We start from the raw sequence: 254,673 nt of genomic DNA, 5'->3' as shown, positions 1-254,673 counted from the left end.
TATGATGAATTTGTGGGGGAGAAAGTGGTCTCCCCCTCCTCCGCCATCTTAGGACTGCCACCTGAAAAATACTTTTTTAAAATTGAAAATTGCAAACTTAAGAATATTGAAATGGTATACTTAATGATGTTCTCTAAAAACAGAAGCTAATCCATTGAGAGAAATGTTTTCTCAAATAATTTTTGAACTAGAAGGATAAACCAGGTAATAGAAATGCAACTGAAGGTATCCACAGACAGAAAATTATATTCAAATCTTAAATGGGAGATGGATTAAAAAAAAAAAAACTATTTAAAAGCATAGCTCAAGGAATTTTATTATAATCTGAGGAGGCAGCATATTCCTTCTGTCCTTCTTTGGAAAGTAATATATTCAGTCCTGAACATCTCATTACCTGAGAAATGTAGGCAGAGTGGAAAGAGTTCCAGAGATAAGTAGCAGACATGACCAAAGGTCTTGAAAATCTAATCCACAGGGGAAGATACAGTGAAACAAGCCTGCTTGGAAGGACTAGACAAGCTGAGCCAACACTGCAGAGATAATCACGGTCATGGGAAGAAGCAGCACCGGGGCAGGAACAGAATGTAGTACACACAGCCAGCTTCATTAACCGTCTCCCAATCAGGACTCACTGGGATTGTGCAAAGGACAAGACAGCAATTAAAATAAGATAAACTCACAAGCACATATTAAGGATTGTCAAAAATAAACTAAGACATATTAAAAATTTTAAGAGTTTATTTGAGCAAAAGTCAGTTCTAATTGACAGCACTTCCCTAACTGGAAGTAGGTAGGAGTGCTCCTCAGAAAGAAGCCCATGAGAGTGGGGAGACTTAAATGGAAAACGTGGGGACCGAAGGACCAAGTTTATTTGATTGGCTCTATCTTAATTGGCACTTGGAATAGGAAATGGTAACCCACCCTCAGAAGAAAGGTTATGACCAACCTAGATAGCATATTCAAAAGCAGAGATATTACTTTGCCAACAAAGGTCCATCTAGTCAAGGCTATGGTTTTTCCTGTGGTCATGTATGGATGTGAGAGTTGGACTGTGAAGAAAGCTGAGCGCCGAAGAACTGATGCTTTTGAACTGTGGTGTTGGAGAAGATTCTTGAGAGTCCCTTGGACTGCAAGGAGATCCAACCAGTCCATTCTAAAGGAGATCAGCCCTGGGATTTCTTTGGAAGGAATGATGCTAAAGCTGAAACTCCAGTACTTTGGCCACCTCATGCAAAGAGCTGACTCATTGGAAAAGACTCTGATGCTGGGAGGAATTGGGGGCAGGAGGAAAAGGGGATGATAGAGGATGAGATGGCTGGATCGCATCACTGTTTCGATGGATGTGAATGATGGAGTGACTTGATGGAGTGAACTCTGGGAGATGGTGATAGACAGGGAGGCCTGGCATGCTGGAATTCATGGGGTTGCAAAGAGTCGGACATGACTAAGTGACTGAACTGAACTGAACCCACTCTAGTATTCTTACCTGGAGAATTCCATGGACAGAGAAGCCTGGTAGACTGCAGTCCATGGGGTTGCAAAGAGCAGAGCACAACTGAGCACTGCTGCCGTAGCTTAATTATAGTTGGTTGGTTGTGACTGGTTGTCCTCAGTGTTTTAATTTTGTAACTTAGAGGCATTTAAAGGCTCAGATTTTGGTTTGCTTACCATGGCATTAGAGCCACCATGAGAAATTCTCATGGACTCCGTTTTCCTGGAAGTGGAAACTCATAGCATGCATTTAAAAAATAAAATAACAGCAACAATAACCAAAAAAAAGCCAGATTCTCCATGATGTTTTTGTTATAGGGCAAGACTACCTGCTGCTTGATTTTCTACAAAGGTTGTCTAGGTGTCAATATCCTGTCTTAGCCAGTTTGGAGTGAACTCTGTACATTTGATTTGTGTTTTTTAACATGATTCTGACTTCAGATTGCTTCCTGAATGTTTAGTGGCCCTTTTAGAGTGTTTTCTCAGTTGGAGCCCACCCTTTGTCTCTTGTCTTGTCACTGGGTTGGTTTCTTTCCAATTTCGGGAGATCTAAAATACCAGCAAGATTTTCCTTTTCCTCCTTGGGAAGTGAAAGACAAGTTAACATGAGGTTAACTTGAGTTAACCTACGAGTTAATCTATGAGTTAACAAAGTGATTCAGAAATATATATGAGTAAATATACATATATATTCTTGCACATTATGGCTTATTACAGGATACTGAACAGAGTTCCCTGTACTATACAGGAGAACTTTGTTATTTATTTTGTGTATAGTAGTTTGTGTCTTGGAGAAGGCAATGGCACCCCACTTCAGTACTCTTGCCTAGAAAATCCATGGGCGGAGGAGCCTGGAAGGCTGCAGTCCATGGGGTCGCTAAGAGTCAGACACAACTGAGCGACTCACTTTCACTTTTCACTTTCCTGCATTGGAGAAGGAAATGGCAACCCACTCCAGTGTTCTTGCCTGGAGATTCCCAGGGATGGGGGAGCCTTGTGGGCTGCCGTCTCTGGGGTCGCACAGAGTCGGACACGACTGAAGTGACTTAGCAGCAGCAGCAGTTTGTATCTGCTAATCTCAAGCTCTTAATGTATCCTTACCCCTGCCTTTCTTCTTTAGTAACCATAAATTGGTTTTCTATGTGTTTGAGTCTATTTCTATTTTATAAATAAGTTCATTCGTGTCATATTTTAGATTCTACATCTAAGTGACATCATATGTATTTGTCTTTTGCTGTTTCTGAATTACTTCACTTAGCATAATAATCTCTAGGTACATCCATGTTGTTGCAAATGGCTTTATTTCATTCTTTTTATGGCTGAGTAATAGTCCATTGTATGTATGTGTGTGTGTGTGTGTGTGTGTGTATGTATGTATACCACATCTTCTTAATCCATTCATCTGTGGATGGACATTAGATTGCTTTTATGTCTTATTGTTCAGTCACTAAATTGTGTCTGACTCTTTGTGACCACCATGGACTATAGCCTGCCATGCTCCTCTGTCCGTGGGATTTCCCAGGCAAGAATAATGGAGTGGGTTGCCATTTCCTTCTGCAGGGGATCTTCCAAACCCAGAGATGGAACACTTGTCTCCTGCATCTCCTGCATTGGCAGGCAGATTCTTTACTGCTTAGCCACCAGGGAATCCCTGCCATGTCTTGGCTGCTGTAAATAATGCTGCTGTGAACACTCGGGTGCATGTATCTTTTTGAATTAGAGTTTCCTCTGGATATATGCCCAGGCATGGGATTGTTGGATCATACAGGAACTCTATTTTTAGTTTTTTGAGACGTCTCCATACTATTTTCCATGGTATCTGCACCAGTTTACATTTCCACCAGCAGAGTAGGAGTAGAATCCCACTTCTTCATCTAGCTCAGTGCTCAGAATTGATGAAATATATGTGTAAGTGTATGAATGATTGCTTATAATGGTAACCCAGTCCAGTGTTCTTGCCTGGAAAACTCCATAGACAGAGGAACCTGTCAGGGGGTTAGCAAAGCACCAGGCAAGCCTGAGCACACATGCATTTCTAGTTAAGGAATTGGCATTTGACAGTAGTCTTTCTCAGGCAGAGTCGGCATAAAATGATGTACAAAGTGGGAATTTCAAACACTCTGTCATATTGGCAGGGGTTATGGGTTTTGTTGTTGTTGTTGCTTGTTTGGTTGCGCTGGGTCTTAGTTGCAGTGGTCTTAGTCGTGGCAGTGGGATGGCTCTTAAATTACCTGTTCTCAGGCTTGCATTTCTTACTTCACCACTGCATTACGCCCACATTCTCCCAGAGCCACATTCCCTCTGCCCCGAGGCCTACTTGTCTAACTCTGGAGGAAGTTCTGAGCACCCAACTGGGAGACTGAAGCCAGTGGAATGCTGAGCCAGCAAGACAGAAATAAAGAAGATGCAGGAGTCATTCTGGATGGCGGTAGGGTTATGTCCCAAGAAGAGAAAAACCTGAGCCTTTCAAGAACACGGGAGTTTGTCAGAATGCTTTCTCTGCTATGTTCTGGCAGAGGTTTTCCCCCCAGTCCCCTGTGAAGACCAATTTCCTATACTCTTTCCAGCCTGTGTGTCAGTTCTGTGCAGGAAGAGTTGGCTTCCAGTGAGGGGCTGTCAAATTCGACTGAGTTTTATACCTTTGCCAAATGTTTAACCATGTCCTCTGGACAGCTGAAATCCAAATAGAACCTACACAATAACCTTATTTGCTTTTGTGAATTATAAGAACTGCTGAAATTTTACCTGTCAAGCTCTCCTTTGAAAGTAGTGGGAAATCTGAGGATAACCTTTTGCCAAGAGATAAGGAAGACATGGTCTTAAAGGTAAATTTTAAAAGGTGATCACATTGCACAAGCTAATAGTCCAGCTGCTGTTCACATACCACATTTGTGCAACTGTGACGTGCTTTTAAATCTTGCCCTCAAAATATGTACTGCTAAACCCAATAGAACAGCCTGGCATCAATGGAAGCAAATGGGCAGTTAATTCAAGCACAAAGTGCTATAGGAAACCAAAAATGTTTCTTTAGAGATCTTTCCTCCTACATTTGTGATTTCTTTTTTAATATTTTAAAATGTTATTTATTTATGAATATTTGGCTGTCCTGGGTCTTCATTGCTGTGAGGGCTTTTCTCTAGTTGTGGCAAGTAGGGGCTATTCTATGATTGTGGTGCCCGAGCTTCTCATTGTGCTGGCTTCTCTTATTGTGGAGCAGTGGCTTTAGCATGCAGACTTCTGTGGCTGCGGTTCTTGGGCTCTTGAGCACAGGCTCAGTAGCTGTGGTACACAGGCTTAGTTGGTCTGCAGCATGTGGGATCCTCCCCAACTAGGGATTGAACCTATGTCTCCTGCATTGGCAGGCGGATCCTTTATCCTGAGCCACCAAGGAAGCCTCTGCTGACTTCTTTTAATGAGTACAGAAATAGAGACTGTTTGTGCAAATTAACTTCATGTAATTTCCTGTTCAAATGTGGTTTCTTTTGATGCAGGAAACATTTTTATTTTTTAATTTCAGAAACATTCAGGCCTGAAATGTGACAGTAAAGAAATCAATATAATGGCTTGCACAGAAAATCTTAAGATGTTTGATTTTACTCTTTGCAGAGGAGGATAATTTCTGCCTAGAGTCTTAGTTTAGCGGCATTAGAAAATCACAAAGATGAGACTGAATTAAGGACATGTTAACTAGACACCTCAAGAACAATGGCACCATACTGAAAAATGTTTTGCAAATCAAACATTTGGTAACTTTGATTCAGATGCATTTAATGTGAAGTCAAATGTGGAAAATATGTATAATCATCAAGTATCCACTGTCTATCAGCTTATGATTACATTAAGACAATTGGCATTAGTTTCCCAGACTCACTATTGGGTAGCTATCTAGTGTGTGACTGCCAAGCACCAATTCTTTGCACAGTTGTCCCCAAGGAGTGACCCATCCTTTCTGCAGAGCACACTCATCACTGATGAAGACCTGGGTTTGATCCCTGGGTTGGGAAGATCCCCTGGAGGAGGGCATGGCAACACACTCCAGGATTCTTGCCTGGAGAGTCCCACGGACAGAGGAGCCTGGTGGGCTACAGTCCCTGGGGTCACAAAGAGTCTGACACAACTGAGTGACTGAGCACAGCACAGCACATCATCCCCTTCAATTGCTTAACTGATAAAACTCTAAGATATAAAACAGTCCTGCGTCCCCTTCAGTCCTTACCGTACCTGGGGACCACACGGTGGTCTTTGTGGAGTTGGTGTCTTTCCCTAGTTTGAGCTTTGCTTTGGACCTGGACCCAAGCATTGTTACTTGTGCTCTAAACCTTATTAAGTCTTTGGTGAAAACAGATTCTCTGCTTCAAAACAACTTCCTCTTAAATACTAAGAAACTGGTTGATCCTGGACCAGAGGCTGTCACATTTCCCATGCAGCCCTCCTCTGGTTTCCAGGACATAGATCATCTCCTATAACTCGACCCCGATGTATTGACAGGAATAGTGCTTCATTGTCCACACCCTGAAATGACTGCATTTCCTGTAGGGCCATCCAGGACCTACTCCTGATACATAGAGAAAAACCAATTCTGTAGTAAAGACTGGAGCCCCATTCTGCAGACTTCACTCATCTGAAATTGTTTCCAGGCAGACCTACCATCTTTAATATCATCCTTTTCTCTCCTCACCCTAAACAACCCTTCAGGTAGCTTCAGAAAGTGAAGAGATATGGTAATCCTGAAGATTCTGTGTGACTGAGAACTCAACAGTTGTGAAATTGCTGCCACACACGTAGTTGACACGGGATCTGGGAGAGTTTACTTCTACTTCATTCAGGTATTTTCTCTGACTTAAAAAATGATCAAAGTGGAGAAAGACACTAGGACTCTTAATTCTCTATAAATTGGTCCAGAGAAGTATGAGACACAGTAGACAATAAAAACCCAGTTATCCTCCTTTTCTATGCTCCTTGGAATTTAGGCGATTTCAAAAAATAACTTCATTCGGCAGAACTATATAGCAACTAATAACAGACTCTGGGCTGAATGCCATTTCTTTTCCTTACTGATTACTAGATCTGTTAGGAAATGCTCCAAATATATTGCATTCTTATCCCAACCTGGAGGGAGAAATTGTGTCTGTCTCGTGTACATACTTTAGTGACAGTGTTGTATCACAGCTAAAAGTTGACTATATGGACAAAAAACTTAGTATTTTGATCATTATTTTAGAGCGATTTCCTACGGATTGAAAGAAAAATCTTTAAGAAGCTCTCTGCTGCTGCTGCTGCTAAGTCACTTCAGTCGTGTCCGACTCTGTGTGACCCCATAGACGGCAGCCCACCAGGCTCCTCCGTCCCTGGGATTCTCCAGGCAAGAACACTGGAGTGGGTTGCCACTTCCTTCTCCAATGCATAAAAGTGAAAAGTGAAAGTGAAGTTGCTCAGTTGTGTCCAACTCTTTGTGACCGCATGGACTGCAGCCTACCAGGTCCTCCATCCATGGGATTTTCCAGGCAAGAGTACTGGAGTGGGTTGCCATTGCCTTCTCCGAAGGAGCTCTCTAAGGAGTGTTAAATTAGTTGTTAATAAGCAACATAGTTTGTCTTACTGTAGTTTCTTTGTTCTCTTTCTGTAAGATAAAAATGGGATGAAAGTGTGAGAAGGCAAAAGAGAGTGGTTTGGGGAAGGAGTGATATGTTGTTTGGGGGAAATCTGCTGATTAGCGGGGAACTCATTCACCTAGGAAGTGGAACCTCCTGAGAGTAAAATTCTCCTTACAGAGGTTGCAGGAAATCTCAAGCTTTGTAACATTCTTGCAAATGTGCTGATATGATCACATCAATTGTCTGATCTCTTATGAACAATTTTTAGAGATATAATTGACCCTTGACATGTTAGATTTTAAAATGTGCTATTCAGACCACTCACAAGCAATCAAAGTGTCAAAAACATGTGATTTGCTGAGATGCAAATTTGAGTGATTTTTCAGAAAAAACAACAGTGAGAAGAGTGGCATTGTTTCACATGTTTGCCTGGCTCTTTAGTGATTGGCTTCATGAAAGCAACTGGATTCTTATATCTGCCTCTGCCATCAATCTGTTGAAATATATTGCTTTTGGTTGAAGTATATAAAGAAAATCTAGCTTTACAGACATGTACTGGAAAATGGAAGAGTGTTTTAGTAACCCTTTGGGATATTTGTGGGCTTCCCTGGTGGCTCAGATGGTAAAGAATCTGCTTGCAATCCAGGAGATGTGGGTTCGATCCCTGGGTCAGGAAGATCTGCTGGAGAAGGAAATGGCAACCTACCCCAGTAATTTTCCCTGGAGAATTCCATGAACAGAGAAGCCTGGTAGGCTACAGTCCATGGGGTTGCAAAGAGTCAGACATATCTGGGTGACTAACACTTTCACTTTTCACTTTTTTGGGAATATTTCTAGATTGCTTTCTTTGATTCATAATCTCTGGAAGGTTAAGTATAACACAGTCATTGCATTTATATTTCCTTGAAGTTTCATCATTGCTAAGAAAATTTTTCATGTGATCTTAGAATTATAATACCAGAAAGAGCTTCATTTCAGATGCGGATATCAAGGCATAGCCTGTGACAGAGCTGGGATGAGCCCACTGGTGTTCAGACTCCAAATTCATGATCATTAAAGCAGGCTCCACTTCACCTTGGGCTTCCCTGGTGGCTCAGACAGTAAAGAATCCACCCGCAATGTGAGAGACCTGGGTTTGATCCCTGGGTTGGGAAGATCTCCTGGAGAAGGAAATGGCTACCCACTTCTATATTCTGGCCTGGAGAATTCCATGGGCAGAGGAGCCTGGCAGGCTACAGTCCATGGGGTCGCAAAGAGTCAGACACAACTGAGTGACTAACACTCATTTTCCACCTGACCTCAGGTTTGCCTTTGTTTTTTGTTGAAAGGAACCCTTGTTTTCTAAGAAAATGAAAATGTTATTGATATTTTAAATTGTAATTTTAAAAATAATAGATACAAAATTTTGTTTTTCCTCTCTGTTTCCCCTAAATTATTTCATTTTTTGAAGAAAGTAAGAGATCTGGTTCGTTAATGCAAACTCAGAGTCAAGCACATAGGACCCTCCATTTCTCTAACAGATATGAGGTGCAGTTGTTGCCGTTTAGTTGCTGAGTCATATCTGACTCCTTTGTGATCCCGTGGTCTGTAACCTATCAGGCTCCTCTGTCCATGGGATTTCCTAGGCAAGAACACTGGAATGGGTTGCCATTTCCTCCTCCAGGGGATCTTCCCCACCCAGGGATCAAGCCCATACCCTCTGCTTGGCAAGCAGATTGTCTATCACCGAGCCCCTTGGGACGTCAACATGAGGTGCAGTGTCATCCCCCTAGTAGGTGTGCAGATATTTGCCAAGCTTAGAAAGATATGCCATTAATAACTAGCAGACTGAAATTACCAACTGCAAAATGTTTTTCTATGAGAGTGTATTATGATGTGAAATTTCTTCTTTAAAATTCTGTCAACTAGTAATTATAAAAGTAGAAAATTTTCGTGGAATCAAAAATTGCTTTTGGGTGTACTATTGTTCAGAAAGGACAATTTAGAAACATCTGGGTTCTGTTTTCTTGGCTCATGGTCCTGTTGTGTTGCTTTTTTCTCTTGTAGGTGGTAAAACAACAATTCAAAGAGTAGGATAAAATATCAGTGTGACACTCCTTTCAGGTCCTTTTTAGTAGAGAAGCAATCTCTTCCAGATATTTAAAAGGGGTGGATTACCAGCAACTTTTTAAATATTTGGGATTCAGTACAACTCAATTTGGGTTTGGTTGCTCACTTATATCTGTAGTTTTTTGACATCACATCCATTTTAGGGCTAATGTAATGTGTTGCTTGATTTACGAGCACTCAAAAACCCACAAACATTATAAATTAATAAATAAGACAGAATATCAAGCACGAAAAGCGCTTCTGTTAATAAGGACAAGAATGTTGCTTTCAGAAAATGAAGCCTGGCATGGGTTTACTTCCCCTAGAATCTGTTCAGAAGTCTTAGAATGTGAGCCCTTGGTGTGTTCTCTCTTTTGCGTCATGTTCCTTTTTGGAACATTTCTTGAACTGTAATCTACAGAAGGTGAGAGGTGGGCCGGTCTTCTTTTCAGATGAGAACTTTTCTTTCCATTTAGTTGATTTTAGAATTTTTTGACTGGAAATAAGAATGCTTTCTCCCAGTCAGTATGGCTTTTGCACCCACTGATTGTGTGATAATTGAGCAAGTTAGCTGGCTGAGCCTTACTTCTGTGATCCGTAGAATGGGAACCATATTTCCCTGATATCGTGCTTAAGAGAATTCAAAGAAACAATGTATGTAAAGTATTTAGCCTAGCTCATGAACAAAGTTAAAACCTCATTTTTTGTTACTGAAGAAACTACTGATTTTCCAGATGGAGCTGTGCTCTTCCTTCCCTCCATAAAACATTCCGGTGGATATCTGTGGCCTGCTGGATGCTCAGGTCTGCAAGCTACTCAAAAAGGTGTGGTTGAGGACTTCCCCAGTGGTGCAGTGGGTGGGAGTCCACCTGCCAATGCGGGGGACATGGGTTCGATCCCTGGTCCAGGAAAATCCCACATGCTGTAGAGCAACGAAGCCCCACGCGTGACAGCTACTGAGCCTGTGCTCCAGAGCCTGGGAGCCACAACTGCTGAAGCCCGTGCACCCTAGAGTCTGTGAATAGCCCCTGCTCACTGCAACTAGAGAAAACTGGCACGCAGCAACGAAGACTCAGCGCAGCAACAACAAAACTAATTCCTAGGACAAACATTAAAAACCAAACAAACAAAAGTGTGTTCAGGGACCAACAGCATTGGCATCTCCTGGTATCACCTTGGTAGAAGTACAGATTTTTAGTCTTAACCCCAGATCTGCTGAATAAGAGTTTGTATTTGAATGATTCCCAGGTGATTCATAAACACCTTCAAGTTGAAGCAGGACTATGAGAAGTATACCTGCTGAATGTTTGCTGCCAATCTTTGGATACCAATTGCTCTTTATTTTCTAACCACATAACTAAGTATCACATAAAGATAAGAAGTGTGGAAAGAGAGTGGCAGTTTTAAGGAAAGCTAAGTTAAATGCTTTAGAACAATAGTAATGATGAGGGAATTATTAAAATTGCTGATGAAGTGAGTGTGGTTGAGGCAGTGATAAAGACTAGGAAAATGGTAAAGCTCTATAAGATTGTGAGCTCTGGGTTCTTCTCTTGCATGCTTTAGCTTCTAGACTTCACTGTAAAGAAGTTTGATACTGCTTTATTAGTGGCTGGGGCCACTCTGAAAAGGGGCTTCCGTGGTGGCTCCATGGTAAAGAATCTGCCTGCAGTGGAGGAGATGCTGGTTCAATCCCTGGGTCAGGAAGATTCCCTGGAGAAGGAAATGGCAACCCACTCCAGTATTCTTGCCTGGGAAATCTCATGGACAGAGGAGCCTGGTGGACTACAGTCCATGGGGTCACAAAGAGTTGGATATGACTTAATGACTGAACACACACCCTGAAAAGAGCCCCAAAGGTGAGAGGGACCTGGAGTCAATAGCTGCCAGCTAACTACACACCTGGGAAACAAGTTATTTCTTAAAGGGAAAATCAAGAGACACAATGTCTGCCGTTATCCCAATCTGTTTCTTTAAAATCTGCAAACCTACGGATACTTGCATGGTATAAATAAATTAGCCTACGAGACCAATTTCTTATTTACTTTATTGAATGAAGACACCTACAAATGTGAAGACTTTGGACATCCTGGGTACAACAATAATTTATATGCTTTAATGATGGTGTTTGGAAGTTGACAAATACTCCTTCGTGCTCTCTGTGCACCATCCTCTCTAAATACGGTCAACAGTTGTCCCCAGAGCTAAGTGAATCTTGACTGATTTTCAAATTATTGTGAATTTGCTAACTAATCAAAATTCTGAACACAAATTGGCTCAGTCAGGATGCCTGATGAATATCTAAACCACCAAGGAAAGAGCCGAGCAGCTTTAGGAGTGTGTCTTCCATCATCTCTGCTATGGTTTCAGACCACTAATAGCCGATTGGAGAAAGTTATTTATCTGCAGGATATATCACGATCTCCAGCTTTCTTATGCAAAGGCAAACTGATGTGGTCAAAATTGTGATACTCAAAGTAAGAAGTCCTGTGTTAAGAATGGCCTCTGTCACTGAGTTCCCGATTTAATGTCACTGGGGATAAATGATCACATTGTCCGCCTCACAGAAACTTGGGAGAGATTAAGGAAGCAAACTTGTTGACTTCCTACAAGGAATCGGTAATGTGGTTACATTTGCTTATTGTCTAGTTTAATTCTCAAAATTCCATGAAGATAGATATCTACATGTAATTGATGAGGAGTGTGACACAGAGTTCCTAAGTGGCAGAGATCGAATTTGGACCAAGGACTAGAAGCTGTGTTCTTTTCTTTATTCCAACCTGCCTCCAAATAAGAAGTATGTGGAATTCATGTACATATATGTTAGTATTTAGTATTATAAGTTGAATGTCAAAATGGCACTCTTTACATCTCTGTTTTGAGCCAACAATAGTATGATAGGTGTCCAGTAACCCTACAGAACATCCTAAAGCATGAGGTTAGCTCACACTGGAGGGCCCAAGAGATTGTAAATTAGTGTTTCAACATGATAGTTTTCTATCATGTACTTTGAGAGTTTAAAAGGGTTGTGATCGAGAGGCTTTGGGAGAAAGGATTTATTTGGAGATAAATATTTATCTGGAATATTTATAAATAAATAAATAATATAAATATTTATAAATACATATTTATTTGGAAATAGATACCTTAAATATTCAAGACCCTCAACTTCCCTCTCCCCTCACCAATGGCAGGAGGAAGATGATTGTTTTCTCCCCACCAAAACCCAACTAGAAATGCTGAAAGGAGAACCACTCAGAGAAGAAAACTTGGTTTGCTTAAAGAAGCTTAAGAAAAAGGTGACTGATGTCTGACCTTCACCAAAAAGCTCATCACTGTGTGACTGCTTGAAGATGCCCTACCTGGTGGTGGCAAAGACAAGGTTGCTGTGCTTTCACTTGTTTTTAATAATTTTATTTATTTACTTATTTTATTTTTGGCTGTTCTGGGTCTTCACTGCTGCTTGGGCTTCTCTCTAGTTGTGATGCGTGGCCTCTCATTGTGGTGGCTCCTCTTGTTTCGGACTGCAGGCTCTAGGCATTCAGGCTTCAGTAGCTGCAGTGCGTGGGCTCAGTAGTTGTGGCATACTGGCTTAGTTGCATGTTGAATCTTCCTGGACCAGGGATTGAACCCATGTCCCCTGCATGGGCAGGCAGATTTTTATCCACTGTGCCACCAGGGAGGTCCATAAGTGAGGTTTTTGAAGCAGCTTACCCCAGAGTGGACTGCCGCGGGGGCAGGGGCTCTGGGTGCAGTAGACCTGGGCATGGCACAGCCCTCTTGGAGGTCGCCATCAACCCCCCCATAGAGCTGCCAGGACTTACACAGGACTGGGAAACAGACTCTTGGAGGGCACAAACAGAACCTTGTGAGCACCAGGACTCAGGAGAAAGGAGCAGTGATCCCAAAGGGACTGACCCAGACTTGCCCGAGAGGGTCCAGGAGTCTCTGGCGGAGGCGTGGGTCGGTGGTGGCCTGCAGGGTTGGGGGCGCTGGTGTAAATGCCTGCATGGGACCTTTTGAAGGAGGTCACCATTATCTTCATTACTTCTACCATAGTTTGGCCTCAGGTCAAACAACATGGAGGGAACATAGCCCTGGCCTTTAACAGAAAATTGGATCAAAGATTTACTGAGCATGCCCCCACCCCATCAGAACAAGACTGTTTTCCTCCTCAGTCAGACTCTCCCATCAGGAAGCTTCCATAAGCCTTTTATCCTTCTCCATCAGAGAGCAGACAGACTGAAAACCACAAGCCAGAAACTAATCAATTTGATCACATGGACCACAGCCTTGTCTAACTCAATGAAACTATGAGCCATGCCATGTAGGGCCACACAAGACGACAGGTCATGGTGGAGAGTTCTGACAAAATGTGGTTCACTGCAGAAGAAAATGGCAAACCACTTCAGTATTCTTGCCTTGGGAACCCCATGAACAGTATGAAAAGGCAAAAAGATAGGACACAGAAAGATGAACTCCCTAGGTCTGTAGGTGTCCAATATGCTACTGGAGATCAATGGAGAACTAACTCCAGAAAGAATGAAAAGATGGAGCCAAAGCAAAAACAGCACCCCCTTGTGGATGTGACTGGGGATGGAAGTAAAGTCCAATGCTGTAAAGAGCAGTACTGCATAGGAACATGGAATATTAGGTCCATGAATCAAGGCAAATTGGAAGCGGTCAAACAGGTGATGGCAAGAGTGAACATCAACATTTTAGGAATCAGTGAACTAAAATGGACTGGAATGAGTGAATTTAACTCAGAAGACCATTATATCTACTACTGTGTGCAAGAAAGATCTTCATGACCCAGATAATCACAATGGTGTGATCACTCACCTAGAGCCAGACATCCTGGAATGTGAAGTCAAGTGGGCCTTAGGAAGCATCACTATGAACAAAGCAAGTGGAGGTGGTAGAATTCCAGTGGAGCTATTTCAAATCCTAAAAGATGATGCTGTGAAAGTGCTGCACTCAATATGCCCCCAAATCTGGAAAACTCAGCAGTGCCCACAGGACTGGAAAAGGTCCGTTTTCATTCCATCCTAAAGAAAGGCAATGCCAAAGAATGCTCAAACCACCCCACAATCGCACTTATCTCACACGCTGGTGAAGTAACGGTCAAAGTTCTCCAAGTCTGGCTTCAACAGTATGTGAACCGTGAACTTCCAGATGTTCAAGCTGTATTTAGAAAAGGCAGAGGAACCAGAGATCAAATTGCCAACATCCTCTGGATCATCAAAAAAGCAAAAGAGTTCCAGAAAAACATCTATTTCTGCTTTATTGACTATGCCAAAGCCTTTGACTGTGTGGGTCACAATAAACTGTGGAAAATTCTGAAGGAGATGGGAATACCAGACCACCTGACCTGCCTCTTGAGAAACCTATATGCAGGTCAGGAAGCAACAGTTAGAACTGGACATGGAACAACAGACTGGTTCCAAATAGGAAAAGGAGTACATCAAAGCTGTATATTGTCACCCTGCTTATTTAACTTATACTCAGAGTACATCATGAGAATTGCTGGGCTGGAGGAAACACAAGCTGGAATCAAGATTGCCAGGAGAAATATCAATAACCTCAGATATGCAGATGACACCACCCTTATGGCAGAAAGTGAAGAAGAACTAAAGAGCCTCTTGATGAAAGTGAAAGAGGAGAGTGAAAAAGTTGGCTTAAAGCTCAACATTCAGAAAACGAAGATCATGGCATCTGGTCCCATCACTTCATGGGAAATAGATGGGGAAACAGTAGAAACAGTGTCAGACTTTATTTTTTTGGGCTCCATAATCACTGCAGATGGTGACTGCAGCCATGAAATTAAAAGACAGTTTTTCCTTGGAAGAAAAGCTATGACAAACCTAGACAGCATATTAAAAAGCAGAGACATTACTTTGCCAACAAAATTCCATCTAGTGAAAGCTATGGTTTTTGTAGTAGTCATGCATGGATGTGAGAGTTGGACTATAAAGAAAGCTGAGCACTGAAGAATTGATGCTTTTGAACTGTGGTATTGGAGAAGACTCTTGAGAGTCCCTTGGACTGCAAGGAGACCCAACCAGTCCATCCTAAAGGAGATCAGTCCTGAGTGTTCATTGGAAGGACTGATGTTGAAGCTGAAACGCCAATCCTTTGGCCACCTGATGCAAAGAGCTGACTCATTTGAAAAGACCCTGATGCTGGGAAAGATTGAGGGCAGGAGGAGAAGGGGACGACAGAGGATGAGATGGTTGGTTGGCATCACCAACTCAATGGACCTGAGTTTGAGTAAACTCTGGGAGTTGATGATGGACAGGGAGGCCTGGCATGCTGTAGTCCTAGGGGTTGCAAAAAGTCGGAGATAACTGAGTGGCTGAACTGAACTGAACTGAACCCCAGAGTAAAGAAGTAACAAAAGGGCCACTGTCTGATAGAAGATCTTGGTTCTGCCCCTGACTAGTTATCTTGGTGTACATTCAATTCAACAAATGTTCACTGAATGTTTGATATTTGTAGGATGCCAGGCACTGTGCTAGGTACTGGACATTGGATCATCATAAACATTCTTTCCAGGTCTCTAATTTTAAACTAGGAAATCTCGATCAGCTGGCCTTTACCTCACCCAAAGCTGTTGAATATGAGTGAGGAACAGTACCAAGTCCACTTTTATGTAGACCACTATTATTATATAGAGGTCTATATTATATGGTCCACTATTACTTAGACAGTAATAAAGCCTGTATGTGAGTTGCTCCCAGTATGAGACGATCTGTTTTTGACTAAGTGATCATGGCCATTTAATTATAATTAATCTTATATTAAGATATTTCACGTATTTTATGACCCATACTCATGTTTATTTACCTATATTGCTTTCTTAGGGCTTCCTAGCAGCTCAGGGGTAAAGAATCTGCCTGACATGCAAGAGACACAGGAGAACTGGGTGTGATCCCTGGGTCAGGAAGATCCTCTGGAGGAGGAAATGGCAACCCACTCCAGTATTCTTGACTGGAGAATCCCATGAACAGAGGAGCCTGGCGCACTACAGTTCATAGGGTGACAAAGAGCGGGACATAACTGAAGCGACTGAACATATTGCTTTCTTAGCTATCCAAGTCTCTATTTCTTTCCCTAAAAGAGAAAGTTTTAGTCTGCTGTCTTATGTTGATCTTGACCCAACCTCGTGTATTAGTAAGATTTTTAGTTTGTGGAATTTATTTGGCAATCTCTGAGTTTTTCCTATTTTGGGTCTTTTTCTTTAATCCTGGAGGGTTTAAACAATATTTCTTCAAGTATTCCCCCTTCTCTATTTTCATTTTCTGGTCTCCTTCTAGAATTGGTTTTGTCCAGGTATTGGATAGAGACCCTTTCATTGCCACTTTGCAGAATTATGAGCCTAAAGATTCATCTCACTGGCCTTGATTTCCCCTTGGGGCCATTCTAAATAATGCCCCTCCTTATTTATTTATTTATTTATTTATTTTTAATGTGGACAATTTTAAAAGTCTTTATTGAAGTTGTTGCAACATTGCTTCTGTTTTATGTTTTGTTTTTTTGGCCTTAAGTCATGTGGGAACTTAGCTCCCCAACCAGGGATGGAACCTGCACCCCCTGCCTCGGAAGATGAAGTCTTACTCACTGGACCACGAGGGAAGTCCCAATGCCCATTCTTTGAGAATGACCAACTAGGCTTTACAAGTCACATGGCAACATGTCAGAGGAAATTTTCTCCTAACAGAGTTAATGGTGGCTGTAGCCTGTTGAGATATATGACGAATAAGTTGTTGAAGATTGCAACCGAACCTCTTGGGGGAAAAAATACTGGCTTCCTTGGTTGTGGATGGGGAGAAGGAACTGACAGCTGTCCTACTCTGGGTAGAGAACATCTACCATGAAGGACAGGTTTTAGTTAACATTTTGCAGTAGAAAATTATCCCTGATTTTCAGACATCATTTTTTTAAAAATTCAAAGTGTCACCTCTATCTCTTTAAGTGGAACCATACTCCCACCCCTGCAAACCGTTTCACTTGGCCCTGGCTTAGTGATGCTAAGCTGCAGTGTGAAGTCTCTCATCTCTGCTCCCAGGCAGGTGATCCCTGTTTGGCCAGTCTCCTCAGCTTTGACTCATTTTCTTGAGCTGGAAGCAGTAACCAAGTACGAACTGAATACGTTTGACTTGGGCTCTGATGCTGCCTTTGACCCTCCTTATTCCTGAGCCCCTTTGAAATCAACTTCTACAACTTGGAGTCGATCCTCCTGTCTCAGCAGCTCACCCAGGCCTCACTGCACCCACTATTCCAGGTACAAATGCTCCTTGGGTCCCCACCCTGGTGCTCTGGGCCAGGATCTAAACCCATCTGGTCAGTCTTGTTTGCATCTCCACTGGGAAAGGGGAAGCTACAAAATGTGGCAACATTCTTAGTAGGAAGCCAGAAGTCCCAAACAAGAGCTTGTGCCAGTCTTTCCAAGGTGGAAATTTAAAAAGCAGTGGCGTTGGGCAGTTTTTTTTTTTTTAATGTCAGGAATTGATTTAGGTTTAATAAATATAGAAATCTGAGATTTGCCTCCAAATAATCCCAATAGTTTCTGTATTTCAATAAATACAGCTTTGCAGTGTTTCCCCATCAGTTTCTCTTGGGAAGCACCAGATATGATGCTTGGCTGTAATGTTCAAAGTTTAAAATTTTTTATTTACTTATTTATGTCTGCTTAGGGTCTTAGTTGTGGCACATAGGCTTAGTTGCTCTGTGACATTTGGGATCTTAGTTCCCTGATCAGGGACTGAACCTATGTCTCTTGCATTGGAAGGCAAATTCTTAACCACTGGATCACCAGGGAAGTCTCAAAAGGACTTTCAGTTTTTATTTCCTCAGTCCCTGTTTTGTGGTGGGGAAGGAAGAGAGGAGCTTGCCTGCTCTTGTGAGTGAGTTTGTAAAACCTAACCCCATTTACATGGGGCTGCTCAAGGCACTGGGTACTCTTGAGTCAGACCCTAGCTCAGCCACTTACTTTGTGACGGTGGTGGGCACGTTATTCCCACTTGACTTCCATTTAGTTTTCTCATCACTAAAATGGGGATTAAAAACATGTTTGGTTGTTCTAAAGGGGAGGTAAGCTAATGTCCATAGGTTTATATTGACTTCAGTGTTTCAATGATTGCTGTTCTTTTCTTCCTTCTCAGATTATGTCTATTTGGTGGATGTTCTTCCTAAATTCTCTGTGACTGAACTCCATATTAAGCCTCACAGTATGCATTTTGGAATGACAGCATACAGAAACTATAAGGTGGCATGCAGTGGAGAAGTGCTAACTGCCCTGAGAGCTCACCAGCTACCCTACTGGGCAGAGATCTGGAGGGCTCACAGCTGGCTGTGTGTTTTGGCATGAGACTAGTGTGCTAGCTCTGATGAATGAGTCTGGCATGATTGGGTGAAAACAGATATCCTGATCTATTCTGAATTGTTTTTCTTATTGAAGATCCCTCAGTTGGTTTTTATTGAATGTCTACTTAGCACTTCACCAGTGATACTCTGAGGTTTTGTTTGGAGGCGATTTCTCCAAATTAAAATGTGATATTAAGTCTCTGCAGTAAAGGAGGCTGTGGTGACGTGCAGTGGTTGGTCATGATGGCTGGTTAGTTGGCAAAGAGCAGCACAGTTTGAATGTCCGTGGAAGGATTTCTGAGAGACTTAGGTAGAAGGCATTGGATGTCTGGAAATGGAGACTGGACACTGATCAGTGACCTAAGAGACTGGCTGATCAATGCTTAAATTAATGGAAAAATTTCTGAAATCTTTCAGAGGTTTTGGAGGAAGGTATATTAGGAAAGTCTTCCTGACCTAAGTTAGTTTATAGTTTCAATGGCTGTGTTTTCTCTCCTTCAATGCTTTTCACAGATCTTAAACATATTAATTTTATGTCCAGAAGAACAAAAATTAAAAATATGGTTAGTTTTAAATTTTCAAATGTGGCTTCTCTGTGTCTTTCTGTGTCTGCATGTGCATATATTATCATCCTTTTTCTTTATGTTTCCAGCTAATTCCCCAACCTCCCTCCCCACCCCATACAAGTTGTCTATGGATTGATTCAGTAAAATCAGTTTTCCTAAGCTTAAGTTAGGAGGGAGGCATCTTATTTCCTCTCTCAAAATGACAAATGATTGTTTCTTTCTGAGCTTATCTAAGTATGCTTTCCTAAATATGTCTTCTGATCTGTCCTTTTCATGAATAATCTTAAACTCTGTGTTAATTACAATGGTAAGGTGTTGAACTGTAACCTAGCCAATGAAAGAACTACTATTTTAGACCTTATTATCAAGAAAATGAGTCCTTGCTAAGCCTTTAGGAAGAGATCTTGTTCTAAGAATATTTCTTATAACTTAGCTGTCCCACTCACGGCTCAGGTGGAGAAAAGGTCACACTCAGCTACCACCTCCAACCCTATAACGCTTTGGTTTTCCACCCCATGTGTGTGTTCTTCCGTCCCAAAGATATCAGTGGTTATGGTTTAAGGGTGTGGGCTTCCCAGGCAGTGCTAAAGAATCTGACTGCCGATGCCTGGAGACGCAAGGGTCAGGAAGATCCCCTGAAGGAGGAAATGACAACCCACTACAGCATTATTGCTTGGAGGATCCCATGGACAGAGGGCTATAGTCCACGGAGCTGCAAAGAGTCAGACACGACTGAGCACACACACGTGCATGGTTTAAGGGTATGGGTTCCCTTGGCAGGTTTGACACAAAGAAATTGTTTCATAATGGCTACTATTGGCAAATATTTGTTGTATAGCTGGATGAAAGGTGTGTGAAACATCTGTTCAATCAATGATAATGAATGAAGGAATGAATGAGAAGGGTTGGAGCTCTGTGATGAGTGTTGCTATCATTTCTTTCCAACATCTCTCCTTCCTCCAGAAGCCATGGTATCAACATACATCCAAAGGTCGATTTTGGGCCAAAGCTGGCAGGCAGCTGACTATTTGAATTCAAGTTACCCCATCGGAGAGTCAGATTTTACAGTATGATGGGAAATTATTTTTGTTCAACATCACAAGGGTAGTGATATTTATTTGTATTCCCCAGTAGAACACAAAGGGGAAAATGTAGTCTTGATGTATCCTTTATGAAAAATTTCCTTGGATCTCCAGAGGCTAGCAATTCTCGGTGCAATTACATTGCATGAAGAACCTACAAATTGCTTCTGTTTGCCTGTATTAGTTCATCATGGTTCTCATTTAATCCTCATTTTTTTCCATTTCATGCTTTCCAGATCTGAAAATCTTTCTAATAGTGGCTGTTATACATTCTAATGATACTTAATTTGTTGCCTTTTATCCAGCCTTAATCTCCAAAACTATCTTAAAAATCAATGACTACATCAATTCTAACGATCTGACGTGATGTTGGACAGTTCAAGTCTGGTCTCACAATAATGAAAAAAAAAACAAAACAGCAATGATAAAAGAATGTGATACTTTCTTGTTCTAGATTTCTTAGCTGTGCTTCCCAAACATATACAAAATAGGCTGATAGTCCTGGGTGGTTTTGCATTAACAAAGGTATGAGAACCGTGCTTTGGAGGTTATAGTCAAAGTGAAGATTGAAGATGGCTACACTGACAAAGACAACAACCTTGGTATTTTTGCATGAAAGTGAAAGTGAAGTCGCGCAGTCGTGTCCGACTCTGCGACCCTATGGACTGCAGCCCACCAGGCTCCTCTGTCCATGGGATTCTCCAGGCAAGAATACTGGAGTGGGATGCCATTTCCTTCTCCAGGGGATCATCCTGACCCAGGAATTGAACCCAGGTCTCCTGCATTGCAGGCAGACGCTTTAACCTCTGAGGGTATTTTTGCATATGGTGTTCTAATTTATATTTTTGGATTATCTTGCCATCTCCTGTAATACAAGCAAGATGAGATGTTAGCATCCCAGATAATACGGAATGAGCTTAGGAGATGAGATGAATGAATGAAAAGATGGATATATTTCTGTAGAAAATATGCACACATACAACTCCATGGACCGAGGAGCCTGGCAAGCCAGAGGTCACAAAGAGAGTCAGACACAACTGAAACACACATACAACTTTTGCTTTATCATTACTCTTTATTAATTCATACATGGATACAGGGCAAGCGTTTCACGTCATTTTGGCACTGTGCACAATTCTATAGTAAGCTGTTTGATCTTATTCAGCCACTACTATATTAGCACAATAGCATTTAGAATATTTCAGCAAAATGTTATCACGTTTGTACTAGAGCTGCCAGAAATACTGTTTTCCATGTTTGTAAACAAAAATAGGAACACTATTACATAAACACTGTGATTGGAAAAATACCCTCTTTTCAAATCCTCCCTTACATTCAAGTAAAGGAGACATAAACTACTTTAGTATCCAAAATACATTTTCTCTGAAAGAATATATTTTTCTTTTGTCTTTCCAAAACTATATCATCTCTAAAACTATATCATCTCTGAAAGGCAGTGGCATAAGAGCACATACTTCAGACTTGAGATGTGGAGGGCTTTGATGTATCTCTTCATTTAGAATACAAATTACATAAAGGTAACTGAGTACTGTTGCAAACTCACAAATTAATCTCAGGTGCCGGTAATGATACTGGTTTACTCAGGGAGTTTTGAAGATTTTATATGAAAGTAAAGAGAGGTATGGGAATATAACATTGGATTTTAATGAGAAACTCTTATTTTAAATGAGTTGGTATGCAGTTAAACTTGTAGTGGTTAATTGTTTTTTCCCCCTCCTGTTTCACTAATAGCATCAAACAAGAGGTCAACTACAAACTGATTTCTAATTAGCCCTACTGAATCTTTCTGGAAAAGGCTGAGATCTTGTTAAGCTTAGAAGCTGGGTGGAAAGCAGTTAATGGAGTTATATGGGGTCTTTTAATTACCAGTCTTAAACAAATTTATCTTTTACTGCTAGATAGCACCCAAGGGCAAGAGGTAATCTGCTTTAGAAACCTCGAGTGATTTGCTTTATAAATCCTGGAGTTTAGGAAAGTGGAAAACTCTCTTTAGAGAGAGTATTCTCTTCCACTAGGAATTTGAGTTTTTGGCAGTTTTGTGAAAAATTTAGTGATGGGTTCTTTGTGACCTCCCAATTTATAAATGTTAGTAACCAAAGCACATTCAACATGAAAGCCAATTCCTTCTTACAGAAGTCAGGACCTGCCCAAGACCAAGCTGAGCACACAGTATTAGTAAAGTAATGAACACATATAAAACTGACTTTTTTTTTTTTTCATTCAAAGCCTTATATCTTCCTGCCAAATGCAGGTCTTTTTTCCCCACAAACTTAGTCATCTCTACACTAGAAAGCCACGTTGTTTTGAGGAGGTCAAGTAGTAATTTGTGTGGTTTACATTGTGGGTGTGTCTGTGGATGGTAAAAATCTGAATAACATCAGAATTGATTGAAATTAAAAAAAGAAATAAAAAAATCAGAACCATAGCCAAATACCAAAGTATCCTAATTTAAAAGTTTTGAGTTAAAAAGAAAACCATTGATGGTGACTTGAATTTTTCGAAGGTAGAAATGGCTCAAGATTAACAAGGAGCACCCTGGATCTGAACTAGGTCCACTCATGTTTTACTCGGATACTTTGCTTACTTTACTCTGACATTTGTATATCTCAGTCCTGGATGAAAGATGGTATTCACAGGAATTCACAAGTGTTGCAGAGTTCACAGGTGTTGTAGAGGGAGACTCCATTCCTCCACTGTCTCCCGGAAGCAAGAGTACCAAGTAAAACTGTCTTCAGATTCACTATGGACAAATGCACTTGATACTTCTCACAAATGAGATGTGTGCTCCTGGGAGGATGGAGATCACTTGAGATGCAGGGTTGGTCTTGCTCCCAGGAAATGAGGGCTCAGGGACCACAAGGTTGTTGGCGTCACATTTCAAGCGGATGACTCTTGCTCAATGATCTCCATAGCGACGACCTCAGCACCCTCCACGGTGATGACCTCAGCAGAACCCTCCACGGCGATGACCTCAGCAGCACCCTCCACGGCGATGACCTCAGCAGCACCCTCCACGGCGATGACCTCAGCACCCTTCATGGAGATGACCTCCCCTCCCTCCATGGGGATGACCTCGGCAGCCTCCTCGCCCAGGTTGTCGGCGGGCTCGTTCTGCGGCTCCTGGTGGCAGATGTAGATCGGTGGAGTCTCAGCCAGGGCGGCGGCGGCGGCGGCAGTGGCGGCGGCGGCGTTGGCCGCACGGTGGGCCCGGCGGCGGCCATTCCAGCGCCGAGCTTGGTACTGGTTCCACTGACGCTTCAGGGCAGCCTGGACCTGGAAGACGAAAGAGAACCTTCTGTTCATATCACTGTCAGGAATGCCCTGAGAACAATTCTCGGTGCTCATCAGAGGCTGTGTGTGTGTGTGTGTGTGTGTGTGTGTGTGTGTGTGTATGTGTGTGTGTGTTAGCTGCTCAGTCGTGTCCAACTCTTTGGGACTCCGTGAACTGTAGCCCGCCAGGCTCCTCTGTCCATGGGATTCTCCAGGCAAGAATACTGGAGTGGGTAGCCATTCCCTTCTCCAGGGCATTTTCCCTACCCAGGGATGGAATCCAGGTCTCCCCCACATTGCAGGTAGATTCTTTACCGTTGAGCCGCTAGGGAAGCCCCCATCAGAGGTTTGGGGTGGCTGAATTTTTACTTCTCATCTAAAAGGGCTGTGTGGGAAAGGCTCTGGCTATGAAATACCCATCTTGGAGGAAGAATCTGCAGACCGGAGGACTGAGTAATTTGCCTCAGCTGCCCCTGGCAAGATTATTTGCTCTTTTGAGTGAAAGTTTCTTCATTAGAGCTTTTACACCATGAATGAAATTTGATTTGGTTTCATATTCAAGATGGCACGCTCATCATATTAAGAAGGCAGAATTTGAAACCTTTTTATCTGCTACAACTTCTGATACAGCAGAAGCTTTTATCTAAATCTACACGTTATTGGTCATGAAAAAGTATCTGGAAGCCATTTCACAGCTCTGGATTTTATGATAATGGCCTTATACTGTTGATTTTCCTTTATCCAGCATGGCATGAGATGAGGTGTGCCCAATAAAACTCTGGTTAGTGGTTAACAAACCATGTATTATTCGTTTTTTGTAACGCTAGATGTCATGGTGTTTGGGAAGGAGCAGTTATTCAATAAATGTTTTCTGAATGGTGTCAACATCCATTCTAGAATGAGTTTCTAACGCCAAGAAAATGACCATCCATGACTGTATTGTAATTAGTGTATTGACATCCAGTGGCATTAGGGTGAGGGTGCTAAAAATGTCTAGACTGAATCTGAGGAAGAAATGGAAGTTTTATTTCATGCAAATATGAAAGCCTGAGTTTTGATATAAGACTTAGAAACACAGGTTTTGGAGAACCTGAGTCCCTCCCTGAGGTGAGTTATAAAGCACTGGGTCATCTACATTTACTGTTCGGTATTCTCTCTTACGCCATGGTGTATGATTTGGAGAACTGCTCGGGAGCTGCAGTGGGTTGCTAATTTTGGAATTACCAGAAGCAAACACTCGTAATAGTAACATCACATCACCTTTCAATGCCGTTTCCACTGACAAGGCCATTTCACTGTGTCTCATTTGATGCCACGAAAAAGTATTGAACTTTAGGTCAAGAAACCTGCTCTGCCCACATTAGCCATGAAAATCTTGGGCAGGAGAGTTAACCCCTCTGAGATTACTTTCTTCGATACAACTCTTTTATCTCACCTAGCTGCCTGATGGATTACATGGCTACAGTATGAATCGAGTAGCATCTAAGACGTAAGTATAACACCAAACAAGGAGGCTACTAGTATTCCTACGGTGATACCCTTATTATGGCAGGATGGTGGTCTTTAGACTGAAGGAAACTCTTCTGTCATATGTGTGGATGTATATCTTTGGAGGGTGGTGTTGCCAAGGATATAAAAAGAGCTCTTGATGACATAGTTTCTGATCTCATGTTGTTATTTCTCATATATTCTAAGCTAGGTCTCCACAGAGAGTCCTCAACAGCCTGGAAAATATTGGATGCTAATGAGAATGAAAGTGAAAAGTGAAAGTGAAGTTGCTCAGTGCCGTCTATGGGGTCGCACAGAGTCGGACACGACTGAAGCGACTTAGCAGCAGCAGCAGCAATGCAAATGAAAGTTTTCTTCACATTGTGATTTGTGCTGGGAAAAGGGTGTTGTTCAATGTTTTTGGGAAAAGGAAAGGTAATACCCTTGATGGGAAGATTACCCTAGCAATGTATTTTCAAATACGAATGCTCTTATTAAAGGTATTGATGAATGAATAGTTCAGACTCCTCTTGCATCACCCACTTTGTCTTCTACTTCACTCCTGAAAAAGCTACCATGTTTCCCTGTCAGTTTGTGAGCTTTGCTTTGCAATCTATGCAGTATGGAGAGTTACAGAATTGAAGAGACTAGACTGATTATATAAGAAAGGGCTGATATGAAACCATAGCTGAATCCATTTGGGAAAGAACATCCCTCCTGAGTTATACTTTCAGCTAAATACCTGTGGCCATGGCATTCTTCCTTTAGCACCTCTTCAAGAACCTAGTAAATATTTCAATTGCTTTCCAATTTGGGGGCTGTACTGTCTATTAGACAATAGGTCCTTAAATGCTGAGTTTATGATCTAGGAACTATCAAATGCCCTGCTGAATTAGGAAATATACAGCTCAGAGAACCACTGTCCCCAGACAAAGGGACTGATGGTTTCTGTGGATTCAAAATCTCCTAAATACCAACGTTGTCCTTATAGCTAAAACGTAACACAGATATTTAAAGATATTTAAATGTATTTAAAGATAAACGTAACACAGATATTTAACACTGTCTGAGGCGGACAGTGCCCAGCAGGGGTAAAAAAGGAAGTCCTTTGTTTTGCCTCATCTGTCTTTTTAAAATAATCTCCACTGGAGGATCTATGCATACTAATGAAGTACCCAGCATGAGGCCAAAGGGTTTGAAGTCTATTTTAATTTTTAAAAATTATGACAGAAATGTTCATTGCCTCCTGTAATTGTATTCCAGAATTATAAGCTATCCTTTTGTGTGGAGATGGCAATCTGCTTCCATTTGTAAACCACACATGTAAGAATAGGCCCTTAGCAGCATGTGAAAGACACTTCAATAATTTCAGTTTAATAAGGGCAATTATCTCCTACAATACCTCAGGTTGAGCCTAACAGTGCTTTGATCACAAGAATATGGGCATTGAATCTATTTTGAAAAAACAGAGGAGACTTTGGTTGCTTCTGAAAAGCATCAGAAATATAAGGAGTTGCCCATGGGGAGCGTAGAATACACAAAGTTTTGAATTATATAAATGCATTGCTAGTTATAAAAGCAATTAACAGATCACATCACATTTTCCCGATTATGCCAAATTTATTGTCAACTGTAAAAAAAAATATGAGTCCTGATGGCTTGAAGGAATAATGATTATAGCTGGTTCTATTTGTAACTAACTGTATAGGGTGGGTAACATTTGGAGGTCTCTCTTTCTATATTTGTGAAAAAGAAAATCAGGTTGGAATCTTCGTGGTTGTTTGGATGTTTTAGTCTTTGGCCTTTGTTTTCCTGTTAAGTTCATTGTAAGAACTTGCATTATGTGCTCTTGAATGGAAAATGAGCTTTATCTCAAGAGGTCTGATCGTTTTTTGTCTAGGACAAAGAAATCATAGCTTAGCTTTGGGTCTTGAAGCTGACTTTCTTGAGTTTTCTAGAAAGGCAGTATTTTTGAAAACTAAGTTTTATTGAATAAATTTTTAAATAGAAAAATTTAGCTTTGCATATGAAGTGATAACATTACTGATCTGGAAATAGCACTAGGGACATAAGGAGAATCCCTTGCAAACAGGAAAGGGAAGTGGTGAGTACAGAGCTAGGAAAACTTGGGCATCTTGATGACTGTAATCTGGAGAAAGAAATGGCTACCCACCCCCGTATTCTTGCCCAGAGAATCCCATGGACAGAAGAGCTTGGCAGACCCCAGTCCATGGAGTCGCAAAGAGTCGGATGCAACTAAGCACATAGCTGTAGTCATCTTTTTGAGGTCTCTTAGATCTTTAGTAACTGAAATGATTGGATGGTCAGTGTCCACTGTCTGGGAAGAGTTGTGGGAAATGTTTTTTACATAAGCGTGCTCTCACAGTCACCTCCTGACACCCGGCACTGGAATTCTCAAAAATCCTTTCCTCCACTGACTATGTGATCCATTTCCATGGCAGGAATCACTGACCACAAATGGATAATAATGAAAAATTAAAACCTTTATCTTCATTGTGGAACTGACGTATCAGTCCCCTAGATTTCTGCTAAAATGTAACTCAGTCAGGCAAAGCCTGATCACAGCCCTATCTCAGATGCAGCTGGAAATCACTTCCTGCAGGAGCAAGTGCCCTGCCCGTGTTCAGTGTGGTAAGATAATATGCCCACAGAAGACCCAGCTGAGGCCCAGATGCCTACAATTCATGGGACTGTGATATTGCATTTGGCACACTACATAATTTCTGTATTATTAGAAATGTCACACTTGTACGTTCCCCCAGTAACATGATACTAATTAAAATGGAGATGGTTTCTTTAATTCTAAAAGCAGAGAGAACACACTTGAACTAGAGACTTTCAACTGTCAGGCGCACCTCTGGGCCCACTTTCTATGCCTGCCACTTCAGAGACAGCATCATGGTTAAGACACAATCAATATTGAGGTATTTTTATAAGTGCATGCAGTTCTCTAGTGTTTTCAAAGTATACTCTGCCTGAACCTGATTTTTATATTAGCCCTATATTGATATTATTTTAGATGAAAATATTTATTTTGTATGCCACCTGAGCCAATTCAAAAGGCAGGGATATATGTTCACAGGAACTGATATAAAGATGGGGTGACCTAAGTCCTATATATTTATTAGTTTTTACTATTCTTAAAGAGATACTTCGTTGCTAACAGAAAGATGTTTTACATTTCTATCTCAGGCTTTCAGGATAGTCCCTAGCAATAAAGAATGTACAGTATATTTTTGTTGGATTAAGGAAGGAGTTGATGGATGAATGAAGGAATAAAATATATCAATTAAAACAGAGAACAGGAGCAACAGTATTGCAATTTGAGGGCTGGAGATGAGCAAGAGGTTGCAGAGCTGCAAAATATCATAGGTGCTCACTGAATGTTGTTTAACTGAAGCAATAAAGACTAGAAAATTCATTAAATATCAATTGATAATGGTTAGACAATGGTTCTAATTACCAACTTGGAAATAATATATAGATCTCTTAACAAAATGTGATATGCTTTGGTATAAAATTATTAATAAAGATTGATTTAAAATGATCACAGATACTTTAACATTAAAAGTTATGAGGTGTATAACTCAAAGAAGTATACTAATGAAGCTTCAGGAAGGAGACATATATATAATGCTGTGCAGTGGAAGATTTAGTCCATTTAACTAGGAATCAGGAAATCTGGGTTCTAGTCCTGGTTATAAGCTATGATTGTGACATTGTGCAAGTCACGTGATCTTTCTGGAGTTTTGATTTCTCACCTGACAAACGAGGGAGCTTTCAAATCACATTCTTTGCAGCCCTGGAAGTTCTTTGGTACAAATTTAAGCAGCTCCACTTATGTTTTACAAATTGGGCTTCCATGTAGAATATCATTGGAAGAAAGGGAACTCTGGCTAAAAAAACCCTTTAAAACACTGGCCATGTGGATCTCTAGGTTTTCCTGATCTAAATATTCAGGTAACAAATTACTTACTCCCTTTTGAGTCTTAACTCCAGGGTGATTTTCCAAGAGTTGAATAGGTGTTGTGACACTGGCATCAGGCAAATGGAAAAGAAGGCAGTGACTCAAGATAGACTGGCTAGATACTGGCTCTGCCCTAGTGATGGGTTGGTCCTTCCCAAGGGAATGGGGATGTGACTTGGGTTCTATGGGAACCCAGAATAGCTTTCACTGTTGCTTCTCAGGGTTCCAACCAGCTTACGGTACAATGCCAGGAAATGTGAATTTATCTACCTGTCTGGATAATATCTGCAATTGTACCACACAAGAACATAGATAAGATTCAACTTGCAGTAGTGGAAAAAATAAGATCGGGCTAGTCAGGAAACCCTGTAAGGTCAACTGTAGAAGTGAGAGATAGTGCAAAGCGCACAGAGGCCCTCGGGAGGTGGTAAAGTGCTGGCTTCATATAAAGAGGTGACACTATTACGTGAAATGCACGCTTACCTCGTGGTTGCAGAAGCAGTAGATGATGGCCACGAAGAATCCCTAAAAAGAGGAGGAAAAATGGAGCTGAAGTTATTTTTGTGTGTGTTGTGTTGTTTAGTAATCAATACAAATAGACAACCTGGAGAGGAATATTTCACTACGGCAATAGCAAGTCAAAGCTTGATGGAAAAACAATTACTACCACTCATGTCCAGGGCTTAGCTCCAAGACTATTCCATCAGGAATGACTTTTTCTCATAAGGATTCTATTTTTTGGCTACAAGGACTGTTCTCATTAATCTGGTTAATATATTGCTTCCCTTAACATGGAGACTTATAGCAGAATATGCTGATTATAGGGGACATGAAAAGAATTTTTGTACCCAAAAAACTTAAAAACGAGGCTCTTGTAGAGTTTAGTAGAGAGAACTTTTCCAAGCACACATTACAATGCATGGCTATAGGCCTGACTCTGACCTGTCTCCTTGTGGTGAACTAGCGCAGTACTGTACCCACAGCTAAGTCCACCTCGCCAAACAGGACATGGATTTAGTAACTACTCTGAAGTTCCTGTCACCATTCAAGATTCCTGTGTCCCCAAGCTTGTGTCTAGAGAAATGGTCAAAATTGTTGATGATGATCCAGTTTGGAAAGCCAACTGGCATGGATTACATGGGTCTTCAACACTCTCCTCAAAAAAGTAAAACCCAATGTGGCCCTCAGATGTGGGGGAGAAGGAGAGGTCAACGACTGTGGGAGTAACTCTGTCCTCAGCACTGAGCAAGTGGGTCAATTTCTGGACAAATACTTCAGTTGTTGTTGTTTAGTCACTCAGTCACTTCTGACTCTTGTGTGACTCCACGGATGGTTGCCCGCCAGGCTCCTCTGTCCATGGGATTTCCAGATGTATTCTCAAAGTTCAGGCCTCCCATTTCCTGTTTCCTTGCCCAGTTTTAAGATTCAAAACGTGGGGAAGCAGGCAGTGAGGAAGACAGAGAGGGCCACCTCCCTTCCAGGTAATGCGTGTTCGAAAGGCTCATTCTCATCACAGAGGAGCCCCAGACAACTGTGGCCCCTGCTCCAAGTAGCTGAGAGAGTGGCTGCATCCATGGTTCCCCCCTCACCCGGAAGTGAATCAGAGAGCGCATCACCCCTCACCTGGAAGTGAATCAGAGAGTGCATCACGAAGTCGTAGATCTTCCCAAGCACGGGGTGGGAAGGTCGCCAGGGAAGGATGACGAACTGGACCCCCAGAAGGGGCACCAGGATCAGGGTGGCCCTCACCGCCTTCAGGTATATGTACGAGTCCTCCTGCGATTCCTTTATTTTCTTCACAAGCACCCGGATGATGTTCAGCAGGAAGAAGAAGTTCAACTGCAAAGATTGACGATGTTCTGAGCAAATTCTCCCGGTGAACGTCCCTGAAGGACACCCCCTTGGGCCCAGTTCTTAGCTACCCAGTGTGTGTGGTGGGGTGGGGAGGAGGGCTGGCACCCACACTGGATGGAACACAAGAGACTGCCTGAGAACTGAGACCATCTGCTCCTTGTTATGACAACATGGAGCATCAGGGGGGCCAAATACTCTTTTTGAGCATGAATTAACATCCCTCCCTTTTTTTTCTAAATGAGAAAATAATATCCTGAATATGTAACTATATTAGGTTCAAATCTAAGGAAGATGTTTTATTCTTTATTTAGGTTTTTATCGTTTTTCCAAAGGGAAGTAAAAAATGATATTTTTAGATATCACCTTCTTATCTTTTCATTAAGATTTCCCCCTTAGCTAGGACTAGTTAACTAAAAGTAAAATGGGGGTCTGAGAAATTTACCTGTAAAGCTTATGCAGTGGAGAAGGCTAACCCAAACTACTTCTTGTTTTCTAGTAACACTGTTTAAAGGAAATCACTTCACAGAGGCATAATGTACATTCAATAGAGATTCTAAGTTTACAATTGGGAAGTTTAGACAAATGTATGTACCAGGATAACAACCACTCCAAACAAGAAAAGAGCACTTCCACCACCCCAGAAAGCCCCCTCTTGCCCCTTTGCAGTCAACAACTCCATCCCCCCACCTCTAGTAGCCACTGATTTCTAGCATCACAGAAATGGGAGTGTGTATATACACACACACACACACACACACACACACACACACATTGTGTATTCTTTGGTTACTTTGGTTTAACATACTATTTGTAAGATTCATTTGTGTTGTATATATTGGCATTTCATTCATTTTTACTGCTGAGTAGTACTGCATTATGTTAGTAATACACACGTAATTTGTTTATTCATTCTCCTGTTTATGGAAATTGCAGTGGTTTCCAAAATTTGATTGTTATGAATAAGCAGGCAGTGAATACCTGTGTACAGGTCTTTGTGGGGGCATGTTTTCATTTGGAAAAGTGACCTAAGAGTGGAAGGCAAGGCCTGTTCACATGGTGAATGTATGTTTAACTTTATGAGAAGCTGCCAAACTGCTTTCCAAAGAGGTGGCTTCATGTTACACTCCCTCCAGCATTATGTGAGAATTCCAGCTGTTCTTCACGCTTGCCAGCACTTGGTATGGTCACTCTTTAATATCTGCTGTTCTTGTAGATCACAAAAAACTACTTTTGGCTGTGAAAGTTAGTTTTGAAACCAAGGTTGTTTTAACATTTTAATTGATCATTTATTTAAAAATAATCAGAGTGGTTTTTCTACCTGGAGTAGAAATAAATGTTGTTACCCCCAAAATTCAAGAAGGAAAGAGATCTTTAATAAAAATAAAATTCTTATGCAGTGGTGATAAATATTCAAGACCCACGTTAGTAGGTCCTTGTGAGCACAGTTGAACTAGTAAGTACATCGCTACTCTGAAAAATGGCAAAAGAAATTGAATCTGCATTGGAAAGGCCAGGAAAGTCAGGAGACAGTCTGGGTGTGACCCAGTTTGATCAGTTACTAATGGATGATTCTTCAGTACAGGAGAAGAGTATGATCTATGACTCCGACTGTTTTTATTTTTCTAATTCTTATCTGAAGAAAACAATCTTTGAGATTAATGGGGGAAATAATGTCTAAATATTAAATTTGATGGCTCTGATGATGGCCAACATATAGTAAACTATGGGTAGAAATAAAGAACTTGGATATAGATTCAGATAATCATATTCTCTCCCTGCCCAACCCACTTGGCATGGGATTCTCAATGACTTAACTTGAGCCTTTGAGTCTAGTTTTCCTAATGAGTGAACCATCTGGATGTGTCCACTCTGAAGGACTGCTGTTAGCAAACAGCATGGCAATGTATGTGCAATGCCTGATATACTGTGAGTGCATGTTCAGTGGTAGTCATGATGATGGCTCGTGGACCAGAGGTGAGATGGAAGATGGTTTAGTTTGGCGGAGCCCAGTGGAAAATGGCGCAAGGGGACTTTGTGGTCTCTCTCATTCTTATCAGCAACATCTTCACCTTTGGTCTTTATCTTTAATTAGGAGAATTTATTGAATTGTCTAAAAAAAAAAAAAACCCACTGTATTGTTGCTGTGGCTTGTATAGAAACAAGCTTATGCCCCTCCGCTCAATTGTATTAAATAAAAATCATTTTAAAAAAAAGATCCTTGGATCAAATTATTATTATAGATTATCATTAAATTAACTTCATTTTGGAGTTGGGCTACACATACTACATAAAACCATCTCAACAGAACACCCCAGAGAGATAACACTGTTAATAATGGATTTAAAAAGCAATTCTCACCACCAGTGCCCCCATGACCGGACCGTGGATGATGTAAAGCAGGTTGGTGTCCACACTCAGCCAGCAGCTGAATAAAAGAAGGGGGAATACATTAATATCACATTTTATTTACAAATAAATTGACTAACAACCACAATACTTACTTGTCGTTGAATAACAGAGCCCGAGCAATAGCATGAGCAGTGCTTGGCAGCAGCGGGAGTCCTAAAATGGGAAAAAAAAATGCAAAAGCTATGACTACAGCTGGCTGGAAAAAACAGTGACAAATTCAACATCTTGTCAAGATGTCGTCCTGATGTTCTTGTGCAAATTATCTTTGGTCAAAGCAGATAAAATGCTCTTAGAACGTCACAAACTGTAATAGAGTTTGGTTAACAGCATCCAGTTACTTAAAAGCCTTTCACAAATTATCCAGTGTGGTAGGTACATGATGATGACCAGCAACTGAGACCAGAAAGCTTTTCATTGTGTGTGAACTGGGCTCTGTTACAGAGGGGAGCAGGGTTGTCCTGAAGGGACGTGACCTTCAGGTCATACGCTGACCTGAGACAGCGTATGAAAGCCAAAGTCTGATTGCTCCAAAGATGCTCTCAATATTTCTTCTAGGCTTTTTGTTCTTCTGTTTACAACACGTGTGTTGATCCTATTTTCGTTGAATAAGAACACTGTAGCTCAGAATCTACTTCCCTGAGTAAACCTTGAAGTATTTGTCAAAAACAGCTGAATTTACAAATGGAATGAAGGACGTAGCTGCTAGCAGTGCACCCTGTCTGAATCTTTTACAAATTAACCTTCATTATATAAAAGTAATCTAGAGTAAAGTAATTTTTATAAAAAACAAAACATTCTCTTTTTCTCAGATGTACCCATGCCCAATAAAATATTGTTTCATGTGGTTGAGATTTGTAGACAGTTTTAAAACCTATCCTCATATTAAGAAATGTGTCTCAGGTGAATTAGACTGCCACACTTTTTTTTTCTGTGAATTTTGTGCAAAAGGATATTCAGAATATTGAGTTTTCATCTAAGAACCACCTCAGCTTCTTAACCCATGAAGCATATAGTTCAAAATGGGACCATCAATTAAATGTTTGACTTGAAAGAATTCTGAGTTGACTATTTACACAAGACATAACTGTGTTTTATTCACAGCAGTTCTAACACCCCACTCAGGTTTAGAATCAGAGATTCATCCTCTGGATTGATTTTGAAATGTACATTTTAGAGTTAGACAGAGAAGCAATATGGAGATTTCACTTCTACCTTGTCATTTTGTAGAAAGGAAACGTATTTCATACTTTAGAGTGTGGACTCTGTATCTGCTAATTCCTAGGGCTCGTCACCTTCCCCTAATCATGATGTCACTTTTTACACAGTTTAGTTCTTCTTTCCTTTTCCTCTTCTCCCTCCAGGCTTCCAGAGCCATAACAACCTTTCCCTTCCACTAAAGACAGTGAGAGAAAGAATAATCCTTCTCCCCCTAGGATTTTTCTCCTGGAGCGCTAGATATGTTTTATTTGTTCACTATAAAAGTTCATGGAGGGTAGGGAATTTCATTCTTTGGATTACAACAATGGGAGGGCCAGCAAGGCAAAGAATCAATCTGAAGTGGGTTGTAAAATAAATGAATTTTCTGAGAACTTCAGCATTTGAAGTTGCTTCGATTTGGGAGAAAATGACCAGTAAGTGGTCCCATGCCGACTTATAAGGAAGTAACTCCTGAAAGAAGCATTCTTTCATTTTCTCTTGGGGAGATTTGGATCTTCTCTCCATCAGGGCATGCTTTCTGCCCATCTGTCAGCTGGGTTTGTTTCCTGAAGACATTCTCATCACCACAGCCCTCTTTTGTGGCACTCACCCCCATGCCTACCACAGTCTGTCTGAACTTATTAAGAGTGTCTATCAAGTTCTCTTGGAGATTGAACTGTGGCCAGGACCTGTGTTCCATCTCTCCTCATAGAACCTGAGCCCTTGACTCTCTTCTGATCAAGACTAGCAGAAGACTACAATCAGACAGAGGTAACAGCGGATCAAAACTCAGCAGCAGAAGATACCTACCCCAGCCCAGGAGGTAGTACCACCACATGCGCTGCCCCTCAGCGAACACAGACACCACGATGAGAGTGTGCAGGTAGAGGCCTTCGCAGAGCATCCAGAAATAGTTGCACGACATCATGTACTGGTGGAAAAAGTGCAGAACCTTGCACATCGGCTGTTGGAAAGAAATGAAGATACTCAGAGGAAGACATCTGCAATGATTTGGCCATGAACAGAGGATGAACGTGAAAATGAGCCAAAGTATCTGCATTCAGCCAGACAGAGAGTTTCCCCGAGCATCTCTCAACATGTGTCACCTACTAGATGCAGAGATCAGGGTACTAGCTCATAGGTGATTAGTATCACATGTAAACAGCCAACTAGGGCAATGGAATTCCAGTTCCCCAAGTGTTCTTGTGGGCTGAGTTATATAGAGTTATTGTTGTTTAGTCTGCGCTAAGTTGCATTTGACTCTTTGTGACCCCATGCACTGTAGCCCGCCAGGCTCCTCTGTTTATGGAATTCTCCAGGCAAGAATACTGGAGTGAGTCGCCATTTCCTTCTCCAGGGGATCTTCCCGACCCAGGGATGGAACCCGCATCTCCTGCATTGGCAGGCGGATTCTTTACCACTGAGCCACCAGGGACTTATAGACTAGGCAAGTTTATTTTCTTATAGTGTGTCTGAGAACCATAATTTCCAACAGCATCCAAGGATTCATCACATGACTTTTATGGCCCCTTTTCTATGGCCAATGAGGAGAATAACACAGAAATTGTTAATGCTGTCCTGAAGTTTACTGATCTGTTAATGATACCTACTTAACATTAAAAAAAAAAAAAGGAGAGAACTGGATGATCCATTTCTCATACATGAGCCAGGAGCTATGTTGAGCCCATCTGACCCGAGGGATTTTGTTTTTATAAGGGAGCCTTAGTTTCCACACTGGGGTCCAAATGTTTGGGACACAGAGATAAGGATGGCATCCTCACTTGGTACTGAATAATCCCTCCAAAAATATCCAATTCAAATATAAATAATAAAAGAGTTCATAGTGGTGCTTTTCGAATGTCAGCATGCATCAGAATCACTGGGAGAGCTTGTTAAAACACAGATTTTGGGGGCTCCAGTAGTAGAGATTCTAATTCTGAAGATCTAGGGTGGGCCATGAGATTCTCCTTTCTAGTAAGGATCCAAGTGACGCTTAAGCTGTTGGTTTAAGGGCCACACTTGGGATAGATTTCGGGTATATAAGGAGTTTCCTCAGCACCTGACTCCTGTTTTGCTTTCTTGCTAGCTTTCCGGTAATAATAACCCTAACCATTGAAGAGCACAAGCTTGTTCTTCCAGCAGATTCACAATGCAATGGCGCAACGCCCTGGCTTTGATTCACATGCATACTAAAACCACCTGAGGAGGAGTTGGAGAACTGTTTGTCAAGATGCCGGAACAGTTGACGAACTGAAAGGCAAAACGTGTGCCTGTCAGCTTGAAAACTGTCAGTGGGTCCAGTATTTAGTGCTAGCTGAATGAAGGAGGAAGATCCCCCAGTCAGAAAGTCAGCATTAACTTTGAAGGAAACCACTGCAGCCTTTCTCTCTAGAGAAATTTAGAAGATCCAGTGTTTTCAATTAAATGTGAATCTGTCATGCAGTCTTGGACTGATTTTTGATAACACCTCAGAGAAAATGAGCTTGAATCTGTGTGATTGTGGTCACAACTGGGTGTGTTTAGCAAAAAGAAAAAAACAAAACAAAACAAAAAAACACTGGAGAAAAAGTCCCATATGAGATAAATATGTTGGAAAATGATCCAGAAATTGGCAAAGGCAACATTCTGGAAGTGATTGGGAAACAAGGCCAGAGAAAACAGAAACATGCTTTGGAGGGGGGCACCTGTTAGACCTGTGGCAGGGGAATAAAAATTAACAGCTTGCTACACTCAAGGGTCTTTTCTCTATACAGTATAATGAGGGTATTATCACTTGGGGGATTTTCAAAGCCATGACTGAATGAGTTTTATATTCTCATGCCACAGCCCTTTTGGTTATTTGAGATTTAAAAACCTCTGAGTATGTGCATTCTGCTTTCACACTTAGTCATTTAAGATTTGAGCAGCATTTTACACATGCTCTGAGTTTCCATGTCTCCCATGCTGTGTAACACAGAAATGAAACTTGGTACCACGGTTAGAAAGTCATGAGTGCTTACGGCCATGACAATGGTAACAACTATGATATAAATAATAATAGCTAACGTGAGAGTTCTTGCGCGGCAGACTCAATTTTATGGGTTTTAGATGTATTGGTTCATTTCATCCTCACAAGCAACTCTTTGAGAAAGGCACTATGGTTATCATTATCAGGAAAGTGAAGCACAGTGAGATTAAGTAACTGGCTCAAGATTCATCTGTAGGTAGAAGAGTTGGGATTTGACATCCTGGGCTTTAGCAAGAACAATGCTATGGTATTTGAAGCAAGCCCCCTAAACACAACAAATATCAAACTATTGCTCCATAGCTTTCTGACAGTTAACCAACATATCCCAAGGGAGTGTACAAAACTTCTAGTATTTACATGTGGTACATATTATAATGAAATATTACTGAGCCATTAAAAAGAATGAAATAATGCTATTTGCAGCAGCATGGATGGATGTAGAGGTTGTCATGCTGAGTGAAGTAAGTCAGACAGAGAAGACAAATATCATATGACATCCCTTATATTCAGGATCTAAAAAGAAATGATACAAAAGAACTTATTTGCAAAGCAGAGACAGACTCACAGCCTTGGAGAGCTAACTTATGGTTGCAGATGGAGGGAGGAGGAAAGATGGGAGGAAAGGATAGTTAGGGAGTTTGGGATGGACGTGTAAAAACTGTTGTGTTTAAAATGGATAACCAACAAGGTCCTACTGCATAGCACAGGCAACTCTGCTCAATGTCATGTGGCAGCCTGGATGGGAGGGGAGTTTGGGGGAGAAGGGATACATGTATCTGCATGGGTGAGTCCCTTCGCTGTTCACCTGAAACTACCATAATGTTGTTAATCAGCTATACTCCAATACAAAATAAAAAGGTAAACAAAATAAATCAAAAGGGGAAAGAAAACTTCTAGTATCTCAGCTGAAAGTTTCTTTTTAAGAATGAAAACAAATCTAGAATAAGTGCACTAAATTCATGACAGCCTTCTCAAAGCAAGGGAAACAAGGGCAAACACTGAGATGAGGACTCCCTCCCAAAACCATGCTGCAAGACACTGCTTGTAGGTCACTATCAGTAGCCTCAGACACGCAGATGACACCACCCTCATGGCAGAAAGGGAAGAGGAACTAAAAAGACTCTTGGTGAAAGTGAAAGTGGAGAGTGAAAAAGTTGGCTTAAAGCTCAACATTAAGAAAACAAAGATCATGGCATCTGGTCCCACCACTTTATGGGAAATAGATGGGGAAACAGTGGATACAGTGTCAGACTTTATTTTTTTGGGCTCCAAAATCACTGCAGATGGTGACTGCAGCCATGAAATTAAAAGATGCTTACTCCTTGGAAGGAAAGTTATGACCAACTTAGATAGCATATTCAAAAGCAGAGACATTACTTTTCCAACAAAGGTCCGTCTAGTCAAGGCTATGGTTTTTCCTGAGGTCATGTATGAATGTGAGAGTTGGACTGTGAAGAAAGCTGAGCGATGAAGAATTGATGCTTTTGAACTGTGGTGTTGAAGAAGACTCTTGAGAGTCCCTTGGACTGCAAGGAGATCCAACCAGTCCATTCTAAAGGAGATCAGTCCTGGGTGTTCTTTGGAAGGAATGATGCTAAAGCTGAAAGTCCAGTACTTTGGCCAACTCATGTGAAGAGTTGACTCATTAGAAAAGACTCTGATGCTGGGAAGGATTGGGGGTAGGAGGAGAAGGGGACGACAGAGGATGAGATGGCTGGATGGATGTGAGTCTGAGTGAACTCTGGGAGTTGGAGATGAACAGGGAGGCCTGGAGTGCTGAGATTCATGGAGTCGCAGAGAGTCGGACACGACTGAGCGACTGAACTGAGCTGAGCTGAACTGAATTTCTTGTGCAGAGGTATCGCCCAGAGGGGTCAGATGAGAGAAACTGGGTTGATGTTTATAGCCATCTTAAGAATAAATTCTTTACAGCCATATGGGAATATGGTTGATTATAATTAATACATTTTAAAAAGAATAAGGATATCCTCTATACTTTTCTGTACCATATGGTCTTGGTTAAAAGACCATTTGTTGGTGTTTTTATGTAAGTCAAGTGAAATCACACAAGTAACCAGGGTAAGATACCTCACTTCATTGCCACATCTCGGCATTATTCTCTCTGCCTGTTCCTCAGATCCATACTACTTGTTCTTTCTCAATCAAATATCTTCCATAGGCACCAAAATGGATAGTTCCAGTACAGTTTTCTTGGCCATTGATCTCTCATCCCCCAAGCCTTGCTGTCACTTCCCTCATGTGTATAAGCCCACCCTCCCACCAGGCTCCTCTAGGTTGGGCAGGAGGAGTCAGTTTGGACCCTTGGTTTCACTTCTGAGCATCCATTCCAGGTGAGCTTCCTGTGACTAGGGTGAAGTTCTGACCTAGTCCGTTGTCCCAGCTGTCCTGAACAAGTGAGACTTAGAAGAAATCCACTTTGTTTTTCAGAACTTGGGGCTCATTTAACTTTGCTTATATAAGAGGCTATAGAAAATGTGACCCAATTGTTTTGGCGTTTGAGACACAAAATGCTCAGGTTCCTAGCAAAAACTAATCTTGCTGCATTGTCCCCTTTTGGACTCAGACAAAAAGTTCAGAGAGACAGTTCTTTCTAGAAAATGATGAGGGCGCTGCCGGCTTCCTCTAGATGCAGCAAGAACAATGCTTGTAATTCTGCCTCCCGACTCCCTCCATGAAGATTGTTGAAAAAGCAGATAGAACAAGAAAGTGAAATTTTAGATATTATGGAAATGAAATGTTCAAATGATACAAGTGACAATCGGCAATTTTCATATCACTCAGTAAACTGAGGGTCTATTCAGCCCTTATTTATTCCATGAGTTATTTTGAGTTTAACTTAAAAAAAAAAAAAAAAAAAGTTGTGTGAAGGAAGAAGATTCTCACTTTTGGTTTTACTGGAGAGACTTTGCCCAGCCAAAAACCTTCCACAGGAATAGACTGACTACTTTGATGGGAAAGGGACCAGAAGCCCACTGGGATTCCCTGCTGAGGACTCAGAACACTGTTTTCTTTTGCCTCCAACTAAATACACCCTCACAGAAGTAGTATAAAAGCATTTGGGATGATGCAGCCTCCTTTCACAAGAAATAACTTTCTTTTTAATATATCCCCATGGGCACTGGGAAGGGAAATATTTTTGCCTCTTAACTGCTGATTCAGTGACCTGAGAATTGGGTCAAAATTAAGGGGAAAAAAACAAACAAACCCACAATTCTGCCTTTAGTTTGCTTAAAAAAGAAAGTCTTTAAAAAGTATATATTCTTTTGTATATAGAAAATTGTATTTTTTTTATAGGAAAGAGACATGTTTGAATCACAGACAGATGGAGTCTAATGGATGTGCTTTTCTCTATAACTTTGGTTGTGTTTTTCATGTTAATTTCAATTTTTTAATAAATATTTGTAGATTGACAATATCTAATAACTTCCCTTTTCCAAAAGTTTCTTCTCTTAGTTTCTTTGTTTGTCTCTCCTTTCTTGGGTTTTTCTTTATTATCTCTACTCTTCTCAGCTAGGGAAGACCTTAGTCTAATGTTTTCTGTAATGTCAGTTTTTCAGGAAAAATGCAATATTTCATATAATTTAGAGTAATTTAAAATTACACATGACTTAATAATATGCTGATGATACGATGCTCAGTGTTTGGATATTATTTTCTCTGTCTTTTTAGAGGTGGGGAATTTACTGCTGGGAGAGATGGGGATTTTCTAGTTAAATCAAATTAAACCTTTCCTTGTTCTTGACCTGTATGTTCAAATATGTTACAACAGCAAAATCTCCTTTATTCCTAATGCCTGCATGCACAGTTTCAACTGCAATTTACTTTAATAGTCTTTTGGATAGGAAAAGATCCCCAAGAAATTGAACTTCTATGATAGCATTTATGATAGAATATGCATTTTCAAGGTGAGATTCAATACAAAGTTTAAGACCTGTGTCTCTCTTGGAACTAGTAAATAAGCAGTTTCAAGGATGAATAACATACAAGCTATAACCACTGGAGAGTTCTTTCCTGCCCTTTCTTGAACTAATTATGCCTGCCTGCGAGAGCAGTCTGGTGTTGTTTGTATATGGAAGGTGAGATAAGAGATGGATCAAAATCTCACTGGAAAACAAAAGCTCTGTTCAAATAGAGAAATACTGAAAACAAATGTCCTTGTTTTTTTTCTCCGCTTTGGGCCAAGTGTATGCTTCACAATTTACAAACATAGGTTGACTTTTGTCATTGTGGTCATTTGTTTTTAGCCTATGCTATTTATTTGGTGAAAGACACATGCTTTCAGAGTTTGTCCCTTGGAAGAACCAGACATTTGCACACATGAAAGAGGGCAGCATGTGCTCACACATGATCATATGCCCCATCTACCATTGTAAGTGGGTTGTGATTGGTGGCTTTCCTTCCCTGGTGGCTTAGAGGGTAAAGAATCTGCCTGCAGTGCAGGAGACCTGGATTCGATCCCTGGGTTGGGAAGATCCCCTGGAGAAGGGAATGGCTATCAACTCCAGCATTTTTGCCTGGAGAATTCCATGGACAGAGGAGCCTGGTGGGCTACAGCCAGTGGGGTCGCAAAGTTGGACATGACTGAGCAACTAACGCTTTCACTTTTTTTCATTTGAACCTCAGAGGAAAGATTTCTCATTCAGGCATACCAAGTAAAATAGTCAGATGTTTTGTTCCTTTGTTTTCTACCAAAAAAAGACACATACACACACACACTGAAACAGGTAAATAAATGGTGGAGCCTCACATATGCAGCTGTAAGACACAGAACGCTGTTTCCATGTGAGGCTGGGTGTATTTCCAGGGATTGTGAAGAGAATGTCATAAATAGGCATTTCCCCCAAATGATATGAATTTAGTTCAGCCTGAAGACTAAAATTTGAGTTTGGGGCACTCAATCAATATTTGACTAATTGGATAAAATTCTACCTTTCAAGAGTTTTACAGCTTTTTCCTAGGAAGTTTGCTCTTGCATAGCTACAAAAGACAACAAAAACCAAGTCTGTTAGGTTAAAAATATATTGATTAGGAGAACTAGGTCATGCTATAAAGATGAACTTCTTTCCTGTTTTTCAAACTTACATCACTTTGAGAATGCCTAATGTGTGTCAAAGAGCCACCCCTCACTCCTCCACATGAAGAAGGAGGCTTTCTATTAATTTCTCCACTCCTCTATGCTCACACTGACACTCTCCCAGGGAATCAGCTGTGTTGTGGCTAAGCCAGGTCCCTAGGCACCTGCTTCCTGCTGCTAAGTCGCTTCAGTCGTGTCCGACTCTGTGCGACCCCGTAGATGGCAGCCCACCATGCTCCTCCGTCCATGGGATTTTCCAGGCAAGAGTACTGGAGTGGGTTGCCATTGCCTTCTCCCAGGCATTGTTAAATGTTTCTAGGCAATAGTGGAGTTGCAAGGCAGGGCTGAGCTGGCTTGGTGGTGGTTAGGAGGCAGCTGTGCGTGTTGACTGGCAGAGTACCTAGGCTTGTTTGTCCCTAAAGTATACTATAAAAGTGAAAACATCCACCAACGATAACTTAGGACACTGAGACAATGAACAGAGTAACAGATTGGTCAAGAAAGCTGTGTGCAGAAACTTAAGGAGCTAGCCACAGGGACGGGGTTAGCAGTTACCTTGTGAGCAATTGCTTGCAGTAGCACACCCTGGGGAATTTTTAAAAGCTTTATGGGTCTTTGGGACTCTAGAACAACCCCTTAGAAGTAAACAGGGAAGTTTTTATTGCTCTCATTTGATGGGTAAGGTGAAATGGCTTCTACAATTTATTAGTGAACTCGGAAAAGTCCTGAATTTATACTATTTCAGGAAGATAACAGGTTAAGTATCATCTCATCATGGATGAGAGGCCCATTTATTCTAACATCCAGAGAGTGGGGTGGAGGCATGACAAGGGGGTGTGAGACCCCCACAGGAGAGGTGGGAGAGAGTCTACTTAAGAATTGGCGATATCTCATCATTTGACTGAGTGCTGCTCCCAGGTTGATGTGCTGATTATTCAATAACCAAAGTGCCATTCCCTGGCCTACTTTGAACAGATGGTACCTTTCTCAGATTTTTGTTTTCCCCCCAATTTTAAACATTTTACTTTGTATTAGGGAATTGCCAATCAACAGGGATTTCATACTTCATAGGGAATTCCAAATTTGAGTCTTCTTCGCTGAGATAGTCTTAGTTAATGGCTTCTACACCTATTTTTCTATTTTGTAAACATTTATTTATTATTTATTCATTAGCTGCATCAGATCTGCAGCATGTGGGATCTCTCATTACTCACGCAGGCTCTCTAGTTGTGGGCTTGCTTAGCTGCCCTGAGCCATGTGGGATCTTAGTTCTCTGACCAGGGATCGAACCTGCATCACCTACATTGGAAGGCACTGGGGAATTTCCTCTACACCTGTTTTAATCTTAGTCGGGGTAAGCTTCCTTAATGAAATACAGTGTGCATCTTTAATTATGGACAGCCATCACTTTGAAATGGCTGAGTATGTATCTTAAAGAACAATCTTCCTAAGGAAAGAAACCAAGATAAACAAGAGCTCCATGCAGCACAGAGGACACAGGCTGGGCTTCAGTGTAAGACAGGTCTGGGTTCAAACCCCACCTCTAATGATCCATAGTGTGGAAGACACGTGCTTTCACTGAACCTCCACTTACTCAGTTAATAATGGGGATAATATCCACTCTTCACTGGGGTCTTGTGAGGATTAAGTGACATAAGATTACTTTTATTAAAATCAGTTGACACGAAAAAAAGGAAACTCATTAAGATAAAACCCACTGTGCACCTAAGACAGGACTCTGTCCCAATCACAGATGCCATGGTTTGAAAAGATAGATCATAATGCCTTCCTGGATGTATTCACACTGCAGAGGCTATTAACACTGTGGATCCATTAGAAGCCAGATTAAGCTGCTTTCCCATGCCGTGCCACTGTCACACAGGATGCACGCTCTGGGCAGATTTCACGCATTTTTGTCATCGGGTTGGCAAAGCCATCAAGTACCAGTTCTGAAAGATGAGGCTATCTACAGATGCTTGCATAATGCAGTTAAGCAGAGAAACAGAAAAAAAAAAAAAAGAAAGAAAATATCCCAGGCCATTCATTGTGTGCCGGATACCTTCCGTTTGTGCTTTCAGATGCACTCTCTACTCTGCCCCGGGACCCAGAGAAACCACTCGGTGCATATCCTTCGGGGCTTTCTCACCCTCTGGTTTCTGGCTAGGCTCAGTTCACAGGGGCCACCAGCAGAGACTGGGAGGTGAGAGCGTGTGAACTAGGGACATGCAAACCTTTTTTAAAGTCATGCAGACATAAGCCATGATAAAATTCCTAAGAACCACTAGAGTAAATGCATTACAGCTGAAATGATTGGCCCAAGACCATTCAGGCCCCAGAATGATGAGCAATTAATACCTACGCACACCTGTAACCCATGAGTGACCCACTGGGGCCACCACAAAGCACTACTTTATAACACCTAGTGTGTGTGCTCAGCGAACTTCCCTGAGATGTTAGTAAACTATTGATTAGTTATGGCAACTCATGATCGATGGTATAAATCTTATTTGGCTATAACTTAATTATTTCCAGCCCTTTACTATAGCATATAACCGATACCTCCAAAAATTACACAGGGATGATATGCCTTAATGCAAAACTCAACTGTAAAAGTAAATATTATTATATATGTAAAAGCTGCTTGTGTAAGACAATCACACCACCTTCACTAGTTACAGAGGTTGTTGTTTAGTTGCCAAGTCATGTCCGACTCAAGCGACCCCATGGCCTGTAGCCCGCCAGGTTCCCCTGTTCATGGAATTCTCCAGGCAAGAATACTGGAGTGAGTTGCCATTTCCTTCTCCAGGGGATCTTCCCGACCCAGGCATTGACCCAGGACCCTGCGTCTCCTGAATTGGCAGACGGATTCTTTACCACTGAGCCACCTGGGAAGCCCAGTTACAGATACTATATCTTTGAAAATAAAATTAAAAACAAATCATGCCACGCCTACCGGATCCCTTTTCACGAGCTCTCCATTGGGCACAACCTCAACCAGGTGGATGATTATGATGATAGAGTTCAGAACGTAGGTCAGAAACATGTTCTTATGCAGAGTCACCCGCTGGCAGCTAAGGCTCCTGGAAGGAAAAAGGAAGAGAAAGCATTAACCAGTGCCAAAATATTGATGCTCCTGGAAAATAAACCTTATGTAGTAATATTTTAAACCTTCTCTTTAGCAATAGATGAAAGAACATATAAATGAGGCTGGTCCCATCTTTTAAGGTTCATTACTACCTTTCTGCCTGATTTTTAGACAGTTTCCCGGTCATGGTAACACAGTTTTCGGTTCTCAGGGTGACTTCCTATAATAACTAAAACAGTGAGGGATAAAAATCCATTGTAATTGTAACAAATGTCATAAAATTAATTGAGAAGAACTTTTCTAAGAGAAACTATTAGGGTTTAGAGTGGTGCTTCAGAGGAAAAAACCAACTCTCCACTGATGTAATCTGCCGGAAGTTGAGTGGCAAATGGGAAAGAAGACTGAGTCCATGTCCTTGGCCCCTCACATAGGCTGATTTTCTTAAGTCTCCTGTCATCTTTCTCTTTCATCATTTCTTTTTTTCTCTTCTGGATGTGGGCCGTTTTTAAAATCTTTACTGAGTTTGTTATAATGTGGCTTCTGTTTATGTTCTGGTGTCTTGGTAGTGAGACAGGTGGAATCTTAGTGCCTTGACCAGGGATCGACCCTGCACTCCCTGCATTGCAAAGTGAAGTCCAAATCCCTGGATTTCCAGGGAAGTCCCCCTCACCATTTCTTTTGATACCTTCTAATTTCTCGTATTCCAACTGGAATCAACTCTACGGCTCCTCTTTCCCATGTCCTCCTGATGGTGGAGCTCAGACACAGACAGAGAATTCTAACTAGGCTCAAATGTGACGTCGTGCTGGGGCACAAGTGTGGTTTGGACCTGGGATCGCTCCAAGTGCTCTGCTCGTTGGCACAGTTCTGCCCCACCTCTGGGGTACTAAACGTTTGCTGGATTTTCCATTCTCCTCTCCTCCACTTCCTAAATTTGTACATATGTATTTGTGTGAATGTTCACATAAAGGAACATTAGTTTAAATATCCTATTTCACTTTTTGATGCAAATGGAGAGAGCCTGCAGGAGGGCTGTACAAAATTGGAGTGATTATCCTAGATGAATTAAAATCTAGTGTTTACCATATTTGATCCAGTCAAAGAACATTTAACATAATGTGAGGACTTTAACATTAACGTTCGGTTAATGATGCCAATGATTGATCATAGTAACTACTCCTAAAAAATCTTCACGGAATAAAGCTAGAATTCCAGGCATTTAGACAAGAAAATTCTGGGGAAAAATGACAATGGAAATGCTTTCCTATATTTTCAAATCAAAGGAGAATGAGTTGTCGATTATCTGTAATGAAAAGTAAGTTTAAGCCATGAGGGATCTGTGAGAAGAGCATATTTTGATTATTGTGGCTACACTTTTCAACTCTATAGGAAGTACAGGCATTAGTAAACAGTTAATACAGAATATTCTTAAATTCTCAACTTGTTGAGCAGGGGTAAAATGCAGGAGGTAGCGAATGGTAAAGACGGGGTTTAGAGAAGAACTTTCTCTCTGTCACATACACACGTACTACCATGTACTATTTTATGAAGCAGCAGAAAATTTTGTTAAATAAACTGAACCTAATTGGTTTTATAATAGTACTTTAAAAGTAGGATGCAAATTTAAGACTTTAAATAGAAATTTATCATGCCCATTTATACTGCATAAGCTCTTCCATAAAGCAACTGTTAAATTTGTGAACAGCCATTTTTCATGTAGTCATAATAGCACTTTATAATTCTTCTCCCTGGGAGGCAAATATCTGTGATCTCATTACTGGATTCAGTCTGGCCTAAACCAATGACAGTTGACATTATGCAGAACTAAGGAGTATGGATGAATGAATCCTTCGGCGTTGTTACTCTCATGCCTAATTTTCTTTGGACTGAGCAGAGTTCAATAATCTGTCGATGGACATTAGCTTACAGAACTGGTTAATGTTCAGTCTCCTGTGTAAACTAGAACTTCCCTGAACAAAATATGCTTCCTCTACTTCCAGTTTATGGGGCCACTTGTACCCCCGTTTTATTTTTCTTTTTAACACTTACTATCCTTTGCCATATATTTGCTTAAGTGAAAGTCACTCAGTCTTGTCTGACTCTTTGCAACCCCATGGACTATACAGTCCATGGAATTCTCCAGGCCAGAATACTGGCGTGGGTAGCCTTTCCCTTCTCCAGGGTATCTTCCCAACCCAGGGATTGAACCCAGGTCTCCTGCATTGCAGGCGGATTCTTTACCAGCTGAGCCACCAGGGAAGCCCACGAATACTGGAGGTGTAGACTATCTCTTCTCCAGGGGACCTACTGATAAAGGTATTTGTTTTGTATACCTAGGAGGAGAGGGTCTGGCATGTGGTAGGGCTTAATACTCTTTTTTTTGCACTAAAAATCTTTACAAAATAGAACTCTTCTTCTGAGCCGTGACCACTGAACAGTTTTCCAGTACTTCGGAGAATTAACATCAAATGTTAGATGATCTCATATTTCACACTTTGTATCATATTGAACATTTGCCAGATTCTTAAATGAACTAATATTGGACATTATCCTGTTGTTCACATTATGTAAATGTATTATTTACACTAGGCACACAATGAAAAAATGATGGCTTAAAGCTGGATAAACTGTTAGGTTCCAAAGTAAGAATATGACTTACTTTGAAACAAGTTCTTCAAGAAACAAGTCTCTGTTTCTTGAAGATTTCAATATAATTTCTGCCCATTGAGTTTTAAAAATTTTATTACACTTATTTGACATTTACAATCTGCTTTATGAAGTGAGTTGAAGGTACTTTAAATTTACGAAAATTCTTTTAATAATCTAACATGTATTACTATGTATCCACTCTGATTCAAACCTTCTTGAAGATGCCTGGGACATATAGGTGAAGAAAACAGCTGCTGCCTTCAGGGACCTTATGTATTACATAGTTATTTACTATTATAATAAATGTTCTGAAAGAGAGGTATAGGATATTCAAGAGGATTACTTGGACTTAAGAAATGATGTGTTTAATTGTTCTCAACACAAATATCCTGTTGCTTGAATGAACATGAGAAAAGTGGTCATTTTCCTGTCAGACCTGTAATGTCTTTAGTGGAAATAGCATGAAGCAGATGTTAGCTACATATTATTCCTCTCGATAAAAAAGAAATAAGTATTTAGATGGACAGGACATTGCTTACTCTTGAGTGATAGGGAACCATAAGTACTATCAATTCTCCAAGAGTGGGAGGATAAGACAACATAATCTGCTCCTGTCTTGGCCCAGTCAAGGTGTCATTCACATATGATGATGAGATAATGATTTACTTTCCTACGAATCTCAAGATGTCACACTTTAAAGCCGAAGCCACATGTCACTTTCATAATTTTAATTTACCTGGTATAAATCTTTCACATTAAAAACTGTTCCAAGTTACTGGTATCTTATGTATGTATATGTGTGCTTGGGGGAATCTTGAAGTTATATGAGACGGTATTTAAAATTTGCCTTGAGTCTTACAGATTGTATAAATCATTTTGCTATCACGGGGACAAGGGTCAATTTTAAAAGTTTCCATTTACTTAGGTATCATTCCTTGTTAATGATGAACAAGAGGAATGCGGGAAGAAGGGAATGGGAAACAGACTGGAGCAGAATGTTAAAACTCTTAGAAAAATTCAAAACATTATACATCTTTCCTACCTGACAAGGGACTTAGTAGCTTTGAATTCAGCACAAAATCTTTACCCTTAAGGAACTCCCTTTCAATTATGATTCCTGCCTCTCTTCCTCATTCCTACTGGTCTATGAGTGAACAGGTGCCAAGACGCGACCAACAGTTATCTTTGGGGTGAGTTGGGAGAAAGGACGCTATTTTTTGCAGCCATCGATTTAATGGTTTCTCTGGAGGAATAGCCAGCGATGTATAATAAGATACTATGCAAGACAAAGAGTTATCTATCCATCCTCTGTAAAGATGTGAAATAGAATAACGGAATACTGAGTGATAGAGGAATCAATATTCCTTTTGGAGCTCCCAGTGGAAAACACCCCCCCCCTTTTTTTTGCAAACATAGCCAATGTAATATAGAGAATGGAATGCAACGAAGACACTCCTCTTTCAACATATACCTCTATATACCAACATATATTTTCAGGCAAGAGTAATTGATATTCACAATATTTAACAATCAGCAATGCACGGATACTAAGCAGTCAAAATGGAGGTTAACGAATGTTCTATTATTGGACCTTCCTTAAGAGAAATCCGTGAGATGTTTCAGTGCTTAGAATGGTTCTGCAGAAATGTAAGTTGATAAATTATAAATGGTACTAAAGAGATAGGTGAATTCATTGCAAACTTGCTTAAAATAATCAGAAAACAAACACAAATGTCCACTTGCCTGACTTTCATAAGCCAGTCTTCTCTAAGGGTATTTTTACTTTAACTCTCTTACAGACATTTACTCTTGGCATCTAGTAGTAAGGAGTCTTGATTAACTAATGTGATGTTTCTATTTAATTCCTCTCCCTGGTATTGCTCCTATTTTCCCAGTGAATGTCCTAAAACCAATGTCATACTAACGGGGCTATCTTCAACCTTAAACTGGTGGATCAGAGGTAACCAGCATACTCATCCTGAAATTCTTTTAACTCTGCCATTTTTATTCAGTTAAGATCTTCAGTGTTGCCTTTTCTATGATCTAAATCACTGAAAAAATTTTCCTTTATCTTGAAGAGGGCATAGAACTTCAATTTTGTTCTTTTAAAATAACAAAGACTTTATATACATTTATACATTCACTCCCAACAGCACAGGGAACATAATTCTTGTTTGTCTCAGAGTTACATAGTCCTGCCTTTTATCTTCTCCCGAATACTCAGAATAAAATCACATTAAGATTAGTGGCATGCCTTAATGATCTCATTCTGAGTAATGTCTCAGGATTTCCCACCAAGTATTGGCTGTTCTACAGGCTCCCATATATTCAGTAAGTTTAAATTCTTGGCCTTCCTGGCTTGCTGGTTTGAGTAGGACACCTGCAGACTTATTCCTTGTTACAGACCCTAGAAAGCACATTTTGCGAAATTAGAGTGAGATTTCAATGGGATGATTGTGAATAGGGCATTAGGTCTCAGAAGTGGAGCTGGGTATAACTTCTCATTTTGGTTTCATGAAAGGTTTATGAAATGGATTATTTGGATTTTGCTAAATAACTCAACCCTGGGTATGCAGAATTAAGCAAGGGAGTGATGATTAGATCTTGCTCAAGTTTCACACTGATGATGCCATTTAAGTACATAAATTGTAAAGCCTCCCGTTATAATGTCCAGTTAATATCACAAGGGTGAGGTTGAGCATTTGAAAAAAATCTAGAAAAATATTTCTATAAGAGAAAAATGTTGTCATAGATCAGTTCCCTTTTATTTTCACAATCATTTTGAATTTCTAAAATCCAAATGTAAGAAAAAATGTGAAGAATCAGAAACGTACTTTATTGACTTATTTTTAGCCATGCTGCATGACTTGTGGGGATCCTAGTTCCCCAACCAGGGATCAAACCCATGCCCCCGGCAGTGGAAGCATGGAGTTCTAACCACCAGGAAATTCCCAGAAATGTACTTTAAGGAAAACAGATAGCCTTGATATTTTTAGTTTGGGGAAATTTAAGGTAAGATTAAGAACAGGTATAAAAATCAGACGGGACTGCTTTTGGACTTGAATATGGTGTTCTTCATGCCCTAGTCACTCTTACTGTGTGTGCCCTGGAGAACAAGGCATTTCAGTTTGTCTTCCCATCATTGCATCCAGATTCTACCTCAATAAGACGTGTTTTTCCTCCCAAGACTTGCTCTTTGGTAGGTTCTTGAAAGAAGAGATGGTAAGGGCAAAAATTGGTGCTTCCTAGACAGTCTGCCCTCACACGCTCTCAAAGAATTTTACCAGATTAATTTTGCTTTGGGACTAACTGGAATTGAGAAATATTTCACTTTGCTTATGTGCTGCACTGTTAAACACCTGTCTTTAGTGGTTTAACAGACAAATAATTATTGAAAGAACATCCTTACTTTCTTTGCTGATTTGGTTCTCATACCTCATCACTCATTTAAGTGACAGGAGAAAAATGTTCCCTTGACATTTTTTTTTCATCTTTAAAGTCCTGCATGCATTTAGTTGCACCGTTGCAAATTTGGGGCCTTTTCTTTGAATTTTCTTATGGTCATATTAAAAAAAAAATGAAAGAAGAGACTTTCAGTGATAGACTTTTTAATCAATGTAATATGAGAGCCACGGTGATGTATTTTTTGCATTATGGTCAAGCGTAGTTGAAAAATGAAGACATTCAAAGGTTAACCATGCCACGTGCTTACTCTGCTGTATCCTGAATCATTATAATTGAAAAAATTATTCAAATAATTAATCCCTCATGTCTTGTTGCTTTATCAGTCTTCCTCCTGTTCAGCCATATGTGGAAGAAACTCATTTTCTGCTTATTTATACTATTATTTGCTATTTAGTTAACAAAACCTTGCTATTCAGTTATATTGCTTAGTCAACATAAATTTTGATGATATAAGATGTAGACATACATAAATGTGATTATGATGTAAGTTATAGACAAAGATTAAAAACCGGATCAAGGAAAAATAATACTTATGTTAAGGGTGTATTTTACAAGTGATTCCTTGGTTTAATTTTGTCTATTATTATGGCAATATGTGAACAAAAGTCAATTTAAGATTCTGGTATTCTGTATACAAATCACTGTACATTTATTTATATCTCACATCTTTTAAGTGTGGAGAATTATTTGTAGTCTGTGTCTATGAGGTTTTCTTAGTCATTTGTATAATATCACTAAAAAAGTATTAGTGGAAGGAAATACCATGGTAGTGTAGAAATTAGAATTCTCATGAAAGACCACCATAGTGCCTCCTGACTTTGACCTATAGAAATGACACTAAATTTAGGAGGCTTTTAGGACCAAATTTATGTTTGAGATATGTTACTATCTCACATATATTGTGGTCATTTCGAAAAATATAGAATCAGTGTTTTAAATTCTCTATTGGTGTAAAATCAGTGTCTGAATCAACTTAATCATTTTGCAATAGATAATGCAATCATTTGTATGGACACAACCTCTGAGTAGAAACCCTCACTGGAATTTCGTTTCTTACAGTTCTTAGAAGAGAATTTCAGTTAACAATGGTAGGGGTGCAGGGCCAAAAACCTGACACTTGACACCAGGCCATCCTCTTCAAGAAACTGCCCTTGACTCTGGCCGAGTCAAGGCCAAAAGAGACTTCCTTACATGGATGCACATGACTGGAGCCTTCGAACGCCACTTCTCTTCTGGCCCAACCCACTTACAATACAATTCCCAGTTAAGCAGGGTGTGTTTGAACTTGTGGCCTCCATATTTCAGAGTGGGGGTGAAAAAAAAAAAAGGAGGAAGATTCTTTCCTCAATGCTTCGTGGCAGCTTAGCCAGTAAGTGGAACTTGACCATGTTAATGTAGTGTATCTACGGGCTCACAGGATTATTTCATTTTGGGAAGGGGGTATACTGCTTTTGAAAATTATATGAATCCATCCTATTTTTCCTCAAGGATAGGGTTAAAAAGCATATTTTTAATTAATTTCATTTTTCTTGCTACTCCAAGACTCCCAGTGTCACATGTCATGGAATCTGCAGACTTTCTCGTGCAGATTGTTCTGTAAGGAACATATAAGGAGCAACACTCTTGCAGTATACCACTTCTTTTAGCGCCTAAGAGAAAATACAAAGCAGATGCTGTAAGTGTACATACCTAACACGCATGAAAATCACCAGGGAAATCACCAAGGTGACCATCGACATCGAATGACCCACAATAGCCAGGTAGTACAGAATGTACGCGCTCTGGAACCACAGGAAGGAAAGCAAAGCAGTTACAAAGACAAATACATGAATAAATCATTATACAAGAGGGAAAATAGTTTCTATTTCTAAGTGATGTAAATTGACAACTGTTTTTCTCCTTTAAAAAAACTACTATAATTGTGAATATTTCAGAGAATTAAATTATATTGAATTATAAATTGGATCAATGGATTAACTATCTTAACTGATATCATAAGAACATCAGTTAAACCAGAATACGCATGACATGGTGGGAAGAATCTAAGAGTGGGTTCATCAGAGTGTTCTTTACTCAGAGTATTGTCAGTAAGTATTTGTGTGACTCTCAGGTCTAGTCACTTTACTTTCCCAGACTGCAGTAGTCGTCATCTTTAAAATAATGTGGTTGGACTAGACGATTTTTAAAGCAATTATATGCTGCTGTAAGGAACATCATTTAGCCCAGGCATACAGAAATATTGGATCTGAAAGGTCGCGAAAAGATGACCCAGGTAAACACTAACCACAAGAAAACCGGTGTGAAATTACAAAACTCTAGATGTTAAGTCAGGATGACCCAGAAATACTAAATTTCTATGCACCTAATAATATAAACTTAAGTCACAGAGAGCATAAAGCAAAAACTGACAACTCCTGGTCATCAATAGAATAAACACAAGGAGGAAAAATCAATCTATAGATTTGAAGATTTGAACAACACGATCAACAGATTTTACTAATTCACATAAAATAAACACTGCACACGACATCTACAGAATGCCCATTCTTTAAAAAAAACAAAGGATATTCACATTGACATATACTAGTCAGTAAAGCAAATGAATGTATTTCAATTCAAATCTTAAGTTGGATATTCACTGATCATCATATTCTAGAAAGCATCAGTAAAAAGATAACTTTAAAAAAAACCCTCATATCATTAAAAAGTAAAAATGTATTTCTAAATGACCACTGGGTCAAAGAAGAACTCATAATGACACACCAAAACTTTTTGGATACAGATGAAGTTGCACACAGAGGGAAGTTTACAGACTAAAATGCATACATGAGAAGATCGAAAATCAATGACCTAAATTTCTATCTAAACAAAATTAAACTTAAATGATAAAGAGAACTTGAATATATACTGAGTGGCTCAAAGACAAAACCTAGTTCTTAAAAAGAATTTCAATACCTCTTAGCAAGACTGATCAAGGGGAAAAAACAGACCCAAGAGAGATGAAAAACTTGTACACAAAATGCTATAACTGGTTTTGGTGTCCTTGGCCTGTGCCGAGATGTCCCTCTAGTCATCTGGTCTCTAAGCTATCTATTCATCTTGTTCAATTGTTTTTTATTCTGTTTTAATGACAGGAAAGTTTTCTATACTTTAAAGCTTTATAGAAAATGAAAGCACTGATGTTTCTGTAGCTTCTGAATTAGTAATTATTTGGCATACAGGCCTATCCTTGAAGGAGACTATAGGTTTCCTTTGCAGCCACCAGGGCTGCCCAGAGAAGCCCTGTGTGACGAAACGCTGACCCATGGTGTCTCCCAGCCTGTGCGGACAGGAGGCTGGTGGCAGATTTGGTGATCCTTTCAGATTTCTGAAGAACCTGAAGAAGGGGGTAGTTACCTACTGGCCACTTCCCACCACCCGCCCCATTGGCTTCAATATTTCTAAGCAGAGATAATAAAGCTATTTAACAGTAAGACACAAGAAGTAACAAATTAGAATGGGTTTCCACAAAAATAAACAGCTGCACTCCTATCAGTGGGCTGATGAGAAGCTCCATCCTCAAGAGTTTGTTCAAGGCTTGATAGCAAAACTGTCATGGACCTCTCAGGACAGAGAGTGGTCAATTGTTAGCTGGTGACTTGCGGAGAAATCTGTAGTTCTGGAACCCTTCCCAGAGAGAACTGCTGAGGGAGTTCTTGAAAATGCTGCCTAATGTCTGGTATTGTAGGGAACTCCATCATTTGCTCCATGGACACATTCCCCTTGCCATAAATGGCCTATTCCACACGCTCAGGGAACCGTCACTGATTGAGTGCCAACCAAGAAGTAAAGCATCGTTTCTCCAGCGCCACTCCCTAAACTCCCCTAAACTGACAGGTCATTATCTGATTTCCTTCTACAAAATAGGCTGGCTTCTCAGTAGCAGGGGTTTTACCATTAGGCATACATTTCCGTGTATAGATAACGGCATTCTCCTCCAGGACTGAAATGTGCAATAGAACCTACCTGCATTTTCTCAGGGGTGAAAGCGTTGCACATGGTGTAGTTGGACCAGGAAATGTTGCTCTCAGGATGGGTGTACCAAACCCCATCTTCCTCACAATACTTTGTAACTTTTTCTGTTAGTGAAACAGAACTCATTACTATCTCAAAATCGCAAGACGGAAAAATAATAAATTAAAGCTAAAGAGCCATTGCAAAGGGTTAATCACTTTATAGAACCTGAACGTGAGTAGAAGTCAATAGAGACAACCAGGAACCATGCACCACACAAGATGCTTTAATATGCATTGCTTCAATTTAGCTTCAGCAAAGCCAGGTGAAGCATTGCTATCTCCACTTTACATTGCCAAACTTCACTTTTTTTTCTTTCTTTCTATCAGCCTCATTGGCATCTTAACACTGCTGTTCACTCTCTCATTATCTAGCTACCTTTTTACCAAGCACTTTGTTTAAAAGGAAATCTCTGTCATTTCATTAAACTGTTGAGTGGATCATCGAGATACAGCTTTGGGTCAACGATAAAGTACTAAAGAATTTAAGTTTGTTGAATACAGATGTATTTAAGAATTGCCTTTCTTTAGAAGTGGGTTTGTTCCCCAGCTGAGAGGGTTGTATCTAAAAATCAGGCCGAAAAGATGGATCTATGCCTGGAAATCACTGTTTGGCTAACCCCAAAGTTGCCTTTTAGTTAATAATTGTAGCCACTTTACCAACAGCCCATTGCTGCTTTGGAACTGGCCTTGCAGCCTCAATTACAGAACAACTCTTTGTGCCAATCAGGTTCCTCTAAGGCAGTCATCAGATCAAGATTAATGAAGCATCATTTATTGGGAAGAGTCACTAAAGACCTGGGGACCACCATCAAATAGCACTGAGTTAGGGTTTACAGGAAGATAGTGATTAGCGATGGCACCCCACTCTAGTACTCTTGCCTGGAAAATCCCATGGACGGAGGAGCCTGGTGGGCTGCAGTCCATGGGGTCGCTACAAGTCGGACACGACTGAGCGACTTCACTTTCACTTTTCACTTTCATGCATTGGAGGAGGAAATGGTAACCCATTCCAGAATTCTTGCCTGGAGAATCCCAGGGACGGGGGAGCTTGGTGGGCTGCCATCTATGGGGCCACACAGAGTCGGACACGACTGAAGCGACTTAGCAGCGGCAGTGATGAGCAGGGAAGAGCGATATGCTCTTTCTCTCTTCACATTCCAACTCTTAAATCAAAATGAGAATTCCTAGAAGTGGCCGGCCTGAACTGGTGTTAAAAGTGCTCCACTGTAATTCCGCTTCCACGGGGGTCAAAGGTTGTAACTCATTCTCGGAGGAAGTAGGAAAGCAAGTCTCCCACCAGTGTGGCTAGACTGAAGCCTGAAGGAGAACCATGTTCTGGCTTGAAAGTTCTGAAAACCACTTCAACCTATATAAGTTTGTACAATGATTTAGAAATATTGTTTCTCAAATGCTTTTTTCATTTACATAGAAAAGGGTTAGTTAGGAGTTCAGAAGACTTGGGTTCAGTTGTGGTTTTATATAAAATATTGTGTGAGTATAAAAGGAGATAATATATATGCAACTGTTTTGGAAAGTAAAAAAAAACTATTCAATGAAAACATTCCTTTGTTACTTTTATAATTACAGTGACTTTGATGTTACTAATTAACTTAACACATTTGTTGGCTGTTCATATGGGGCAGGGCATAGAGCTGGGTTAGTATGATCCATGTTAATAGTACCAGTCTTCTTTACTGAGCATATTTCAATCATCTGCTGTTGGAACAGAAATCTAGTAAGTGTTTGGAGTTACCACCTTCTGATTTTTCTTCCCTACACACGATAGTTTTATATCATTTTCAACATTACAATCAAATTCCCATTATGCTTGTTCTACCAGCCCAGTACACACAAACTCTAGATCAAGGATTTGCATAAGTCATCAAATGGGAGACAATGGAAAATTCTACAAAAAATTCAGCTGTAAATAAAAACTGTTCAGTTTTAGAAAAAGTAATTGCAATGTTTATTAAAATTCAATATTACATATTTAAAATATATAAATGTTCCATTTTTATTTAATATTTAATAGAATTTATGACCAACATGCACAACTGGTCATTGACTTAAAAAATAAGGGCAGCTCACAGTCTCTGGACAACTGGATATTTCATTTGTGGGGATCTTTCAGGACATGCTGAACTGTAGAGGCTATGATTTGGTAGTATATTTTGCATCTTATTTTCTTTTGGGAACTAGAAAAGTGCTAAAAGATTCATTGCAAAATATAAAATAAAAAGAAATACTCTACCTTCCACATCAAAGTCCGGAAAATAGCCTGGGCAGTGCTGCTCAGCGAGCGTCCCGGCGGGCGTATCGTCCCAGCAGGCCCAGCCATCCCACGTGCGGTTGCAGTACAGACCTGGCCGTTTAGAGAGATTGCACTGCAGTTATCACACACCATAGCATCCTCAGGGAGATGTAACAGGGCATAGACGGTCACTCAGGGGCTCTCCACTCGGGTACAGCAATGTTCAAACAGCAGTAGCAACAAAATAACGGTACTAACTTTTCCAACGACTAAGAGAATTTCCTCTTTTTTCTTTTGGTAGGGTATTCTCCATTTATTCCTCAAAAGGCTTACTTGTCATCTGTGTCGTATCTTTCCTCCAAAATTTCTCCTTTACGATATCTCCAGAAATGTTATGAAAGAAACCTCGTGAAAGGATATGCTCTATCGTGGGTGGATGCTCAGCTGCTAAGTCATGTCTGACTCTTTAGGACCCCATGGACTGTGGCCCACCAGGCTCCTCTGTCCATGGGAGTCTCCAGGGCAAGAATACTGGAGTGTGTTGCCATGCCCTCCTCCAGGGGATCTTCCCAACCCAGGGATTGAACCTGGGTCTCCTGCATTGGCAGGCAGATTCTTTACTGCTGAGCCACTACTGGGCTACTCTACTTAATTTTGTCTTAGGGGCAGATGTTAACCAAAAGCAGTCAGATGAACCTGAGCAAAGAAACTAGGCATGTCTGTGGCATAAAATACACAAACATACCACAGTATGAAAGCCACTGTTAAAAACATTGGCATATTAAATTAATTGAGTTAACACATATTTACCCCCAGAAGAAAATCAGCCTTTACTAATGTTTGAAACACACATTCACATACAGCCTTCTTTTTACCTTCTCCTTGGTAGGGGGGTAACTTCTGCATTCGGTCAAAGCATTTGTGCTGTGCCTGCAACAGCTTCTGTTTTCCTACAAGGAAGAGAAATGGCTCCGGCTCCAGTGTTGGAGAGTAGGTGGAATCTGAACTGGTAGGAAGAACCGGAAGCGGGCGCTGTATTAGACAGGAAATGGAGTTACTTACGGAGAGTAGAGAGAGGAGAATATATAATGAGACGAGCAAAAAGTATGAAAACATTTATTTTCCTTCTATAAGCAACAATTATGCACCATCTCCACATGGATTATTTTTTCTTTATAATTTAAGTGTATTTATATTTCATCTATAAATTCTACCTAAAAATTTCATATTCTCATTCATTTCATCCACGCTGAAAATGTATAGCATGCACACAGACCCACGCACCTCATTACAAGATTTTTAAAATTTTATTATCAATGTAAAGTTTAGAAATAAATAACCTGATTTCCAAAAAATATGAATATTAAATCAACTTTGTTTTCCTTGGAGCTCCTAAGAATCATGAATCATGTTATTCAAAGTAGATATATTAGTGCAATAAATAAGTTTTAATTGGATTCTTTCAACTGATTTGTTTGTACTTAGATTGCACACACTGCCAAAAAATTTACCCCATTTATTCCACAGAACAAACATAATATGTTCTTTTGAAATATTCTGCTTTGGATAATTGCCTTAATCTCTTTAAACTGGTTTCATCAGCAGATGACCTATACAAGGTAATTGATTTTCACTGCTGAAAATTAAGGTAAATCTTAAATATTTTTCCTAGTGCTTCTAAATTTTCAGTGCAGGCTGACATTATTTTGTCAGTCTGTTAGTTTTCATTACCATCATAGGTCCTATTAATCAAAGTTGTATGTCTGTGTATCTGAAAAGATGGATGTCTGACAAATTGTCTTATGTTGTGTTTAGATAGATTTCAATTTCTTTTGTGGCTCTGATGTTTTGATTATGTTTGAATTGGAATTTTTTTATATCCATGTTCTGCATAGAGAGTTTTTTGGAGGAGACTTGCAAGCGTCAACCTGCACTGACTTCTGTTTTTCTCAAGTTAGAAATACTCCTGGCTTTCTATCACACCTACTGAAACACTTATTGGCCTTATTCTGTTTAAATTATTCTAAGATGGAAGTTTACCCAATGTACTGATGGCAGAGATAGCATTACATACCTTTCTCTATTCTCCACAGTTGCTAAAATAAATATCCTTCTACTCCATATACCCCAGGCTATTCATGGTAGAGCCTCACTGTTTTCTAGCATATCTCACTGTGTAGACAATGCATCCTGTCCCATGAGACAGTCTATCACTAAAGGCTAAACAATAAAAATTAATAGTGGAGAGAGAGCATGGAGCAAGAAAAGATGGGAATGACTACAGATCCAAGGTAGAATTAGACTTTGAATATATGGACTGTCTGCATAGGCAGAGAGGAGAGGGAAGGCCTTCTGGATGGAAGGTAAGGCACACAGGTAAGCCCAGAGGAAAGAAAGGGCATGTGTGAAATTGTACAGAAACCAAACTGGAGGGGAGCATGTTTGAGGGTAAGAACTGAAATCAAGGAAAATCAGATAATACAGAGCCCTATGAAAACAAAAAACTTTTCGGACATGAAAGGCTCAAGATATTTTAGCCAGTATTTTAAAAGCATGATGAAGTAAAGATGTCTTGCAGTTTTTTGACCAGTGAAGATTGTGAAAGGAGAGTTAGGCATCAGATTAGAGCTGGGAAGGCCAGCCAGGCAGCTCAAGGCATGGACCACATCACCTTAAGATGGACCAAGAAACAGCAACTCAGCACTTTTTCAATAAAAGCACTGAAGTAGACCTGATAAGGAATGGAGAATAGTAAGAGTCAAATGGCCTAGATATTTTAGCCAATACAGCTAAGAAAAAAAAAATGTAGTGTCTTGAGAAAGAGAAAGAGAAGACATTAAGAAAGGAAAACCTTTCTTGGGGGAGAAGATAAGTTCTCTTTTGGACTGGATGTGGAAGCATCAGCAAGTCATCTGAGCAGAAATCACTTGCAAACAGAAGAGGATGAATATTTATTATTGTTGTAACATTATGGTGGCAACTCTATATGAACACTTATTGCAAATGTAGTTGACACCACTCCAAGTGTTAGGATTATTTCTAATTTTAATGCCTCTAGAATTCAAGACAGAAGAAATGAACACACTGACAATGATGATTAAAGGTGTACACATCCCTTATCAATGTGGCTGAAAACCATTATGTTGTAATAGAATATGATGTCATATATAATTTTTTTCTGTCACTTAGATACGCTAGACACTAGGAACTATTTTGCTTAAGCTTGACCAAAGAAACATTCTGAATTCTATTTTTAAACAGACTGAACAACCCATTAAATGCTCCTGTTTTAGCTGGATATTCATGGAGGCCATGGGGAGGCAGTATGTGCAAGAATAGCAAGTGGAAACCTGTATTTTCAATGACAACATTATTTGGTTCAATGCAGTCTTAAACACCAGTAATCATGGCGACATGACCATCTGAAAAAGTAGCTGTAGTTCATGTAGACAACAGTAGCATCTTATCATTCCTCCAATGTTGAAACAAACTCCAGTGAACTTCCTGTAACATGGTTCAACGGAGATTGTTTCAACACTGAGGGAATGAGAAATTAGAACTTCTGTCCTCAGAGGGGCCATAATAATCTGAGTCCGCGCCTGGTCTGGTTCATGTTGGAGCACTGACAATGCAGTTTTTCCAGTGGTAGCTGAATGTTTCAGTGATTTTCTTCTGAAAATAACATACAAGTTGAGGCGTCTGTTATATATGTATCCATGACATATATACATATATAACCATTACATCTATGTAATTCCAATCATGGAATTACTACTGCTGAAAAATAACATGTAAATTTCATATTAAACTGTTTGCTGATGATTTCAGAGATAAAAATTGCTAGTGAGGTGGTACAATTTTCAGCAGTAAAGAGGGAAAATATAAACAGTAGCGATTAAACCACCAAGTGGTGTGAAAACAATATTCCACTTATCATATGTGTTTATTTTATATGTTTGTGGAATGTAAATATATAATTTTATGCTCACGTGAAGATAGAAATGAGACATGAAGGACATGTTTTTCTGCATAAAGACTGAAATTCGAAGTTTTGCATTCAAGCCATCTTGCATGATGCTTCCAAAATCAAACCAAAAAACACCTGTTAATTGTTGTCCTATGCAGCAGTTTAGTCGCCATATATGTGATGTCACTCCTAAACGTTCCAGTAGATGGCGCCACACATACGACCACCAAGCTGCCACTGACAGCTGTAGTCCGCCGAGGAAACATCAGTGTTCTTCTACTTTGAATGCCTTCCATATGTCAGGCACTGTCCTAGGTTCTGAAGAGTCAACAGGGAGAACAAACCCAGCAAGGTCCCTGCCCTCGTGGAGCTTACATTCTAGAAGGTCCCATCCACACTAGTCATGGGGTCTAGAAGTAAAGCAATCTGATTTGAATGGCTGTCTGCTTAAGCAATTCCTTTGATGTAAGGCAATCAGCTTCCTTGTGTGTTACAGGCGGTTTCCAGAAGAACAGCGAGAGAGCAAGAAGAGAGCAGTTCTGTGTAGAACTTTAGAAATGATCCAAAGCTACGGACTATGGGGATCCATGCTACTGGCTTGAAGGACGTTTCTACAGACTGTCACAGACAGACCTGTTCTAATGGGAAGATGCATCCAGAATTCACAAGTTTATATGACCAACTTTCCATGTCGCTGTTCTTAATAATGATAATGTCTCTGTTAGGATGATTTGTAGTTTTCAGTTACTTATACTTTTCAAAGTAAAGGATGAACTAGAGGTCTGTCAAGTGTTAGCTTTGCTTCTTCCAGATGGGATCAGACGCCTGACTATGTACTTTCTACTTAAGCATTATATAAAACTCCTATATATATCATAAGGGGTTTCCCAGGGGGCGCTAGTGGTAAAGAACCCACCTGCCAATGCAGGAGACTAAGAGACCTGGGTTGGATCCCTGAGTCGGGAAGATCCCCTGGAGCAGGAAATGGCAACCCACCCCAGTATTCTTGCCTGGAGAATCCCATGGACAGAGGAGCCTGGCGGGCTACAGTCCATGGTGTCATAAATTCAACACAAATCGGGGAACACAGTTAAGTGACCAAGAACAACAAATGCTTCTCAGAAGAGCCTGCTTTCTCTCTGTCTTCCTCGTTGTTGGTGTGGCCACTGTCATCGTCCTCACTAGCATCTTTGGGGCACTATGAGCCAAGCACTGTTCTAAGCCTATTGCGTTACTGCACAAGAAGAGAAAGTGATGACTGCTTTCGGTAAATGTAGATGAGGCTAAGGGAATGTGGTGAACCAGACTGATAATTTTTAAAGACCATTTGGAAATCAGGTTGGTAGAATTCAGTAAATATATTGGTAGTGGTTTTTCATAATAATGTATCTAAGAAGTGACATTTTAGAGTAATTAATGTCATGAAAATTTTTACTTTTCTTTGAAGAATATTAATGTGGAACATAATGAGTGTTTTAGAAGAAAACTGATATATCAAAAATTTTATGGACAAATCCTCCAGATCAAATATATAATCCAAACAGAAGCAAAATTTCTGCTTGTCACAGTGAAGACCTCATAAAGCCACGTAAGTGCCCTGTGCAATCATGCTTGCTAGTAAAAAGATGCCTACAAACCACAAGGCACCTGCCATGCTCATGCAAATATATGAAATTCTTTCAATCTTTGAATTTTAAAATGTACTAGGTAAGAGTTTTTAAAAGGTGAGCTTTATTAAAAAAAAAAACACACCAAAAGTTTTGTAGTCTTTGTTAAAAGACTTTGTTTAGTCTTTCCTAAAAAAAATAGATGATTGGATAATATTCAAACTATCTTATTATCTAGTAGTTACTTTGTCATTTCTTCTATCAATGTCTAGTTACATGATTTGTGAAGCAAAATTCAGGAATATTCACATATAGTTGATCACATAGGATTTCATTTGAAATATGAATAACAATATCAATATGAATAAAATATACCAATCTCTCTGCATCTATAGAATATGATATAAGGCTTAGACATTTACAGACAAAAGAAAATATTCCAATAGTTTCTACAATATTCTTGTTTAAAATTTCTTTCCAATGGCATGAAGATACATGCATTTCCAAGTACTGGATCACCTTTAGCAAATTATATTGTACTTTATCTGAAGATTAAAATAACACGGCTGCCTTACATAGTACACTATCCTCATTCAGACAGGTACAGAAGGAAGGACTGCATTAGCAATTATTCCCATAAACTTTGATGTGTAACATTATAAAAAGTAAATCCCCTTAAAATTAAATTGACAGGCATGGAATGTTAGTAATAGTCTTCCTTGAATAATGTAAAGAGGAGATTTGTTAACAAAATACTGAAGAAAATTATCGTTTTTCTTCTGGGGAACAATGCCTACCCTTGCTCAATTATACTCAACCTTACTGTTTCAGCATTCTTGATTAACATAGCTTAAAATAACTCTGTTTCACTTACATTCAGGAAGATGAACAGGGTCAAGCACCAGCGTGTAAGTGTGAACTTCATCTTGGGCCTTTGAAAACGGTCTTTTAAGACCTAAAAAATATAAAAGTAACAAAGACATTTAAATTAATGTAGCTCTAATATTGCCTGTGGCCTTTTTCTCCCCTGTTCATCTGACTTGAAGATCAGTGTCCCAAGACACCCTGAGTAAAATCCATGTAAAGTAAGAACAGTGTGCTTGACACACACACACATACACACACACACACACACACACACACACACACTATAATGTGTAAAAGAGATAGCTAGCAGGAAGCTGTTGTATAACACAGGTAGCCCAGCCTGGCGCGCTGTGACGACCTAGAGGGATGGAATGGGCAGGGTGGCTCAAGGGGGAGGGGATATATGTATATGATTATGACTGATTCACATTGATGTAAGGCAGAGACAACCACAACATTGTAAAGCAATTATTCTCCAATAAAAAAAGAGGTACAAAAAAAAAAAGAGAACAGTATTTTTAGAGGCAAATGCAACTGCATATTTCATTGCCCCTCCTCTCAACCTGGAGAGACTGTTGTCTGGTTGTTGTCTAAAGTTCTCCCAGTAAGAAATTCTTGAGCCCCCTTTACATGTCAGGACCACAATAAAAGATTCTGAGAAATCAAGAGCAATCAATGTGGACCTCAATTAACACATAGCATCAAAAGAACTGCTGAAATTTTCACTGGAAACATCCACAAAAGTCACTTCCATGGGCACGAATAAATAAAATTTGTGCTTTGTAAAGGACTAATAGCCATGCCTTCTGGGTAATCCAAAGCCAACTTTCATTTAAATAGTTTATTTAGAGCCCTGAGGATTTTTCTTTCCTATAAATTCTTCAAGTTTCAAGTTGCTATTAAGAATAAATTTCTTCCACAGTAAGACTTGGGTTTGTCACCTAACAGCTCACCAGTCCTACTCAAGGGCACAAAGGCTGCTTTGTCACAAATAAACAGTTTTTCATTTCCCCGCAGATAATTTTATACATGGAAAAATAAAGGGGTGAGAAAAATTTTTTAACACAAATGTTTCCTTTCTTCAGTGGGATTTGTGTGAAAACTGTTTCAAATAAGGGTGAGTGGTTATAATTGCATCTAATGCCATATTGATTGTACCGCTGTCAGATTTTACATATTCTGGTTTGACTTAGTATCCACACTGTGTGCCTGTTGGGCTGTACCCTGTAGGCCTATAAGACTGCAGACCAAAGAAAGGGCCTGGAGACCACGGCGGAAACATCAACTGTTCACTGGAGAGGGGATCTTAAGCCAAAGGTCCTGGAACAAATCCCACCATTGTCAGCAAACACCAGGCAGGACATGGTGGCAATCTTTGCTTCTCGGGGGAGAAGGAGGCTACTCCTTAGGGGGAAGTTCACATCAGGTTGGCTCAGTTACCAGGGAAACGAGCAGCTGGGGCAGGGAGCAAGCATGGGGGCAGTTATTAATTAGGCCTATAATTAAGAGGACTGGATAGTCACTTGAAAGAAACAAAGCCTGGTCCAGCAGGGATGTATAGAGAGCAAGAGAGCAGCCATCTTGAGTGGCCTGACCATACGCTCCATCCCTACATACTCTGCAGGATCCCTGCAATCTTGGCCTACCCCTTTTCTGTGATATCGCTGGGGTCAGGCATATAGAGGCATGCTGCAACCAAACACCACACATGCAATACAGGTAACAGCAGCCAAGAGGTGGGCAAACTTTGGAGCCAGGGGCTTTTCAGGCCAACTTTCATCTGGAAGTCCAGATGAGGATACAGTGTCATCTCACTACAACAATGCACGCTCAGTCGCTCAGTCCTGTCCGACTCTGCAACCCGTGGACCCAGTAATCAAACTCACTTCACAGTGAGGTCACTACTGTCGCCCAGTCCATGAACAGACTCCCTCCACTTAGACTAAGGAGAGGATGTAAGATGGTCAGCAGGCCCAATACAGGGGAGCTATGACCATTAAGCAAAATACAAGCAGTAAGAACATTCTGAGATAATACCACCCTGCTGTGGTTTTTATCTTGGTCTGTAGTATGATCCCACTTGTCCAGACCTAGTTCCCAGAGCTGGTGCCGAATACTGGAGAGACAGTATAATGGACCAAGGGTAAGATGATGGTGCCCTAATTAATTCCTTTAGTAGTTTGAGGTGGGGCTGAGTAGAAGACAGGTGAAGCCTTTAAATCCCTTTCTAATATTACCCCCAGGAGGAAGTAAATCCAAACCACCGGGGCCGTACCTGCCAGCCCCAGGGTGATTTATAATGTGTTCTTCTGGGAGCAGATCCTGTGGCAAGAGCAAAAGCAAGCTATTGTCCTGAACAACCACTGGCAGCAGTCCTCAGGTGGTCAACAGTTGAACTTGGATGGTGTTGACCAGTTGCCTCTGGGTTAACATGGTGTAAACACTGGAGTGGGTGCTCCTGGGACGTGTTCACATGTAGAGAGAGAGTTTTCCCATCTCAATTGTCATTATTAGCCCCTTCATCCTTTCAATTAGCCTGAGGGGCAGGTGGAAATGCTAGTGTGTAGCATCTGTATTGGCCCCTTCCTGAACTTGTGGCCATCTTGCATTGCTCTACAGCTCCAGTAGGCCTTTGTAACACCTTGCACCTGTTGTGGGGCTTCCCTGATAGCTCAGTTGGTAAAGAATCTGGCTGCAGTGCAGGAGACCCCAGTTCGATTCCTGGGTGGGGAAGATCCGCTGGAGAAGGGATAGGCTACCCACTCCAGCATTCTTGGGCTTCCCTTGTGGCTCAGCTGGTGAAAAATCCGCCTGCAATGTGGGTGACCTGGGTTCGATCCCTGGGTTGGGAAGATCCTGGAGAAGGCAAAGGCTACCCACTCCAGTATTCTGGCCTGGAGAATTCCAAGGACTGTACAGTCCATGGGGTTGCACCTGTTGTAACACATTGTAGACTACACGTAGCTATTATTATGCAGTATCATTGCTCTTCCCACTTCCATAGCTAGGAGCAGAAGCCCAAGGGTATTTTGCAGTTGCCATGGGCCCCAAACCCTTCTGGTTAACTGGCCACCTCCAACTCATGAGCCTGCCCCTGAGATAACACTCCTAAAGCCTGTGTCTGTAGCCATTTAGGGCTGGTGGTTGGGGGTATGCTTGTCTTACCTGACCAGCTAACATCCTAGATAATCCATGTCCTTACACTTTGTCTGTATTCTTTAGCCATCCCCACATAGTCACAAGAGCCAGGAGCATGGGACAGCTACCTTTAAACTTGTAAGAGGCTCTGAGGTTAGCAGGAGATCATTAGTTTAATGGAAGAGAAAGACATCTCTCATCTCTCGTGGTGGTCAGCAGGGTCATACATGCTGGTGGACTGCCTCCTCCGATCACTTCCTCAACTTTTCACACCCATCCTTGTTTTCTGATATCTTGGGGCTCACAGGAGTTTTTTGGCCTCTTGGCTGCCTCACCAGTGATTGCTGTTGTTCGTTGAGTCACTCAGTCGTGTCTGACTCTTGGTGACTCCATGGACTGGACTGTAGCATGCCAGGCTTCCCTGAGCCTCAGTATTTCCCAGAGTTTGCTCACACTCACGTCCATTGATTTGATGAGGCCATCTGACCATCTCATCCCCTGTCGTCCCCTTCTCCTCCTGCCTTCAACCTTTCCCAGCATCAGGGCCTTTTCTAATGAGCCGGCTGTTCACATCAGGTGGCCAAAGTATTGGAGCTTCAGCATCAGTCCTTCCAATGAATATTCAGGGTTGATTTCCTTTAGGATTGACAGAGGGCTGCACTGTGTAGGTCTACAAGCCTTGTAGTTGCCCAGCCTTGGGACCCATGAGGTATAGGAGATGGCAACAGAGACTCAGGTGTTTACTGATGTGGGCTCTGGAGTGATACCGCCTGCCAGGAGCTGGCAGGCAGGCAGGGTGGGGCAGCGGGGTGGGGAAAGCTGCGACCCTTCAAAGGGGAATGACGTCATGTTGTTTCAGTCACCATGTTGGTTTGGTTACCAGGGAAACCAGCAGCTGGGGCAGAGGGCAATCACGTGGACGGTTACTATTTAGGTCCTATCATTAAGGGGATTGGATATTCATGTGAGAGAAGTAGGCTCCGGTCAAGCAGGGGATGTACGGAAAGCAAGAAAATAACCATCCTGAGAAGCCTGACCATACAATGCTCAATATACTTGTCCCGCCCCGAAGTAAAGTATATTCAATTTACATATTAGTATGCCAGGAAACTCAGGATGTAAACTGTAATTTTCAAGTGTCATACACTGATCATGACGCATTGTTTTTGATTGACTTCAAGCCCACTAGTAAGTCAAAAGCATACATATATGTATCAGGGCTTCCCTGGTGGCTCAGTGGTAAAGAATTCACCTGAATATGAAAGGTCTTATGATTTCACCCTGAGAGAAGCAGGATGTATGTATTTAAGTCAAACTTTAAAATATTTAGGTACAATTCAATGGCATACAAGCATTAAAACAGTCTATAAATACCCACAGGAATTTAAAACTGTAGGTTTATGATTTTAGTCTTCCTATACATGTTATTTGGAGAAGGCGATGGCACCCCACTCCAGTACTCTTGCCTGGAAAATCCCATGGATGGAGGAGGCTGCAGTCCATGGGGTCACGAAGAGTCGGACACGACTGAGCGACTTCACTTTCACTTTTCACTTTCATGCATTGGAGAAGGAAATGGCAACCCCCTCCAGTGTTCTTGCCTGGAGAATCCCAGGGACGGGGGAGCCTGGTGGGCTGCCATCTCTGGGGTCACACGGAGTCAGACACGACTGAAGCGACTTAGCAGCGGCAGCGGCAGCAGCATACATGTTATTATGTTATTTTACACACTATTGAAAAAATTCTCTTTCAGAAAAAAATGTGCCTGATTTGATCAGACGATGGAACTGGAAGGGATTCTAGAATTCAAGTTTTCTGAATTTTTAACTGAAAACCTACTGAAATGATTTCCCTTAAATTGATTAGAAAGTTAGTGAAAGAGCTCTGGTGAGCCTAAATCATGGACCCCCAAACTAGTACACACTCTGACTTACTATCTTGTCCCACATCAGAATTTTCCCTAGTTGGGTTCAATCTTCTGCCAGTGAAACCTCTAAGGCTGGGTCTAGTTGGAATAGATGTAACCCACGACCATAGTCCATTCTCTCGCTCAGTTCAATTTCTCTTAATTACCTTTAGGAATTTTGTTTGGCGCTGATCTCAAGGGTATCTTAAGGTAGAAGGTGCTTAGCCCCAGAACAAATGGGTTAAATAAAGAAATGACCTGTGGTTTTATTCAAAATATTTAACAATTGTTGCTACTTAAACATCCATCTATCAGAACAATTGCTGGCTGTTAACCACAGATGCTGTTATACTAAGGCTCACCAGCTGTAAAGCAGCCCAAGCTTCTCTCCTTTCTTCCATAACTCGGCTATTCATTGTGTGTGTACCTCCAAATTTGTGGGTGCAGAAATGGAGTTGCGGTGGGAAAAGGCAGAAAGCACTACATTTTTTTAATAAAAGAATTAAAATTTTTTAATTTCTCTGACTCTAGTGATTAAGAATATTTTCTTTTATTTAAAAAATTATACAATTTTAAAGGTTACTTTCCATTTCCAGTTATTATGAAATATTGGCTATATTCTTCATGTTGTACGATACAAGAAAGCATTTCTTGTATTTATAAATTCACTCTTTAAATATTACTGAGTCAGATGCATTTCTTGCTCTTATCAGCCATTACACACTACAGAGAATGTCTGAGTGGGACATACCCTTATGCACCCACGATTCTGAGATCCCACACACAGATATTCAACCTTAGAAGGGACAAGTTTGCCCTTGTATTTCCAATTCAGTAGCATATATTTACTAAATACTGAAAAGTGCCGTCAAATGTAATTTAATTATTACAAAGCTTCCCTGTTCTTATTAAATTATTTAAGGAGCCATTTCCCTGAAATTTGAGCACCTTGGAAATGATCCTTTTTTCATGGCTGTGTGAGCAGTTCAAAAGGTTCTATAAAGTTAGCTCGATTCCTGGGGAGGGGGGTGTGGGAAATAAAGAGATTAAGCAGGATTAATCATATCAGGGATGGTCAGCCTAGTTGGATGGCTAAATGTAAGCCGTGATGATGTAAATAGTTTCCATCATAGCAGTTGTTTCCCACCATGACCCTAATATGATCTAAAGGACATTTATCTTAATTGATGGTGTCCAAGTCAATTTCAGTGTGGCAACCTAATATTAAAGGTGAAGAGAACATGTTGCCACCTGCTTTATTACAGAAAGTTTGGTATTTGTGAAGAACTTGCTCATGACTCACTTTGCCAGTTTGCTTTAAAAAAAAAATTCAGTATATAAAGAAGTTATGGTTCATAAATAAGACTTCTCCAATCATTTAACTGATTTAATTAAGAACACCAAGGAAGCAATCTTAATGAATGTTATTTGGTTTAGGGATGCAGGTTCTGGGTTTTATTCAGTCTTGCTAATATGAATGTTCCCTGTGGTGTAGCTTTGGAGCACAGAAGAAGAAAGCTGTAGGGAGGAAAAGGAAAAGTTATACTCATCTCACCTTAACTGTTCGGTTCTGCTTTCAATCTGTCTTCCAGTAACTGGAAGTATAATTTTAAAAATGTTTCACAATAATTCCCCAAAGGAATACTCCATAAATTGAAAGAAGGTGCTTAGACCAAAGAGAGTGCCATTTCAGCAAGGACCATTCTGTATAATTAAAGCTCTGTTCATGACACAATAGCAAGTTGCAATTAAAAAAAAGAGTTAGTACTGAATTAGCAATGCATTTAAGACATAATGTCTGATGATCTTTCTAACTACATCCCTTAAGAGTGCCCTGATGGTGATTAGGTATTAAAAGTATATTTCACAAATGTAATTACCAAACTATAAAGGGAAATGAATCTCAATGGCCAATGAAAACACTAGTCATAATAAACTGATAAAAACAACTGACAAAATATAAACAAAGGCAGAACATGTTCAGAGATATTACAGAAAATGGCCCCAATTTTCCATTTTGCTTATCACCACTTTGCTTTTTTTTTTTGGAAGTTCCCACTAGCAGGGAAAGAATACAACAAATTCTTACAATTTCAGCATTGCAATTCCTAGTATACACTATCATTGTAACCTCTGAATAGAAGGAGAGGTGTGTGTTTGCGTTAGTCGCTCAGTGGTGTCCGACTCTTGCGACCCCATGGACTGTAGCCCATCAGGCTCCTCTGTTCAGGGGATTTTCCAGGCAAGAATTGTGGAGTGGGTTGTCATTCTCTTCTCCAGGGGAATCTTCCAAAAACAGGGATTGAACACAGGTCTCCTGCAATGTAGGCAGAATCTTTACTGTCTGAGCTACCAGTGCCAAACAACAAATATTCTGTTTAATAATACTGTTTAAAGAGGGGAAGATACTTTCTTTCTTTGGAGAATTTCTTGGAAAGAAGTCATTGAGAACATCCATTCCTGGATATCTCCAGAGTGTTTCCAAAGAAATAGACATTACATCAAGGGATATTAGGTATTTTAATAGATCTTGTCTTCTCCTTCTGGACATTTTCTGCACAATTTCTTGGGAAAGAGCACTGAGAACAAGCTGCCTTGAGCTACCATCAAAAATAGAGTGCTGTGTCATTAAAATGCTTCGCTAGGGTGATTTTTGCCCAGATAGTAAGTATATCCATGGTGAGTACTGAACTGATCATAAAAACAGAAAAAGAAAAAGCATAAAACAAAATTGAATCATAAACTAAGACAAAACAAGGGCTTCCCTGGTGGCTCTATGGTGAGGATCTGCCCACCTAAAAGGAGACGGGGGTTTGATCCTTGGGTTGGGAAGATCCCCTGGAGAAGAAAATGGTGGCACACCCCAATATTCTTGCCTGGAAAATTCTATGGACAGAGGAGCCTGGCGGGTTATAGTCCATGGGGTCACAAAGAGCTGGACATGACTCAGCAACTCAATGACCAAAGACAGAGCAAACATGGTAAAATTTTCAATGGAAATAAGTTAAATGGCCAGAGGTCGTGAATGAACTGCTAACAGTTATTACAGACGTGTTATGTGGGTGGGAACCAAATAATGATGAAACACATACCATTATGGAGCAGACCGTAGATTTTGGTCCCAGCTAAAGATTTCTATATTAAATATTTGTTTGATCACTTAGGACTGTGTAAGATCTGGAGGGTCTCTGCTTTCTAGCTTACTTTTCTAAGCAAGAACTTCTCCTCCTGAAAGTGACTAATAATCAGAAAGGAATAAAGTCCCAAAGAGCCAAATTAGGGTTAGTTTAGTGAAAATGAAGTTGAGCAGCCTTAATGTAATTATAAGGCCGCAGAACACTCCCTGTTGAAAAGGCACCCTCCAATGACGTGAGGGGGTGGGAAAAGGGGGACCCATTAAGCTGTTACATCAGTTAACACCTGACTGAGAAAACCTTAGTGTAACAGCAGCATTTCAAAAGGGCGACCAGCTGGGAGGGTAAGGAAAAGCAGGGAGAGCAGTGAGCCCGGATTGAAAAGAGGCAGAAGGAATGGCCAGGTAAGGCAGGCCAATTGTGCTCTTAATGTTGGGGTTCTTGAGACAGCCTGGAAGTTAAATCAGGCCCCAAGGAGAGACAGAATTACTGAGAAAGAAAGCAGAAGAAACCACACCTATATCATTGTGTGTGCAGGACTGGAATTAGGCTGATAAAATTTGCCTTCCCTCTGCAATTATCCACATGGACAAGATGAAGATGGCTATGTCTCCATTTTTATCTGTAAGAATCAATGGTCCAAATTTCACAAAACTTTGAATCTCTGATTAACTTAAGGATCAAGTCTATAATATGTCATTGGATACCCCTGAAGAATCTTACGGAAGCATAGATATTAAGTACAATGATAACTTCTATTGCCATTTGGTATATACCCAAAGGAATTTATTTAGTCAACAGAATCATTGAAATAATTTCATTTTTTATAGGATATAACATATAATTGCCACAATTGGGAAATGAATAAATCTTTTAACATTGCCTTTGTAGTGTTATAATATCAAGAAAAATTTTATACATATATTTAGTTCTTTAGGAATGAAATTCAAGTTAGAATTCAAGTTAGTTTTAAAGGACTCTTCAGTTGGGGTTTGACTTAAGGTTATTCAATTAATAATACTTGAATCGAAGACTCTGTTCCAGCTACATCTTTAATTCAATGACTATATTTAAAATTCTAAAAATATTTAGAAAATAATTCCCAAGTAAATTGATAGAGCTTTGAAAATTAGAATAAGGACTTAGACCATCTACACGTTTAGTGGTTAGAAAGGATGAATTAATAAGGATGGCCTTCCTTTGGGACCTAAGCAGCAAATTAGCTTTGCCATTAAATTGAGAGGCTTAGAGAGAGTTTTTCATCTTACCTTTTAGTGCTATCTTTACGCATTCATTTAAGTTATTACATGCAGTATGATAGATGGCTGCTAAATATGATAATAAGAGTGGGCCCCTGTGTCTGCCGCTAAATTGGTAATTGCAAGTCAAAGCAGTTTAAATTTGCTAAATTATGTTGATATGTGCTCAATTACATTAGCAACAGAAAGGGTGATAAAAAATATTTTCCCAAACAAGATGCCAGTGTAATAAGTCTTAAAAGTAAAAAGTAAAACTAAGATTTTCCATCATGAAGTCAAATTAGTTGAATGATTTAAAATGTCTTAATCACTCTGGTTATTTTGTGTTAATCACAACAGAAAATAATATCCTATTAGGTTTAAACTTTGTCAATGATTCCTGTCTAACAGTCAGATAAATATTCCTTAATATTCTAAAAGAATGAGAGGTTTTCTAATATGACTTTATATGGTAAATCTCCATATATATTGTAATTTTTTTTTTCTGATTTCTTGAGGATCCATATGAGGACACTAAAATTTCTTTCACTTTCCAGTGTGGAAAATAACAATTATTGTTCATTTTTTTTCAGGGGTCTTACTACTATCATTCATGTAGCATTAATAAGCATGAAGATATGGTAAAAACCCAGAATATTAAATGTGGAAGGGATATATATATATATATATAGTGCGTGTGTGTGTGTGTGTGTGTATGTTTGAGCTATGCTGTTAAAGCAACATTGGCTTTAGGCTTTTCAGGGATGTATTCTTGATGGAGTTGTGTTGTCTTGCTCCTTTACATGAAAAAGTGATGGACATTGTTTTCAAATTGTACCAGGCTCCCATAAATAACCTTTGACTTGTTACAGATGGTAGTCTCCCAAATATGGCAGCTTCAATATAAATCTCATCTCATGTCATCTAATGATGTGGTGTGGACCCTCCTTCAAGAGGTGGTATCTATATTCATGCCTCTTCAATTTGGGGATACTTTAGTAATTGACTTGACTTACAGAGTGTGGCAGAAGTGACTCTATGACTTCATAGGCTCAGCTATAAAAGCCTATTTATTGGTTTCTCTTTGGCTCTCTCTTTTCATTGAGACACTTGCCCTTGGAACCCAGCCACAATGTTGTATAAAAGCTCATGTTATAAGATGTAGAAGGGCCAAGTTTGGGTGTTCTGATTGACAGCCCAAGCGTCAACTGCTATGCAAGTGATGATAGAGCCTTTACATGATTCTGGGCTGCTGTCTATGGGGTCACACAGAGTCGGACACGATTGAAGTGACTTAGCAGCAGCAGCGGCACCTTACCTATAAGACTTCAGGCATCAAGGTACAAAGTCAAATTGTTTCCTCTGTGTCCTGTCTAAATTTCTGACTTACAAACAGCCAGAGATAATAAATGCTGATTATTGTTTTAAGTTATTGAATATTGGGGTAATACTTTATGTAACAATAGGTAACTGTAATAAAATACAGCTTAAGGGCTCAGGAAAAGATTAAGGAAGAGTATTTGCCAAGTTTCAGTTCTCCCACTAAGTAGATGTGTTAGTCTAATGTAACTAATCATAAGTAAAAGATGCAACGTGCCAGGTATCAGTTTGTTCATCTCTAGTTGGAAAAACTGGACTAGGTCCCTTCCAGCCTTAGGATTCATTATTCTCTGATGGACCATTCTACATAAGAGTATATCATAAGGTATAGTCAATAGATATTTGTTGAATGAATGAACAAAAATTTAAAAAATAAAATAATGACCAATAACTAAATATTTTGGGAGCTTTAGTTCTAACAGAGTGAATGGGATGAAGTGGTGTATTTACCCCAAATACCTTAAATTGTTTCCAACAATATTGGTTTTTAGACAGGAAATGATGAAGTCTTATCTTGCACATCACTGAAAAGGTAATTTGGGGAGTCATTCTCTCAAGAGTTGCTGGCAACTCTTAGACTCAAATTATTTGAAATATGATATTGTTATCTGGGAAAGAGAAGACCCTAACAGGGTACTTAAGAACTAATAGGCTTCCTAACCTTATATAATATAAATAAACAGATGCCCTAGGTTTTTTTGGACCTTTTAGTACATCTGACAAAAGCAAAACAAAATGAAAAAACTTTCAAGATAACTCAGCAAAAAATTCCAATTTAGAATCAATCTAAAACTTTTGAGGTCAACTGCTTTCAAAGCAGAAACTAGTTTTATTTTCTTTCTAAAGACTTTGTCCAAAGCAACATTTGGAATACTTACATTTGGAGATTAACTTTCTGGCAAATACAGAAATCTCCAGTTTATTTCCTCAATGGAAACTGGTCTTCTTTATTCTGGGGACAATGTTGCATTTATAAACTATGTCCTGATTAAGGACTCAGCATCAAGTAAATTATATATATATATGACATCAATATATCACAAAAAGATAAACATAGATTTGAAAAATATCTCTGGTAAAATTAGTAATAATTTAATTAGTAATCCTAATTCCAAAATGTGGATATTTATAGGCTGTATACAAAAAAATAATTTCCCTACATGGTAAGTTTGACCTAAAGCTTCCCTATAATCATGTTAGTTAGGCATTATTTTTCCGTCTGTGGGGTCGCACAGAGTTGAACACGACTGAAGTGACTTAGCAGCAGCAGCGGCAGTAATCTTTTACTTTTACTAATCTATAGAAGGGATTTTCAGAGATGATTTGAAATGACCTATGTCTTTAAAAAACTTTTTTTCTAAAGGTTTTTGAGATTTTTTTCCTCCCTATAAATTAATTTCCCTGTCATGAGCAAAGGCATTCATTTATATTATTTCACTGTGGAAATCATATTGTCAAGTGGAACTCAGAGTAGTGAGTACTCGATAATTATTCACATTGATGACATAAAAATGTATCATCCCCTAACGCTGTATTTTGAAGTCACAGTAGGTCAGCATGTCTCTGTTCCATGTTTTCTTGGATCAGAGGAACATGAAGAGCTAAAGACCGTATGCCGTATGCGGCATCTTCATTTGATTGAGGCAGAAACTGCACCCAGAGAGAGTAAGAGACTTACTTATAGTCTTCCACTGAATAAGAGGTAGAGTCCAAATTCAAACCTAAGTTTTTCTGAATCTATGGTCTATGTTTTCATTTTCCCCATATTCATGATGATTTCTTCACTTTAGAAAAGCATGTCTTTTGTTTGATGGTACCATAATCGGTAATTAAATTAATTCAGAATCTTAAAAACATACATAGGATCTTCATGAAATTTACATGGAACTGACAACCATTTGGTGAATATAAACGTGGGGGGAACGCTCTTGCTTAATTAAATCCAGCTGGAGATCCTAAAATATTTATGGCAATTATATTTTTGATAGTGTGAATTACTGTGACTTATATGGATGATCTGAGCAGTCTAATTAAAAGGCAACTCTTGTTCAAAAGTGGATGAGGCTCTTCAGGAAGTCTTGAAGAGCTCCACGCAGTCTGACAACATCAGTTCTGTACGTACACAAGAGGACAGTGTGACTCCACAGAACACTTCTGGTTCCTAATGGCACTTGTTTCATTTTTTTCCCTCAATACATGGCAACAGTGACATCAGTTATGATAACCAATTTCCTTCCATTTTATGATTACTGTACACGGGAAGTGGCACCTAAATATTAGAAAGCAGCAGAGACTGCTACGAGGAAAAACAAAACATTTAAGGCAAACCAAAAGCCCCATGAAGGCCAAGAGAGACCATTAACACTCTCACAATATTGATACATGTCCATTCTCAAATCCGGACGCAGAGCTACTGCTCTTCCACAATGCTCTGTGTTCCCTGGAAAGTTCAGCGATATAGTCTCTACCTGCACATGAATCCTGACTCTCACTGGGCTTTCCAGGTGGCGCTAGAGGTATCCCTGCCTGCCAATGTAGGAGACATAAGAGACACAGGTTCGATTCCTGGTTTGGGAAGTTCCCCGGGAGGAGGGAATGGCTACTCACTCCTGTATTCTTGTCTGGTTCCAGGACCTAGGAACCTGGCAGGCTATAGTCCACGCGGTCAGAAAGGGCACGCTCCTCTTACTATGCTTCTAGGATGTTCCTAAAGTAAAACTGGCTTTAAAGGAAACTGGGATACAAATAATCCCAAAGAACAATTAGAAGTCTCAAATGCTCTGCAAAAAAATATTTTAAAATTTTATTTTCAAAGATCAGCCTAATCATTCATGTTAATGAATGTTAAAAAAAATCTAACAACATCTGTTGCTCAGAGTAAAAGTACATACATGTGTTTTTATTTGCTAGATCACTCTATTAAATACTCTATTAAATATAGATATCACTGGTATTAAATATAGATATCACTCTATTAAATATAGAATCACTGGTTTCTTACAGAATATCTGATTTAAAAAGGTATTTCTTGTTTTTCATATTTCTTCATATATAATCTTTATTTGATTTTTCTCTTAAATTTTATTTGTAATATTTCTATATGTTTTAAAAGGTAATCATTTCTAGAATGCTGTTTTTTCAGTAAAGCTTCTTAATCTTTCTCCATGGCAAATGACCAAGCTAGGTGTGAAATCCTGTTATAGCATTTACGAGCTGTGTGACCTTGGGAAAGTCAGTCAGTCTTTCTGAGGCTTCATTTTCTCATTTAAAGGATGATAATGCCTGTCTTGCAGTATTAAAATAAACTTCAAGGAAGTTGGGTCCATAAAACATTTTAAGTATTCATTATATAGACACTTATTTTTATTGTAGCCTGGGCAAATTCCATTTCTCTTTGAGAATAAACTGTAATTTAATAGTGAAGCCTCTAGAAAGTCCAAAAAGTCAGGGATAGGGCCCAGATACAGAGAAGTGGAAAGTCCTTAGAAAGTTAGAATTAGGAACAACTTTTACTCTCTGTGTGAAATAAGATTACTCGGAGACAGTCTCAATTTATGGGATTGTTCTTGCACATTGCTGGTAAACTTTTTCCTTTAATAACCTAATTTAAAATTTTACACATTAAAAAAGCTTCATCTGTCATTGTAATTATAAGGAACAATCTTCAGTGGGATCTGAAAATTATTCTGCACTTAAACTGGCTTTTAAAAACAATCTCAAATAATATATTGGAGCTATCTGGCCCAATATTTTTCCAGGTACCATGTGAATAGCCTTATTACTTTAAAAAGTGGCATTTCACTGACACTGTCTGAAGAAAAGATTGTGCAAATAACAATAATAATGGTGGTCATATGAATAACAATTATTAGCGTTTACTATGTGTTAGCAATGTTTAATTGCTTTATATGTGCTGTCTCATGAATTCTCACAGACAGGGTAGGTACTTTTGTCATCCTCATTTTGCAGATGAAAAACATGAGGCAGAGAGAGATTAAGAAGACAAGAAAGAGTAATAGACACGGCATGTCCCAAGAACAGCAATACTAAGGCATGGTGCCTTAGTCATACTGGATGCAACCGAGCGAATATCTTTCAAACTAAAGAAAAAGATGAAGGGGAGCGTGACAATGAAAACAGCAGAATCCCAGCATTCCCATCTCTGTTCTCTTTCTTCTCCATGGAAAACTTTCTCTGAGTATGTAATCTATATGCTGAACCATTCTGTGTGTGAGGCAGATGGAGAAAGCATTTCAGGGAGTGCCCTAAGCATTTGTGAAGCAGTATTTATAAGTACAATTGGAAGGAAACTTAAAGAGTGTAAATAATTACTGAAGTTACGAATATTAATGTTCAAGTGATATTATTGATCCATTCTTTTGTCCTGATTTTACCATTCACCATACCCATATCATCTTAGGCTAATCAACTCAGCTCTAGTTTCCCATCTGTAAAATGAAACAGCTTTGTTAGCAGATAAGGTCTAAGGTCTCTTGAAACTTGACGTTTTCTGGTTCTTACAACAGCTCAGAAAACTTCATCCTAATTTTTTTATAAGATGTTCTGATTTTTAACATATTTTGAGATCAAGGGCCTTATCAAATTGCCCTTGACCTCTACCCAGAAGGCCAGCTTCTTGTCTTAGTCATTGAAATGAAGGCATGAGAGATTTCATTTGCCTTGAAAACAGAAAATGATACTGACATCCTATAGATTTAATCTTCTCTGCTCTGTTTGCTGACTGGTTTATTTGTTTCTGCTGTGATGCTGGCCTAATTAAAAAAAATATAATAATTTCAGTCGTGGCCAAGACAAAAAAGTTCTGTTTTGGGGGCCTTCTGCCCCCATTTTACATAATGAGAATAAACTGTGGGATAACTCATAGTGCAACGGAAGAGATGGAAAGCTTCTTTGTTATTCTGTGTTTCAATAACGGAATTTTTCACTTTAAAGTCCCAATGCTTCTGCAGAATAACTAGCACATATGTTTGTGTCAGTCTCAATTTCCTTACATGCCAAGAGTAGATCCCTCATATCAGTAGAGACTAGAAAAGTAGAAGCAGAATTTCTACAAAGATTAGCATCCTTAAGAGTGCACTGTTCAAAATCTCTCAATCCTATGCTTCGTTGTTTCTTTGCAATTGATTTTTATACACATGGTCTCAATTGTACCTCACAAGCCTTAGTGAGTGCAGCAACTGTAAGTATATTCATTTTATAGATAAAGAAATGAGGCTTAGATAAGTGGAACATGACCATGTTTTACTATATGTACACAGGCTAGATACAGAACTAGCAGCCAAAGAAATTTGCCATTATTACCCAAGTTATAAATGCTAAGGAAAGAATTAGAGCTCACGTCTTTCCACTGTTTTATTTCTCCTATATTGTATATATCTATATATATTTATATTTATCTAAGCAAAGATTAAGATTATCATAAGTTTTAGGATAACAAGTGAAGTTTCCCATAATGACATATTTCTTTAATAATAAAAAAGTAACAGTTACTAGAAGTCCTTTGTAAAGTAAAGATGGCCAAGAAGAAAGGATTTTGGTATATCACTCTTCAATTATTATGCAACTGGAGACTCTGTGAGGATACAGAGCTGTAAATTCACAGCCCTGAAACTGAAAAGGAGACCAAGTCCAAGGCAGACAGACTGGAATGGGACACTGATGTGTTGTTTGCTCATTAGAACCACGAGAGCATGAAATGGCTGGTGTTTGAAGCGAGAACACTATCAATGTAAAGGTGCCAAGCTAGTGACAAGATAAGCCACCACTTCACAGTTTTGCCTCTGCTCAGTCTATTGGGGACTTTAGAGGTGATTCCACTCTTAACCTAGGGAGTCAGAACTGAAGATTTTTTTTCCTACCACACAACATTTATTGTAGTGCTAGGCACAAAGCCAAAACTCTGAAAATGCTTCCAACTCTAGGAAATTTGAAATATTAGAAAGAGCTTTGAATTACTGTCACAAGATCTGTGTTAGATTTGAGATCTCTTTTTGTTATTTGTTAGCCACTTAGCCTTGAGCTAATGACCTGTATCTCTGAGAAAAATACTCATCCTAAAAAATTTAGATGGTATTGATAATTATAATACCTCTTCACATAGTCGGGAAGATTAAAAAATTATTATTATAAACCCTGAATGATTAGTACACATAAATGATTACTATTTCTACTTTTAAAAGAGGCCTTTTCAATATAACATTGTAATAATTCACAATATTACACACACACACACACATTGGACTTCCTTGTGTCTATGAAGGTAACCTGACTCACTGACCCCTCACTTTCTATCTTATGGCTTTAATGAGGACATATTTTCTATCCAAGATAAAAAAATCTTGTTGAGCAAAACATTGACCAAAGGAGAAGTATAAAAGGAATTAGTTTTAATATATCTATATGGAAAATCCATAAATAAGTCTAACTCCCCGTGAGAGTTTATTGTAGGGTAAAAGTGGCGTCTTACATTGGTAGGGAAAAGATGGATTACTTAATAAATGGAGGGTAACAATTGCAAAGTCATTTGGGAGAAATTTTGGTTACTTCTTCCTTCCCAAAATGTCAATAAGTTTCAGATGGGTAATTAATGTTAATATTTTAAATTAGAAATTATCAAAAATGTTGCTTCACAACACTCAACTCCTTGAAATGTGATAGAACATAGTAATTTGAAAGTTACTTGTTAAATGAATATTCAAGAACACTTCGTCCATGAGTGAGTCTCTGGATTAATCAGGTTCTAAGATATTTAGAAAAGGCAGAGGAACCAAAGATCATATTGCCAACATCTGCTGGGTCATCGAAAAAGCAAGAGAGTTCCAGAAAAACATCTATTTCTGCTTTATTGACTATGCCAAAGCCTTTGACTGTGTGCATCATAATAAACTGTGGAAAATTCTGAAAGAGATGGAAATAACCAGAACACCTGACCTGCCTCTTGAGAAACCTGTATGCAAGTCAGGAAGCAACAGTTAGAACTGGACATGGAACAACAGACTGGTTCCAAATACGAAAAGGAGTACGTCAAGGCTGTATATTGTCACCTTGCTTATTTAACTTATATGCAGAGTACATCATGAGAAATGCTGGGCTGGAGGAAGCACAAGCTGGAATCAAGATTGCTGGGAGAAATATCAATAACCTCAGATATGCAGATGGCACCACCCTTAAGGCAGAAAGTGAAGAAGAACTAAAGAGCCTCTTGATGAAAGTGAAAGAGGAGACTGAAAAAGTTGGCTTAAAACTCAACATTCAGAACACTAAGATCATGGCATCCAGTCCCATCACTTCGTGGCAAATAGATGGGGAACAGTGGAAACAGTGGCTGACTTTATTTTGGGGGGCTCCAAAATCACTGCGGATGGTGACTGCAGCCATGAAATTAAAAGACGCTCCTTGGAGGGAAAGTTATGACCAACCTAGATAGCACATTAAAAAGCAGAGACATTACTTTGCAAACAAAGGTCCGTGTAGTCAAGGCTATGGTTTTTCCAGTGGTCATGTATGGATGTGAGAGTAGGACTATAAAGAAAGCTGAGCACTGAAGAATTGATGCTTTTGAACTGTGGTGTTGGAGAAGACTCTTGACAGTCCCTTGGACTACAAGGAGATCCAACCAGTCCATCCTAAAGGAGATCAGTCTTGGGTGTTCATTGGAGGAACTGATGTTGAAGCTGAAACTCCAATACTTTGGCCACCTGATGCGGAGAGCTGATTCATTTGAAAAGACCCTGATGATGGGAAAGATTGAGGGCAGAAGGAGAAGGGGACGACAGAGGATGAGATGGTTGGATGGCATCACCGACTCAATGGACATAAGTTTGGGTGGACTCTGGGAGTTGGTGATGGACAGGGAGGCCTGGCGTGCTGTGGTTCATAGGGTTGCAAAGAGTCGGACACAACTGAGAGACTGAACTGAACTGAAGATATTTCCCTTTTTAAAAAAACCTAGAAGAATTGAGTTAAAATTTCTCTCCAATAGTTTGAAATGAAAATAGTTGTCAACTTCATTCTATATAGTGAAGTAACTGTGTTCTCTTGGGAAAAATAATTACTGTGTTGGGGAGAAATTAGTTCTTAATCCTAGGAGAAATTAAGAGATTAAGGTGAGACAGACAGTCTATGTTTGACAGTTTAAGATTGTGAACAAGTATAAAATACTAAAATTCTAGCTTTGAATCATTCCATTCCTAGAATACCTGGCCTTAGGTTAGCTATTCCTTGATACAAGATGAACGAAATTATGCCAAAGAGCATAAAACCATGAATAAGAATAAAAAAGAATAAAATAGTTTTAGAAAAAATCTACTTTTTCTTTATGATTTCTCTCTTTCTTCAAATTTGGATTTGTATTATGAAATACAGTTTTTCTTTACAAGAAAGAATTGTATACAAAAACCTCTAACAATTAACAGAACTTCAAATTCACTTCATAAAATATCTTCTTCTTTCTCTGTCAAATAGGTGGTTTGGCAAATGAATGAATTATAAAGGGTATATATGGGCTTCCCAGGTGGTTCAGTGGTAAAGAATCTGCCTATCGGTGCAGGAGATCAGTTCCTGGGTTGGGACTATCCCCTGGAGAAGGAAATGGCAGCCCACTCCAGTATTCTTGCCTGGAAAAATCCCATGGACAGAGGAGCCTGGTGGACTATAGTCCATGAGATCACAAACAGTTGAACACGACTTAGTGACTAAACTGCAACAATATATATATGTATATACATAATATTTGTCATATTTATATATACAAATATAAACACAAGTACACGTTTACGCAAATTTATGTGTATGACATATGGTTTATAAGTTAATATGTTTATTAAAAGGCATATATTTACATTTAAATATCATCTCTTTCTCCATTACATGTTATTTTAAAGTTTTGTATAGTTTTAAGCTTTCAATGATTTCCAAAGTACACATGCTATGAACTTATAAAAATGTTATTTGAAAATTTAATTATTTTATATTTATTTTTGTGATTTTTTAGTAACAACATTTTTTATTTAAAAAATTAAAAATGTTGTCATCTGATTAAAGATGACAAGCAACTGAAGTAAGTAGACATCTTCAGAAAATGACTGAATGGTTCTCAAGGGAAAGTATCAAAAGCAATCTTTGGCCACTTCAAACTATTGGCCAGGGTTAGCTAAATAGTGTCTATATGTAAGCTTCTGGGACAAAACAATAATGACCTACAGCTCTTTTAAAAAATAAGCATAAACAACAGAAGCACTTCACTAAATCAAAGCTCTTTACATGAGGGCAGAATTCTGTGCGATTTCATGTGGGTTAGCCCTAGTGGGACAGAAAATTTTATCTTCAGGGTTAAAGTGATTAAAGCCTAGGCATCTTTGGAGAAAACAGACCTGCTCAGTTTTAATTACAGAGATGAAGTTTTTGTTATTCATTGTGTGAACCAGTAAAATTTAATTTAGTAAGCTTATTAAAGCAGCAAAGTAATCTAATGGCTTATTTTAGGTTCCAGAGTTTAAGATACCTTTGTCTACTGCTCTGAAATACTAGCCTTTTTTGTTCCTCAGAGTCTAAAACCAATCAATTAATGCTCTGACACCTCTGAATAGTCCAAAATTAAGTCTATATTTATATAAATTCTGTACACTATCAACAAAGGATAACACTCGCCTGATCAGTTTCAGATCTACATCCATACCCTACTCATTTCTGCAGAACCAGAGCCTTGCATGGAGTTTGGTCCAAAGTACACTTTCAATAATGTTTGGGAAACTGCTGTGAGATTTTAAAATTTATGATATAATATTTAAAAATGGGTGACTGGTGGCTCAGATGGTAAAGAATCTGCCTGCAATTTGGGAGACCTAAGTTCAATCTCTGGGTCGGGAAGACCCTCTAGAGAAGGAATGGCTACCCGCTCCAGTATTCTTGCCTGGAGAATTACATAAGCTCCAGAACATTATTCTCCATTTAAATTTATCAAAATTGGTTACTTTATTTGAAAATGTAATATAATTTAAAAAGACTTTAATGGGAAAGAACTAGAAATGTATCTTACTCAAATTTAGCCTTTAAGGAACAAATGAAACACAAAGAAAAAGCTACATTGAAATTTCCTAAGATCAGAGTTCATTAACACTAATGTTCTGTTTTACCCCCAAATACTTGGCCTGCAGAAGTATTCACCCTCACTCAAGTTGCTAATTTAGGCTGAAATTGGTATGTAGTATTTATCCAACTTAATTGGAGATTTTGTGAAAGAGGAATGCTTGGCTTTATTTCTGTAGGAAACCTTGGTCTCCAATGCCTCCTAGAGAAATGCTGGGTTTTATAACGGTATATGCACTGGCCTGTAATATGATTATGGGATGATTAGCTTATTCTAATACTTGTTGCATACATGGATAAATAGATTAATGAATGAAATTTGATAAGTGGACATACAGCAAAAGATGTAAGTATGTATTTAATCTAGTTTCAAAGTAAAGTAACAATCTGAAGCGCCACCAAACTGCATATTTGGCAATATGATTTTTCATTATTTTTGAATCACCCCATATATGCTGGTTATCTTTTCATGTATCTTTTTTATTTCTTTTAATTTCATGTTTGAACATCTTGTACCTTGGTCTTACATAACTTTGATAGAATGTAAGGTCAAGGGAACAGTTCCACCATAGTTCAAACAGAATACTAGGCATTAGTATTTGTTCAATGAGTGAATGAATCAATGAATGGAGAGATGACTAAGGTCTGGGCAAAGTCAGTGATTACCAGTCTAAAACACTTAGTCACTGGAAAGATAGTACAGTAAAATTAATGTTAATATATGTGAAGGTAAAATTGTCCTTGGAGTCTAGATTACCATTCAATTTATACTCTGCTTATAATAAAAAAAAAAGCCTCCAAACATCACTATTTCTACATTTTTACATGTAAAATAGAGTTCTTTTTTTTCCCCACTGCTCTCTCTCAGTGTTCATCTTTTACAGCATGAACTCTCAGGCAAATTGGTTAATCAAATTGAGCAAAGGTAGACCAATAAGTACTCTGACCATTATTTATAGTCTAGAAAGTTAAGTTTGAAAAGAACTCTTTTCCATTAATGGTCTTCTCACATAATCATGTGGCAGGTCAATATAATTGTCCCTTGTAATGGAACTGGAACAATACAATGTTTGAGACATCAAGTGGTCCTCCTAGGAAGTCAGCTGCAGACACAGGTGGTAAATTTATAAATCAAAACATTCAGATTTTTGCTTCTGCTCTGCTAATCTTATGGGAACATTAGATTTGTGGTCTCCTGACAGTGGAGAATACTCCCTTACTCCTTCTTGGCTCCTTCCCCTACTTGGGGACTCAGCAGGTGGACTAGTTTTTACATTCTAGAAGCTATATAGACTATGTAACTATAGACTTTATCCTCACCTTTTAATTGAACTTTAATGCCACATCCCACAAAAGGGTTGGTTCTATTTCATTTATTTGGATTAATGTAATATATTAGACAGGAGGTCCATAATTTCCTTTATGTAAAAAGTACTTAAGATTATACATAAGTGGTGTGTCTTAAAATTCATTAAATATCCTTGCTGCTAAAAAAAAAAAAAAATCCTTGCTGCTGCTGCTGCTAAGTCGCTTCAGTCGTGTCCGACTCTATGTGACCCCCAAAGACGGCAGCCCACCAGGCTCCTGTGTTCCTGGGACTCTCCAGGCAAGAACACTGGAGTGGGTTGCCATTTCCTTCTCCAATGTAGGAAAGTGAAAAGTGAAAGCGAAGTTGTTCAGTCGTGTTCGACTCCTAGCAACCCCATGGACTGCAGCCTACCAGGCTCCCCCATCCATGGGATTTTCCAGGCAAGAGTACTGGAGTGGGTTGCCATTGCTTTCTCCAAAAGATCCTTGATATGTTCTTATTATCAAGGCTCCAGGGAGTGCAGATGGCAATTAGTCACACAGGTGTTGGTGACTGAGGACACCAGCATTGCCTAGGAAAATAACTTCTGAATTTCCAGAAGGAAAAAGTGATATTAGATGCTATTCAAAATACCTATCAATAATCTAACCGTCTTGGATCCTTACATAAATTCTTTGCTCATTAATTAACATATTGTACATGTTAAACTTATACAATATTACATGTCAATAGATCTCAATAAAGCTGAGAAAAAATATTATTATTTTTTGCTTATTTTAGAGTTTTTCAAATGGGTGAGTGATGGGAAATCTAAGCCTAGCAGGATGGATGGCCCTTTAAGCCAGTCGTCCTTCAAGTATAGTTGCTGGACCAGCAGCATCCCCGGTTGCTTGGGAGCTTGTTAGATATGCAAATTATTTGGCTCCACCCCAGACCTACTGAGCCAAAAACTGGTGGTCAGGCCAAGCAATCGATGTTTCTACAAACCTTTCAGATGATTCCCATGCAACCTAAATTTTGATAATCTCTGCTGTAAGCTAAATGGAGGTGCCTGGAAAAAAGGCTCTCCAGAGAGAACACAGTGGAATATAACAATTAAAATATTATATATTTTATAATATATATAAACAACATAACAATTAAAATATTATAATTTAAATTATACTTATAATTTAAAACATAGTTTGGTTATGGACAGGGCATTTCTTCATTTTGAACATATTAAAATGTATTTAAATTAAAAATACATCAACATAGCACTGTATGGATGCTAACTGTGACTTCGCTCTGTGAAGAGCTTGCTTTAGGCAATAGTGGGATGGAAATTGTTGAATGTGGTTACCTAGGCTGAGTTGGTGTGAAAGTCTTTGAATACTGGCAGGGACCTGAGATGCTAAATTATAGCCGTTGGTGTTCCATATGTCCATCTTGCATGCTCTATGACTTCAGGAATATTTCCCTGAATCATATATTTCCTTTACATATCAAAAAAGAGCTGAAAATTACAAACCATGGAAGATGCAGAAATCAGCAAATTGCCAATCCAGGGAGTCAACAGGAAAAATAGTTCTTTTACTTGAATTCATTTCTATGTATTCTTCCAGGTAATTCCAGAATTTCATGGAAATGTGAATTATGTGGTCATTTGATTATATTTGCATTCTTTTAATCCTACTTCTTTTATTCTGTTTGTTCTTTATACTGGTTTCCATGTCAACAGTGCCAATTGTAAAAGCCACTGCTAATGGAAGCTTAAAAGCAAACCAACAAAAGGAACTCTCTAGCATTAGATTAATTGAAACAACCCAAAGATTTGGTGGCCAAAGTCTTAATCAAAATTCTTTCTCCAGTGGGGAGATGGAAGGGGGATGGGGCAATATAGAGGCAGGAGATTAAAAGGTACAAACTGTTGTCCATAAAATAAGCTACACAGATACATTGTGCAACACAAGGAATATAGCCAATATTTCATAACAATTATAAATGGAGTATAACTTTTAAAAATGTGAATCACTATATTGTATATCTGTAACTCACACAGTATTGTACATCAACTATACTTCAATACAAATTCAATTTGGCTGAATTTTTAATATGATGAAATGATCATCAATGAATTATCAAAAAAGTTGTTTTTAAATTACAGCTGAAGAATATTTCATATACTGAATAAATAAACCAGCAAAGCCAACAGTGTGGTTAGCATTCACATTGACTTAAAAATATCCTTCTGAGGTTTTAGAAAAACAACTTATACAAACTGTAGAAAGAATATGAATTTTGTTAGTATGAACCCTATTGCATATGCTCAAATACTATCTACAGGTAGTCATGCAGAAATCATTACCATAACTGTGTGATATGAATCAAAGTAGTGGAAAACTAATCAAAGTTTTCACTATTTCCCTCCTTGTCAATTTCGGGAAGGACACTGCATGAGTGAGTCTCTCTAAAACAAGTGCAGTCTCTATTACGAATAGTTATACCCACATGCCCCAAAGAGATGATATTCAGGCTTGGAAGAGTTTAGCTCCACGGGCAGGACTGTGCTGAGGACAGGATGCAAGCCCTTTTCAGCCTCCTTCACTCCCCACTAGTCACTACTGCATCTCTGTAAGTGCATCTGTTGTATGCACCAATGTTTACTGCATCTCCTTTTACCTTAGGCAGATATTCAGGAGGTTAGGTTTCAAAAGACCCCAAGAGCAGAGAATATAGTTTATTGACAGGATGCTTTACAGACGGATAAGGACACTAATGAGAAAGCGGCATAATTGCTCTTCATGGTGGGGCCAAACCTCAGTTAATGGCTGATACACATGGAACAGAATTATTAAGGCACTGTTTCAGAACTGCAATGGTTCCCAAATTAGAACAGACTCACTAACAGTCCAGCTGGCTAGGTTATGGATTGGTGGACAGCTTGTGGCCTATAGAAGCAATTCTTTAGAATAAAAAAGGAGGGGTGCTCCTTTGCCAAAAAACCCAGAGGACTCTGCAGGAATTCAACACACATCTATATCACAGAGTCTTGACTGTTCACATCAAAGCAGAAAAGTCTCAAGAAAGATGTTGAGTATTCAATGTCATTGGTGTGAAAGATAATTTCCCATTTCCTGGTCAATGCAGAGATCCTTGGCAAACTACATGTAGGATCAACTCATTTGGCTGATATTCTTTATAAAAGATCAATTTATTGCCAAACCAGTAAGGAAAATGGTGCTCTGGCTTCCCTTCATATGACCTTTGTACACATAGGAGCCAGAGAACCAAAGCTTCTTTGGATCATGGTTCAAATTAGGGCTGGACTTAAATTTAGGAAGAAAGTGATCATATGTTCCAGATGGTTGACTCCAAACTCCCTTAGTTAGTTTAACCAATTTCAAATACTACCTTTCTACTCAAAGAATAATGGTCAAATAAAAGCCTTCAGGGGATTTACAGTTCTAGGATCAAAGAAAAGAGCTTTGATTTTTTTTTTCCTTTCTTTTAGGCACATGCCATTGAACCCAGAGAACATAGCCAGGGGGATCACCCAGGATAGGCCAGGGCTTCTGGGCTTTGAGGTGTAATGCAAGGTGGAGGAGCCAAAGTCCTCTTTCTCCTTGGTCAACTCATGGCATTAGAGTAGAGTAATGAAGGGTTGCTTTGCTCTGCCAAATCAAAGACAAGCAGACAGGAAATCTTGCAATAATAGAGGAATGCCCAGCAGTGCCGGGTGGTTGGAGACCTAGCTCATAACAGTCACTCAGTAAATAGTCTACTGAATTGATAAATTAATCCTAAACTCAGCTCTGCAGATAACTACCTATTCAACCGTAACTACTTTTCTTTCTTGATCTTTCACAAACCAAGTATGATAATGGTGCTTACCTCCTAGGCCTTGATATTCTAGAAACACATCTTGTGAAGTCTCAGGGATTAAAGATGATATTTCTCTAAAAAGTCACCTGGGGGCTGACATTTTTGAGCATAAAAGGGGTGCCAATTTTTTAATTTTTATTGTTTTATTTAATAACATTTAGGGATTTTAAATCAAAGAAAATCAATACATGATTTTCATTTGAACAAGTTAAAGGCATGTCGGATGGACACTCATTTCTCATGTATTAACTAAACTGCCCAAGAGATGACTCAGCAGTAATTATCCAGGATGACTTTATTTTCACAGGAAGTTGTAACCACCTTCCTAATCTGGCATCCTTTCCTTCAGAAGCCTGACATGTTTTATAAAAGATGCTTCAAATTTTCAACGGAAATATTGGCCTTTGACTGCTGTTGAAATGCCAAGACCAATGGGAGGGATCAAACATTGTTGCTATTGGTTTTTATATTTTGTGTTAATAAAATGTCAAAGATGAGGTTTCAATGGGGGATGGTATTGAAGAAAGATCAAAAAGACTTGGTATTGTTGGATGCTTAGACACAAACTGGAAAGTTAGGGTGGGGAAATACACTTATATAAAAGGGTGTTCATCATGTTACTGTGGGTTCACTCTGAATGAAGAAGAGCAGGAATTAGGGACCTTTGCTCATGAGGTTTAGTAGCTAAGTAGACCTAAAATTTACAGAGATACGCCACCATTTTACAGTCTTTCCCCCTGCTTGCCCAGTAAATTCTGAAAGTATTCAAATTTTTCAGCCACAAATGTTATTTTTTGGGAAATAAACCTGAGGGTCATTGCTTACACATTTGATGGCAGTTTGCTTTTACCTCCTAATGTCTATTTAATAGCAGTTGATATTGGGCTTCCCAAGCTGGTGCTAGTGGTAAAGAACCTGCCTGCCAATGCAGGAGACTCAGGTTCAACACCTGGGTTGGGAAGATACCCTGCAGAAGGAAATGGCTATTTGAAACAGTGTCTCAATCTACATAAAAACCAACAGAGAGACTGACTACTTCCTTCGTCTTATACATGAGAAAAGTGAGATTCAGGGAATCTTACTAATATCATTAAATCGGTGATAGAGGCGTGATGCCAATCTCTCTAAGGGCAAACTTTGTTGCCTCTCAACATTATTTACAGGTTAGTTTATAGCTATTCACAGAAGTTTTCCCATAACTTCTCATGTAAATACACAGAAAAATGAGTGTAAGTTTCACTATTGTTGAATCTTGCTGACCTATGATTTTTAATTCTATGCTTATGCTCTATTTCTCCAAGTGTAATCAGCATTTCTTCTAATAATAAGCCACAGCTTATATTCAGTTCAGTTCAGTTCAGTTTAGTCGCTCAGTTGTGTCCAACTCTATGCAACCCCATGAACTGCAGCACGCCAGGCCTCCCTGTCCATCACCAGCTCCCAGAGTCCAGCCAAACCCATGTCCATTGAGTCTGTGATGCCATCCAACCATCTCATCCTCTGTTGTCCCCTTCTCCTCCTACCCTCAATATTTCCCATCATCAGGGTCTTTTCAAATGAGTCAGTTCTTTGCATCAGGTGGCCAAAGTATTGGAGTTTCAGCTTCAACATCAGTCCTTCCAATGCACACCCAGGACTGATCTCCTTTAGGATGGACTGGTTGGATCTCCTTGTAGTCCAAGGGACTGTCAAGAGTCTTCTCCAACACCACAGTTCAAAAGCATCAGTTCTTCAGCACTCGGCTTTCTTTATAGTCCAACTCTCACATCCATACATGACTACTGAAAAACCATAGCCTTGACTAGATGAACCTTTGTTGGCAAAGTAATGTCTCTGCTTTTTTAATATGCTATCTAGGTTGGTCATAACTTTTCTTCCAAGGAGTAAGCGTCTTTTAATTTCATGACTGCAGTCACCATCTGCAGTGATTTTGGAGCCCCCCAAAATAAAGTCAGCCACTGTTTCCACTGTTTCCCCATCTATTTGCCCTGAAGTGATGGGACCAGATGCCATGATCTTAGTTTTCTGAATGTTGAGCTTTAAGCCAACTTTTTCACTCTCCTCTTTCACTTTCATCAAGAGGCTCTTTAGTTCTTCTTCACTTTCTGCCATAAGGGTGGTGTCATTTGCATATCTGAGGTTATTGATATTTCTCCCAACAATCTTGATTTCAGCTTTCGCTTCTTCCAGCCTAGCATTTCTCATGACGTACTCTGCATATAAGTTAAATAAGCAGGGTGACAATATATAGCCTTGATGAACTCCTTTTCGTATTTGGAACCAGTCTGTTGTTCCATGTCCAGTTCTAACTGTTGCTTCCTGACCTGCATATAGGTTTCTCAAAAGGCAGATCAGGTGGCCTGATATTCCCATCTCTTTCAGAATTTTCCACAGTTTATTGTGATCCACAGAGTCAAAGGCTTTGGCATAGTCGATAAAGCAGAAATACATGTTTTTCTGGAACTCTCTTGCTTTTTCAATGATCCAGTGGATGTTGCCAATTTGATCTCTGGTTCCTTTGCCTTTTCTAAGACCAGCTTGGACATCTGGAAGTTCACAGTTCACATATTGCTGAAGTCTGGCTTGGAGAATTTTGAGCATTACTTTACTAGCATGTGAGATGAGTGCAATAGCTTATATTAAATACTGGTAATTGCATAACTGAAATCTATTGTATAATATACCAAACAGGCTGAAATGCAAATTTTATTCTTCATATTAAAAAAAATTCCACCTAGCTGCATACTTCAGCTTGGAAGCTTAAATTTCTTAAGTGCAGAGGCCTGTCTTATTTAATATGAACTCAAGTTCACAGTTCTTGAATGACTGAATAAGTGAACTAATGTTCTCACTGAGATTAAAATGTATCTTTCCTTGGCTTAGTAGTTTTCACTTGCGGCATACAGAAAATTGCCAAAGAATTCCAAAATGGAAAGAATCTCATATTCAAAACCAGAAGTAAATAAACCTGGTTTATCTACTCAGGGATGGATATGATCTTTAAGCACTTTCGCTTGGCCTAAGGGGCAGTTTGATTATTTCTCTGACTTATGAAGTTAGGCATAAGCTGAGCCTGTGTGGGACATTGAACTATTAAACCATACAGAGCTCTGCTAATGCCGTGATATTAAAAGTTCTCTGATTAGGCAGACTTTTCAACTTTTTTTTTTTTTTTTTACCTTTGGAATAGTTATTTTCATCCTCTCAAATCTCTCAGGGTGTCTTCTTAACCTTTGTTGTATTAAATACTTTTACCTCTCTATTTAATATCACATGTGTTTGTATGCATCCTACCAAGATAGAAAATGCACCCAGGGTGGTGTTTTGCTATTCTGAGGAGAAGTAAGTTAATTGGTGAGGCTGCCCAGTTCTTTCTCGTTAGCAGTCATTAATTTGAAGCTTCAAGTGCGTGGAAGAAGTATAAGAGCATTTTAAAAGTGTAAAATAAATCCTGCAAGCTGTTTTCTATGCTAAATGCTTTCTGCCCTCAGACAGTCACATGCTATTTCATGGAAGTGAGTGGCACACTTTGTCACCAGTCCTGGGCATTAATTTTGTTCCTGCTCTACTGATCAGCTTAAAGGGACCATTCTTTCCTTACTGTGAAATGCACTTCTATTTAAGAAATGTTAATGTTTCCTGTGAACTGATTTTGGAAAGAAAACCTGGAGACCCCGAGAAAACTCTGAACTCCTCTGACAACGTATGGAAAAAATCCAATCTCTCAAAATTATACAGAATAGTAGGGAACACCATATTTTATTTTTTTCCCCAAGAGGAAAGCTTTTTGTTTCTTGTACATATGTTTCAGTTTAGTTCAATTCAATTCCATCACTTAGTCATGTCTGACTCTTTGCGACCCCATGGACTGCAGCACGCCAGGCCTCCCTGTCAATCACCAACTCTGGAGTTTACTCAAACTCATGTCCACAGAGTCAGCAATGCCATCCAACCATCTCATCCTCTGTCATCCCCTTCTCCCCCTGCCCTCAATCTTTCCCAGCATCAGGGTCTTTTCAAATGAGTCAGTTCTTCTCATCAGGTGGCCAAAGTATTGGAGCTTCAGTTTCAGCATCAGTCCTTCCAATGAATATTCAGGACTGATTTCCTTTATGACTGACTGGCTGGATCTCCTTGCAGTCTACGAGACTCTCAAGAGTCTTCTCCAACACCACAGTTCAAAAGCATCAGTTCTTCGGCGCTCAGCTTTCTTTATAGTCCAGCTCTTACATCGATACATGACTACTGGAAAAACCATAGCCTTGACTAGATGGACCTTTGTTGGCAAAGTAAGGTCTCTGCTTTTAAATATGCTACCTAGGTTGGTCATAACTTTTCTTCCAAGGAGTAAGCGTCTTTCAACTTCATGGCTGCAGTTACCATCTGCAGTGATTTTGGAGCCCCCCAAAATAAAGTCAGCCACTGTTTCCGCTGTTTCCCCATCTATTTGCCATGAAGTGATGGGACCAGATGCCATGATCTTAGTTTTCTGAATGTTGATCTTTAAGCCAACTTTTTCACTCTCCTCTTTGACTTTCATCAAGAGGCTCTTTAGTTCTTCTTCACTTTCTGCCATAAGGGTGGTGTCATCTGCATATCTGAGGTTATTGATATTTCTCCTGGCAATCTTGATTCCAGTTTGTGCTTCATCCAGCCCAGCATTTCGCATGATGTATTCTGCCTATAAGTTAAATAAGCAGGGTAACGTACTCCTTTCCTGATTTGGATTATATGCTTATATGGATTATATGTTTAGTGATTTCTTAATTTTCTTATATTTTTTCCTTTAAGTTCAGCAATTTGATAAAGAAAAGCATTTAATGTGTTTGGCTTTACTAAAGTATGTAAGAGTCTATTGAGGAGTACCTCCCCAGGGAACCTAATGTATATTTAAGCTATAATGTAGGTGTAAAATTGGTTCCTTATTTTATTTTCTCCTGCTTTGTCAGATATTGAACATATACAAAAACAAATGAGAATGTAAAAAATAACATTAAAGAAAAACTATGGAAGACCTAGTGAATTTCATTACCTCTTTTAGTCCTAATTGCTCAAGAAAAACATCCCCAAAGAGGGTATTTATGCCTTTTATATAGACTATTAAGCTAGAATTATTTTTGTACAACTCTATTTGTGCTTCCAATTTAGCTCAGCTTTTATTTTGACAGTTATAAGTGTCTGAGTGGGTGTAATTTTTTCTTAATATTTTCTTTTTGCAACTGACAATTGTCACCTCATGTTATTTTTCAAATGTTTTTTCCTAGGATTTAATTATTAGATATATCAAAATAATGTAGGATTTTTTAGTCACAAGCATTTCACAAAAATGTGATTGATAATTGATAGAAACTGGTCATAAACAATTCCAGGTATCACTAGTCTCATGGAGAAACAGTTAAAGGTAAAATGATGGGAATTCTTTTGATAAAGAAACATACTACATGGTGTGCATGTGTGTGCACACACACACACACAAACTATGAATAAAATATCTGAAAAGAAAACAAAAACATAATTACCTACAACCCCTAAAGCAATATTGTTATTTGTATTTAAGTGTTTTATAAGAAGATCATCACTTAGCTGAGATGTGTTAGACTTAAGTTTAAAAATTTGAGGGACAATGGTCCAGATAGTTTTAAAATATATTATTTGGTGTAGATCAGATGCGGGGGCTAACGTATTGAGTTAGAATTTTACTGTAAGCAGTGTAGGCAGAAAATGAGGCAAGTTATACTGATATGGAAACCTTGTATAAAAAGAAAAAATAATCAATTCTGAGAGTATCTGGATAAGATTGAAAGATGTAAAACTTTTAAGAGCATTTCCTATAAGTTATATAATCTTATATAAATAATTTCAGAGCATTTACCAACCAGAGAAATAAAAAGGCCAGCCTACGACAAGGCTAAGAAGATGAGTTCAGTTCTCATGTCCCCCTTGAGTAGGTTCCACTGTGGCTCCAGGATTCCACTCTTACCACTCTATTAGCAATCTCAAAGACTTTAAATATGGTGTTACATGTTTCCACAGATCTACAGAAACAGAATGCCCAACAGTCAGTCCAATCTGTTTCCCGTGCCTTTCAAATGGAATTCTGGGGACTGGCAAGAAGCATAAATGTCTGAAATCTGACCTAACTGTGGAGTGTGGAGTACTGCCCTGCCTAATGTTTAACTTTTTTTTTTTTTTAAGATAATTAAAATATTCTACCAGTCAAGCAAAATGTATCTGTATCCAAACCTTGTGGACAGATCACTTATGCTTCACCTCTGCGCCACCGCCTTTTTGGGGGGTGATCTCATTTCCTGTTCATGTTCTCAGTGTCTTGGGGGACACTGGCCTCCCTTCAGTTCTTCACACACACCATAGAGCCGGTGCATATGGTGATTCCTTTCTTTGGATCAGAACCCTGACTCGTCTGTCTTTCAGAGGTCTCAGCTGAAATATTACCTCTGCAGGTAGGCCTCCTCTGACCACCCTGTTATCCTTTATCCTATTGCTCTCCTCTACTGTATTTATTATATGCTTACATATTCCTTGCCCAGTAGCTCAGTGGTAAAGAATCACAATGAAGGAGACCCCAGTTCAGTCCCTGGCTTGGGAAGATCTCCTGGAAAAGGGAATGGCTACCTACTCCAGTATTCTTGCCTGGGAAATCCCATGGACAGAGGAGCCTGGTGGGCTACAGTCCATAGAGTTGGAAGAGTTGGACATGACTGAGTGACTGAGCACACACGCATGCACACGGACCATAAGCTCCATGAAGACAGAGACCAGTGTTCTTCCAGTCCCAACACTGTGTGACCTAGAGTAGCTGCTCAGTAAATTTTTGTTGTGCAAATGAATGGAGGCTCTAAGAAAGGTCTCCTGGAGGAAACGACTTTTAAGTTGAAAGCCCAAAGATCTCTAAGTTAGTTAGGCAAAGGCATACTGGGTGGTGAGCATTCCTTGGCAATAGTCGTAATGGAAACAGGGAAGAGCATGGTTTGCTCAGGGAACTGGAAGAAACTTTCCTATGACAAGCGTTTAGAGAATAAGAAGAAAGGGGAAGTCCAAGTCCTTGTATGGCCTGAACTGTAGGACCCACATCAAAAGTTTTCTGGGGTAGTTGTTCCCCGCCATGGACATCATGGGTCTGCAGCAGAAGAAAGCAAACAAGCAGAGAGCTGTAGAGTTGAGAGCTGGTAAGGACTGCCAGGCTTCTTGAAGGTTTTCAATGTCTAGTTCCAGTCCCAGAGGGCGGGGTGGGAGAGGGTAGAGGGCAGCCGCTTTCAATTTCTATAAGCTGCGCTAGGAGCCTCCCAACAAAATACTAGTTGCTAAGAAGATTGCAATTAGTTTCTGTTGTGTACAATCAAAAATACTGATTAATTCAGCAGGATTTGAGGGGCTGGCAGTTCAGTTTTGGACTTGGTGAGTTTGGAGTACCTGTGAAACAGTCTCATGAGTACATTAAGAAGACAGGAGTCATCAGTTAGGATAGGATTCTCTTGCACGGCGGGCATGAAAATATGCTGTGCACTCAAAAATGGTCATTCTGTCTTTGGTAAAATGTGGTTGAAAGTATTTCGTGCCAACATGCAACATTTTTCATAAAATGTTTCATAAAATCTGAGATAAAATTTTGTTTGAATTGAGATCCAGTAAAAAGTTTATCTTTGCTGATATATTTTCTATTTTGATCTTTAACCCAATGCATTCATTAACATGAAAATTGGAGGCAAATTTGGTATCCAATGACAAACAATTTATTTTAAAAGCCTAGTACAGTCTACTTTTTCTTGTTCCTTTAAAGCGATTTGTATTGTTTAATCCCTACTTGTCCATTTTTTAAAAACAAAATATGCTCAAACTTTGAAACAACTCTAAAGATATATGTCTTCTTTATTTTTTAAGTGGTATAACAAGAAAGGGAATATATAAACATTAGCATTCCTGTGTCAATCAACTTAATTCAACTTCTCTTTTCCTCATTTATCATTAATCAGGAAGGGTTTAGTAGAAAACAATTCAATATCAGTAGCAAAAAATTCAATTTCATTAAGAAAAGTGACAAGCAACTTGGTATTAAAGCTTGCTATAGCCTTGTAAAGACTGCAAAGCTTCAGATGTGTGTTGAGTTTATAATTTGTAACCTGTGATTGCCATGCAAATTCACTCCACTGGGCTGAACAACTTAATTCAACCTCTCTCTTTCCTCATTTATAATCAATCAAGAAGGATTCAATAGAAAATTAGTTCAATATCAGTAGTAAAAAGTCAATTTCATTAAGAAAAATGACAAGTGATTGGCATTAAAACTCACTGTAGTCTTATAAAGACTGCAAAACTTCATATGTGTTTTGCTTTTATAATTTGTAAGCTGTGATAGCCATGCAAATTCACTCCCCTGGGCTGAACAATAGATACAAATTGGATTATAAACTCTCAACTAGCAAAATCAAATTATTGCTTTGTAAATGAAACATGAAACTGAGCACTGAATTATTTTTAAGATAAAAAAGCAATAGAATTTAAAGTAACTGATAGGAACTGGGGGAAGATACATTCACTGCTGCATTTGCATTAAATATTGACTTCAGAACAATACATCAAATACTTTTGTAACTAAGAAATCAGCTGCTGGCGTGTTTTGTTTTATGTTCCCTTAGTGTATGTCAGATGATCTGGGCTAGAGGGCATCTCAAGCTTGTAGCTTGTATGCTAACATATGAAAGCAGTTTGGCAAAGTGAAAGTCAAATTCCACTTCATTCAGTTTCTCTGCCTACAAGTATGGAGTTTACTGTGTGACTGGAACTAGCCACTCTTCTGAAAGGGCTTGGTCTGGGCCCATCCACCATAAATGGGATCTTTTAAATTCTAAATAAATCCCTACAGTCTGTTACAAGGCATTTGTGACAATAAACAAAGCTGGAATATATTTTCCCATTAAAAAAGAATAATTTTTACTTCAGTTAAAAAATCCAACTGTTAATCTGCTTACATTGCTAAGAACCAAACACAATAATGTGGATATGAATAAATAAAACAGACAAATATTCTGGTTTGATATCAAATAAAATGGGAGAAGCATTAAAATTGAAATCAGATGGTTTAGTCTCCCTTTTTTAAATCCTAAATAAGGCTGGATATTATAGTTTTAATAAAAGCCTTCCAGCTTTACAGGTAAATACAGTATATTTATTACATTTATTCACATATTATTAGTGAATTTGAACATCTGCATATATTTTGATGAAACCTCCCTTCATCCTTTTGATGACTTGCTATTTTCTTTGCATATTTTCATATGTTAAATTCATAATTTTAAAACACTTTATATAGTTGTATTGTTAATAATCTCCCTGTCATAGAGCTTACAATTTTGCCTCTTTTTTTTTTGTCTTTGTAAATCTTGTTTATTGAGATTTTATTTTTAACACACAGAAGAGTTTGTTTGTGGTCAAACACACCAGTTTTGTACTTCACGGATTTTTTTTTTTTTGCTTTTGCTTTTTTCTTTAGAATGACCAGAGAGAAGTAGTCACCTATATCTGTCTCTAATTCTTCATGAGTCTTTTAACTGGAAGTTGGGATGGGACTCATGAAGTGCCCTGGCAACAATGCAGCTGAAATGATCATTTCTTTATAAAGGCAGACTTGGCCGGGAGGAGCTTGTGGCAAGTCTTCCCACAGCCTTCCTCCAACTGCTAAACAGCAAAGATATTTATGTCACTGCAGATCTCTACACCTGTGGTCAGTGATTTCACGCTGCTCATGGTTCATTTCATGCCGAGCAGCAGGAAAGGCCGCCGCGCCGCTTTCCCAGGCTGGACATGAACTCATCTTTTCGCGGGCTGTGAGCTGGCCCCACTTTTGCCTGACTGCCACAGCGGGGCCGAGAACATCCCGCATGCTCTACCGCCTGGGCTTTCTCCTTAGGCCGCGGCGTGCAAGAGGTTGGACCTGACGCATGTTAAATTGGTGGAAACGAAAGAATAAAATACCCATGAGGTAATGTATCTTGACTTACTTTGTGAACTGGAAGGCCGTATACAAATGCTATTCCTGCTGATGTTATCAGGAAGAAAGGAACCTATTAGACTTTTCGATAAAATATGACTTTCTCAGATGCTGTTGTTTTTCACATCATATAGACTAAAAATCCTGTCCTTGTGCTAAGTGTAGAGTGCTAGTTTTGTTAAAGTTAACCTCAAAGAGCAGGAGTTTTTGCTGGTAAATATGAAAAGAATTTGAACTATGCTGTGTCAATTCTGCTTCTAGGCGCACAGACTCAAACGAAGCAGATTTTGGTTAAAAGGTGAGTTTAACAGAAATGTGGTATCTCTTAGGATTGGGATTATATTAAACCGAGAAATTCAGGTCAGAAGACCTTGTCTTCTGCACTTCAATGATGTTTTGCCAAAGAAATGATAGAAGCTCCATCTTTGGGGCAGCTGATGCTAGGCTGGCCAGGACCCTGAGAACAAGTTTTAAAAAGACCCTATGCTGGCAAGAGGTATAGAGATGACTTCATGGGACTTCTGAGTCTGGAATGTCTTTGCTTCTATTACCAATTATTTTTGCTGGATTTTTGACACAGCGTTTTAAATTTTTTTAAATCTAAACAAAAATAACTATTGACTTCCTGAAGTTAAACTTGAGTCCTGCTGCTACTATGAGACTGACCTCATATCACCCCTTTCAAGAGGGGATTGGAAAGAATACAAACAGCCTTCTTGCTACCCTCCAGGCTTGCCTTCCCCTTGCACAAAGTGTGGGTAGGGGCTAAATGAGTGAAACATTGGCAGTATGTAGTATGCTCAGATGCTCAGTCGTGTCTGACTCTTTGTGACCCCATGGACTGTAGGCCATCAGGTTCCTCTGTCCATGGGATTTCCCAGGCAAGAATGCTGGTGTGGGTAGTCATTTCCTTCTCCAGGGGATCTTTCCAGCTCAGGAATCAAACCCATGTTTCTTGCACTGGCTGGTGGATTCTTTACCACTAGCTTCACAAGGGAAGCTCTAAAACAGTAGTAAGGGATCCTCTTAAACATACATTTGAGTACACTTTTCTTTAAAAAAAAAAATAACTGCTACAAATTAACAAACTCTGAATATACTAATGTGGAATACCATACTCTCAGAAAAATTTTCACCATAATCCCTCAGACAATATAACTGGATATTAATAGCTCACTCTAACAAGGTCCCAGGCATCATGCTAGGTGTTTTAAGACAAGGCAACTCCATAATTCTGGATTTCCAAGGAAAGTCCTGGCTTATTCCTGTGGTCCTGATGTAATTATTAACAACCTCTCTGTTCACTTACAAAAGTGTACTTGAATAATAAGTCATATGGTCATAGTACTTATGTGACCCATTACCTTTTATCTTAGTAAGAACTATGAGAAAGATACTATTATTATGAGTCTCGTTTTGCAGATGACTTTACAGAAAGGATCAGTAATTTATCTGAAACCAGCCAGTTTGTAAATGGCAGAATCTGGAAGTCAAACTCGGGCAGTGCGGCTTCAGAGCTTGCCATGGGGTGTCCGCAGATGTGTCCTATGGCGAGGTGGCTTCTAACTCACAGGGCATTGTTAGAACAGAGCAGAAACTAGATTCTGACTTGAGTTTTCTTCCCTGGGATAAGCTGCTTTCTGTGTCCTCATGCTTGTCCCTCTTCTCTCACAGAGTGTTAAAAATTGAACAGGAGGACATACTCTCAGAAAGGGCAGAGAAGAAAGGGCAGAACATTCCCAGAAACAGGAATTCTCCCATTGACCCTAGCAACTTCCAGGAAGCCAGGGAAAAGCCCCTTGATCTCAAGGATGGACAAGAGGCTTGTGGGCACCCTATGCTTCAGGCATTAGCAGGCGGACTTGGATTAAAAGCCAGAGTTCTAAGATTCTAGTTGGTAGCTAGAGCTCCCAGGAAGTGCGACACGAGGACATGATGTGTTCATGTATAGAGCACGATTTCCTTTGAAGTTTATGTTATACATAGTGTAAGAGATAAGCACTGAAGTTTGACCTCTAATTCCTAAATGGAGACATTTTAGGAGTAAGAAGAAATCAATGGAGAGTACTAAGTGAACTCAAGGACTATGGTGATTGGCTAACAAATCTTTTTGCAAATCAGGTGGAGTAAAATTCTTTTCTTTCCATAAAACTGTAGGAGGATCTCAATAAGTTGTTAAGATGGAAAGTGATTAGACATAATTCTTAATTTCTTGGTCCGTCCTCATGTGATTTTGACCTCTAACTAGGGATGAGTTCAAAGAACTGAGGTACAGGATTATAGTAAAACTCCTTCTATTTCATCTTCTTTTTAATGTTAAAAAATTTTCTCAGCACTTAGATCAAAAAGACCAAAAATAGGACTAGAATTGGATAGAATGCTGAACTCTGTATACTTCTATCAGTATATAATCTTTGCCTATGGATATTATAAACTAATGAGAACAAGGAAAATAGAAAAATAAAACCCCACAAACAAAACATTTCATGTCTCATTAAGGGAAGCATTTTCAATAAAGCTTTACTTTAGATATTTAGTAATTTTTAAAATTCATGATATGTTGTATTGTGAAATTGTTGATTGACAATACTGTAATACTAATTCAGTCTAGAAGAAATTATTTTTGTGTGTATTTAAATTATTATCCCCTGGGATTTTACTAAGATTTACATTTGTACTTTTTTTTTTTCCTTCAGAGAATTATAATGGGGTGAGTATCAAAATTTTCAAGTAAAAATTATTTTCAAGTAAAAAGGGTGTTACTTTTTAATAATTGAGTGTAAATTATTTCCTTATTTTCAGTAAGTTGAATGGAAATATGAGTTAAAAGCATATAACAAAAAAATAAATGATGTAGAATTTCCAGATTGTTAAATTTCTAGTGATTATTCAAGGAAAGATGTCTGGCTGGCCATTTAGCCTTTTTGTGCCTGTTTTATCATGTTTACAACGAAGGAGTTGGATGAAATCCATTTAGTGTTTTAGCTGCTGAACTCTTTATTCAGAGCAATCTTAGGTGGCGAAGAGAGAGCGGAGTGGCTCTGGTAGAACTTGGCTGTGGCCATGGCCAGGGCCTCTCTTTCATTGCCATGGCAACCTCAGAAGAGCAGCAAGAAGAATTCATATGAAAAATGACTCCACTTGGGGGCCAGGGGTTCAGCAAGACCTTTCTGACTCAAAAAACTGTAACTAAAAAGAAAAGAAAAAAAGTCTAGCTTTCAACCTCATGTGATGGTGCAACCTTAAATCAAGAGCTTGTTTATATATTAATTTACATTGTGATCAGCCCTTTTGCTTGATATGTAATAACAAGAAGCAGTAGGTTTAGTAGAGTCTGAGGTAGGAACTTTGCTTTAGGTAATGGCAGATGTTCTAAATGTTGACCACTTCGGAGTCTTCTACTTACATCCAGGGAACACCAGACTTGCTTCTGGTTAGCATTATTGGATTTGCCAATGATTCATTATGAGAAATGTGCAATTAGCTGTAACCAATTTAATTTGTCTAAAACAGTTAAAATAATACTGCTACTGCTAAGTCACTTTAGTCATGTCTGACTCTGTGCGACCCCATAGATGGCAGCCCACCAGGCTCCCCTGTCCCTGGGATTCTCCAGGCAACAACACTGGAGTGGGTTGCCATTTCCTTCTCCAATGCATGAAAGTGAAAAGTGAAAGTGAAGTCGCTCAGTCCTATCCGACTCTTAGCGACCCCATGGACTGCAGCCTACCAGGCTCCTCCATCCATGGGATTCTCCAGGCAAGAGCACTGGAGTGGGGTGCCATTGCCTTACAATATAGGGCAGCCAAAAAGTTACTCTTAATGTTCTGTCTTTAAACTGATCTCTGCTCTATGTGTCTCCAGGGTACAAAGAGGCAAGACCACACTGCACATGAGTATTATGATTCCCCTGGAGATTTACATCAGTGTTAGACACTAAGTGATGATTAAGTACTCTTAGACTTCTTGTATTTTATATTTAAGAGCACTAACATTTTTCAGGTGATTCTCGTAATTCTCAATTTGATACCCCTTTCAGCTAGGGAAGGTGAAGAGAGAAAAGGGGAAATCTGGTATAAGAGAAAGAATGAGATCTCAGCTGTGAAATTTTCTAGTTTGCTTCTTGAGCATTCTCAACTTGTGGACCATTTAAAAAACCTAACTTAGGAAGCTGATATATGATAATATGAAGACAATTATCCTGGAGACTGAGAAACTTGGCTGTGGAAGTTTATGAAATGTTATGTTAAGATCTGTGGTTTGGGCGTCAAGATGAGAAGTTGGATGTAAAAGAATTAAAAGGTTGATTGTAGAATATATTCAGATCATCTGACTAGATAAACCCTCTGCAGATTGAAAGCTTGCCAAAGACCTTACTAAGTAGAATTCATGGGAAATGCAAAGCTAATACTGTTCTGTAACTTTTGTAACTGAGATGTAAAAACCATGAGCAGTGTTTAAATATTATTACAAGGACAAGTACATTTAAGAAGGGCTATCCATGGACTAATCCATCCCAAACCACCATATGCTGCTGAAGGAGCAGTGCTTTAAACAGTGCAAATAGGCAATTCAGTTTTAATCACTAAAAATCTTATCTTCTGGAGGGATCAGACTGGCAACATAATTAAACGTGGCGATTTGCTTCAGAACACAATGATGGAGTTCATCATTTGTTGCACGTTAGCTAAATACAGCAATTTGTCAAAATGTGAGGTGGAATCTTTATTACTTTTCCCAGTAAGAACACTTGATCAGCTTTGTTTCTCAAGATAATGACTTGATTAAACAGCATATACCACACACTGTACATAGTGTATCTTTTCATTTCCCCTTTAAAGACAGGTTAGTGGAGAAATTTGTCAGTTTGATTAAGCTTGGCAGATTTTAAATATATCTTTAGAATTTACATTTATTGTAACCAAGAATTTCCATTTGTACTAACACATACATACACACAAGAAAAGGAGATGCGTAGACTGGGGGAGTTATAAGAGTATTAAGCAAATACAGTAAATGAGTGGATTAAAGATGGCAAAATAACTGCTTGAAATATTTTTTAAAATCCACTTTCAATCTACATCTTCTACCTATTTCTAGGAAAAAGCAATTGGAAGTGTATAATATAAATATCTGGAGGAATGAGGCATGACTGAGTATAAAGTTAATGAAAGAACTCCAAACAAGATATAAAAGCTCAAAAAATATTTAATTTTGAAATTATTTCCAAAAATGAAATAAATATGTTTGAAATATGCTTGAAATGAAGTGAATATACTCCTTTCACTATGCATATAAGGCAAGTCCTTCCTGAAATTGTATTTTAACCGAATTTAAGAAAGTTCCTAACATGAAAAGCCATTAACAGAGTGTTAACACTCTGCCACCTGCTGGACGACTTGTTAGCTTCCAAGAAATGCACTCAGGAACCTGAAATGAGTATATCAACAGCAAGACTTCTAACATCCTTTGGTAAAGAGGAAGCTCTGGAACGTGCTTGTGTGCGTACTCAGTTGTATCTGACACTGTGCTACAACAGAATAGCCCACCAGGCTCCTTTGTTCATGGGATTTCCCAGGCAAAAATACTGGAGTAGGTTACCATTTCCTTCTGCCAGGGGTCTTCCTGACCCTGGGATCGAACCTGCATCTCCTGCATTGGCAGGCGGATTCTTTACCACTGAGCCATCTGGGAAACCCAAAGCTCTGGGATATATGCAGGCAAACCTTTCCACCATGTTTGTCAATAAGCTATTTCCCCACTTATTATGGAAGGCTTTTTGCTAACATGATCCATATGCTCAGAATCAATCCCTTAATTCCAGCAATAACAACACAATGACCTCCTTCAAAAGGATTTTTTAGTGCCAGCTACATTTGGGTCCATTCCCACATAGACAATAATAATGCTACTTTTAGGCACCAGGCCAGCGACAACAAAAACGAAGATGAGTATGGAAAAGGTCATAGGTCCTTTTATCTCCCCACCCTTTGGGAAAGCAAATATGAGGACCACCCTTGCAGAGGTACATCTCCTGGATGGAGGGGACAGTACATGTCAGTACCTCTGCTGTCAACAAAGGGAACCCGTACCTTAGAGCTTCAGGGGTTAAATCCTGTAATATCTAACTTGACAGAACAAATATAAGATTAAATCATGATGACATGTTAAGCCAGCCCAATTAGAAACTCTATAATTTGCTAAATCCAACTGAAATAAATGTTTAATAAAATAATTGAAATTAAGAAAAAGGACTTTCCTGGTGGTCCAGTTGTTGAGTCTCCTCACTTCCATTGTGGGAGGCATGGGTTCAATCCTTGGTCGGGGAACCAGGATCCTGCATGCCGCATGGGGTGGCCAAAACATAAACAGCTGGCCAGCAGTGAAATGAATAAGAGTAATAGAACTGGACATTACATTTAAATATTAATACTAGAGTCAAAGAATGTCAAGATTCAAAATATATAGAGAGCATGTAGACCCCCACTTCTACAAAGAAGTTAACAGATTCAGGAGGTTAAGTGATGGGAAGAGTTTAATGCAGAGAAAAGGTTGTATCAAAACCTAGTTTTGTCATTTACCAGCTGAGAGATCTTTAGTTCAGTTCAGTCACTCAGTCGTGTCCAACTCTTTGCGACCTCGTGAATCACAGCATGCCAGGCCTCCCTGTCCATCACCAACTCCTGGAGTTCACTCGAACTCACATCCATCGAGTCAGTGATGCCATCCAGCCATCCTATCCTCTGTTGTCCCCCTCTCCTCCTGCCCCCAATCCCTCCCAGCATCAGAGCCTTTTCCAATGAGTCAACTCTTCGCATGAGGTGGCCAAAGTATCGCAGTTTCAGCTTTAGCAGAGATCTTGGCCATTGTTAATTAGCCTCTCAGAGTTTTCAGTTCCTCATCTGTACGAGGTAAATGTATGCTCTAACTTAGAAAGTGGCTATGAAGATTTAAAAATATTAAAATAAAATACCCAGCTCAATTTCTCAAAGTCTAATAAGTACTCAATGAATATGATCCTCCAAAACCTGGGTCTCCTGCATTGCAGGCAGATTCTTTACCATCTACTTACATTTAAGTAATTTAAAAACCAAGATTCAGTTCCATTGGTATGCATATCGATGTACATGTGCACATGAGTTTAACTAAGCCAGGGTCAAAGCTTGACCTTTGTGAATCAACTGATTGTCTACATTTTATTCAGCCCCATCTTTAGAAAGTCACTTCCATGGCCTGAAGTAGGGGTGAATTAGGCTTGATGTTAAACCTTTATACGAAACCACATCTCTGTAATTCTCTCTCTTTGGCCTATTTCCCTCCTCTCTAGAGGACATAACTAGACTAATTTCAAAGTTAATCTTTGATAATTAGCACTATCTTTGTATATGTACTTCATATACATTAATAGATTATTGAATCAAAGAGAATTTATGAATCTTAAGTAAAAAGCAATTGAGGGACATCATAAGAGGAAATACTCATGTAGAGCTTCCCTCTTCTCTTAGTAGACTTGTCCCATAAAGAAGGGATTACTTTTGCCCAGTTGCAACGGGTGAACCATCTTTAGCAGAATATGTCTGACAATCCTTGGAAAAAAAGTTCTTCTTCATTGGGTGGCATAAACAGAGAATCTGTTTCTATTATAAATGGCAAAAGTATACATCTTTTTTAGCTAGCAAATAGAAATATGAACCCTTGACCACCTTCTTCTTTCAAACGTATAGTGTTGATTTAGAGGAAGACAGTTTTAAAATAAAATGGTCTTTCACTCAACTATGGATTGTTTTTAAAATCTGCTGCCTCCTTGCGTATCAGATTTCAGCCATGGTGGAGAGACTTCACTGACAAAATGCTGACTGCCATCTTGGGGTTAGAGGGTAGAGACTGGTTTGTTTGCTCCATAAAGGATGCAAATAGGATCAAAGATGTAACTCATAGAGAAGTACTTCCCTGGAGGCTCAGCTGGTAAAGAATCTGCCTGTAATGCAGAAGACCTGGCTTCGATCCCTGGGTTGGGAAGATCCCCCTGGAGGAGGAAAGGGCAATCCACTGTAGTATTCTTGCCTAGAGAATTTGATGGACAGAGGAGCCGGCAGACTACAGTCCATGGGGTCACAAAGACTGAGTGACTAACACACACATATAGAGAAGTATATTTGGCTCAATATATCAAAGATTTTGGGTAGCTGTTTAACCTGGAGATACTGAGATGGGACAGGGTACTCGATCATTTTACAGATGGAAGTTTGGTCCAGATAACCAGCAAGATCCCTTCCCACACTAGGATTCTATAATTCTAGGTTTACAAAATTCATACTGTAGAAAGATTTACTCTCTCTCTCTCTCTTTTTTTTTTTTTTGCACAAAAAGGCCTTGGAGGCATATTAGTACAGTGGTAAGGACACAGGAGTGTGGAATCAGATTTCCTGACAGCTCTGCCAATGGGCTTTGCTCATTGTTAGCTGTATCACTTTGGGCAGTTAATGATGTTTTTCTGTGCCTCAAACCCCCCATTTGTAAAGTGTGGTTAATAGCAGTATGTACTTTTTGGTGGTATTACAGTGACTCAGTGAGTGAGTACATGTTCTTTGAAAATGCGTTCAAATACTCCTTGTACACTCCCTCCCAAGGAGTCCATGCACTCTTCTTTTCTATTAAATGCACACCCGACTTTGACTACATAAAGGGAATGTATGTGTAATCCCCAAACAGGCAAGGGTGGTGACTATATGCTACAAATTCCATCACTTCCCACTCCTGTAACCATTGCAGATATTAATCTCCTAGCATGGCACTCAATGCCAATACCACTGTGCCTAGATGTGACCTCAGCATCCTTCTCAACACCAGATTCTAGAGTAGATAGGTGAGAAGAAACTTATTGTCATTTCTGCTTTTGTTAATTTGCTCAAGATATTTAAATTTAACTTTAACTGTGAAACCTGTCAGGATCAAGAGCTAGACCTCAGACTGACACTTCCACCCCACTTTTTGCTTCGGTGTGATGTTTTCATTGTGGCCTTGGTAAATTGCCACAAGATTTTGGTTTTATCTGTTTATTTTTCCCTATGAAGAGATGTGTATTCTTAATAAACCATCATGAAAACTGGTGTATAAAAATGTGCTTCTTAGAAGTGTGCTTCATTAGTGGTATTATGTCTATTAGAAGTCATCTGTTTGACAGTATATGTATTTATTTTTCATGCTATTTCATTTTTAGAGATTGCCAAGAAAGGTTTTCAATACTTGCTAGAAGATATCTGTTTCTATTCCTTATAGATTAAGAACCATTCTAGAAATGCAAGATTTCCTCAAAGAAAGGAAATCTACATGCAAAGAGATGAAAGGAGACAGAAGTCAGACAGCACAAGTGACCTAAATTATTAAAGATGACCCTCTCATCATTTGTGTCTGAAAAGGGATTGATATTCATTATCAGCCTTTTCTTGGAACAAGAAAGCTAACCCTTAGGTAAAATGAAGGACACAGGAAAACTATTAATATAAGGATACAAAGTCCAGCAATAGTCTGTAGGGAAGGGCAGAAAGTTTACAAGCAAGTAGCAGCAGGCTATTTCTAGTCTGTTTCTCAAGCACTATGTTTCAAAGGGAAGTCTCAGCTGCAGAAATAAGACATATGCAGAATTCTGAAGGCAGAGATAATGAAGAGTCCAATTGCCAGGCCATACATATTATAAGGATGTATTGAGCACTTATTTTATACTAGGCCCTGTGCCAAGAACCTTACTCATTCAATCTTTATTAATACAGTCACTTTGATGGGACTATTAGGGACTCATATCCCTTTTGAATTGATGAGAAAACTGAGGCAATGGAAGGTTAAAATATTCACCCCAAGCCATGGTGCCAGTAACCAGCCAGGCTGGGGTGTGATCTCGGAGTCTCTGACTCCAGAGTCTCTGGACTCAGCTGCTACACTGACGGTCCTTGTGGCTCTCTCAGAACTGCCAGATCCCATCTCCCTACGGTCCCAGGGCCTGTGGGAACTTCTAGGCAGGCAGGTCCTAGCCAGATGATGGAGAATGTCAAACAGAGCCACTCGGCAGGTGGCAGTAGTAGGCGGTCAGTATTCTGCATGGGGCTGGAGAAGCTTCTAGATGAACAGATGGTCAGGAACTCGATGGTCAGGAACTTGATAGTCAGGGGGAATTTTGTTGTGATCAGGCTCCAGCAGTGCCTCGTTGCCCTCCGTACTCCAAAGCAGTGCAGGCATAGTTAACTCAGGGCCCGTGGGAACTATGACTGGGCCGGAGGAAGGCTTACTCATTAGTCTCAAACTGGTTTTGAGAAAGAAATGACAGGTCTGCAGCTGGGATGGGACTTTGGCTGGTAGCCCCAAATAAATCTGATAGTGGTTTCAACAGCAAAAAAGTTACTTACAGAGCAGATTAAATGCAAGCATTTAGAATGTCTCCTTTTAAGCTGTTTTGAAGGGATAGAGATTTATCAAAGGGGAGATACTGAATTCAAAACTTGCTAAACAGCTTCTTGATGCAGGTTAATGACTAAATCAAAGTGGGAGAGGTCAGGCACAGCACTGAGCTCATTGTAGTCTTAAAAGAGAAACATCAAGCGAAATCTAATCTGAAATCATATCTTTTGATTGGTGGACACAGAAGATTTATCACATTTATGAAAGAACATTTCTGCTTAATTTAAAATCTAATTAAAATATCCCCTATCCACTGAGGTCCTTCTCACCAACTATGAAAAGAATAGCCAGGACATGGAAGCAACCAAGATGTCCATCAGCAGATGAATGGATAAGAAAGCTGTGGTACTTATATACAATAGAATATTACTCAGCTATTAAAAAGAATGCATTTGAGTCAGTTCTAATGAGGTGCCTGAAACTGGAGCCTATTATACAGAGTGAAGTAAGTCAGAAAGAAAAACACCAATATAGTATATTAACATATATATATGGAATTTAGGAAGATGGTAATGAGGACCCTATATGTGAGACAGCAAAAGAGACACAGACATAAAGAACAGACTTTTGGACTCTGTGGGAGAAGGAGAGGGTAGGATGATTTGAGAGAATAGCATTGAAACATGTATATTATCATATATGAAATAGATCGCCAGTCCAGGTTTGATGCATGAGACAGGGCACTCAAAGCCGGTGCTCTGGGACAAACCTGAGGGATGGGGTGGGGAGGGAGGTGTGAAGGGGGGTTCAGGATGGGGAACACATGTACACCCGTGGCTGATTCATGTGAATGCATGGCAAAAACCACTACAATATTGTAAAGTAATTAGCCTCCAATTAAAATAAATAAAAATTTTAAAAAGCATAGGAAAATATTGAGTAAAATAGTCTTCCCCCCAAGAGAACTAGCAATTCTCTTTACTGACAGAAAAACAAGAATGGATAACTAAGCTACAATAAGACTCTAAGTGAAACTAGTTAAAAATGATCATTAGATATTCTATAAATCGATGTTCAATCGAGGTGCTTGCTAATTTATCTTCTCTGTTTATAGATTATACGGAAGAGCATTTGGACTTTCATAATTACAAAATACACTGACAGAAAATTAATTGTTGCTGATAGCAAACAGTTTAGTTACTGTCGTTTTTAAAATATAATTTCTTCAATAACTATACCAACATATTTTATGATTGTTCTCCTGTTCTAGCATTATATATGGACTCATTAGAATCTCAATGGAGAAGAGGTGCAGATTATTAAAAACTTGAATAATGAGCATGTAGTTTTTCAGAACTATATGAAGATGACACATAATAAAGTCAAGATTCTGATAAAATACATATTTTCTTGTAATAAAACTTCAGGGTAAAATGTACCACTACAACTGCAACTGGTACTAATACAGATTTTGTTAACATCTAGTAAGTATATAAGAGAATCTAAACCAACCAAAAAAAAAAAGGTGGTGGGGAGTTCATGCTGAACTTAAACTTTTGTGTGGAGGCACTCAATATTAGTGGACAAAGCAATACTCAGGAAAAGAAAATGTGCTCAGTGTTCAATTAAAAATAAATATTTTCCAATATAAAAAGAATAAAATTAATCTGTAATACTGAATTCAGTAAATTGGATAGTCAAGCGCTTGGAACAGATATTTCACCATGCATGGCTTGACTTAAATACTATATCCTGCAAACAATTCAAAAATGAACATGGGCATTTTCCTTCAAAGATCGTATTCAAGAAGAATATGGTATATGCTGTTTGACATGGGGCATCTTCAATATGTTCTCTAATTTTTAATTAAAATTTGTTTTAAAAAATTTCCACTGCTTTTTCTCTTATTGCCTTTAGCAAAACACATATTTTTAATCACTAAATCTAAATTGAAGGAAACATTTTTCTACTTTATTTTATATTACGTAAGTTAAAGTTATCCTTCATACTCATCCCACTTCTCCAATATAACTGTTCAGAAGTAGAAACCATGAACGATTTGAGGTTTACCATTCTAGATATTTTTATGTGCATATAGATATGTGTAGAACACACAATTCTACAAGAAAATCTATCAAAATATATTGCCCTGAACCTTTCTTATCTTAGTATACAAATATTTTTCCATGGCAGTACATATAGATCGAGGGCTTTCCAGGTGGTGCTAGTGGTAAAGAACCCACCTACCAATGCAGGAGACAAAGAGATGCAGGTTTGATCCCTGGGTTGGGAAGTGCCCCTGGAGAGGCGAAAGGCTCCCCACTTCAGTATTCTGGCCTAGAGAATTCCATGGACTGTAGAGTCCCTGGGGTTGCAAAGAGTTTGACACGACTGAGCGACTTTCACTTTCCTGGAGGCGGCTATGGCAGCCACTCCAGTATTCTTGCCTGAGAATCCCATGGACAGACAAGTCTGGTGGGCTACAGTCCATGGTGTCACAGAGAGTCAGACACAACTGAAGTAACTTAGCACGCATGCAGGCACAAATATCTACTTCATTCTTTTCAAATGACTGTATTGTATTGCATAATACACATATGGCATTGGCGTTTAGGGAGTATCCATCTTTGAAGAATTACAAATGATACTGCAAGGAATATTACAGAGGTATTGAAGGATGTATACAGAAAGACCCTCACTTCTCTAGGGTAGATGATAAACAGAAATACTAGGCCACAGCAGGTGAGCATTTGTAATTTTGACAATGGAGTGGGGTGCCATTGCCTTCCCCAATTTTGACAAATAGTACTAAAATCACCTCTTTTTCCTTGATTGTTAGTGTGGCTAAATGCCTTATTATAATAACTTTGGCCATGTGGTTCATCTTCCATGATTTATAATCTTATTTTTTTTTAATTGGACTTTTTATTTCCTAACCTTTTGGGTGTTTTGTATTAAGCTCAGAATTCTAATACCTAAGTAGTAACAAATACATTTTATTCCTTCTAGTACCTTTACAGTTTTAAATTTTACACTTAGACCTGCAATACATCAGTATTTATGAGTATGGTACAATGCAGACATGCATTTTGAATTTCTTATCATTTCACCACTGATTTGAAATGCCAGTGTTATCGTATGTTAAATTTCGAGGTATGTCTGGCCTCTTTATCTAGTTCCATTCATCTGTTTATGCTTTTCTGTGTCTATATCATGGTATATTATATATTTCCATTTCATGACATGTTTTGACCTTTGATAAGGCAAGACCTTGACTCCTTTTAATCTTTTGGTTATATTTACTTGTTTACCACCCATCTTCTGCATTAGAATACTTCCTGGGAAGCATGGCCTTGTCTCTTTTATTACTGTATTTCAACTGTCAAAAACAATGCTTAGTCCAGGGTGAGCACTTAATATATGTGGTTTGAAAAAACAAATTTAAATCTAAGTCTCTTTTACATCCATATTTTTTCTTTTTCTTAAAACTTTTTTTATTGTTAAAACAAATAAATATAGAAAACATAAAACAAAAATAAAAACACCCTTATAACTACTGCCCTATATCCAATTTTTAGAAAGAAAGAAAGCAATTTCTGTCTTTCATATAATTATCATGCCAGCAGTCATAGTTTCCAAAACTGTTGTATTGGTAGGATCTTTCTTTGTATACCAAGGTTTGACAACTGTTTAATTATTTGTACTATTTAAAAGGACATTATTCTGCCATTTGTTTCAGGAAGAAAAATAGCTACTTCCTGGGACTTTCACCGTTAGTGGTCAGCTTGATTATTTAGCCTAAAGTGTTTTTATTACCTGAAATAAATTTTTAAGGCCCAAAGCTAAATGCTGTGAGCACCCCCACCTTCTCACCTTTAGGTGTAGTGAAGAGTTTCTGGAGAAAGACCTGGTACTTGAAAAAAACATTTTGAATATTTGTACTCTTTACTTTTCATGGAGCAAAGTTAATCTTTAAAAAATATGTTGGCCTTTGAATACAAATATTTTCAAGCCCTTTTCATAATCAGTGCATTTGATAATTGAGATTCCCAAATGTTATCTTTCTCTCTCTCATTCTCTTGCTGGGTCCCTGTCTCTTGAACAACTTTCCTTTGGAGGTCCAGCCTTCTTATCTTCCCTGTCTGGTGGCTGACAGACCATGGGACAAGCTCTCTGCTGCACAACTATACCCCACATCACAGGAAGATATGAAACCTAATATTTGTCACAATTTTTTAAGTTCAAGATATTTATTCTCACAACACATTGTGTATTCCTATGCACTTGTCCCTGAATATATTAGAAGCAGCTATTTAAGATCCAGATCACTAATGAGCTCAAAACAAGAGATGGAACTCTAAATTAGAGCCTGCTATATTAAGAGAAAACCCCTCTGAAAGAAAAGGAATTGGTTTTCCTTCCTCATTCACGTGCTTTGAGGACTGAAACATGTCATACTTCTCCTTTTTCTTAAAAAGACAGAAACTTCTTATTCTTTAGCATTATGATGGAAACAAAGCTTCTTTGTGAGGAATCATTGAAATGTCTACTTTTTCTAGTCTTCCATTGGCAATCAAAGCCACACTGTCTTCTAGGGAGATGAAGTTGCTCTTCAGGTAATTTAAATAGACACAAACAACACACTGATGCTCAGTATTTGTAATTTAGAAAAACAGATCTGCTAGTTCTGGACTAATCACACAATGAGGTCTTTTTTCTTTATAGACATAAAAGTCACGGATCCACTTTCAAATTTTATCTTCCCGTGAAACTGATGACCTTCAGTGACTCCCTCCTTTATGCCCTGCAAGATATTATCATCTGGTGATCTTTACAATTTCCATTCTCACTTGTCTTTGTTTTAATGTTTTTATTGGATGGATATATGCAATCAACCATTTTCATTTCATCTGATTTTCCTTCTGATAAACTTATATACTGTGCCCATATGGACACCATAGTCTAAAACATACATCCACAGAATAACAGAGGCACATTTAAATCAATGGGATTTCTCAGGGTTTTACCATTAGTGGGATTGTGGTGTGGGATAGCAGAAAGAAGGTTTGGGGTTCACATAAAATTGTGGGTGAGGGGTAACCAAAAGACGCTTTGGGCTGTGAACAGAACTAGGCTCAAGCCCCAACTTCGTTACTAAACTAAATGGACTCTTTTAGCGCACATTTTAACCTGAGTTAAAGTTTTCTTTCCTATAAAATGAGGATCAAAATAATTATAAAATAGATAGCAGTTACTGACTGCTGTTTATCTTGTGTCATTCTTGACACTTTTCCTACTTTATAGTAAATCTGTAAATAATTCTTTAAGATAGAAATAATTCCTTAGTTAAAGGAAGCGGAGTTAGCTAAGCGAGGCCAAAAAATGTTAATATGCAGTACATTCTGCTGTATCCTTTAAAGCATGTACTGCATCATAGAGTATTGCTGCTGCTGCTAAGTCGTTTCAGTCGTGTCCGACTCTGTGCGACCCCAGAAATGGCAGCCCACCATGCTCCCCCGTCCCTGGGATTCTCCAGGCAAGAACACTGGAGTGGGTTGCCATTTCCTTCTCCAATGCGTGATAGTGAAAAGTGAAAGTGAAGTCACTCAGTCGTGTCTGACTCTTTGCGACCCCATGGACTGCAGCCTACCAGGCTCCTCTGTCCATGGGATTTTCCAGGCAAGAGTACTGGAGTGGGGTGCCATTGCCTTCTCCCATGAGTGGGGATCAAATGAGATACTGAATGTGAATTTACTTCCTAGATGCTGTGTGCTTCACTCAACCCAGGCTTAGGTGTTTTGAATATGAAGAGGGCTATATTGTAAAGATATGTGTATTCACTGATACCATTTTCTTTCAAGTATAACCTGTTTCCTTGAAAATTTTTAAAAAACTATAAAGTGGTACTTACTAGCATAAGGGTTAATCTTGGGAAATTTTACAGAGTTTGCTTTCTGTACCACTCTTCATTCCTAGCAGCATTCTTTTTCAGAAAAGCCTTGATTTCAAATTTATTAATAAGTACAATTCCTCTCCCATTGTCTCCAGTGTGAGGTAGGGGACATAGGGTTGATGAATTCATAATTTTTAAATAAAGAGTCTTTTTAAAAACCTGTCATCAACTGTTATCATCATTAGATTAAAAAGAATTTTTTTTTTTTTTTGCTCCAGAAAGGAATGAATATATCTCTGAACAAAGCTCAATCCTTTAAATTGAACACACTTGTTGGTAGGACAAACTCTTGACATGCTCTTTGAGCTTTTTAATGTTGCTGCCAGACAGCGAAACCTCATCGTGGATCCACATGGGTCATCAGATGAAAGTTGAGAACTCCTATTTTAAAGACCATGTGGGACTGTGAAAAAATCATGACTGAGCAGCAGACAGACCTGGGTGAGAAAGCATGTTCTGCTTTTCATAGCACAGGATGGTGTGCAGCTCTACCATGGGCTCTGCAGTTTGACTGTTTGCATTTAAATCTTGCCTCTGCTTCCAGTTACATCATCTTTCCTTATGTCCCTAAGGCTCATTATTCCCAGGAAGTAAAAAGAATATAATAATAACGCCTTGATTATTATGAGTATTAAATGGGATAATTCACTTAAGAACATAGTAAGCCCTCCAAAATGTTAGTTTTAAAATTAATCTATTGTTAACATATTATTAATAATTATAATTATCTTTATTTCTTTTATTATTATTCATTTATTTAGCTTCTTTGATTTTCAGCTTACCTATCTGTAAAATGGAAATAAAAATAGCTAGCTTGCAGGATTGTTGTGGAGCCTAAATGAGACAATCCGTGTTGGTGCATGCTGCTGCTGCTGCTAAGTCGCTTCAGTCGTGTCCAACTCTGTGCAACCCCATAGATGGCAGCCCACCAGGCCCCACCGTCCCTGGGATTCTCCAGGCAAGAACACTGGAGTGGGTGTGTTGGTGCATAGAATGGCATTTATCAAAAGCCCAATACATGGTAGTCCTTACTATTTTTTGTGGCATTTCCCTTCCACATTCCCCTAGTGCATGCACAGTTGGCAAGTGGTCCTTGACATCTCCAAGCCCCTCTATGGTGTTGTACTTGAAACTCTGTCCCAGCCAATCCCTCCATCATCTATCTAAAAACTCACCTGTCCCATCTATTATTCCCTTAAGGTCCTGAATGCACCTGAAAGCAATTCCATCAGCAAACTGCCTTGGGAAAGTTTTGAATGTTATTTAAACAAGCACACTGAAAAATCCTAAAAGCAAAACACATTCGTGATTATCACTTAAAAACTCAGCAATACCTATTTCGGAGCTCAGCTTAAAAGTATTGTGAAGAGGAAAGAAAAAAGACAAGAGACTCAAAAAAAATTTTTTTTCCAGCTTGGAAACAATGAATAATGGTAAGACCAGATAAGATTGTTTTCTCTTCTGCCTAAGTCTATTTTCATGTCCATCAGCATGGACAACTCAGGGGGTCCCCCAAGGTGCCATCTAGCTTCCCACATTTCTACCTGCTAGTTATTACAGGGGTTATGTCTGGATCTCGACCCGTTCTTTTCTTTATTGTGGGGTGGTATCTGGCAGTTGTAGATGAGATCAAAAGGAAGGATAAATTCAGCTTATACGGCTATGATCTGATGGAGAATTCTCCTTGATAGAGAATGTCCTATTTTCTTTCTAATACATACCTCCAAATCTAAAAATTGTTCAATGCACCATGGTATGGAACTAGAACAGCTGTTTTTTACTGTTCCCCCAAAACATCTGACTAAGGGGATAAAGTGAAACATCTATGTGATACCGGAGGTGTCATATTTCCTTTATTTCTTCATCTGTATGATGAAGGGGTTGGATTAGGACCGCTAAGATCTTCTCTAATTATCTGTAAGAAGATGCATACTAAGGAGTGGGGAAAAGGTAGTTTTAGAAGATTGATAAGTGACTGAGAAGAGGGAGCATGAGAGAAAGGTGTTACATTCTTTTGCAAATTCATCAAATACACAGGCAGGTCATGGACTAACTTAAAGGAGCGTAACTAGGTGTTAAGACTCAATGAACTTTGGGAACAGGGACACATGACAAATGGATGGTGAGAGACAACTTTTATTGTCAAAACCTGGTGTTATTAAAACTTTGGGTTTTATTCTGAATCATTTAGCTGGGCATTTAAATAACTGAAGAAGGACTTAAAAGTATTGTCCTTGTTATGCTAAGAGGTACGGACTGGAAGGGGGCTGAGGAAAAATCGTTAAATCAACAAAGAAAGGTTCCATCTCACCTTTCCAGCTCCACTCTGTTATCATCAGAGTCAGTCTGCTCTTCTTTAGTCTGTAAGCCAGACAGTTCTTTGGCTTTCTGGCAGAGAAGAACTTAGGCTGGGATTAAATAAATTCTACAAGGCAATGTCTATGAAACTTTGGACTTCTGCTAAATTGATTAGGCTAATTTACCTCTCTGAAGGTTCCCTAAACAGAATAGGATGAGTCCTCTGTTCTGCTACAGACACTGATCCATCTTCAAAAGTATTCCAGACAAGTTTCTGTGTTAAAGACCAAGTGATTTCTTTTTTTTTTTTTTCTGTCCTCAGAGGATATTTTGTGTTAACTGAGGGTAATATAAATATTTCTCTGTAATATTTTGAGATTAATAAAGGGCAAAGATAATCCTGAGTCCTTTTATTTTTCTTGAGTACTTAGAATGTAGTATCATATCAAATTAACACAATAAATATTAAGAGTAGATTTTCTTTTCCAACTAGATTGAAATAAAATAAAACTGTTTCTCCTTGTGCTGTATATACATTTCCCCCCTCCATGAATGTGATTACACTTCCTACTACTTTGGAGGATTAAACCTTCTTCCTTTAGAGTACATTCATTTCCCTTGCCTCTAAAATGATAACCTACTGCTGGAAAAATGACCTGATTCACAGTGAAATTGGATAGGCTAATGTGAAGCAGTTAGGTTCTAGATCAATATTCTGTGAAATACCCCATAAACACATGTTTCCCATTCTTTCTTTCATTATTCTTAAAATGAGCCTTAACAGTGGAGGGGAAAAAAAGCTTTAGACTGAAACATATCACATAATAGCATATGTGAAAAATTAAAAAATAGTAAACAAAAGAGCTAAAATTGATATTAGAAAGGAAAATAACTGCAGATATGGTAAATAAACTAAAAACATATCAGAGATGGTAAATAAAAATCACTTGCAAAAGGCTGAGCAGCTTGAACATGGAAATACACACAGATTTTCCTTTGACTATCTGAACAGATTCCCCACCCCCTGCAAGCAAGTACACAGAGTGCCAAAGTGGTCATCTCACAGGGAAATAAGACCATTCACAACACGTGGAAAAGTGTTGCCATGCTCCAAAATAGATCTTGGAAAGTTTATCATCTTCAAGTGAGTGAATAGGAAACTTGACCATTTTTAGACTGATTAAAATTCAATGTATTTGTACTCACCATTTTTAGAGCAATTTTTTTTCCCTCCACATCATTAAAACCCTATCTATCATGGGTTTCTGACTAATTTTCACGTAAGTAATCAAGACATAGTTTTGAAATGCTATTTAAAACTATATTTTGCTAAGACAAAATTTTGCTTTTGTTTTTAAGTAGAAATTGCACCTTAGAACAAAGTTTTTGCATTTGACTCTGCTTTTTATGAATGAGATGTCAACTTGGCAAAGCATAGTTTCCCCTTCTTATAAACCACAGTGGAATACTATCACGTCAGGTGCATCCTATGACCGCTGGAGAGATTAAGATTTAGAACAAATAAGGAAAACCACTTCCATTTCTTTAATTTTCTAAAAAGAGAGAAATCCATGGATCCCCTGTTGAAAAAAATTTTAAAGTGAAAGACATTTTCCATTATTTATTTATTAGATTTATTTTATTGAAGTATAGTTGTTTATAATGTCGTGCTGACATTTTACATCATGATAACAACACTTTGACTGTAAAGCTTTTAACATAAATGTACAATAAACACATTTTTCTTTTAGGATTTACTTACTCTCTGAAGCCAGACCTCCTTCATTTTCCAATTCTGTCCTGGGTTGGATGTGTGTTCTTCCATAAGTAACTTACCTCTACCTGCTTTCGTTTCCTTATTGTGCAAAGGGGATAATAATTGTACCTACCTGAGAGTGTTGCTATGAACATTAAATATATTAATATCTATAAAAGGCTTAGAACATTACTGGCTCATAGTAAGTGCTATGTAATTATTAGATGTTATTATCATTATTGAAATATTTCAATAAATCTATTTTATAACCAAGCTTCCTTGAAAATTTTTAATACATACTTTCCCTGAAAATGAAAAATTACACACTTTGTTGTGAATCAGATTTTGGTCAAAGTTTCACATTGGACTTTGTTCCTGTCAGTTACAACACCAAAACTTAATTCCTAAGAACCTACCATGTACAAGTTGGTTATTGTGACAGAATGCCTTTTTTTCAGCTAGTTTTGCATATTGCAACTTGAAATACTTAGTGAAAAATCCTATTTGAACCAAAGAATTCATGGAAAGTTCTTCAGCATTTTACTTAGAATTGCCTGTCTTTATATACAGGCAGCAAAGCAGGTAGGTGATAATCTTGGTTGGTAAAAATTACAGATTCAACCAAGGCTGTGAACAGAAGATATAATTATGAATATTTATAAAAATGATTAGATTTTTTAAGAAAACACATATCCTCCAAAGCGATACAGACTAAAATTAGCTCTTACAAGCCTGAATATGGTTCTGTCTCAGCAAGTACCAGACCCATTTAGACTCATGAATATGACATCATACGGTTGATCCCACTGTGAACAGCTGTATCTAAGAGGAAACTTGAAAATGATCAAAAAGGCCCACCTGCCCCAAGCCACCCTTGCATCAGTACTTAAAGTTCCTGTTATTATCTTAACTTTCTGAAAACGCAGATTTCCCAAAGATTTTCAGCAGGGTATTAAGAACTGGTGTATCACAAAAGGGTCTTGTGGCTGTGTAAATTGAGAAATGCTGTGAGGACAAGATTAAATGAATATATACCTTCATTTGTTAAATAGATATTAATCGAGTGCTGGAAATAAAAAGAATCAACAGGACAGACCCGATGGGCTTTATATTCTAATGAAGGTGATAGAAAAGAGACAAGAACGGAGAATAAAATGATTATGAACTGTTCTAACTATTAGGACATAATCACGGAGCTGAGAGAGAGATATGAACAGGGCAACACGTACTTTAGAAAGCGTGATTGACTGTGGTGGGCCTCTTTGAGGGAGTGACATTTAAGCTAAGGTTTGAAGTAAGGGAAGCAGCTAGAGACGTGAACGTGAGTGAAAGAGCGTCGCGGACGGAGGGAAGAGCTCCTGTGGAGGGTGTGAGGAGGAAAAAGACGTGTTGTGCTCTGGTGAATGGATCGAGCTGAGTGCGGTGGACTGAGAGGTCCAGGTAAATGGATTGGGAGCAGTGAGGCTGGGACATCCAGGTGACAGAGCACTAGAGGCCACGACAAAGAGTGGGGCAGCAAGGGCACGGGTGTGGTGGGAAGCCCTTAATGATGATGCATGGGGGGATACCTGCTCTGATCTACGTGCTAGGAGTTTACTTCAGGTGTGAGCAGAGACTATGTAGGGGAGGGGTGCAAGGCCCAGTGAGCAGGCCAGCCAGGAGCCAGGGGAGCGGCCCTGGCAGGGATGACCCTGGTTGGTTACACTGCCCGCGGAGGATACAGGGCAAATAGGACTTCGAAGCTTTTAATATGCTCCAGGGTAGCATCAAGCTTCAAATTTGATACTAAAGATCCAAACTGATTGGTCAAATAACACATGTCAGTGAATGCCAGGTTCAAGAATTACCTCCTGAATCATTGATAACGTGATTGTTTTTTTCTTGAAGACAGCAGGATTTATGCCACTACTAGATAATCTGCAGATGGCAGGGTTTGTAGGAATAGGGTAAAAGAAAAGCAATTGATTTGGGGGTTGGTGCAAAAGGGAGTTGAGGGGGAGACTGTGGAAAGACAAGCAGTGGGGCTTTTTCTTAGGAGAACAGGTTTCTGGAATAAAGGGGAACAACGTGAGCAGTAGGGCTTTGGGAAAGTAAGGGAAGGGAGGGGGCTCCAGAGACAGGCTGCGCCTCTTATGGAATGTAGCCCAGGGCCACTCTTATTCATGTGTTTAACGCTCCATGTGGTCATCTCTAAGTACATTCATGCAAATATTTGCCTGCAAATGTTCATGACTCCCTGCCCCTTTGCAGACTCTTCAGGGAGAGCACTGGACTTGGAGTCAGAAGGCTGGAGCTTACAGGGCAGCACCGTCATCTACTAGTGGAGAACTATGCCATCTCTGCCTCAGTCTGCTCTTTAGTGAAAGCGTTCAACTCCACATCAAAAATATGGATAAAATATTAGCTACCGAGAAAACGTATGGCATCACTTCAAATACTAGGAGTGCCTTTTCACAAATTAAAATGCAGCTCAGAGAGACGACTTCCAGCGTTGATATATGCTGACTCCAAGTTGCCACTACTCAAATCTGCCCCAATTATTAACACTTCAGCAGCTAAGAAGAAAGGCCAAGTTTCTCATTGACCTTCTATTCACTAAAATACCTAATTTGCAAGAATATACGTTTTCCTCATTGGAGGCAATAAAATCATTCTTGTTTTTGAATGGGGAAAAGAAGCAAGCCTGTAAAGTCTCGTTGTTCCTGAATTGGCCCTCGAGCAACAGTGATCACTCACCACTTTGCTGGGATTTTTGCTTTTGCCTTAATGCCATCGTTGCAGTCTATATGACGTTAGGGATGAAAAAGTGTTCTAATATTGTCCTGACCTTTTAGCCCTGTGGTGGGTCCAGGGAATGAGGTGTTAAAGCAATCTGCATTATTGTGCTCTCTGTGCTGGAACTTCTCTGAATCTTGGGCTAAACAGATCCCACCTCAATGTCCATAAACACTGACATTTTCTACACTCTCCTGCTTGTAAGAATTCTGTCTGTCAGACTTAAGGTTAGCAACAAATAATTATGCTGAAGTTTGGGTTAATTAATGTATGAGTTGAGTCCATTTGAAATTTAAATTTGGCAGCAATGCACGTCACCTGTCCTTTTTTCCCTTGTTGCCCAAGTTGACTTCATGAAAACCCCACCAGAGAGGAAATTTCTAAAAAATGGCAGAATTTTCCTTTAAAAATTATCATCAAAGTGATAATTTTTTCCTAGTCTAGTCTTGGGGTAAGTGCTATTACTTTTGGGCTCCAGAAAGGGATAAATACAGTTTTCATAGTCAGCTGACACCAAATTCATATTTGTTTACAACAAATTAATTTGCTTAGTTCATAGAAATAGGCTGGGTCAGACATAAAAGCCTAAAGTCCTAGAAGAACTAATGTCACATTTCACTGCTGTGCAGGAAATTCCTACGTACATACATAGCTACCTAGAATGCCCACTTGGCATATGGCGTGAACCAGGGGAGGCTTAGGAACGCAGGCGAATGCGTCCAAATTCTTGGGCGTTGGTTACTGTGAGAGGCTTAGTTCCTAAAACCCTAGTGGGTGTGAAAACTGAGCTTGACACCTCCAGAGAGACTGACTTAAATGTCCATGGAGAGGCGCTCCCCATTCCATTGGTTATTAAAGGCTCTGATCATTTAAGACAATTCATATATACAATTCTAATAAAAGATGTCTAAGTTGTCATCAAAATTTCATTTGACTGCAGTTGTGAAATAAACCAACCTTTTGGCATTAGGCAAGCAGGCTTGAGTTCCAGCTCTGCCGCTTCCGAGAAGCATGGTGAGCCTCATTGGCTGTCTGTGTCTCTGCTTCCTCACCTATGGACTGGGATCGATAATCTTCCATAGGGCTGTCATGAGAAGTGATGGCACATCACTCTCTCCAGCACAGTAGGACTTCAATGAATTATAGCTGCTTTGTAATTATTTTATTTATATTCCTAACGTGTTAAAGGTACTAACTTGCTGATGATCAGTTATTCAAACAGTTGAGAATTAATTGCTCCCAGGATGCCAGTCCATATTGGTAACATGAGAGAGGTCAGTTCTATTTTTTTCCTTTTGTACAGAAAATAAATACTACTTAAGTAGCTTCCGCCTAGTGCAAGAAGCATGGGAGAAGTAGAAGAATCCACTTTGTGATTAATAAAGTGTAAAGAGGCCGGTGGGAAATGCTTCTGCATGCCTAAACAAAATGCTACGCTCTGAATAGGTAAGTTCTGTTTTAAATGCTCAATGAAGAGAACAGAGTTGGCTCTTCCAATCAACACCAACTCAATCCGGAAATAAGAGTGTGGGTGTACGAAGCTTTGAGATGTGAATGGGTTATTGATTTGAGAGAGAAGGGGCTAAAATCTGTAGCAATATTGAGCTGATACCATAAAAGTGGAAAAACTTAAGCCTCAATGTAACAAAAATAATTACAGGGGAAAAAAAAAAAAAGCATGGCCATGTTTAGGTAAATTTAACCCATTTCACAAAGAGAAGAGATGGTTTCTTGTGTGTGCTGGATATGGGATAAATATGTGAATGTCCTTTTTAATATAGTAGGGAAATTTAAAAAAAACCAAGATATTCCACAACAGAAAACGGAGAATAAAATGCCATTAAACAAATATAAAATGGTATACTTTGTGATCCAAAATTGGCATCTTTCACTTGTATAATTCACCTGTGCAGCTTCTAAGTACACACACATTCTGGGAGACATTTGGGTGCTGAAAGGGGATATTTCTAGACTGCAATATTTGCAGGGAGGGGAGTTATAAAACTCATATTTTCCCCCACTACACTGTTATATCAAAGAGATTAAGAGTTTATGTCAGTGAATGAATGACAAAAGGGAAGAATACTTTATATACACAGAGGCACACACACAGGTGTGCATGCATGCTACCCCTGGAAGCCCCAAGGAAAGAGATGTCACAGGGTGTGATATTATATCTTGCTTGAGAGCAGGGGAATTGACCACTGGAAAGACTTAAAAAAGAAGCAATATTTAAGTTAAACTATAGGGAATTGTAAGAGTTCAAAAAGGGGAGATAGAGTAAGGAGTATATATCAAACTGACTGAAATTGTCGTGTACTCTCAATGCTTGCTTTTCCTCACTTCTCGTTCTTAGTTAAATCCAGTTGCAATCTCTCAATTCTTATCCCATTTGACTCACTCGCAACATTGAGTCTAGGTGCCTGCCCACTTCATCCTCTCTGGCTTCCCTAATACGACATTTTCTTGTGTTTCTTCCTTTCATCTAACCTTTCATCTCTATTGCAGGCTCATTTTCCACTGACCCTTAAAAAACAGGCTTTCTCAAATAGATGTTCTTACTTTTGTGCTTGCTTTTGTCCCTTCATTTTTGACTCTTTTTTTTTTTTTTTTAACTTCTCTATAGGCTATATCCTCCATTCCTACACCATCAGCTGAAATAGCTATATGATTGTCTCCCAAACCTGTACCTTTAGTACAGAATTATCTCTTGAAACACATTTCTATATCTACTTCTATTGGACATTGCCACGTGGATAAGCCAAATGCATTACATTTCTAATTAAATTCTTTATCTGCCTTTCCCAAAATATTACTTGTCCTATGTGAAGGACATCCATCTCTCCTGTAATCTCTATAATCTCCTATAATCTGAAAGAAACTTGAAATTGATCACACAATGGTTCCTTTCCCTCACTTTTCCTAGTTCACATTTCTATCATTCATCAACTACCCTTGCAGACCCCTGTAAGCTCCTGTTTTTGTTTTGTTTGTTTTTTCCTTTTTCTTTTCTATCTCCACCAAGGTGACTCTAATTGTTTCTCCTCTCTGTTACTGCAGAAGGTATTTTGATTAGTCCTGGCAAGGTCGGCAGGGTCACAAGAAGCTTCCATGCCGCTGTGCTAACGGGTTTGCATTTCGTCATGAGGACAATGGGGATCCTTGAAAGAGCTAAAAGCGGACTTTTAAATAATCAGATCTGCCATTTTGTCACATCAGTCTGGCTGAAAGATAGGAAGAGTATTAGAATGGATACAAATTAAGAGGGTGGCAGATTCCGTACTGCTCTAATATCAAGTTGGCTCGGCAAGACTAGATCTTGTTGGAGCTGTAGGTGTTTCTCCCCTGACCCTGAGCCTTCGACTCCGTGTCCTGCATCGCAGGATACTTTCTGGGTGCCTCTGGATACCTGTGGCTTCTCGCAAATCACCATGTTGGCTCAAGCCTTCGGGGCTTTTTACTGTCTGGTGTCCTGCCTATAACACAGCTCATCTATTCCCCTGCTTATCTGGCTCATTGTTTTGTCACTTAAATGCTGAATCATGTCCCCATTTAGGGTCACCTCCCTCGGAATGCTTCCACGGTGTCCAGCTCGGGGTTGTTCCTCCCTGGGCAGCGCTCACTGGCGTTTCTCTGTTAGAGTACTTACCCCACGGGTCCGTGATTGTCTGTTGCGTTGTCTGACTCTTCCAGTCCCCCGTGAAGCCAGGAAGTGTAATTTGTCACAATATGCCCGGACTAGGACGGCAATGGGCATTTAGTAAACATTTATTGAGTTTTTAAATGTGGACAAAGCTATGAGAATGGTAATTTGTTAGACGTGTTACTGGGGAATGTTGAATATGTTCTGAAGGACAGGGGAAGGTGATATTTGAAATGACAAATTCTGAACTACCAGACAAATAAAAGGCAAGAATTGGGGATGGGGTTTCAGGAAAAAAACTAAAACTAGAGTAAAGCAGCTCTGCAAATAAACCATTAATGTAAAGGGGCCCCCTCCCACCCATACCCCAATTCTGAAGCAATAAAATATCAATTCAAAGTGCCCGCTGAAAATTTTCATAAGGGCTGGAAATGAAGGAGAGACTGGATTCAATTTTTGTGCCATCACTATGGCTTTGGAACTGGAATTAAGAAGCTGTTGAGGTTTTCTACTTGGCTTAGATGGGAAAGATAAAATGAGATGACATCATGAAAGCTCTTCCATGCTAGGCTGGAGTGGTTCTAAGTCTTAGGCTCCCAGGGCAAGCACTGAATAATTACGAATACAGGGTGACAAAATGGGAGCGTAGAAAACAAGTCTGACCGTGTGTGTAACACTGAATGCGTTACAGAGAGACTAAACGTGGCTGAATATTAGGGGGACATTTAAGTATTTTGTTAAAGGTAATAAAGCTTAAATGAGAGGAGTGGCAGTGAAACTACGCAGAAGAAAAATGCAGCCTCCATGAGAAAAATCTGGAGTAGCCTTGAGAGTTGATAAGACAGAAGCAAGATACACATTTGCAAACAGAAATTTTAATGAAATAGAATGGTTAAATACTGATTACAAAAGCAGAAAATATTTCATGGAGGCAGATACTTTATTTCTTTGAGAAATAGCTCCTGGGTTTAGAGTATTTGTATTATTCCTCTACAGAGAATACCAATTCATACGCTACTTTTAATAAAGAGAGGTTTTTCATTTGAACAAAGACATAATCTTATACTTCAGGTACCCAGAGAAACCCTGGGGTATCCTGCAGTGCAGGTCAAGGGCATGGAGCCGAAGGCACAGTGGGAGAAGCACAGTCAGCTTCCATGAGAAATGGTCTTGCAGAGCCGGCTGGTTGGCTGGGTATTAGACACCTTTAACTGCACTCCTTGATCCACGCTTCTGACCATAAAAATTTTTTTTCTTTTAAGGAAAAAAAAAGCACTAAACTGCATTCCATACAGACAACACCCTTTTTGGAAAAACAATTCAAGAAAACTGTACTTAAAAAAAAAAAAAAAAAGAAAACTGCACTTGCAAATATTGAGAAATAGATTCTGATGACATTTTCTATCAATTCTTCCCCTCTCAATTCTTCATTGCTAAAATAAACATATGAAAACTTAACACCTTTCCATATTACTAGTTTTCTACATTCACAAAGTGAAGCCAGAAACATAAATTAATATTATTTTCTGTGTTTTGATAGAATTAATAACAAGTTAATACCATGGTGACAACACAAAATATTGTCACTTGGTTTGTAATACTCATTTGTAATTTGTTTTGTAATACTTATTATATAGACCTCTATAAGGTCATATCAATATTGAAAAGCACAGAGTGGTCACATAAAATAATGCTTTTAATTATAATTAAAGTTGAGTAAAATCTCATACCTGAGTGGAATATTACTTATGTATTGGTCATTCTCTATTGACCTTGAGGACAGGTCAAGGTACCTTCAGGCTTAATGGAATGCTTGGCATATCATAAATAATCACAAATATTTTTTGAATAAATGACATTTAAAAAATATAGCACTTACATAGAACCTACTATGTACCAAGCACCTACTCAAAGTGATTTACAACATTAATTCATTTAATTCTCATTAGAAAAACCTGATTTCATGAAGAGAATTAAGATACGCAAAGGTTATATAATTTGCCGCAAACCATACAGATTCTTCTAGAAGATGGTAGAGTCAGGCATGAAACTCAAGGAGAGCCCTGTCAGAATCTGTTCTTAATACTGCTTTGTGAAAAATGCTGTCTTTAAATTAAATAGATGTACATATATAAATATATGTATTAACTATATTTTATAACAGCACTGAACTTAGAAGAAGACCAGGGTTCAAACACATATTAGATTTACTCAGTTTGTGGCTTTGGACAAGTTCATTAACCTAATGAGTTAATTTCCTTATAGGTAAAATCAAAAGAAAAGCTGGTACCTCACAAGGCTATTGTAAGCTTTAAAGAAAATAATTTATGTGAAAATACTAGACTATAGTCGGCACCCGGGTTATGCTATTTGGTGTGCCGAGAAACACGGTACTATTTTCTTCTTTTCTGCCTTCAAAAGGGTACATATTTGCATATTACACATCATATAGATCTTAGCAAAAATGAGATCAAATTCTGTATTTGGTAAAACATTGTTTCCCGTAGCTCTTAAAACTAGAATTAATTTATTAAACCATTTTCTGGACAGTCAGATAAGCTTCAGACTCAATAGATTGTTTTTTAGAAAAAAAAGAATATTTTTTTTTAATCAGAAACCATTATGGTTTAAACATCTACGATCAACAGTGGAAAAAATATATATTTCTTCTATTTGGGATATCAGGTTATAAATATTAAAAATAAAATTAGACCCACAATAGAACATATGGCATTTATGTTCCAAGACTCTCCGACATAACCCGACTCTACCAAACCCGACGGGAACCGCCTCGGTCAGTGGTTCCCAACCATGGCTGCAGATTACAATCACGTTAAAGAAGCCATCACAATGTAAACCCCCTCATCAGATAATCTGATTTAATTGGTTTGAGATAGGGTCTGGGCATCCTTTTTTTTTTTTTGCAAGTTCTCCCATTGATTCTAATTTGCAGCCTGAGTTGAGAACACTGGTTTAGGTTATCATTGAACACATCACCAGTCTCTTATTTCCATTTCATTTTTACTCTAATAAAAACCAGCAGTAGATAATATTTTCATTCATGTCAACATTGAAAGAATCTGAGAAGTTCACTAAGAATAGAGTTTTCTTTGACTTCGAGCATCATGAAACAAAACAACTCTAAGATTATTTATATGTTCTTATGAATAACTTATAATAAGGATTTCATGTTTACCATATTGGGTATGTCGGTATGGTCAATAAATAACCTTAGAGTACTTTACAAGGATTGACTATTATTCTTGTGGCTATAGTTTCTGAAATTAACTGTAGATTAGAGGCATGGAACCAAAGCAAACCCCGACCAATGGATGTTTTGACTTATGTTAAAATACTGAGTAGAAATGAGTGCCCACTGAGAATACTGACTTCAACTGCAAAGCTGTTTTGCAAAGCTAATCACCTTAGACCCTCTCATAATGCCAGCATAGAAAACCAGCAGTTCTGACCTTTTAAAGCTGGGTTCCAACTGGACACAGACTAGGCTACCAACATGCTATTACAAATGATACTTTATAAATCCCACAACACTCAAGCCATTCCTACAACACTAAAACCACTAAAATCCCACAACACTAAAGCCATTCCTACCATTGTCTCTAATGGTAAGTGAAGGTTGCCCAAATACATGGACCATTTGTTTTTCTATTACCATTTAAGACACACTCAAACTTAGACATTCTGCTTTCTAAAGATTAGCTTCAGAAACTACGTGGCCACACTTTGGTTTATTTTGAACATTTCACTTCCCATCACCCAATAATGCAACAAATAACCTCGAATAGATGATTTGGTTCAGGTTAACTACGGCAGTCAGGGTCTCCTGAAGATCGGCGATGGAACCCTGCCTTCTAGTTTGCAAGTACTATGTAATATTAGGTTAAAGCTTTCAGACGGAAATTTTCTTAGACAGTTCTGCAAAATATAGCCTGAATAATGGGTTAAAAAGCTAACTGGATTGTTAATTTTTGACTTTGACTGGATTTCCTTGGACCACAAGGAAAATGAATGTTTCGGGAAGATAGAACTAATATGTTAGAGCTTTTCTTGAAGTCTTTCACCCGGCCTTGGAAAGAGCATCATGAAAGAAAGAGTACCCTTTTGGAAACTATGCACACAACATATTTTTCCTAATAGGTGTGAAGAATGGCTGCTATGCATAAATGATTGTTGAAAATAATTCTCTGTAAAACATGACTTAACAAGTAACTCCATTGACCACTGGGCTCATTACCAATATCGAGAACAACCAAGACACAGCGTGTAGATGCCAGTATCATCTGTTTGTTAGGTAATAAACATCTCTTAGAAAAAATCCACAGCATTCAGCCCCTCATTGGGTAATTTTTCAGACTCAGGAAGCTGAAGAATGAAACTTTTAAGGGAAATTGATATTAACAGCAGAGTAAAACTCACACACAATCAGAGGACTCTTCAACATGACACCCTGAGTTTCAGCACCTGCCCAGGACAACTAGTTTTGCTTTAATCAAGGGTAAGGAGAGGCGACTGAGACTAAGCCGACCCTAATCAGACCCTCAAACATCGCAATCAAACTGCAGTTTTGCAATCAAAACCCAAGGTACCTAGTGCATCTCCACCATACCCCGGAACATCCTAGAGCTTGGAATAAATCCCTCTCATTCCAAGACCCTCCTTACCTGGATTATTTTCTCGGAGTTGCTCTCCATGGTGGCTGGGTAGAAGCCAAGGGCGTTCGCAGGTGGTGGCTCCAGAGGCTCAGGAACTCAGGCTCCAGCGGGCATCTCCTGAGCTGGAGACGGCCGGCCGCCGCTGGGTGCGGTGCGGACGGTGCGTGAGCACCTCTCCGACCCAGGAAGGTCCGAGAGCGGCGCGGCGCAGCCCACCCAGAGCCTGGGGGGCTGGCCGTCCTAGTGGAGAGAAAACTACGCGTTAGTCCGGAGCGCTCTCTGTCTCGTCCCTCTCCTGATTTCCTGACACTTTAATTCTGCTTTAAGTGAGAGTTTACCCCTAACCCCAGCTTGTATTATAGGCTAAGAGGCAAACTGCCTTATCCCCGTGCTTGATTCCAACCTCCCCAAAGTCCAGGAGGCTCACCTTCCCGGCGCCTTCCCTTCCAGCAGTGAGCTGGGCGCAAACTTCTGCCTACTTAAGTCTTCTCCTGCCCGCTCCCCCGCCCTACCCGGCCCGCCTCCACGTCCCCCTCCACCCCCCCGTGGAAGCAGAGGAGGTGGCAGCGGAATTGATGAGCGCCAGCCCCCCCTGTCCCCGAACCCTCCCGCCCCCGTCAGCCCGCTCCTGTCCCCGGAAAGGGAGGGGGAGCAGGAGAGCTCCAAGCGCCTCCGCAACAGCCCCCTGCCCCCCTGGTCCGCGAGTGGGGCTGGGCCCGCCGCCGCTCCCGGCGAGGGGCTCACCCCACGAGCCCCCCGGAGTGAAAGGCGGCGTAAACACGAAGAGCCTGAGAGGGACCCGAGTTAGTCCTTGAGGAGGGGGCAACAGTCTGGGCTGGGGGACGGAGGTAGCATTTGGGGAGCCTTGTCCCCCTACCCCAGAGGATGCCAATTCCGCAGGGGCGAGTTTCCAAAAGAACCCACCCCTGGAGACCGTGCCACCCCGGCTCCTTCAGCCACTGCTCAGGGGACAGCACCACCTGGGAGCCTGCGGAGAGAGGGTCCCTAGTGGGCGAGGTGGTGAAAGTGAGATGGAGGTGGATGGGGAGACGGTGGGCTAGGCACTGGGGTCCTGAGAGGAAGCCGGGGAAGGAGCTGGGGTAAGGAGAGAGGCAGTGGGGGTCCGGAAAGTGCGGGCAGAGCGTTCAGACTGGGGCAGCTGTGCAGAGCTGAAAGCGCAGGCTGGATTAGAGGAAAAGCGCCCTTCATACGGGGGGCTGCTGGTGGGCACAGTGGCTTACCCGGAGTGAGGAAGTGAGGAAGACCGGAGTCTCGAGTGCCTCTCTCCCCCAACCCCCAGCCACTCCCAAAGCCTCTGATGCCAGGAAGAGCCTAGGACAACCCGATTCCAGGCTGGGCACTACTCCGGCTGGCGGGAGCGCTCTGAGAGGTGGGCAAGTTGGTTCCAAGGACGCACAGCCCTCAGCATCCTTTTGCCCACCGCTGGATAGAGCAAGGAAGCCGTGGATATTGTTTTTTTTTTTTTTTTTTTCTCCTAACTCTGTTCAAGGGACTTTGGGCTAAGAAAGCAACATCCCGCCGTGTCCCGGGACATCGAAGTGGCCGTGGACCGTCCAGGTTACTAACATTACCGCACTCAGCAAAAGAACTAACGGCAACAGCAACCAAATAGGACGGAAGAAAGCCAGACAGCAACACAGCACACTTTCCGGGACAGTCCGAGTTGCTCCCAAGCACTCAGGCGTCAGCGGTACCCTGTGAATGGGACTGCAACCTGCGCCCATCTGTTCTCTCATCCCTTCCCTGGAGAGATTACACTATAGGCAAAAGGTGCGTGTGTTTCTGTCCTAATTTGAACTCCCATTTCCCACCCTCCGGGGGGACTTCGGGCACCCCAAATTCATTTGATTGGGGGTTTTCAGGGGGAAGAGAGAGTCCAGGGACAGATTTATTAGGGGTTCATTGGGGTAAGGCAGACCTTATTAGGGGTTTTGTTTTTCCAGGCTCCTTCTCCCCTCCATAACCCACCCCCCTTCGTGCTGCCACCTCCAGTCTGGTGACCCAGAGGGCTGTGTGTGACTCACCATGCATTCAAACCCTACAGCACCACCCCAGTGCAGGGGACTATCCCACAGTCCCTTCATTCTGAGGACCTAACTGGGAATGATGTATTTACCAGTAAAAAATATGACTGGGAAAGGTAGCTGGACCACTGGGAGAGGAATCTTGCAAAGGAACACACACACACACACACACACACACAGTAATACAAACAAGACCTGTACAAGAAATCTGAATTCTGGACGTAGATATGAATATTCCCTCTGTGCTTTGACTTTTTCCTGGGTTCAATAGCCCCCCGCTAACCATCTGGGGCTGACCAGCCGACACCTACCTGACCATGCCCTCCTTTGACACGTCTCTTACATAACATTCACTACCTTCTGCCAGTGCAAACAAGCAGAAAATTATTAAAGTTGTCTGAGTATCCCTTATGGTCAACTTCTGGGGGCCAAGCACTGAGCATTTCCCTATTGTAGCCCAAATCGTGGCAACAACATTGAATCAGTAAGAGTTTCTGCTAAGCGGAGGGTGTTGCGGTCCTCAGCATAGTGTTATCAAGCAAGCACAGGGAGAGTCTTCTGTTGTAGGCTTATCCTCGGGCATCCATTATCACCGACTGGCAACTGGTATTCTGAGCAGGATGGTGCTTGGTTCTATAAAGCTACCAAAGGTGTCTAAGACCCTTAACTGTAACTTAGAGAGACAAAACAGAAGTCTAAGAATTAGTGAGAAAATGGCATGAGTGTTTTATAAAATAAGTCCAACTGTGTGTGGTATAAGCATAAGGGACCCAGATGAATTCAGGTGCTAATTGTAATTAGAGACAATATTGGAGGAAAATAAGAGAGTTCTCTGTAGGTAAATTTCAGGGAAGACGAAATAGGAGAAGTGGGATCAAAGATGAGGCTCTCTGGCCTCTCAAGAGGATAAAATTGACCGTTGGACACAGACATTTATTGAGTGCCAAAGGGGGTTGCACCTGTTAGAAGCACTTGGCGTTTACAGAGATTTAACTCTATTGCTGTCTGAACACTGTCAAAATATTTTCTAAAGTAGATACAGTGCTGTAGACCCTTGGAGGGTGGGTGTTAACCTGGGGATGGTCTGATAAGGGGACTCGGCAGTGTTTTTAGAAATACTGTGAGGCCGTTATAGGGTTCTGAAACCAATTTAGGAGGCACAAGCTACATTTAAAAAATGAAGTAGAATAGAAAATACAGAGTTCATCTCCTGTGACAGGTGTGAGCAAGAAACTTGTGTCTGTGTGTGTGTACTGAGATACAAAGTAAAGTATATTTCTTTTTCTCACAATCAAAATTATCTTAAGATACTTGTTTATAATAAGCCACACTTCAAATGGAATATCTTATATTTGCAAATAAGCCTTCAAATAAGATTAGTTAATCAAAAGGGCATTCAAGAAATAAGCATCTTAAAATGTGATAAACATTTCTGAAGTTTTCTCCGATTGCCTGTGACTTTTAAATTCTCTGTCTTTACGAGACTTTGCCCCTTTCCTTCTGTCCCCTTTCCTCTTTTTTAAAAAAAGATAGAGAGCTGAGTGACCTCTCAACCTTGTGTCTTCAGAACAAGGTTTCTCTTCCGCAAAACCAGGATTCTGGCTGTATCACTTTAATGCCATTTATGGTTTTAGACTCCACTGACTTTTCCATAAAATCATGAAATTTTTGAATTGCTGTGAGTGAAAGGAAGATTGCCTTTTATTAAAAACTAACTCTACTAAAGCTTGTTCTTGTTAAATATGATTATGTAAGGGAAGGTCACATTTTGGAGGGACTGAGAAAAGTCATGCATATAAAAATGTATGCATTTTGTTATATTTGGAAGAAAAATCACTTATCAGGATAGCTGCATTTGAGTTTATTCTTTTTTGAACAGAAATTTAGAGAAGATTTCTGGCCTCTCTCAGGAACCCAATTCCTAGTTTAACACCCCAAACAACAAATTTTTCCTTACCTTGAAATACAACCCAGTCCCTCAACACACAATTCACTGCATATTCAATATTACCTTATGTCATGACACACTGGCCTATCTACCCATGGGGGAACCCCCAAAATACGATATGTAGCCCTTACCCTCAAGGAACCCACAATCTATTTGAGGATGTCTGTTTCTTCCTCTTTTAAGTTTCCTTCCAAATAGACAACAGCTGGTAATTATCCTTTATATAATTACCCTTCACAGCTTTATAGACCTCATCATGACAGAGAGAAGAATAATTCACCTTAATGAAAAACAAATATTTTCTTTTTAAAACAATTTGAACTTCCACCTGATAGATCAAGCTCTCTCTCGGGTAGGGTAGTCTCCGGCTTTGATTTTCTGTGTCTTTTCCGGAAATAGGAGACAATGCACTTGTGTCTCTTCCCTCTTCATCTTTCAAAGGGTATAGCAGAGTTGTGTTGCTCTGCAGACACAGTTGAGTCTCCTGGCAGAGAAAAAACAAATTTCACTTAAACTAGGAAGTGTCTTTCCAGATTGTAGTTACACAAACTTTACCTGGGTTAACTGTTAACTTTATGAATGACTAGCTCCCGTTAGGAGGAGATGGTGGGGACATACACCATTAAGTGGCAGTAGAAACTTCTTGCCCCATGTCTGCTAAAGTTGGGAAATATCCAGCTATTTCCTAGTTTCTAGTGAGAATTCTGCAGAGAAATTCAGAATCCAGGAGGAAAACTGCAGAGGCAAATGATGCATGCATTTATTTATTAATTCATTTGATAAATAATGAATACTTGAGTTCAAAATGTTTATGTTCTTATGGGAGGATGGAGCTATATAGTCAACAAAATAAGAAGTAAGTTGTTGATTCCAGATACTGACAATACTAGGAAGATCAGAGGCAGAGCACCAACAGGCAGGCACGAGTACCTCGAGCTGCGATGTGAGCAAGACGGAGCTGGCCACGTTGAGCTCCCCGGTAAAATCCTCATACGGTGTCGCTTCAGTCCTTGTTAAATGAAAATAAGTACCACTAGGATCTGGAATATATTCTTTTTGTGATTGTGTGTGTGTGTATACATGTAAATGACTCTCTGTAATTTAATTGTATTTAATTTGTGATCAGGAACCTGGCAAACGGGAAGTATTTGACTTGCCCTAAGTGGGACAGGGAGCAGTAATTTTTGGTATTTTGGGGCTGGTCCGTATGAAGTTAAATTAGGAGCAAACCCTAACATGGTGCTAGACTTTTGGCCTGGATTGTCTCTGGATATGTTGACAGAGTGCTAAAATGCAAGAGAATATACAACTTCCCTCAAAACTAAAGCAAAATTTACCTTTAATATCTATGATTCTTGGTTTTATATTTTCTGATGAAAAATCAATAGCTTTATTGAATTTGCTTTAATGAACACCAATCACCTGCTGTATGCTAAGCTCTCAGTGCATTCTCATTTTAACTCTGGGAAGTGCGTATGATTATTATTCTCATTTGTAGAGAGACGCAGATACTGATATTTAATGGTTTGACCATGGAGCCTGGATTCTAACATAGGCAGTCTAATATGTTAGACTGGCTTATATATGCATTTGACTGGCTTAATATATATTTGACTGGCCTTAATTCAGTAACTGTTCAGCACAGATATAGATATATATTTTAAATATATATATATATTTTATATATTTGTAAGATCATCTTAATAAGCAATTCTGTACAGAGTCACATATTTTTAAATGACAGAATTTTTTTTCCCAAAAATAATGTTTCAGCCAACTCCAAACTGAACACCTAGCCATCTGAATTAGAGTAGATTTTTGCCTTCTAGGCACAGGATATAGTCCTGTGACCCCTCTAATAGAGGGGTCAGACCATTTAAACAATTAATAATAATTCAAAGATCTGTAGCAGAAGTATGTTCCACTGCCCTGGGAGCTCAGAAAAGAGGGGATTAATTCTGCCTGGGAAGAGATTTGTTTTTACTAGTTATCGTCACCCTGAAATCTAATAGTCTGGCTCTAACAGACTCTGATGTGGGTGGGTGACTGTTGCAAACACAAAGCCTATACATGCCCCCAGAAATAGAGTTTTCCTTTCTTTAAGTTTAAATAAGAGGTGACATTTTAAATTACATGGTAAACATACATAAATAAAATCATGTTACAATAGAATATATTGTCCAGACAACTTTTCTTTGGATATTGTGTTTAGACATTTACAACAGATTCTTTCCAGTTCGTAGCTTAAGCAAAAATGTTATTTTGATGATAATTTGCATGACTGGGCACTTAAAGGATAGAAAAAAATGGAATCAGCATAAAACACTGAGAAGAGGTATTCTTAAAGCAAAATAAAAATAGAGACATAGTGGACCCTGTTGCTAAAATTGAGACTTTAAATGTATGAAAATATTTTGATAAAATTTGGAATTTGCTGTCCACTTGCATCCACCCTGGCTGGCCGGAGGAGATGGAGAAAGAGAACAGAGGCATTAGTTCCTAAGGGAGAGAGTTTATATGGGAAACAGGACTCCTTTGCATCAGGTGGGTCTCTCCAATATCCTAAAATACTGTGATTTTAAATGATGGGAGAATGGGTCCCTGGTAGGCATCTATAAATACTTCCGAAATTGTTTTTAATCAAGTATATTACTCAGAGAGGAAGATGATGACAAGGGAACACACATGTTTCAAAGGTGGAAACTGGAAAGAGAAAGGCGTTTTTTAGTATAAAGAGAAGGCACCATGAGGAAGAACCGGGATTCAAAGAGAGAGAGGACCGTGAGATATCAGGTGCTTCATCTCTGGGGTGATTCTTAAACTACCCTTGTCACTGAGGCTATCTTTTGTAAAAATTGACTACAGAGTACCAAACTGATTACTATATACATATATATTGGTGGGGGGAGTGAAAATCACATCTTCAGAACCTCATTAAACCTCTGTCACTTGAGCATCACCATTTACCGGGCTTGTCTTTTCTACTTCAAAGGGGGGCAGCATTTTTCCATGTCCTCTTTATTCCTGTTCTATTTAAAGGATGCTTTCTCTCTGTTATTGTTTCTTTCTGCTCATATTTTGCTTTGTTTTTTAACCCTTTTCTGATATTCTTTTTTTCCATAACTCAAAGTTTCTCCTACGTATTGCAGTGTGCCTTCCTCTACGAAAGAATATCAGTTTTTATTTTCATTACTCAGTGATCAGCCAGCTAGATTCTTAGCTACTTGAAAACAGCTCTATACTATTACTTATTTTTATACTATCATTTAAAAATAAATATTTTTATGTTTCTAATGAGGCTGTGTTGAGCTCTTTAAAAAAATGGACAAACGTCACCCACTGTTTTATGCAGAATGGCAGAATTATGAGATTTAGGGTAGTGATTCTCAAATTTTAAGGTGGCACAGATCACCTGGGGATCTTGTTAAAATGCAGATTCTGATTTATCACATGGGGTGGGGCCTGAGATTCTGAATTTCTAACAAGCTTCCCTGCCCACATGCTGGTTTATGGATTATCCTTTAAGTAATAAGCTTTAGAAACATTCCCTTCAAATATGCACGTCATTTTATGAACTTCACTCCTTCAAAACTTAGAAATATTTTTATGCTATAAAATACATTACTGCAGGACCATGGAGAATAGAACTAATTCTGGTTTTCTTGATCTTAAAAATATTTTAGCAACTATCTGTAGTAGAAGTACTGAGGTCAATGTTCTGGGAGAGGGGTGTTTTTGCTGAAGACATGACTCTTGTGTAGGAGGAAGCTGGGAAAGAAATTTACTCTTGGGAGATATTATGGACATCAGTCATTTTTCCTTGGGAGGATATTTGGTTTTAAAGCAGCTAGTCTTCCTTGGAGGCAGAAGGGAGTGTTGGTGGTGGAGATGTTTGGAATCAGTGTTGGTGTTGGGGATGAGGCTTCTGATGCTGGTGACTGTGGGGGTAACGGTGTCGAGGAAACAGGGGTGGTGGGAGCAGAGATGGTTATGCTGGTAATAGTGGCAATAGGGGCGATGACTGGATGGCGATTGTTGTTAGTGTGATGGAGATGGTGGGAGTGATGGTGGTCATGATGACGGTGATGGTGATTACCTGTGCTGGCGTCGCCCATGATGGTTGTGGCCATGGTGATAATGGAAGTAGATAATGGTAGTGGTGGTGCTAGTGACTGTGATGGTTGTTGTGGTGATGGGGATGGTGTTGGTACTTGTGGTGATTTGTTGGTGGTGGTTGTACTTATGACAGTGGTAACAGAGGTAGAGGAAGTCATAATGGTCATAGTGGGAGTGTTGGTGTTGCGCTAGTACCACAGTGCTTGAGATGCGGGTGAAAGTGTTAGTGAAGGTGCTGGTATCGGCTTCAGTAAATAAAAGAGCAGCAAATCTTGGTTTTCAATTCAGGTTCAAGTCGTTTAATATCTCTGTGTACTTTTGCAAACTAATGTCTCTGAATCTCAGTTTTCTCACTTAAAAAATGGCAATAATAAAATACTTAATTGTGAGTATGCTTTAGGGATTAATTGAAATAAACACATGAAGCCTTTAGCAAAGTGTAAGGTATATAATCTATTTTCAGTAAATGCATGGATTAGTTTTTGGTGAAATTGACCGATTCCACAGTCATTCTTTCTTTTTTTTTTTAACGTGAACCATTTTCAAAGTCTTTATTGAATTTGTTACACTATTGCTTCTGGTAGCAGTGTTTTATGTTTTTTGGCTTTTTTGGCCAAAAAAGATCCCACGAGGCAAGTGGGATCTTAGGTCCCTGACCAGGGATCAAGCCTGCATCCCCTGCATGGGAAGGCGAGGTCTTAACCACTGGGTCATCAGGGAAGTCCTCACATTCATTTTTAATCTGTAACTGTCCAAGTAGGTTGAATTATGACTTCTTTCTTTTTATTTAGTTTATGTTTTCTTTCTGTCACATATGCATTTTCTCACAGTGAGAAGTCACTAGATTGGACATTGAACTTTGGATGATAAATGAATAAAGGCAGTTCAGGTATTTTCTATTTAATAATATTTTTCTATACTTTTAGCCCTTAAGAAATTGACACTTCTAAAATATAATAATATATTTCTACCCTGAAAATTCAACAGTCCCATACACTGGGAAATCAGAGCCAGTATCCTTGTAAATGGATGTAGATTATTTTCCATATATCTTTATTATTTAGCCCAGGACCCCTCACTATCATATTCCTCCTACCATCAGGTGAATGCTCAAGAAACTCAAGTTTAATATTGGCTGTCAACATACAAAAATTCCCTCCTTACAAACTTTATGTGACTCGATTAAAAAACCTAAACTTGTTCAGGCATTCAAAATCTTCCCAAGTTGTACCTTTGTAGCCAATTACTGTCCAGTTCTCATCTTATCCTGACATGCTTTGCCCAAACTAGGCTATTCATTTGTAGTAATAGCTCCCATGTATTAGGTACACATTGTGTGCCTGTCACCGTGTTTAGCATTTTACATGTACTATCTTATTTGATTTTCATTTCAACCCTACAGGGAACATATTATTATCCTTATTTTACAGATAATTAAAGCTTAGAGCATCTATGTAATTTTATCAGTATCACAAAATGAATAAATACTCCAACTCTAGTATTTAGATACAAAGGTCACCCTTTCCAGGACTGCATGCTGCTTCCCTAAATCTCTCTTGTTCCCCCACTTCTCTGCCTTTGTTCATGGTGAGTCTCCATGAAACTCATTTCTTTTTTATTATTAAAAAAATAACCCTAAAACTCTTTCAAGGCTTCACTCAAACAGTACTGCCTCAAGACTACCTAGATTTGAATTCCAGTTATGTGACTTTAGGATTTAGGCAACTTACTTTCACTATCTGTGTTTCAGTTCCTCAGCTGAAAAATGGGAACAATCATCATTCTATTTGTATCTTCATGTTTATGAGGATTAAACATACGTATACCCTTATACTATATCACACATGCACAATTTTTATCTGTAGCTATGAAGGTCAGTTCTCACATAAAACACTTTATAAGTGTTTGTTATAAAAGCAGAAGTTATCTTAGAGATCATCTGGGAAAATCCTTCTAATTGGAAAAATGATGAATCCGAAACTTAGGGTTTGTAACCCTATCCTGTGCCACATTGCTACCGGCACAGTCAACTCTAGAATTCAGCATTTTTACTCCCCTTGCCAGAGTGTTTCTTTACATCTTTACACTGTAATACTCTGTCCTGAAAAACTGTTCTTAATCTGCCTCTGAACTCCATTGTACTCTGTTCCTCTGTGATGAGGAACATTGCACGGGAGCGATTCAGGTAAATTTCTAATCCTCCCAACTCAGTTGTGACATCGTTGGGTGCAAGGGAGACTTTCCCATTCATCTTTGTTCCCCACTCAACATGACTGCTCAGTGGCCACATTGCATTTCATGAGTTATTTGAAATCTGCTATTATAATGATTGGAACTGATTATTCATTTGCTAGAAATGGAAATCCAGGTGCTTTCACATCAATCTTCTGTACTGAGGGATGGGTGCAGTTTCACAGACGAGAAAACTGAGGTTCAAAGGCTCAGAGAATAAGAAACTGGAAGGTTAATTGGATTGGAGCTCTAAAACAAACCAAAGGAAAATCATTTGCTCTTTGGGTAGCCACATCTTTGTTGCCTTCCTTTCTTGCAGATAAAAGAAAATTGTTGGTCTATTATTTGCTTTTAATTTCTGTGCCATGTTGATTTTTCTCATATTTTTCAGTCTCCTACTTGTTTTCTTTATTAAATCGAGTTTTTTCAGGAACTTGAAATATACATTTTTTTTCCTGTTTTCAAAAGCAATAAATGTTTGTTGGAGAATATTTAGAAGATTAAAAAGGAAGAAATAAACCACCTGTAACTTGACCAGTCAGAGATAAGCAACATTAACATTCTGGTTCCTTTTCCCCAGTAGTTTTTCCATGTTAGAAATATTAGTTGTATCTGCTAATCTTTCTTTTATTTTCAATGGCATTTAAATTGAGACTGTAATTCTCTTTGCAACTTACCTCCTCCAGTCATTATCTAGGATCTGATGAGGAGGAGTGGTTTATAAACTGATGTGACTTTTTATTTTTCCTGTGATATACCATAGGTTGTCATTAATTATCTATTTTATACACAGTAGTGTGTATATTTATAGGACATATATTAAGTTAACCTTAAAAATGCATTCCACTTTACATTAGGTACAGACAAATACTGTTTGATTCCACTTATATGAGATACCTAGAATAGTCAAATTCATAGAGTCAGAAAGCACACTGGTAGATGACAGCGGCCCTGGAAGGTGGGTGGGGGACTGGGGAGGAGGAATGGAGACTTAGTGTTTAATGGGGATAGAGTTTCAGTTTAGGAAGGTGAAAAATTCGGGAGATGGATGATGGCAAGAGTTGCACAGTGTGAATGTACTTAGTGCCACTGAATTGTACAGTTAAATATGGTTGAAATAGCATGCTTTATAGTATGTGACTTTTACCACAATAAAAAATAAAACATTAAAAAAAGAAAACAGATGTGAAATAAACTATTTCAAACCCAGGGTATTGTAGTTAGGAGAGAATATGTTACGTTCAAAGTATGGATGACCTGGTTTTCATGCATTGGGATAACTGTTTTCAGGTTTGGCCCAGTCGAGAATGAATGTGCTTCCAGTCTCTGCTATGGCAGCACGAATAACATCAGCCACCATTATAGTGGCTCCTGTGTAGAAACAGCACTTGTCAGTGTAGCTAGGAGAGTCTGTTCTCTAGGGTAATAGGCACAAAACATTTAGAACAAAGCACATTGAAATTTTTAGCATTTGCATGAACTGCTATAGGTATTTTATTAATCAGAATTAGCGCAGTAAAAGAAAGTCTCTGCTACTACTTTAGGTCTATGCCTTCAAGAGCTGTACAGAGGAGATTCATGCTCTTTACGTTTTGTATAATTCTGTATACCTTTCTTTTTTTCTGATTTTTCTTTTTTATGTGGACCATTTTGTAAAAGTCTGTATTGAATTTGTTACAATATTGCTTCTGTTTATGTTTCATTTTGCTTTTTTTTTTTTACCACAAGGCATGTGGGATCTTATCTCCCTGACCAAGGATTGAACCCACACCCCCTGCACTGGAACCTGGAGACTTAACCACTAGGGGGAAGCCTTCTTCCCTTAACTAGGGAAGCCTCCTTGGTTAACTTTCTAATATAAGTAAACATGAACTCCCCTAGCAGTTTCCATGATGAACAGAGGCGAGCCATGCAGAGCTTGGATAAGGAGAGGACATTCTGTTAGACAAGAATATTGATGTTAGGTGGATCTGAAGGTTCTGCCCAGCGCCTGCTGAGTAGGCCTGAAAGTTGTATCAGTAGGAATTAGGTGTGGCTGCAAGAATCCCCGCTTGCCAATGCAGGAGACATAAGAGACATGGGTTCGATCCCTGGGTCAGCAAGATCCCTTGGAGGAGGCCATGGCAACCCACTCCAGTGTTCTTGCCTGGAGAATCCCATGGACAGAGGAACCCGGGGGGCTACAGTCCATGGGGTTGCACAGAGTCAGACATAACTGAAGCGACTTATAATGCATGCACAAGAATCCCACATAACTCTGGATTAATATTATTAAAGTTTGTGGAGATGGGCAATAAGAAGAGCTCCCTCTGCCAAGTCACCAGGGATCTGGGCTTGTTTGGACTCGTTGCTCTTCTATTCCTATGGTGGGGCTCGTGTCCTCATGAGCTAAGACACGACTCCGATGACTGCAACCACATTTCCAGCGGCAGGATCCAGGAAGTAAAAGAAAAAAGCACCAAAGGGCGTGTGCCAACTTTCTTTTAAGGAAAGTTCACAGAAGCTGCCATGTAACCTTGTACTTATAGCTCACTGGGCACAGCTGAGTCATATGGCCACAAGCAACATATGAGTCTGGAAAACTCATATGGGAAAATCCATCTGTTATTCTAGTCCACTATACGCGAAAAATGATATCAGTATAAAAGAAGGAGAGAATGGATCCTAGGGGCAGTTTTGATTTCTTTTAGAGAAGTTATTATAAGAACTGTAGTGAATATTATTAATAACTCACTCTCTATCTAATTGTATTTCAGCTAACTGTTTAATACAATTCAATGGCCCGTGGGCCAAATCCAGCTTGCCCTCTGTTTTTGTCAATAAAGTTATTTGGGAGCACAATCATGCTCATTCATTTGTGTATTTCTGTGGCTGCTTGCACACTACAAAAACAGAATTGGGTAGGTGAAACAGAGACCTAAAATATTTACTATCTAGCCTTTTACCTAAAAAATTTGCCAAGTTCCATTCTAGACTCTAGAGTATAGCTTCACAAATTCTGAATGAACTCATTCTTTTTTTGTGGTTATTGTCTTTAGTTAAAAGAAGTCTTTTACTTTTGTATTATTTAGGTCCGTCCATAAATAAGATATACTACTATTTAGTGTATTATCACTTAATGAGAGAGAGGGGAAAAAGGATAGGGAGTGGGACTTAGGATTTAGCAGTATAGTTTTATTTCCTTAAAAAAAAAAAAAAAGTAAATTGTGATAAAATATTGTTGCTGTTCAGTCACCAAGTCTTGTCTGATTCTTCGCAACCCCATGGACTGCAGCACGCCAGGCTTCCCTGTCTCTCACCGTCTCTCTGAGTTTGCTCAAGAATTTTAACACCTGTCAAATATAGGTGGTAGGTATATGGAAGGCTGTTAATTTTTTTGGTATTTTTTTGGTATGATTAAAATATTCTATTATTAAATACTTAAGGTTTTAAAAAATTTCAGCCTACTGCCCCATTTAAAAATATATCTATTGTAATCAAATTTTGGTGCCAATCCAATTTGGATGTCCCCTTACAAGAGTGGTGTGTTGAGTAGACTGACGCTTGTTGGAGTGTGGCATTTTTGTGACCGAAGCTCCAGAATCATATCAGCAGTTCCAGAGACTCTGTACATCATCTGTAAAAACGTGTCTGCCTTTGCTTGTGTACTCCACAAATAGCACTTGCATCCCAAAACAGAGAGGAAGACAAATGTCTCTTAGAAAATGAATGTCCTGTCTTGGTATTGATACATTCTGAGATGAGAGCGTTTGAAGTAATACGGGTTCTGCATTTCTTCGTTGGCGTAACATCTAGATCACTTACTCATAGTAGGAGAAATTATTTAGGAAGACCAAACATCACGCTATAGACTCTTTTAATATTTATGTTTTTGTTTTTTAAAAGAGGGGTACTTTTAATCTATAAGTATGTGGATATTAAAGCAAAAAATAACGAGCCTCTAAATTATTTAAGATTTGCCCCTTCAGAGGCAATAGGCTAAGTCTCATTGTTTCTTTGGGAGAGCCTTCCTGTGCTAAAGAGGTGATACTGCCATGATTTAAGTAGGTAGAGAAATTTAAACTGCTGCTGCAAATATTGTATCCAGTCAGCTTTTAACATACATACATACTCATAAAAAAGCTGCTTATCTGCCAAAATTGGATAGCTTTACCAAATTCAAATTTAATTAACTGGAAAAGAGAGTTAAATTTTAATAAATAATTAGGGTGGTTATTAAGCACCAGATGCACTTAAAATGTGCTGTGTACATGTAATAGCAGTACAAGTGGCTCCCAGGTTTGGTTCCCTCGTTATTTCAAGTCATTACCTTTTGAGGACAAAAAAACACAAAAAACTAAAGTGATGGGTAATTTTCAGAGAGAAAGAAAAATTTATAAAACAAAAACCTTTGAGTTAATGAGACAGTATGTACATTTTGTATCAACTTGGAAGAATCAAGCACTTACCATATATAAGGTAGGATATGCTATATTAAGGATATAAAAATGGGTAAAATATGGCATCTTCTTTCAAAGAACTCACAGTCTAGCGGTGAAAAGGGAAGTAAAAAATTAAGTGTCATACAAATATAAGTGTTTGAATAGGGGTGTGTACGAAATGATTTTAGAGTACAAAGGAGAACAATTCATCCTGACAAAGAAGCATGAAAAAGACACACACGTACAGGTAATAGGAACCACACAGCGGGGACATAAAGGGAGCATCTCATGCAGGGCAAAGAGCAGCAGGCAAGCCATGCACACCTGGCTCCAGTGGGTATCTCGTTTGCAGAAATGTGACTTGCTTCATGTTGCTGGAGTAAAGGTCATGGGAAGTAAATGACAGGAGGTGAAAATACAAAGGTGGTTAGGGACAGATTGTCATTGAAAGCTTTTAAGGAGAGGTTAAGTATAGTCAGATCTAGGTCTTAGGGAATCACTTGTCTTCAGTGGAAGGGGGAAGGGACAGGAGGGATGAAGACTGGTTAGAAGAATGTCCAGTGGTTTTAGTAGGAGATGGGGGTGATGGTGGCTGATTTTGATCATTAGCAGAGACAACTGAAAGAAGGGGATAAAGAAAAGCAATCTTGCAGAGGTAAATCTGTGAGGGGATAAGAGAGAGTAGATAGAAATGGACAGTAAAGATGATGACGTAACCATGGTAGAGAACGTGTGAGCTGGGAGAAGAGTAGGAGAAAATATTTATTTTTCCTTTTAATGTCTTTGGGTTGCAGAGATCTGTTAGACATCCAAGTGATAATAAATTATTCAGACCTAGAATACAGGGCAGGAGTGGGAGATCTGGAGAGGGACCTTTGGGATTCATCTATAAGTAAGTGACAATTGAGATTGTGGGGTTAGAGAAATCACTCCATAATAGAGCATAAAGCAAGATAAAGTGAGGAAGCCAAGGACACTTTCTGATTAGAGGGACAGTTTAAATGGATTTGTTCCTTTTCGGAGCCAAGGAGGTTACTATTTGGAGCTTCCTTCTTCATGCACTGACAGAGATGGAGCTTGGTTATCTACTTTCTCTAAGTAATTATTATTTTTTCATTCTTCCAATTAATGTGCATATTTTTTAAGTATGCATGGTATCCCATTTAGCATTGTCCTATGGACTTTCCCGTGACCCTTGCTCCTTCTTCTGGAAGTACCCTACCCTGTGATCAGGGCATCTGAGATCTCCCTCTGTGTGAAATTACCTGAAGAACACCATGTACGTGATAAAACAGAAAATCAGAGCCTAACTGCAGCAAAATTTTGGGATGAAATTTAAGCAAGGATATTCATGGCTCTTCCATAATTTTCTATTTATTTTATTATTAATTTAATGGATGGTAAGTTATCATAAGAATTATATTCAAGAATCATATTACCTTTAGATATAACACATTTTCTTCAATAATTTGACAAAAAAGAATAGATACATCAATGAATACTGGACATTAAAATTAATTCATACATTTCTGTTGCATTTAAACATTTTTTTTTTATTGTAAGAACATTAATTAGTAAGGAAATAGTCCAAACATTCTGTTGTCTTTATTGCTTGTGCTCTGTGTGGGAAGTACCTGAAATGTGAAAGAAATTCAGGACAATTTTTATCTATTATTACCTAATTTTGACTCATCCTTTTCAGATCAGCTCTCAAATCATTATTATACGTGCTACTCATGGATCAAACTCAGTCACAAACTCTATTTATAAATTTTAAATTACTCGAATTGTCTATTTATCATTTACTACAATTTTAATTGAAGATTATCTAGCATTTAACAACAGCTCAAGTCAATGATGATTTAATCTAATTAGTTCTATATTGGTCAGGATCAGATCTGGCCAAATAAAATGAGAAAACCTAAAGTCATAGAAGCTTACACAAGGAAAATCTTAACTTCTTTGTAGAGGAGTCTACAGGGAGCTGGCTGCTGTCACTGTGATGACCCTAGTGATTGTCAGGGATCCAGTCTCCCTTTATTTTGCTACTCTGCCACACTTAGGAGTCAAAGACAATCTATACTTTCTAAGAAGGCACACAAGTTCTCTACTTTCATTTTATGGACTTAAGCTGTCCCTTTTCATAAAAAATTACACAAAATATAGTCTCCTGAATCGTAACTTGGTTGCCCAAATGCAACTGGAGTCTGTAGTCATTTCATGATGTATGTAACCATTATGCTGTGAGACTGGATCTAGGGAAAGGAAATTAACAGCCCTGTCATAGTATACCATTGTGTATACCGTTATATTAATATACTGTTATTTTAATATAAAATACAAGAAACTTACTAAGTTAATTTCCATGACAGTGATGGGAATTTAAAGTATCCCGTTCTCTAACTTAGTGTTTTGAGATTTTAATTTACAAAATAATATAGATTCTTATTTCCCAATGGTATAAAATCAGTGCAGTATAATCTATAAGATTATTTAATTCAGAAAAAGGCACTGATTAAATGTAATATGGCAATAAATCCCTAACTCTTTAGGAAGTTATTATTCTACCATCAAGAAAAAATAATTCCTCTTCAAATCCCACTGTCCACTTATAAAACCCTCTGCCAAACCTGTCTACCTTTATCTATTAATTCATTCTAATTGCTTACCCCACTTGCTCTCACACAGAGCCCGCCCTTATGTTTTCAGTAACCAGTACTTCACCCACCTAAGCTGACTTGTATGCTACCATCTCCCTTTATCCTCTGAATTCTCATCATCTACTTTCATCCATTTCTGGTAGCTTCAGTTCCAAAGTTATCAACTCACTTTGGTCTGTATTCATCTGAATACATCTTGAGAATTTGTGATCTCCAGGAAACACCACATCTCTAAGACCTCAAACTCTGAAAAAGTATGAGATTTAGCATCATGCAGATCAAGGCCCAAATCTCAGCTTTATCGTTTGCTCCTATGCTTGTAAACAGATTAATTTCTCTTTGCCTCGATTTCCTCATCTGGAAAATAATGAGGAATACGTCAATCTTACTGAGTTGTTGAGAGAACTAACCAAGATACCACAAGAAACCGCCAGTGTCTGATATTCCCCCATTCCAGTCATCACTGTGATAATCTTCAGAGCAGGTACAATGTCTTGTAAAAAGACTGGGTAACAGAATGGCTCCTTGTAAGTGGCTTTTGTGTGAAAGAACTCCCATCTTCACATCCTCTACTTCACACATGCTTGTTGGGTCCCAAAGGGCTTCCAGTTCCAATTCTCAGCCGTTGCTGATGAACCCTGAGGCTCCATGTCAGCAGGACAAAGTGCCCTTTCTCACATGTTTCATTTCTCTGGGGGGCCTTTAGAGTTCATTTCTGCCAGTGGACCTCAGCGAGGGCAACCCAGTTTGTTCTGCCAGGTTTCCTTAATTTGTAGTCTTAGAAAGCAGAGGTTGGGTTCTCAAGGTCTTGCCCAAAAGGTGTCAGATTTTTTCTGCTTATTGTCTATTCTTTCCACTGACGAGCTTTGCCTACTAGAACTGTCAGACAAGAAAGCCTGAACTGATTTTAAAAAAATGTCATTTTACACCCTTTCTGCACAAACTTGCCTGTAAATATATGCCTAATTACTACTTTTTATTTGCATGACAAGGAAGGGTTGTTCTAGTGGCTTCTTTCTGAACCAAGATCTCATTAAGATGTTCTCAATGATGCCTGTGTGACTAGACATGTCCTCAATTGGCATGATATTTATACTTTGATCGACAAATATATGGATAATATTATATTCTCTGTGCTATTTTAATACTGCGATGAGATTGGAAGTTTTCCTAAATATACAGATTGTAATTTAGAATTGCTAGACTTGTTCAGCTTTTAGTTTAATCATAAACAAAACAGTTAACAATATTTGCACATCCTATCTGATCCAAGCTAGAGCATACATTTAAAAAAATGGACACTTGAGTAGGTTATAATATATGGGCTGTCCTGCAGTTAACTGGTGATGGGCTTCTGATATTGCATCCAGAATGCTGGTATAATCAGTTAACTCTGTTTCTTGCAGATTCATGTGCATCTGGGCACATTCTGAGGGTTGCTTAGTGGACCTGCTAGGGAATATTTTCATGAGGAACCAAGAGCCTGGTAGAGAGAAAGCAATACCTGTTCTAGGGGCTGACAGCCAGCCTTGTTCCACTCTCTCTGATTATCACAAAGCCCGGGGGAGAACCATCTTCATGATATTTCATTCATGACACTTCTGTTTCATCATGGTGAAGTGATGCTCAGATTGTCTGGCTAGCTCCCTTAGGCTCCATGCCGGAGTTCTAAAGTCAGGGGGAATTAATACAGAGAGTCAAACAGTAGATGTCGCTGATATTCCTGTCCAAAGCTGAGGGCTTGGCACAATGCTATCTTTGTGGATTTCGCGCCAGAACAGCTGAAGTGGACAGCAAAACCATCTGTTCAGTGATGCAGGTAAAACGAGAGCATTTTACAAGGCTTCACTAGGCAACAATGATGGATGCAGCATATAGATTTTCTCCAGGATGTTGAGAGCTGTTGGTCAGGGCATTGTGCTTTTGACCTGAGGCTGTGTTTTGAATGTGGAAGAAGGCGACAGTTTTGAGCTACACAGAGAATATCTCCTAGATACACAGCTTTGAATCAGAGAGAAAGAACTGACGTTTCCAAAACCCATAAGGTGAGAATAAGAGGGAGTAAGACAGACAGACAGACACACAGATAGACTTTAAGATTATAATATTACCAAGCTGGTACCCAAGGAAAGACATAATGAATAAAATTCTCCATTTCTCTTCTTTGAAATAATCGGATCTTAAGTATCTCTAGGAGTGAAAGCTCATAATCTTTTAGCAGAATTTGCTGGTGGTATTTAATAGTACTTCAATATTTTCAGGGTTCTTTCCTATTAGAGACACTAGAGTGAGCTGTTTAGGAATGAACATTCTGGGGTCAGCCTGTCTCAATTTTCCTCCTGACCCTCTGTTGGTGATCATGACCAACACATTTAAATTCTGTAAGCCTTCTTCTCCTTATCTGTAAGATAGGAATGATAATAGTGTTACCCTCACAGGCATATTAAATGAAAATTAAATGAGACAATTACTTAATGAATTTGGCATTTACTAGACACTCCATGCACAGTTTTAATATATATAGTCAGTTCTTTAGACTGCCCAGAATTTTACTTTTTAAGTTCTTTTCACAGCAAACAGAAGACTTTGTTAACCTGGCATGACAGTGATAACTTTTGGGTCTTTTTAAAATTCTTTTTTTTTCCAAGTGGTTACATTATTTCACAGCTTATCAGCTGCGATCCAGTTCCACAGTTCATACCGAGGCAAAACTGCCTCTTCAAATATGGGAGTTGGGTAAGAAACTATAAAATCAGGACAAAGGATATGAAATTGCTATTTCCCATGTGCCTTATTTTGAGCTCGACACTATGAAATTTTGCCTGATCTTATGGTGCCAGATTCCTGTTTGGAATATTGTGCATTTTCTCACATTTTACAGAGCATTAGCTCGACTGACAATTTCACAGATAGTCCAGGCTAATGACATTGAATCCATTTCTTAGCTTGATTCACCAATTAAGTCAAGCAAATGATTCCTCCATTTCACTAAATAATTGTATAGTACAACAAAAACAACAACAAACTGTGGTCACTTAGAACCTACTTTGAAACCCTGCTTCTGCCTCCTTTTCTGAAAGCCTCTTGCTTACTCTTTCAGTTTGTGACCCCATGAACTGTAGCCTGCCAGGCTCTGCTTTCCATGGGGATTCTCCGGGCAAGACTATTAGAGTGGGTTGCCATGGCCTCCTCCAGGAAATCTTCCCAACCCAGGAATCAAACCCAGGTCTCCCACATTGCAGGTGGATTCTTTACCATCTGAGCCACGAGTATTCACCACCCAAGAATACTGGAGTGGGTATCCTATCCCTTTGCCAGGGAAACTTCCCAACTCAGGAATCGAACTGGGGTCTCCTGCATTGCAGGCGGATTCTTTACCAGCTAAGCTACCAGGGAAGCATATATATACACATATGTATATATATGCACAGAAAAGCAAAGAAGTCAAAGAGCTATTTTATTCTTGGCTGGGGCTTTTGCTCTGAAATCCAGCTAAAGTAGAAATAGATAAGTTGGGCTTTATGAAGAGATAGCTAGCATTTTTTTTTTGATGTGTGTTTTTTTTAAACTTAAAAAAATTTTTAAATTTATTTTTTAATTTATTTTTATTTTTAAATTTTATTTTATTTTAAAATTTTACAATATTGTATTAGTTTTGCCAAATATCGAAATGAATCCACCACAGGTATACATGTGTTCCCCATCCTGAACCCTCCTCCCTCCTCCCTCCCCATACCATCCCTCTGGGTCGTCCCAGTGCACCAGCCCCAAGCATCCAGTATCGTGCATCGAACCTGGACTGGCGACTCGTCTCATACATGATATTATACATGTTTCAATGCCATTCTCCCAAATCTCTCCCTCTCCAACAGAGTCCATAAGACTGTTCTATACATCAGTGTCTCTTTTGCTGTCTCGTACACAGGGTTATTGTTACCATCTTTCTAAATTCCATATATATGCGTTAGTATACTGTATTGGTGTTTTTCTTTCTGGCTTACTTCACTCTGTATAATAGGCTCCAGTTTCATCCACCTCATTAGAACTGATTCAAATGTATTCTTTTTAATGGCTGAGTAATACTCCATTGTGTGGGAATGCAAACTGGTACAGCCACTATGGAGAACAGTGTGGAGATTCCTTAAAAAACTGAAAATAGAACTGCCTTACGATCCAGCAGTCCCACTGCTGGGCATACACACTGAGGAAACTAGAAGGGAAAGAGACACATGTACCCCAGTGTTCATCGCAGCACTGTTTATAATAGCCAGGACATGGAAGCAACCTAGATGTCCATCAGCAGATGAATGGATAAGAAAGCTGTGGTACATATACACAATGGAGTATTATTTTTACTCCATTAAAAATAAAAAAAAATTTATTTTTAATTGGAGGATAGTTGCATTACAATGTTGCATTGGTTTCTGCCAAACAACAACATGAATCAGCCATAAGTGTACATCTATCCCCTCCCTTTTGAACCTCGCTGGCCCACTCCACCTCAGCCCTCTAGGTCATCACAGAGCACCAGGGTTGAGGTGTTAAGCTCCCTGTGCTATACAGCTTCCCACTGCTGCTGCTGCTGCTCAGCCACTTCAGTCATGTCTGACTCTGTGCGACCCCATAGACGGCAGCCCACCAGGCTCCCCCGTCCCTGGGCTTCTCCAGGCAAGAACACTGGAGTGCAGCTTCCCACTAGCTATCTATTTTACATATGGTAATGTATATTTCAACGTTACTCTCTTTAATTTGTTCCTCACCTCCTTCCCCCATTGTGTGTGGTTTTGTTTTTGTGCTTTTGTTTTGTTTGAAGGAAAACAAGTTCTGAGCTTCTCTCAGACTTGTGGATAGAAGAGAAAAAAGCTGAAAGAAAGAGTGAAAGGTGTGTGGCCCTACTCTGTGGTAGTAACCCTGGGCTTACCACCTTGCAGGCTTCATGGGGACGGTCTACACCTGGCCTTACCTGTCCATGACAGATCCGTTAACTAGTGGTTTCTCCCTCAGAAATTCAGCAGTGCATGCTCTATTTTGGTGGTAGAGTATTTTTCATTAGATTCAGATTCCTCCTTGAGATGAAGTAAGCAGGAGAGGTGTTGCACAGAAGTTTTTGTTTCTTTCCCCAGAAGACAAAATTGTCTTTGTGTTCATTCTCATGTTAATTCTATGGAGTTAAAGGTCAAGTCTGTGATGAGTTAAGGGGGAGGCTATCTCTCTTTGTGGGAAAGAGGTCAGTAAACATCAGCAAGTTCTACATGCATCAGTTCAGTTCAGTCGCTTAGTCATGTCCGACTCTTTGTGACCCCATGAACTGCAGCACAGCAGGCCTCCTGTCCATCACCAACTCCCAGAGTTTACCCAAACCCATGTCCATCGAGTCGGTGATGCCATCCAACCATCTCATCCTCTGTTGTCCCCTTCTCCTCCTGCCCTCAATCCTTCCCAGCATCAGGGTCTTTTCAAATGAGTCAGCTCTTCACATCAGGTGGCCAAAGTATTGGAGTTTCAGCTTCAGCATCAGTCCTTCCAATGAACACCCAGGACTGATCTCCTTTAGGATGGATTGGTTGGATCTCCTTGCAGTCCAAGGGACTCTCAAGAGTCTTCTCCAACACCACAGTTCAAAAGCATCAATTCTTCGGCTCTCAGCTTTCTTTATAATCCAACTCTCACATCCATACATGACCACTGGAAAAACCACAGCCTTGACTAGACGGACCTTTGTTGGCAAAGTAATGTCTGTTTTTTAATATGCTGTCTAGTTTGGTCATAACTTTCCTTCCAAGGAGGAAGCGTCTTTTAATTTCATGGCTGCAATCACCGTCTGCAGTGATTTTGGAGCCCAGAAAAATAAAGTCAGCCACTGTTTCCACTGTTTCCCCATCTATTTGCCATGAAGTTATGGGACTGGATGCCATGATCTTAGTTTTCTGAATGTTGAGTTTTAAGCCAACTTTTTCACTCTCCTCTTTCACTTTCATCAAGAGGCTCTTTAATTCTTCACTTTCTGCCATAAGGGTGGTATCATCTGCATATCTGAGGTTATTGATATTTCTCCCAGAAATCTTGATTCCAGCTTGTTCTTCCTCCAGCCCAGTGTTTCTCATGATGTACACTGCATATAAGTTAAGTAAGCAGGGTGACAATATACAGCCTTGATGTACTCTTTTTCTTATTTGGAACCAGTTTGTTGTTCCATGTCCAGTTCTAACTGTTGCTTCCTGACCTGCATATAGGTTTCTCAAGAGGCAGGTCAGGTGGTTTGGTTCATCTCTTTCAGAATTTTCCACAGTTTATTGTGATCCACATGCATCACTGGGGTTATTTTCAATTTTTTTTAATTAAAAATTTTTTTGCTATATCATGCAGCATGTGGGATCTTAGTTCCCCAACCAGGGATCAAACCCTCACCCCACACTGCATGGGAAGCCTGGAGTCCCAACCAATGGGCCACCTGGGAAGACCCAATTTTCCTGAGCACATTCGGTGCACTATTTTGTGCATCTGGGATTAAAGATAGAGGTGGTTCAGTTCCTCTGAACTCTTGTCTGACTCTTTGTTGACTCTTTGTGACCCATGGACTGTAGCCCACCAGGCTCCTCTGTCCATGGAATTCTCCAGACAAGACTACTTGCCATTTCCTCCTCCAGGGGATCTTCCTGACCCAGGGATTGAACCCAGGTCTCCCAAATGCAGGCAGACTCTACCATCTGAGCCACCAAAGTGTCTCCAAACTTAGCATCTTAAAACAACAAACATTTATTACCTCATACAGTTTCTCAGAGATAGGAATCTGGGAATGGCTAAGCTGGGGAGTTCTGGTTCAGAGTTTCTCATGGCATTGCACTCAAGATATCAGGGGATGCTGGAGTCATCTGAAGGCGTGGGTGAGCTTGGGGAGTCTGCCTCCAGGAGGGTCACTCACATAACGGTCAGCTGGATGCTACAGTCTCTCACCACATAGACCTTTCTATAGTTTCCTGAGTGTCCTTATGACTTGGCTGCTGCTTCCTCCAGAGCATGTGATTCAAGAGGAGAGATCGAAGAGAAAGTCAAAATACATTTTATTATCTTAATCTTGTCTGTCACAAATCATCATTTCTGCCACACAGTGCTTGTCACAAGTGAGTCCAGAAAGAAAATAAAACTATCACTTGAAGGAAGGGCTATCAAAGAATTTGTGGACATAGTTCAAAACCACCACACCCTCAAATCTTTTATAATCCCTCCAGAAAGTTTCTGCAGTTGATCAAGATAAAATATTAAGTTAACCCTTAGGCCATAGCAAGTCAAGAATTTACCATCTCTTCTATTTTCTACTTTGATTAAGTCTTCTTGCTGTCTAGCTGCACTCACCAGACAGTATTAAACATTGTGAAATGGATACTACAAGTCAAATAATGCAATCGAAATCCTTTAATTATCAAGATAATTCCTATTTCCATAGAAAAGGACAAAAGAACTTCCTTCTCTCAGCTAAGGAGAACTTTTTGCCCCCCAATAATTCAAAGATTTGAGATTTCTTCTTTAAGATTTCCTCTTAAAGAGAGATTTTAAGATTTCTTCTTATTCTATTTGGCCCTACCTAAAAGAATCTCACTCAAGTGAATGTGAATGAGTGCGTGTGACTGTGTTTAGCCCGTATCATTTGGCATAGAACTAATATGGATACTTGGTTACCACTAAAGAGCGCTTATCCTCACCAGAACGGTGGCATGTGTTCTTGTTTAGTTGCTCGGTCGTGTCCAACTCTTTGTGACCCCCTGGATTATAGCCCACCAGGCTCCCCCGTCCATGGGATTTTCCAGGCAAGAATACTGGAGTGGGTTGCCATTTCCTTCTCCAGGGGATCTTCCTGACCCAGGGATGGAACCCGAGTCTCCTGCATTGGCAGGCGGATTCTTTAGCAATAAGCCAATGGGGAAGCCCTAACTGTGATACATTGTTATACTAATGGCCCCCAACGAGTCATGTCTCTAATCATACGTGCCCTTGTGTGTCCTTTTCCAAGTTGGCTCTGGGGTTGTCCTCATGACTTACTCTGTCCCATTAAACATCAACAGACGTGCTGTAAGCAGAGGCTTGATGAGCATTTGTACATTGGGCCATGACATCTTGAAATTTGGCCACTGGGTTAGAAGTCTGGATTAACTATATGAAGAGGTCACATGGGAAAATTAAAGCACCTCTGCTGAAAGCCCAAACCACTGCTAACCTTGTGAGTGAGGCCATCCAGGAGCAGGCAGACTGTGAAGCCCCTGCAACTGATGGAGAACACAGGAGTGAGCCCAGCTGCCACCACACGGAATAGAAACAAGCCATCCCACATGGCCTGCTTAAATTATCACCCCCACGGAGTTGTGAGCAGATAAATTTCTTTGGGGGTTTTCTGTTGTGCAGTACTCATTAAATAATATGACCAGCTTCTCATATATTCTTTTTGAGATTCCAGAATATCAATAACACAGGACACCCGTGTGATTTAATTATACATATTCCCAGAATCCAACAAAACTCCTATATGTAAAAGCAGTAACCTACCCTCTAAACACTGATTCTCTTATACAACAGTGATTCACAAGTGAAGCAATTTCTGCAAATCAGTGCATTTTAAACTCCAGGTCCAGTCTAAAATTGAGAGTAAAGAAAGACTGTTAGCATAATTTGAGGGAATAAAGTGGACCGGAGAAAAATAGAGAAAATATTATACAGAGAGAGTTTCTTGGTTTCAGCTTTTCTAGGCTGTCACTCAAATCTTCCAGATGTTACGAGACCTTTAAGAGAAGGCTCATAGGAAGAGGTTAATTGTTCTATTGTCTGCCCTTCCCTATAATCTTTCTGGAAGCCTGAAGGAGCTGGTCAAGACTGTACTGCAGAAAGATGTGCTTCCAGATGCTTCCTTCAGGAGACTGCTTTCTTGGGGCCAAATCAGAAGCAATATATACTCTGCAGGTCTCGTGCTGTAACCTGGCTCCTTCTCATATGCTGAACTTGTATCTGATCATTTCCTGAGCTCATCTCAACTCACTTGCATTGTGAACTTCACTACTTTAGCATATACTAGGTGCTCAGTAAATGTTTTTCAATGAAGAATGAAATGTTTTTATTATAACGTAATATTTTTCAACTATGACTTTTTTCTAATTGGGACACAACCTGACTTCCCATGTAGGAAAATGAAAGTTCTCAGTGCTGATTAAGAAAAAAATCAATGAAGAGGAAAAACCAAAGCAAATAAGTGAGATCAGCAAAACCACCAACACTGACCAATGTCTGTGTCCCTGGTTTAGATCGATGCTTCCTTGACCCTAGAAACAAATTCCAGCCTTTGGTACCCACTGAGGGTTAAGTAAGAGCTCTGCTGACTTCCTGTGGAGTTCAGGCTGCAAGGACAGCAGCTTCTCCTTTGGTCTAAAGCTTAAGAAAAAGTTTTTTATTTGCCTGAGGCTTCTCACCACCTGCCAATGCAGGAGACACACGAGATGCAGGTTCGATCCCTGGGTTGGCAAGATTCCCTGGAGAAGGAAATGGCAACTCACTTCAGTGTCCTTGCCTGTAAAAATTCCATGGACAGAGGAGCCTACAGTTCATGGGGTCGCAAAGAGTCAGACACAACTGAGAGACTAAGCATACACATACCTATTCTGGATCCTAGGACACTTTCATTTTGAGGTTTAACAGGAAAATGTGACTTTCGATACAGGAATCTGTCCACCTTGTACTTTGTTCTCCAAATGTCCATTCCTAGGCATGTACTTGCTGGATTACCGAAACTACATCAGAGGCATAATGCTTGAATGGAATGCCAAACAAATGGCCCTAGAGCTCTTTCCGCTCCTAAAAGGAACCCATGCACAGAAGAGACAAAGTAGGTGATGCAATATTTTATATTAACTGGAGTTTTGTCTCAAAATGCAAGAATTCTAGGTTGGGCTGTGTGAAGGAGTCCTTTTTCTCCTAATCCAGTGGGCCCAAGTAGCTTTTAGCCAAAGCAGGCGATGGGCTGTAATTTCGCTCATTTCCTATCATCTTCCCAGAATTTTCCAGTCGGTTGTATTGAGGTGCCATTTGTACTGCACCAAAGAAAGGCAAACGAAAAGCGAAGTTTAGATTTTACTTTAATACCTGCTGACTTGGTCTTGCCTAAATTTCAAATAGGTCTTCTTAGCGGCCACAGGGAAATAGGCACAGAGCTCCTCAACCACGAGTCCTTTGCGGCAAACAGCGCGCATATGTTAGTGTTTCCTGTCCACTCAGTGGACGCCTTTTCATGATGCTAATTAGCAGTATGCTCTATGCAGCCTAAGAAACTGAGAAAACTTCTATAATTGAAAAACTGCTTTAACAAGAAGTAGCAAACTCAGATATTCTATCAAGCTTATATCATACATATTTGCTAATGATTAAAGCTAAAGGTTTGCAGTTGGGAGGTTTTTAATTCTAAGTTTTGGCCTGGCATACAAAGATTAATCATATAGACCCATAGTATTTGGAACTAAGTCACACATGACTTGCAATGTCTTTGTGAGAAATGATGTAGGGTCTCTTTTAAGACTAAAGTAATTAAATTTGTTTTCAATATCCAGTTAACTCTAAGACTCTCAATATTACTATTGAGAAGATTTAACCTCAGCAATATTACAATTGCTAATGCTGTCTTTAACAAGAGATTGCTTATCTTATGCTAAAAAGAAAACCAACAGAAAGAAAAACGTCTAGTCAAAGCTCTGGTTTTTCCAGTAGCCATGTATGGATGTGTGAGCACTTCCCTGGTGGCTCAGATGGTAAAAGCGTCAGCCTACAATGTGGGAGACCCAGGTTCCATTCCTGGGTCGGGAAGATGTCCTGGAGAAGGAAATGGCAACCCACTCCAGTGTTCTTGCCTGGAAAATCCCATGGACGGAGGAGCCTGGTTACGGTCTACAGACTACAGTCCATGGGTCGCAAAGAGTTGGACACGACCGAGAGACTTCACTTCACTTTGTATGGATGTGAGAATTAGACTATAAAGAAAGCTGAGTACCGAAGAATTAATGCTTTTGAGCTGTGGTGTTGGAGAAGACTCTTGAGAGTCCTTTGGACTGCAAGGAGATCCAACCAGTCCATCCTAAAGGAGATCAGTCCCGGGTGTTCATTAGAAGGACTGATGCTGAAGCTGAAACTCCAATACTTTGGCCACCTGATGTGAAGAGCTGACTCATTGGAAAAGACTCTGATGCTGGGAAAGATTGAAGACAGGAGAAGGGGACAACAGAGGATGAGATGGTTGGACAACATCACTGATGTAATGGACATGAGTTTGAGTACTCTCTGGGAGCTGGTGATGGACAGGGAGGCCTGGTGTGCTGCAGTCATGGGGTCTCAAAGAGTTGGACACGACTGAGCGACTGAACTGAACTGATCCTTCTATAAGATTTTTATGTTATTATAATAACCAGTAGCTTTCAATCAAGTGCATAATAAAAATTTGGATGTAAGAGGATATAATATTTATCTTATATCCTCTTTTATTTTGATATTTGTAATGATATTTATCAAGTTACTTGTTAAATAAGTAATTATTTAAAATGTGCTTTGGGTTGACTTGACAGAATTATATCCCATTCTATATAAACATTTTAGTTGTAAATAAGCTATATTTCTCACTGAAGTAGTCTACTGAAAGACTTAAACAAACATCAAATTATCTAGTGTGTTTCTGTATCTTGTTGAGAGATGAGGGCACATTTATACTTCATTTGTATAAATGCCTTTTCTTTATTTTCCCAATTTATGCCAAAGAGAACATAAACATAAGATTTTGTGGAGTCAGATGATTCTGGTATTCACGTGTCTGTTTTCAGCTGATTAGAATTTTAAGGTGTATCAGAATGTATTTGTTTGGAATGACTGGACATGTTCCTGTTAAATTCATTGTAGCTTGTGTTATTGAATTTTCTTGTCTCATGATCTTTTTTTCTTTCCACATTAAGCCTACTAGGAAGAAAAGATTTTCTTCTTTATTTAATGTGGGTGCATTAAACCTTTGGGAATCCAAAGCTCTCTCTTCAATATGCATGAATACTTCAAAAGCCTGAATAAGATAATGTGGTTCTAAAAAGTGATCCCTTTACTCCCTTTTCAGGAGCATATAATCCATAGTCAGATAATGCATAATGCCAGATAATGGACCACAATGAGTAAGCCATGTTTCTAAATCCTTTGCTGACCTTAAAAACAATGTTTTTCTTAGAAAAAGTATTTTAAATGAGGAAAAATCTTCTAGTCATGCTGTTTTGTTGCCTTTTCTTCAGAAGGAGAAGAAAAACGTTGTCTGCTGTGCATGTTTTTTCCTCTTAAAGGGCTTTAGGGGCCATAAAACTTTAATTTGTAATTTAAAAGAATATATATATATATATATATTCTTTACATATGGTTAAAACAGAGAAAGCATCCCTGGGAACTTGTGACATAAGGGTATGGTGGAATGTTAGAAAAAGCAAAGGCAAATTCAAGTGAAAGAAAATGCTAACCAATTTTGAACACAAGGAAAATGCTCTAAATTACAAATATGTCTTTTTGGCATAACATAAAGATTGTACTAAGTGTGTCTGGGTAGACTTAAAGAAACACATGATCATTTAGCATGGCTTTGACTTCCCTCAGCTACTTACAGTAACATCCTGTTTAACACTGACATCAGAGAGCGATGCTGATAATAATGTCACAGTGTCAGGACAGCGGCATCCCACAGCCTGTAAGATGGCCCTTGTTCTTCCTCAAGGCCATATTCTAGGCATTTGGCCTCCTTTGGTCCTTCTACATTTAATGCATGGTTTCATCTCTGGAAGCAATAAAGGGGAACTGCATGGTGAATTTAAGAGCAGTATTGTATTCCTGCAATGCTGTGAGGTTCTGGGCTTTGACCATCAAGCTTTAGAAATAATTTAAAGGCATTCCATTAGACATGTCCTTGTACCTGAAACAGATTCCTGCTCATTGGACTTGGTAGATTACCTTAGAAAAAAGAGAGTTTTTGTCTAGAGAACTCATCTCTAGGAAAGAACCCCTTTTTTAGGATTTCTTCTCATTTGAAACAAAGGTCGAGACAGTATCTTAAGATCTTTACAGCATTGTTTTCCAATTGAAGAACACAAGCCATAGATGGGGGGCTTCCTACGTGGTGCTAGCGGTACCAAACCCGCCTGCCAATGCAGGAGACATGAGACATGGATTTGATCCCTGGGTCGGGAAGATCCCCTGGAGGAGGGCATGGAAACCCATTTCAGTGTCCTTGCCTGGAGAATCCCATGGACAGAGGAGCCTGGTGGGCTACAGTCCACGTGGTCACAAAGAGTTGGACACGACTGAAGCGACGTAGCACGCACAAGATCAGTTTAGTAAGTTTAATAGGCAGTGACAAGCAATTAAAATTAAAACATAAAATATAGTAGCATAAGTGTCCCAGCTACCACAGAGAATATTAGCTAACTCTAATTAGCTAATAAGGGTTTTGCTTCAATATGCATAAGCATATGAATATGTTTAGTGGGTTGTGTGAAAAATGTATCTTTTATTGAGTTATGGTGAAAAACAGTCTTTAAAAACAAAACAGTGATTTATGATAATATGATTCTATAAATGTTTCGCTTTATGAAAGTTCAATGATTCAACTCAAGAAAATGGTCATCCTAATTGGATAGACATACACCTAAGTGGCAAGAGAGTTATAAATGTTGGTTTCCTGTTTGTAGAGAGTTCAATACCATAAAGAGTGCTATCAAAGTTAAGAAGTAGCAAAGAAAATGAAATACATTTTCTCAGAATGCACATTCTGTCTCCTGCAGACCTATAGAGTATGGCATTGGTTGTTCAGGATCTCACGAAGAGAAATGATCTTTTGGACAAAGTTCATTCTCCTTCTCATTGAGGCGTCTAGAGACTGACTGGGAGTGATGAAAGGTTGAATGAAAAATTTTTACTTTCTCAAACAAGAATTTAAACGGCCCAGGGTTCACTGAGTGATCGTTTTCATTTCTTGTTCATTTTTTCTTCGCAATCTCATGACCTGTTTTCATCCAAAGTAAAACTTGAAAATATTATAGATTCTTTTTGAGTACTGGAAAGTGTAGGGCATTTACTCTTCTGAAATAACTTTAGAGTGGATCTTATTCCTCCTTGGTCACCCTGTTTTTTTCCATTTTGAAATCTGGATAGTTTCTTTGAATTACTGAGCATCCTGTGCACTGTTCAGGGGACATTAATGAGTCCTTTTCATCGTGGGTGGTCCCTCTGCATAGCTGGAGACCTCACTGAATTATCTATTGCTAGCAATAAACTAAAATCAGTTTTCACAGGCAACTCATCTTTATGTAAATCCTGTTATCTGATGGAGAAATGATTACTGACGTGGGACATGAATTCACTGGCTTATGCATTGCATACCAAGCAAATCTTACAACAAATTTAGAGAACTAGAAATGGTGACCATTATTTCATGTTAGCAATTATAAGACATTTTTTTACATTCAAATCAGTCAGGTATCTTATTATCCCAAGGTTCTTTCACTGTTTTCTTTTTCCTTTATAGTCACAGAATGAGGATTACAGTATTTCTCACTATACTTTATAATCCTACACGGTATCAGATTTGTTGAGATGTAAAAAAAATACACACTTGTCTTCATCATTATTCTTACATTCTAACAATTTATCCTGTTGACCCTCATTTTCAAATTGCATAATAAGATAGTTGGTACAGACACTGATGCACTAATTGTGGCCAGGGTTCTTATTAGTTGGAACATCCATTCTGATTGGCAGAGCCCAGGCTGTGTTCTTTATGATATATTTTCAATATCTCCCATTTCTCTGCTCTCATTCTCACTGCAAACTTTTTGAAAAATCAGCTGACCCTGACTTTCAACAGGGGCTTTAGAAACACATCATCAAATAATGAAAGATTTTCAGGAAACAGAGAAAAGAGATAGCCTATCAGTATAACATAAATAAAAGAGAAATTTAATGACATACGAAAGCAAAGTCCATATTAAGCAAAGTTCATATCACACGTTCACACTTTCTTTACCTCCTCTGTCTATACTATTTGTCATAAACTAGAACACAGAATTACCATTCCTAAATATGATTAATAACACTGAGAAGTGAAATAAAATAGTGTGAAGAATCACCGAGGGAGAGATGGGACTGATCCAGACTCTGCTTCTACTTTTGAAGTGAAGTGAAGTGAAGTCACTCAGTCGTGTCCGACTCTTTATAACCCCATAGACTGTAGCCCACCAAGCTCCTCCATCCATGGAGTTTTCTAGGCAAGAGTACTGGAGTGGGTTGCCATTTCCTTCTCCAGGGGATTTTCCCAACCCAGGGATCAAACCTGGTTCTCCTGCATTGCGGGCAGATGCTTTACCATCTGAGCCACCAGAGAATCCCTGCTTCTACTTTTAGGCGGACAAAACCTAAAAACTCTGAGGTAAGTCAAGGAGTAGCGAGTTAAAAATCATCTGTTTTCTGCCTGACCGCACTGCTTTGTTTCAAAGATTTACCTCTTTTTTTTTTAAAATTTTATTTTATTTTTAAACTTTACAATATTGTATTAGTTTTGCCAAATATCGAAATCAATCCGCCACAGGTATACCTGTGTTCCCCATCCTGAACCCTCCTCCCTCCTCCCTCCCCATACCCTCCCTCTGGTCGTCCCAGTGCACCAGCCCCAAGCATCCAGTATCATGCATCGAACCTGGACTGGCGACTCATTTCATACATGATATTATACATGTTTCAATGCCATTCTCCCAAATCTCCCCACCCTCTCCCTCTCCCACAGAGTCCATAAGACTGATCTATACATCAGTGTCTCTTTTGCTGTCTCATACACAGGGTTATTGTTACCATCTTTCTAAATTCCATATATATGCGTTAGTATGCTGTACTGGTGTTTTTCTTTCTGGCTTACTTCACTCTGTACAATTAGAGAAAAATCTGCCTTGGACCTGCCAGATCTCTGGCTAATATTCCCGCTTTCCCATTTTAGAGAAACATGCTATCTTTTACTATATTTTGATGATTATGGAAAACTAGTAATATCCATCTTGTCCCATGAAAACCCAATGCTCACTATGTTGGTATAATTTGGCAACACTGCTAATAAATGGTTTTTAAACATTTATTCCCCCTATATTTTTTTTTGGTTGAAAACTGCTATGTGAAATTTGAAGTGATTGACAAACTAAGGAATTCTCTAAAAACTCACAAAATCATGTGTGGGGAAAAAAGAGATTATCTTCCGTTTGAGATAACAATTTCAAAAAGGTGACTGAGACAAAAAAAATTTCTTTCATTTGAATTAAATAAGGCACTGGGATTAGCAATGTCAATCTCATGGAAAGTGTTAACAAAATGTCTAATGATCACAGTAAGTCTAGATCTTCATTTAAAGATACTCAACCAGTAGTGATGGAAATGAATGGGATTATTAAAGCTTGATACATTTATTTCTTTGATATAATACATTTTCAGATACCTAGCATGGTGTGGGAAATGGAGAATGTCATTAACCAGACATAGTGATTAGGAGAAAGATTGCAAATAACAGAGATGGTTTTCACCCCTATCTGGTCCTTTCTAAGTAGAATGACTGGGAACGCCTCATTTCTTCACATAATGTCACTGCCTCTGTAGCTATCAAGGATGCACCTTTGGTTATAGACAAAGGGCATCCTCATGGGGGTGGTTCAGAAGACACTCAGCAGAGCTTAGGGCATTGCTTCTTCTGTAGGCAATGTGAAGGCAGCTATGGATTAAGGGCCCTACCAGTCAGTGGTATGAATAGATAATGTGGCTGGCTAATCAGATAGAAAACATGTAGTGAGTCCTAGGATGACAATAATCAATCTCTAGGTGTTGGATCAGCCTTCCCTGACTCACTGGTAAAGGTAACAGAGAGGGAAACCCCCTTGTCTGATGTCTTCCCTAGGGGCCCTGTGACCTCAAAGTTTATATTTTATCATCTCCTATCCCTCAGGCCCATAGGGTCCTCATTTGTTGTCATTATCTTTCCAATATCTCATTAAGGCAAAAACTCTAGGCTCTGCTTTTCTCAGTGTTAAGTTTTGATTCTTAAGAGCTGTGGTGATCACCAGCTGGGTTCGTAGATATCCAGCTACCCTCTGTTTCAGGTGAATGATTTTCTTCTTCTTGGAAAATGCCACAATTGTGCTTCTTTGCATCCTGGTTTTCTTGAAGTTGGCCTGAAACTGGTTTTGGACAATGAACTGTGAATGTAAGTGATACATGTCAATCAATGACTAATGGGAGTTCTTGCATATTTGCTCTGCTCTTCTTACACTTTGGGTAGGAAAACTCTGAAATGTGTTTTTCCAAGTTTCCCAGTGGTGTTATACTTCAGTTGCCTAGAGTGGTGATTTATTTGATAACGAATCCTTTATTGGATTTTTTCCTTCTCTATTTTTGTCTCACTTTCTTCTCTCCTTCTGGTGTTTCCTAGTATTGTCTTTCAAGCAAACTCTTTGCACTCAAATCCTCCTGGAGTTGTTTTAAAATATGCCCACAACCCTCAAACACTCTTTCTTCTCTAAGATGTAGCCACATTCTGACAATCTATGTGGACTTAGTGACTTGTTTCTAAACAATAGCATATGGTGGAAATGATGTTTTGTGGGTAGGGATAAAAGACATCATGGGTTACTCCTTGCTGTCACTCTTGGATGGCTTGTTCTGGAAGAAGCTAGCTGCCACTTTATGTGAACTCTTGAACAGTTCTCCAAACAGGTCTATGTGTCAGGGAATTGGGACCTCCTGACAACAACTGTGTGAATCAGCTATTAAACAGAAGACCCCCAGCTCTGGTCAAGGCTTCAGATGACTCAGAATCTTATTGCAATTTCATGCGAGGTCCTAACCTAGAATCACACAGCTAAAATGCTTCTGGATTCTTGACTCTCAGAAATTAGAGAAGATAATAAATGCCTGTTTTTTAAACTGCTAATATTTTGTTGCACAGCAATAGGTGAATAATTCGCCTTGTCTCAGAGGTTGCTTCGGAGATGCATCAATGCTGTGAGGACTCTCTTGGTTGCATGAAGTGTATAAACTGAGACCAGGTATAAAATAGGGCTATGGCCTAAGTCAGTCTGACATGCGTTCAGTGGGTCTGTGGATCAACCTGTAGTTATTTATTGAAAATATATGTGCTTAATAGGATGGATATGTCTAGCAACAAAAGCAACTCTCCCGTTGATTCCTTGACCTTTGGAATAACATCCATTAGAGTGGGAAAGGCCATGTGAAAGCCCCTTTAACTGCATCCCATCATGCTATGCTATGCTAAGTCACTTCAGTCGGGTCGGACTCTGTGTGACCCCATAGACGGCAGCCCACCAGGCTTCCCCGTCCCTGGGATTCTCCAGGCAAGAACACTGGAGTGGGTTGCCATTTCCTTCTCCAATGCATGAAAGTGAAAAGAGAAAGTGAAGTCGCTCAGTCGTGTCCGACTCTTAGCGACCCCCTGGACTGCAGCCTACCAGGCTCCTCCATCCATGGGATTTTCCAGGCAAGAGTACTGGAGTGGGGTGCCATTGCCTTCTCCGGCATCCCATCATACAAGGTCATAAATTAGAAGCATCCAAGGTAGACTGGTAGACATTAGTGCCACTTTCAAAAACTAAAAAGTGCAGATATTGCCCCTAAAAAACAAGATAGACCATGGTGAGTAGTAGTACACTTCCAAAAACTTAACAAAGTAATAACCCCAAGTACAGCCACCATGCCAGTTATTATATATTTATTAGAGGATGTCAGTACACTGCACACATTTTATGTGACTACTGACCTGACAAATCAAGAAAAAGGATTGGAAGCATTTCACGTTTACTTGGGATGAACAAACATAGACATTTATAGCCTTGTACCAGGGATATGTTGTCAAGTTATATAATGTGTGGAGTCTCTAGTGAACCCCCATAGAAGAATCACATTGTGGACCCCTTAGCATTGGGGAGTAGGGTCACGCTATATACAGCAGGGAAAATTTTCCCATTCAAAATCAGTTTCTGATGTTTCAGTTTCATTGAAAGAGATCTAATAAGTAAATATCATACAAGCTACTATAAAATCATAGTCTTTCAGAAACTTTTCAGAGGGATGAAAATGTAAGGCAATTCCAGTGAGTTAAATTCTAAAAAGAAATTAGCCCTTTTTAGGAGAGCAGATGCCTCTGCCTTGCTATTATCCCTGGGGCCATGGTGAGAGAAGCTTCCAATAGATAGGAGCCAAATTTTTAATGTACTTTTAATGCCTATGTGTAGATGGCAATGCGTGCTTGGATTTCTGAAAATCCCAGTGACAAAGCAAGTCCACATGGTCATAAAGTCTTTCCCTTTGGCCTTCCATTGTATGCACAGCAACAGTGTGTGAAATGTGAGGCCCAGGGAAAGAAAGCTGAGAGGTGTATCCTAGAGGTATACTGAGCCCTCATCAAGTGCAAGGAACCAGGTGGCTGGAGGCTGAGGGCAGAGCAGGAGAGTTGAGAGGTGGATGCAAACTTCAGCAAGCATAAGTCAATGGAAAACTGGGTCTAGGGAAGAAAGGTAGAAAGTTAGAAAGCAAAGAAGTCTTCCTTGCAATATGTAGTGCTGGCAGTTGTGCTATAAAGTAGAGAGAAACCTTCAGCATCTTCCTATGCTCAGGAAAGATCTGATCTCCCCATCAAAACATGTGAGCCAGTGGTGAATCAGACCCAATAAAAAAAGCCAATACAGTTTATTGTATATATTGCATATAATCATGGATTATATTCACTCAGCAGCTCAGCCTAGTGGTTTCTCTGAGGAGTGTGTCATTTCCTAGACTAATTTTACCTATATTAGTCCCTCTTGTTCCATTTAGACATAGTATATGACATTTAGTTAGAACTTGCAGGATATATGAAGAGGCAAGACAATGTCACCCATAGTCAAGAGAAGAAAGAGTCAGTTAAAGCAGATCCCTCCATAACACAGATATTGGACTTAGCGGAAAAGGCCTTTAAAATACTTAGGAGGAAGTTTTAGAGATAAGGGTGGTGCAAGGGTTTTAAAACACCATCCCCAAATTCTTTGACACTCTTCATTGAGAACTAACTCTATTTCATCTCCCCTTGAATATGGAAGGTTTTTATCTGCTTCAAACATATAGTTAGAACTGAGTAAGGTAGAAGTGACCCTATGTAACTTACTGAGCCTATGTCAGAAAAAGAAACTAAACAAAAATCTTGAGATTCCTCTCCACTCCTTTTGTGATGCTTCCTCTGGCAGAAGCCAAATGCCCCATAAAAAGTTTGGTTACTGTCAGATTGTCATCCTGGAGTGGGCACATATAGGAATTCATGTCAGTTGCCCTAACTGAGCTCGCAGGTAACATCCATCATCAACTGTCTGCTTTGGGTTGCCATCTTGATATCCAGTCCAGTTGAACTTTCTTATAACTGCAGTGCTAACTGATATCTTTCTAGAACCACATGTGAGACAACAAAAGCTGAGCCTTTCCTGAATTAGCATAAAATCATGAGCAAACTAAAATGATTATTTTCAGCTGCTAAGTGTGGAATTTATTATGTAGAAATAATAACCAGGACAGGTAGAGATGAGACAGGAACAGTTGGAGAATTACAGCAGTGAAATGGAAACTGTGAGAGAAACAGGCAGATATTCTAGAAGTGAAAAGCATAATATAAAAAAAATGAACATTTATTTGATGGGTCTGGTAACTGGACGTGAGAAATGAGAGGATCAATTAAACTAGAAGATGAGTAAACAGAACTTATTTTAATGAAGCAAAATGAACACATATGTTATATTGTCTATGCCATTCTTTAGACTCAGAATTCCTCAGCAGGATTAAGTTCCAGTAACCTGGGGTGGTGATTTATCTGCTAATGCACCTTTTATTGTATCCTGGCCTTCTCTGTATCACCTCCCTATCTTCCAATAAATTACTTGCACTTGAATCCTTGTCCTAGGACCTGCATCTGAAGAAATTCAAAAATTATACATGTGTTATAAAAGGTGACAAAAATCCTAGGAAGTCAATTCTATTATAAAACCTTTTTATAACTTTTTAAAGTTGAGGAAATAGAATATTAGAGAGGTGAAGGAACTTGGCCAAGATCATATAGCTAGGAAGTATATGAAAAAGACATTAGTGCCTGCTCTTAACTATATTTGATACTATCTTTCACGGGGTAGCATTATACACTTTAGAGTCCTCCCAACACATTGTCCCATTCATCTTTAGAACAAGTCAGTAAGATGGGCAAAACATACACTTTCACTCAATTTTTTTTTTTTTAATCAGATGAAGACACGAACTTAAAAAGAAAGTGACTTATTTAAACTCACACATAGATCTAGGGGCAATGTTAAGACCAGATCTGGGTCTTCTGACCTTTAGTTTAATTCCTTATCTGCTATATCATGTTATAGGACTACAAGTCAATGAAAAATACTACTATATACTTCAATTACCCCCTTGCTATTTCCTGAAATTCTTTTTAAAATCTAGAATGTTGAAGATGTAATCTTTGATCATATTTTCTAGCTCAAGATTTTTAGAAAATTCTAAGGTGACTGTTGCTTATGTATATTTAGCTATTCTCAAATATAACTAAGCCCTAGAGATGCATTTGTTAGAAATCAAGGACAAGGTGACAATGTTAATAATTTCAAGAGGCAATATGTGCAGTGATTAAACCCACAGTCTCTGGAGCCAGATTTCTTTCATTGGGAAAGTTATCTAACCTTTCTCTGCCTTTGTCTCCTTATTTGCAAAATGGAATCAACAATATCATTTACATGATTGGGTTGTGAATATTTGAAAAGTTAAAATACATGAAAAGCAGTTAGAATAGTACTTAATAATATTTCATTTTCTGTCCCATCCAGTTGAGTTTTCCATTCTTCAGGAATGGAGTTATGATGCAAAAAAAAAAAAAAAAATGGTTTTTCGTGACCAGCTTTTGAATTTATATCTTGTCAGAGCAATTTTGAGGGGATATTTTCTTCTACCATATGATTTTAAAGGATGACATAAAATTAGAGTGGAAATTGGTAAAAATCTAAACAGGACATCAGATGCAGGACCAGGAAAAATGAGACACCACTAGATGGAAAGATGAATGTTAAACAATGGTGAACACTGTGGTGGGTAAACTTCCTTAATGGGAATAGATTTCTTTAAGTAAAAACAAGGTTAGAAAAAAGAGGTAATTAAAAGATGTACTCATGAACTTTGGGTAGAATGATGCAAAGAGGTCTGATGAAAAATAAGTTCTCTATATTCCTGCCATAGAGACTGGGAAGTTCACAATTCTACAACTACTTAAAAATGAATATGGACAAGGACTGGGGTGTGGTGTAAATGACAAAGTCAAAGATTGCTGGTGAGAGTATGGAAGATTATTTTCTTATTTTGAGTTTCCTTATGTGCTATAATGTGGATCGTGTAATTCAAATAGTTAAGAGCACAAAGTCCATTTAGAACAAAACAAAGTTTAGTGATAAGGTTAACTCGTTTACTTTAAGGAAGAATACACATTAGAATTAATCCAATGGAAATGACCAGAGTCACCAATTCCTCACACTGCCTCCAAGTAAAAAAGTTAAATGTTCTCAAAAAGCTACTGCTTACTTAAAGGAAATCTTTAATGTTACCCTAAGACCATAATCATTAAACCTTATGGTGATGGAAGAGGTGATGGTATACATTTATACAAGTATTAATACAAAGTTCATGCATCAGAGAATTTATTAGGTCAGTTTTAATAAATATTATTCTCAAAGATGCCTAATGTCTTTTTATATTTACAAAAATGCTTACATAAATAAAACATTCCAAACTTGTTTAAAAAGTAAGCAGATTTGCTTAAAATTAATTATTGTAGAGATTTATTAATACTATACTTGACAAAGTTAGAGGGGAAACTTCGAAAGATTAAAAAGCAGTTTTAGAAAGATTCCTATATGATTATGGTAAACACATGCAGAGCTTTTGAAATGAGAACTTTGTCCTTTTAAATAAAATGGCAAGTTAATTGTTCTTAATAATATGCCATGGGGAACCATTGACTTTATCTGTGAAGTTTAGTAAGCAAGAATTAAAGTGATGAGTATAAAATTTCTATTTTGACAAGCAGTGATTACAAAGTCAGTCCATGAACTATTGTAGGAGAGCATAAGTAACACAAAGAGGGTAACCCATGATATTAGTAAGTTTACTCATGACATTCACATTAGAAACTAACACTGTGTTTGGCAGAGCTTATGCATAGCTCCTTAAGAGAGTGCTTTTGTTGCTGTTAAGCAACTACTGTATTTTTAAAACACCATACAAGAAGATAAAGTCAATACTGATTCTGAAACTGAACTGGACAGAGACTGGAGGATGGCATAAATGAAAGTCAATGACTGCTGGTGAAATCGAGGGAGATTATTTTTCTTATTTAGAGTTTTCCAATGTTCTCTATTGTGGTATGTGATTAAGAAGCCAGATCTTCAGGCAGTTGCTCGTAAAGTATGAAAGTATACAGGTAGCCTATAGGAATATGAAAAGGTGTTCAACATTGCTAATTATTAGACAAGTGCAAATCGAAAGTATGAGATACCACCTCACACCAGTTAGATGGCTCTCATCAAAAAGTCTACAAATAATAAATATTGGAGAGGATGTGGAGAAAATGGAATCTTCCTACACTTCTGGTGGGAATGTACGTTGGTGCAGCCACTGTGGAAAACAGTATGGAGGGTCCTCAGGAAACTAAAAATAGAATTACCATATGATCCAGCAATCCCACTCCAGGGCACATATCTGGACAAGATTATAATTTGAAAAAGATATATGCACCTCTATATTCATAGCAGCACTATTCATAGTAGCCAAGACATAGAAACAATTTAAATGTTCATCAACAGAAGAATGGATAAAGAAGAAATGGTACATATATACAATGAAATACTCAGTTCAGTTCAGTCGCTCATTCGTGTCCGACTCTTTGTGACCCCATGGACTGCAGCACACCAGGCTTCCCTGTCCATCACCAACTCTCAGAGCCTACTCAGACTCATGCCCATCGTGTCCATGATGCCATCCAACCATCTCATCCTCTGTCGTCCCTTTTTCCTCCGGCCTTCAATCTTTCCCAGCATCAGGGTCTTTTCAAATGAGTCAGCTCTTCGCATCAGGTGGCCAAAGTATTAGAGTTTCATCTTCAGCATCAGTCCTTCCAAAGAACATTCAGGACTGATCTCCTTTAGGATGGACTGGTACTCAGCCATAAAAAAAATGCTATTTGCTGCAACACGGATGCAACTAGAGATTATCATACTAAGTCAGAAGAACAAATACTATGTGATTTCACTTACATGTGAAGTCTAAAATACAACACAGATGAACCCATCTGTGAAACAGAAACACAATCATGGACAGAGAACACACTGGTGGTTGCCAAGGGAAGGGGCTGGGAGAGGGATGGGGTGGGAGAATGCAGCTAGTGGACATAAGCTTTTATATGTGTATATAATGCATAAACAACAAGGTCCTACTGTATAGCACAAGGAGCTATGTTCATTATCCTATGATAAACCATAATGGAAAAGAATATTTTTAAAATGCATATATATTTTTTTATATAATTGAGTCGCTTTGCTGTACAGCAATAATTGTAAGTCAGCATTGTAAATCAACTATACTTCAATTTTAAAAAGATAAGTATACAAGTATATAGTCCTATGGGACTGCAAACCTACACCTCGCTGGCCACCACTTCAAGGAGTCCCACAACTGGGGCTTCAAACGAGCACAGACGCTCCTGTCTCAAAATTCCTGCAAGCTGTAGTGAAGCAGAGGGAGGGTGCAAAGATGCTGTGCCCTAGCCTCTGGTTCCCAAGAGCACATCCATATCTACAGGGCCCTACAGCTGTGCCTGCTCCTCAGGCCAAAGCTCCAGGACCAGCAAAGAGGATGCCCTGGCAGAAATACCAGAGGGTGCCTCAGACTACCCTCCATGCACTGCCTCAGGTGGTAGCCTGCCAAGAGCCACCTTGCAAATTGCTACACTCCCATGGGACCCAGTGGCTCAGCGGTGAACAGCCTGCGATGCAGACAATGGGGGTTGGATCCCTGCGTGGGGAAGATCCCCTGGAAGAGAAACTGGCAACCCACTCCAGTACTCCTGCCTAGGGAATTCCATGGACAGAGGAGCCTGGCGGGCTACAGTCCATGGGATGACAAGCAGCTAGACACGACTGAAGCAACTAAACAACGACAAGGGACGACCCAGGCTTGGACACTCTGATGGTCACCAGAACCAGTAGATCAAGGAGTGGGCCCTGGGCAGCCGGTAGCGATGGGGGCAGCCAGACGCCTATAAAAGCGTCAATCTGGGGATCCTGGCCCCTGGAAGCGGTGCAGGGACAGTGAAGAAGGCTGCTGCCGGTCTCCGCCGGAGAGTAGGTCCCCGAATGCCTGTTCTGTCCAAAGCCTGCCAACCAAACAGCCAAAGGAGGCTCTCCCACACCGAGTCCGGACACCCTGGATTGGCGCTTTGCCCTGGGCTTTGGAGCTGGTGAGTTCCTGGGTGCGCGGGCAGCGTGAGCCCTTTAGGAACCCTCCACACTGTAGCCTCGTGGGGCTTGTGGACCGAGCCCAGTTTGTTCTCAGCGCTAGATATTTTGGGGTCTCGCGGATGCCACTTTTAAAAGTGGGAGTGCATGCGGTGGGGTTGAGACCCTTTCTTTCGCTTCTCAGTGAGCAGTCATGGGTCTACACCCGCGGGGTGGGGAAGGTGGGACCGGTGGCCGTGCGGTGAGATTGTGACGGAGCCTCTCTCACCTGCTTCCCTGTGGACCTTCTCTCCTTCCCCTGGATTCGAGGAGTGGCTCAGCCAGTTTTTTTTTTTTTTTTTTTTTTTTTCAGAGGACGTTTTTCCATATGTAGCTGTAGACTTGATGTGTTTATGGGAGGAGGTGCATTCAGGGTCCTCTAAGGTCTCCATTTTGAACCGAGAACTTATAAATCTCTTAAATGAAATCGTAAATCTCTTAATTGAAGCCAGTATCCACCTGAGGGGCTTCCCAGGTGGCGCAGTGGTAAAGACTCCGCCTGCCAATATAGGAGATGTAAGAGACACCAGTTTGATCCCTGGGTTGGGAAGATCTCCTGGAGAAGGGAACGGCAGCCCACTCCAGTATTCTTGCCTGGAGAATCGCATGGACTGGAGAGCCTGACAGGCTACAGTCCCATAGCAAAAAGTCCCACACAGCTGAGCGAATGAGCACCACGCATCTACCTGAGACCTGAGGTATACTGATAAAAATTATAATTTTAACCTCTAGTTCTTCTGAATCATTGACAAAAAGGTCTTCTTTATTTCCAAAGCAAACAGGAGTAGGAAACAGCTGTAACAAACTGAGAAGTGTATCGTATTATGGGTTATATATCCTAATTTCCTTCATCATCAGGACTCATGATAAAATGATTATATTATTAAAGAAGTCTGTCACACTAACTCCATGAACCTTTGCCCAGAAGTTGACTGTTTCATAAGTGAAATCAATAAGCTGATGAGAGCATTGTTGTTCTTTCAGTTCAGTTCAGTTCAATTCAGTTGCTCAGTCGTGTCCGACTCTTTGCGACCCCATGAATCACAGCACACCAGGCCTCCCTGTCCATCACCAACTCCCGGAGTTCACCCAAACTCAGGTCCACTGAGTCGGTGATGCCATCCAACCATCTCATCCTCTGTCGTCCCCTTCTCCTCCTGCCCCCAATCCCTCCTAGCATCGGAGTCTTTTCCAATGAGTCAACTCTTCACATGAGGTGGCCAAAGTATTGGAGTTTCAGCTTTAGCATCAGTCCTTCCAAAGAAATCCCAGGGCTGATCTCCTTCAGAATGGACTGGCTGGATCTCCTTGCAGTCCATGGGACTCTCAAAAGTCTTCTCCAGCACCACAGTTTAAAAGCATCAATTCTTCAGCGCTCAGGTTTCTTCACAGTCCAACACTCAAATCCACACATGACTACTGGAAAAACCGTAGCCTTGACTAGACGGACCTTTGTTGGCAAAGTAATGTCTCTGCTTTTCAATATGCTATCTAGGTTGGTCATAACTTTCCTTCCAAGGAGTAAGCGTCTTTTAATTCCATGGCTACAATTACCATCTGCAGTGATTTTGGAGCCGAAAAAAATAAAGTCTGACACTGTTTCCACTGTTTCCCCATCTATTTCCCATGAAGTGATGGGACCATATGCCATGATCTTTGTTTTCTGAATGTTGAGTTTTAAGCCAAGTTTTTCACTTTCCTCTTTCACTTTCATCAAGAGGCTCTTTAGTTCCTCTTCACTTTCTGCCATAAAGGTGGTGTCATCTGCATATCTGAGGTTATTGATATTTCTTCCGGCAATCTTGATTCCAGCTTGTGCTTCTTCTAGCCCAGCCTTTCTCATGATGTTCTCTGCATATAAGTTAAATAAGCAGGGTGACAATATATAGCCTTGACGTACTCCTTTTCCTATTTGGAACCAGTCTGTTGTTCCATGTCCAGTTCTAACTGTTGCTTCCTGACCTGCATATAGGTTTCTCAAAAGGCAGGTCAGGTGGTCTGATATTCCCATCTCTTTCAGAATTTTCCACAGTTTATTGTGATCCACACAGTCAAAGGCTTTGGCATAGTCAATAAAGCAGAAATAGATGTTTTTCTGGAACTCTCTTGCTTTTTCCATGATCCAGCGGATGTTGGCAATTTGATCTCTGGTTCCTCTGCCTTTCCTAAATCCAGCTTGAACATCTGAAAGTTCACGGTTCATGTATTGCTGAAGCCTGGCTTGGAGAATTTTGAGCATTACTTTACTAGTATGTGAGATGAGTGCAATTGTGCGGTAGTTTGAGCAATCTTTGGCATTGCCTTTCTTTGGGATTGGAATGAAAATGGACCTTTTCCAGTCGTGTGGCCACTGCTGAGTTTTCCAAATTTGCTGGCATATTGAGTGCAGCACTTTCACAGCATCATCTTTCAGGATTTGAAATGGCTCAACTGGAATTCCATCACCTCCACTAGTCACTCAATTATGTCCAATTCTTTCATGACACCAAGGACTTTTGTAGTCAGCCAGGCTCCTCTATCCATGGGATTTCCAGGGCAAGAATACTAGAGTGGGTTGCCATTTCCTCCTCCAGGAAATCTTCCTGACCCAGGGATTCAACCTGAGTCTCCTGAATTGGCAGGTGGATTCTTTACCAGTGAGTCACTAGGGAAGCCAGATGAGAGTATGGCCACATGCATAACATTTTAATAACTTTTCAAAACTTCCACTTGAGGGAATAACTTATGATCTATTGTTATGTCATTCTCCAACGAGAAGAATCAAGAAAGTGAAGAGCAGATTTTTCAAGAGGTAGGATTATCTTACGAAAACGTTCCATTCAGCGTTTGTGACAAGGAAGTGCAGCATCTGTCAAAATGGTTCCCATTTCTTGGTTTTAAGGAACTGTGATTGTAAACATGGCAGTGAAAGTCAAACATTATGGTATGTTTAGAGGCTGAAGGCAAAATTCCTTGAGATTATAATGATATCTTACTGCATTCTCTCTGAAACACTCTGGCATACAAGGGAGCAGATTCTGTAAATTAGTAATTGACAAAAACAGCATGGCATGTTCCTTTTTCTCACAGTGTTCCTTCTAGAATTTGTCTCGATAGAACCATGTGTCCTTCATGATTGTAAGATAATTTTTTTTTTTTTTGGAAGATGTGCTTTAAATTTTTAGAGTGACTCTAACAAAATGAGTTTTCTTATTATCAGGACAGGTTCAAAAGCCTCTTGAGAAGGAGTTTGTTTAAACGAATGTCCAGTACAACTATACATGACATGAATTTCCAAAGAATAGTCAGGGCATTCATATCATGAGGAGGGGGAAAGGGAGAGGGGAAATATCATGAAGTAATTTTATCCAGATTTAACCATTGCACCAGTTCCCCTAAGATCAAAATATAATTTTCTTTTGTTCTAAAACTGAGCTTTGCAAATTGAGTCTGTATTTTTGGTGACACATGGCAAAGTTTCAGAAGAACCCAAAGCTGCTTGATAAATAGTGTTCATTTTGTTATAATATATGTTTCTAAAATGTTTCATGGTAAACATTTTAATAACAACACAAATAATACAAATATGGATAAATAATTACTGGAATACAAAATTCTCATGATTAAGCAGAGTCTCTTTGGACTGGGCCATTAGAACCAACAAAGGGAATGTAAACATATTTTCTGCTGTTTGTGTTAATTACATTGAAATGCTGTGGAAGTGATGTTCTAAGGAAAATAGACATTTGATGGAGGATTTAAGCATGTTCACTCTTGTGATCATCAGAGATAATATTTAAAAATGGTTGATAGCTCAGATACAAAGTATCAAAAAGGAACTCAAATGAATAGGTATTATATTTACATAATGAACTACTTAGTCACTGTTTGTATAACTTTAGTCCTCCTGCATATGGTGCAGTCATTATCTCTAAGTTCTGAGATCTATCCCATTTTATCAGGGAAGATATTTTAGGAAATACAGAACTATGCCTAGGGAACTAAAAATCAAGTCAATTTTATTGTCAGTACTGATTTAACCTCGGCTTCTTAGTTCTAGTACATGGGCTTCTGTTTTTTTCCTAGATTTTAAACACATACTTCTAAAAAGTTCTTATTTTACTTTTTATTGCCTGAGTCCTTTATTTAATGTCTTCCTACTTTCCTAGCTCCTAAAAGGAAGGGTCCATGTATTACTTTCTAATTACCCTTCTCCAGGCTTTTTCTCTCTACTATCTTTTCCCCTCTTTGTTTTCATGAAATGTTCATTTCACCACTGTATAAGTTATCTCTATCTTCTAGCAGGAATACATTGTATTAATTGTATATTCCTGGTGCTGATACAGATCCTGTGTGTGTGTGTGTGTGTAATAATATATATATATATATATATATATATATATATATATACCTGCTGTGCATGTGTATGGTAGGTTTTTAATCAACTTTTTCTTTCTAAATGAATGTATCAGTCTAGATCTACTCTCCCTTATTAAACAAGACAAGTATGGTCAAATCCATCATAAAACAATCTTCCTTTTGGTTAAATGCATAAAAGGAGTCCCAAAGAATGTCTAAGTAGTCTTTCACATTAAAATGTCATATTCCAATATGTACAGAGTCCACAGTGATGGATGTTCAAAACTGGATTCTCTGACTCATTCAACTCATCTCCATGCTTTTGTCTCTGTCTTTGATTGTTAGACCTGTACATTCCTCACTCCATTGTTTATCTGTCCGCCCCTAGAGCTCCCTGTGCTTTTTAGTATTTTGGTTCCTCCCCCAAAGTCTATCTTCTAGCCTGGGTTGTTTGTCATCCTCAGTCACTTCTTAGTCTATTGTTGAATAGGAGGGTGGGAGAGAGTGTTTTCAGATCTTGAAAACCAAGGGAGAAGGAGCAGAAACCTCCCTGATGTCATTATCAGAGAAGAATCTGAAATAGTATCCCTTTACTCTTGCAAATAAAGTTGTCATTTATTACTTTATTATGTTGATTAATAAAAGTTCTGGTGATATAGCATTAAAAGTATCTACCTTTCCTTAAGGAAGTAGTCTCTTATTTACTTTTCCCCGTTACGTTAGAAGAATAGCTTTAATCCACCTTGGATTGCATTACGAAAGGCCTCCTTTATACCCCTTTTATAACCTTGATCTCTAGAGTAAAGGTTTTTACTCTAGCAGCTGTGGATACAGGCTATAGAAAATAGATCAGAAGGTGTGCAGCGGGCTTTTGGACTTGCTTCGTCTTACTACAGATGAAAAGAAAGTGAAGTTGCTCAGTCTTTGTGACCCCATGGACTGTAATCCCAGCCATGGGATTTTCTAGGCAAGAGTACTGGAGTGGGTTGCCATTTCCTTCTCCAGGATGCTATCAACTCGTATATTTTAGTTTGCTTGACTCTTACTTTACAAACTTCACAGATGGCAACTGCTTATATGGATACAAAATTTTACCTGTTAACCACATTTTACAATGCTATGCTGTTCTTGGCTAGGCTTCCCTTACCTGTAACTGGATTTCAGTCCATTCCTGTTCCTGCCATTGACTTTAGCCTTGACCTGTTTTATTTTGTTGTTTACTCACTCAGTCCTGCCTGACTCTTTTGAAACCCCAAGAACTGTAGCCCACCAGGATCCTCTGCCCATGGGATTTCCCAGGCAAGAATACTGGACTGAGTTGCCATTTCCTTCTTCAGGGATCTTCCCTGAAGATCGAACCCAGGGATCGAACCCGTGTCTCCTGCATTACAAGTGAATTCTTTACCACTGAGCCTTGGGGGCAGCCCAGCCTTGTCCTAGTGGTTGAATATATTTTTCTCACATGGCTTTGTGTACTTCTACAGCATCTAATCTTTTGGTGCAAGATAAGTTCTCAAGGGGAGAAGGGGGGGTGGGATGAATTGGGATATTGGGATTGACATATGCACACTACTGTGGATAGAGAACTAATGAGATAACTAGTTAAGAACCTATTGTGTAGCACAGGGAACTCTACTCAGCGCTTTGTGGTGGCTCAAATGGGAAGGAAATCCAAAAAACGGGGGAAATGTGTGTACATATAACTGATTCACTTTGCTGTATAGCAGAAACAAATACAACATTGTAAAGCAACTATACGCCACACAAATTAATAAAAAATAAAATATTAAAAAGAAAACTACAAGTGGATTTACCATATAACCCAGTAATTAAAGATTTGGGCAGTTTTCCTGGAGAAATTAAAATTTATTTTCACATAGGTTCTAAGAAAAAAAGTTCTCAAGACAAGAGAATGAAGACATTAAAAATAACCTTGATTTAGGGACCTGGTACATGCAAATACATAACCCAAACTTGTTTTCTTATAAACCAAGTTTGAATTCTTTGGTGATGGTAGTGGGCAACATGTGTCTGCAACCTTGGAATAGAAGTAGATTTTGAACTCAGCTGATGCTTTCTAAAGTCCATTTTTTTTCTTTCTTCTTGACACAACAATCAACAGTGATGAAACTATTACTTCTGTTAGAAACTGTTTTTATGTGATTAAGTGAAGATAGTTCTCCCCTTTCTGGCTATGGAGGGACAGGGAACATGGCATAGACCAGGCAAGTCAGAATAACCTATCTTATCTCCCTGGCCACTTTGTTCAGTGATAAGCATATGAGCTTGTAACTTATTCAGGCCGATCAGAGCCTCTCAAGGTTTTTTGTTTTTGGTTTTTGTTTTTTAGCTTAGAGTTGTTAGGGAAGGCTCTAAAAAACAAAAAACAAAAATCCATTAGCCTATAAGTGTGAAATATAGGGGTTACCACAGATAATCATCTTATTTATTTTGAAGAATCCAAAGAGAAAGCCAGCAGGAACAGAAAGTTCTAGGAGATGGCCAAAGAGGCAGTACCCTCTATCTAGCCATGCTCGAAACCCCAGAACCTGGCTCCTTTGCTTTGGCCACCCAATGCGAAGAGCCAACTCACTAGAAGATACCCTGATGCGGGGAAAGATTGAGGGCAGGAGGAGAAGGCGATGACAGAGGATAAGATGGTTGGATGGGATCATTGATTCAATGGACATGAGTTTGAGTAAGCGCTGGGAGATGGTGAAAGGCAGGGAAGCTGGGCGGGCTGCAGTCCATGGGGTTGCAGAGTTGGACACGACTGAGAATCTGAACAACAACAACAATGGTGTGAATTAATGCACAAATGCCTTTTCTTCCCAAGAGAGCTTGAGTGGCAATTAGTGAGTCAAATTTGACACTGTAACACAAAAATTGAATAATTTCTTTTAAATCTGAAACCAAGAATTTGTCTCGTTTCAGATAAAGGATAATATAGGAGACATGAATTTGTATTTGAACTAGCTAAGATAAAGAATTCAACATAGCAACACAGCATAGGCAGATAAAAAATATTTTTTCAAGAGACTAATACCACAACCACACAAAAAAAGTATTTCTGTATGCATTTGGTTAGGGACTCCACTTATTACATAACCAAGAAAATGGAATAATTAACTTCATTTGGTGGGGCAGACTAGACAGGTCTAGATATTCAGATGCGAATGGGCAGGAAGGTGGAGAAATACAAGGAAGAGAGAATGTGGAACCAGTTAGATATTAGTAGGAAATTCTAGTCTATTACTTGGACAATTACAAAACTCTCTTTTATTGGCCATAATGGCTTTCAATATGTCCTATGCCCTATGCACATCAAATATCTCTATTTCTTGTAACATGTCTGTATGTATTATTAATTCTACTTTACAAGAAGGAAACTGAGGCTTAGAAAGTTGGTAAAGGCCATAGAGTTAAAGAATAGAAGTAAAGTTTGAACTCATAGCTTGATTTTAAAGTCCAGTGTTTTCTTTGCTTCTTGATACACCAACCTACTCCCTTGGAACAGGGACACCAGAGAGTGCAGTGACTGTCAATACATTGACCTCATCAGGTTCCAGCAGATCTTGAGGTGGGCAGGAAGATGATTGAAATGGCAGTCTTGCTTTTGGATATATCCTTTAATTAAAATAATATATCTGCTGAAGGTGATGAACATAGTTTGCTAGCTTAGGCAACAGACTGTGGAGCCAGGCTTTCTGGATTCAAATTATGGCTCCAGCTGTCTCTAGTTGTGACGTCCTAGATAAACTATTTACCTCTTTGTGTTTCAGATTCCCTATTTTTAAAAAGGGGCTATTAATACTATATGGGCTTCCTAGGTGGCCCTAGTGGTAAAGAACCTACCTGCCAGTGCAGGAGATGTAAGAGATGCAGGTTGGATCCCTGGGTCAGGAAGATCCGCTGGAGGAGGGCATGGCAACCCACTCCAGTTTTCTTGCTTGGATAATCCCCATGGACAGAAGAGCCTGGTGGGCTACAATCCATAGGGTCACACAGAGTTGGACACAACTAAAGCGACTGAGCATGCATGTATTAATACTATATACCTCTTAGGACTGTTATGAGAATAAAATATGGTAATGTTTGTAAAGCCCTTCAAGAGCATTGGGTGCATAGTAAGTGCTACATAAATGTCTATTAAATAAAATAACTTTATTATTAATTTACAGAAGGTCTAAGTATTGTGTTTTAATATTAGAGTACTTTTTACCTTTGAATTGGTTCCTCCATGTGAGGATTTGTCAAATTTGACATTATTTTCTTTTCTGTTTTTAAATGGTAGAGGTATGTAATTCTTTCTTTCTTTATTTTTTGGACACTATTTTCATTTTGGCCTGGATTGTACTTTGATGTGGGGGCTGACCTGTGTATTTCAGGATACCGAGCAGCACCCCTGGTCTCTACCCACTAGATGTCAGCAGCACCTCCCCCATGTGACGGCTAAAATTATCTCCAGACACGGACCAATTTCCCAATCGCGATGGCGAAATCGTCCCCTTTGAGAATCCTTGCTCTCCGCGTAGGAGTTAAAAGCTATAAACCTCGGGTTTGTATACCATTATTAGCACTGACCAAGTTATAAAGTGGAGCCAATGACCACTATCACTACAGACGTTTCAAAGTCAAAACTCAGTACCTTGTAAGAAAAGTTCTTGAAGGAATAAGATCTTGTCGCCAGTTTGCTATAAAGCCTGCAGAATTTCACCACCCTTTGCTAAATATGGCTCTTTCTGTATTCAGTGTGCTCTGGTCTTGCCCTGTCTTTGTGCGTTTTCCCCGGGTGCCCTTCTCTGTGCAGCGCTGCCGCGTGTCTACCAGTAGGTGGTATCCATGAATAATAGGATCCACAGCCTTTCCTTCGCAGGCGTGCTCAGATTACCTCTTCCACCTGCAGCGCCGAGCTCCCTCCGTAGGGTATCCTACTTCTTTCCTCTAACTTGCGGAGGCGGGGTGGGGGGAGGGGAGGAGTTTTCAAACAGAATTTTGCCTTTCCTTATTGTGAAGGAGGTTTGCCACACTTTAAAGAGCAGCAGATATTATGTATGAGTAACTCTACGATACGAGTTGGATGCCATGACTTGTAAGCAGAATATTAGACGCAATTCTTTGCTGGACATTTAGAATTCTGCTACTTTGGGTATCCAGATTGTGTTATTTCAGTCTTCTTCACTGACCACGAATTACTGTATCCACAGTTCCATGTGATGGTATGGGGACTGGCTTAAGAAGACAAAAAAAGAAGACTGAATAGTACTTTTACCTACTGCATTTTAAATGCCCATAAAAGCACACTGTCTCCTCTATTCATATATCACAGTCAGACTGTTAAGACACTCCAATTCTAGTAATGAATTATAAGCTTATAGAAGTAAATCGTATGCCATTTTCATTTTCATATGTCACAGGATATTTAAAGGTTTCAAATTTCAGAAAGATGTATATTAGATAGTAATATTATAGTTTATAAAATTTTAGTATAGTACATTTTAGTCCTTTCTTATGCAACAATCTGAGTCTACCACATCTGCCTTCTCTGGATTTTAAATTCTGATTCTTCATTCATCATCATGGAGGAAGCTACATTGCCTTTATTACATGGCCTGAATAGATCAGACTTGCTCTTTGGAAAATGGATACAGGAAAGCTTCAGAAATAACGTTGTCATTTATGAGCCAAAAAGGCAGAATTAAAAGCAAACATTTTTCTGGGAAGTAAAGTGAGGATTAATCTTCAAAGAAAAGTTGAAGGGTGGCTTTCTAAATTAATTTATTTCATCTGACACATTGGAAGGATTTTGCTGTTTCACTTCCCTTGGGCCACTTCTACACTTGTTATAAAATCAGGATGAGTCTATCATTGCCTCCAGCTTTTCAATCTATATCTGACCTTGTGTTCCAATCAATATTATACTGATTGGTATTAATATTGCAGAGAGTGAAATTGACTGGTTCAACGGCGCCTTGGTTTGATCAGTTGTTAGGTATAGATCTAGTGTTAAGAATTCTGTTACTGATGAAATTATGATCAAACAAATGACCCCCTAGTAGAATTCGGAAAGTTTAGTAAGAATAGATTATCTTCAGTTAGTAAAATAAAGTGAGGCTTTACTAAACAATATGCACCAGGAAGTTCTAGACATATTTTTATTTTAAAAATTATTAAAAGTTTGGAAAATACTTTTTTACAATATTTTAAAGGTTTATTTACATTATGATAAATTTGATTGATCTATCTTCATTATCATCATTCATCCTTCAGTCATAATGTTTTGTCATATATATATGTATTTAAAGAAATCATTGCTGGAAATCTCTATGTGTATCATCATCTCATTCCTATTTATCCTTCTCTAATCATTTTCCAGAATATAGTGCTTATCATACCATGTAAGTTTTTACTGCATGTACTGTTATTCTGCTTGTTTTATAATAAATGGTCTCATATTCAGTGTTCCCTCTAATAACTTGTTTTTTAATTCAAATTAAGCTTAGTGAGATTCATCCACATTGATGCAACTCTTACATAGATGGGTAGAGTGCAATTTGTTTATCCATCCTTCAACTGAAGGATATTTAGGTTGTTTATAGCTCGTCTCTGTTACAGAAAGGGCTGCAATGAGCACGTGTGTGCATGTGTGAGAGGGTCTCCAACAGAGAATTGCTTGATTATAGGAAATGCATCTTCAAATTTATCATACATTCTTCAAATTGTTCTTAAACTCATACTTCCTTCAGCCAAGTATGAGAGTTTTTCTTATTCCATAATATCATTAGTAATTGGCATTATTAGACTCCATCTTGTTTATCTTCACCAACTGAGGATTATGAAATTGTATCTTATTGTGGTTTTATGTTGCATTTATCAGGTCAACAGCCTATTGCCTTACATTTATTTGCTATTGAGTTTTGCTTTTCAGAAGAATTTTGTGTTTATATCCTTTGTTACTTTTTTCTCTTTGGTTCTTTGACTTTGTTCTTGTTGATTTACAGAATCTCTCCCACCTTAACCCCTGCCCCCATCTTCCAATATCTTATTTTGTTATTTGTAACATCACAATTTTTATATGTTATTTTAAAAACAATTAGAGTTAAATTTTATTTTCCTCACAAGAAAAAGTTACATTTTCTTCAGTATTAAATCTCTAAAGTATTCAAATGATATACACAAATATAAGAAATTTAAGACAAATGAAATTATATGTATACAAATTACTATCAATATAGATTTTATATTATTTATAATTTCTCTTCTTTTCTGTATAAATAACATCAAAATTTGCCTTTAGCTTGGTCAGTAAATCACATTACATTTAACCTGTATTTTAGGGAAACAGTGCCCTGCAAAAATCTTTTTAATCATTGACATTTTCCTTTTGTTTAATAGTTCAATGAATATATTATTTTATCCATGAAACCTAGGTCTTTTAGTAATATTGCTTGGTAACTCTGAGCAGTATTTAAAGTTCCGTGAATTTCAGTTTCCTCACTGTAAAATGAGAAGGACCAAGAAAGAAAATCATGAAATATCCCCACTAACTTTAACATTCTGTATTAGAGACTCACACAGACTTACTGAGTGTAAAACAGCTGTGACTGTTCTCATTTCCATTTTAGCTTCTCACATGCTTTTTTATTCTTTCTCAGGGCCCCAGAGATCCAAACTATTCTTATTCCTTTTCTGAACTATAGCCCATCTAGTATAGTGACTCTAAAATTATATATTTCAAATCTCTGGGAGCCTGTAGAGTCACTGGAGTTATAAAGAAAATGTAAATCTTAAAATGCATCAGATATTTCCTATAGATTAAAAATGGCTCATATGTATGCACTCTAATTTTTCAAATACAAATGGATGCTCCTATGATTAGCAAAAATTTTTTGCAGGGCATTTTTTCCCCTAATGGATTATGTAAAATTTAATTTGTGATTTACTGATCAAGGAAAAGGTAAAAGATTTTTGTCATTCTGTGTTTTATGGACAGTATAATAAAAAAAAAACTAATCTGTTGTAAATATACTTGGAAATTTTGGTTTTTGATAATGTTAGGAATACTAACTGTTCTTATACTATTTCATTCTGTTTCTTTTTTTTTTCAATATGAGTTTCTTCTGAAAATAAATCTGTATGTCAATTTTTGGTAAGGCTTTCTGGAATATTACTATAGGAAAAAAAAAAGATAACAGCTTGATATCCTCTGTGCCCCATGGCCTTTATATGCACCTTTACTTTTTTCACTTTTGAAACTACATCTAATTGAGTATATCTGCCTTCTTTACTGTGGGTTTTCCTGGTAGTTCAGATGGTAAAGAATCTGCCTGCAATGCAGGAGACCTGGGTTTGTTTACTTGAAGATAATAATTGTTGCTTACTTACTATTGATTTCTCCATGATACCTAACATGTCATTGTGCATAGTTAGTACCTGCTTAATAAAAATTTTTTATATTGAATTGGATGATTCTGTGATTCTACCGGGAGACTGGAAAGCTGCTAATAGATCAGAAACAGTGAGCGGTCACCTGTTCTGGGAAAGCGGGAATGACCAAAGGACATGTCTCCTGATTAGAATATCATTCAATAAATATCAGTATTCTGGGCTACCTCAAGGACCATCCTGATACTCAAGGAAGTCCAAGGATCCTTCATCTATTTCTCTTGAATTTTGCATGATTAGGTGATTAAACAAGGGAGGCGGCAAGGTGGGGGGGGCGGGTTGTCAAGTTTGCCAAACAAAGATTAGACATCGGAAATTTGTTACATTTGTTTAATACTCTACAGCTTTCAAAATGCTTTAATTACTATATATTTTGTCAGGTATTGTATGTATATTTTATGGGACGCTTATATTTGCATATTTCTTAAATAGATTGATATATAAGAAATTAAGGGTGGAGGTGTTCCAGAGGATTCCTTGGGTCTTTGATGGTGCCAATAGCCTAACAAATCTAAATGCAGTTCCACAAAATGTATAAAGGGAAGACTTATTGAATGATTGAGTAGTGATGGTTTAATGAAAAGCAGGATGACTGAGTTAACATTTTGTCAGATATTCAAAATATCTCTAGAATCCATTCTTTTTCTTCCAGAATGTCTGCATTCTTCATGACCTGGCTGACTTTATAGTTTTCTTAATGGTGTCTCTTCCTCTTATGTATGTTCTTTTAATGAATTCATCTCTCATATTGTTGCTAGTCATTCTTTTAAGGATAGGACTCCTCATTTCTGTCCCGTTTGGAAACCTCCAATGGTTGTCCCACTCTGGCAAATAAAGTATAATTATATTAGTTAGATGTGGGGAGATGTAGTTAGGGTTTCTCAATAACATTTTTCATGATCCTTCTAAGTTGCCTAAGGGACTTAGATCTGTTTTCCAGTGGGAGAAACTGCCAATATCTCCAAGGGGTTGGCACCTGGCTTTTTCTGGTACTTTTCTGAGCAGCTGGCACTTAAGTCCAGGCTTTTTAATGTCAAAGAAGTTTATTTCAACCCAGACTCTATGAAGATTAGTTCATCTTGTGCCATAAAAAATAAAGTCACTGTGGGAATGGGGCAGGGAGGAAGAAGAACAGTCACATGGCATGCCCCGCTATACCCTGTTTCCAGGGACTATCTCCAAAGGATGCCATAGGATGCTAAGAGATGGAGAATCTTTGAAACCATTGCATTTCTGTCCATGAGTTTGGCCCATATTAAACCCTCTACAATACTGAAGGAAAATGAGATTCTTGACTGTATACTTCAAATATGCCTTTCTCCTTATTTTCATGCTTTTTTTTCCTATTTTATTCCAAGCTGTTTGCTGTTCCTCTCATATTCTGCATATTTATACTCTAATTACTTACATTCACAGTATCTTTTCTAACTTATTTGCCAGGCAGTCCTACAGTCTTGGTCACCGTAACAGTTAAACAGAGCTGTGCCATAGAGCTATTGGTTGCCTACCACACTAACACCCCATTTCTGATTTTTTTTCATCTAAAAAAAATTGTCTTTGTAAGCATACCAATTGGTTGATGGTTTAACCATGAAAAAATGATTTATTTACACTGATATGGGCAACTGTGTTAGTGGGAGAAGAAACAGGTCTATGTAGTATCACAGAGTTCTTAATATGCATGCTTGAATATGCATGTTTATACAAAACTCCAACCTCTATTTGTTTGATATATATATATATATATATTTATTTATTCTAACAGGTTACTAGTCAGCTTTCAGTGGGTTGTCGATACAAACTGCCCCCAAGATGGTTCCTAGAACTGCCTACTTAACATGTTCAAATTAGATTTATAATTCAAATCATTGAACTATCATGTAATTATAGAATAAAGAGTAGTCTAGTATCTGAGGATACTTTGTTTGAGAAAGAATTTTATGCAGTTCTTTCTAATAATATTTATGCTGCTGCTGCTGCTAAGTTGCTTCAGTCATGTCCAACTCTGTGCTACCCCATAGACGGCAGTGCACCAGGCTCCCCTGTCCCTGGGATTGTCCAGGCAAGAACGCTGGAGTAGGTTGCCATTTCCTTCTCCAATGCATGAAAGGAAAAAGTGAAAGTGAAGTTGCTCAGTAGTGTCTGACTCTTAGCGACCCCGTGGACTGCAGCCTACCAGGCTCCTCTGCCCATGGGATTTTCCAGGCAAGAGTACTGGAGTGGGTTGCCATTGCCTTCTCTGAATCCTTATGCTAGATGATAATTCTCCAAATGTGTGAAAATTGTATTATGCTTCTTTGATGAAAGTTATACAAAAACTCAGATATTTACCTTCCATTGTACCTTATATGTTGCTGTTCTGTCGCTAAGTCGTGCCTGACTCTTTGCAACCCCATGGACTGTAACCCTCCAGGCTCCCCCTGTCTATGGGATTTTCTAGGCAAGAATACTGGAGTGGGTTGGCCATTTCCTTCTCCAAGGAATTTTCTGGACCCAGAGATCAAACCCATGTCTCTTGCCCTAGCAGGCTCTTTACTATTGAGCCATCAGGAATGTATCTTATATGGATGCCAACAAAAAAACCCATGGGGTATATTCAGTGTTAAGGATAGGGTATGAAGTGACTAGTTTGGTTGAAACATGAATTAACTGTAGGAGAGAACAAGAATAAGTAGAGAGACTATGGTAAGGAGAAAAAGATGGCCCCAAGCATTCTTCTTATCTGGTGTACTCATATCTTTTCCCAGTTGTTCAAATACAAAATTTTGGTACTTTTGCGAAGATATTTGATGGATGAATTGAAGCCCCAAATCTGTTAACCTTAAGATAAACAGATTGTCTTTGTGGTTCTGATTTGACCTTGAAATCACCTAAAAGCAGTGAATTTTCTTCAGTAAATTGAAGAAGAGGTCAAGAGATTCAAGGCAAAATAAGGATTTGATGGGCCATTGATGACTTGAAACTGGAAAGAAAGGAATGAAGGAAGCTTCTAGGAGCTGGATGACAGGGAGCAACGAAGGAAATGGGAACCCAATTCTACAATTAGGACTGGATGAAGAACAAACTAGAATCAATATCACAGAGGGAAATATCAATAAACTCAGATATGCAGATGACACCACTCTTATGGCAGAAAGCAAAGAGGGAGCTAAAGAGCCTCTTTATGAAAGTGAAAGCAGAGTGTGAAAAAGCTGGCTTAAAACTCAGCATTCAGAAAACTAAGATCATGGCATCCAGTCCCATCACTTCATGGCAGATAGATGGGGAAACAATGGAAACAGTGAGAAACTTTATTTTCTTGGGCTCCAAAAATCACTGCAGATGGCGATTGCAGCCATGAAATTAACAGACACTTGCTTCTTGGAAGAAAAGTTATGACAAATCTAGATAGCATATTTAAAAGCAGAGATATTACTTTACCAACAAAGGTCTGTCTAGTCAAAGCTGTGGTTTTTCCAGTGGTCATGTGTGAATGTGAGAGTTGGACCATAAAGAAAACTGAGCACCGAAGAATTAATGCTTTTGAAGGGTAGTGTTGAAGAAGACTACTTGAGACTCTTGAGAGTCCCTTGGACTGCAAGGATATCAAACCAGTCAGTCCTAAAGGAAATCAGTCCTGAATATTCATTGGAAGGACTTATGCTGACACTGAAGCTTCAATACTTTGGCCACCTGATGTGAAGAATCGACTCTTTGGAAAAGGTCCTAATGCTGGGAAATATTGAAGGCATGAGGAGAAGGGAATGACAGAGGATGAGATGGTTGGATGGCACCTACTCGAAGGACATGAGTTTGAGCAAGCTCCAGGAGTTGGTGATGGATAGGGAAGCCTGGTGGGCTGTAGTCCATGGGGTTACAAAGAGTTGGACAAGGCTGAGTGACTGAACTGACCTGAAGGAACTTAATTCTGCCAATAACAAGAATGGACTTTGAAGTAGATTTTTCCCGAGAACCTACACATAAGAACTTGGCCGACCTGGTATTTTGGCCTTTTAATGCCCTGAGTAGAGAACCTAGCCCTGCCTGCTTCAGGCTAGACTTTAGACTTACAAAACTGTGAGCAAATGAATTGGTATTGTTTGAAGACACTCATTTGTGGTAAATTTGTTACTCAGCAATAGAAACTGAATGTAAAGGACATTGCAATTATTGGAGTGAGAGAAAATAGCAGCTTGGGCTATGGTGATGGGCAGTGAAGACAGAGAAGAAAAGAGACAGAAGTAAGAGATTTTCAAGAGCTAAAAATGATATGGCTTTGTGAGAGATTGAGGAATAAGGGAGATGGGTTAGTTAAAGCAAGCAGGGGTCTGGTTTGTCACAGTTCATAGTTTGTCACACTTTGGAAGGCTACCATGCTAAGTGGATTGTGTGATGGTTGTGGAAAGTAGTGCACATGAATTGGGCTTTACATGTGTAGAGTTTGATATACTTTTGAAACAATCAACAGGAGATGCCAAGTAGGTAGGTAGTTATGAGTCATTGGTGTACTAATGGTAAGTAAGGTCATGAGCATGGATGAAATCACCAATGGAGGGTATGGTAGAGGGTAGAACTTCAAGAATATTAATATTAAATGGCCAAGTGGGGGTCAATAAGCTCACATAGAGATAGGAAGGCAGTCAGGTAAATGAAGTGTTGTGTCATGGAATCTAAGAAGACAAGTATCTCAAAGAAAAGAACATTGTCATTGTGACAGAGGCTCCTAAGATATCGTGACATAGTTCACTTGGAATTCATTGAATGAGTTTCTTTTGGTTACCTTGGAAAGAGCTGTTAGCATGAAGTGATGGGAGCATAAACCAGATGAGTGAGATGAAAGTTAGGGTGAGAAAAAGAAAGCATTAAGGATTAAAAAACTGAAGCATGTTGCTTGTGAAGGGGAGAAGATCAAGAAGTGGCTGGGGATGTTTGTTTTGTTTACTATAGAAAGAACTTTACATATTTAAAAGCCAAAAGAAGACTTCCCTGGCTGTCCAGTGGTTGAGAGTCTGCCTGCCAATGCAGCGGACATGGTTTCAATCCCTGGCCCAGGAACTGAGATCCCACATGCTGCGGGGCAACTGAGACCACAACTACTGATGCCCACAGGCCCTAAAGCCCATGCTCTAACACCGCGTAAATCAATATTCTCAAATTGACGAAAGTTTATCCCAAATATATATCTACCCATCTATACGTCAGTATCTATCTAAAATCATTTATATCTATTGTAAATTTTTAAAATATTTTGAATATTTATATTTAAATCTTTTATATATTATATAATTTCAGATCAGAATATCATGAAATTCATGATATATCTGTATCTGTATATATTTTTAAATTTAATATCTAATATTTCAGAAGAAAACAAATTTAACATACACCATTTAACAATTAAGAATTTTATTTTAATTTGGTTTAAATTTAAAAACCATAAATTTGGTTTAATGGCAGTGTTTTTGGTTAGGGATTGAATATATGTTATAATGTAGATTAAAGTGTAATTGTAGTTGAAGCTGCAAAAATATGTGAAAACTATTTTTATAATCTAATTGGTACGCATGAGTTTTATATATAAAATAATTGACTTGATTATCTGAATATGTTCTCTATATTGTTTATGATGGCTGAAATGTATCAGTAAAGATGTTTTTGGAAGCAAGTAGCAGAAAATCGATTCAAATTAGATTAAAAGTAAGGAGATTTATTTATTCACATAACTGGAAGACAAGTGGTAAAACACATTTAAGTATTAATTCAGTGGCTCTGGGTTTCTTTTTTTACAAATCTCCTTTTGTGAGGTATTTGTATATGTATACATATATACAATATGTATATTTGCAAAGAATAAAATATAACCATTTGCATAAATATAGCTAAATCTTAAACCAGTGAGGCAGAATTTAAAAAAAATACAACCATTTTGAAGGTTCTATATGATGAGTTCTGATAACCCTAATAAAGATAGAACATTTTCTTTACTACCGCAGATTCTTTAGTGGTCTTTGCTAATAGCTTACGCTGAATGGTGTGGGATTCGTGATCTCCGAAAGGGAAGATTTAGCTTCGGGACCAGGAACCAGGCTTGATCACTCAAGAGCTTTTGTGTAGCAGAGTTTTATTCCAGTGAAAAAGGGACAGGGAAAGCTTCTGACATAGACATAAGAAGGGGGATGGAGATTGTCCCCTGCTAGTTTTAGCAAGCTGTTTTCTGTCTGTTAGAAAGTTATTAATCAGATAAGGGAGACACCTCAAGGCTGAGGGAGTTTCACCAGGCCCCTGTCCCACAATTTGCATTTTTGAGATAGGATGGCACGAGGTGTGTCATCCCCCAGCCATAGAACAATTGATATGAATACTGGTTTGAGAAAAGGAAAAAAAAGTCACTTACATGGAACCATTTTGAAGAAAGGTAAATTCCAAAGCAAATCCATAGTTGCATTAACATAGCTTAAGAAAAACATTTCCATCATAAAAACGCATTGGTTAGCTCAAGGTTTGAGAAAAGTTCAAGTGAAACCAGGTGTCCTCATAGCAACACAGAATTTTAAGAGACACTTGCAGCCTATTTCCTCCATTTGGAGACACCTGGCCTTCTTTCCTGTTACCCTCTTATTGCTTCTCCATCTCAGCTCTTGGCAACCACTAATCTTATCTTTAACATTGCAGACTAGTCTCCCTATTATAGAACTTTATAAATTGCCAGTCACAGCTGGCTTTTCCTTCTGCCTAGGATGAGGCTTTTGAGATTCGTATATGTTGTTGTGTGTATCAGTATTGTGTGAAATCTAAAGTTCATGCTTTTTAATTTCTAAGTAATATTACACTGTAAGAATATGCCACAATTCATAAGTCCATTCACCTGCTGCTGGACATTCTAATCATTTCAATTTGGGGCTGTTATGGATCAAGTTGTTATGAACATTTGAGTAGAAGTCTTTGTGTTGTCATATATTTTCACTTTTCTTGGGTAAACACCAAAGGAGAGATTACTGAATGCTATAGTAAGTGTATGTTTAACTATTTTCCAAAGTGGCTGTACCATTTTATAATCCCATCAACAATATATGAGACATCTAAGTTGTGCTACATTCAAGCCTATACCTGACATTGTTAAACTTTTTAAGTTTTATCCTATTTCAGTCATTTCTTAGTGGTATCTCATGGTGACTTTATTTATATTCCCATGCTGAGTAAAGATACTGAGAATACTTTCTAGATGCTTATTGGTCATCTATATAACCTTTTTTAGTGGATGTCTAAAACTTTTGACTTTTTTCTACTGGTTAATTTGTCTTATTATTGAGTTTTAAGAGTTATTTATGTATTCTGGGTACCAGTTATGTGGAAAATGGTTAATCTAGTATGCCTGAGTTGCTCTAACCTTGCATATTTCTAAAATGGGCCTGTTTACACTATTGGCCTTTGGTCAATTCTTGGGAACTGAGCTCATGGGATGCTGACCAGTAAGAGTGTTATGCATACTTCAGGCCTTGACCTATACAAATAATCTGATTTATGTTGAGCACCTGATTTTTCTTGGAATTAAATAGAAATAATGGTTGTGCTCTATTTGTGAATGTAATGTACTAAATGCCCCTGAATTATACAATTTTAAATGATTGATTTTGTTACATAAATTTTACCTCAATTAAAAAAATAGCAATTTAATTAATAGGCAAAGAATTTGAATAGACTTTTCTCCAAAAAAAAAAAAAACATAAATGGGCTACTAAGCATATGAAAAAATTCTCAACATCGGTAGTTATTGCTGCTGCTGCTGCTAAGTTGCTTCAGTTGTGTCCGACTCTGTGCGACCCCATAGACGGCAGCCCACCAGGCTCCGCCGTCCCCAGGATTCTCCAGGCAAGAACACTGGAGTGGGTTGCCATTTCCTTCTCCAATGCATGAAAGTGAAAAATGAAAGTGAAGCCGCTCAGTCCTGTCTGACTCTGAGTGACCCCATGGACTGTAGTCTACCAGGCTCCTCTGTCCATGGGATTTTCCAGGCAGAAGTACTGGAGTGGGGTGCCATTGCCTTCTCCATCAGTAGTTATTAGGGGATTACAAATCAAAACCATATTGTGATACTACTTCACACCCACTAGGATAGCTGCAATGCAAAAGACAGATAACGACAACTGTTGGCAAGGATGTAAAGAGTTTGAAACTCTCCTGTATTTCTGGTGAATATGTAAAATGGTTCAGTTGCTGTGGAAATCAACAGTCCCTCACAAAGTGGAAAAGAGAAATATCATATAGTCCAGCCATTCTGCTCCTAGATATATACCCAAGAGAAATAAAAGCCTATGTCTTATTTGTACATGATGTTTATAGAAGCATAATTCTTAATAGTCAAAAAGCAGAAACAACCCAAATACTCATCAAGTGATGAATGGATAAGTATAATGTAAACCTATTCAATGACATGTTCTGCAATAAAAAGAAATTACAAACTAATATGCATTACAACATAGATAAATCTTTAAAGTTCTCAGTATAGTCTCAGTATATATCAATATGCAGCCATGAAATTAGAAGACGCTTGCCCCTTGGAAGCGTCTAAAACTATGACCAACCTAGACAGCATATTAAAAAGCAGAGACATTACTTTGCTGACAAAGGTCCGTCTAGTCAAAGCTATGGTTTTTCCAGTGGTCATGTATGGATGTGACAGTTGGACTATAAAGAAAGCTGAGCACCGAAGAATTGATGCTTTTGAACTGTGGTGTTGAAGACTCTTGAGAGTCCCTTGGATTGCAAGGAGATCAAACCAGCCAATCCTAAAGGAAATCAGTCCTGAATATTCATTGGAAGGACTGATGCTCAAGCTGAAACTGCAGTGCTTAGGCCACCTGATGCGAAGAACTGACCCCTTGGAAAAGACCCTGATGCTGGGAAAGATTGAAGGTAGGAGGATAAGGGGATGCCAGAGGGTGAGATGGTTGAATGGCATGACCGACTCGATGGATATGAGTTTGAGCAAGCTCTGGGAGTTGGTGAAGGACAGGGAAGCCTGGCAGGCTGCAGTCCGTGGGGTTGCAAAGGGTCAGACACGACTAAGAAACTGAACTGAATGTTCTCAGTGAAAAAAAGTCACAAAAGATGATGGCTTATATACTTACATTTACATGAAATGTCTAGGATAGGAATATTTATAGATATATAAAATAAATTAGTGGTTTGTTGGGGCATGTGGAGTTGGGGCTTTAGAGAGGAATGGATATTTATTGTTAATGGGCATGGGATTTTTTTATTTTTAGGGAGGTCAAAATCTTTTATTTTTAATCTGTTTTATAGATTGAGAGGATCATTGCACAAGCCTGTGAATATACTGAAAATGTTGCATTGTTCACTTTAAGTAAGTGAATTTTGTAATATGCGAATTATTTATTAATAAAGCTGTTTAAAAAGCAATGACTGTGGTAGCTGGTATCCCTCAGTTGAATTATAAACCAGGTTGTGACTAAGTCATGAATATATTCATTATATAAGTGATGAATATCTCTATGCATACACACCAGACACAACTTGAAAACTCTTTTAAAACAAAATCTAAATACTTATTGCATATACTGAAAAAAATATAAATGGAAATACTGCATTATTTTATCTAAACACCTACAGAATCTTTTGGAAGCCATTCTAAAAATAATCAATAATTTGTTCTAGAGTCTCGCAAACTTTTCTTCTGAGAGACAACATTAAACATTTAAAAATTTCAATATAATATAATTGATAAAATATGTAGTATTACAGTGGATAAGACCTGAAAGGAATGAACCATGCCTGTTAACTGTTTGATATAACTTCTCCAGGCTACCGAATGGCTCAGGGGTAAAGAATCCACCTACAGTTCAGGAGATGTAGGTTTGATCCTTGGGTCTGCAAGATCCCCTGGAGGAGGAAATGGCAACCCATTCCAGTATTCTTGCCTGGGAAATCTCATGGACAGTGGAACCTGGCAGGCTACAGTCCATGGCGTTGCAGTGTCAGAGACGACGGAGCTACTAAGCAACAATAACATAACTTCTCCAAGTCTTGCCTTCCTTATTTATAAAATGTGTACCATAACAGTACCTGCTTTAGAAAATCATGAAAATTAAATTAGATAATGGATGTAAAGTCCTCAAATAAGTATTAGATATTATGGCAGCCACTATTATTATTATTGCTTTTTTGGTATATCATGTATATATATATATATATATATATATATTAGTGTCTAGGATTGGCAGTCCCTAATGTGTAGGATTGGAGAAGGCAATGGCACCCCACTCCAGTACTCTTGCCTGGAAAATCCCACGGACGGAGGAGCCTGGTAGGCTGTGGTCCATGGGGTTGCTGGGAGTCGGACACGACTGAGCGACTTCACTTTCACTTTTCACTTTCATGCATTGGAGAAGGAAATGGCAACCCACTCCAGTGTTCTTGCCTGGAGAATCCCAGGGACGGGGGAGCCTGGTGGGCTGCAGTCTGTGGGGTCGCACAGAGTCGGACATGACTGAAGCGACATAGCAGCAGCAATGTGTAGGATTATCTACTGCAAAATTTCTGGAACAGATTCTAAAGGATTAGATACTTCCTGTACTATATTCAGGGTTGACAGATTAGTCAAGAGATGGGGGATGTTTAAGAGGGAATAATAAATTAATATAATGTTCCTACAGTCTTTGAGGCTTCCCAGTTGTTGGGTTCTAGTGGTACAGAATCCACCTGCCAGTACAGGAGACATAGGAGATGTGGGTTTGATCCCTAGGTTGGGAAGATCCCTTAGAGGAGGAAATGGCAACCCTCTGTAGTATTCTTGGAAATATCAGGGACAGAGGAGCGTGATCTTTGTGGTCACATGCTGTGAGAAGCACATTTCACCACTGGATTTGGAATTCCACATTATTTTAAAAATCTATGTTCTCTTTGTACAAAAGAACTGGTAATTATGCATCATCCTATGATAAGAAGATAAAAACCCCCAAACTCTGTGGCAACCAGCCCTGAGGAACACAAAAGACATTCCTGGTTAAACAGTCAGCTGCTGTTGGAAAATTTGAAAGCTGTTTGGTTTTTCCATAACACTCCTTGTAGTGTGTGCATTGACCACAGGACGGAGCAACTAGATTTTTCTTCACTATTGCAAAGTGAATTCCTCTCCAAATACAGAGGTATGTCTTTATTGTGTAACGTTCTTCCACCCAAGCTACTTCTCAATTACTCTTCAGGAATAAATTGTTCGTAGAGTAAAAATGCTCAAAGGAACCTACTCAACTTGATAAACTGTTTTCTGTTTTTAAATGAAACTACATAAGAGATTGGATTTTCCTCCTGGTTAACTTTCAGTTACATGGGAATGAGATAAAATGAAAAATGAAAGAAGGAGAGATTGGAAATATTTCAGAGATTGACTGTCAGATGCTCAAGCAATTCCTTTCTGCCAGGCTGAAAAGAAAAGAAATCCTCCCTAGCTGAGGACATGTGCTTTTTAAATAGAAGAAGGAGTTTTGCCACATGTTTGGGCCACTGTCTTGTTTTAAAAGATCATTATCTTGTGTGCATTTGTTTGTAATTGTCTCAGAAGACTGAATGTGAGTATGAAGTGGGTAGCTTTACTACTCTTTGTATTTAAGGGAGAGCACAAGAAAATGATTTGCCTAGTTAGCTGCTTCTTGCTGCATCGTTCTCTTTGGTGCGTTCCTCTCTGCTTCTGTTCTATTTGAGGTACCCAACTTTAACTTTCACCCTACTCTGCCTTACTTCCTAATAGTGTGTGTGTGTGTGTACATGGTTTAACTTTTTTTTTTCCTGTAGGGTTTCCACTATTATTAGTTCTGATTTCCATATATTAATAATATGCATAATAATTTTATTTTTCCACATCACAGCTCTTTGAAAGTCCTGTTTCCCATTTTCCTTTGCACGTGTCTAGTTAGTCAAACAAAGGTGAAAGGAGATTCCAGAAAAAGGAATATTAGAGGTAAAAAGGATTGGAGATCAGCTGCTTTAGATGTTTTGCTTTATAGAAGAGTTAGCTGAGAGCCAAAGGATGATATGTTTTCCAGGATCACACATTATCTAAGTGACATTAAATCCTCTTTCCAAATCATCACTTATATCTGTGTTAGCATATTTGTTGTTGTTGTTCTTATCCAGAGAGGCAATTGATGGAGTTATTCAAGTAAAGAATAGCAGCAGCGGTTCAGGCTTCTTTTCCACTGACACATTTGAAGACATTTAATTTCCTTTTGGGAGAAGGCAACGGCACCCCACTCCAGTACTTTTGCCTAGAAAATCCCATGGACGGAGGAGCCTGGTAGGCTGCAGCCCATGGGGTTGTTAGAGTCGGACACGACTGAGTGACTTCACTTTCTCTTTTCACTTTCATGCATTGGAGAAGGAAATGGCAACCCACTCCAGTGTTCTTGCCTGGAGAATCCCAGGGATGGGAAGTCTGGTGGGCTGCCGTCTGTGGGGTTGCACAGAGTCGGACACGACTGAAGTGACGCAGCAGCAGCAGCAATTTCCTGTTGGGTTAACAGCACTGCTACACAAGAGGCAGGTTATCAAAGGAGGTGCTGGCTTTTGTAGGGCTCCTCCCTTCTATTCATATCGGAATAGTAGAAACAAAGGACACTTCTTAGTTTGCTATTGCTGATACAGGAAGCTTCAAGTCTGGGTTTCTCAGAATTGTCACAGATACGTGTGTCACATATATATGGCACAGTCAACAGCATTACTCATTGGAGCTCCGGATGTCTTTGTCAAGGGCTTGTCTTATGGTAGACCTGACGAGTCCTGAATTTCAATGGGTTTAACAAAATGTGCTCTAATTTATCTCGACAGCAATGAGATGTTATTTTGTTAATATGTATTTGTGATGTAAAAAAATTAGATGAGCTAATAGAACTTGCTAATTTATTAATAAATCCATAGGAAGAAAGGTGTTGCCTTTAGGCTAACTCATCGTTCAAAAGTGTGGCTACTTCTCTTTTAGAGCACGATTTTGATTGCCATCTCTAGTCTATTTCATTTTATTTAATGAAAGACTTCTACTGGTTACTAATGAACGGGTAATATTTTATGTTAAACATACCAGTTCCTGACAAATATACCCAAAAATTCAAATAAGAAGGAAACACAGACCCAAAGAGAGAAATCAGTGTTATCATGCTCATCCATGTGAGTTTTAGTTTTATATTATCAACAAGAGTAGGGACAATGAGACTTCCATAGTGATACTAATTGCTGTCATCAAGTCTTGAACGAGCAAAACAGAAAATAAAAGCATTTTTGTAAATTATTTACTTGTTTTCTGAGAAGTTTCATTCGTATTGCTTTTGAAATGTTTTGGAAGTATATTATTACAACATATTAACTAATTGGTTTAGAAGAGAATGGTTATTATATATACCAGTCAAGGTCCAAATAAGAAAACCCACCTCTCCAGGTCTTTCAAAAGGGGGGATTAATTAAATCCAGGGAACAATTACTGGAACGTGGTTGTCTATATATTTTTTAAATAAAGAGGTGACACCAAAAAGCAGATGGTGAAGCAATCTAGAGTTAAGAGCAGTAAGACAGTTCTGCCACCCCAAAGCTGGAAGGACAAGATAAAAAGGGGTGGTATGACCAGAATCCAGAAGCTGGGTCTTCCTATGGAAGTTAGAATCATGGGGACAGGTGGAAGGCTGTGTAATGAAAGTTGGAGGTAGCAGGCTATGTGACCCCTGCCAAGGATAGCACCAGGAGTAGAGAGATATGAAAGACAGAAATAGCCTGGATTTTATTCTGTACCTGCCTTCCAGTCTTTTGTTATACTTATCAAAGGCTATGCCTACTTGGCAGTTAGAGGGTAAGCTGCTGCTGCTGTTGCTTCAGTCGTGTCCAACTCTGCGCAACCCCATAGACAGCAGGCCATCAGGCTCCTCTGTCCCTGGGATTCTCCAGGCAAGAATACTGGAGTGGGTTGCCATTTCCTTCTCCAATGCATGCATGCATGGTAAGTCGCTTCAGTTGTGTCTGACTCTGTGCAATCCTATGGACAGCAGCCCACCAGGCTCCTCTGTCCACAGGAGGCAAGAATACTGGAGTGGGTTGCCATTTCCTTCTCCACAGAGGGCAAGAGAAAGAAAAATAAATATAGTTCCCTGTGATATTGAGAAGATCAGAAGATTAGGGGCGGAGAAAGCTTGCATAATGATTATTCACTGATAATAAAATAAGAACTCCTTGAGATATTCAGAAAGAAAATATTTATCTTTTACCTAAAGAAACAAAAGGATGACAGAGAACTTCCTCTCAACTAATTTAACAAGAGACAACTCAAATTACAATCCACATGTCACGGTTGTTTTTTTTTTTAAATACAAGGAAGTGGAATAAAATACTCTCAGCTTTAATTTGTGTTAAAAGCTCTTTACCCAAATGACTTAGCCTTGCTTTCATTATGGTGCTAATGAATACCAAATATTTGTACAGATAATAACTATGTTCCTGTATTCATGTTAATGTTTAAGAGGTTAGCTTTAATCATTAACACGTATAACCTATGTAGAGTATGTCAGCCAAGTGATAATATTGGCCATAATTTAGTCATATGTCAACAGAACTCCCATTATTTTAGCCATAACTGTTACGGGTGTTTCCTTTATTTACTTAGGCAAAGATCTAGCCGTGGAAACTTGGAGACAACTTTATTTTCAATCAGCAACTATTTCCCTCATTGTCTATGTGACTACAAATATGTTAAGTATTTTAGGAGGAGGAAGAGAAAGGACAGCCTTGGTTTCTATTCTCAAGAGACAGTGACAACAAAAACCCATTGTATTAAAGTGCTTACTCATGCTGACCACAAGAAGGCATAGGACTAAATGTGATACAATGGGTTCAAGACCACAGTCTTACTAGTTTGAATTCTTGGCTTTGTTTCTTTCTAGTTGTGTTCTACAAACACTTTGAAAAGTGTTTCTGAGCCTTGGTTTACAGTACAAAGAGGGATAATATTACCTACCACATGTGGTTGCTATGAGAAATGACTATACATGTAAACAGCACAGGGTACAGCATGTAAAATGCTCCATAAATGATAGTTACTATTAGTCATTTTAATAATAATAATCATGGCAGGAATAGATTGGCAAGACGTAAAGGGGATTAGAACTGAGCTTTGAGGAATCAGAAGAATGAATAGGTCAAGGAGGACAGTATTCCAGAAAGCACAAATAGCTTTGGGAAAGGCATATAGAGAGGAAAGAACATGTCTGGAAAGATGTATAAATATGACTAGTGGATGAGGAGAAAACTAATAAGCAAAGGAAGAATATCAGATCATGAAGATGTCAAAAGTAAGGCACTGATAGGGTTCAACCTCTTTTCTAAACACAGGATGCAAGTAAGGAAGTTGAATTTGTAAAGATTTTTCTAAATTGAGGTATGGTTCACATGGTATACAATATGCAGATCACAAATGCTTGGTTTTAACAATTGTATAAACTTCTGTAAATACCAAAGAAAATCATATTATAGACTATTTGCAGCACACCAGAAATTTCTCTCATGCACCTTTTCAATCATTTCTCCCTTCCCCCAACATGATTTCTGTATCTGTCACTATTTAATGACTTTTATCTGTTCTTGGAATCTATATAATTGGAATTATTTGGGAATCAGTCTTCCATTCCTGGCTTTTAAAATTTAACATAATGTTTTTGAAAGTCATGATTTGCTGAATGCTATATCATATTTATCTGCATTTTAAAATTGTTCATAATATGTCCTTATTATCATTTTAGTGTTTTTATTCCTGATGCTAAATTTTATTTCCTCTATTTTTCTGACTATTCAACTTGATTAATCTTTCCAGAAAATCAGACTTTATTGATTGTCTTGGTATTTTGTTCATTTCCTGTTTCAGTTGTTTCCACCCAGTTTGGAGTTTTCTTTTACTTTGCATATAATTTGCTCTTCTTTTTTAATTAGAGTTTATTTACATCATTATATTAATTTCAGATGTTCAGCACCGTGATTCAGTATTTTTACAAATTATATTCCATTACAAGTTATTTTATCAAGTATAATTTCCTATGCTATTGGAAAGATCATTCTTGCTTATCTATTTTATACATAGTATTTTGTATCTCTTAATCTCATACCCTTTTGCCCCTTCCCCTTACTTCTCCCCTTTTGTAACCACTAGTTTGATTTCTATATCTGTGGGTCTGTTTCTGTTTTGCATATATATCCATTTGTATTATTTTTAGGCTCCACATGTAGGTGATATCATACAGTATTTGTTTTTGTCTAATTTATTTCGCTAAGTATAATATTCCCTCGGAGAAGGCAATGGCACCCCACTCCAGTACTCTTGCCTGGAAAATCCATGGACGGAGGAGCCTGGTAGGCTGCAGTCTATGGGGTCGCTAAGAGTCAGACACAACTGAGCAACTTCACTTTCACTTTTTACTTTCATGCATTGGAGAAGGAAATGGCAAGCCACTCCAGTGTTCTTGCCTGGAGAATCCCAGGGAGAGAGGAGCCTAATGGGCTGCTGGCTATGGGGTCGCACAGAGTCGGACACGACTGAAGCGACTTAGCAGCAGCAGCAAGTATGATATTCCCTAAGTCCGTCAATGTTGCTGCATGTAGCAGAATTTACTTCTTTTTTATGACTAATAGTCCATTGTAAATACACATCTTTTTATTCATTCATTGATAGGTATTTGGGTTGCTTCCATATCTAGCCTGTTGTAAATAGTACTACTATTAACATTGGGGAGCATGTATCTTTTCAAATTAATGTTTTTGTTTTCAGATGTGTACCCAGGAGTGGAACTGATGAATCATATGATAGTTCTATTTTTAGTTTTTTGAGGAGCCTCCATACTGTTTTCCATTGAGGTTGCACCAGTTTACTGTCCTACCAATAGTGTATGAAGGTTCCCTTTTCTAAACATCCTTTCCAACATTTGGTATTTATAGACTTTTTAATGATGGTCATTCTGACTGGTATGAAGTAGTGTCAAAATATGCTACAGAAAACATAAAAGAATAAGAAATCACATGTTGAATTTATCTAAGAAATCAAAGTTTGGTTTAATGTTATAAAATCAATTAGTGTAATTTACTACATTAAGAATTTAAAGAATTATAATTATATTTTCATGTCAATACATGCAGACAAATTCAATATTCATATAAGATAGATATGTTAGTAACCTGAGGGAAAAACAAAATTTCTTAATTTGATAGAGGTTAGACTTAAAAGGGAAGGAAATCCAAAGAAGAGGGGATACATGTATACGTATGACTAATTCACTTTGCTGTACAGCAGAAGACAACACAACATTTTAAAGCAACTATGGAATTCCGGTTGAGCTATTTCAAATCCTGAAAGATGATGCTGTGAAAGTGCTGCACTCAATATGACAGCAAATTTGGAAAACTCAGCAGTGGCCACAGGACTGGAAAAGGTCAGTTTTCATTCCAATCCCAAAGAAAGGCAATGCCAAAGGATGCTCAGACTACCGCACAATTGCACTCATCTCACACACTAGTAAAGTAATGCTCAAAATTCTCCAAGCCAGGCTTCAGCAATATGTGAACCATGAACTTCCTGATGTTCAAGCTGGTTTTAGAAAAGGCAGAGGAACCAAAGATCAAATTTCCAACATCCACTGGATCATGGAAAAAGCAAGAGAGTTCCAGAAAAACATCTATTTCTGCTTTACTGACTATGCCAAAGCCTTTGTATGGATCACAATAAACTGTGGGAAATTCTGAAAAAGATGGGAATACCAGACCACCTGACCTGCCTCTTGAGAAATCTGTATGCAGGTCAGGAAGCAACAGTTAGAACTGGACATGGAACAACAGACTGGTTCCAAATAGGAAAAGGAGTACGTCAAGGCTGTATATTGTCACCCTGCTTATTTAACTTATATGCAGAGTACATCATGAGAAACACTGGACTGGAAGAAACACAAGCTGGAATCAAGATTGCCAGGAGAAATATCAATAACCTCAGATATGCAGATGACACCACCCTTATGGCAGAAAGTGAGGAGGAACTAAAAAGCTTCTTGATGAAGGTGAAAGTGGAGAGTCAAAAAGTTGGCTTAAAGCTCAACATTCAGAAAACGAAGATCATGGCATCCGGTCCCATTACTTCATGGGAAATAGATGGAGCAACAGTGGAAACAGTGTCAGACTTTATTTTTCTGGGCTCCAAAATCACTGCAGATGGTGACTGCAGCCATGAAATTAAAAGATGCATACTCCTTGGAAGGAAAGTTATGACCAACCTAGATAGCATATTCAAAAGCAGAGACATTACTTTGCCAACAAAGGTGCGTCTAGTCAAGGCTATGGTTTTTCCTGTGGTCATGTATGGATGTGAGAGTTGGACTGTGAAGAAAGCTGAGCACCGAAGAATTGATGCTTTTGAACTGTGATGTTGGAGAAGACTCTTGAGAGTCCCTTGGACTGCAAGGAGATCCAACCAGTCCATTCTGAAGGAGATCAGCCCTGGGATTTCTTTGGAAGGAATGATGCTAAAGCTGAAACTCCAGTACTTTGGCTACCTCATGCAAAGAGTTGACTCATTGGAAAAGACTCTGACGCTGGGAGGGATTGGGGGTAGGAGGAGAAGGGGACGGCAGAGGATGAGATGGCTGGATGGCATCACTGACTCGATGGATGTAAGTCTGAGTGAACTCCGGGAGTTGGTGATGGACAGGGAGGCCTGGCGTGCTGCGATTCATGAGGTCGCAAAGAGTCAGACATGACTGAGCGACTGAACTGAACTGAACTGAACTGATACTCCAATTAAAAAAAACTATAGCAACATTATACTTAATAGCAAAATGAAAAGTTTTTGCTTTGAATTGGCAATAAGAACAGTAATCTTTGTTTCACTATGTCTATTAAACATTGTATGGGGTGTCTTTAGAAAAGCAAAATAAATCAGAAGGAATGGAAGACAATAGACAAAATTATCAGTATTCACTAATGATATGATTCTACATAAGGCATTCCAAATATATTTGTAGATAAATTATTATAATTTAGTTTCAAGAAAAACAGATGATCACAGTAAGAACAGTGAATCTTGGGACATTGTAACTTGCTCCATTCCCAAAAGCACATGGACTTTTTTGAACTAGATATAAAAATTATTATTCATTTTTAATAAAATGATATGCTTCAGTGACAGACATGTAGGACAATGGACAGAACCAGTATCCCAGAAAAAAAAATCATGAATAAACAGACACTTAAGATATGAGAGACATGGCATAACAGATAAATGGAGAAATACAGGTTTTTTTCAACCAAAAGTGCTGGTACAATTGGAATCCACACTGAAAAAAAATTTAGACTACCTCTACCTCCAAAATTCTCAGATATATTAAAGGTTGACTTGTTAATGGTAAAAGTGCTATTTTGAAGGCATTAATATTGAAAAATATTTTTGTAATTTTTGAAGTAGTGAAGAACTTCTTTATTTTTTAAAAAATAAATTAATTTATTTTAATTGGAGGCTAATTACTTTATAATATTGTAGTGTTTTTTGCAAAACATCAACATGAATCAGCCACAGGTACACATGTGTTCCCCATCCAGAACTCCCCTCCCACCTCCCTCCCCATCTCATCCCCTAGGGTCATCCCAGTGCACCAGCCCTGAGCACCCTGTCTCATGCATCGAACCTGGACCAGCAATCTGCTTCACATATGATAATATACATGATTCAATGCTACCCTCTCAAATCATCCCACCCTCGCCTTCTCCCACAGAGTCCAAGAGACTTTTTAACATCTGTGTCTCTTTTGCTGTCTTGCATACAGGGTTATCATTGGCATCTTTCTAAATTCCATATATATGCATTAGTATACTGTATTGGTGTTTATCTTTCTGGCTTACTTCACTCTGTATAATAGGCTCCAGTTTCATCCACCTCATTAGAACTGATTCAAATGCATTCTTTTTAATGGCTGAGTAATAAATACTCCATTGTGTATATGTACCACAGCTTTCTTATCCATTCATCTGCTGATGGACATCTAGGTTGCTTCCATGTCCTGGCTATTGTAAACAGTGCTGCGATGAACATTGGGGTACATGTGTCTCTTTCCATTCTGGTTTCCTCCGTGTGTATGCCCCACAGTGGGATTGCTGGGTCATGTGGCAGTTCTATTTCCAGTTTTTTAAGGAATCACCACACTGTTCTCCATAGTGGCTGTATACTAGTTTGTATTCCCACCAGCAGTGTAAGAGGGTTCCCTTTTCTCCGCACTCTCTCCAGCATTTATTGTTTGTAGACTTTTTGCTAGCAGCCATTCTGACTGGCGTGAGATGGTACCTCATTGTGGTTTTGATTTGCATTTCTCTGATAATGAGTGATGTTGAGCATCTTTTCATGTGTTTGTTAACCATCTGTATGTCTTCTTTGGAGAAATATCTGTTTAGTTCTTTGGCCCAGTTTTTGATTGAGTCACTTATTTTTCTGGAATTGAGCTGCAGGAGCTGCTTGTATATTTTTGAGATTAATTCTTTGTCCATTGCTTCATTTGCTATTATTTTCTCCCATTCTGAAGGCTGTCTTTTCACCTTGGTTATAGTTTCCTTCGTTGTGCAAAAGCTTTTCAGTTTAATTAGGTCCCATTTGTTTATTTTTGCTTTTATTTCCATTACTTTGGGAGGTGGATCATAGAGGATCCTGCTGTGGTTTATGTCAGAGACTGTTTTGCTTGTGTTTTCCTCTAGGAGTTTTATAGTTTCTGGTCTTACATTTAGATCTTTAATCTGTTTTGAGTTTATTTTTGTGTATGGTGTTAGAAAGTATTTTAGTTTCATTCTGTTACAAGTTTTCCCAGCACCACTTGTTAGAGAGATTGTCTTTTTTCCATTGTATATTCTTGCCTCCTTTGCCAAAGATAAGGTGTCCATAGGTGTGTGGATTTATCTCTGGGCTTTCTATTTTGTTCCATTGATCTATTTTTCTGTCTGTGTGCCAGTACCATACTGTCCTGATGACTGTAGATTTGCAGTATAGCCTGAAGTCAGGCAGGTTGATTCCTCCAGTTCCATTCTTGTTTCTCAAGATTGCTTTGGCTATTTGAGGTTTTTTGTATTTCTATACAAATTGTGAAATTATTTGTTCTAGTTCTTTGAAAAATACCATTGGTATCTTGATAGGGACTGCATTGAATCTATAGATGGCTTTGGGTAATCATTTTCACTATATTGATTCTTCTGATCCATGAACACGGTATATTTCTCCATCTATTTGTGTCATCTTTGATTTCTTTCATCAGTGTTTTATAGTTTCTATATATAGGCCTTTTGTTTCTTTAGGTAGGTTTGTTCCTAAGTATTTTATTCTTTTCATTGTAATTGTTAATGGAATTGTTTCCTTAATTTCCCTTTCTGTTTTCTCATTGTTAGTGTATAAGAATACACTGGAGTTCTCTGTGTTAATTTTGTATCCTGAAACTTTACTATATTCATTGATTAGCTCTAGTAATTATCTGGTGGAGTCTTTAGGGTTTTCTATGTAAAGGATCATGTCATCTGCAAACAGTGAGACTTTTGCTTCTTCTTTTCAAATCTGGATTCCTTTTATTTCTTTTTCTGCTCTGATTGCTGTGGCTAAAACTTCCAAAACTATGTTGAATAGTAGTGGTGAGATTGGGCACCCTTGTCTTATTTCTGACTTTAGGGGAAATGCTTTCAATTTTTCACCATTGAGGATAATGTTTGCTATGGGTTTATCATATATGGCTTTTATTATGTTGAGGTATGTTCCTTCTGGAGAAGGCAATGGCACACCACTCCAGTACTCTTGCCTGGAAAATCCCATGGACGGAGGAGCTTGGTAGGCGGCAGTCCATGGGGTCGCTAAGAGTCGGACACCACTGAGCGGCTTCCCTTTCACTTTTCACTTTCATGCATTGGAGAAGGAAATGGCAACCCACTCCAGTGTTCTTGCCTGGAGAATCCCAGGGACAGGGAAGCCTGGTGGGCTGCTGTCTATGGGGTCGCACAGAGTCGGACACAACTGAAGTGACTTAGCATGTTCCTTCTATTCCTGCTTTCTGGAGTGTTTTTATCATAAATGGATGTTGAATTTTGTCAAAGGCTTTCTCTGCATCTATTGAGATAATCATATGGTTTTTATCTTCCAATTTGTTAATATGGTGTATCACATTGATTGATTTGTGGGTATTAAAGAATCCTTGCATCCATGGGATAAAGTCCACTTGGTCATGATGTATGATCTTTTTAATGTGTTGTTGGATTCTGTTTGCTAGAATTTTGTTAAGGATTTTTGCATCTATGTTCATCAGTGATATTGGCCTGTAGTTTCCTCTTTTTTGTGGTATCTTTGTCTGGTTTTGGTATTAGGGTGATGGTGGCCTCACAGAATGAGTTTGGAAGTTTACCTTCCTCTTCAATTTTCTGGAAGAGTTTGAGTAGGATAGGTGTTAACTCTTCTTTAAATTTTTGGTGGAATTCAGTTGTGAAGCCATCTGGTCCTGGGCTTTTGTTTGCTGGAAGATTTCTGATTACAGTTTCAATTTCCGTGCTTGTGATGGGTCTGTTAAGGTTTTCTATTTCTTCCTGGTTCACTTTTGGAAAGTTATACTTTTCTAAGAATTTGTCCATTTCTTCCAAGTTGTCCGTTTTATTGGCATATAGTTGCTGATAGTGGTCTCTTATGGTCCTTTGTATTTCTGTGTTGTCTATTGTGATTTCTGCACTTTCATTTCTAATTTTGTTGATTTGATTCTTCTCCCTTTTTGTCTTGATGAGTCTGGCTAATAGTTTGTCTATTTTGTTTATCTTCTCAGAGAACCAGCTTTTAGCTTTGTTGATTTTTGGTATGGTCTCCTTTGATTCTTTTTCATTTATTTCTGCCCTAATTTTTATGATTTCTTTCCTTCTACTAACCGTGGAGTGCTTCATTACTTCCTCTTCTAGTTGCTTTAGGTGTAGAGTTAAGTTATTTATATGACTTTTCTCTTGTTTCTTAAGGTAAGCTTGTATTGCCATGAACCTTTCCCTTAGCACTGTTTTTACTGTGTCCCACAGGTTTTGTGTTGTTGTGTCTTCATTTTCATTCTCTTCTATGCATATTTTGATTTATTTTTTGATTTTGGCTATGACTTGTTGGTTATTCAGAAGTGTGTTGTTTAGCCTCCATATGTTTGTATTTTTAATAGTTTTTTTTCCCTGTAGTTGACATCTAATCTTACTGCATTGTGATCAGAAAAGATGCTTGGAATTATTTCAATTTTTTTGAATTTACCAAGGCTAGATTTATGGCCCAAGATGTGATCTATCCTGGAGAAATTTCCATGTGCACTTGAGAAAAAGGTGAAATTTATTGTTTTGGGATGAAATGTCCTATAGATATCCATGAGGTCTAACTGGTCCATTGTATCATTTAAAGTTTGTGTTTTAAAAGTTTGTGTGTTAAAATTGTGTTGCTAATTTTCTGTTTAGTTGATCTATCTAAAGATGTGTGTGGGGTATTAAAGTCTCCCACTATTATTGTGTTACTGTTAATTTCCCCTTTCATACTTGTTAGCATTTGCCTTACATATTGCGGTGCTCCTAAGTTGGGTGCATATATATTTATAATTGTTATATCTTCTTCTTGGATTGGCCCTTTGATCATTATGTAGTGTCCTTTTTTGTCTCTTTTCACAGCCTTTATTTCAAAGTTTATTTTATCTGATATGAGTATTGCTACTCCTGCTTTCTTTTGGTTTCCATTTGCATGAAATATCTTTTTCCAGCTCTTCATTTTCAGTCTGTATGTGTCCCTTGTTTTGAGGTGGGTCTCTTGTAGACAGCGTCTATAGGGGTCTTGTTTTTGTATCCATTCAGCCAGTCTTTGTCTTTTGGTTGGGGCATTCAACCCATTTACATTTAAGATAATTATTGATAAGTATGATCCCATTGCCATTTACTTTGTTGTTTTGGGTTGGAGTTTATAAACCTTTTATGTGTTTCCTGGCTAAAGAAGATCCTTTAGCATTTGTTGAAGAGCTGGTTTGGTGGTGCTGAATTCTCTGAGCTTTTGCTTATCTGTAAAGCTTTTGATTTCTTCTTCATATTTGAATGAGATCCTTGCTGGGTACAGTAATCTGGGTTGTAGGTTTTTCTCTTTCATCACTTTAAGTATGTCCTGCCATTCTCTTCTGGCCTGAAGAGTTTCTATTGAAAGATCAGCTATTATCCTTATGGGAATTCCCTTGTGTGTTATTTGTTGTTTTTCTCTTGCTGCTTTTAATATTTATTCTTTGTGTTTTATCTTCATTATTTGGTTAATATGTGTCTTGGGGTGTCTCACCTTGGGTTTATCCTGTTTGGGACTCTCTGGGTTTCTTGGACTTGGGTGGCTATTTCCTTCCCCATTTTAGGGAAATTTTCAACTATTATGTCCTTAAGTATTTTCTCATGGCCTTTCTTTTTGTCTTCTTTTTCTGGGACTCCTGTGATTCGAATGTTGGAGTGTTTGACATTGTCCCAGAGGTCTCTGTGGTTGTCCTAATTTCTTTTCATTCTTTTATCTTTTTTCCTCTCTGCTTCATTTATTTCCACCATTCTATCTTTCACCTCACTTATCCTATCTTCTGTCTTAGTTATTCTACTGTTGGTTGCCTCCAGAGTGTTTTTGGTCTCAGTTATTGCATTATTCATGATTGATTGACTCTTTTTTATTTCTTCTAGGTCCTTGTTAAACATTTCTTCAGTTCAGTTCAGTTCAGTTCAGTCACTCATTCGTGTCTGACTCTTTGCGACCCCATGAATTGCAGCACGCCAGGCCTCCCTGTCCATCACCAACTCCCAGAGTTCACTCAAACTCATGTCCATCTAGTCAGTGATGCCATCTAGCCATCTCATCCTCTGTCGTCCCCTTCTCCTTCTGCCCCCAATCCCTCCCAGCATCAGAGTCTTTTCCAATGAGTCAACTCTTTGCCTGAGGTGGCCAAAGTACTGGAGTTTCAGCTTTAGCATCATTCCTTCCAAAACATTTCTTGCATCATCTCAATCCTTGTATCCAGGCTATTTATTTGTAACTCCATTTTGTTTTCAAGATTTTGGATCATTTTTACTATTATTATTCTGAATTCTTTTTCAGGTAGACTCTCCGTCTCCTCTTTTGTTTGGTTTGGTGGGCATTTATCATGTTCCTTTACCTGCTGAATATTTATCTGCCTTTTCATCTTGTTTAGACTCCTGTGTTTGGGGGTGGTCTTTCTGTATGCTTCAAGCTTGTGGTTCCTCTTTATTGTGGAGGTTCCTCCCTGTGAGTGGGGTGGACGAGTGGCTTGTCAAGGTTTCCTGGTTCGGGAAGCTTGTGTCAGTGTTCTGGTGGGTGGAGCTGGATCTCTTCTCTCTGGAGTGCAATGAAGTGTCCAGTAGTGAATTTTGAGGTGTCTGTGGGTTTGGTGTGACTTTGGACAGCCTGTATATTAATGCTCAGGGCTATGTTTCTGCATTGCTAGAGAATTAGCATGGTATGTCTTGCTCTGGAACTTGTTGGCTCTTGGGTAGAGCTTGGTTTCAGTGTAGGTATGGAGGCTTTTGGATGAGCTCTTGTCGATTAATGTTCTCTGGAGTCAGGAGTTTTCTGGTGTTCTCAAATTTTGGATTTAAGCCTCCTGCCTCTGGTTTTCAGTCTTATTCTTACAGTAGCCTAAGACTTCTCCATCCATACCGCACTGATGATAAAACATCTAAGTTAATGGAGAAAAGATTCTCCACAGTGAGGGACACCCAGAGAGGTTCTCAGAGTTACATGGAGAAGAGAAGAGGGAGGAGGGAGATAGTGTTGACCAGGAGGAGAAGAGGGGGAATCAAAAGGGGAGAGAGCAATCTAGCCAGTAATCAATTCCCTATGTGCTCTCCACAGACTGGATCCCTCAGAGAGGTTCACGGAGTTACATAGAGAAGAGAAGAGGGAGGAAGGAGATAGAGGTGAGCAGGAGGAGAAAAGGGGGAATCGAAAGGAGAGAGCTAGATCTAGGCAGTAATCATGGATGTGAGAGTTGGATTGTGAAGAAGGCTGAGCACCAAAGAATTGATGCTTTTGAACTGTGGTATTGGAGAAGACTCTTGAGAGTCCCTTGGACTGCAAGGAGATCCAACTAGTCCATTCTGAAGGAGATCAGCCTGGGATTTCTTTGGAGGGAATGATGCTGAAGCTGAAACTCCAGTACTTTGACCACCTCATGCGAAGAGTTGACTCATTGGAAGAGACTCTGATGCTGGGAGGGATTGGGGGCAGGAGGAGACGGGGACACCAGAGGATAAGATGGCTGGATGGCATCACTGACTCGATGGACTTGAATCTCAGTGAACCCCGGGAGTTTGTGATGGACAGGGAGGCCTGGTGTGCTGCGATTCATGGGGTCACAAAGAGTCGGACATGACTGAGCGACTGAACTGAACTGAACTGATATGTTCTCCACAGCCTGGAACACACACAGAGATTGCCAGAGTTGTGTAGAGAAGAGAAGGGGGAGGGAGGTGATAGAGGTTACCTGGGGGAGAAAAAGGAGAGTCAAAGGGAGAGAGGGCAATCAAGCCAGTAATCACTCTCCTAAGTTAAAATGGGTACTGAAGATTGGATTCTTAAAGGTACAAAATTGATAACAAATACCAAAAAGTAAAGATTAAAAATCTAGAGTAGCGGTTAGACTCTCAAAAATACAATATTAAAAAAACAAAACAAAATCACAAAAATTATAAAATATATATATTTTAAAAATAGGGTCTTTTTTTGCAAGGTAATAGTAGGTTATAAAAATGAAAATTAAAAGAGTAATAAGGGTCTTAAAATTTAAAAATTAAAAAATGATAATAATAAAATATATCTAGGATTTCTCTGGCGCTGTTGCGGGCAGTTTGGGGTCAGTTCAGTTTCAGATAGTTCCTTGTTCCAGCTTATACTTCTTCTCGAGGTCTATAGGCCCCTTCTAATGTAGTCAGTGCTAACTACAGGGTTTTAATCTGTTGCACCTGTCACTTCCAAAGCAGTTCCCTCTGTTTATTTTGGCTTCTTCTGTTTGCAAGTCTCTTCAGTGTCTAATTTCTACCCTGACACAAGGTAGCAGAGGTGGTCACTTATTTAGGCTGACTTGTTCAGTTTTGCTGTGAGGAAGGAGGAGCACTGCAAACAGATATCACTGGTGTGTGTGGGGAGTGCTCGCAGTGTTTCAGCCTCACTGGGTTTGCCCCCACTCACGGTGTGTGTGCTTTACCTGTCGACACTGCTCAGGCTCCAGGCTGCTTAGCAGGGGATCTGTCTAAAGTGGGCCCTGGGTTGCATGCACTTTCCAGGTCTAAGCCACTCAGGTTCAGGTGCTCGGGTACTCCACAAAGGCACAGACTTGGTTGGACCTGTGTTTTGTGCCTTTCCCAGGTCTGAGTAGCTCTGGCGACCAGGTGCTTGGCGAGCACACTCTCCCCAGGTGGGGCGGTGTGTCTTACCACTTCCCCCATCCCAGCCACTCAGTTTCCCGCTTGGTGCAGCAGGAGTGCTGTCTCAGGTGTGTCTCTGGGGAACTGATCTCTGGCTGCGACCCTCCTGGCTGATGTCAACTGTCCAGGATCCCAGGAAGCCTTGGTTAGCAACTGGGGGCCTGCTTGCAGTTTGGTGGAAGATGCCTCTCTGGGGCCGAGATCGCCCCTTTCCGGCTCTGGCTGTCACCTGCCTGCCTCTCTGCCTCCAGTGGGGGATGCGCCGGTCCTCAGCCAGCTAGCTCTCCACTGGTATTTGCTCAGTCCTTTTTTCTGTGAGCGGCCTGGCAGTGCCTTAGGTTAGAGCTTTTAACGGGAAAGGGCTCTCTCTCTCTCTCTTTTTTTTCTCTCTGCCTATCCCATGCTTTGGGTTGCTATCTCATGTTAGCTTCCTCAGATTGTCCTCCGGGCATTCAGGCCCGGTCCTTACCCTAAGCAATGCAGCCCGCACCTCCCTGTCCAGCCTCCTCTTGCTGGTGGCGGATGCGAGCAGCTGGGCTACTTCTCCACTGGGAGTTGCAGTTAGGTGCGTAATCTGTGGGTTTTATTTATTTATTTTTTCCTCCCAGTTATGTTGCCTTCTGAGATTCCAAAACTCCCCACAGATCCGCAGGTGAGAGGGTTTCCTGGTGTTTGGAAACTTCTCCTCTTTCACGACTCCCTTTCTGGGATGGGTCTCCATCCCTAACTCTTTGTCTCTCTTTTAATTTTTTATATTTTGTCCTACCTCCTTTTGAAGACAATAGGTTGCCTTTCTGGGTGCCTGGTGTCCCCCACTAGTGTTCAGAACTTGTTTTGTGGAATTTGCTCAGTGTTCAAGTGAACTTTCGATGAATTTGTGGGGGAGAAAGTGGTCTCCCTGTCTTATTCCTCCACCATCTTCAAGAACTTCTTTAAAAAAAGAAACGCATTCATATTAAAATGACAAAGTCAATTACTCTAAAATGAATTTTTTTTTTTTTTTGGTCCTCCAAGTATTAGAAAAAAGTGAAGATAAACCAGTTTAGGAGATGTGAGAGAAGATATTCTCGAAACATATAAGGGACCATTGGCTTGATTTGGGAATATATACATAATACTCCCACAAAATAATGTTATGGTGATAGTATAACACAATCAAAAAGGTTTTCAAAAAATTAAAATCAGAAAATATGAAGTCTGTTAGACTGAACTGTTGGTTCCAACACTTTCAGTTCAGTTGCTCAGTCGTGTCCACCTCTTTGTGACCCCATGGACTGCAGCACAACAGGCTTCCCTGTCCATCACCAACTCCCGGAGCTTACTCAAACTCATGTCCATCCAGTTGGTGATGCCATCCAACCATCTCATCCTCTGTCATCCCCTTCTGCCTTCAACCTTTCCCAGCATCAGGGTCTTTTCCAATGAGTCGGTTCTTCATATCAGTTGGTCAAATTATTGGAGTTTCAGCTTCAGCATCAGTCCTTCCAATGAATATTCAGGACTGATTTACTTTAGGATGGAGTGGTTGGATCTCCTTGCAGTCCAAGGGACTCTGGAGAGTCTTCTCCAACACCATAGCTCAAAAGCATTAATTCTTCAGTGCTCAGCTTTCTTTATAGTCCAACTCTCACATCCATACATGACTGCTGGAAAAACCATAGCTTTGACTAGATTGACCTTTGTTGGTAAAACAATGTCTCTGCTTTTTAATATGCTGTCTAGGTTGGTCATAGCTTTTCTTCCAAGGAGCAAGTGTCTTTTAATTTCATGGCTGCAGTCATCATCTGCAGTGATTTCGGAGCCCCCCAAAAATAAAGTCTCTCATTGTTTCCAGTGTTTCCCCATCTATTTTCCATGAAGTAATGGGGCCAGATGCTATGATCTTAGTTTTCTGAATGTTGAGTTTTAAGCCAATTTTTTCACTGTCCTCTTTCTCTTTCATCAAGTGGCTCTTCAGTTCCTCTTTGCTTTCTGCCAAAAGGGTGGTGTCATCTGCGTATCTAAGGTTATTGATATTTCTCCTGGCAATCTTGATTCCAGGTTGTGATTCATCCAGCCTGTAAATTTACTCTGCCTGTAAATTAAATAAACAGGGTGACAGTATACCCTTTTTTCCAACACTTTTTTCCCCTGTAATACGATTACACATGCACATCATTGCTGTGACTTCTTGGTGTGTAAAATTAATGTCTTTGTTCCTTGACTTTGTGCTTGTTATTTAGGATTTGCTTTGACTAATGGCATGTAAGTGTACATGAAATAAATAGTGGCTTAAATTAAGCTTACAGTGTGGAGTTGGCTTCTAGGCTCTCCAGCAGTTCCCTATTAAGTTCCTTTAAATGTACGTATAGCATATGGCATTTGCAATATTAACAATCTGTATTTTGATTTTAGTTATCTGAACAATCTGTGAATTATGAAGTATTTCATAGATACACACACACACACACACACACACATTTTGGCCTTTGCACATTGCTTGCATGTTTGTTTTCAGTGATGGGTCATGATCACATAGTAGCTGTTTTCTTGAAAAAATGAGAAAGTCCATTATATTCATCCTGAATGAGCTGCCTTTCATCATTAGTATTTTCTACCTCTTGCCTTTCAAAGGACAACCAAATGGGCCTAGAGGCATTTGTTTAGTAGCCTAAAGCATGACTTTTACTGTGACCCTTTGGACAAGTTATCGTGATGGCCTCTGCCGCTGACTGTTGGGGTATAATATTAGTCCAGTGTCTTTTGTATGCAAAACAGTGTACTGGGAGCTATTTTATCCTCTGATTTGTTTCCACTTGCCCTTATTGGAGGCTTCTGGCCAATTATGGCAAGGTAAAATTTACTCTGCTACTGCTGCTGCTGCTAAGTCACTTCAGCCATGTCTGACTCTGTGCGACCCCATAGACGGCAGCCCACCAGGCTCCCCCGTCTACTCAGGCAATATTTATTAAACATTTCCTATATTTTATGAATTGAGGATGTGGTAGTGAGTGACTGAGGCCCTGCTCTCCAGGTGCTTACATCCTATTGAGAAGTATAACATCTAAAGATGTAATAGCAAATTCCTCAGATCACAAGTTTCACTAAAACCTAAAATCATGTGACTCCCTTTCTTTCTTTTTTATTTATTTTACTTTTAGAGCCTTTATTGAATTTGTTACTATGTTGCTTCTGTTTTATGTTTTGGTTTTTTGGCCACCAGGCATGTAGGATCCTAGCTCCCCAACCAGGGATCAAACCCTCACCCCTGTGGGTCTGTGTCCCCTAGGGCTGCAGACAACCACCTTCTTGCACATTTCCTTTCCTTGGTGTGTGCACAGGAGAGGGAGAAGGAGAAACCAAAGAGGAGGAGAGGGAGTTCTGGTGCCTTATTTTTTATAAGGACATGGAACCTATTGGATCGAGACCTTCCAACCCCCATGACCTCATTTGATCTTAATTACTTCCTTACTTCAAATACAGCTACACTGGGGGCTTAGGACTTCAATATGTAAATCTTGGGGGAGGGCACATACATTCAGTCCATCACATTTGCTGATCTCCTAGTTCCTCATCCCTTTCCTGACCCAAGAGTTTTCTTTCCTGGACCTCAGTACTAACCTTGATGCTACCTATACACTCAGTGCTACCTGTGGTGTTTTTACCTGCACTACCTAGCTCAGACTCTTAGCTGGTTCTGTCCTCTGAATTTATTAGCATCATCAACCAATGTTGATTAAGTGACTACTTATTAAGTTCTCTTATTTGGGCTCTGTGAGGCTTGATCTTATGAGACTGCTAATGAATGCCCCAAATCAAGCCTTCCTACCTCTCTCTCTGCCCTTCCTGAAGCTTCTGCATTTCTGCTATCATTCTTATAGTCTGATGCTGTTTGCTGTGCTCAGTCGCTCAGTTGTGTCTGACTCTTTGTAACCCTATGGATTGTAGCCCACCATGCTTCTCTGTCCATGGGATTTCCCAGGCAAGAATACTGAAGCAGGCTGCCATTTCCTTCTCCAGGAGATCTTGCCGACCCAGGGACTGAACCTGCGTCTCTTGCATTGGCAGGCAGATTCTCTACCACGGAGCCACCTGGGGAGCCCCCCAGTGTTTACTCCTCACTGTGATGAATGACCTGTCATTTCTAGAAATGCTACCTAGTGACTTTGTACCACAGATATTTCCCTAGTGGGCTTTGTGGGCCGCCTCATGACCTCACTGGAGCTTGCTCCAATCTCATGCCCTGTATGTAGTACATTTATTAGCACTAAAGCTAGTGATGGGCTCAAGCACTTTACTAAAGTTAGGACATCAAACAGATGACTTACTTGTTTCTATTTCAGTTGTCTGTGAAAAATACACAGTTGGGTAGATGTTTCACTTCAGAAAGAAATGATGAGGTATAAACGCATTTGGAAAAGAGAAGGAATCATAATGAAGAACTCTTACAAAACGGTGGATAACTGGGCCTGATATGTCTTCTAAGGTGGGTTCTCTATTGACAGAGGTGAATATTTTTAGAACTGAGTTCTTCAGAACCGGGCAGTTATGTTGTAACTATGGCTTATGTTCTCATAAGATAAACAAGACCCCCTGGGACCCTCTCTGCTTGAATGGAATGAATTACTCAATTGACAGGGGAGATTTAGAATGCTTCATCAGGCAAACTAACACAGGCTCATTTTCTTATCCAGAATAAGACTTTCTAAAGAACTTTTCCGAGATGAAGTGTGTCGCAAGGTAAATACTACTAAAATATTTCTATTTTTTTTGAAAGACAACTCAATATTTCAGTCATGGCATCAGTCATTTCCATAGGATTCTATGTGATTAGGGACATACTGTATTTCATTGAAAATACCCCAGTGGGCAAAGAGAAAATCATAAAAGTAGATTCTTTCTGTTGATTCATTAAGTTATTTTCTTATTTCCAGGTGAGTGTAAAGATCCTATAGGGACTTGTCAGTCTGTTCTCAGCTAGAGTAATGGAACATGTTGAGTTTCAAAAATGTATCATTCAGTCCTTATTTATTCTTACTGCTTTGAGATCCAACTGTTTTTCTTTCCTAATCCCCACGCTCATGATACCATGATAGTGAAGGAAATGCCAAAGTGACCAATCATGCAGTGATAATTAATACTGATTATTTACTCTTTCTTTTAAAACATTTTTTGAGTAGTAGAGATAAATCATTTTTATGTGTAAGCTAAGTTGAGCAAACCAAGCTCCCATACAATTTGTAATGTAGGATCCTATCATAAAAGAATTTATATGTTATATAAACTTTCCAAGAAAATTTAAGAGTTCAGACTTTAAAAATTCTCTTTGTTTTATCCTTTGTGCTCTCATTGCAGGCTATTATCCCCCAATTATTTAAGTTGTGATAATTTGCTGGGTTCATCTGCGTGTCCATTTCTCTGACTTTGTTGTTGTTGTTGTTTAGTTGCTAAGTCACGTCTGACTCTTTTGTGATCCCATGGATGTAGCCCACCAGGCTCCTCTGTCCTTTGGATTTATCAGGCAAGAATACTGGAGTGGGTTGCCATTTCCAGGGGATCTTCTCTACCCAGGAATCAAAGCCAAGTCTCCTGCATTGGTAGGTGGATTCTTGACCCCTGAGCCACCTGGTAAACTCTTCTCTGACTTGAATATACTCAATTAAATACAAGTCTTAATCTTCATTGTTTTAATAAGCATCTAAACATAGAGCTTCACACTTATTGTTCACTCAGCATAAGTGAGTAAGTGATTGGCTTACACATAAATGTTCGCTTTCTCCTGAAAATAATAGTTAGAAAAGTTTCTCTATATTACCATGAGTTTAGCAAATGGAAATCTGACATATCTGTAAATCTGACTTTAATAGATCTGTTAAAACAAAACAAAACTGATTTTTCTCTCTATGCTGCTGCTGCTGCTGCTGCTGAGTTGCATCAGTCGTGTCCAACTCTGTGTGACCCCATAGATGGCAGCCCAACAGACTTCCCCATCCCTGGGATTCTCCAGGCAAGAACACTGGAGTGGGTTGCCATTTCCTTCTCCAATGCATGAAAGTGAAAAGTGAAAGTGAAGTCGGTCAGTCGTGTCCAACTCTTAGCGACCCCGTGGACCACAGACTACCAGGCTCCTCGGTCCGTGGGATTTTCCAGACAAGAGTACTGGAGTGGGTTGCCATTGCCTTAGCCCCTTTCTGTCTATAATACTATTTAAAATTTTAGCTCATGGACTGAATGGGTCAAAGATTTTCACACAAGATATTTATTGGTAACTTTGCCCTAGCCTGAATGTATTTGAATATTCATATTCTGAGAATAAGGCCAATATGTCAAGACATATCTTAACTTTCTTTGTTAGTTTCTACTTGTACCATCCCGGAAATTGAACATTTCATATTCCATTCATACAATTTTTGGGAAACCCATGTTCTTGTTTTAGTTCTTCTACTAAATATCTTCCCTCAAAATGACATGTTAGCTCTCTGTGCTTTTTTAAAATAGAAATGATTATGGTAGTTTTGCCTCCCCCCAAAGGGTGATTATGAGCATAAACAAAATGACAATATGTGGAGGTATTTTGAAAAGTATTAGGTAACAAGTAACTACAGGGAAGTACTGATGCACAAATAGTTATGGAAATGGGATTGATTAAAATCTTTTATCCTTGGCTCAGTTTTCAAGACTCTTAAAAACAGATTAATTACATAGGGGTTGTATTGAGACAGTCACTGTTCGTTCCAGGTCTTGGAGCACAGCACTGTGACTTGTACCTTCCCTGACTGATAACTTGCATATGTTTTTGAGCTCTTTCTACCTTCGCCCAAACCAGTCCATTCAAATGAAGCCACTTACTATTAGTAGAGAAGGTGTTTCCCTATTTCTACTCCATTTCTACTTCCTGGAAATAAAATTCAACCAGTAGAGCATAGATCTCTCTCCTCTGCTTTACATGCTCTGCCCTGAGGAACTTATTAATAGAATGATTTATCTGAGTAGTGAACTTGGATAGGGGCTTCCCAGGTGGCTCAGTGGTAAAGAATCCACCTGCTAATGCAGGAGACATGGGTTTGATCCCTGGGTTGGGAAGATCCCCTGGAGAAGGAAATGGCAACCCACTCCAGTATTCATGCCTGGAAAATCCCATGGACAGAGGATCCTGGAGGGCTATAGTCCATGAGGTTGCAAAAGGGTCAGACATGACTTTTAGCAACTAAACAACAATAAGCTTGAGTAGAGTTCCTGGATAGGTTTGACTCAGCTCTCCATCTTTTTCTAGGACCAAGCCTGCTTACAAGACCAGTCCTCCTCAGGTATCCCTCATACTGTAAATCCTACTTGGTCAGGTCTCCACATTGCAAGGAGGTCTTGGTGGGCTCAGCAGCTGAGTACTCATACCTGTCTAGTTCAGGGGTCCAATAGGGGGATCCTACTTCACTCTCCCACCTAAAAGCCCTCCTACCTAGATACTGCTTAATGAAAGTGATCATTTGTTCTCCATAACTACTGTTTATTTTTCAACTTGTTTAGAACCTGAATGGTGAACAGATGTGATATTTACTGCTTTACCCCTTTCTCCCATCCCAGAATTCTGCACATATATGTTGGGAGGATCTAAAAGTTCTATCATGAGCAGTGACCCTCTGGCTCCAGAATTTGTTCATGTTTCCCTCACCTTTTTTCTCCATTCTAGCCGAGTGTTCCTTATTCCAGTATTCTTGGTTCTGGGGCCCCCATTTTTGTCTCTATTTTGGGACCCCTTGCTCATTTCAAGCCCCCTCTCCCTTTATAACCCATTTGGGAACCCAACTCCATGCATGTTGACTTTGGAGAGGATAACGATGACCCGCACACAAAAGCCTTGAGGGTTCCTCTAACCAGGCCTTCCTCCTAATAAGGGAGGTTGGCATATTCTCTAGCAAACAAAGCCCAGCACTAGCAGCCAAGCCTCATCTCTGGTGGCCTTTTCTGTGTTTTTGCAGCCTTTTCTCTGTTAGCTCAGAGTTTCCCAACCAGTGTTGCAAGTTACTTGGATGTCAGAGGGAAATACTTTGTTTTTTTTTTTCTCCAATACTGCCAATAGACTACTCATACTTGCCCTGTGCAAGAGGTTGAAATTGCCATGAGAAGTCTATAACTACAAAAATTAATGGAATGCAGTGAAGGAGATTATTCAGTAGTACTCTTCCCCACTCCGTTTTTTTTGGATTTGTTGGTATTTAGTTTAAATGTCTTGTTTCATGGTCTTGACAGTGTTGTGATATGATATTACTTTGCAACCAGCGTGACGCCACTATTTTAAAGGTCACTGAGATACTCAGCCTGTGTTTATAGTCCAGTTCCTTCTTGGAACACTTGGTTCCTGATTGACTTCACCAGCTTGCTGAGTCTTTGGAAGATCTCTTAGATGGCACAGATTTCAAAAAGATTTAAAAACTGCCTGAGGTATTTGAAATATAAAAATAGAAGCAAACTTAGAGGTTCCTCAGACTCTCAGTTTAAAAACACAAACTGAGATGACACAGATTAAGTGATTTTCCCAATGGAAATTATACTAAATATTAATGTGAGGATTATAACAAAGTTGACATTATGCCTGATTTAGAGCTTTTCCCCACTTCACATCACTGTCCTCTCATTACTGGAGAAGTATAAAAGCATTCATCAAACACTATCTAACTCAAACAATTTACTCACTTTTCTACATAAGTGATCACTGGAAAATTTCATCTTGCTTTGAGTATTTAGATACTTTCCACATAGAGCAAAGGCAGTTATTAATATTTAATTTTTGAAATTCTTGCTCTGTGGAATTGATATCTAAAAGTAATGATTCTGTTGGGTAAAGATTTATAGAATAAAGCCTTCCTGAACCTTGAGGGGACATACAGGGTAGATGCTACTGTTTTCTTTAAGATTATGAATGCATAACCCACAAAAACCACTGTGACCCCAGTGGTGTTTGGCTCATGCTTTTGAAAACTTGGGTACTTTCATAAAAAAGTGAGAAGGTCACTCTGCCCACCTTGAGTTCATGTCCGTAGCAAGAGAATGGTTGCCCACTTCTACTGCAGGGAGATGAAGACTTGGGATCAATAAAGCCCATCCTCCCATCTGCACAACAAGGTTAGTGTACCTCTCCAATGTGTGTGTGCTAGTGCATGGTAAGTCACTTCAGTTGTGTCTGGCTCTTTGAGACCTTACAGACTGTAGCTCATCAGGACACACGGACTGTCCATGGAATTCTCCAGGCACGAACACTGGAGTGGGTTGCCATGTTTTCCTCTATGGAATCTTCCCAACCCAGGGATCGAACCTGTGTCTCTTCCATCTCCTGCGTTGACAGGCGGGTTCTTTACCACTAGCACCACTTGGGAGGGCAAATCAATTACAGAAATACATTGTGAAGCTCTTTTTTCAGGGGCCAGACCTGTATAAGTTATTCTACCAGGCATGAAATCCACAAGAAAAAGAGATAGTGACATCATAAGGAGTTATTGAAAATAGTTAAAGAAACTAGTTCTTTACAATTATATGGCCGGGTTGAAAGAAAAGCAATAAAGATTGGTAGCTAGCAAAGTAGAAAGCTGCCATCGTCTGTAGGCTTGAAAGGACAAAGGGTACACATGTTTGCTGGAATCTTCTGAGATCGCCAGCTGTAGGAAATATCCATCTAAAAGAAACTGAGGAATTGGTCAAGGAACAGAGTGTGTTAGCCAACCCACAGCAGAAAAGGAAGGAGTAAATACCCTGAATACAGGAGTAAACACCCTGAAGTCTTTACTTCTGTCCTTAAACTCAAACAGTGCTTAACAAATCGGAAAGTAGAGGACAAAGAAGCCCGGTTTATGCAAGTCAGTCCTGAAGCACATAGTGGGGTGAAGAAAGAAAGTCTTTTTAGAGGGGCAATTAGACATGGTCCAGCCATGGACATTATCAAAATTTGCTGAACAAATGCATTGTTTCCTTACTGGAAAGAGTATCTTCAAATTTCACCCATTGTACTTGCTTCAGCAGAAACTTTTGTGGCTTATAAGTATTTCCCAATATTAATGCACCTTCTCAAACTCATTTTTAATCATCATAAGAATTTTCTCTCTTCCATAACAATCTCAACTTCAAAAGTCAGCTCTTAAATTTTCCAGTTAAGAGAGCCAATAAGTTATCTTTCTTTATTTTTGAAAAAAGCTTGTTTGAGTTTCTGTCATTTATAGCCAGAAGTCCTAATATGACCTTACTTGCTTTCTTCAGTCACACTTGTATTCAGTTCCTTAACTACGTTCCTATGAATGTTTCAGAAATTACTGTAGAATAATAAATGGCTGAAATTGAAAGTGCCCTTCTCTAGGCACTTCATGAAAAATAAAGGAGGCAAAATAAGCACGAAAGACAAGGTGACAAGCTTGCTTGCACAGCTTCCTTGCACAGATGATCAAAAGATATCATATGGTAGTCATCACTTAAAAAAACAAAAAAGCTATTTAAACCATCATATTCAGAGTCCTGTACCCAGAGTCCATTTTACCCAGAATCTTGAGGGAAATAACTGAATTTCACAGGAGTAAAGGGGCCTGTGCATGTAGTTATAAAGATTCTTGACTTTATTCCATTTTACTGCAACCAAATCATAATTAGGCACGTTTTGATTTCCCTCACAATTCATTTCACTCATTTCCCTAGGAGGACTCTGAAATAATAATTTTGATAATGCTACCTCTATTGTTAATAACCAGAGCTACTCCTTTTGAGGGCTTGATCCTGACCTTAGGTACTGCATGAGACATTTAAATATATTTTATCCCATCTTCACAGCAATTATACAAGGTAGATATACATCCCACGTTATATCTGAAAAGCCAGATTTCAGAAATTAAGTAACTTGTCACATTCTCTCTTATTCTCTCATCATGGGTTTTCCCCTTATTACACTCACTGCACTTATGTGTTAGCGCATATTAGTATTTATACTGACAATGTTAAAATATTTGCTTAAGGGAGGGATTGAGTGGAAACTCCATAGCAGGGAGAACAAAATCTTAGTTGTGTGTTTGTTGAACCATCTGAAAGCTAATCAATTACATAATCTACGGTAAATCTGGGGTTAACCAACAAAGTAAAAAGGAAAAAATAAATGAGAAATATATGCAATAATATTTTTTTTCACCTGACCAGAGAAATTAAAAATGGAGGAATCAAGCTATTAACAAAACTTGTGAGACTTGGAGGTGGAAGTAAAATTAATAATACTATTATAGTATAAAGATAAAGACCTCTTACTCTCTTTCACAACATTTTGGTGTTATGCTGACAGTATTGTAGGTATACACAGCCATAGTGAGACTGTACTAAGGATGGAGATGGTAATTATGACACCACATCTGAGACCAAGGTGATTTTATTATTTCTCACCTAAAACTGATTACCTTGAAAAGGGTAGATCCTGGTATCAGTTCAACTGAGGACTTAATGAGTCAGAATCAAAGCCAATTGTGAATCGCTTTCTTGCTATATTTCTTTTTAAAATGAGTCCATGTCCAAGTCATTCACTGAAGTGTATATGAAAGTAGAGTAGAATAAATATTAAAGAAAATATGACAATTTAGTTTAAATATAAATGTAGACGCTTTGAATCTTAGCAGGACTTTTACCCTCAGGTAAAACATATTGGTAATAGCATCTCATCCAGCATTATGATGTTGGAAACAAGAATGCTTTGCAGTGTATTTTCTGAATAACTTGCCCAATGGTTTCGGTAAACTGAAGGCAAAATCCAACCTCCTATTTTGGCTCTAGCTACTTCATATTACCTGCCTGAAGCCTGGAACTTAAATACAAGAAAGAAAATGACAATATATTCATAGCAATAGTCAATTTTAATTAAAGTTCAAATTTTGCACAAACTATCAACACTCAGTTAACTTTGGTTAGTGGTGGGTCTCCACACTGAAAATGGAATGTATACATAGTATAAACAACAGATTTTTCCAAAGTAATTGTAAATATGTATAAAATTTAAAAAAATATTTTATTAATTTATTTGACTGTCAGTTTAGTTCAGTTGCTCAGTCATGTCTGACTCTTTGCAACCCGATGGACTTGCCTATGCATCACCAACTCCCGGAGCTTACTCAAACTCATGTCCACTGAGTTGGTCATGCCGTCCAACTATCTCATCCTCTGCGGTCCCCTTCTCCTCTCGCCTTCAATCTTTCCTAGCATCAGGGACTTCTCCAATCAGCTCTTCACATCAGGTGGCCTAAGTGTTGGAGTTTCAGCTTTAGCAGCATTCCTTCCAATGAATATTCAGGACTGATTTCCTTTAGAATTAACAGGTTTGATCTCCTTGCAATCCAAGGGACTCTGGAGAGTCTTCTCCAGCATCACAGTTCAAAAGCATGAATTCTTCAGGGCTCAGCTTTCTTTATAGTCCAACTCTCACATCTGTACATGACTACTGGAAAAACATAGCTTTGACTAGATGGACCTTTGTTGGCTAAGTAATGTCTCTGCTTTTTAATATGCTGTTTAGGTTGGTCATAACTTTTCTTCCAAGGAGCAAGCATCTTTTAATCTCATGGCTGCAATCACCATCTGATTTTGGAGCCCCCCAAAAATAAAGTCTCTCACTGTTTCCATCGTTTCCCCATCTATTTCCCATGAAGTGATGGGACCGGATGCCATGATCTTCATTTTCTGAATGTTGAGTTTTAAGCCAACTTTTTCACTCTCCTCTTTCACTTGCATCAAGAGGCTCTTTAGTTCTTCTTCACTTTCTGCCATAAGGTAGTGTCATCTGCATATATGAGGTTAATGATATTTCTCCTGGCAGTCTTGATTCCAGTTTGTGCTTCATCCAGCCCAGAGTTTCTCATGATGCACTCTGCAAATAAGTTAAATAAGCACAGTGACAATGTACAGCCTTGATGTACTCCTTTCCCGATTTGGAACCAGTCTGTTGTTCCATGTCCAGTTCTAACTGTTGCATCCTGACCTGCATATAGGTTTCTCAAGAGGCAGGTCAGGTGGTCTGATATTCCCATCTTTTTCAGAATTTCCCACAGTTTGTTGTGATCCACATAGTCAAAGGCTTTGGCATAGTCAATAAAGCAGAAGTAGATGTTTTTTCTGGAACTCTCTTGCTTTTTTGATGATCCAACAGATGTTGGCAATTTGATCTCTGGTTCCTCTGCCTTTTCTAAGTCCAGCTTGAACATCTGGAATTTCATGGTTCATGTACTGTTGAAGACTGACTTGGAGAATTTTGAGCATTACTTTACTAGCATGTGAGATGAGTACCATCGTTCGGTAGTTTGAATATTCTTTGGCATTGTCTTTCTTTGGGATTGGAATGAAAACTAACATTTTCCAGTTGTGTGGCCACTGCTGAGTTTTCCAAATTTGCTGGTATATTGAGTGCAGCACTTTCACAGCATTATCTTTTAGGATTTGAAATAGCTCAACTGCAATTCCATCACCTACACTAGCTTTGTTCATAGTGATGCTTCCTAAAGCCCACTTGACTTCACATTCCAGGATGTCTGGCTCTAGGTGAGTGATCACACAATTGTGGTTATCTGGGTCATAAAGGTCTTTTTTGTATAGTTCTTATATGTATCTTGCCACCTCTTCTTAATATCTTCTGTTTTTGTTAGGTCCATACAATTTCTTTCCTTTATTGTGCCCATCTTTCCATGAAATGTTCCCTTCAGATCAGATCAGATCAGTCTCTCAGTCGTGTCCGACTCTTTGCGACCCCATGAATCGCAGCACTCCAGGCCTCCCTGTCCATCACCAACTCCCAGAGTTCACTCAGACTCTCATCCATCAAATCAGTGATGCCATCCAGCCATCTCATCCTCTGTCGTCCCCTTATCCTCTTGCCCCCAATCCCTCCCAGCATCAGAGTCTTTTCCAATGAGTCAACTCTTCACATGAGGTGGCCAAAGTACTGGAGTTTCAGCTATAGCATCATTCCTTCCAAAGAAATCCCAGGGCTGATCTCTTTCAGAATGGCCTGGTTGGATCTCCTTGCAGTCCAAGGGACTCTCAAGAGTCTTCTCCAACACCACAGTTCAAAAGCATCAATTCTTCGGTGCTCAGTCTTCTTCACAATCCAACTCTCACATCCATACATGACCACAGGAAAAACCATAGCCTTGACTAGACAAACCTTTGTTGGCAAAGTAATGTCTCAGCTTTTGAATATGCTATCTAGGTTGGTCATAACTTTCCTTCCAAGGAGTAAGTGTCTTTTAATTTCATGGCTCCTGTCACCATCTGCAGTGATTTTGGAGCCCAGAAAAATAAAGTCTGATACTGTTTCCACTGTTTCCCCATCTATTTCCCATGAAATGATGGGACCGGATGCCATGATCTTTGTTTTCTGAATGTTGAGCTTTAAGCCAACTTTTTCACTCTCCACTTTCACTTTCATCAAGAGGCTTTTCAGTTCCTCTTTACTTTCAGCCATAAGGATGGTGTCATCTGCATATCTGAGGTTATTGATATTTCTCCCAGCAATCTTGACTCCAGCTTGTGCTTCCTGCAGTCCAGCGTTTCTCATGATGTACTCTGCATATAAGTTAAATAAGCAGGGTGACAATATACAGCCTTGATGAACTCCTTTTCCTATTTGGAACCAGTCTGTTGTTCCATGTCCTGTTCTAACTGTTGCTTCCTGACCTGCATGCAAATTTCTCAAGAGGCAGATCAGGTGGTCTGGTATTCCCATCTCTTGAATTTTCCACAGTTTATTGTGATCCACACAGTCAAAGACTTTGGCATAGTCAATAAAGCAGAGATAGATGCTTTTCTGGAACTCTCTTGCTTTTTCCATGATCCAGCGAATGTTGGCAATTTGATCTCTGGTTCCTCTGCCTTTTCTAAAACCAGCTTGAACATCAGGAAGTTCACGATTCACATACTGCTGAAGCCTGGCTTGGAGAATTTTGAGCATTGCTTTACTAGTGTGTGAGATGAGTGCAATTGTGCAGTAGTTTGAGCATTCTTTGGCATTGCCTTTCTTTGGGATTGGAATGAAAACTGACCATTTCCAGTCCTGTGGCCACTGCTGAGTTTTCCAAATTTGCTGGCATATTGAGTGCAGCACTTTCACAGCATCATCTTTCAGGATTTGGAATAGCTCAACTGGAATTCCATCACCTCCCCTAGCTTTGTTCCTAGTGATGTTTTCTAAGGCCCACTTGACTTTGCATTCCAGGATGTCTGGCTCTAGGTCAGTGATCACACCATCATGATTATATGGGTTGTGAAGATCTTTTTTGTACAGTTCTTCTGTGTATTCTTGCCATCTCTTCTTAATATCTTCTGCTTCTGTTAGGTCCATACCATTTCTGTCCTTTATCGAGCCCATCTTTGTATGAAATGTCCCCTTGGTATCTCTGATTTTCTTGAAGAGCTCTCTAGTCTTTGCCATTCTGTTGTTTTCCTCTATTTCTTTGCATTGATCCCTGTCTCCTGTACAATGTCATGAACCTCATTCCATAGTTCATCAGGCACTCTATCTATCAGATCTAGGCCCTTAAATCTATTTCTCACTTCCACTGTATAATCATCTAGTCTTTCACATTCTGTTGTTTTCTCTATTTCTTTGCATTGTTCACTGAGGAAGGCTTTCTTATCTCTCCTTGCTATTCTTTGAACTCTGCATTCAAGTGGGTGTATCTTTCCTTTTCTCCCCTGCCTTTTGCTTCTCTTCTATTCACAACTATTTGTAAGGCCTCCTCAGACAACCATTTTGCCTTTCTGCATTTCTTTATCTTGGGGATGGTCTTGGTCACTGCCTCCTATACAATGTCATGAACCTCCATCCATAGTTCTTTAGGCACTCTGTCTATCAGATCTAATCCTTTGAATCTATTTCTCACTTCCACTGTATAATTGTAAGGGATTTGGTTTAGATCATACCTGAATGGTCTAGCGGTTTTCCCTACTTTCTTCAATTTAAATATAATTTGACCATGAGTTCATGATCTGAGCCACAGTTAGCTCCCAGTCTTTTTTGCTGACTATATATAGAGCTTCTCCATCTCCAGCTGCAAAGTTTTGGTATCGACCATCTGGTGATGTTCATATGTTCTTCTCTTTTGTTGTTGGAGGAGGGTGTTTGCTATGACCAATGTGTTCTCTTGGAAAAACTCTATTAGCCTTTGCCCTGCTATGTTTGGTACTCCAAGGCCAAATTTGCCTGTTACTCCAGGTGTTTCTTGACTTCCTACTTTTGCATTCCAGTCCCCTGTAATGAAAAGAACATCTGTTTTGGGTGTTAGTTCTAGAAGGTCTTGTAGATCTTCAAAGAACTGTTTAACTTCAGCTTCTTCATCATTACTGGTTGGGGCATAGACTTGGATTACTGTGATGTTGAATGGTTTGCCCTGGAAACAAACAGAGATCATTCTGTTGTTTCTGAGATTGCATTCAAGTACTGCATTTTGGACTATGCATTTTTACTATGATGGCTACTCCATTTCTTCTGAGGCATCTTGCCCACAGTAGTATTTGGTGCTGACCTTTAATTGCAGCATGTGATACCATTAGTTGCAGCATGTGAACTCTTATTTGCTGCACATGGGATCTAGTTCCCCGACCTGGGATCAAACCCAGGCCCCCTACATTTGGAGCATGGAGTCTTAGCCCCTGGACTACCAAGGAAATACCAATATGTGTGTAATTTTTAGCTTTAAATACTAGATGTCCTTGTCCGTATTTTATCATCCTAATCTTTTTTTAGTGTACTGCTTATAGAAATCACTAATATTCCTCTCATCACCGGTGATGTGGAAAAAACATTTTGGTTTCTAACAGTTCATAGCACTTCTATTAATGCTTCGTATCATAAGACAAAATATTAAATTGAAATGAGAAAAAGGTGAATGCCTAAGACCTGAACTGTTTTGCATACCTTGATCTCTCCATTGCAAGGTTACTTAGATGCTGGTGGGAGGAGGTTTAAATAGCTTTAATAGTGCTGGTTTTATCAATTGCTGGTTATATCCATAACCTCATGGGCAATTGCTCAGTGAAAACCCAAGAAGCATTTTGTATCTATTTGAAACATACACACACTCATTTAAATACACACTCTCTCTTCTGTTATTAACTCTATTTTTTTTGTTGTTTTTGTTCTGTTGCTGAGTCATGTCTGACTCTGTGACCCCATGGACTGCAGAGTGCCAGGTTTCACTGTCCTTCACCATCTCCTGGAACTTGCTCAAACTGATGATGTTAATTCAGAAAAAAAATTTTTTTTCCTCCCTGAAGACTAACTAAATGTAATATTAGAGCAAAGATCAATCTCACTAGAAATGAAACTCTGGAAACTGTGTCTGTTTCTCCATGGTTCTCAACTCTGACTTAGTAACAACCATCTTTACTTTTTAAGGAATCCTCAGTTTTTTGAATGTATGAGCATTTTCCTAAATGAAGTTTTTAGATCAATTACACGTCAATGAAGCACAATCATCCCCAGTTGCATTTCTGAATGTTCATATACATTTTAAATAAAAGTACGAGAAAATTGTGCAATGTTTACATTGGAAAACGTTAATAAGAGTGATCACTTATAGCAATGCTATCTATTTCTGATATAGAACCAAGGTCCAGGCGTGGACTGAGGACTGGGGAAATGTGTGGTGGTGCCAAGCAACATTCCACCAGGGAACACAAGCCCCAAATGTGTTCCATGAATTCCTTGGACTCAAAATGTCTGTGCTAGGTTGAATAATGGCTCTGCGAGTATGTCCACAGCCTAGTCCCTGAAACCTGTAAATATTGCCTTATATAGCAGGAGGAATTTTGCAGATGCAATTAAGGATATTGAGATTATCGATTATGCAGGTGGACCCAAGTAATCATAGATCTTATAAGGAGGGTGTAGAAGGAACAGAATCAGAAAGAGAGCCATGTGACATTAAAGTAGAGGTTGGACTGATGAGCTTTGAAGATAAAAGGCTACAAGGCAGGAAATATAAGGGGCCTTTAAAGGTAGCTGAAAAAGACCTCGAAATGGACTCTCCCCTGTTTTCAGAAGGAACAAAGCCTAGGGGACACCTTGACTTCATCACAGTGAAACTGATTTCAAATTTCTGGCCTCTGGAACTGTAAGAAGAAGAAGAAAACAAAACAAAACAAAAACCAGGTGTTGTTGTAAGCCACCAAGTTTGTGTTAATTTATTACTGAAGTCTTGGGAAACTAATACAATATCTTGCCTCTTCGTTTTTAAAGCATATCTGTTTTTTATATGTAACTTTTAAAGTCAATATTTTACTGTTTTGGTGGAAGGTCTAGAGGAGAATAAGAAAATGGTGTTGGCGAAAGATGAGTTTTAAAATGAACAGGGTTGAGGACACCAGATGATATTAAACAAAATTGAAACTGCATAAATCAGAGAATAGGTACCTACCACCAACAGAAACCAGGAAGTAGGAAAAACACATTAAGTCCAAATAAAGAAACAGTATGAATGTATCTGGTGTTAATTAACCATAAGTTGTCACCAAGTTATATTTCCCAGGTGACTCAATGGTAAAGAATCCACTTGCCAATGCAGGAGATTCAGGTTTGGTCCCTAGATCAGGAAGATCCCCTGGAGGAGGGAATGGCAGCCCGCTCCACTATTCTTGCCTGGAGAATCCTATATATAGAGGAGCCTGGCCGCTGCAGTCCATGGTATCACAAAGAGTTGGTTACAACTGAGCATGCACACACACACATGAATACAGAGCATGCACTGATCATTTTCTGATCATTTTAATTATAGCATTTATCTCTCTCAAATGTATCACTATATCTCCAGTGTATCTCTTGTCTCTTGTTTCTTCCTGTCTCTTCTCTCAGATTATATAAACTCTTTTAGAACAGAAACTGTCTTTTTTCTTTGTGTATTGAAATCTAAAATGTGTTTTGATATTTAGTAAGCATTCCATAAATACGTTGTGAATAAATAAATCAAAATCCACAAATACAATAGCTTACTCCTCTGATAACCAGTTCCACTTCCCCCTCCCACCACCAGATACTGAGACTGAGAAAAGATTGAGTCCAATTAAGTATAAGTGTTGTCTGAACAACCCCCTGGGTGTAAAGGCAAAGTTTCTGAGAATTTTGAAGAGAGAAAGAGCTCTTGTGTAGTCAGCACCTAATTTGAACCCTAAGAGTGAAGAGGTCCTGAGCCTTCCTAAGAAAGCAGTTCATTGAAGAAAATGGGATACTCAGTGGTGTAAAGTACTTCAGTCTTTCTGGCATTAAGATTGGCAATAATCGTATTCCTTGTGGAAATTAGTGCTTTATGACACTAGCAATAGCAGCTTTGCCTTATTGTTATTTAGTCACCCAGTTGTGTCCAATTCTCTGTGACCCCATGGACTACAGCACACCAGATTTCCCTGTCCTTCATCTCATGGAGTTTGTGTAAACTTCCCTGATAGCTCAGTTGGTGAAGAAACCACCTGTAATGCAGGAGACCCCAGTTCAATTCCTGGGTTGGGAAGATCTCCTGGAGAAGGGATAGGCTATCCACTGCAGTATTCTTGGGCTTCCCTTGTGGCTCAGCTGATAAAGAATCCACCTGCAATGTGAGAGATCTGGGTTCAATCCCTGGGTTAGGAAGATCCCCTGGAGAAAGGAAAGGCTACCCACTCCAGTATTCAGGCCTAGAGAATTCCATGGACTGTATGGTCCATGGGGTCACAAAAAGTCAAACACAACTGAGCAACTTTCACTTTCATGTCCGTTGAGTCAGTAATGCCATCCAACCATCTCATCCTCTGTTATCCCCTTCTCCTCCTGCCCTCAATCTTTCCTAGCATCACAGTCTTTTCCAGTGAGTAGATTCTTCACATTAGTTGGCCAAAGTATTGGAGCTTCAGCTTCAGCATCACTCCTTCAGTGAGTATTCAGGATTGATTTCCTTTAGGATTGACTGGCTGCACGGCGCTGGAGTGGTGAGTGGCCGTGAGGAGATACCCCACATCCCAGGTCAGGAGCAGTGGCAGTGAGGAGATACCCCATGTCCAAAGTAAGAAACAGCCATTAAGAGATACCCCAAGTCCAAGGTAAGAGAAACCCCACTAAGACGGTAGGTGCTGAGAGAGGGCATCAGACAGTAGATAGACTGAAACCAGAATCAAGAAAACTAGCCAATCTGATCACATGGACAACAGCCTTGTCTAACTCAATGAAACTAAGCCATTGCTGTATAGGGCCACCCAAGATGGTCGGGTCATGGTGGAGAGTTCTGACAAAATGTGGTCCACTGGAGAAGGGAATGGTAAACTTCTTCAGTACTCTTGCCTTGAGAACCCCATGAACAGTATGAAAAGACAAAAAGATAGGACACTGAAAGATGAACTCCCCAGGTGGGTATATGCCCAATATGCTACTGGAGATCAGTGGAGAAACAACTCCAGAAAGAATGAAGGGACAGAGCCAAAGCAAAAACAACACCCAGTTGTCAATGTGACTGGTGATAGAAGCAAGGTCCAATGCTGTAAAGAGCAATATTGCATAGGAACCTGGAATATTAGGTCCATGAATCAAGGCAAATTGGAAGTGGTCAAATAGGAGATGGCAAGAGTGAACGTTGACGTTTTAGGAAGCAGAGAACTAAGATGGACTGGAATGGGTGAATTTAACTCAGATGACTATTATATCTACTACTGTGGGCAGGAATCCCTTAGAAGAAATGGAGTAGCCATCATAGGCAACAAGAGTCTGAAATACAGTACTTGGATGCAATCTCAAAAACAACAGAATGATCTCTGTTCATTTCCAAGGCAAGCCATTCAATATCACAATAATCCAAGTCTATGCCCTAACCAATAATGCTGAAGAAGCTGAGGTTGAACAGTTCTATGAAGACTTACAAGACCTTCTAGAACTAACACCCAGAAAAGATGTCCTTTTCATTATAGGGGAATGGAATGCAAAGGTAGGAAGTCAGGAAACACCTGGAGTAACAGGCAAATTTGGCCTTGGAATACAGAATGAAGCAGGGCAAAGGTTAATCTAGTTTTGCCAAGAGAATGTACTGGTCATAGCAAACACCCTCTTCCAACAACACAAAAGAAGGTTCTACACGTGGACATCACCAGATGGCCAACACTGAAATCAGATGATTATATTCTTTGTAGCCAAAGATGGAAAAGCTCTATACAGTCAGCAAAAGCAAAACTGGGAGCTGACTGTGGCTCAGATCATGAACTTCTTATTGCCAAATTCAGACTTAAATTGAAAAAACTGGGGAAAACCACTAGACCATTCAGATATGACCTAAATCAAATCCCTTATGATTATACAGTGGAAGTGACAAATAGATTCAAGGGACTGGATCTGATAGACAGAGTGCCTGATGAACTATGGATGGAGGTTCATGACATTGTACAGGAGACAGGGATCAAGACCATCCCCAAGAAAAAGAAATGCAAAAAGGCAAAATGGCAGTCTGAGGAGGCCTTACAAATAGCTGTGAAAAGAAGAGAAGGAAAAAGCAAAGGAGAGAAGGAAAGATACACCCATTTGCATGCAGAGTTCCAAAGAATAGCAAGGAGAGATAAGAAAACCTTCCTCAGTCATCAATGCAAAGAAATAGAGGAAAATAATAGAATGTGAAGGACTAGAGATCTCTTCAAGATGATTAAAGATACCAAGGGAACATTGCATGCAAAGATGGGCTCGAGAAAGGACAGAAATGGTATGGACCTAACAGAAGCAGAAGATATTAAGAAGAGGTGGCAAGATACACAGAAGAACCGTACAAAAAACATCTTCATGACCCAGATAATCATGATGGTGTGATCACTCACCTAGAGCCAGACATCCTGGAATGCAAAGTCAAGTGGGCCTTAGGAAGCATCACTAGGAACAAAGCTAGCGGAGGTGATGGAATTCCAGTTGAGCTATTTCAAATCCTAAAAGATGATGCTGTGAAAGTGCTGCACTCAATAAGTAAGTTTGAGTAAACTCCAGGAGGTGGTAATGGACAGGGAGGCCTGGCGTGGTGTAGTTCAAAGAGTCGGACACGACTGAGTGACTGAACTGAACTGAACTGCATTGATCTCCTTGCTGTCCAAGGGATTCTCAAGAGTCTTCTCCACTACCACAATTCTAAAGCATCAATTCTTAGGCATTCATCCTTCTTTATGGTCCAACTCTCACATCTATACGTGACTACTATGCAGAGTACATCATGAGAAATGCTGGGCTGGAAGAAGCACAAGCTGGAATCAAGATTGCCAGGAGAAATCTCAATAACCTCAGATATGCAGATGACACCACCCTTATGGCAGAAAGGGAAGAGGAACTAAAAAGCCTCTTGATGAAAGTGAAAGAGGAGAGTGAAAAAGTTGGCTTAAAGCTCAACATTCAGAAAATGAAGATCATGGCATCTGGTCCCATCACTTCATGGGAAATAGATGGGGAAACAATGGAAACAGTTTCAGACTTTATTTTTTGGGCTCCAAAATCACTGCAGTTGGTGACTGCAGCCATGAAATTAAAAGACGCTTACTCCTTGGAAGAAAAACTATGACCAACCTAGATAGCATATTGAAAAGCAGAGACATTACTTTGTCAACAAAGGTCCGTCTAGTCAAGGCTATGGTTTTTCCAATGGTCATGTATGGATGTGAGAGTTGGACTGTGAAGAAAGCTGAGCACCAGAGAATTGATGCTTTTGAACTGTGGTGTTGGAGAAGACTCTTGAGAGTCCCTTGGACTGCAAGGAGATCCAACCAGGCCATTCTGAAGGAGATCAGCCCTGGGATTTCTTTGGAAGGACTGATGCTAAAGCTGAAACTCCAGTACTTTGGCCACTTCATGTGAAGAGTTGACTCATTGGAAAAGACTCTGATGCTGGGAGGGATTGGGGGCAGGAGGAGAAGGGGTCCACAGAGGATGAGATGGCTGGATGGCATCACTGACTTGATGGACGTGAGTCTGAGTAAACTCCGGGAGTTGGTGATGGACAGGGAGGCCTGGCGTGCTGTGATTCATGGGGTCGCAAAGAGCTGGACACGACTGAGTGACTGAACTGAACTGGAAAAACCATAGCTTTGACTATGTTTTTAATATGCTGTGGCCCTTTTATACACGTCAAAGAATGCAGAAAAGAGATCTATCAGGGGTCTTGACTTTCAGAGTTTGGTTAGATTTGAGCCCAATGGGAAGTGATACATTTCAGAATGGAATTTGAATAAAGGTTAAGAAAGTCCTTGCCTAGCATCAGTTCTTACCTGGGAACACTGGTGAGGAAGAGTTTTAAATAAAATGTGAAAGAAAAAAGCAGAGCTTTCTGCCTTTGTGATGCAGATAGGAATAGGAACTAAACCACTTGGTTCCTCTGAATCTATCCTTGTTATTTAGTGGCTAATTCATGTCTGACTCTTTGCAACCTCATAGACTGTAGCCCGCCAGGCTTCTCAGTCAACAGGACTTCTTATGCAAGAATACTGGAGTGGGTTGCTATTTTCTTCTCTGGTGGAGAAGGGACCAAACCAGGGATCAAACCCATGTCTCCTGCATTGGCAGGTGGATTCTTTACACTGAGCCACCAGGGAAGCCCCATTTTATCATGCTTTGGACAAATTCAGAGCCACTTGCTGGCTGGAAAACACTGGAACTTTTCCCAGCTGAAAATAATTATGAACTGGGAAGCATGAGAGATCAGATTCTATACAACCTATGAATTCGGGTTCTCTATTCAGTTTCTGTGACAGATGTCAGTTACTCAACAGTGGTCAGGTAGGCAACTTTATTCACCATATGAAGTCTTCTGTAATGATTTAAATGTTACAGCCTAGCCTCCCATGAGTTATTTTTAATTGAACAAACAGGTAATTGGACTGAGTTCAGTGGACTTGTTCAGGGCACTTTAATGTGCCATCAAATAGATATTAGAATATATTGTTTTCAGTCTTACTTGTACATTCAACTTTGCTACATTTCTTTCCAATCATTGCTAAGACCAGTTGTTTTGCTGCTGGAGACATTAAAAATTTAGCCCATAGGTGGGTTAACCAAAGGGTCTCTGAGTGGGTCAACTTCAAAGCCAGAAATCATTAATGGATTGGGTAGAGCCAACTTTTCCATTAGGCACAGTGCCTAGGATCCAAGAAAATATTTTACTTATAATTTCTTTTAAAATAAGAAAAATATATTATAGTAATGAATATATAATAATGAGTCCAGCCTGGATTATATTCATCTTTATATAGCACAACCAAAAAATATCATTATTATCTGTCATTTTCCTTCTTTAATGAAGGAAAAGGGTCCGTGACTAGAAACTAGATGAATGGAACCATTACATTTAGGAATACAGAAAATAAAAGCCAATATGTATTCAAAATATCCCACTTAGATTTTGGAGAGCATAGCTTAAGTTGATTTTGATTGTAGAGTGTTATATACAAATAAGCCAAGAGGGTTTGGCCACCATCTGAATGGAAAAGGAAATGTTTTATTCAGAAATAAGTTTCTTGCTATACAAATGTAGTTGCACGTTTGACTGTGGTTGAACATGGAAAGTATTTGAAGCTAGAAAGTTGGATGACCTTGAGGCAGACATACAAGCAGAGCCTCCCTCCCTGATGGTACGACTTGGCACTGGGGTATGCCGTGGATGGGTTACAAACTGGCTGAGATAATATGCTTAGTTTTCAAGAGTTTAGAGAAGGGCAGTGTGGATGGAAATGGAGTGCCTGGGCTTTCTGGAGTTTCCCGGGCAGTTGCTTCCTCCAGTTACTTTAGTATACAGCACAGGTGTTAATGTTTCCTATGTGCGCCGTGATGTGAAAGATGAAAACGATGAGTAAATACTGCCCAGTCTAGACTTAAGTTTATACCTAAAATGCAGACATTGGACAAAATGAACTCCAATTCAGTTCAGTTGAATTCAGACATTTTGAGAGATCATTATACTAACTTCTGGTACTCAAAGATTAATAGAGTGTGGTTTTTCCAAAGTCATAGATTTCAATGAGTGCCTACACTCACTGGAAAGACAAGCATGAGATTCTCTTCTTATAATACGGGTCATGATGAATTTGAGCATGAATTATAATTCAAATGATATAAATACTCAGAAGGAATGACTAATTCTAATTGTAGAATAAAAACATAGAGGACTTCCGAAAGAGGTGACATTTAGTCTGTATAAATGTCATATCTCCAGAAAAATTGCTATAAGGAAGGGAAGTAGGGTTTAAGAATCATAAACCTAATCTTGGATACAACTCAGATAAAGAGAAGTTAGATTACTACCCATCCAAGATCACTACAGGCTGTTGGCAGAACCGAGTGAGAAACCAGCAGCTTCTTAGCAGAAACTCCCAACAAAGCAGCTGGGGAAATGGGATTAAATTCAAGCATTCATAATTTCCTTATTGAAAAAGGTTATGCAATAAGGCATAGTATAACTTCATAGGGAACTATTAATCGATGGCTAAAATAAGAGTGAGAAGGAAACTTGGAAGCCATATGAAAAACAGCTTCTTTCTTTCCATTCTCTTGCCACAGAGCATCAAGAGCCCATGCCCTTGGAAGTCTCATAGTGTATTGAACAAAATCGTTGAATTGTGGAAGTGCATGAAGATCAGGCATGTGGCTCATTTATAATTGAAGAGAGAAGTTAAATAGAAAGTGCTTCTCTAGACTTACTAAGAATGACAAATGACCAAGATAGGAAATACTAGGAAGTTTAGGTCAACAGAGCTGTGGGTGAAAAATGAATGTGGAAGCTTAGGGGTATGAATAACATATAATAACACACTTGTTAGATGGTGTAAAAGAAATTGACATTGGATCTAAATATGAATCACTTATTCTCTTTCTGTTTTTACTTTCTGTTCTGAAAAATTTAAAACATACACAAAAGTAAAATGAATGGTACAATGGCTTTCCATTACCCCTCACCTAGCATCAACAATTATAAATATATTGCCAAATTTCCTTCATCAAAACCTCCCGCTCCCAACCCTTTGTAGACTTTGTAAAAAATACTTTATTGAAATATAATTTACAAACCATAAAATTCACCCATGGTAACTGTACAGTTCACTGATTTTTAGTAAATGTATGGTGTTGTATTACCATTATGCAATTTTAGGGTATTTCTACCACTCCAAAAAGTTTGTAGCAATGCCTATTTGTAGTCAATCACTGCTCCTATCCCAGGCCCCAGGCAAGTACTGATTTCTTTGTCTCTGTAGATTTGCCTTTTCTAGATATTTAATATAAATAATGTAATGTACTTCTTCCACTTACTGTAGTATTTTTGAGGTTCATCCATGTTAAATATGTATCAGTAGTTTGTCTCGGCAAAGAAATCAAAACTGTCAGTCCTAAAGGAAATCAGTACTGAATATTCATTGGAAGGACTGATGCTGACACTGAAGCTTCAATACTTTGGCTACCTGATGCAAAGAACTTACTCACTGGGAAAGACCCGGACACTGGGAAAGATTGAAGGCAGGAGGAGAAGGGGACGACAGAGGATGAGTTGGTTGGATGGCATCACCGACTCGATGGACATGAGTTTGAGCAAGCTCTGGGTGTTTGTGAAGAACAGGGAAGCCTGGCATGCTGCAGTCCATGGGGTTGCAAAGAGTAGGACACAACTGAGCAACTGAACTGAGTTTGTCAAGTTTTTTTCATAAATTGTATTCTATTGTAGGAATATCAATTCAGTTCAGTCTTGGCAGTATGCCAAGTCTCCCTATCCATCACCAACTGCTTGAGTATACCCAAACCCATGTCAATTGAGTCGGTGATGCCTTTATGTTGGACTGGTTGGATCTCCTTGCAGTCCAAGGGATTCTCAGGAGTCTTCTCCAACTCCACAGTTCAAAAGCATCAATTCTCCTGTGCTCGGCTTTCTTTATAGTCCAACTCTCACATCCATACATGACTACGGGAAAAACCATAGCCTTGACTAGATAGACCTTTGTTGGCAAAGTAATGTCTCTGCTTTTTAATATGCTCTCTAGGTTGGTCATAACTTTCCTTCCAAGGAGTATGCATCTTTTAATTTCATGGCTGCAGTCACCATCTGCAGTGATTTTGGAGCCCCAAAAAATAAAGTCTGACACTGTTTCCCCATCTATTTGCCATGAAGTGATGGGACCGGATGCCATGATCTTAGTTTTCTGAATGTTGAGCTTTAAGCCAACTTTTTCACTCTCCTCTTTCACTTTCATCAAGAGGCTCTTTAGTTCTTCTTCACTTTTTGCCATAAGGGTGGTGTCATCTGCATATCTGAGGTTATTGATATTTCTCCCAGCAGTCTTGATTCCAACTTGTGCTTCTTCCCGCCCAGCGTTTCTCATGATGTATTCTGCATATACATTAAATAAGCAGGGTGACAATATACAGCCTTGACGTACTCCTTTTCCTCTTTGGAACCAGTCTGTTGTTCCATGTCCAGTTCTAATCTTGCTTCCTGACCTGCATACAGATTTCTCAAGAGACAGGTCAGATGGTCTGGTATTCCCATCTCCTTCAGAATTTTCCACAGTTTATTGTGATCCACATAGTCAAAGGCTTTGGCATAGTCAATAAAACAGAAATAGATGTTTTTCTGAAACTCTCTTGCTTGTAGGAATATACATTTTGATTTTCTATTCATATGTTAATGAACTTTGGATTGCTTCCAGTCTGGGACTATTTTGTATAATGCTGCTATGGGTATTTGTGTATGAGTCTTTACACATATGATTACATTTTTCCTGGGTGTGTGTTAATCACTCAATTTTGTCTGACTCTTTGTACCCCATGGACTGTAGCCCACCAGACTCCTCTGTCCATGGGATTCTTTAGGCAGGAATACTGGAGTGGGTTGCCATTCCCTTCTCCAGGGATCTTCCCAAGCCAGGGATTGAACCCAGATCTTCTTCACTGGCCGGTGAATTCTTTACCATCTGAGCCATCTAGGCATGGAATTTCTGAATAATGGGTAAGTTTATTTTTAACTTCTTGAAAAACTGTCAAACTGTTTTTCAAATAGGATGTACTTTTTTACATTCCTGTTAACATTAAATGAAGTTTTTATTTTCTTCTTATCCTTGACAGTATTTCAACATAGATGATCATGTCATCTGTGAATAAGAATCATCTTACTTTTTCTTTTCCAGTCTTGATCTCCTTCACTTCTATTTCCTGATTATTGCACTGGCTAGAGTCTTTAGAACAGTGTTGAATAAAGTGGCAAGAACTAATCCTTGTCTTGTTCCTGACCTTGAGGCAAAAACATCAAGTATAATGTTAGCTGTAAGGTTTTCTTAGATGTCTGTTATCAGATTGAATACATTCCCTTCTGTTTCTGGCTTGCAGGGATTTTTTTTATGATTATAAGGTGGATATTTTCCATTAAAATGATCTGTGAGTACTTCTATTTAAGGTAGTTAATATGATGAATTATAAGGACTGATTTTTCAATGATTTTTAATTAACTTTATATTCCACATATTATTGTTACTTGTTCTGATGTATTGACATTTTCATATTTTATACAACTCTATTAATTTTTATGTAGGTTTTGCATCTCTATTGATCCAGGTTATTAATTTGTAGTTTTCTTTATTTTGTAGTCTTTTTTTTCAGCTCTTGGTTATCAGGGTAAACATAGCCTCTTAAAATGTAGGGAAATATTTCCCCTCTTTGAATTTATCAAAGCGATATTGTAGGATATATGTTATTTATTTCTTAAATATTTGATGAAATTCACCAGCAAAGTCATCTGGGTTTGGAGTTTATAGGAAGATTTTAAACTAGAAATTCAATTTCTTTTATAGATATAGGGATATTTATGTTATCTATTTCTTTGTAAGTGAGCTTTGGTAGTTTATGTCTTTTAAGACATTTGTCTATTTCATCTAATTTGGTGAATTTAATGGCGTAAAGTTGTTTTTAGTATTTCCTTATATTTTTAATATCTTTAGAATCTATAGTAATATCATTTACTCACTAACTGAATCTCCTCTTTTTCATGATTAGTCTTTCTAGAGGTTTGTAAACTTTATGTATATGCTTCAAGTACTAGATTTTGCTTGCATCTATTATTTATATTATTCTCTATTTTCCATTTTATTGATTTCTATTTTTGTCTTATTTTCTTTCTTCTGCAAACTCTTTTTTTGCATGAATCATTTAAAAAATCTTTATTGAATTTTTTACAATATTGCTTCTGTTTTATGTTTTGGTTTTCAGCTGTGAAGCATGTGGGATTTTAGCTCCCTCACCAGGGACAGAACCCACACCCCATGCACTGGAATGCTGACCACTGGACCCCCAGAGAAGTCCCTAGCTCTGTCTTTTAATTCATCATTTTTTTCTAATTTCTTATGGTACAAGTTGTGGTCCTTGTTTTGAAACATTTCTGTATATTCCCTAAGTACTGTTTTAGTGGCATTCCATAAATTTTGATTGTGTTTCATTTACACAATTTTGACCAATTGGATAAGGATGAAAGAGAGACAAAGGTCAATTTTTAATTAGATTAGAATTTGAATTTTCAAGTAGAATATGGGATTTTGAAATAGATTAGGACACAGAGTATTTAGACACAAAGCATTTAGAAAGGAACAAAGAAAGACAGCATCTGTATATCACAAACTAGTCATTTCCAGGTTAATGGGTGATGAGAAGCACAAGTTCTGAATGTAATGGAAGAAATAATACCGCCTTATAAAAAGTTATAAAATTATAAAATTTCTAGACTGAAATGGATCTTTGAGGAAGCACATAGCCAAGATTAAAAATTTATTCCAAGGACTTCCCTGGCAGTCCAGTGGTTAAGGCTTCACCTTCCGAGGCAGGGGATGTGGGTTCAATCCCTAGTCAGGGAGCTAAGATCTCCCATGTTTGTGACCAAAAAAAACCCAAAACATAAAATAGAAGCAGTATGGACGTGAGTCTCAGTGAACTCCGGGAGTTGGTGATGGACAGGGAGGCCTGGCGTGCTACGATTCATGGGGTCGCGAAGAGTTGGGCACGACTAAGCGACTGATCTGATCTGATCTGATTGTAACAATTTCAATAAAGACTTTAAAAATAGTCCACATCAAAAAAAATTTTTTTTAAGTTTATTCCAAGTGGTAATGATATGTGATATTAAAAGATGATATCCTGCGGCAAACTCAGCAGAGACAAAGACGAGGGGTAGTAGTGCCTAGTTGAATAAAAATCCTTATTTACTCAGAAAAGTGACTATGCTCTTAGTTTTATCTTAGATTGGATTTACCAATCAATGGTAAAGAGGAATTGGAAGGTTTTTTTTTTTAACAAAATTTCATTTTCATTTTATTTTTTTAACACCCAAATCATTTTGTTTTGGGGTATAGAAGATTAACAATGCTATGACAGTTTCAGGTGAGCAGTGAAGGGGCTCATCCATACATATCATGGATCCATCCAAGACATCATTTTCTATAAAAATATATGCATGTGTCAAATGTAGAGAACACTAAATATAGTTCTCTTTTCAGACTATGATTTCAGTAATGTTGTAGACTACAAAAGGTCCAGTTAAAGAGCCTAAATATTAATATATAGAGAGATTTCCAAACTTGAATCTCTCTCTTTGGAGAGATCTCCAAACTTGGAGATTTCTGCCACCGTGGTCAAGATTCAGGTGCTCATGATAAGCATGTGTTCATGCATGATAAGTTGCTTCAGTTGTGTCCAACTCTTTGCTGTCCTCAGGACTGTAGCCTGCCAGGCTCCTCTGTCCATGGGATTCTCCAGGCAAGAATACTAAAGTGGGTTGCCATGCCCTCTTCTAGGAGATCTTCCCAGCCCAGGGATCAAACTTGCATCTCTTATATCTCCTGCAATGGCAGGCAGGTTCTTTACTACTGTTGCCACATAGGAAGCCCCATTTTAGGCATAAACAAATAAATATGACTCGTTAATGAATATTCATTTGTCTGAGTGAACTACATGGCAATACATAGTTGGCTCTCAATTCTACATTGCTTGAGAAGGTTGTTTTCCTTCCTGCCCCACAAGGGATGGGAACTATAGGCAGGAGACAGTTTCTCTGCTCTTTCTTGGATTTATCTGGAGTTCCAAAGGTTGCTTAGGCTCCCATTTGTCTGTCTGTAGGAGGATGATGGGTGGTTGAAATATACATGACCTTAGTTTTGTAAGTTTTCCTTACAAACTCCTGGGTAAAAGCCATGTAAGCTACAAAACATTAAGGAATCTATCTAAACATCAGTGCATAACAGATGGAGATCCAGATGGAATTTGTCTAACACAGTAGTGGTCATTAAGGACTCCTAACTTGCACAACATATGACAAAGTCCTCCCAACTTACATGAGTTTGACAGTCACCTCGTTACTAAAAATAATCTAAAAGAATACTTAATTTTTAGATGTATTAATGATGTGCTTTTTTCTATTAATGTGCTTTTCACCAGTATGTGTACCAACATAATCATATGTAGTTTTCAGTGAATTTTAAAATATCTCATAGTATCGTTGTAGTTCAGCATGACCCTTTTGAGGATATCCATCCTCCTCCATTTCCGAAGAGCATGACAGGCTATTTCAGCCACTAAAATCAGGGAATTAAGGAGGACTCAATCCTCTTTCCAAGTACCAAGTAAACAGAAGTCCAAAAAGACTTAACATTGAACTACTGCTGCCTCTTGGCACCACACAAAGTTGCCGTTGAGAGCTTGACCCTGTACAGTCCAATGCACTCTGGACCTCACCTTTGGGGTGAGGTTCTTGCTGGTTCCACCAAGTACAGGCTGAATTGCAACTGGGTCCTAAGGGCCTCTGAGTCTGAGCCACCCAGTGTCAGAACTCGCCCTTTTCCGTGAACATCATGGCCAAAGGCAACAAAGCTACAACCACTGGCCCAAATCTATGTATACATCTGTTTGTCCTGCAGTATATTTTGAGCTGTTTGTCTGCATTTAATGCCCAAGATGGGCTTCCCAGGTAGCGCTAGTGGTAAAGAACCTGCCTGCCAATGCAGAAGACACAAGAGATGCCAGTTCAATCCCTGGGTTGGGAAGATCCCCTGGAGGAGGGCATGGCAACCCACCTCCAGTATTCTTGCCTGGAGAATCCCATGGATGGGGGAGCCTGTGGGTTACTGTTCATCGACTTTCAAAGAGTTAGGACTGAAGCGACCTAGCATGCGTGCAATGCTCAAGATATTTTGCATACTCTGGATTTTCTTGATAAATTGGAGAGTTTAGCAAAACTGTGACTGCATCAGGGTGGAGCTAAATAACCAAGCCCCTTCCACTTACTATTTCTCCTATGCCTCAGTCACAACTCAATGACTTCTATTTGTGACTCCTGCTGGTCCTCCATAGACACTTGAATGTTCAAATTGGAGACAATTTAGAGAATAGAGAGGACGGAGGGAGTGTAACTTCTTAGGAGTGACACAGACAAAGGTAAAAGTAATTTGGGAATAACTTAGGCAGGAAGATCTTTACTTACTTGGAAATCATGTAGACAGACACAGTGAGTTAGGATAGCTGAACAAGCAATCTCGTAGGTAGCTGAACAAGCAATCTTAAGCTAGGAAGAAAGTGAGGCCTGAGCCATCAAGAAAGAGGAGGTAAATGGATTGTTGGGAGTTTTAGCTGACTGGAGATTGAAGTCCAGAGCAAAGACATCTTAATAACCTAATCTAATGAATGAAACTTCATTAGACTGATTTAATGATGAGATACTGCTTATCAGTTATGTACTTAAACTATTTACTGAGAATACCCCACAATGTAGTAAAGTAGTTTAAATATGTGATTTTCTTCCATTAAATAGACACTGAAGGGGAACTACCCAAGAAGAAGAGAAGTTTCATCAACAAGTTCTTGGAGATGGAAGTCTTTGCCCTTACTCCTTCATCAAGCCCATCTCATACTCTATGTTCTTATTTAGACTTTGTCACCTCCCATTTGGAATTCTGGCATGCATATCTTGCTGACTTTAATCCGTCTGTCAAAATGGTGCCCAGAATAATGTTTTTTTTTAATTAAAAAAATTTTTTTAATTTATTACTTTTTTGTTTAGATTATAACTTTAGTTTTGTTTCTATTAGAAACTATTTTATTGAAGTATAGTTGATTTACAATGTTGTGTTATTTTCTCCAATACAGCAAAGCAATTCAGTTATACATATATATATGCCTTCCTTTTTATATTCGTTTCCATTATGATTTATCACAGGCTATTGAATATACTTCCCTGTGCTCTATACAGCAGGATCTAATTGTTTATCCATTCTGTACATACTAGCTTAAATCTGCTTACCCCAAACTTTTACTCCAACTGTCTCCCTACCCCCCTTCCCCTTGGCAACCACAAGTCTGTTCTTTATGCCTGTGAATCTCTTTCTATAGAAACTTAATTTCTTGTTGGTAAGAAGAGGAATACTGTCTTATTAGCATTGTATAGTTTAATTTTACATTCTTACTTATAAAATTTCATAATAATATTTAGTCTAAAATTTTTTTTTTTTTACTTTACAATATTGTATTGGTTTTGCCATACATCAACATGAATCCGCCACAGGTATACATGTGCTCCCCATCCTGAACCCCCCTCCCACCTGCCTCCCCATACCATCCCTCTGGGTCATCCCAATGCACCAGCCCCAAGCATCCTGTATCCAGAATAATCTTTAAAAATACAAATCTAATCATGCTACTCTCCCCTTCAATGTTTTCAGCTTGTTCTTATGATGAAGTGTCAAATACTTAATGTACCCCCAAATGTCCTTAAATGATTTGGCCCCTGCCTGCCTGTCTAACCACATTTCTCTCTCCTGTCATTCTAAGTCCCTACCACTGGTCTTAGGTCTTTAAGCATACTGAGCTCCTTCTGGCCCTAAACTTTCACTCTTAATGGCCTTTCAGCCTGGAATATTTTCCCTCTCAGCAACTCCTACTTCTACTTAAGTCCTGTTTATCTTTATACCTCAGAACAACCATCACTACCTTAAGGATGCCTTTTTGACTCACTAGATTTAAAATTTTTTTTATTTACTTATATTTCTTATTTTTGGTTGCACTAGGTCTTCATTGCTGCACGGGCTTTTCTCTAGTTGCAGCGAGTGGGGCCTTCTCTCTAGTTGCAGTGCACAGGCTTCTCATTGCAGTGGCTTCTCTGGTGGTGGAGCGTGAACTCTAGGGTGCGTGGGCTTCAGCAGTTGTGACACACGAGCTTAGTTTCCCTGTAGCATATGGGATCTTCCAGATCAGGGATCAACTCACGTTCCCTGCATTGGCAGGTGGATTTTTAACCTCTGGACCACCGGGAAGTTCTGACTCACTAGATTCAGTCAGGAATTCTGTTATATACATTTTCTTCATACCATTTATTCAACAGTAATTTAAGATTTTTGATGTGGCTATTTGTCAATATTCATATAATGTCAGTCAGTTCAGTCGCTCAGTTGTGTCTGACTCTTTGCGACCCCAAGAATCGCGGACGCCAGGCCTCGCTGTCCATCACCAATTCCCGAAGTTCACCCAGACTCACATCCATCGAGTCAGTGATGCCATCCAGACATCTCATCCTCTGTCGACCCCTTATCCTCCTGCCCCCAATCCCTCCCAGCCTCAGAGTCTTTTCCAATGAATCAACTCTTCGCGTGAGGTGGCCAAAGTACTGGAGTTTCAGCTTTAGCATCAGTCCTTCCAAAGAAATCCCAGGGCTGATCTCCTTCAGAATGGACTGGTTGGATCTCCTTGCAGTCCAAGGGACTCTCAAGAGTCTTCTCCAACACCACAGTTCAAAAGCATCAATTCTTCAGTACTCAGCCTTCTTCACAGTCCAACTCTCACATCCATACATGACCACAGGAAAAACCATAGCCTTGACTAGAGGGACCTTTGTTGGCAAAATAATGTCTCTGCTTTTGAATATGCTATCTAGGTTGGTCATAACTTTTCTTCCAAGGAGTAAGCGTCTTTTAATTTCATGGCTGCAGTCACCATCTGCAGTGATTTTGGAGCCCCAAAAAAGTCTGATACTGTTTGCACTGTTTCTCCATCTATTTCACATGAAGTGATGGGACCAGATGCCATGATCTTCATTTTCTGAATGTTGAGCTTTAAGCCAACTTTTTCACTCTCCACTTTCACTTTCATCAAGAGATTCTTTAGTTCTTCTTCACTTTCTGCCATGAGGGTGGTGTCATCTACATATCTGAGGTTACTGATATTTCTCCCGGCGATCTTGATTCCAGCTTGTGTTTCTTCCAGCCCAGCATTTCTCATGATGTACTCTGCATATAAGTTAAATAAGCAGGGTGACAATATACAGCCTTGACGTACTCCTTTTCCTATTTGGAACCAGTCTGTTGTTCCATGTCCAGTTCTAACTGTTGCTTCCTGACCTGCATACAGATTTCTCAAGAGACAGGTCAGGTGGTCTGGTGTTCCCATCTCTTTCAGAATTTTCCACAGTTTATTGTGATCCACACAGTCAAAGGCTTTGGCATAGTCAATAAAGCAGAAATAGATGTTTTTCTGGAACTCTCTTGCTTTTTCCATGATCCAGCGGATGTTGGCAATTTGATCTCTGGTTCCTCTGCCTTTTCTAAAACCAGCTTGAATATCAGGAAGTTCATGGTTCAAGTATTGCTGAAGCCTGGCTTGGAGAATTTTGAGCATTACTTTACTAGCGTGTGAGATGAGTGCAATTGTGTGGTAGTTTGAGCATTCTTTGGCATTGCCTTTCTTTGGGATTGGAATGAAAACGGACCTTTTCCAGTCCTGTGGCCACTGCTGAGTTTTCCAAATTTGCTGGCATATTGAGTGCAGCACTTTCACAGCATCATCTTTTAGGATTTGGAAGAGCTCCACTGGAATTCCATCACCTCCACTAGCTTTGTTCGTAGTGATGCTTTCTAAGGCCCACTCGACTTCACGTTCTAGGATGTCTGGCTCTAGGTGAGTGATCATACGATCCTGATTATCTTGGTTGTGAAGATCTTTTTTGTACAGTTCTTCTGTGTATTCTTGCCATCTCTTCTTAATATCTTCTGCTTCTGTTAGGTCCATACCATTTCTGTCCTTTATCATGCCCATCTTTGCATGAAATGTTCCCTTGGTATCCTTAATTTTCTTGAAGAGATCTCTAGTCTTTGCCATTCTGTTGTTTTCCTCTATTTCTTTGCATTGATCACTGAGGAAGGCTTTCTTGTTTCTTCTTGCTATTCTTTGGAACTCTGCATTCAGATGCTTATACCTTTCCTTTTCTCCTTTGCTTTTCGCTTCTCTTCTTTTCACAGCTATTTGTAAGGCCTCCCCAGACAGCCATTTTGCTTTTTTGCATTTCTTTTCCATGGGGATGCTCTTGATCCCTGTTTCCTGTACAATGTCACGAACCTCATTCCATAGTTCATCAGGCACTCTATCTATCAGATCATATAATGTACTAGACTGTAAACTCCATAAGGGCAGGCCTGAATTTCTAAGGCAGCTGCCTGCTTTATAGAAATTCAGTAAACAATACCTTAGTATCAGTGTGAGCAGTAGATCTTAGATACGATGGCGTGGGTGGCAGCCACTGTAGACCCAAGATTTAAGCAGGTAGAAAGGTAGGGATGAAATATAAGAATCAAATGCAATGGAAGTTATTAGAGGTTAAAAAATAGATGAAAACAGAACAGGCACCATCAGGGATGCCAGCCAGATTTCAGTTCATATATAATCCTTGATCTACTGCTCTTGCCTTTCAGGAGTGGTGTATTGAGGAGTATTCTGAGCTTGCAGCAGAACTCAGGTGGAAAAGAAATGTCATCAATTAATGGTATATTTCTTGGCATGGGAGAGTGAAGTAGTCATGCATGTGGTATAGATTTGCCATATCTGTTTAAAGGTATTGCCAAGTAACTATTTTCCAAGACTCAATCTGCCAGTAATACTTAGTAAACCTAGCCTACTTTGAGAATACCCACTGAGGAAGTGTGAATTTACTAAAATTAAGAAAACAAATTCAAATATCAAACATGAGAATCAAAGCTCAGTCAAGCAGGAGAAAGGTTATAGGTGAACAACTGATTTCACCAAGGGGGTCTTACTTGTGGTGGGACACCATGGTTAGCGTCCCCAGTGCAGGGAGCATATGATACTAACATTGTCGGGCTCCCCTGGTGACTCAGATGGTAAAGAATCTGCCTGCAATGCCAGAGACCCGGTTTTGATCTCTGGGTTAGAAAGATCTCCTGAAGAAGGAAATGGCAACCCATTCCAGTATTCTGGCTTAGAGATTCCCAATGACAGAGAAGCCTAGTGGCCTACAGTCCATGGGGTTGCAAAGAGTTGGACATGATTGAGCAAATTTTTTTCCCCAGCATTTACCATATTCCAGACAATATGAGATAGCTTTATATTTAATTCACTCAAATCCTCACAGTATCCTATGAGATAAATATCATTATCCCCATTTTATAGTAGAGAAACTGAAATTCAGAGAGATTAGGTAATTTATAAAACCTCTTAAAACACAATGCAAGAGCCAAGATTTTAATTGGGTTTTCATATATGTGTGTGTGTGTATTTGTGTGTATGCATATATGCACACATATATTCTTGACACTTGTTACTAAAAGTTCTGTTTCTACACAGCTTTTTAGGAAGACATTAAGATATACAAAAGATACATCTGTGAATGAAGTGAACTCTTCCTAATTAAGAAAAAATATACCAATACTTTTCTTGAAATACTGAAAGATGTAATTTTGCACCTCTAGAAGGACAGCTGAAAGGAATAGCTTGTCACAAAACTATGATAACATTTATTTCATGGAGTTATTTTTTATGTCACTGCAAAATGATTAATCGATGGTTTGTTTAATTACCCTTTGAAGCATCCAAGTAAAACTAATCAGCATGATATTTCTAGAGGCATCATTTTCTAATTTTTAATAAATAGTACTGTTTGACTTTCCCAGTCATAAAATAGTTTTAAACTTCCATAAGAATTCTTGAAAATGGTAACTTACAGCCATAATATATATGTGTGTGTGTGTATTATATATATATATATATATATATATATATATATAAATTTTTGAAGTTCTCTGTTATTTTGATTGAGTCAAGATCTCTTAAGGAACTATCTATATAATGAGGCCTATCTTGAGAAATGACTGTAGTTGATATAAATATGCCATAGCCACAGAAAGTAAAAATTCCTTGAATCTTTATAAGAGGAAGCACTTTGATAATAAGAACTCGATAGCCTCAGTCAAGATCAACTATTTTTCTGATATAAAAATATAGCAGCCTTCAGGACTACTGATCTTATATTTTTCATAAGAAAGAGAAATATTCTAAAATGACAAGCAAAAACCATAGGCTGGGTATGATGACTATGTCTGACAAATTATTTTACACAAGTGGAAAGAATTTCTTTTGCTGTATCAGGAAGATATTCTGCCAATAACTCTTATCAATTATTCTCTCTCTCCATCTTTTTCTGTCTCTGTGTCTTATTTTTAAAAATTTTGTAAATAATAATTTAGTACCCCAAGGGACCTTGTCATGTTACCTAACCCAATTCGCTACACCCAGGACTGAACTTAGAAGAGAGTGGATGTTCTGTTGTGCTGTACTGCCACCAGGAAGTAACCATAATTGATCAATTAATTGTTCAGTTAATCCACTCCCAGTTGATCATGTGAGCTCTGGCTTTTTATACCAGGTATTGTCAATGTGTTTCTATAAAAGGCCAAATAATAAATATTTTTGACAATTGGGTGATAGAGTCTATAGCACAACTATTTAGCTGTGATGTTGTGGAATGAAAGTGGTCATAGACAATATGCAAATGAGTTTTTAAAACGGGACTGTGTTTCAATATAACTTTATTTACAGAACAGAGATATATATGACCTCCAGGTTTGCCAACTTCTGCTTTGTACTGTCACTTGGGCCAAGACTCACCACTTCCTCCACCCAAGGTTAAGATCCTGCAGTAGAAATCCCATGAGCTACATTTTCTAGACAAAATTAAGGTTTTTAGTGGTGCTAAACAAATTATCACCAGTCTTCGATTTAGGATCTGAAGAAGACCTTTGCGATACCACACAATAGATGGAATTTCTTCTTGTCCTTCATTTGCCCTTCCCTCCTTCCTTCTTTCTCTTCCGTGTCTCCCTATCTCTTTTTCTCATACCAATAAATATTTTTTGAAGCCAAGATATATGTAAGGCTCTAGGGGTACCTTGTTGAATAAGATCTAGGTTTCTGACTTAGAGGGGAGGAAGTGAATAAAGAGACCATTTCTGTAAAACAATCGAGATATTACAGTAGAAGTATGAAATTATATTTTATGAGCAAACTGCCTCAGCTT

At 39.2% G+C, this 254,673-nt stretch overlaps 1 protein-coding gene across 1 annotated transcript; it reads right to left on the bottom strand.

Moving 5' to 3' along the window:
• Positions 1 to 21,509: 21,509 nt before the first annotated feature.
• On the bottom strand, positions 21,510 to 132,261 carry CALCR (calcitonin receptor). The gene is made up of 13 exons (XM_070368825.1): positions 132,041 to 132,261; positions 64,467 to 64,547; positions 58,894 to 59,050; positions 58,019 to 58,129; positions 55,718 to 55,830; positions 53,402 to 53,493; positions 45,467 to 45,593; positions 35,222 to 35,375; positions 33,307 to 33,367; positions 33,164 to 33,230; positions 30,575 to 30,790; positions 29,435 to 29,476; positions 21,510 to 23,478 (listed from the first exon to the last, which is right to left on the bottom strand). The coding sequence occupies exons 1-13, from the start codon at positions 132,068 to 132,070 to the stop codon at positions 23,083 to 23,085; spliced, it is 1,647 nt and encodes a 548-aa protein (XP_070224926.1). The 5' UTR covers positions 132,071 to 132,261; the 3' UTR covers positions 21,510 to 23,082.
• Between the last annotated feature and the right edge of the window lie 122,412 nt (positions 132,262 to 254,673).

The sequence above is a fragment of the Bos mutus genome, chromosome 4 (genome assembly GCF_027580195.1).
Source record: "Bos mutus isolate GX-2022 chromosome 4, NWIPB_WYAK_1.1, whole genome shotgun sequence".
NCBI classification, from domain to species: domain Eukaryota; kingdom Metazoa; phylum Chordata; class Mammalia; order Artiodactyla; family Bovidae; genus Bos; species Bos mutus.
This window is presented reverse-complemented; position numbering and strand designations above follow the sequence as displayed.

Excerpts from the sequence above, each read along its gene's own strand:
- CALCR (XM_070368825.1), bottom strand. The coding sequence starts at position 132,070 with ATGGAGAGCAACTCCGAGAAAATAATCCAG. Across the intron at positions 35,376-45,466 it reads AGCTCGTGAAAAGGGATCCG|CCGATGTGCAAGGTTCTGCA; the intron begins GTAGGCGTGGCA and ends TCTTTCCAACAG. Across the intron at positions 30,791-33,163 it reads CGGTCATGGGGGCACTGGTG|TTGAACTTCTTCTTCCTGCT; the intron begins GTGAGAATTGCT and ends CAATCTTTGCAG.